Source organism: Podarcis bocagei, assembly GCF_964188305.1.
Source record: "Podarcis bocagei genome assembly, chromosome: 12".
In the NCBI taxonomy this organism is placed as follows: domain Eukaryota; kingdom Metazoa; phylum Chordata; class Lepidosauria; order Squamata; family Lacertidae; genus Podarcis; species Podarcis bocagei.
In genome coordinates this window covers 29088391-29332183 of record NC_138137.1, presented here as the reverse complement: position 1 = coordinate 29332183, position 243793 = coordinate 29088391, and the positions used below count along the sequence as shown (strand labels likewise).

General features: G+C 40.9%; 2 protein-coding genes across 3 annotated transcripts; both read right to left on the bottom strand.

Annotated features, from left to right (window-relative positions):
* Positions 1-7053: 7053 nt before the first annotated feature.
* On the bottom strand, positions 7054-133008 carry AGMO (alkylglycerol monooxygenase). 2 transcript variants are annotated; one of them, XM_081164737.1, is made up of 13 exons: positions 132472-132996; positions 127791-127918; positions 120823-120974; positions 86462-86565; positions 84278-84373; positions 77075-77141; positions 70151-70216; positions 69991-70070; positions 69606-69740; positions 68414-68530; positions 58127-58209; positions 56904-57009; positions 7054-9265 (listed from the first exon to the last, which is right to left on the bottom strand). In XM_081164737.1, the coding sequence occupies exons 1-13, from the start codon at positions 132604-132606 to the stop codon at positions 9185-9187; spliced, it is 1350 nt and encodes a 449-aa protein (XP_081020863.1). In that variant the 5' UTR covers positions 132607-132996; the 3' UTR covers positions 7054-9184. The 2 variants fall into 2 exon arrangements, with proteins under 2 accessions (XP_081020863.1, XP_081020862.1); XM_081164736.1 differs by lacking the exon at positions 7054-9265 and adding an exon at positions 54396-54653 and having other exon boundaries at positions 132472-133008.
* Positions 133009-168453: 35445 nt separating this feature from the next.
* MEOX2 (mesenchyme homeobox 2) lies at positions 168454-231705 on the bottom strand. The gene is made up of 3 exons (XM_081164896.1): positions 230854-231705; positions 181052-181224; positions 168454-169798 (listed from the first exon to the last, which is right to left on the bottom strand). The coding sequence occupies exons 1-3, from the start codon at positions 231401-231403 to the stop codon at positions 169574-169576; spliced, it is 948 nt and encodes a 315-aa protein (XP_081021022.1). The 5' UTR covers positions 231404-231705; the 3' UTR covers positions 168454-169573.
* Positions 231706-243793: the final 12088 nt, after the last annotated feature.

Sequence of the window (243793 nt, the reverse complement as noted above, 5' to 3'; positions counted from 1 at the left end):
CTGCTCAGTTTGGTGACACATTGTGTCATTGCAGGGCACAGGGCATTTAAGAATAAGTTAGAGGAGCACAACTGATGTCAAAGATACCCAGTGCTACAAGTAACCAGATGTGTTGAGTGTCTGGAGATGGAGTCAGAAGCAGCACTAGTTCAAGATTTGGGGGGGTCACTGGGGAAGATGTTCTCACTGGATTCCCTTTCTTATGTGGCCCCTCTTCCCCATAGAGGTGAGAACTGCTTCTCTTTAGGCCCGTTGGTGCCACATCTGAAAGTGAAGGCAAGGTGTTCAGAGGTTATTCCTGCTTCTCCTTGCTCATTTCATTGGGGAGCAGACTGGTGAATCGGAAGCAATGGCAAGGAGGAGGAGCCAGCTCCGCAGATTGGCTGTGGCCCCCCAGCCATGATGGCAGTGGCCCTTGGCAAGTGTCAAGATATGTCAACTCCTGACATTGGCTCAGACCAGATGCTTCCCTATGGGAACTGGCAAAGGGGAGCCTTGCCCATAGAATCATAGAATCATAGAGTAGACCACAAGGGCCATCGAGTCCAACCCCCTGCCAAGCAGGAAACACCATCAGAGAACTCCTGACATATGGTTGTCAAGCCCTGCTTAAAGACCTCCAAAGTAGGAGACTCCACCACACTCCTTGGCAGCAAATTCCACTGTCGAACAACTCTTACTGTCAGGAAGTTCTTCCTAATGTTTAGGTGGAATCTTCTTTCTTGTAGTTTGGATCCATTGCTCCGTGTCCGCTTCTCTGGAGCAGCAGAAAACAACCTTTCTCCCTCCTCTATATGACATCCTTTTATATATTTGAACATGGCTATCATATCACCCCTTAACCTCCTCTTCTCTAAACATGCCCCCTTAACAAGCTCCCTTAGCCGTTCCTCATAAGGCATCGTTTCCAGGCCTTTGACCATTTTGGTTGCCCTCCTCTGGACACGTTCCAGTTTGTCAGTGTCCTTCTTGAACTGTGGTGCCCAGAACTGGACACAGTGCTCCAGGTGAGGTCTGACCAGAGCAGAATACAGTGGCACTATTACTTCCCTTGATCTAGATGCTATACTCCTATTGATGCAGCCCAGAATTGCATTGGGCAATGCCCAATGTGCATTGGCCCCATTCCAATGCCATTCTGCTTCTCTAGGTAGTTAACCAACTGGTATACTGAATCAAGGTCACATCCAATGCTAGTCCTACTCAGAGTAGGCCTATTAAAGTTTACAGGAATGACTAAAAGTCAGTACCTAATTTTCGTGGGTCTACTCTGACTAGAACAGTCTCTGTAGCAGTGTCGTCGTTGTCTTCTTCTTCTTCAAAAGTATATCCTCCCTCTGCAGTGGGGTTACTAAACAGTTTGTCATTTGAAATAAAGTTATGGCCATCCCCATTCCCCCAATCTTGGGCTGGTGTACAGCTCTTTTTTCAGCCCTCCCTTGTTCTTCCAGGGACAATATAAGAGAAGAGCCGAGTTTTTTATAGGAATCCTATTAAAGCATTGTCAAAGAGGGAATATTGTTCAGTAAGACTGAGAAGCAGAAGTCTACAGTGGGGCAACAGCACACTATGATTGATAGTGTCTGTGATTCTAGCAAGCTCCTTTCCTCTGCACAGGGCTGAGACCAGAGGGAGATATGATGACATACAGGGAGATACAAGTTAGCCAGAGGGCCTGTGTCAAATTATACCTCAACTTTCTTCACATGTCTTCATTCCTGGTGAACACTTTTGGCAATTTATATACTGACACAATACTCCTATTGAAAAGGTACAAGTGTGTGAGAAACCCTGCGGTAATAAAACCACACATGTCAAAGTCCTGATTTTGAAAAGATCCATGGCAGGTTTCCTTTCCCCCTCCTCCCGCTCCTTTTAGTCTAAACTAATCTGATGCTACTACTGTTTGGAGCTGTCTGTCGCCTCTGTCCTCAGTGAGCATGGTCAGAAAGCAGCTTGTGAAATGAGCAAAGGCTCTTCTTGAGATGTAAGCGGAGGGAGAATGATTGATGGAAGAAAATAGCAAAAAGGCAAGCAAGATTAAGTTGGGAGAAACATGAAAGGGACTGAAGGACAGTGCTGAAATAATGAAATACAGAGGATGGATACACATGAAAGGAATAATGTGTTTAATGTGTACCCTAAGTTTTCCTTTTCACATGCTGGTCCCGTTTATGATAATATGATGCATTCAGAAAAATAACATCTTGGCAACATTGTTAGTTGGTCACTGTTAACTTTAACTTCCTACTGGGGATGCTTGAGAAACTGAATCATTGCAAATTCTGATATGAACTGACCTGATACCCACTTCCTGGATGATATATGGATCAGAAAATTGGAATCCACACTTTCCAAAGGTTATCACAGTTTTCAGCTCAAAAGTGTGGGGTTTTTTTAAAAAAAAAATCATCAAAACACATACAAAAATAGATATTTTGGGAGAAAAGGTAATTAAGAAATGTCTATTTTGACAAAAAAGTACAGTAAAAATGTATTTCCATATTTATATTTTTCATGCATATTTAATATTACATTTTTGATAGATTTATGTTCAAATGGGGTAGAACAAACATTTGACTGAAAAAATTTGAAACTGGCATAAAACCAGGCACAGACCAATTATTCCATCCCTACCTTCAACTGTCCCTGTTAAATAACTTCAGTACTTCTTATGGACTGCTTTTAGAAATGTACTCTGTTGGTATCAATACTAGAGTTTAACCTACAAAAGAGAGTTGTACTTGTTTATCATGTCAGCCAAAGTATTGTTTGTTTGGGAAGTGGCCCTTATGATTTTCAAATACATCGGGAACGAGAGTCGTTTTGGCAACCAAAAAAAATAAATACAAAATGCTACAAATAAGGGCTTTTAACTTAGGAAAAAAGTAAGATGGATAGAGGCTTACAGAATCATGAATAATGCAGATGAAATTTTACTTTCTGTCTGAATTCTAGAACTTGGGAGTTGATTGATACACAGTAGGTTCAGGGCAGAGAAAAAGCAAGTACTTTTTCAATCATGTAATTAACTTGTACCATTCTTTGACACAAGCTGTGGAGAAAGCTACTAGCATTTATGGTTCTAACAATCTATTAAATGTATACTGATGGAGGTTATGTATATTAAACAAACAATATACTTTAAAAAAATAGAACCTACATGCTCAGAACCATTATACTGCTAATTGCCAGGTGCTAAGTAAAGGTAAAGGGACCCCTGACCATTAGGTCCAGTCGTGACTGACTCTGGGGTTGCACACTCATCTCGCTCTATAGGCTGAGGGAGCTGGCGTACAGCTTCTGGGTCATGTGGCCAGCATGACTAAGCCGCTTCTGGCGAACCAGAGCAGCACACAGAAACACCGTTTACCTTCCTGCCGGAGCGGTACCTATTTATCTACTTGCACTTTGACGTGCTTTCGAACTGCTAGGTTGGCAGGAGCAAGGACCGAGCAACGGGAGCTCACCCCGTGGCAGGGATTCGAACCGCCAACTTTTTGATCGGCAAGTCCTAGGCTCTGTGGTTTAACCCGCGTCCCTTTGCCAGGTGCTAGGGCAAACAATAATGTTGGTCTGAGATCCTGCTCTTGCAAGGAGGTCTCAACAGGTTCTAAGGCCAGGAATAGGCTTCTCTGGACACATTCCACTGTTTTGACACTTAAAAAAACAACCTTAAGAACACCTGCATGTCATGCAATCATAATAATTGCTTTCTGTATCTGTGGCTGTCATATGTTACAGATGTACAGATGAGTATATATCCTGGGATTCTTTTGACTCGTTTACATGCATTGTGAAAATCATTACCTAGACTCGAGTCTTTCTTTTCCCTTGCCATGCTGATCTTAGCTCTGACGATTTTGCAACTAATGAAGTAAGAAAAATGTGTTACTTCAGGAAGCTACTTTCTCTCTTGATTGTTGCAGATTTTTTCTCCCAGCACCTTTCCTGGTGAGAGAAACAAGCACACCCTTTCAGCTGGAAGTATCATATGTTATACTTTTGCTTGGAGGCAACGCAGAGAAAGAGTTGAGTCTTCCCTACTTCAAAGTCAAGCTCTCAATGCAAAATATAACACTTTCCCTCGGTGAAGGAAAGAGAAAGGCCCAAGGGCAAAAAAAAAATGGAAAATAAAATAAGCAATCTTAAAGTCAGCATGGTGGTTCATGTGGGCTGTGGATGGGTGAGACAGCAGGCTAATTGTCTAGCACTTTTCAGTGTGGCTGAAAATCGTAAGTTAACTGCACAAGGCCTGTCATCAGTTTGCAGTCTGCTTCCATGTTTCCCTGCTGAGTACAGATGACAGAAGGCTGAGCCAAGCTTTCCACTGATTATAAAAAAATACCAGTAAATTAAGATGTCTTGTTTTTAGGGCTTGCCTTTGCACTTTTGTCATGAGTTTTATTCTTCCTGCAGAAATAGTGAATGCAGGCACTTTCTTATTTACTTCCTTACAAAACAGCTTAAGTGTCAGTCCAAGACATGTCAAAACATGACATGTTTCCTACAGTTGCCCATGAAGATGGCACAAAATGTGCAAAAACGCAGTCTGTGGCTTGAGGAAAGCTATGTGGCTGCTCTCATATCTGACTTAAACCTGACTCAAGTGTGGTTTTATTTCATACAATTGTTTTTTATCTGCCACCTTTCTTGACCCAGATATGCCAGAACTGTAAATGCAAAATGTCTAGAATTTGGTCCTCCTAATTATGGTATCCATAGCATCTGGTGTGCTGGAGTCGAGTCATGGAGCAACCCTGACACCAGGGTCACTCCAACTTACCTGGACAAGACAGAGGCTGGGTGGCTGTGAGGTCAGGGCTGCACTGCCACATCAGGAGGGCTGGATTGGGTCCACCAGTGCACCCATGAAGCCCTGAACTCAATGTCACCCTGGTCCAACCAGATTAGCTGCAGCGACGATGGTGTGAGGAGTTTAGCTCAACGGTTGCTCCCTACTGTGGGGGCCAATACTGTATAAGAATAGACAAAATTTGCCCATTTCAGTTCCTTTTCAGTTTCTCATTTTTCCAATCTCAGTTCACCAAAATCGGCTGATTTTAATTTTTATACATCAGCACACAAAAACATAAGCATTTTTTCTATGGGCAAAGAAGCAGTCCAGCCTTCCTGCTCTCTCTCGGTGCATGCTTGCTATGGATTTCTCCCAATATGCACATTTTTTGCAATAAATTTCCCCAAATGTGACAATTTTTTGCATGTTATTTTCATGAATATATGCACTTCTACGCACACTTTCCCCATACATACACATCTCTGTACACATTTAGCTATGTTTCAGTTTGTGTGTTGTTTGGGGAAGTATGAATTAGGGAGGCTTGCATTAACCACATTTCCCTCCATTCATTATGGTGTGTAATATAAAGTGCAGGAATCACAGTTTGTGGATCAGGATTTAACTGGCCACATTTCTGACCTGTAAGAAAAGGGACATCCGAGCAAGGATGATAAGAGAGGATATGAAAGTATATTACAGATCATATCTAGAACCATGGTGAACTACCACTTGCCCTTAAACCTGGCAATAGAAATTACGCTATTCTTGAGGAGAATAAATGCTATTAAGGGCATCTTTCCAATGGAAGATGGTTGTTTTGAAACAAGGCAGATCAAACCACCAAAATCCCTCTGACATGTCCATTCAGTGGATGAAGATTGGTACAAACAGTCCTGAAAAGACTCAATAAGCACTCCTGGAAAATTGCTTCTTTGCCAGGTTATTCTCAGCTGCTAATTTACATTGCAAAGCATGCATATTCCTAGAGAGAGGGGGAATCTTAACAGTCTGAGTTACATGATGTTTTCCAGTTATAACTATTTGTTTTCATAGAGCCATGAGAAGGCAGCTAAACAACTGGGAAAGTCTATGATGTTCCAGCATAATTCAGTAATTGTATTTATACATTCATACAACTTTTTGTATAAATTAATATGGTTTTAAAAATTAATTAAAACAATAGAATCATATCAACACAAAAACAGAGCATCTGTCAAAGCAGCTGATAAAGTGGCAGCATTAAAATCACATCAGATATTAAAATGACTGGTATATATATATATATATACTTGCCTGGTGCCAAAAAGAAATCAGTGTAGGCCCTAGGCAAGGCTTCAGTTGGCTAGGGCACTCAAAGGTCATCAAGGATGGGGCTATGTAGAAGTGTGGAGCAGGAATTGGTGTCTGAATGGTGCAGCAAGACTGCTTAAAGCAGAGGTAGCTAACATTCTACCCTCCAGATGTTGATAAACTCCAACTTCTATCAGTCCCAGCCATCATGGACAATGGTCAGGGATTATGTCAACTGCGTTCCAACAATATCTGGAAGGCATCACATTGGCTGCATCTGGTTTACAAGGTGGGACCTAGAGGAGGGGTTGTTGTTTAGGGTCCCTTTCAGATAGGAGGTGTCTTTGGCTGGAACTGTGGGTCTCCAAAGAGAATCCCGGTGTATGGGCAGGTTGATATTGGAGAAGCATTTATTCAGCAACGCAGGTAGAAATAAAAATATTTACCGGTAACTGTGTAACCCTATCAAGGTCTGGCCCGAGACATTTTGCTTCCTGAGGCAAAGGACGAGGCAGCACCTTGCCTCTGCCATGTACAGAAGGCAATTCAAATGAAAGTTGAATCTTTAACATGGGCAAAAGGATACCATCCTTCAAAGAACCAGGCTAACTTGGTGGGTGTAGGGCACACCACATGATGGACACAACTTAGTTCCCTCCAGCATTTGAGGCCCAAGGCAGCTTCCTTACTGTGCCTAATGGTAAAGCTGGCCATGCTCCTATGTCTGACTACTCAGAAGTAAGCCCTACAGGTTTTAATGGGCTTTAAGGCACAATCCAATGCACGGATAATGTAATTTGGCTGGGAATAGGTTTATTAATACATAAGGTCAACTTAAATCAGTGGAATTTGTCCATCTATACTTACTATGATGACTGTACTATGTCAGAAGAAAAGTAGTTAGCTGTGGTTCGAGGACCCGATCCCCGCTTGGAGGAATAAAGACACGTGGACACAGTATATAAGGTTAATGGGCAAGAAAAGGCCACAACTTTATTGATTACAGCAAGTGAGAAGGTATTGGCTTAGGCATTGGACCACGGAAGATTTGATTCCACCCACTCGGAGAGGGGTGAGTCTGAAGAGGGATTAACCACCAGTAGGGGGAGCCTGTTGATGCTAATTCAACTATAAGCTCTCCCCTGATGTCACTGAGGGTTGTGCCATGCCCCCCCCCCCCGCCACACAGGCATCGGACAGGATTCACGACCGCCAGATTCCTTTAACGGAATACCCAAATTTGAAGGGGTAGGCGATGGCCACACCTTGCCCTTCCACACACCAACAACACATTCCAATGCCTAACCGCCAAATACCAAGAAAGTTGTGGCGATTGCTACGAGGTAGGCAAAAAAACCCCAAAAGGCCGGTGCCAATTTGTCAGTTGGAAAAAATTCCTACCAGGCCCCCTGGGCAACCAACCATAGGTCCATAGGAAGGTCAAGAGAAAAGCTAAGCCCTAAGCCCTAAGGGAGTGGTGGGTGAGTGACTCGCGGCAAAAAGGTGTGCAAATGGGCTGAATGGCTGGCGCGGCTGCATCTTGAGCAGCAAACCACGCCCCCACCAAGCCACCCAATTGGGTGCTCAACCGGGGGCATGGCGCGCCAGCCATGTGAATGGGGCAGGGGGCATAATGCCCCCTGCGTGACGTGGGAATCGTCTCCCGCCCACAACACCTCCCCTCTGGAAGGAGGAGAGGCCTTCCCCCCCCCAGGCATGCCATTTATGAGTTTCATCAGTTGTTCAAAAGTTTTCCACATATGGTTGCACATGAGTGGAATTGATGCAAAGTACTCCTTTTACATTATGTATGAGAAGGTTTGCGACACCCTGAATAAAATAAAATAAAACAATTTGAGGCTTCTTAACTGTTTCAAAAAATAAAATTGCAGTAAGTGAACATTAAAAAAACCCCAACCAACTCCATAGATTTCTACCACATCTCTGGAATGTACTTTAGCTATAATTATGACCTTGAGTAAGAGGCAGGCAGTGAGTTGGCCAAATTTGCTGAGGACACCAATTTTTTTCAGGGTGGTCAGACAAAAAGGGATTGCAAAAGAGCTCCAGAAAGATCTTTCCAAACTGGGTGACAAGGGATCTTGGGTTCATGGTGAATAGCTTGATGAGAATGTTGGATCAGTGTGGAAAAAGCTGTGAAAAATGTGAATTCCATGTCAGGGATCATTAGAAAAATAAAACTCTCATAAGCAGGATATTATTATAGAAATCTATGAAATCATTATAGAAATCTACTGGAATGTTGTACATATGCCAATAAAGGTTTGAGAGAGAGAAATCTAGGATGCAACCACACTTGGGATACATCATGCAATAATTGTCACCAGATCACACAGAGCTGGAAAAGGAGCCATTAAAATGACCAAAGGTCTAGAATAACTCCTCTATGAATAAAGGTTACAACAAGTGAGCCTTTTTAGTTTAGGGGGGGAAAGGTGAGAAAGGCGCTCATGGTAGAGGTATATAAACTTTTGTGTACCTTGGGTTACAGACACTTTGGGTTGCATTTTTTCAGGTTACGGACCGCCGAAACCCGGAAGTACCAGAATGGGTTACTTCTGGATTTTGGCGGTCGCACATGCGCAGAAGCGCCAAATTGTGCTTTGCACATGCGCAGAAGCGCCAAATCACAACCCGCGCGTGCACAGATGCGCAGACATGGATTGCGAACGCTGTGGGTTGCAAACGTGCATCCCACATGGATCACGTTCACAACCCGAGCATCCACTGTACTTCTTCACACAGTGCAGTTAAATTATGGAAATTCACAGCCATGTGATGTAATGATGGCTACCAACTTGGACACATTAAAAGGAGATAAGACAAATTCATGGAGGAAAATGCTCTGAATGGCTACTAGTCACGATAGCCACACACTTCCCCAAGTATTAGTCTTTGAATACTTGTTGCTGGGGATGATGAATCAGAGAACACTACTGTGCTCATATTCTGCTTGAAGGGTTCCCATGGGCATCTGGTAGGCAACTGTTGGATGTTGGACTAGGCGGACCTCTGGGTCTGATCTAGAAAGGCTCTTGCATTCCTAATGTGGAGATTTGGACATATTTCTTTTCAGTGCTGCTTTGCTACGCTTGAGGTGAGTTTCTTCATCATTTGTATTCCCCAAAAAGCAATGCAGAGTGAAAACAACACCTGTAGTATATGAGAGAGAGAGAGAGAGAGAGAGAGAGAGAGAGAACTTCATTTCAATTTTTTATTATTATAAATTAAACCAAGGAATAGAATAAGGCATGCTGTCAAATTATTGTTGACATTTCCATTCCACCTTAAGAAGCAGACATGTGGAATTGTTGTGTGTCACATGTCTGTTTCAGCACAGTATGCTGGGAACTTCCATTGTGCATAGCTTTTGTTTTTAGCTGTTCTGAGACGACAAGAGAGACACGCGGCATGCTTCTTTGTCCTGATTTATGATTAATAAATCTGTAGTTGTAGCATGCTTCCACAAGCCTCACACCTATTCTGTGTGCACAGTTCAGAAGCCCAGGTCGCTGATTTATGTCGGAGCAGAGGTGATGGTCTTTGCAGCGGGACGGCTGGAAGGGAACAGCCCAACCGGGCCTAGCCAGCTGGCCTCCCATTAGACATAATTGTTTATTATGTTAGACTAGAAGTTTTTGTTAGGGATGCGGGTGGCGCTGTGGTAAAACCTCAGCGCCTAGGACTTGCCGATCGCATGGTTGGCGGTTCGAATCCCCGCGGTGGGGTGCGCTCCCGTCGTTTGGTCCCAGCGCCTGCCAACCTAGCAGTTCGAAAGCACCCCCGGGTGCAAGTAGATAAATAGGGACCGCTTACCAGTGGGAAGGTAAACGGCGTTCCGTGTGCTGCGCTGGCTTGCCAGATACAGCTTGTCACGCTGGCCACGTGACCCGGAAGTGTCTGTGGACAGCGCTGGTTCCCAACCTATAGAGTGAGATGAGCGCACAACCCTAGAGTCTGTCAAGACTGGCCCGTACGGGCAGGGGTACCTTTACCTAGAATTTTTTAAGCAGAGACTGAAAGTCCACCTATGATGGCTGCTGCGGTATCAGCAGAAGTTTCTACTAGATCAGTCTCCCCCAACCTTCATCCTCCAGATGTTTTGTATGACATCTCCCATCAGCTCCAAGCAGCGTGGCTAATGGTAAGACATGATGGAAGTTGCAGTTGAAAACATCATCAGGTTGGAGAAGGCTGCACTAGATGACCTTTGAGATGCCTTCCAACTCTGTTAATCTTTAACATGCAGCAGTCGGCTGGAAGGGCCTGTGGTGCGCAGCAAAATGAAGGGGCCACTTTTGCAATCCAGTGAGTTCCTACTCTCTCTCAGTTGCAAAAGTGCCACTCCTATTTCACTGCAAAGGTGGAAAAATTTCCATGTGCACACACTTCAACACACAATTTTCTGTGCTTGTCTTTATCCAGAGAAAGGCTAGGTGAAAAAACCCCCAAAGCTGTTCATGATGCTTAAATCTCTTTATGTAGCTATAATTGCATGTGCTCCTGTAACTATTTATCAAAGAAAGATCACACCACATTTCTGAAATATGCATTAAATATAAGGCGGTTTTAAATATAGGCTTCATTTTAAAAAGAACATTTCTACAATGGTGCCGAAACCACAGTGTTCTTTAAGGAGAGTAATGACTGGATGATGGTGGTCCTGAGGCGCAACTGTGGGTTGTTAAATCCCAAGAAGTGTTCTCAGTTGAGATTCTGATAGCTATTACTATATGAAGGGGAAATCCTTTAAAAGTGTGCATTTGCGCCCCCCCACCCCAAATGTGGTGATGCAAAAGAATTTCCATCTTTATTGTGTGTTTCTAAATGCCATGAGCGTTTAGAGGGGGAGCGTATTAAATAAAAGAATGAGATGCCTTGTGTCACGGAATCTGTTTGATTTTCATTTAAAAAGGAAAACAAAAGCACGTCGTATTCAAAGCCGAGCACATTCAAGGTTTTATGTCTTCAATACAGAAGGCACGATACACTAGTAATGAGTCAAGATCATACTGCAAAGTAAGATTTGCTTTCCAGTTTCTAAGATGGATTCTGGGTCTAATTTAGCATGACAATCCCGAAGAAACTTGACAGCAGAGTCAGGAGAAAGGGTGATGGAATGCACACATCCACCCATCGCTCATGCCTTCGTAACCTCAAGACTGCCCTTCAAGGTTGGTTAGTGAGCTGCAGCTGAAGCAGAACACAACCACTAACCCCTTGGAACAGAGTAGGCTGCTGGAGTGTATTATGCACATGCCCCAGATCAACACTGATTTTGCAGGCTTGATTTGAAGTACTGGTTTTGGCTCACATAGCTTTCCATAGCTTGGCCCAACAAGCACACAATCCTCTGCCACATGTGTTGTTCAAAACAGGGCAGCCTGTGTCTGGAATCAAGTTTTGGTTAAATCATGGACTAGGTGGGCAGCCTTGGATAATTTATACATATTAATTGCTTCCTGCACTATGCTCCCAACATAATAGTTAAGAGCCTCTATGAATGCTCTGTTATCAGTGATAGAGCACGTTTTGCCCATCCCAGGTTCAGTCTCAGGGGCTGGGAATGACTCCTGTCTGAAACCCTAAGAACCAATGCCAGTCGCTGTAGGCCTGTCTTCCCCAACCTGGTGTGTGCCAGATCTTGTTGGAATACAACACCCATCATACCTGGTATCATACCTAAGGTTTGCAGAAGAAAAGAAGAATCTGTAGAAAAACCCTAAGGATGGAAACTCAACACAGGCCTATGGTATCTCCAAATATCTTAGTGTGCATACATGTTCATACTGAAGATGTTCGTTGAGGAGTGCCAATGGACAGGCAAAGCCACTACACACATAGGGAATTCTAAAAAAATGTCAGCCCTGCTGTCATATTCTAGTCACGCAGAGCTGTCACAAATATTACAGTGGTACCTCGGGTTACATACGCTTCAGGTTACAAACGCTTCAGGTTACAGACTCCACTAACCCAGAAATAGTACCTCGGGTTAAGAACTTTGCTTCAGGATGAGAACAGAAATCGTGCTCCGGCAGCGCAGCGGCAGCAGGAGGCCCCATTAGCTAAAGTGGTGCTTCAGGTTAAGAACAGTTTCAGGTTAAGAACAGGCCTCCAGAACGAATTAAGTACTTAACCCGAGGTACCACTGTACAGTGAATGGGGGAAGCCCTTGATACCTCAGAACTCTATGTGAGCACAGAAGCACCAGCAAAGTTCTGAATCAGGCTGGCAATGCAGAAATAGCCATACAAATATCCCTGCCGCGCAATAAACCTGCCCCCTTCACTCTATACTAGCATGAATAGTTCTTTCAAATGATCCGAAGCTATTTACAGTAGTACATAGTTTGTAACCAGTTCATAGTCTGTAACTTCCCACAGTCACTGTGCCCTTAAAACTAATGGTTGAATACACACAACCTTCGTTATCACAAAGGTCTCTTATCCCTAAAACCAAACTTCAAGGAGGGGGGAAATAAAAGGAGACTCTTATTCCTGCAGTGTTAAACACTGCCCTCTGGTGGTCCTGGAAAAGATGAACTAGCTATGAACCGTAATATATAGCTTCTCCACTATTTTCATTAAGGCACGAGCTCTTACATAACACACAAGGACAAAATGCTCTCTACCTGAATACATGTTCTAACAGCATAAAAACCTGCCAACCATTTGATTTGATTCCAAGCTCCAGCATACTTTAAACAGGGAAAATCTGTTCAATGTCATAATGTGGGATGGGGAAACAAGGCTTCTTATATCACCTACAGTTTAGAAATAGGTGGAAGCTAATATGTGTTAGCAGCAATATGAGTGGTTAAACCCCAAACTCTGCTTCTTGTGAAAGTATTTTATCTTTCAGAAAGGTGGCCTTGATATGCAATTCACGTTTCAACTTTTTGCATGTTTTGACACTGCTAACAAATACATTTAAATACAATTACATCAATAGTAACTGGCTATCGCATTGGCTATTGCTATCACAGCCTTCAATAAAAAAAACATACATACTACCATGGAATACACAGAATCCAACAACATATTTTCTTCTCATTTTTTTGGCACCTGTCAGCAATATCAGCAATATAGTCCAATGGCAAACATATTTAATGTGAAAAATCATTAATGTACTATATATTGAACAAAAAACACCTTTAGCTACAATTTTGAGACCATTAACCTGTGTTCCATTGCAATGGATTTTTTAAGATTGATACAAAAGTGTAAGGAAAGGCATTGCCATCCCTTAGTGCCCCAACCTATGACCCACTTAAAGGACCATACATCTGTGCTAGAAAGGAGATCATATTAGATGAAAATAGGGAGAGGTCAGCAGTCAAAATAACCACAGTATACCTGGACAGCAAAATTGAGTCAGGACATTTTGGTGAAGGAAATTATCCAACAGTTTCTGGGGAAAGGGGTCACAATAAATAGCAGCACTGGAAAGTCCCACCCCCCACCGCGTTCTTTATTTGTTTCTTTTTGTGGAGTTCCTATGTTGGCAGAATAGCCACCATTTTGTATTCCCCCCCCCAGTGCCTCTGAAGTAGCATTGTCCCAGGGCATTGTGAAGAAAATGGTGGCAAGCATGCACACAAAATGCAGAATACAGTGGTACCTCGGGTTACATACGCTTCAGGTTACATACGCTTCAGGTTACAGACTCTGCTAACCCAGAAATAGTGCTTCAGGTTAAGAACTTTCCTTCAGGATGAGAACATAAATCATGCTCCGGCGGTGCAGCAGCAGCAGCGGGAGGCCCCATTAGCTAAAGTAGTGCTTCAGGTTAAGAACAGTTTCAGGTTAAGAACAGACCTCTGGAACGAATTAAGTACTTAACCCGAGGTACCACTGTATTTAGCAAAGTGTTCATCTTCCATGGAAGCAGGTTTTCAAAAGATTTCTCAGAAGATTATCTCTCTGATAAATTTCAGCTCATCTCTTGAAGCTGGCCAGCTATTTGTGTTTGCTGTGGTAGCTGCATTGGTGAATTCAACAGCTATGGGATAGCACCTTATTAAAATGTGATACTTTATAAAGAGGTGACTTTACAAGCGTAATAAGAGCCTTGCTGGATCAGGCCCATCTCTCCCCGCATCCTGTTCTCACGTTGGCCAGCCTATCAGAAACAATGAACCAGAGTAGCACACGGGCAAGCCAACTGCAGTTTTTGCCTGAAACAAATTACCGTATTTTTCGTCCTATAGGGCGCACCGGCCCATAGGATGCACCTCGTGGGTTTTTTTTGGGGGGGAAATGAATAAAAAAAAAATATTCCCCCGCCTCGGCTGCCGCCCCAAGCCTTGTGCACACCTGCCCGAAGCACGGGGCACCCTCCGGAGGGCTCCCCGTGCTTCGGGCGACAGGCTGCCGCCCCAAGCCTCGCGCGCTCGGCGGGACCTCCTGCCGGGCGCGCAAGGCTTGCGGACACTCGCCGGGGCTGCAGACTGCTCCCTGCAAGCCATGTGAGCCCGTGGGAACTCCCGCCGGGCTTGCAAGGCTTGCGGATAGCTTCCTGAAGCCTGGAGAGCGAGAGGGATCGGTGCGCACCGACCCCTCTCGTTCTCCAGGCTTCAGCGAAAGCCTGCATTCGCCCCATAGGACGCACACACATTTCCCCTTCATTTTTGGAGGGGGAAAAGTGCGTCCTATGGGGCGAAAAATACGGTATATAAATAAGAGGGGTGGTTTGAAAGGAGTATGCTGATCCCTTCTTTTTCTTGTGATACATTTGCATCCCTACCCACTGGGTCCCCCCCCCATCCCCTGTTTAAATTATAACCAAACTGAACCAAACACAGCTCCAGCATATAGTTGTATCCTGGCAAAGCTTGTTATTGTTTTGCTTCTATGTCAAAGGGATGCCTGAAGTCTCAACAATTGTTAACCTCTCCCATGGCGTGCTAACAAGAGGTCAGATGCTCACATGTGTGTTGCAGCTTGGGGAATTGCTCTCGGTGTTCTGCCAGGGAAAGGGACCGCCCGAATGCTTTCTCTCATAAGTTCTAAGCCATAAACTGCATCCTACTTGACGAGCTGTGCCAAAAGTGGACCCAAGGGTACGCAGAGACTTGGCTGATGGGAAAAATGAGTGCTTCCTATGGAAGCTACAGCTGTGTTCCTGAGAGAGGGAGAGAGGAGAGGGAGAGAAAACAGGCAGATGCCGGAATCCCACCCCACACCCCACTTTCCGTTTCTTGACTACCTGTTCTGGCAAGAGTTCCAATAAAGGGCAAAGAAAACACCAGGCGTCCAGCTGCTTTAAATAAGCCCTGAAAACACAGGTAATGGTTGCATAAACACGGGGGGGGGGGAGTGAAAAGCACCCCCCCAGCACTTAAAGCTATTGTTTAAAAAGGTGTATGCACAAACATTCCCATTCTCAAGCAGAAATTTTACGACCAAGCTAAAGCCTTTGATTATAAAATCAGGCCCAATTCACACTAATAAGCATTTAAGAGCTGCTTGAAATCTCAGTAATGTCGAAACAGTTCCAATTTGTGAGGAGCTGTGTCTATAGCTGTCTACTGTGCAGATCCACCGCTTGCCAAACTCTTTCACCATACACTGTAAACCATTCACTGCAAAGCATAACAACAAAGACAGCTGGACAAGTGACTTCTTGAAATTACCCACCCTATTTATGTGTAGAGAGATGGGAAGACAGAGATCAGTTCACTAAATTCATACAGGGGGAGAAGAAATTATCCAACATTTTATTGATGGAGCAGAGCACTCAGCACAGTCAATAGGGCAATGTTTCTTATTTCTTAAGGTGTTTGATTGTTTTTTCTGCCACTACAACAAGCAACAGCAAAAATATATACTTAGAAATTTCAATAAATTTCAACTAGTTCTATCAATGAATGTGGTTGGAAACCACATTTGCAAAATCAGTGCATTCGCGTCAAGTATTGACAGCGGTTGGGCTCAACATTCAGAGCCCGCCTCAATACCATATGAAGGAATCACCACAGTTGCTTATCTTTCCTCTTCAAAATTCTGACTCTACCAGGAAAGATCTTATGTTATCTAAATAAACATTAAGCCATTTTTTTTAAAAAAAAATGTCTAGTATTAAGGTGCTTTAGTTGAAATTCCTTCACTGTTGGTTGTTGGACAAGATGACCCATGGGGTCCCTCCCAACTCTACAATTCTGGGATTCTAGGGTGCAGGATCAAAACATAGGAGATTGCCACTAAATGGAAATCTCAGGACACACCAACAAAGGAAGAGTGGATTTGTAAATTAAGTGAGTATATAGAATTGGCAAAATTATCTTAAATTATAAGCTATCAATCAAATCAAAAGTTAAGAATGGAGTGGAAGTATTTCGAAGGTTATATGTCAAAATATTGTTCTAAAAATGACATGTTAATAGGTTTAGAATAAAAAATGTAAGCAATAACAAAACCAATAAAGAAAGAAGGAAAAATCAGAATGTAACAATTTATTATAGAATGCAAGGGAAAAAGGTAGAAAGAAATATAAAGAAGTTGAATTGCTGTGGAGGGAAGTAGAGGATGGATGGTGGGTGTTATGGCTATCGGGTGGTTGCTAGAGAGCAATCAGGCAAGATGCCTCACTGGTCTGTTCTAAAGCTTTATTAGTGGTGCTAAAAAACTTTACAATGCAGAGCGCCTCTATTCCATGTCTTGCTCATTCACTAGCAGAATCTGAGAGTGGGCGGTCCTTAAATCTTCCCCAGCAGAGTAGTCTCTTGACCCCCAGTCTACGCCTCCCCTCTCTGCGCAAAAGCCTACTGTGCAAGGAAGGCTTGGATAAAGGGGGACCTCCTTCCTCCCCGCTTTGTTCAGGCAAGGTGTCCTGGCACCGCCTTGCATCCTCCGAGCCCTGCATCTCCTCCCCACTAGAGGCGTGGCTTCCTTCCTCTGCTGAGGAAGTGCTGCTTCCCACGATCTTTGGGGGCTCTCTGTAATCCATCCGCCTTTCCCCCTGAGCCGATGGCAGTTCCCTGACAGTGGGTTTTATAATTAAGTGTATAATTAGGTGTTGTTATTTAGATATTATATTTTATGTGAGGGAATCATTGGGAATTTTGGTTATTATGTATATATGTTAAGTTTCAATAAAGATCTTTTTTTGGGGGGGGAAGGTTAAGCACCGGGCAGTGTCAATGATCTCTGTGGGATACCTGGATAGCTGTTGTCAGTCAAAGCAATTAGCTCTGCTCACTATAATACTGCTTTGCATGTTAACGAAAAGTACATTTGAGATAGGACCCTTTTCTGTTCTTTTCAGTCCTTAACTGATTTGCAGCCGTTACAAACAATTCTTGGTTTTAAAAGCATTATTGATATCAATTTAGAACATTTATTAACATGCAGGTACATTTTCATAAACACAAGTATGGCTACTCCTCTGTCACCTATGCTTACAGAAATGATATTGTTTATTGGTATGTGTTTTTTGTTTAAAAAACAAGCATGTTTGTTTTTGAAGAATTTTAAAACACTCAAATTTCTTTTAAGTGGCTGTGTACAATAAATGCATGAAGATGTAATCTGAACCACTTGAATGCCACGTTATAATTAATCCATACAATGGTAACACAAGTATCAGTAGAGGAATTATGAGATTTTTGTCTCATAGATTAAAAGAAATTTCATTACTACTTGAGACTTGCAAGTCCCGTAACTTCTAAACATATACCACTAATCAATGTTACATATATAAAGGTGCTGATACATAAATAATTTCTTAACTTTAATATGTTTTATTTTAAAAACATCTTGATATGATTTTATTTTTTGCAATGTTTTTTAACCTGTGTATGGGTGGGATTGACCCCAGACCAAAATTCCATGCAAAAGGCTGTGTGTGAGAGAGTGAGAGAGAGAGGGTGTGTTGAGTGGGAAGTAGCTTGGACCAAAAACATCATGAAACAATGAATAAATCTGAGCCAGTGACTGGGGGTGGGAGAGAAATCTCATACAGAATTCCAGAAAAATACTATTGTACACAAACTATTTCTGAACAAAATTTTCATGTGTAAAAAAAGCTAAGTTTGGAATAGATCGGTTTTATGTTTGTTAGGGCTCTGCTACTGCTGAACCAGGCACAAGGTTCATCTCCATATCTGCTTTAGCAAACAACTTAACCCTGTTACAGTCCAAGTACCTGTAGGCTATGAACAATGATGTTCTGCTAAAAGGTGCCCTGTGTAAGTGCATGAATGCTAAAGTGTGCATACACAGTGTGAGGTGGCCATTTCCCCCTTCCCACAGAAGGTTGGCCAATGGTGAATGTAGTAGGCCGAAAAAAGGTTAGCCACTGCAACTCTTGTGTATTTGAAGATGGTGCTTAGCACTGAGCAGCGAAGAACTGAGACGGCAGAATGTCATCTGCAATAGCAATCTCAACTGCAGATTTAAATTGTTCATAGCTTGGAATACCTCTTAATAAAGAGATTGCCTTCCTGCTCACTTAGTGAACTTAGCAGCTGGAAGTAGCAGAGACGAGTATGAGATCAGCTCATTCCCTATTGCTTTCAAGGCCAAATATTTTATGAAGGATCCTGAAAAGGAAGCCCAGTGCCCCCTCATGATGCTTCATAAAATAATGGTGTTACAAAGGAAACACAGCTTAGCCTCAGTCTGCAACCACAATACAAAACCTTTGAGATCTAAAGGTAAGTATTGTGGCAAAAGAGATAAAACACATACTTCATAGCATCAGTGGGCGGGGGGGACATTTAATATGCCAGAACTATCACTCTGGCATACTATTCTTTGGGATCTCACTTAAATACTTTTCCCGCATAGGAAATTAAAATCCGTATCTACTCTATGTATCACACAACAGTTCTTATTTGTTAGCAAACTAATAAGGTAACACAACTGAAAGAAACCACTAGAAGTAAGTCTGATATCCCAATTAAAAACAACAACCCTTTATTGACAGGGAAGCTGCACAGACTGGTGTACCCTTCTTAGTGGTGAAGGCAGGGACACACTTTTAAATTTACTCATGAGAAAAGCGCCACTGAACACTTGCATAGGACTGCACTGTGAAGTACTACTCTACAATGAAAGCCAACAAACCAAATGGCCTGAAGCAAAAACAGGTCATGAAAAGGACAGAAAGGAACACACAGTATAAGGAAACAGAAATATGTAAAGAAAGATAATCAAATCACAAAGATAACATTGCATGAGCAAGAAGACATAGATAAAGAGAAAAAGGAAAACACGCCTTAAAAATAGTATTGGCAGCTGAGTAAGTACAGTTGATAAACAGAAAGAGGGGGGAATGTATGAAGCACAGGGTTTTTTCCAACTGACATCAAGCTGAAAATTATTCATGATTCCAGTTTTCAAGAAAAGTTGGTTTTAAATCTTTGTTTTCATTACAATTATTTATATTTACCATGTACAATATTAATATTTGGTTGTATTATTGATATAAAGATGATTCCTATTGGTCATCAGCATAACTTGGTAACAGACATAACCAATCACAACCATTTAAGGTGAGTTCATAGAGCATGAGTAAATGTGGGGTCCTCCTAACATGTTTCTGTTCTGCACCCACCAAATTGTTTGGCTACTATTGCATAAATTACTACATTCATTCTGCTAGGGGAAAGGGGTTAAATTTAATACAGCTGGACAGCTGAACAGCTGCTTTCATGATTTAAATAAAAACAAGCTGAAATCCTTGCTGTCAAATGGGTGATATATGACTTGTAATGGGATGTTTCCAACCTTTTCTTCCATATGGCTGCCTATGTTAGGAAATGCACACAGCCTACAGTCCAGCCAGGTTCCCAGAAAACATCTGGCTCTCATTCCTACTCTGTTAGTTCCAAAGTTGCCTCCCACAAACATAAAATGATTCATAGGGCAACATCCCTTTGCTTCAGGATCCAATTAGGATGCTTCATTGATAATTTTATCATGTGCCACAACTAGAGATACGGGAAAATGGAACACATTCAAAAAAAGTGCTCTCCACAATACAGCTGATTTGGTGTTATCTACATATGATAAAATTAGTATTTCAGGCAATACTTTTGCAGCTGATTTGGAAAGAAGGCTTTTCTTTTGTTTCACCTAACAATCTTTTTAATTTTTTTCAGTATTCTCTCATTTTATAATTCATTCCGCAACAGAAAGAAAGAAAATAGAGCACAGTATATATTTTTCAACAGTAATCAATAGATGATAAGCCCATTGCAATTTGTACCAAATTACACATTTTATTTTTACAACACACTTTGAATAATGATATTTTGAAAGACATGAACACTAACAGTCCAAGGTAGACTCTGCTCTGATCACCACTTGTGCTGGAACTGCAGGGCAGAAGAAGCAAATGCTCTGGCCTATGCTATTGGCCAGGAGACCAAGGGTCACTGAGAGGTTGCAATTCCTGCCTCAGAAGAAGAAAAAGAAGCTGAGATCAGGTTATTTAAAAGACCACATTCTCCCATACAAGCCTGCCTGGGTTTTAAGATTTTGAGAGACACCCATCAGTCAATTTTATTACTACTACTACTACTACTACTACTACTACTACTACTACTATCTTTATTACGGTCCAGAGACCCAACAAAACATTACAAATCAATACAGAGTTCATACAGCCTACCTCCAGGTTAATCAAGCACTTTGTTTGGAATATAGGGCTCATTTGTTCTTGCAACCACCGATAAAAACTTTGCCACTGCCAACGTTCTAGCTTTTGTCCGGTCTTCCAGTAGGAACCTGACATAGTGAGCCTCTGACTTTCCCGGGAAAGGCACCAGCAAGGGTAGTATCAGTTCAGCCCTGGCCTGCTCATACTTTGCACAATGTAACAAAATATGATCTATGGAATCGATGTCTTGAGCACACGAGCAAAGTCTGTCCTGGTAGGGAACTCCTCTCAACCTACCATCCAGCACTGCAGAGCGGAAGACATTCAGTCTGGCTTTGGTGAAAAGCCTTCGATAGTTAGGTACTGTCAGGTTTTTGATGTAAGATGTTAACTCAAAGACATACCCATATTGAACTCCTGCTGCCAGTGGACTACAGACTGCGTGTGACCGAGATCGCAAGTCACTGTGTGCATTGTCCCATAATCTTTGCTTTAAAACCTTTTGGGCGCCTTCATAGCCCAGGTAATACAGTTGGGGGGGGGGAGAGACAGGCCAATAGAGGTGGCTTTTTTAGCCATGGTTTTCTGCCATTTGCTGACAAATTGCTCATTGGTCAAATGTTGGTACAGACCCTTCCCTAGATTAAACACTGAAATCCTGAGCCAATGTTTTAGGGCAGCCCACCACGCTCTAGCTGAAATTGGGCATTCACCAGCTTCCAACAGAAGTACGGAGTTGGGGACGCAGTTAGGTACCTGCAGCAGAGATCGTATAAATTTTGCCTGAAAGCCATCTAGCTTTGGCAGGTCCCCATTATGCCAGACATTTGCTGCATACAGGAGTTGGGATGTGAGGGCGATCTGGCTGCGACATCTGTCACCCCATTGATCGCCAGGGTTGATTCGGCTGATCTGGCTGGCTAGGCGGGTGTCCCCTTCTCCCTCACCGCTCCATGTGCGTCTCTCCCGAAGCTGCACACTCAGTGGAAGAGGACGACCATCCCAGATAGAAGGAGTGTACCGTTCTTCGGTCAAGGGTATACGATAGCTGCGCTCCCCTGCTAGAACCTCCAATTTTATTTTTGTTTGTACAGTGGTACCTCGGGTTACATACACTTCAGGTTACAGACTCCACTAACCCAGAAATAGTACCCCGGGTTAAGAGCTTTGCTTCAGGATGAGAACAGAAATCGTGCTCCGGCGGCGCTGCGGCAGCAGCAGGAGGCCCCATTAGCTAAAGTGGTGCTTCAGGTTAAGTACTGTTTCAGGTTAAGACTGCACTGGGGCAGTTTGTAGGGTCAATGGGGAGAGGCGGTCCCTAAGATATTGCGGCCCTGAGCTGCCACTTCCATAAGAGTCCCTTGCTGAATGTTCTGAGGTTGGGAATCTTGCCTGCAACATAGCCTCATTCATGCCTAAACACATTCAATGAATACTCGGGAGGAAAAACTAAAAGGAGCTTATGCCACTTTGATTTCAGAAGAACTCGCTGCTACCTCACTGTGACCCTAGTGAGGTTATGTATGACAGAACCAACCAGTAATTCAGACTGAAGTCTAAACCTGATCTCCTGTTCCTGGACACCATTGATTAGCACCATTGCCAATTATCTGACTTGTGACTACAGCCTGGGCAGGCTATCAACCACATGGCAGCTTCTGAGCCACATGTCCAAATCTTCCCATTCCCCAAGAACCACAAGACACATAGCCTTGCGGATACCGTTTTGCCACTCCTATAGATCTAGCCCAGTGGTTTTATTCCCACAGCACTCTCCTTCTAGTCAGTGCATTTGTTTGCAGCTCTTAGAGATGAAAAATGCATGATTGTATTGTGGTCATAGTGCACAAACACAAAAGGCATGCTTATAAAAAAAGTTATTTCATGAAATCACTGGTAGCTACACTTCAGGGAACAGTGAAGTCATTCTGGCCATTGTTATAACTGTGAAGATAGGGCTGGGAGGGATTCCTGCCTGAAATCCTGGACAGCTGCTGCCAGTCAGTGTAGACAATATGGAGTTAGATAAGGCAGCTTCCTATGTTCTAACTACACATGGTTGCTGATGCTTGACTGATATCATGATAAGAGATAAAGTGGTACCTCGGGTTACATATGCTTTAGGTTACATACGCTTCAGGTTACAGACTCCGCTAACCCGGAAATAGTACCTTGGGTTAAGAACTTTGCTTCAGGATGAGAACAGAAATCGTGCTCTGGTGGCACGGCAGTAGCAGGAGACCCTGTTAGCTAAAGTGGTGCTTCAGGTTAAGAACAGTTTCTGGTTAAGAACGGACCTCTGAAACGAATTAAGTACTTAACCTGAGGTACCACTGTATATATAATTTTAGCTGATTGAAAACTGCTAACAGTTCATTTTTCTTTGCATTTCTGTTCAGAGGCTTCTTTCCCCAAAACTGAACCAAATGCTATCGTGCACCTTTCCTCAAAAATGTCACATTTGCAACAGCAATATCTTCTGACGTCGCCAACATTTCTTTCTGAAACAGTACGTTGTTTGAGTACCTGTACTGCCATATGAAAAAGGTTCTTAATGGGTGAGAATCAAGGTAGTTTTTGAATGGATCACATTATTTTGACAGGTACGGACATACCTCTCACAGGGTATGCTTGAAAAATGAATATCAAAGGTAGAACTTTGGATATAAACTATGGATTTATTTCATGCTCTGGTAGTAACAATGAACAGTTAAGTAGGTGGGTTTGTTTTTCCCCTACTGTAAAAGTCCACTTTAATAAGAAAAGGGGGCCCATTTATGAACTCAGTTATACAGTCACACACTCATTTCCTGTATTTATATTTCCAGTTTTCTTTCAAACATATGCCTTCTGAAATTTGTCTTTTAAAGGAATAAGCTGCTATTGAAACTTTGGGGGTTGAAAAAGTACACCTCCTCCAATGCACTTGCGAATTTCATTATATGCAAAAACAGTTTTTAGTTGCAATGGCCAATATTTCAAGGAGGAAGTAAAGGAGAAGGGCAGCGGAAGGTGAAACCCTAGTTTATACTTTCTATGACCTATAAATCTGAATCTTACCCAGATGATAAACAACAATTATTCTCCTAAGGAAGAGGGAATGAAGTAGGTGGGAGGTTATACTGGTGTCAAGAGGAATCCTACAGAGACTGGGCTGAAAACATTTGCAAGAAATTGGCATAGCTACTCACATAGATTTATTTCCCTTACTCTGCTTTTAAATAATGGTTCAAAGGTTCCCTTCACCCGCAGTTACCCCTTCCAATCCTCTATTCCTTCAGACTTAAAACAGAAAATTCATTTAAACTCTAAAAGCAAAACTCTTTTAAAAGCCTGAAAGCTAATTTGAGCTAATCAAAGTAAACAAAACCAGTGCCAGCCAGTAACCCATTCCTTCCAGTAAGGCCAAGGGCCAATTCACATGACACTCCTTTGCTGACAACAAATATACTTGTTTAGAAAACTGGGTTTAAATATGCTAAGAGAGTGTGTATACTTCATCATGAGAATGCAGTGCTGAAATGGAGAACCTGTAGCCCTCCAGATGTTGTTGGAATACAACTCTCAGTATCCCTGACCATTGGCCATGCTGGCTGATGCTAATGGATATTGGACTCCTACACATCTGGAGGAGCAGAGGACCCTTTCCCCAATATAGACTGTGGATCCACCAAAAACCTTTCTGAAGTGGACTGAGTGGTAGCATCTGCTCAAATCAGGTCTGGGATTTTGGTTTAGCATGAAGTCATTTTGAGCCCAGGAAAATGGCATGTTGCTCACAAAGGTTGTTTGAATGGACATGGAACAACACTATGCTATAGTGTAGAAGAGTTCCTTCTGACCTATCACGGCTCCAAAATTTGTTCTAGTCAGTCTAGTCTTTCTATACAGGCTCAAATTCTTAGCAAGGAGAGAAACTGTTTCTCGCTTTCCCAGGACATTTTGTCACCGACACTTTCTCCCTTAATCTCATACACTTAGCTTCGTTGCAGTGATCCCTTAGACTTCAAGCTGGAGAAAACATAATTTATTTGGGGTGGATTTATAACAGCTAGGAAGTGGAAATGTGAAATAGCTCCTGGATTATGTGTTCATCTGTCATCTTATAGATGCAGTCATCTCACAGTTACACTGTTCATTTAGGGAAACCCTATGACAGAGCAGCTCGAACAGGATTTGGATTTCTGCTCATTCAAGATAACTGACATTCATTTTTGACCTGGCTGCTTGCCAAGGTCCATTTGTAGAATAATTCTGTAATCCATCTATTCCAGTGGCAAGGAATGATGTTGCATTCCTCCTGATTTTTTTGATACATTTTTTTTTTGCGCCTTTCATTTTAGTATGCATTAGAGATCTCTTTGGGGTAGTTTGATCCTTTCATTAAGAGATTTCTAGTATGCTTGGTGGGAGTTGTTCTGTGGATAATTGCCTACAACTGTGGCTAGCCTTTTGAGAGCTATCCAAGCAATCTTCTATTTGGGGAGCACTGGGGCAGTGTGGCATTTACAAGTGTGCTGTTTTAAAAGGATGTGTACATCTGTACATAAGTGGCTCACCTGGAGGAATGGACCCACAACTAGCTTATTGAAAGGTATGTTGCTGCCACTTTAATGAGGAGAGAGCTAGGTCAGCAGGGAGATCAATGTGGTCTCCTCATGGCAGAGCCAATCAGGTGCTCCTATTGAAATACTTTATTGTCACTTGTACAACTTGTATACAGTGAGATTACACGAGCACCCCCCACTCAGCTCTCTTAGTCTTAATTCCCCTCGTTTACTGAAGCACACCCACCAAACCCGAAAGTCAGTTGCCCTGTTGTTATCGTTTCATTCAGCAGCCTAACAGCCCATGGATAGAAGCTGTTCTTTACCCTGTTGGTGCGACTAATCATGCTTCTATATCTTCTCCCTGAGGGCAGGAGATCCAGAAAGTGCCGACCAGGGTGTGAATCATCCCTAAGAATTTTCCTTACTCTCCTGAGGCAATGTTCTTCCGCTATTTCATCCAGTGGATTCACGGGACATAATATCTTGTGCTGTATTCACCACCCTCTGTAGGCACTTCCTATCAGATGATATCAAGCCAGCATACCACACTGTGATGCAGTGGAGGACACTTTCTATTGTTGACCGGTAGAAGGAGATCATCAGATGTTGATTGACATTGCCCTTCCCATCACCTAATCCCCGCCTCACCTAGTAAGCAGCAGTGACACACCTGCAGGGAAGCTAGGTGTTGCTGCTCTCCCTCACTGGGTGAGCCACTTCTGCATCTTTACATACGTGATTCACAGTGAATGCAGGCTATAAATCAGGGAGCTCCAGGTATTGATGGACTCCTTCAGCCAGAGCCATCATGGCCAATGGTCGGAGACAATGAAAATTGTAGTTCAACATCTGGATGCCAACAGGCTTCCTGTCCCTGCTATTAAATGTTAATTAGTTGATTGGTGAGAATGAGAGAGAATTTGGTTTGCTATTGCAATATCTTTAATACAAAAAGGTGACTATTCTGCAGCTGATGTTCCTGCTAATCACTCAACCTCCTGTTAAAGTAGATTGGAGGTAAAGCAGAGAACGCAGCAGAAATTTTAATCTTGGAATGAGTAGCGATCCTGTCTCTTTGTTGTTTTTTTAAAGGAAGGCAACATTTTCATCAATTAACATCAACAGGAGTTCAGCACAAGAAATTGTCCAGGCAATAACAATAGCTAACCAGAGTTATACTTTCACGAGTAAGGCGCCTTTGCTGAATCACAGTATCTGTGAATAGGAGTGGCACTGTTCATTAAGTGAGTTGAGTTGTGTACAAGAAAGAATGTGATAACCAAGGTTTATGTCTTGGCTATCATTAATCAACACACTTGGCAAGAGAACTAGTCCACCACGATTCCTCCTGAAAGGTCATGACGCTCAACGCCTCCTGGCATTCTGATACTCAATACTTGTTAGGGCCTTTTTAAAACAGACTAATATTTTTCTCCATACTTGTCTCTCTCCCAGTCAGAAAACCTGTTTGTTTCTTGTTTCACTGAGGGCTCATCCACATTGCTACTTCTCCTGTGCCTAGAAAACACAGGTCTGAGCAGTTTCAGAGCTTTGCCTATGCCCTGCCACTTTCCCATGAAAAACTCTTTAGCACTAAATCACACAACAAATAGCAATCCACAGAAAACCTGATCGATGTTTGTTCAAATTCAGCCCTAAATATCATGTTTCCCTGGGGGAAAACAGTGTGGCAAATGGAGTTGTGGATAAGCCCTAAGATATAAAAAGTATAAGACTATCCAAATTTGATATTTTAATGAGTAAATAGGGAACCACACTACCAAAACAATTCACTGTAGCCCTTGGACTCCTTCTGTTCAGAGCTCTAACCCATTATGAATTTATGAATTTTCATACAGTGCTTCCAGACTACAGTCTGAGTTTTCCAAGCACAGTAAAGGGATATTTTATTGTAAGCTACAGAATAGTTTTTGTTCACAATACCTTGCTTTCAACACGGAACCAAGAAACCTAACTGCAGTTCTTTGGATCATGGCCAACATGTATGGCATATCTAAATTTTCCTGTTTAAAATACAGAAGAGAATATTCATTAAAAAAATGTTAACATTACATCTCATTTGTTATTTGGTCAGGACTAATTAATCAATCCATGAAAATGTTTATTCACAAATGCAAAAAGAGTCTTGAGTTGGAGCGGCTTTTCTTTAAAGACTATTTTGATGATTTCTACTTTTGATCAGTTCCAGTTGTATTATTATTGCTCATATGCATGTCTGATGTCTTTATGATTCACTTTTTCCACCCGCTCACTTTCAGGTAACTTGAAAACAGATGAGGTGAAATAAAGGCTGTTCCTTGCAGAGCATCAGGATTCTGGAAATGTTCAGGATTGCTTTATTAATTAACTTGAAATCTTCGAGAGAATGGAGAATGTTCATATTGGGGATATAAGAGCCAACTGTACTTATTTGTTTGGCTTCAGTGCCTAAAGATATATGGTCTGTAGGGAAGGGACTATGACAGAATCCATTCAGTTGTGTGGATAATATGTCAAGTAAAAATTTAACTTTGACTTAAACAAAACAACAGAGAGAATTTGTAAACGACTGCATAAACTGTTTAAATTAAGGCCAAAAGTATCAGGTAATACGGCATCAACACACTTAACAGATTTTTGACTACTCAGTTTTTTGGACCAGCTCCCAGTTTAAAAAGTTGGATCAAACTCATCTTTACTTTGCCAAACTGATGGAAACTTTAAAAAAAGAAACGAAAAAGAAAGAAGAAAGAAAATTGAAGCTCAGTATAAATGGGAAGGAACAACTTATTTAGTTGTTCAGAAAATTATTAAAATGTATGGACGCCAAAGAAGCTCCTCAACACTTTGGATTAAGAAAATACAAAAGAAAAGAATTATAGAAACCACTGAAAAAAGGTTTTGAAATAGAGGAATGACATCTCAGCTTTACCATAAAGAAAACCATTTCCCCCCAGCACTATGAACATAAGAGCGGAAGGAGAACACTGATGGATCATGCCAAAGGCCCATGAAGCTCCCATAGTGGCCAATAAAATGCCTTATGTAACCTAGCCCCAACCTGTTTAGGTTTCAATTCAAAAAGCAAAACTTTAAACTGTGCCTGGTACCATACTGGCAAGCAGTGCACCTCCTCCAGCAGAGGCGTGGTTTATAAAAATATTAACTTGTGGTTCGAGGACCCGATCCCTGCCAGATTCCTTTAACAGAATACCCAAAAATTGAAGGCATAGGCGATGGCTACACCTAGCCCTTCGACACACCACAACACATTATTCCAATGCCTAACCTACCCACCAATACCACGAAAGTTGTGACGATTGCTACGAGGTAGGCGAAAAAACCAAAAAGCCTAATGCCAAATGGAAAAATTCCTACTAGGCCCCCCGGACAACCAGGGCGACCAACCTAAGGTCCATAGCAAGGCCAAAAGAAAACTGAGACCCTGAGCTCTAAGGGAGTGGAGGGTGGGTGACTCGCGACGGGACGACGAAAAGTGAGGCCGGAAGGCTGGTGCCGCAGCAATTTGGGCTGCTAAACACGCCCCCTCGCAGGCACCTGGTTGGGTGCCTGCCCGTGGGCGTAGGCCAGCCAGGTGAGTGGGAGGCAGGGGGCTAACACCCCCTGCTTGAGGCGGAGTCTGGCTCCCAACCACAACCACTCCCCTCTCTTGCAAGAGGAGAGTCTTTATTGTTGCTGCTGGCATCTGTCTGTCTCAAGAAGCAATGGAGTTTGCCTCCAGGGGTGAACCACAGAGCCTGCTGTGGCTGCAAAGACCGATTAACTCAAACTGCCACCTTCTGCATTTTTTTTACTGTGCTAGCAGCACTGAAGTGACCTCTCCAGGTACAAGCCTGGGCAGTGCGTATGGAGGTCCTGGACTGCCCAGATGACAAGAACCGCCTCTCAGCCTTGCTGATGTGGCCCAAAGTAAAGCAGAGCAATACATTTGGCACCAGCTTGGCTTCAGGAATTGCCAGAAGGAGGTGTACAAGACACCATCCAACTATCTTAGAGACACCACCCCAGTTTTTTCTTCTCTTGAAGATGTCCTGCAAGACAGCAGATATATTACCACTAAAATAAACATGAAATCAAGGCTACCAATGGCTGCTAGCAACAATGGCTATGCTCTGCCTTTATGGTCAAGGCAGTGTGCTGCTGAATACTAGCTGCTGAATAATGTAGGAGGGGAGGGTGTTCTTGAGATTGGGTGCTGCCTCTGGGCTTCCCATAGGCTTCTGGTTAGCCACTGTGAAAACAGGATGCTGGAGTAAATGGGCCATTTGCCTGATGTAGAAGGCTCTTATGAACTGTAAATCAATTTGGGTTATTTGTGTTAAAATATTTATATTATACTCTTCAATGAAATCCTCAGGTGTCTAACAGAATGAATGAAAACAATTTAGCAAAACTATCTAGTGACATGACAAAATCCTATCCTTAAGCCCTGAACCAGTCCTCAGCAAAAAATTAATTTCAGAATAGGTTATCTATGGCTTTTAAATACCCATATTTAGATCTCTACATGCTGGCCACTTTCCCCAGCTTCTGTTGTTCTGAATGCTTTTAAGGAATATTGAAAGGGGCCTGAGAACTAAGCCATTTAGACAAGAGGTGGCAAACATCTGTGGTCATTCCTTTTCTAACAGGAAAGGTCACATCCCACCCAGGGAGCAGAAGTGACCCTCGTAAAAAATGTAAGTGATCGCGCCTGACCTGCATTGTAAGTATGTTGCTCACCTCTGCTACTTAACCATAATGTGTGTTTCTTGTTAGGGAGCACACAGAGATTGCCTAGCGCCATACAGATATGAAGGCCAGTAGCAGTGCTAAAAGTCAGAAAGTGAAACTTGGAAAAATCAGTGTATGATGAAAGCGGTGTATTACCGCTTTATTGCACCAAATGTTTCACATCGAAAGAAAACAAGTAAATGTTAAATTATGTATGGGTTCACAGCTGTGTTTTTTTTAAATTACACACACAACCAGACAACACTCTTCTGAAAAGGATTATAAACTTCTATACTAGTTATAGTTAGGACTGAGTATAATGGCCCCACTCTTTGTGGTACCATTCATTCCCTACAAAGGTAGGCGTAAGGTACTGCAACTTTTTACCAGTTTCAGGTGGTAGACGTTGCATGACTTTGAAGGGTGGTGCTTACTTTCAATGACGTGGCAATGGTGTTTTCCCCTTTCCTTTAAACTTTAAAAAAGCTAAGACACCAATCCATGAGGGCAACTATTTCACACACCCTGAAGTGATGGACATGAGGCAGGAGTTGATAATGTAGGTGAGCTGCGCACAGGTGGGCTGCATGCAAGCTGCTGGCCAGCCCTGTGGAGCCTCCTTTTATTGACACAAATATGCAAACCAGGCAGATACATTTTGGGCTGTGACCTTTACACATCTTCCAGTCCCAAGATTGTGGGGTGGTACAAAGTTATTTTGGCACCTGTTTCCACCGCGTCATTTTCCCCTTGCACAGTGTATGACGAAGGAGACAAAAGGTCTCAGAGACAAAGGTTACAGACAGGACACCACAGACTACTGAGACCGCAAAGGGTTAGACAGAGCCCACGATGTTCAGACAGCTGTGGCTTTGTCTGTGAGGGGGGGGTGTGCCCCGCACCCCAAGGTCACACGTGCAGGCAGACTGTGGCTGCCTGCGGGTGGGGAGTGTGCTCCCTCCGGACCCCACTCCCCACACCGCAATCATCCCTACACACCCCAATAGAACAAACATTCTTGAGAAATGGTCTACAAGCTTCTCTACCACTTAAATAATTTCAAGCCAATCACATCTACGGCCTTTCCAATTCAATAGCAGACATGAGGAACTGACTGTTTCCCTTCTACTATATAGAAAACAGTTTTTGCTAAATCATACTGCTACAGTGTTCTCGTTTTGTGTTCCATCTGCAACCCAACGCTGAAGCCTAATCATCGTTGGCCTTTGTTGAACCAAGATTATTTGAACAGCCATCATATGGTGACTACTAAAATCATTTACCCATGTGCTTTCTGGTTTTATTCACATGGCAAACATCGTACTACATATCCATCAGATGCCCTGCTTAAGGCCTCTCCCAGAGAACTTCTGTATTGTCACTTTGTACCTTTACTAGCTAAGAGGAACTGCCTATGAGTTTGTGGGAAATAATTGCAAAAGGCCCTTATTGCAACAGATTATTTAGGTTCAGGGAGCAAAGATGGCCAGGTTTGAGTAAAGCCCAAGCCAAAGATTGATCCTAAGTTCAGGTCCCAGCAGAAGTTTCAGCATAGGCAGGTGTGCAAACATTAGTAGAACCTCGGACAGCTCCAAGTGGAGCTCAGGAGAGCTCAGGCTAGGTCAAGCTGTATATTAACACAAAGGAAGGCTGATGATAATTCACTAGTAAATTGAAGTTCACTGAGGCTTAGCGTTGAGCTGAAACATTCGGCCTTTATGTTTTGGTATTTTGGGGAAGGATTGAGGTTGAGTGAAAGTGGAAGAAACCCCCAAAGATTTCAGGGCCAAGACAAAAGTTTTTAAATAATTTAGAAGAGGGGGGCTTACTATGTAAACCAGAGTTCAGTGAGAGTTACCATCTTTCTATCTGCCCCTCAGCTGGAGGCATGAAGGCTCCTACAAAAATGTGTTTGTGCGTGACATTGACATGTGTATCTTACAGTTTCTGCAGCAGTATTTTGGCAATAACAGAAAGCACACAATGTCTCAGTTTTTTAAAGAGATCCTTCAAATGGTATTTATTCTGGGTTGAGAGGGGGACCTCTTCCTTACCCTTTCCGTATTTTCTGGTGAATTCAGCTTAATGATATAATACGTGCTCAAAATTAGAACTGAACCAAAAGTATTTGGTGTTTAGCTTTTATATTAAAAGTCATTTCAGGAGGCATTAATATTTTTGTCTGATGAGCAGCACTCTCCTGGGGGAGAGGGAAATCGCTCTTAACTGTGAAAATGCAACACCTCTCCATCTCTTAAGCAAGACACATGACAGAAGCAGAGAATTATGCTATGCAGGTGACCTTGACATCAGTTCGGCTGCCACTTTCAAGGAGGTAAATATTTTCATCTCTGTGCATGTGTCCTCCTGAAACATCAATGAAATGACTCCCCTTTTTCATGGGGTGGGGTGTTTTGCAAAGATACACTCACTTTTTTGGCTCAGTCCTATCCAAAATCCATATGCGGGAATATAAAGACCATGCAAGTAGTAAATTTAAAGCATCTGGCGACTTTGATTTGTCCTGTCCTAATTAAATCTTATTCAAATATCTGTATCCATCATAATGTGTGTTTCTCCTCACATTATTCCAGAAATTAATTCTTTTGCATCCAGATTTTATACACGTGCTGGAGCTTGATGTCAAATAAACATAGTTAATTTTTTTGACACCTATTTCAGTTCAATATGGTAAAGTTGAAAGACTTTGACATTTTTGAATATTCTTTTTATGCCATGTTGACAAGGGTTTGGGTTTCAAGTAGCTAAGATGGAGTCAGGTTTTAGATATCAGAACTGAGGATGACTTCATCTATGGATCAAAAAAGACCACAAGGGGATTCTTGAAATATTAATTATTCAGAAGAATTGGTACAGGAGACTTGGTTAATGGGAAACATACCCTTCTGGGATCATTTCACTTTGGAGAGCTATCCAGCTGTGGAGATTCACTCCCAGACTGAAAAACACTGAAAACTCTGATTGTTATCCTAAAACTGAACTGTCGAAGAAAAAAATATAGTGTGATCAACAAAATCACCACAAGGCTGAAAGACTGGCTTGATCCATAATACAGTTAAATTTTCTTATTTTCATGATTCATTAATGATAAATCTTAAATGGCAAAATACTGTGGATTTATTCATTTCTATTTAGCTTGTATTCTAACTAATTTATCTGAATAAATTTATTTGTACAAGAAATTCTTCTCTGTCACCAACTAAATAAATTCCTATCAGTTCTATAACAATTTTACCCCTGTTTTTTTTATAATTACTGTCTGTCATTACAAATTAGTGATATCCATCAGCCATTGAGAAAAGCATGCCCTAAGTAGTTAAGTAGCCCTAAGATTTTGTAAGTAGCCCTAAGATTTTTATAAGTAGCCCAAAGATTTTGGGGGGAAATGTATAAGAAAAACAACACCTCAAAAACTGAAAAATTCATATACACTACTCATTTGAAAGTGCACCCAATACAATCTACAAGATCTAACGTGGTTTAGTGTTGGACTGGGACCTGCAAAATCAGGGTTCAAATCCCCACTCAGGCATGAAGCTCACTGAGTAACCTTGAGACAGTCACTGTCTCTTGGACTAACCTACCTGTAAGGGTTGTTGTGAGGATTTAATAATAATGGAAAGTGAAACTGGAGCATTTGTTGCACAAAGCATGTCATCAGCAACTGAGCTACAACCAGCCTTCCACATGTGCAAGCAATAGTGGCCTGGATTCATGTTTCTGCACATAACATTTCCTAGTTATTTAGTGCTGATGTGTGTTAACTAAGAACATAAGAATAACCCTGTTGGATCAGGCCAGTGGTCCATGTAGTCCAGCATCTTGTTTTCACAGTGACCAACCAGATGTCCATGGGAAGCCTACAAGCAGTACCTGAACATAGCAGCATTCTTCTCTCCTGTGTTTTCTGGCAACTGGCATTCATACCATGGAGTCAAGATTATTCAAAACCATTATCAACTATTAGGACGAAGAAGGGATATGTGACTAGTGGGATATGTGAGGGATATCTTCTCCTGGACAAAAGACTGCTGCTGCTGAAGTTGACTGCATCAGGCATCGGTAGTACAGGTGCATGCAAAGTTGTAATCCAGCAAGCACCTGCAGTCCTCCTGACATATAGCAGCAGCAAAGGTATACTCTGGATAAGTGCTCTTAAAGTGTCATATCAGGAACAGCAAACTGGAATACTTAAAAACTGATAGGCTAGAAAAGAAGGCTTCAGAATCCTCTAATCACTGCAGGTTGGAACTACTCTTGCAATGGCATAGTGTCAGGTCCTCAATTTTATTTTATTTCCAAGAAAAATAATTCTAGAGAGGAGTGTAGTCCTTCTATGGAGGGAATTTGAAACTGACCCAATAAGACCCTATTTGGAAGCTTCTGCTTGCAAGAAAAAGCTTCAACCTTAAAATTGCAGTCTGAAGCTCTTTTGTTTTTTGAGGAACAGAACTGCCAGGAGGACTTGCTCAAGGCACCCTAATGCCTCAAACAATAATTAGGCTGCTTTATCCATAATGAGCAAGTCTGCTTATAAAAATATATCTTTCAAATCTCTTAAGTTAATTTGCTCTAGATAAGATGGCATGCTTTCATGGGTAATATACATTTTACTACATGGGCATATAACAATTGCTATAACAGACTGTGTGACGCCCTCTCTAGTGCAATCCTCAAACTCCTTACTTCAGAGCAGTTGTTTAGAGAACTGTATTCAAAAAGCAGCAGCGGCAGCAACATGTGCATCATATAAATATAATCATCTTGCACAACTGCTTCCCTTAACAGCACATCAGAGAGTACAGTACTAGTGAAACTATGCACTGGCAAGCCATCAACATACATAACACAACACATGCAAACCCGGGGGAACGGGTCTATATTTCCACCACAGGTTAAAAATAATTTCCATATAAGTCATGACTGCCAGCATGGTTACAGTGAACAACTGAATCTTAGGTTTGAGTGCACCTAGAAACTTAAAGAGCCATATGTAGCCTTTTGGGTCGAAAACATAAATCATGTACTGCTGTGAAATAAGTCATCACTCATCAGCTACATTTCATACTAATGCTATCATTGCACTCTCTCTGGGTAATCTGCTCAGGAGTAACAGCTGCTGAGATCTGATATGCAGGCATGTAGCTGAGCAACTTGGCTCACGTGAACTGAGCCGGGCTTGGTTTTCATTTGAAGAAAGTTTTTAGACCAGTGCTTTCATTTAAACAAATGTCGAGCTTTCAAAGAGTCAGCTGAAGCAAGGCTTGAAACTGATTAGTCAAGGCTTATCATATGTGTAAAAAGCAGTTTGGCACTTCCATTACAGGGGGCAAGAGGAGCTGCATTGCCTCGACTATTATTTTCTGGGGCTAACCTCACCTTGGAAGGAAAGACCAGGTCAAGGGACACAGAGAACTGTGAGAGAAGGTCTGCTCACACAGACCTTACTCTTCCTTCATGCTGCACCATATAAACACTGATCCTCAAGGTTGGGGACTTGTCTGGAACATTGTGAGAATTGTGTGAGACACAATGCAAGATGGAGAGGGAAATCAGATACTATCTTGTGTAAGCAACAGTACCTTCTGTTTACACAAGTGGTTTGGTGGATCCCTCACCAACAAACTCCTCTTTTACTTGTTCGAAGATGGGACATTGCTGACATTGGAGTACTGCTTTATATTTGAGTAATGCTCAAAATGCCACAATTTTCAACAACAAACATCAACATGATCACAATTACTCCTATGCCAGTTTAGAAAGCTATTCAGATTGCAATTAAAAATTTTAATGTTTTTATTGTGTTTTTATTCCTTGCTCACCTAATTTGTAAAATTTGTTAATCAAAATCTAGACCCATGAGTATGGACAACTTACTGTTTTTTTAAAATGAGGAGGCATATGTGGAGCTGTCAACTGTATATGGCTGACAGGTCCATTAATGCTTTCAAAATTCTGCTGTCCACCTTTGAAACTTGTTATCCCTTCTCTTTTGTTATCAACTCTGGATACTTCCAGTTGATGAAAGATCAAGTTCTAAAGAAAAAAACATTTCTCCTCAACTTTCCAGATATATTTGTAGTGACTCATGACTGCTGATTTCTAATTTAGGACTATCAGTCTTTTGGAGGCAAGGAGCATGAGAATAACTTATTTCATCATGCAAAACAGAAATGTAGGATTATCAGTTTCTAAAGACTTCCATGTAAGAAAGCAAAGGGGAAGAGCCGAATATATTGGTCCTGTCCTTCAAAGTTTCTTGATATAGACTGCCACATCATAAGGCAAGTCTGATTTGTAAAAACTCAGGACTACTACCTATATGAAAAGTTTATGGCAAGCGTGAACCCATTTCTGAAATAGATACATTGCACTCTGCCCCTCTGCACTCTGCTACTACATATGACAGGGGTAGTAATAAAGTCAATGGCTTCATCACCCATTGAAGATGAAGCAAGGCAGAGGAGAGAACCCATCTGATGTTTTAACTGCTGCTTTTATTGTTGGGTTGCATTTATGATTTTGCAGTTTATAAATTGTTTATTGTTTCACTGAAAATGCCCTGAGCACACTTGGTGAAGAAAGGTGGGATAAAAACAGAACAGTCAACCCACTGTATTAACAGCACCAAAGTGATCTCCTTGGATAGTGTGCATCTGAACTACCCAGATAACAAAAGGCTCCCCTCAAGGCCTCACTGATGTGCTCCAATATGCTTGGCTGCAGGACTTGCCGGAAAGAGGCACACAAGACTCCATCCAACTGTCTTAGGGACTCCAAACTGGATTTGTGTAGGGCTTACTCCTTAGCCTTTCCTTCTCCTGAAGATATCCTGCAAGGCAGTGGATGTTTACGATAAGAGTTTTCCTTCTCCTAGATGGGCTACCTTCCCAGGCTTATGATCCCTAAATGCCCCTCACTTCCCTGTACAATACATGCAGAAGCCACTTTCTTGACCATTGGACTTACTATTGGTCTCATCTGCTCAATCCACCAGAGCCTGTTATCACATACTAGGGAAGTCCCTAACTCACTGAGGGTTTGAGACCCATTGGCTACCCTCACATGGGTTAGCCAGCCAGTTGAAGCCGTTCCCCAGGTGTGGTTGCTGTTACGTGCTGACAGTTTCTAGGAGCCACAGGTGAGAGATGAGTTCAGGGTGGGGACCAAAGGTGGGTAAACTACCCCAGAAGAAACACCCCCTATCCTCTAACACCCCTAAACATCTAAAATAGAATATTAAATCAGGAACTAGACTATTGATGCTGTAAAACATCTTCAGAAAATAGAAAAGAACCCAGTCTTTACCAACAAATATTTATTATTATTATTATTATTATTATTATTATTATTATTATTATTATTATTATTATCACCATCATCATTCAGTTCCCAAATTCTGTTTTATTCTGTGTTAGTTAACTTTCAGCTAGCTATTTCCTGGCAAAAATAACTCAGTGGCTTGGTTCCACTGAATACAATTCTTTTCCATCAGTAAGCAAAAGGTCCAGCATTTTGGCAGCTTTGTTACTGAGTAATCACATCTTTCTTCAGTATGTACATTGGATATCAAAACACACAATAGGGTAACAGATTAAGTGTTAAAAAGTGAGGACTTCTCACAATGCTGTCATTTGCACTGAACTAAGCATACGGTACTGCCTGAGCCTTTAAATCATATATAGATGGCAGTTACTTGTGGCCTTTATATGGCATTAAGCTAGGAGTATAGGAACTATCTCTTACAAATGACAGGTACTTTATAGATTAGAGCTGAGCCCCAAAATGGTGTGGGTGTATGTGTACCATACACACATATGGTTTTTTTGTAGGCAAGCTGCTAAAAGTTATCCTCTCCTTTTCAGTGAGTGGGGAGGACTTCAACAGGAGCAAATCTGCTTGCCTGTTCAGAGTAAGAAAACGATTTTGCTGTCATTCTGTACTGGCTTGTACACCATTATGCAACCAGATTTGATTGACTATATAGCATTAGCATGAAGCCAATTCAGAGTAAAGGCAAGAAATGTTGCCCTTTGTCTAACTTGTTCTTGTGACATCATTATGTCACCAAATTGAGTACTTTAGGTGTCGCTGTTGTTGTTGTATTTCTCAGGTTGAAGTCAAACTGTTGGAAGGTTACAGTGCCTCCTGTGGCTGTAGAGACCAATTACTATGACATCATTATACTGACTATGTGATCCCCATTTAGATGGGATCATGTAGTCAAAAAGGGGGAACTGCCATTTTTAAAGAAGTGGCTCCACTGCTAAGGATTGCCTACCCTGCTAATTTCAGTTTCTCATTTTTCAAAATTTATGTTCATTTCACCTCATTTCTGCATAAATTAAAAAGCCCATATGAAAGTTCATACACTTTTCTGCTAACATATGCACTTTTGATGCAGTTTTGATTAGCACATGCATTTTTGCAAGCAACCTTTCTTTAATAGGATGATTTCTGTACATTGCTTTCCTTAATATTATTCCTTAATTATTCCTTAATAATTCTTGTGGGCGCTTCACAAACTGCATTTTCGTACACATTCTTGGGCTGGAGAACTGCCTTGTAAAATTCAGAGAAATTCAAATTTTGAAAAAGGTTCATAGGTTGCTTCAGGAAGTGTGATTTTGGCTGTTTTACATTAAAACACGAGCCACACAATTTTCTCCCCTGTCCCTATCTGGGGCAAACATTCATATATATATGTATGTATGTATGTATGTATGTATGTATGTATGTATTTGATGCAGTACAGCTAGCACATAGCAACTGGCTCTGCAGCAGAAAACTTGTGGTAGGGGAAAAAACTTGCAACTGAAAAATGCTAACAAATAATAAACAAATTCTCTTGGCCAACCATGCACACCTGTGAGGGATGAGCACAGCCAGAAAACATCCTATACACATGTAAAACACAAGTTTGAGTCTTGGATCAGCTGGATTCCTTAAGAACTACATGTGTCATGAGTCAGAGGAGGTAGACTGAACCAAGTCCTAATATTCCTTCCCATGAGCCTTGTGTTCCAGCTCTGCCCATCAGAGTAGGGACAATGATTTATTTCCACAAATGCTTATGTCAAATCCTGCCTCACACTAATTCAGATAATAAGATGCACACACTTACTGAATATTCACTAAGGACATATTTTAAAGAAGAGTAAGAAAGAGCTTTTAATCCCTCGTGAATTTTAGAGCTTTGTAATATGTAACATTATCTCGCACCAACAAGGGTGATAGCACTAGTTCCAGCCCCTATCCTAGGCTGAGGGTAGGGGGATAATAGCATTGGCAATAGGTTTGTTGAAAGCTTAATTCACTGTAACAACATCCTTAAAATTTCTGAAACGGGTATGGGGCAAGATGGTGGCAATGATGCATATGTGCTCCTTTTCATATATGAGGTTGTGATCCTTTTAACATGAGCATGTGGGGGGAAAGGAACTGAACCCTCCCCACTCCTGTGCCTTACAGTCACTTGTTTCATATATTTTTCTCCATTTCTGTCTCCATTACATGAGTGAGCTGGGACTGAAGTAAGGGGAGAGGAGTCAGTTCAGTCTCCCACGTGCTCTTTTCAAAGCACGACACTTATCCCATATATGTGAAAGAAGTCGTGTGAAATGCCACATGCCCATCACCACAATATCTACATTGGAAAAATTATAATCCTGACTAGTTTTATTACAGCTCCTTCTTTATTGTCATTCTTTTGGCAATTTACTCTACAAAAAAAAGGTCAATTACCAGGAAATTGGTGAATCCCTCAATCACTCACTATAAAAACAAATGTCTCCTAGTAACCTTGGCAGCTGTCTCATAGGTACTTTCATCTGTTATTTTTCATTTCCAAAGAGTGCAGGCAATCACATTGTACATTAAAAAAGCTAAGCAGCTCTTCATACGCACTGCGCACATTTATACCTACAGTGCCCAATAGTGAATAAATAACATGGTTACAACAATAGTAAAAAAAAAAAAAAGACTTTTCATCATTTCCATATGTTGAGGAAGCTGCAAATTTTCTTATCAGATTTGGACTGAAAAATTCTCAGCTATATTTTGGTAACCTCAACGCATGTTGAAATATATGTGGGAAGCTCATACGTAACAGAACGAATACATGCCTTGCAATCCAAGTCCTAGTTAAAAGGATGTCAGATGGGTGGGCAAGACCTTTGCTTGACACCCTGGAGCAACATTGCCAATCAGTCAACAGACAGTGCTGGGCTGTGGACCAATAGCCTGATTCAGTATATGGCAGCTTCATGCGCTGTAGGTAGGTCTTCCAAATTTAAAAGGAGTATCTTGTACAAAGGCTTCACAAGCCCTTTTTCTTAGGATCATGGAATTGGACTCTGAGGGTCATCTAGTCCAGGCACAGGCAAACTTGGCCATCCAGATGTTTTGGAACTATGACTCCTATCATCCCTAGCTAAGAGGACCACTGGTAAGGGATGATGGGAATTGTAGTCCCAAAACACCTGGAGGGCTGAGTTTGCCTATGCCTGATCTAGTCCAACACCCTGAAATACACACAACACCATTCCTGATTTTCTCTGTTTTGGTTTCTACTTAAAAATGCAGTGCAATAATATTTAGCAATGAATAAAAAGATGAACATTTAACGGGTGGAGATTAAAACTGTGGGATTTTTAGTGCTGTATATATTGCTAATACATAGCAAGTTACCTCACAAATTATTTTTTTTGCTGTTAACCACCCAAGCCATGAGAAAAAGGCTAATCAAAACAGCCATATACAATACCCATATGAGAATTTTCATTTTCTTGGCTCAAAGCTAGAATTTCTACAAAATTTCCATCAACTAATTCAAACTTGGCCAGTTCTTGTTTGGTTTCCATTCCTACATTTCAGCCCAAACAGTGTTTTCAAATACGTGTTGTTGCTCATGGGCGGAATATGTTTGTTGTTTTAAAGTTGGGTAAACACAGTCATCCTTAACATATGTTTTGGTTTGTAGGGATACGGTTATTTATTCTCACAAGTCCTCATTCACATTGTTAATCTAAGAATGACAACAATAAATATTTAGAGGAACATGTGGAGAATTTGCTGAAGCAAAGGAAGAGTTTTGTACGGGCAGCTGACCTTCTACAACAAGATTCTTAGCTGCTGGGATGAGTCTTTTTATCCAAAATTCCATTTTTGAAGTTGTAGCTGCAAATTTTAACAAATCTAATACACACAACACCTCATTTCTGCTTTTCTCTATTTTGGTTTCTACACAGAAATGCAGTGCGATAATAATCTTTAGCAATGAGCCCCATGCTGGATAAAAGATTCCTGCATTGCAAGAGGTCGGACTAAATGATCCTTGTGGTCCCTTCCAATTCTACAATTTCAAGAATAAAGAGATGGCTTCCTGCTAATGTATTCCTACTTTTAAAAAAGAAGAAGAGGAGTTTGGATTTGATATCCTGCTTTATCACTACCCGAAGGAGTCTCAAAGCGGCTAACATTCTCCTTTCCCTTCCTCCCCCACAACAAACACTCTGTGAGGTGAGTGGGGCTGAGAGACTTCAGAGAAGTGTGACTGGGCCAAGGTCACCCAGCAGCTGCATGTGGAGGAGCGGGGACGCGAACCCGGTTCACCAGATTACGAGACTACCACTCTTAACCACTACACCACACTGGCTCTTTTAAAAAAGTATTTTCATTATCATTGATTTAGATTTACAATGAACTTTCCAAGGCTTATGGACATTACCAAAATTTCTTTTGTCTACCATGGTAATCATTTCACAAATTTAATTATTTCTGTCACCACAAACGGTCCTTTTTATTTAGACCAGGGATGGCCATCTTCTGCATTCTTATGAGCCACTTGGCTCCCCAGATGTTCATGAACCACACCTTGGATAGGCTGCACAGATAATATTAGGCTGGCCATGATGCCACTGGGTGCACAATTCACTTACTACAGAATTACAGTCCGTTGTTTGGGCTGCATGCAAAACAACCTCTCATTGTGTGTGTTTCTGGATGACTCTTTATGGTCAGAGGGAATGGTCTGATCCTTGCCAATCAGATAACATTCAGCAATATCATTGAAGCATTAAATTACTAATGACCTGCGTTTTTCAAAAAGAGTTCATATAATTGTTGTCTTCAGACTTTAAAAGTTCAGAAGTTAACACACACAGCATTTTAGAGTTTACAGATAAAAATTGTCCAAGTGAATTTCTGTGTTAGGGCTGCAACCTGGAAACAAAGCTCCAGAAGACCTTTGTCTCCATTGCTTCTCTCGAAGTTTAGTTCAAAGGATTCCAAGGAATACAGGAAGATTTATTAATCCCGCAGGACTCATATAATGGTTGTTTTCCCCTTCTCCAACCTCCCTTCCAGGAGGAGTTCTTCATATTCTCAAATCCTCCTAAGAGCTGAGGCAGCGGAATTTTAGGCTCCAGCTTTAATGCAGGAATTCTTTTCCCTTGGGCTTGTAAGGGGTTATGTATAATAAAGTTCAGACCTAAAATCATTTTCCTTTATTAAGGCGAACAGAAAAAAAAACAAAAGAAATTGCTGGTAGCTAGCTTGTTAACATAGCACCCAGTGTACACATTAAATGTATCTCCATTATCAATAGATTTCTACACTTATGCTAATGAAAGTATAATTTATCGTGACAACTTACTTATATATTGCCAAAATGTAGTGTAAAATTTTATTTATACACCTAATGAAACATATCTTGTACAGCTGTCCAAGTGTGCAATACACTATGGAACTATTTTGGGTCAGCCTTCCAATTAGACTTTTATTTCACTCTTTAATTCCCATAAATTTTGTCTACACCTTCTTGTCATCCAGCCAACAGATAATGCACATTGAGGAGAGAGATAAATACCAGGATCCACAGCTGGCTTGCTGCAGAAACAAAACTTATATAAAGGGTTTTTCTGTTGACCATTTGAGTTTACACCAAAGCTTCAAGGTCACAGTATATTAAGGTGCCATATAACAAGCATTAAATCTGTATTCCTGTAATAATAGTGGCTGTTGCCCTGAAGTTGCCCTTGGGGACCATTTACTAAAATGTTTAAACAGGCTCACCAACTGCCTGCGAACTGATATGCTAGCAATTAGGAGTTTAGGAAAGAGGTGGGGAACTGGATCCAGTGGGTGGGTTGGATCCTGACCTCTCCCACTCCTCAGGGATCACTTTGACAGGTACACAGTCATTCACCTGACATTGTAATGTCAGGTGACAACTTCAAAGGGGCTTGCTGTCAGCGCCGATCAGCTGATTGGGGGTTGTCAACGAACTCTACATTGCGTATTTCCAGGCACGGTTTGTAGTCAAACAAAGCCAGCAAGTGACATTTTCCCTCTGCAAACTGGCAAAGCTGTCTGGAAAGCTACTCTGCAGGGGTAAATGTCTGCCTGCAAACACAGTCTGAATCCAAGCCACACCTACAAGCGTACAACCTCAAATGGGCTCTCTGTCAGCACCAAAGAGCTGAGAGCAAGTCCCATTTGCCGAGGTGCTATCAGGAACCTTGATTGTTCATTTGCAGTCATGTATTCAGCTGTTCCACACCTGACATCACATATTAATATAAGGTGTGGGGCAGGTAGGTGTGGTTTGGTGAAAGCAGCCTCACAGACCTAATAAGGCCGCAGGCTGGATGTTCCCTATTGCTGATAACATCTAACTACGGAGCTGCTATTTCAACATGATCAGTGGTTGTGCTGCTACCCTTTGGAGGCTGAATAAGAGAGAGCATTAGAAGAATCCCACTGGAACACACTACGGGTCTGTCTAGTCCAATATCTATTTAGCATGGGTCTAACTAATGACTAAACACCACCACTACCATGACGAGGGCTATGTCCCAAGGCCATAGTGGTGTCATGCAAAGCAGCACTGGAGTGGAAGCAGGATTTGCATTGGCTTGTATATATGAAACATCAAGTGCGCTGATGTTAAGGCATCTCACAAGCCTGACAGTAGTAATTAATTATAATAAGACTTTAGCTGAGAGGTAACACTTATGGAAATAGGCAGACTTAAATGCCAAGTACTGAAAGAACTTGAGGGACTGTAATACAAAAATGGAAGAAAGTGTGTTAAATAAGAGATTGGGAAGAAGTATGAACCAGTATCAGATTAGCCTGAAATGAAGATTAAGTACACTACTTCAACATAATGAAATTACAGGATATGCAGGAGGTAACTAAGCAAATCGAAGCATCATGTAAAATGGGTTGACCCCCTAACCTGACGGTACTATAATCATTCTGCTGTAATGTCACAATGATAAAAAAATTAATAGTAGGAAGGGGAAGTGCAGTATAAAAGTACAAGAATTCCAGCTGGGAAACAGACATGGGAAGAAATTAATTGAGCTTAACACCAGACTTTGAGGAATACTACTAAGCAGAAAGAAATAACTGTTAAGGAAGCCTGGAGAATACAATCCCATAAGAAATTGTTTCTTAGTAAGGAAATTGAGATAGGGGAAAAAATAGAAACAGGAAATAAGAGACTGCAGTTGCAAAAATTAAATACAAAGAAGTAATGGAAAAATATAGTTATGATTGAAGGTTGCAATAATTAGGAAAAAAATAGTATTCCAATGTTTGGTGTGTGTGTGAAAGTGGATTTCAATTTATGCAGCTCCAGAATAGATTGTGAAGACTGTTTTGTCATTTGCTTTCTGCCCTTTTGCTTCTCAAGCATAAATCAATTAACACAAAAAAGGAAAACATTAATTTGTTAAACAATTGTTATTGCTTGTAAATTAAAAGCGCGCACACAGGCATTTTCTTATTTCTTACAACTGGCCTAACACTTCATAGACAGGGCTATGTCTCTTCAAGAAGGTGGCTTTGAAGAAGCGATTTGGAATTCTGACAAAATGGCTTTTCTGTATGCATAACATTATTATTTTACAATTGTACCTATACAGCTGAAGATATGTGGTGACTGAAAAAAATGTGAGTCAGTTAAGAAAAGTTTGTATTTATTTTAATACTTATACTCCCACCCTCCCACCCCCGATGCTGCCAGAAATGGAGAACATTATACATACAGGACAACCACTACTTCAAAATGCATTTTTTACTGTTGTTGTTGTTAGTATTATAAGACTGGAAAGACATTTCTGAGCCAAAAGATCTCTCCATAGCAGAAGGAAAAATTGTTTCCAAAGAATTTTACACATCAAGATAACTTAGCATAAAATGTAGAGAGGGTGATTTCAGTATGTTTTTTAAACTTACATTCTTTCCTTCAATGCATTCTTATCTTTATCAATACATGATCTATGTGCTTATTTAAGCAATACTTGCTTTTAATGTCCCAAGGAGAGAAGACATACCCAGAATTAAGAACACTTTCAAAGCTGCAGTAGTATATTTATCAAATGGAGCAGAATTACAGACCTAAAGTTACCAATACACTTTTGGAATATGGCCAAATGTTTTTGTCTGAAAACTTCTGGCACTGAATAAGAGCTATACCAGGTGCTACAACACATGCTGAATTAGGTATTGTGAATGTATCAACTGTTACAGAGCTAAGGGCATTACAATATGGAATTTGTATGTGAATACCTACTTGGAGGAAAAGGTGATATATATATAAATCCTAACTAGACAAACTAGGAAGAAGGAATTGTTACTGTGCCAGACTTCACAAGAAAAAATAGTGGTGTATTACCGTATTTTTCGCTCTATAACACGCACCCGACCATAACACGCACGTAGTTTTTAGAGGAGGAAAATCCGTAGGCATGCCACCCATAGGCATTCCCTCCATAACACACACAGACATTTCCCCTTACTTTTTAGGAGGAAAAAAGTGAGTGTTATGGTACAAAAAATACGGTATATTGTGATCTCTTAAGTTCAGCTCTAGGTATGACTTCACTAATAATAATATCACTTAGGAAATGTCAGTATGAAATTCAAAGTAAAGCAAAGATGGGACAGAATGCTTAAAGTTGGGAGAAAAGGAGATCAGTGAAGTCTCTTGCTAAGGGAGAATTCACGGGTCGGTAGATATAGTATGCAGAATTCAAAAGAATGAAGCAAGCCATTCTACATTAGAAGCTGCATCATACATTTACTACAGAGAATTGCTACTGAATTATAAGGACCACTTACCATCTGCCTTGCAGGGGGTGGCAATTGTGGTCTGGTGTGGCCAAGCCACGGTGGTTTTCTGGTCCCTCTGTGGAAGGGGGAGAATGTCTCTTCCTCCTCCACGGGCTGCTGGGGCTTGCCCACAGTTGCAGACAATCATGGGTGACTGGGGGCGTGGCTTGGGGAGCAGACCAGAGGGAATACTTCATTTCCCTGGCTTCCCTCTGGTCTACTCCCTAAGCATAAAAAAGGCTGCACCTACTCAGCAGCTCACTTGGCATTGGGTTTCTCACCCTCCCACATCTCATGGCTCTGCGCAAAGGTGAGCAGGCAGGTCATGCTTAAGACCTTGCTATGGAAAGATCAGTTTGCAGTACTCAGGGCCAGGCAAAATTTTGCCTCCAGACAAATTGGTCCTGCCTGGGTTTTTTGACTACCTCATAGCAATTGTCACAACTCGCTGGCAGATAAAGCATTGGGTTGGATCCTCATTCAAGGTGGAGTGTGGGGGGGGTGTTGAGAGCCCCATGCACCACTTCAAGGAATCAGGTCCAAGGCAAGGTGCTTCTTTCCAGATACTCAGGTGGGGGCTGATGGGCCATAGTACTCTCAAAATTGTAGTCTTGGAGGGGTCACCCCAATATCATATACATTATAGGGCAATCCTTAACCCAGGACTGACCTGTCAAACAATCAACCATCAGACATGCTGGATGATTCAGGAATCAGGATATACACCCAATGCCTATGCCAAAATCTACTAACATCTGTAATCAATGATCCCAATATGTTTGTCCTGTGATTATTGCCTCTTGTCATGTCTTGGCCCCCACTGGTCATGGGCTCAGTGCCCCTAGGCTTGTGATGAACTACTCTGCATGAAGATAATGTAGATTAAGGCCCAAGAATTTGGTACACATTAACAAGCAAAATAGCCTTTATTCGTGTAAAGCAGCCTATTGCAATACTATTCACTGTATAAAAAGAAGCTTGCCTTAAAGAGGTTCCCAATTTATGTATTTGCAACTAGGCTTATTTATTACATTAATATACTGCTTCCCCTCCCTCCTGAGCTCAGTGAAGTGTACTTGGGGTTCCAAGTCAGTCTGCCGTCCAGGCACCTACCAGGCAAAGAGCTGCTTACCTTCAGCAAGACTGCTACATCATATGTTTTCAAGTTTCAGATAAGCAAACAGGCCCAATGTACATTACTGACAAAAACAAATTCTCTGATTCCCTGGGCTGGCCACCTAAACTAAAATGTACAAAATGTAAGTGATTTTTCCACATATTCCCAACTTTATAGCTAACACCCTTCTAGTTTTTATCACCACCTCATTATTTCCATTCTTCGTTCAGATTGTCATGGTGACTAGAAAATAGCAGCTTTTTTGTATTACAAATCCCTGCACTCCCCTGAGGGGCTGGATTACTGCATCATAATACCAGTATCTGTTAGTTAATACCACAGACTTCACCCAACTTCAAAGCAAAGATGTTAAAGTCTCATTTTCCACTACAAGGCAGGTGCATTTTTATTACTTCTTTTTCAAAATTGCTATGACTTCACATGTGGATAATCCGCCAGCAGCCATTACTGAAAGCTGGGCTGTAATTGTTATGGAACATGCAACGTCTGAAGCACTAAAGTAACACTACCACAGCCTTCTAACAATTGACTGGAACCAAGTGTTGCATCATTAAAGCTGAATTACAACTCAACCGTGCTGTGTTTTCCATGTGTGCTGTGTTAAACAATGGTACAAAATGGCTATAATTTATAGAACCCTAATTTACTCAAAACTCATGAAGAGCAAGAACAGCCCAACAGTAAGCGCTGGCTCTAATTTAGCCCAAAGTGTCATGCATCATAATGAAAAGTCTGTTTTTTTCTATAAAAAAATGGAGATGGGAATATAGTTGCTTTTACATTTAAACAGCCTGTCAAAAAGGGTAGACTCTACATTTGTAAAACAGATTTGAAAATGCTTGAGGGAAGATAAGTAAACTAGCAAAAACCATCCCATTCTTAATTGATTTCTTAAGGAAATTTTTCCATTTACATCTGGTTTGGTCTGAGAATTGCTGGTTTGATGGGAAGTGATTTGATGCCTTTTCCTTTACATATATTGCTGCTGATGATTTTCTACAAAAGACTGAGAGGTAAGATGTGTTTTATGGTATTGTAGATGCCTTTTGTCATAGTGTTGTAATAATAATAATAAAACTACAGTTGATTAGCAATACCATACTGCTATTTAAAACACCAGTAAAATATAACAAGATAAATAGTCTGTTCAGTTTACAGCCTTTCACCACAGTGTACTCCAGCTGGAAATATTTCACCATCACACTGGTATGCAAGGGGGCGGGGGGAGAGTTTAGCAAGCTCTGCAATCTTTCGGCTTAGTTCCGGAAATTTTACAGTGCCCAGATTCCACTGGAAAGTATTTGGTCACTCATATGTTGCCTTGGACAGAAACTTGTCTCCTGGAATAGAAATCACACTAAAACTGCCAGCATCCTTGCGCAGACAGGCTCTGAGAATATATATTAGGCAAGACCTCTGCCAAATCACTTGCATCTCAGGCCAACAGTACCTTTCAAATAGACTTTGAATGCCAGCCGCCAAGCAAGAATTCATTATACCATGAATAGTTAAATATTATTTTAGCTTCCACATCTGCAGTTTTAAGGTTATACAGTAGCAATTCATTTACACTCTGCATTATACCTGTCCACAGGTTTAGGCACAGTGGCCAATCACAATATTCACACTTCTCACTGGTAGCTTAACAACCTTCTTTTCTTTACTTAAAATAGATGGCTACACTGAATGCAAGAATTTCCAAAATATTTTTTACTAATCCACAGAGAAACCGCTACAACTATTTTAATGGGTCCACATCATAGGAAAAACATTATAATAAATGTTTAAAATAACCCAATGCATCTGGTGGTGCTTCAATGCTAATAAATTAACTTTTTTTAAAAAAATAAAAAACTAGTTTATCCAGATTAAATCAACTAGTATTGTTTTGCATATATCTGCATGCAAATGCAAAAAAAGTCTGAGATTCCCTGTATTATGAAATTTCATAAATACAACCTAAAAAAAAAAGCTACATTGATTTCTAATTCTATTGGACTGTTACAGTCATGGAGAATGCAGATCTGAGGGAAAGAAAATGCAAAGCATTTTTTAATTAACTTTCTGTTGGTGTCCAACAGGCAATCATTATAGTATATCTTATCTCTCAGTCTGCAGCACTATTAGACAATTACAGTGGTGCCTCGCAAGACGAAATTAATTCGTTCCGCAATTCTCTTCGTCTTGCGGTTTTTTTGTCTTGCGATGCACGGTTTCCCATAGGAATGCATTGAAAATCAATTAATGCGTTCCTAGGGAAACCGCCTTCAGACCAGGTCCGGGGACAGTCTGTCCCCGGACCTCTTCTGAAGGCTGGGGGGGGCAAGGGCTTTTCTTCCCACCCCCAGCATTTTAAAAAACCCCGGGACAGTGGAGGACTTCTCCGCTGTCCGGGGCGATCTTAAAATGCTGGCGGGCGGCATTTTAAAATCGCCCCGGACAGCGGAGGACTTCTCCGCTGTCCAGGGCGATTTAAAAGCCCCTGGGAAGGCAGGCAGGGGGGACAAAGACTTTTGCCCCCCGCCAGCCTTCCTCTTCTGAAGGCTGGCGGGGGCGAAAGTCTTTGCTCCCCCCCCCGCCTGCCTTCAAAAGCTGTCCGGCCAAGGCTTCGCGGACCTCTCCGCCAGCAGCGGCAGCGCTGCCGCTGCTGGCGGAGAGGTCCGCGAAGCCTGGGAGCGCTGATGTCAGTGCGCGCAGGCTTCGGCATGCCGGCAACCCTGCAAAAGACATCCGGGGGAAGCGGCTTCTTCCCCGCTTCCCCCGGACGTCTTTTGCAGCAAGGGGCTGCAGGGAGATAGCGATCTCCCTGCAGCCCCTTGCTGCAAAAGACGTCGGGGGGCAGCAGGGAAGAAGCGCTTAGCTTCCCGCTGCCCCTGGACCTCTTTTGAAGCAAGGGGCTGCGGGGAGATAGCGATCTCCCTGCAGCCCCTTGCTTCAAAAGAGAAGACCCGCTGTCCCCGGGGCAAGCTTCGTCTTGCGAAGCAAGCCCATAGGGAAATTCGTCTTGCGAGGCAACTCGAAAACGAAAAAACCTTTCGTTTTGCGAGTTTTTCGTCTCGCGAGGCGTTCGTCTTGCGGGGTACCACTGTAATTATTGACTCTTATTGACTGTTACTTACTAAGGGTTGATGCACCCAATACCTTTCCATTCAACTTTGATTAACTATAAAGATACCACAAGGATAATCTAGGCAAATCTAGCAGGAATCATTTGCCCAAACTGAGGCTCGAACCCATGGCTCTGAGATTAGGAGTGTCACGCTCTATCAACTGAGCTAGGTGATTTTGCCACTTATCCCCATATCTAACTAATCCCCGTATCTATAGTCTTGATGGCTATATATTACCTCCAGTATCAAAACGAGTACAGTGGTACCTCGGGTTACAGACGCTTCAGGTTACATATGCTTCAGGTTACAGACTCCTCTAACCCAGAAATAGTACCTCGGGTTAAGAATGGGTAGCGCTGTGGGTTAAACCACAGAGCCTAGGACTTGCCGATCAGAAGGTCGCCGGTTCCAATCCCCCCAACAGGGTGAACTCCCATTGCCCGGTCCCTGCTGCTGCCAACCTAGCAGTTCGAAAGCACGTCAAAGTGCAAGTAGATAAATAGGTACCACTCCAGCGGCTTAGTCATTCTGGCCACATGACCCAGAAGCTGTACGCCAGCTCCCTCGGCCAATAAAGCAAGATGAGTGCCGCAACCCCAGAGTCGGTCACGACTGGACCTAATGGTCAGGGGTCCCTTTACCTTTTATGATTCAGTAGGCTTTTCTTATATTTAAGTTTCAAAGCAACTCCTTCTTGTGGTGAAAGCCTCAGCCTTAGGCTTTAGCTTTAGCAAGCAGTGAGAATTTGTGATTTTTTTAGAGAACTAAGTTGCAAACAAAATAGGCATTTTTAAAAGGGATTGGTTAGTAAGATAAACTTGGTTTCCTTTATTATGATTTACCTTGTTGCCCATTTCTACTCTTAGGTTCTTTCCATGCCTGACTTAAAAGTGATGAAAAATGTCTTTGGATAATAATTTTAGTTTTTCAGGAGGTTTTTCCCCTGACAATTTTGTGTTCTTCATTACTAAGGTGGGATGTTTTCACTGGAGAAAAACAAAATTAAAGTAACCAGATTTCCCTATTTTAAAATACAAGCTCTATTTTTCCTATCCAATACATCTGTACACCCTCCCACATACTACAGAGCAAAAATACTTAAAGTCTGGATTGTTTTAATAGTATGAGTTGAATACCACACATAAGATGAAATCGTAAGGGAGATGTCATACCTGGGAAATAACAGTATGTGAAAAGTTATATGTGCAAAATGATATAATTACACTTGATGGCAGTAATAGCACACACTGGAGGCTATTAATAGCTCTTGAAAGCCTCGCAAATGATGAATCTTTTAGTCGAGAAGTAATAGGATGAACAGGCATAAGTTATCTATTTCATGGGGTCTGCATAAAGAAAGGAAGCATGCCACAATTTATACTTTGGGATCAACTTAAAGGAGGGATGCAATAAATTTTTCTGTTTAGATAAAATGGTCTGAAGGTCTCAAAACTATTAGAATGCTGAATTAAAACTCCATAGTAGTGCTAGTAAAAATAATCATTTTTAAATAATAATAAAAAAGTTTAAGGAACCAGAATTAAAAGAAAAACAGCTTAGAACCAATATTCCAGGAAAAAAGCAGGGATCATGAAACTAAAGCGAAAATTATTATTCAGGTTCCCAGTGCTTCAGCAATGACATTTTACATTTTAATATTACAAACCTCATATCGTAATGAGCACATGAGATCTGATTAAGGTTTGTTTCACTACCCTCTATGATCCAGAACTACCCTCTATGGTCCAGCTCACATTTGATGGGGTAAAGCCATCACAAGGCAAGTGTGAATATTCTCAACCAAGCATCCCTATGTGGTGATAGGTGGTACTTTCTACATCATGATAACAGACAAGGGGACTGAAATGATAGATTCTACCTGTCATCACACGGAGAAGCACCCATAATAATCACCATATGAAGCTGATGAGGTAAAATAACCTGTTACTCTACCACATCAGAAGCAAACAATGGAATTGGACCTACAGAACATCTTTTTCCAGGGCATAAGTGTAAGTCAGAATGATGGAATGCTAATAGGAATATGTGATGGAACATTCACCCCAGCCCCACTGATACACATAGCTGAGGGCAAACAGAGAGTTGGAACAGTGTATTCACTGAGACACCAAAGGAAAAACCTTTAGGATCACAAATTCTCTTGTGATCTCTGTCATGTATTTTTGGCCCCCTGCATTGTTGCCACTAGAGCAGGCATGGCCAAACTTGGCCCTCCAGACGTTTTGGGACTACAACTCCCATCATCCCTAGCTAACAGGACCAGTGGTCAGGGATGATGGGAATTGTAGTCCCAAAACATCTGGAGGGCCAAGTCTGGCCATGCCTGCACTAGAGCATACAAATGGCCAGTACCTCCATCCTCTAACAAGCTGCCACAGTGGTGGCAAGAGTAAAGAGTAAAGTGTATTGTTTCATTGCAATTGTGCCTGGATCAAGATCTCTGGTACATGATACAACTACATCATGCTGGGTGATCATGGCTGTTGCCTAGGATACTATTTTGAAGGGGTGAAATTGGAAATCAACCCTACACTAACATCATGATAGTGCAGCAGTTATTTCACCACTTCCTATATATCTGCTAGTGCAGAAGTTTCTACAATCAAGCTGTTAAGAACCCTGGATTGTGGTTCGAGGACCCAATCCCCGCATAGTGGAATGAAAACACACGGACACGTGATATAAGGTTAATGGGCAAGAAAAGGCCACAACTTTATTGATTACAGCAAGTGAAAAGGTATTGGCTTGGGCATTGGATTACGTCAGTTGACTCCACCCACTCGGAGAGGGGTGAGTCTAAAAGGGGGGTTTATTCACCAGTAGGTGGAGCCTGTTGATGCTAATCCAACTATAAGCCCTCCCCTGATGTCACCGAGGGTCGTGTGCCAGCCACACGGCCTCACTCTTCGTCATCCCGTCGCAAGTCACCCACCCCCCACTCCCTTAAAGCTCAGGGTCTCAGTTTTCGCGACGGGACGACGAAGAGTGAGGCCACGTGGCTGGCACAGCAGCGATTTACGCTGCCGTCCACACCCCCTCGAAGGCACCTGGTTGGGTGCCTGCCCGTGGGCGTGGTGCGCCAGCCAGGTGAGTGGGAGGCAGGGGGCTAACGCCCTCTGCTTGAGGCGGAGACCAGCTCCCGCCCACAACCACTCCCCTCTTTTGCAGGAGGAGAGTCTTTCTCCTTTATTCAGCATGAACGTGAGAAACAGCTACGCCCTATATCTTATTGTACAAAGCAAAATACATGCAATTAAAATAAGTATTCCCTGGACTACCCATACCTTCCTCTCCCTCTCCCCGCTTTCTCACACACAACCCCCAGTTGCTTACCTGTGTCTATTTTAGATTATAAGACCCTTGGGTAGGAACCTCCCATGCCTGTCATTTGTAACAGTCAGGTGTACAGTCCTATGTAAAAGTACAGTGACTTTAAGCTGCAGATAAAAGTACCCAATCCTTTTCTCCACAGAAGGAAAAATTGCAATTGAGAAGCATTGTCTTTTCTGTAGTGACCCCCACAAAAAAAACTATCCCTCCTAGCCTTCTTTGAATGAGCACCATACTTTTCTAGTTGTTGTTCAGATAGACATTCGGTGAAACTTAACTAGCTTGCTTCAGTGATTTTTATTTTTATTTTACAATAATTTTTAAAAAATGGTTTTCAGCTGGTAAGTAGGATAGATGTTAAAACAATTATACAGGCATTTAGTTCCATTCTATTTAAGATAGAAGGTAACCACCAGGGCAAATATATAAGCTCTTGCTTAATAAATGCAGTTGTGGTCTGACAATCAGATCATATTTGCAGAATTTTTACTACTAGTTAAAAAAGTTACGTGAAGCATGGGTGTCAATTTTTCAGGACATGAAACCACCACTTGAGCAAAGTCAAGATTGCATATTTTAAATAGATTAAAAATGTATTCCAAAATACAGATATAATTATAATTTCCTTTTTATTTTAGTAAATGCAAGCACAATAGAAGACAAAGGTAAATATAAGCAAGATGATCGACAGTAACAGTTTCCATGAATTGTTATTTACTGTGGGCAAAATTCAATATTGCAGAAGTGGACTTCCACCCAAGCAACAGAACTTCACCTTTCTGGTCCTTCCCCCTGCAGCCCCCAACACACCCTGCAAAATCTGCTCCAGCAGGTTCCCTACCCTCCAGAGCAGATTTTGAGGGCATGAAGGGTTCTGCAGGAGGAGTGCATGGACAGCGTTGGATACAACCCTGTAAACATAACATGTTTAAAATATATACATTTAATACATAGATCCTTGGATGGGAAAGGGTTACTTTCGGATTACTGTATTATATTTATCTAAGAAAGTCTGTACTTTACACTTGTACACAAATGTGTATCACCGCTTATTATTACCTCAACTTGTCAAATAGGAATGACATAAATACTGCCAGATGTTTCTTTTGCAGCAAGAACTACATAAAACACCATCTCCAGTTTCTTGCAGCCACAACACAGTCTCACAACCACAAGTTTCCAACAAACATTTTGTTTACTTTCCTGTGATGGAAGTAATGAAGTCTCATCTTCAACAATATGCTTGACAGTTTCGAACTTCACTTTTTTCTAGTGTCCCTCAACTAGTTATAAATATATACTGATTGTAATTAAGCCCTGTAAAAATTCTTCTCTTGATTTTACCACCTGAAACTGCAGCTGTTGGCTGACACTATCAAAGCCTCACAATTCCAAACTCACGTGCAAATCTCATCAAGGGCAGACATTTCTAATTGATTCCAGAAGTCTCTCTTTTGCTCAGATCAGGGGGCAGGAGAAGAATAATGAGCAGCTTCCAAACAGTGGGCGCTGAGCTTCAGGCATGGAGATATTAAAAGCTCTAACTTGGCTGCCCTGCCAGAAATGCAGAGCAATTTTATGGTCAATTGGCCAGAGCATCTGGAACCATACATCATCATCTTTAGTTGATGGTGGTGAAGCCAGCTCACACACCAGCTAAGGCTAAAGTCAGTAATGACTCTGTCACACCTAAGTGGAAACTAACTTAATCTACTGAATGTAAGGTTCAACTATGATTTCTTTTCTCCAAGGGGCATTATTACCCCCAGGGCTCTTGTCTTGTCAAGAAAGTCCATCTTACTAGTCCACAATGGCTGGATTTTCTCTTTAGCAAAGATAACAGAGAGAATTAATATTACAAGCTCAACTTGAATTTATTTAGATCTAGGTGTGCTGACAAGGCTTTTTATCATGAAGCTTCATGGGAGCTTCCTTCCATCACTTCCTTCCTCCAACATCTTATACAGCATGGGGGTAGGCACGGCCATGGAGTGGCTTGCGGTTCTTACATTTGACAGGAAAACACAGCTGTACATCCCAACCAATACCCAGAGTATGACAGTCCTTCCTGTTATTGAGATGAGCAAAGCTATAGAATAGTATATATACAGATGATACTAATATTTGAAGATAAAAATCAATGGAACCATTGCTGTCCAAACTACAAACTCACCTTTCCTGTCTTGTAAATGATGTCTGGTCAAATGGATTTTTGAAGCGTTATTATACAAACCAGCAAAATCAATCAGCAGGTTGAGAAAGATCAACATGTACCATGAGCAATTATGACTCTATCATATTGCATTCAGATCTTGTAAGTAGTGTTATCTGTACACCATTTGAGTGCTTACTGCTAAAGCCAAAGTAAAATACAACTGTTGTATTCTGACAAGGCCTTTCTCTCCATCCTGCCACCTTTAGACACATTTGGTGAGGACACAAGAGAGGGCCTTCTCAGTGTTTGCTCCCAAATTGTGGAACTCTTTTTCATGGGAGGCCAGCCCGGGTCTCTCTCTGCTCTCCCTTTGTCACTAGGCAAAGACTCCCCGCCCCCTCACACTCAACCGGCATTTAGCTACTAACTGGCTGTTGTGGAAGTGTCTTCAGAGGGTGGGTCTGGTGCTTTTGTGTGCCTGTATGTGTGTGCTTTTAAATGGTTTAAAGTGTTTTCAATGATGTTTTTAATAGGTTCCAGTAGTAGATAGGTAGCCGTGTTGGTCTGCCATAGTCAAAATAAAAAAATTCCTTCCAGTAGCACCTTAAAGACCAACTAAGTTAGTTCTTGGTATGAGCTTTCGTGTATCTGAAGAAGTGTGCATGCACACGAAAGCTCATACCAAGAACTAACTTAGTTGGTCTTTAAGGTGCTACTGGAAGGAATGTTTTTAATAGGATTACTTTTATTTTTAACCTTTGTATGTATTGTGTTTTTAGTTGTAGCTGCTTTAAATAATGCTGTGAGCTGGCTTGGGCCCTGCACCAAAAAGAAAGGTGGGATGTAAAATAAAATAAATAGGATCATATCTGGTTCATGGTGCTCACTACACTCTGTTATGCTTGCAAGCACTTTTTAAATATTGCAAACCTCTGAGGCCCAGAAACATATATAGTTTATTCTTAAAATAAATATATGCACTATGTGATAAATTAAGTTGCCTTACCTCATATGTCACTGACAGAAGCGCAATGTAAGTTTTCAAGTAACCAAGTTTGTGCAGGGCAAGGAAAGTGCAACAGCGGACAGATTCCAAGAAGGGAGCTTCAGGCCTAAAAATAAAGAACTGAAATTAGTAAGGTCTATTTTTAGTTCACTAGCTCAGGGTTTGATTGGCATGTATCCTTGCAGTAAAGAAGAATCACAATTACCCCTTTAAAACATCAGTTGTGGGCCCAGTCACAGTGCCACCCTCCTCCAGCGTCAGTGTCATAATATGTGACTCAGGCAAACAACAATCTGGATTAAAAATGGCCACAACTTTATTGATGACAAATGTAGGTGGAATTTTAGCTCAAGCATTGGGTGCATATGCATTCTAGCCTCCTGCTGGAGGTTGTGCCAGGATTATGGCATCCCCAAGAAACTAATCTACTGAGCTGATCTCTTGAGGCTGCCGCTGGAAGTCTTATGGACTGTCTGCCCCACGCTTGGCTTCAGGACAAAGACATCCACCGAGACCCCTTTAGCAGGATACCCTGAAAACACCACTGGATCAATACTGGGTGATGCACCACTTCACCCCATGCTTAAAGACTAGGATTCCACCCTATGCCTTTAACCACCAAAAGTCATTACATTTTGCTAGGGGGAAGGCAAAACTTCTAGACTGGCCAATACAGGGAAATTCTTTCCTGGCTCTGAATACGGCAACCATTTTGAACCACAGGAAGGTCAGGAGATACACGGGAAGCAAAATAAGGTTAAACTGTAAACAAAGAGAATAGAGTGTTGTTAATGCTGGCTGGGATTGGTTGGGAGTCCCAGAATAATTGGAAAGCCGCCCATTGGCTAGGCTGCACTAATGCACATTTTGTAAAGGAATTCTAAACCTCCACCATTGTCACATTTTTGTATTGTAAGAAACATTTTTGGCAATCAAGGGCTTGGACCCACTGTTTCTATAAGTGGATTTCCACCCATGGAGCACTCCTCCTGGAGAAAAGGGCTAGGGAGATTATCTTCACTGACTTCTCTTTCAACCTGAAAAGCTGCTCCAAAGGGTTGGGGACCCTAGAGTTTCCATAAGGAGAACAGGGAAAACTGGCAAAAATTGCCTCCCTTCCAGCGGGATCCTCTTTCTTTTCACTGAAGTGACACTCTGAATCCAACCCAAGAGGCTGCATTTGCAATATAAAACATACAGAAATGAAATGCTCAATTACTTACCTTTGCTCTATAAGGAATCCAATGGAGGTTAGTGTCAGGATAATGTAGCCAACTCTCATGAGAATAGTTACCTGTGATAACGTCTGTTAAACCAACAAGCAGACAAATTACTCATTTAGGTTAACTCTCTGGAGGAATATTGAATTCTAAACTTACCAGTGAGGCAGTCTGAACTTTCACTCTCAATTATACTACTTTGTTACTGTCTGCTTTCAGAGTAGTTTGATACTTTGAACCTTGCAACTAAAAATCGACTACAGATTCTCCATTCCCTCTTAATGTCATTATGTTTCAAGGCTGAAGGTTACAAAAATTGGATATTTTCTCCTAAATCGTTCTTCACACAATGTTAGCCTTGAAAATAACTCCTTCGCCGTTATTATTGTTTCCTCTCCTGAAATTATTTGAACCCTCAACGACCTGAACCAAAGAAGTAGACCTGTTTTCTAAATAAATACCATATCACATATCTGCTCCCCACCCCCTGCAAACTGTTAATAGCATTACATCTTTGTATTTTCCAATCTTGGCTCCCTAGAGAGCAGTGGCAACTGAAAACACTATCCTATTAAAAGGGAAAAAGAAAAGAAAAACAGAAAAGAAAAGAAAAATGAAGCCAGTTTGATAATTTATCACAGTTTCAGCATGAGCTCACATTTATGCCTTTGCTTCTTAACAATTCAATATATTGACCTAGAATCAGTAGAGCATAAAAATCTAATTTCAATGGAACATTTGATGAGATAGATTCCATTCAATATAGATATAAAGATTCAGGACTTGAATTCTCAACAGAGATTAAGCAAATAGGGTAAGGTGACAGGGTTACTACTGGCTTAGGGCCCTGATGTATATGCAGTGGCACATTTTTCTCCCTCCCCAGTCAGACTAGGAACAGCAATGGCAGCAGCTTGCCAGCAAATAATGGTATAAGGATTATATCAAGGAAGGGAACAGAGACACACACAATTCTTTTGTAATTCCCTGATGTTTTCAGACTGGACTGCTCAGCTCATGACTTTGAGAATGACATTTACATTAACTGGAGAGGGCCACACCAAAAGGTTACCTACACAATGATATTTTGTTACATTTTAACTCATTTGGTTATCACCCCTGTAACCCCATAGAATGCTCTTTTCTCTACAGACCACCACACAGTGGTCTTCAACCTTGGATTAGTAAGCGTAATTGGAATGTTGAGCTAAGCTCTTTGCATCTCTCTTCTGTTCAGAACAAAAGGGAGAGTGGAAGCAGTACATAGTTAAACTATGGGAGTCGTTCCCACAGGAGGCGGTGATGACCACCAACCTAGATGGGCTTTAAAAGAGGAATATACAAATTAATTAAATAATAATAATAATAATAATAATAATAATAATAATAATAATAATAATACATTTTATTTATACCCAGCCCTTCCCAGTTTAAAAACTGGGCTCAGGGCAGCAAACAGCAAATATAAAACATTGATTAAAATGTGACTTAAAAACAGCATAAAACAGCATAAAATACAACATAAAATGAAGCATCAATATCAATAAAATTCAAGAATTCAGGGGTCATTTGAGGGGGGGGACCCCAGCCAGTAGACATCAAATGATCACCAGGGCTAACTGGCCAAGTTGGTCCTACTAGGGCCAGCAAGGAAACCAGGGAAGAATTTAAATGTGGGGTCCCAGAAAGGGTTTCTTCATAGAAGATGAAAGGGGAAAAGGGAATAGAGGATCGGGCTAATTCAAACTGAAGGCCATGTGGAATAGCTTTGTCTTACAGGCCCTGTGGAAGGAGATCAAGTGCTGCAGGGCCCTAGTCTTGTGGGACAGAGCATTCCACCAGGTCGGAGCCATCACTGAAAAAGCCCTGGCCCTGGTGGAGGATAGTCTGGCTTCCTTAGGGCTATTATTCATGGACCTATTATTATTCATGGACCTTAGGGTCCTTTGCGGGACACACCAGGAGAGGCCGTCCCGTAAGTACAAGGGAGGGAAATGATTATCAATGGCTGCTAGCTATGGTGGCTATGGTCTGCCTCCACAGCTGGAGGCAGCAGTGCTACTGAATGCCACTTGCTGGAAGGCACAGGAAGGGAGAGTGCATGAGGGTTTGCCACAGGCATCTGGTTGGCCACTGTGAAAACAGGATGCTGGACTAGATGGGCCATTGGCGTGATCTAGCAGGCTCTTTTTAGGTTCTCACGTTAAGCAAGGAGAGCAAACAGCCTCTTGGGTTTCAGAGGTGCTGGTTTGCAGGAGCCACAGGAGGCACTGGCATCCATGGACGGCCACCACAGGTTTCATGGTTAGACCGTCTCCTCTCTCTCTTCTTTCTATAAAGCTCAAAGTGTATATTTTTCCATTTCTCTTTCTCTCTTTGCCTCCACCTAACCTCCTTTTTCTCTGTTTCCACATGCCATCAATTTTTCTGCATCTCCCCATTTCTTACTCCCGCTTTGTTTTGCCACAAGTCTTTTTACCATGTTTCTATTTTTCCTATACATCCTGCAGCACTCTCTCTGCGTGCTTGTGCTTCAGTTTATGTTTTCCTTGTTCAGACTCAATCTCCGCTTCATTTCTGCTCCTCGCTTCCCATCAGCAGTTGGTGTCGTAGGGCAGAGCTGCAAATCCACCCTCATGACACCAGAGTTGCTGCTGTTCAGCTGGAGACTGCTGCTGTGTGGATGAACAAGAGGGGATGTCAGACTGGCTCTGCCAGTGCCTTACCATCAACCCAGTCCTAGTAAACTGCAGCAACTCCAATGACAGAAGAGCAGCTCTGCTTCATCACACTGACTGTTCTTCTTGCTGACTTTAGTAGCAACAGTATCCAAGGCTTTTATTTTCCCAGCATTTCACACAGTGATATCGTTTAATATGCTGCCTTTGATTTTTGTGCCACATCCAGTGCCATTCCACTAGAGGGCCCCCCAATCCTCGGTAAAAATCAGGAATCTTCACCTGTGGAAGTGCCACTTGTGCAAGAGTTCCTAAGGAAACATGCCACAGAAAATAGGCTCTGCCGATTTCTCAATTTCTAATTCTGCCACATGTAAAATGAAGGGAAAAGATATATGAAAACAATAGCAGTTGCTTTTGATATTATTTTTAAGGAGGCACAGGATAACCAATCTATTGACCAAGGGTGATTCCACCCGAAACTTAAATACAGTGGTGCCTTGCAAGACGAAATTAATTCGTTCTGCGAGGTTTTTCGTCTTGCGAATTTTTCGTCTTGCGAAGCACGGTAAGTGGGACATTCCCGCGCTCTCCGGCCCGAGAGCGACGGTGGGGGCGCCGTCAGGCCCGCGGCTGCTTCGGCTGCCTTCTAGCCGCTCCCTTGGCTAGTGGTTTCACAAGGGCAGGGAAACCTGCAGAGAGTGCAGCAAATGCGCCTTCCCCCTCCCGCCGCAGCAGCAGCAGCAGCAGGCCCGGGCTGGCCAATGAAGAGGGATGCACCTGCAGAGCAGCTGAGCTGGTGCAATTCTCTGTGCCTCAACACTGCCGCTGCCCCCCGCCTCCACTCCAGCAAGGAGCTGCTGCGGGGGCTCCGCACAGAGGCATTGCAGCTCGATCGGATTCTGCCACGTCAGCCAACAGCGGCCGCCAACCTGATCTCAACTTGGTGCTGGTCCGTGCCGTTCTCCTGAGCCAGCGACCACCTCGAATTGAGGTCATCGACTTCCAACCTCAGAGAGGCATTCTGAATCACGTGCTCGCTAATGGACTGCTTCCCTCCCTCAGGGACATGGCAATGGATTCAGTAGACTGGTGGATACTGGGGGGTGGGGTGGGGATAGGTGGAGAAAGACTTAATCCATAGCAGCAGCACATTTCAGGGGGGAAAAGGCTGATCGAAGAAGGCTGATCGCCGAAGAATTGATGCTTTTGAATTATGGTGCTGGAGGAGACTCTTGAGAGTCCCATGGACTGCAAGAAGATCAAACCTATCCATTCTGAAGGAAATCAGCCCTGAGTGCTCACTGGAAGGACAGATTGTGAAGCTAAGGAAACAAACTTGCAAGACGTTTTCGTCTTGCGAAGCAAGCCCATAGGGAAATTCGTCTTGCGAAGCAACTCAAAAAATGAAAAACTCTTTCGTCTTGCGAGTTTTTCGTCTTGCGAGGCATTCATCTTGCGAGGTACCACTGTACGTTTACCTTAAAAAAAATCAAAGAAGCATAAACTGCAGTGGAAGAGTCCTATACTGTTAGTCTTCATAGTAGAGTCTGAGATTTCTAATTCAGACTTCAGGGCTCAATAGTAGATGAAAATGCATGAAACTGTACTAGGAGCTTTCTGAGCTCAATAAAAAGTTTTCTGAAAGAATACCACAGCCTTCACAGTGATCCCTTCCCCTCAAAGGCATTTGAGGGAAGGATGCTGTTGGACAGGATTCTCAAATTTAATAGCAGTGAGAACTCCTTTTGTCCATGTTTGGAGAACACATCAAACCACAAGATCCAGGCTATTTCTGAGTGGGTTTTGTTTTACTGAAGAGTCAAAAGGCACCCCCAGGGATTTTTAACCAAAAGTTTTAACTCCTTTTAAACTAAGAAAACAGATTCACTGCCTTTAAAAAAACCAAAACACAATCTAACCAGTTTACAAGCCAACACACATTTCTTCCCAGGACAAACTATCAAATCGCAGATTTACTGCTTCACTTCAAGATAGAGAGATACAAAAAAATGAGGAAATTTAATGTAACAGTACTTCACATTATTATTGTTGTTGTTGTTGTTTTCTCGAAAAGCATTTTGGCCAGTAGGCAAACCTCCCCAATAACTCGTGATTTTTTATAAAAAAAGAAATGTGTTCAAGTTAAATCTCAAGGTATAGCTTTTTCCCACGAAGCAAAAAAGATAATTTTAAGCTCAATTTTGGGAGGTGCTGCTGTGTTGTTTTTAATACATTGCTATGCTTTTTCATAATTTCTTGTATTGCTTTTTGTGGTTTTTATTGCTGTAAGGAACTATGTGGTCCTTTGGAAGGGCAGGTTACAACCTGAAAAAATACATTTACTAGAGAAGCCATCTACTTGTTTAAAACACAGAATGAAAGAGTACTGTGCTCAGAGCCCCCCACCCCCCCAGCAATTCTTGTCTTGCCTCTTTCTCCCCAATGGCTTATTTCAGCTAGGAGTGCTGAATACAGCTAAAGAATGTGCTAGAACTGGCTCTGGACCTTAGTGGACTCTGGTTGCAGCCAGAGCCAAGATAATCACCTCCCTATCTAAAACCAAAATCCTGTGGCTAGTAAATTATGCAAACTCCCATTTAATGAAAGTAGAGTTACTCTGACCTGCAACCTAAGCAATAATGTTCTGGATTAAAGTAAAAGCAGATCTGAAAAAGTCCTGGGAAAAGAGAGGTACAGCAGCCCTGTGCAGTGGCTTGGTGACACATGGAGGGAGCGACAGAGATCATACTCTCTGTCCCCACTCCCAGGCTCCATGTGTTTATCTGAACAGCACCCATACATATATAACCAGCATACACATAGGCTTTGCTCAGACATTTCGATGAGCACATGGAGATCAGGATGGTGACAGCAGAGGCAATACCAATTCCTCTCCTCTGTGCATTAACTGATGTTTAGAAATATCTCTCTCTCGTTTATTAAGATATAATCATTGCAACTGATTTAAAGATACTGTATTATCTCTCACTGGTGACCCATAAATCATGTTGTTTCAAGACACAGGATGAGTAAATCCCATTGATAAATTGTTATTACTGTAAACAGCATTTAGAGTTTTTAATATACATCGAAATACTTTGCAAATATGAAATCTCTCTTTCTCTCAGTAACAACACTGGAATGATACACTTTGTTGGCTTAAATAAATAATAATAATAAATGTTTCAGCTGCTAACCCTAACAGGGTGATTTGTGAGGATGTGTCATCCTTATTTATCCCATTACAATGCAAAAGGATATTGACACTGGGAAATAGTGAAACCTGTGACCTATGGAAGATCTGAACCAGGGAAATTTGGCTCATAGCTCATACTCTTAAGTCAATATACTAATTGAAATCTTAAATATAAAGATGTGTGATGCGAATAGCTCATACACACAATTTTTCAACTACAATATGTTTGCACATATATTCAGTCATGGAAGTCATTTGTAGATATTATCAAGAGCCTGCAAATTAAAGATATGTGAACATCTGACATCTTACACACTGTGCTCTGAAGATTGAATAGGCCAAGTGCTGTTGGGAGGGAAAGAGTTCAAGAAACAAGAAGCATGATATGGAGAAGGGGTGACAGTTAGATGGAGCAAAGAGATCTAGAAGTCAGGAGGAGCAGGAATAACCTGCATGTTTCTAGTTAATATCAAAGCAAAATACATGGTAGATGTATATAAATTTTAAACATATTGTGTTATATAAATATGCATTTATTACATATAGTTTTCTATTTACAATCTAATCGTACAGGAGACGCACACTAGAGTTGTTCCTGTATTTACGTTCCACATTTATATTTGAAATGTACAAACCACAAAGTGGAACTTGGCAGTTCTTGTGTTAATTTTCTAGGTGCTGCGCCAATGAAATAAAATAAAGAAAATAAACAACTTAGATCACTAATCTAAGCGTTTGCAAGTTGCAGTGGGAAAGGAATGTGACTGTTACACTTTAATGGCAGTGTAAGAATCCTCTGTCTCCAAACACAATACACATGAAGCATGAACATATAAAATAAACAAGAATTTATATACTGCAGAGTTTGTATTTAACCAGGGGAAAGGGATGATCTCTGGAACCACAGCAGGATCCCCAATTATATATTAGGCACAGCTTTTGAAGTGTGGTTATTGAGAGAAACTGAACAAAAAACTGGATTTTTGTTGTGTCGAAAAGAGAGAAAGCTTTCAAATTTACATACTAATTCAAAGAAACTTTAAACGATTCTGTGATTTTAAAGCAAAAGTACATCTCTCATAAATATGATATCCCATAGCACCAGCATTTCCCTTTTCATGAGTGGAAGTTATGTTTACATCATTGCTTGGCAAAAACATTTCTTTTTCACCAGGTCTTTGGCTCTTAATTATCTGTGGCCTCAAGTGAGCGGAATGTTTTTAATCCTAACTTTAAAAAATGGGGCTGTCTTTTTATGTGCATTTCAAGGTTTGCCTTTGACTATTCATATCGTGCATATCACTTTGAATTACCATAGTAAAAAAAAGGAAATCAATAAATTTTATAAATCAGGAAAGTAATAATAATGTTCTAAACTCTTGCAGCTTCCTTAACATACTAGATTGGATCCAGACAGGCATGCGGGTATTTCCTCTGAAGGAAGCTTCTGTGGATCCAGGCTACTGTTTTTAGAAATGCAGGAAGTTGCTTGATACTAGTCGACTTTATCCAGTATCGCTGATACTACCTGGCAGCTGCTTTCAGGATTCTAGGCAGCTCTCTCTCAAAGGCCTACCTGGAGATGCCACAGACTGACCCTGGAACATTTCGGTTGCACAGCATGTGCTTTACCACTGACCTATAGCCCACACACATTTAAATCTGGTAGAGTATTCGTACAAAAATTAAATCCAGGTTTTAAAATGCATTTGCATACAAATTGCTAGTTTGGAAAAATGGACTGGTATCAAGAAATGGGACAGGGAAATATAAAAGATTTGGAGCAGATGTGTTTAGTTCCAAAGGCTTCTATGTGGAAGGAAACTAAAGACAGGAAGTCAGGCAAAAGGGTAAGTTGTATTATCCCAGTGTTGTGGAAAATATGAACCAAATGTAAAAATTACTTAGGCCTGCCACAATTCCCAATGGCCTCAGTATTATTTGATCCTCAAATTAATAAAAATGATTTTTTAAAAAAAATGATGTTCATCAACTGGCAGCAAGCAGGGTTAACTAAATATATTGACTAGCTTGAGGACAACCATGTTAAACAACTTGCCCTTATGATGGAAACAATTTTTTTTTTCATATTTGAATATTTCCAGTTAAGGGATTTTTAAAATAACTGGCTGAACCTTCAAAGGGCTGCATTAAGAAAATGATTTTTTTTTTTTTTTGAAATATTAATATAGGGGGAAAAGAGCAAAGGTTGTCAAAAAAGCTATCTCTTATTCCATTTTATTTTATGGTGAAGGAGAAATGAGACCCTAGCTATACTCAAAGATGGAAAGAAATGATAGGATGACAAATTCAAAAGACTAAATGGAAATAAAAAAATAAGATTCCGTTCTGGCTGCTGTTGCCAACTCCTTCTTTCCCAATAGTCCCAGGCTACAGATCGAAATCTCGCTCAACTCTTGCATTAAAATCACCCAGGATGATAATTTGATCTTCCTTAGGCATCTCTGATAGGATGGTATCCAGCTGAGAGTAAAATTTTTCTTTAATGTCTTCATCGGCATCCAGTGTTGGTGCATAAAGGCTTATAATAGTAACCTGTTGGTTTTTGGTGAGCTTTATTTGAAGGCTTGAGAATCGCTCATTAATGCTGGTAGGGACTTATGACAGATCATATATGACAGATGGTCATCCAACTTCTGCTTAGAAACCTCCAAGGAACGGCAGCTCTTATGGTCAGAAAGTTCTTCCTGATATTTAGTTGGAATCTTTGAAGATGAGAAAGTACGATTGGTACTTACCTGAAGCATAGATCTATAAGGCATCATGGGGTCACTATGTTGGGCTATGACTCCACCGTAATCAGGAGCGAAGACTCTTTGGGAAGGTGTTCAGCTCCCAATCAGTTCTGCCGACTTGCCAAGTTCAAACAGTCATAGCAGTTTCAAGGCGTAAGAAAAATACTAGTTTCCCTATAAACCGGCAGCCTATCTAATGGCCAATACGGCCAGAAACATGAATGGAACAAAACTGGAATAAAATTATACTGTGGTCCATATTAGGAAGAGGCCCCAGTAACCCCATGATGTCATATAGACCTACACTTCAGCTAAGTATCAATCATACTATGTCCTATTGGCAGTGATGCCTTGAGTGCATGCACCTGTTCCCAGCTGGAAAGAGGCATGCACAGCCAACATTTTATTTAACCCCATATGCATTGATGAGAGTGGTTTGCGGAAAATGGCTTCACAGGCCAAACTGGACCCACTGGTGGGCCAGGATTGGCCTATAGGTAGAGGTTCTTTCTCCCGGTCTAAAGAGTTATGAATAGTTATTTTTATTTAACCTCATGGATTTATCTACGTTGCAGTGTTATAATCTTATTAAAGACAGTGATTTTTTAAAATACAACATAGTTGAGAAATTTTCAAGCCAACCAGCTGATACTTAGTGTTGCATTAGGGAAACAAATTGGAGGTGTGAAAATGAATTTGGGAAAACAATAAAACTGGCCAGAGTGAACATTAAGGTACAAAGCTGTCACTGTCTCAGACACCAACAGCCAAATGCACCTCTCACTAATACGTAAATCAACCAAATTCTTTTTGCTGGGGTTCAGGTTAAACCTCTTAGTGAACGAATGATCTAACCAAATGTTTTCTTATGGGAAAAAAGTTTCTTTTGTTATTTCTTATCTCCTACAAGTAAATAATTCCAGACTGAGAAAACAAAGCTAATGCATTAAAACTTTGTGTATACATGTATATCAGACCAAACATAATAATTTGAGAATAATTCTGCACAACCTCAAGTGCATTATTGCTATTATGGAATGGAACATATGTCTAAAAATGAGGAAAACAGTTGTATCTATTTATGGATCAATGCCACATTTGTGACATAGCCAAGTAAAAAAGGTTCCAGTTCTGTCTATGGGCATTTCATAACTCTCTGTAGTGGAAAATTGATATTGAAGTTAAATGCCAAGTTATATTATTCACATAAATGCTTTCTTCTTATGATAGTTCCTTCTGGAGTTTTAGAGTGCTCCTGAAGCTCAGCCTTCTGTTTAGCTTGACTTTCTGTATCATGCCAAGGATCTGGGTCTTGAAACAAGAACTTTTATGCAGTCCATTGTGGGAACTGTGGGGGTTTTTTACACTGTTTAAAGAATGAGTAAAGGATTACAACAGAAGATGGGGGCAATGTCAGGATGGAGCTATCAGTAAAAATGAGAAATCTCTTACCACATTAAAATTATGTTCACATTAAGATAGGATAAATCCATCTTGACCCACAAAACAGGTAAGCATAAAAATAACTATACTATCCACCAGTGTTTTCAGTTTCATGCATCCAGTTTTAACAGAAATATACTTTATTTTCACTGTATCTGCACCATCTTCAAGTATCATGAAACAGCTTATTTAAATAAGTGTAAATTATACTTACATATTTTGTAGCAATGAAATCAATGTAAAATCCCAGCATTAAGACGAAATGCGTAACTACATAGACACAAAGGTAGCTTGGTAATGTGGGGCTGTAGGGAACTTCCTTTCCAGTAACCTACATTAAAAACAAAACAAAACAAACAAACAAATCAGAGTCTTTATTCAATCACAAATTAACTTGTCTTCCATTTTTGCATTTAGTAGTTGAAATTCACTATTTGTCATGTTTTATTGTTATTTTATTTTAAATAGAAGTGCAGCTGAAACCTTTAATCTGTACAAATGATTTATTTTATAGGCCAGAGTGGGCAACCTGTTGCTATCCAAATGTTGCTGGACTACAATTCCTATCATCTTTGACTATCGGCAATGCTGGGTGTGACTGATGGAAACTGGAATTCAGTAGCATCTAGAGGGTCATTTCCCCCCATTGTTCTTTAACGGAATGCAATATTTGCACACGTAGCCCATCAGGTTCTACTCTCCCTTTCCCTCACTTTTTGGTAACATATTTATTTTCCATATAACAAATATACATTTCAACCTTCTACTTTACAAAAAATGTATTTATCCTTCCCCTGGGTGTTGGTCAGTTGGCACCATGCCCAGGTAATGCCCCCTGCATACCTGCCACCACTGGCCAATTTGATGGCAGGGGTACGATCCAGTCAGCAATAGGCTGGTTCATAGGGGAGATACGGTGCCTGCCTGCAAAGCCACCAACCCAAGGAGGACAAACCGACATTCCATGAAGATCAGAATCACTTGTGTAATCAAGTGCTTAGAAAGAGATTGTACACAAGGGGTTGAAGGAGCTTTTAGTAAGGCTGAAAGGGCTTTGCGCTGTGTTGATGGACTAAACTGTTGGGCTGCTGCTCGAACCAAAGGCAGGGACCTAAAACTGAAGAGCTTCCAGGAGCACAGTTGAAAGTTCCTAGGAGCTGACTAAGGTCTTGCCTTGAGCATGAGGTGGTGCTAATCCTACCTGGGTGCAGTATGCCAAAATGGGAGATCCATTTTTTTTATTTTTCACTCAGTTGGGTTTAAGGAGTGTCCCTGTGTAAGTTTGCTCAGGAACCTGCTTCTATCCCACAAATATGTGGCTTGCCTTTAGGTAAGCATGCAGAAGACTGAACCCTTATGAAAACATAATTTACAGAACCAAGAAGTGAAATCCATGCTATACTTACCTCTGGGATGTCCTCCATAAGACCAAGTCTTGGCTTGCCTGGCCCCCATCCTGGGCCCTTGAACAGGACAGAAAGCTTATTGCAGAATCCAGGAGTATTCCAAAATGTTTTCCATATATAAATACAATGATGGAACTGTAATGATAGAATAATCAGTGTGACATTTCTGTGCAGGGGCACTTTCTTCTGTTAATGAGAATACTTGAAGCTTAACATTCCCCACCCTGCTAGAGGCTGACGAAAACTAGTTTATTCTTATGTATGTCAATGAACCAAAAACAATCAAATAAAAGCAAAGGAGTAATAGGAAACACACTGAATTCAACCCATGAAATCAAATGTAATATTAAAGCAAACAAGCAGGTTAGAAAAACAGATTGACTACCTGAATCTTGAGAAGTTCGAAGCTGTTAATTGGATGTGTTAGGCCATATACAACTTTATCATTTTCTGCAGCAAATGTCCCTGCAGGGAAGGGAAAAAAGCTGAGAATAAAATCACCGCTTGTAAAGCTAATGTTAAGAAAAATAATTAACTGCACTTACCAAAAATCCTGTCCCAAATAATCAGTGTGCCACCATAGTTCTTATCAATGCAGTATGGATTTCTTCCTATTTGGGGGGAAATGTTGCAACCAACTTTGTCAATGCCTTTGAAGAATACATTGTGTTTTATCAATTTTTTTCTTTAAATAAGCTTCTAAGAATACATATCCTCATAAACAAATTATAACACAGCCATGATTCTGAGCATTTCTTTAAAACCTCTTGCGTCATCTTCTAATAACATTTCTCTGGGTTATATACTGCAAGCTGCTTAAGACATTTTTCAAACATGCTTACAAAAATAATAGAAATACGTTTGGGGAACTTCCGGTCGGTGCCAGCGCTTAATGGCGGTCCTACCTCCGAGCTCCGGAGAAGGACTGCTTCGCAAGTTCGGGTCTTACCCGCTACGGCGAGCGGGGGACCCCTAAAATCCCAGGCGCTGAAGCCTGAGAACAAGGAGACTCGGTGGGCACCTTCGCGCCCCCCGGTACCGTGAAAGAGCCTTTTTAAAGGCTACGGATCGACATCGGGAGAGAGCGCGGTGCTGAGAGTCGCTACCCAGCCTGCGAAGTGAAGCCGCGTCGCCATAAGCGGAGAGCGCCGATTCCTTCCTGAAAAGAAAATTTGGACTGAATTCCCGTGAGTAAGAGCTGGAAAAACAATCGGGACTTTTAAATTTCAGAAATTGGGCTAAAAACGGGGAGATTTAAACAAAGGAAGTCTGCCTCCCCCCGACTGCATGAAAGTGAAAGCAACGGAACTCTAAACTTGCATCCGTTTAGACCTGCTCTTTGATCATATAAACCGGACATTTAGACCCTTGATCTCCCCTCTAGCAAGCAGGGCAGAGGGGAGGTGAATTCGACTAATAACTGCATGATTTATTTGGAGGAAAAAACCTCTGCTATCTCATCTATTTGAAAGTTTGAAACGGTCTGCCTTTTTAGTACATTGAGCTGACTTTTCCCTGTGAAGTGACATCTTGATACAAAGTTCCCACAGTGCCTGACTTTTGTAAATTATAAGAAGAAACAGTATAAACAGTATACTGGGTAACTGTGGCAATTGGAATTTATAAGACTTTAGCAACATTGACTCTGACTGGGTTAATCTCCTTTCTTTCTACATCTTGGACTGTCTCCTTTGTTCTTGTATTGGGAAACTTCCTTCTATGGCCATTTTGATTTGCTCCCTCTAGAGGATAAAGTAAAGTCCGGCACGGCCTAAGACAGTGGAATTTTCCAAGGGAGAATAAATCCTGTGGGAATCGACCTTGACATGAGTGGACCACAAGAAGAGATAGCCACAAGAGCTAAGACCAAGCAACAACAACAACAACAGCTGCAGCTGCAACAAGCAAAGAAAAGAGGCTCAATCTCAGGCACAACAGCCGGATCAGCTGGAACAACAGGACAAGACAAAGGAGCAGCCGTTTCTATGGAAGCTGTGACAGAAGCTTTGCTTAAGATAAACCAGTCTCTGGAGTCTCTGACAAAACAGACTTCAGAGAACACACAAAAATTAACAGAAATATCAACAAGATTAAACCAGAATACAGAATCTATAAACAAACTGGTCGAGGAAAACGCCACCACGCGTCAAATTGCCGAAGAGGCCAAAGCCACTGCTGGAGAGACGCAGGAGAAATTAGAGCCACTTGCCAAGAAGGTCTATGAGCATGATGCAACTTTGGCATTGTGGGAGTTACAGAGGAAAGAGAGAAACTTAAAATTAAGACTGATTCCGGAGAATGAAAGAGACAACCTTGTGGAATATTTGACACGGGAGTTTGCGGATTGCTGGGACCTTGAGGAAGATGAATTCAAAATTACAACTGCCTTTAGACTGGGTAAAAAGCAAGATAGAAAGACACCGAGAGATTGTCTGATCACACTCAGATCTAAGGAGGAAAGAGATAAAATTTTAGGACTACACTTTGAAAAGGCCTTGCAAATTGGAAATTCAGCTGTACAGATCTTTAAAGACATACCAAAATACATTTTGGATTTAAGAAACTTCTACAAGGATTTGGTTCTTTTGTTAAAGAAAAACTCTATCCGCTTCAGGTGGGAGTTCCCACAAGGACTGTCATTCGACTACAAGGCAAAGAAAGTGAAAATAAAGACAATTCAAGATAAAGACAAATTTCTGGCAAGATACCAGGAGGACCTACAGAAGGGGACTGTGGACGTACTTGCAGAACAGAGGAGGGCACTGGATATCCTGAATCTCTCGTTTGGACAAAAACCACCACCATCAGAAGAAGAGCAACAACTTGGAGCTGTTGGAGGAGCCTTAAGAAAATAACAAGATGGCCTTGCAATTCCTTAGTTGGAATTGCAATGGACTGAATGGGCCTTTGAAGAGAAGACAAGTATTTCATATTTTGAACAGAGAACAACTGGACTTGATATGTTTACAAGAAACTCACATAACCAGAGCCCACAGGAGATTACTTACAAATAAAAGGCTAGGACAAGAATTTATTTCATCAGACAAAGTTAAGAAGAGAGGAGTGGTAATATATGTGAAGGAGAAATGGGCTCCAAAAATGATATTCAAAGATGAACAAGGGAGATATCTGGCTGTGGAGATACAAGTACAAGGAGAAAAATTTTTAGTTGTTGGAATTTATGCACCAAATGAAGGCAAATCTGACTTCTTTAAGAGACTTCATGAAACTTTGACGGACTATCTGGATTACAATATGATAATCATGGGAGACATGAATGGCGTGGTCTCCACTAACATGGACAAGGCACAAAGACTAACAGTCACTAAAGAAGGGAGACTCCCTAAGACTTTTTTCGAAATGACAGAAAACATGGACTTGATAGATATTTGGAGAACAAGGAACCCTCTGGAGAGAGAGGGAACCTTTTTCTCCCAAGCAATGATGACCTGGACCAGAATTGACCAAATCTGGGTTACTAGTGGACTGGCTCCAAAGATTAAGAAAGTGGAAATCTGCCCAAAAACTTGCTCCGACCATAACGCCGTGAAGATGGAGATGAAACTCACAATAACTGGTCAATTTAGATGGAGAATGAATGACACCCTCTTTCGAGATAAGGAGATTCTCACGAAGGCCCAAAAGACCCTAAAAGACTATTTTGAAATAAATTTGAGGACCGACGTGGAGAAAAGAGTGATCTGGGACGCAAGCAAAGCGGTTATGAGAGGATTTTTGATCCAGCAAAATTCAATAAAGAGGAAAAAACAAAATGAGAAAAAAGAGAAGATCTTGGAAATGATAAAGGAAGGAGAGAGGAAATTAAGAACAAAACCAAAGTCTCAGGACATTTTAAGAGAGATCAAGTTATATCAAACTCAATATATGGAACTGATGAACCAAGAGATTGAATGGAAGATAAAGCAAATGAAGCAAAAGACTTTTGAATCAGCAAATAAATGTGGTAAACTTTTGGCATGGCAATTGAAGAAAAGGCAGAAACTAAATACAGTTACAAGCCTAGAGGTGGATGGAAAGAACATATCTAAACCCAATGAAATTAGAAATTGCTTTTTAAGTTATTTCAAAAAACTCTACACCCAAGGTCCGCAAAATGAAGAAGATATAGACAAATTCCTTGGAAGATATGGATTACAAAACATCTCTCAGCAAAGTAAGATGGACTTGAACCAGAGAATCTCAGAACAAGAGATAGAGGCTGCCATTCAGAATATGCAACTGGGCAAATCTCCGGGACCAGATGGACTGACTTCTAGATACTACAAATCGCTGAAGGAATGGCTGATTCAACCACTAAGAGAAGTTTGTAATGAGATTCTTGAGGGAAAAAGAGCACCTGAATCGTGAAAAGAGGCATATATTTCACTCATACCAAAGTCAGAGACTGAAAAGACCCAACTCAGGAACTACCGCCCAATATCACTCCTTAATGTGGATTACAAAATTTTTGCAGACATTTTGGCAAAAAGATTTAAAAGAGTTTTGATGGAGAAGATTCATAAAGACCAAGCAGACTTTCTCCCTAAAAGACACCTAGCAGACAATGTAAGGAATGTAATAGACATCTTGGAAAAGCTGGAGGTGAATATAAACACTAAAGCAGTATTGATCTTTGTGGATGCGGAGAAAGCCTTTGATAATATCTCTTGGAGTTTTATGAGGAAGAATCTTCATGGGATGGGGGTAGGCCAGGGTTTTGAGAATGGTATGGCTGCAATATATTCTGAACAAAAAGCTAAACTGATTGTAAATAATGTTGTGACTGAGGAACTTAAGATAGAAAAAGGAACACGACAGGGGTGCCCAATTTCCCCATTACTTTTTATTTCGGTTCTGGAGGTGTTGCTGAATATGATAAGAAATGACCAGCAGGTCAAAGGTGTGCAGGTCGGAGCTAAACATTATAAGTTAAGAGCGTATGCAGATGACTTAGTATTGACTTTGCAAGAGCCAAACACTAGTACGAAAAGGGTCTTAGAAATAATACAACAATTTGGCCAGGTAGCTGGATTTAAGTTGAATAAGCAAAAAACTAAAGTTTTAGGGAAAAACCTAACAGATATGGAAAAGGAGAAATTTCAGGAGGAAACAGGTTTGACAGTGGTCAAGAAGGTCAAATACCTAGGGGTTTATTTAACACCTAAGAATGTCAATTTGTATAAGGACAATTATGAAAAATGTTGGTCAGAGATTAAAAAAGATTTAGAAATATGGTCAAATCTGAAACTGTCAATGTTAGGCCGAATTGCAGTAATTAAAATGAATGTATTGCCTAGAATGTTATTTTTGTTTCAGACCTTGCAGATTCTTGACAAGATGGAATGCTTTAAGAGGTGGCACAAAGACATTTCGAAATTTGTCTGGCAGGGCAAAAAGCCCCGAATTAAATTCAAAATACTGACTGACGCTAAAGAAAGAGGGGGTTTTGCCCTGCCGGACCTAAAATTGTACTATGAGGCAGCAGCTTTCTGCTGGCTAAAAGATTGGATGCTCCTCGAGAACACGGACATCTTGGATCTGGAAGGTTTCAATAATGCTTTTGGTTGGCATGCATATCTTTGGTATGACAAAGTTAACAGTACTTTTAAAAATCACATTGTTAGAAAAGCATTATTTAATGTTTGGATAAGATACAAAGACCTATTGGAAAATAAAACCCCTAGATGGGTGTCACCAGTGGAGGCTAAAGCAGTGAAGAAACTCAATATGGAGGTCGGATGGCCGAAGTATTGGGAAATCTTAGAACAGGATGGAGACAAGTTTAAACTACAAAGTCAGGAGAAATTGAAGCACAAAGTAGAAAATTGGTTTCAATATCGCCAAATAATGGAATTTTTTAAACAGGATAGGAAAATCGGTTTCCAGGTGGAGAAATCAAAACTAGAGACCGAATTGTTAGAACCCAATACTAAGAATTTATCTAGAATGTATAACTTGCTGTTGAAATGGAACACACAGGATGAAACAGTTAAATCTGCTATGATTAAGTGGGCGCAGGATGTTGGACATAACATTATGTCAGATGACTGGGAATGGTTATGGAACACCGGTATCAAATTTACGGCATGTAATGCCTTAAAGGAAAACATTATGAAAATGGTTTACAGGTGGTACATGACCCCAGTCAAACTGGCAAAAATCTACCATTTGCCCGATAATAAATGTTGGAAGTGTAAAGAGACTGAAGGTACTTTCTATCACCTTTGGTGGACATGCCCGAAGATAAAGGCCTTCTGGGAAATGATCTATAATGAAATGAAAAAGGTACTTAAATGTACATTTTCTAAAAAACCAGAGGCCTTTCTCTTGGGTATTGTCGGCCAATTGGTGACAAAGAAAGATAGAAATTTCTTTATGTATGCCACAACAGCAGCAAGAATACTTATCGCAAAGTACTGGAAGACACAAGATTTACCTACTCTGGAAGAATGGCAGATGAAAGTGATGGACTATATGACATTGGCGGAGATGACAGGCAGAATCCGTGACCAACGCAAAGAGACGGTGGAAGAAGAATGGAAAAAATTTAAAAGCTATCTTAAGGACTACTATAAACTGAATGAATGTTAAAATGTTGCGGTTGCCAGAAGCAATAGGGTACAGGGATACAAGGTTAGACAATAAAAGAGGACTAAGACGACAGAGATTAGAAAGTAACAATTGGGAGTTGCTAGTTCAAATATGGACATTGGGATGCAGAGAGGGGGGGTATGGGGAAGTCCAAGAAAAGAGGTTTATGAAAATATCTTTGAAGCTATTTTGTATGTTTGTCATGTTTTGTGTTTGTTTGTTTTTCTTAAAAATGTTGTAAAACCAATAAAAATTTATTAAAAAAAAAAAAGAAATACGTTTGGAGTTACTTTTTGATACATTTTTGAAAAAAAACTGTTTAAGAGTAGTGTTGCACTGTAAAAAATTATTTAAGCTGTTTTGTAAGATTTATGGTGAGTTAAATAAGGGGTGAGATATTTCCTTTATTTTTCTTCAGTCTTTGAAGCAGGAAATGTTTTGGAAAGTAACAAAATGGCTATTCACATACCATTTAATAAAATGGAGTGGCTTTCTGAAATGCCTTTATATATTATTAATCAAATATTAAACGTTCAAGATACAACTCAACATCACAAAATATGTTGTTACAATAACACTGACATTGTCACATGCGGTTAGGGCTGAGGAACAAGAGAAGAATTTGAGTACAAGCTTGTTGATATATTTATGGCAGAAGTTAATGGGGCAAAAACATCTAAGTAATATCAAGGATAACCCTGACTTCCTGTGTGAGATGTAAAAATACAAGTGGGGGTGGGAATCTAAAATATAGAACTGCTATTAAGACAGTAATAGAAAAATTCTCATTTACAACTGCTCCTGCCATTCCGTTCCTTCATATAAAACAACATTTTAAAAAATAATACAAACATGAACACAGAACTAATATTGCCTACCATGATGTACTCTGTGATGACTAGGTGTGTTGAGAATAAACTCCAAAGGGCCGAGATTCTTAATAACCTTGGAAAAAACAATGATCTTGTTAACAAAAAGAAAAAAGAAAAAGACAATGCCACAGGAGAAATTCAGAGCAGAGGGATAATTTGGATGTCAATGGCCATCTTGAACAAAATATTCATAAGAGAAGATGAGAAAGCTACTAGGATGTGTAAGATTCACTGAGGACAACCTTTATTCACACAAGTCAGGGTTTTGTCATATTATTGCAATTTTATCTTACATTTTTATCCCATCCTATTCTAAAGAGAGCGAAGTACAACGTATGTGTGACCCAAACCATTTTAACCACACAATGACCCTGTAAGGAAGGAGTGGGTAATTTTTTCACCAGTCTGTAGGCCACACATTCCCTTTAGGGCAACCTCCCAAGGGCCACTTGCCAGTGGTGGGCAAGGCAACAAATGTAAAGTTTGCCTTTGTACAGTAGATAAGTTTCTGTGCACATGCCTCACTATCCTCTACCTAGACAAGAGGCTTATCAGAGTTCGATGACACATTCCAGCCATGCAGAAATATTTGTGGTATAAAGCAGAGCTGGAGAGGGGTGTGGCCAGGGGGCAGCTTTGATGGCCAGGTAGAAAAGACTGGATGGCTGTATTTCGCATCTGAACAATAGATTCCCCATCCCTGCTGTATGGTAAACTAGGCTGAGGGATGGTAACTTGTCCAAGGTAATCCAGCAAGCTTCTTGGCTGAGTGAGAAGCTGCATCTCCCTGGCCCTAGGTCATTTCTTAACCACTGCAAGAGTCTCCACTGCTCTCACATTTTCAGTTTATGTTCAGTGTCAGACATGCTCACAAACCCAACACACACACACACACAAAAACATAGAAACAAAGGACTCATTTGAAAACTATCACCTTGATAAAAGGAAATAATAAGAATGTGATCATTTCCATCATGAATGGAACTTTTTATCTCAAAGATATACTTTAATGCAGCAGAAGAGATGTTTTATACATGGTTTTTTATTTTTCTCTAATTTGAAGAGGTGACCAGTAATTTCTAAATGCAATTTGCTCCATCAGTAAAGCAGCTATATAGTACAAACTGAAAGCAGTACAGACACTTGCTCATTTTTCCAGATGCATCTTAGTTGTGCACATATTATATATGTTGAATGAATAAGCTTATTTAGACAACAGATTAGTATAAAATGACTCCAAAAAGACTGACAATAGAATACAGACTATTATTTTTTATTCTAAACCAAAAAAAAGCACAAGCATTCACATTTGAATTCCACAAAAACTGCCAGCAAATATCTCCAAGCCCCAAAAGGCCACCTAAGAGTAAGAAAAATGTTAATATTTCAGGTTAGCTCAACTTTCATCATTTGTCCAGCAAGAGAGTTATACAGCTATAAACAAGGTGACATCTAGTTAGATTCACTGTACAGTCCCATAAAAGTCTACTCAGAATTAAGTCATATTGAATTCAACCAGGCATACTCTCAGGTAAGTGAGAACAAGATTGAAGCCATGATAAAATAATAGAGGCATTCCTTGATTCACAGTGGTTTCTCTAAAAGACCACTCCTAACCTTCAACCGCTTAGTTTTGGTTTGTTTTTAAAATAAATATTGAAATAGTTTTGTAAAAATATATCATATTTGGGTTCCCAACATGAGGAGTACTATGAACCAAGTTATATGTTTTGGGTAAGCTTAGAAGTGGGCTAGAACTGCACATTTTGATCTAAGTAGATGTTTTTTAATGATTTTTTTCCATCCCTGCTAACATCACTGCTTGCAATATTAATCCTTTGAAGAGGGTCATATTATGTTCTGGCCCTAATCCAGAGATTTTCATGCATAGCAGTGGGCTGCAGTTCATTGCCAACGAACAAAATTTTGATGCTGTCAGCCCTGACCACCTGCTGGAGGTGGTGGTGGTGGTTGGGAAAGCTGGAATCCATCCCACCCAAACAGGTGACTGATACTGTCAGAACTGAAAATGCTGAACATCTGTTTGGCAGTGCTCTCACACACCCTTGGGTGAAGGATATGCATCCTCTCCCCACAGCAGCACCATCTTGCATTTGCAAGGTAGTCTCCATAACGGACAGATGTGTTCAGATGTTTCTTCCCATTTACAAGTCACTTGTTGCTGCACTGGGACTATGGTGTGCACTGTATTCCTCTGGTATCCCCAATCCATAAAAAGGTAAAGGAAATGTAATACTAATCCTTTGACACTCAAATAGTAACAATGAGCTATTTATCAACTTTAAAACTTACAATTCCAAAAGCTACAAAAGTTCATCATAGAATCTTCAGTCATGAATACTCATGTAGTAACTACCAGTATTGCACTACATATACTGTATGTCAAGTCCAAGGCATTTATGTGTATACTTTATTTAAGTCATATTTTATAAAAAGACAAATGAAATCAATGCAAAATAAACTTGCTTCTTTGAAATAGCAAAGCTAGCTTTATGGGGATAGAAAAAATGCGGCATCTTTTGTGACATGTTTGCTGTCTCAAAGTCATGTCAACACATGAGGAAATCTTTACTACTTTCTATCTGTAGCCTTGAATACTGTTCTTGTTTAAATAATGATAATCAGTCATGACTTGAAATCTAAGGCAAATGTCACATTTTGTGGCCAACTCCTCTAGTCACCACTGCAACGTGAATCCTTAGTTCTGCTGTTTTGCAAAATGTACACAGGTCACTTGAATAAAGATCCCGCTTCTTGGATTGTGGAGGAGAAGGTTTATCAATGAAGATCCAGAACAAATGGGGTACATCAGTTACAGTGAAGGTGTGAGAACCATGGCAGCACATCTCCTAGTTTCATTTTGATAGAATAATAGTTCTGATAGAATAACTCTAATAGTAGAGTTAGAAGGGACCCTGAGGGTCATCTTCTGGCGGTTCCCTCACTGCGAGAAGCAAAGCTACAGGGAACCAGGCAGAGGGCCTTCTCAGTAGTGGCGCCCACCCTGTGGAACGCCCTCCCATCAGATGTCAAAGAGATAAACAACTACCTGACATTTAGAAGACATTTGAAGGCAGCCCTGTTCAGGGAAGTTTTTAATGTGTGACATTTTAATGTATTTTTAATCTTTGTTGGAAGCTGCCCAAAGTGGCTGGGGAAACCCAGCCAGATGGGCGGGGTACAAATAAATTATTATTATTATTATTATTATTATTATTATTATTATTATTATTATTATTATTATTATTATTATCATCATCATCATCATCATCATCATCATCCAGCCCAGCCCCTTGCATTGCAGGAATCTCAACTAGATCATAAGTGACACATGGTCATCCAACCTCTGCTAAAAAAACCTCTTGTTGGAGTCTGTTCCACCGTCGAACAGCTCTTACTGTAAGAAAGTTATTCCTGATGTTTAGGTGGAATCTCCTTTCTTGTAACTTGAAGCCACTGATTAGGATCCTAGCATCTGGAGCAGAAGAAAACAAGCTTGGTCCATCTTCCATGTGATAAGCCCTTTAGATATCTGATGAAGGCTATCGCATTTCCTCTCAATCTCTTTACCAGGCTAAAGATACCCAATTCCCTCGTTTCTTATAAGGCTTGGTTTCCAGACCCTTTATCATCTGGGTTGCCCTTCTTTGCAATACATTGACACTTGTCAATATCCTTCTTAAATTGTGGTGCCCAGAACATGGGTTAGATAAGAGGAGTCTATGTTGCACCTCTTATACTGCCAACAGTCTAACTTTACTGGGCCTGAATAATACACTGATGCTTCAACAGCCCACCTGCATATGGTAAAGAAAACCCATGCTACTCTTGGCTGCATATGTAAAGTAGCTACGACGCTACCTGTGATGCATATTATTATCTAAACTTTGGTTCTTCATAAGACATCTGTAGCCTGCAATGTAACCAACAACGGAACTGTTCAGGAACTTAACACATAAAAACAAATGAAAATGCCAGGTGGGGGTTAGGGCCATGGTCTGCTGTATTCGGTTGAACTGAACCAACTATTTTGTTCTCCCTTAATATTAAAAACTACTACACCAAAGTCAAGGTGATTTAAAAAAAACAACCCTTTGGAATATGAATCCATATTTGAGACCATCTGGCAAGGAAACATAAAAATAAAGGCATGATTTGCTTTTTCTACTAAAGTTGTTGTGTTAATTCAAGACAACCCACCCATGTATTTATACAGATGGGCATGGTGGCCATATCTGTCATGTGAATTCTCTACAGGGAAGCTGGGGAAAGGCAGAACCCCTAGGATATGCACTCGTCTGCCCGCCTTAGCACTTTGAATTTTTCGGCAAACCCTGATTTATTCATCGCCAACTGTTTTCCTATCTGATTAGGCAGTTTTCTACTCCAGTTAGCATGTAATATGGAGGTTTCCAAATTTCCACATTGAGAAGTGAAACAATAATATTTTTGGTTTCGAACTAAAACAAGCTAAAGGAATCAGGCCTGTAGGGATCATAAAGCAATTGGGGGGGGCTGAATTTCTGATATAACTGCACTATAGGAATGAAGAAGTGAAAGCCTAGCTTTAACGGACTGTCAAGCTTAGAAACTGTTTATATAATAAATACAAGGGTTTCAAGAAATCTGTTTATAATAAATTATCTTGAAGGCAGAATGTTGTCACTCAATCCCCCCCCCCCATTTCACCAATAATTTTCAGTTAAAGGTTCTACTTCCCATTGGACAAGCTCAAAGCTTTTCTTTAGACAGGTGATACATAACTAGATATGGATTTTAATTGAATAAAAAACAAACCTTTCAACATACTTGGTGGGAAAAGTGTGCAATTATAAAGAAACTGAATTAGAACTATTTTAAACTATCAATGGCTTTTAGAAAGAAATAGGCATGTTTCATTAGCATTTCGAACCTAATTATATAAAGAACACATTCCTTCAGGATTATTTTATTCACAGTTTGTCACAGCCAAATTATTAAACCTGGCAGGGAGATTGTGGGTGGGTGGAGGAGTATTGTGACTGACAGGTCCAGCTTGTAATCATAGGGAAGGATTTTATTAGCATTCTCCAAACCCAGTGCTTTAGGGAATGGAGCAGCTTTGTGAAAGTGAAGCTTTTATATTTAAACTTAAGGAGGCTGCTAGAGTGAGGAGGGGAGAAGGTGCTGAGGGACAGCTCCATTGTGATCAAAAGGTCAAGTTTACAATCCGAGGGAATTATTTCAACTAGAAAGTGAATTCCTTCATTTATTCACACACCCCCAATCAACTATTTACATGCATAGCAGTGGGCTGAAGTTCAATTAACAAAATTTTGATGCTTGAGCAATGACCACAAAAATTAGTTCAGACCACAATTCTAGGCTGTTCCATTAAGTGCCAAATTGGGGTCCGAAGCAAATATTATGTAGGTGCACACCCTCTATAAAGCATTATTTATTATTGTCTATATTATTCTTTAAACATAAATGTATTGGTTTTTATTTTGCCCATGCCTGTGGAAGGTTCTATAATTAAAATTAAATTATATTAAAATGAATATTTCTGAACCAGGAATCTGTTATTCTGATTTGATGCATTTATAGAAGTTTCCCATGCCAAATCAAAACAACCTTTTGACAACTGATTGAAGAAGCACTAGCCATATGCATGCATGCATGATATTTGGATGTTGCTATGGAAGGCAAGCATGGACCTTCTACACCAAGTATTAGCTAGCAGGTCGCAGAATGTATGTACCTTGCCAAAAACCAGCAGCAGAAACCAAGTTGAAAGGTTCAGTTGAGCCTTATGCAATTCCCTCCTACATCTCCCTCTTTTCAGTTGTTACAAAAGCGCTATCATGTTGTCTTTTTCAAATGACTATCAATAAACAGTTTCCCTCAGCCTTTTAAGGGCCTGATTCAGTTCCTGAAGTATTGCATTTCAAAGCCCTCTTCTGTTTATTATATCAGTAATTTTGAGAGGAACAACTATACCATTTATTTTAGAAATTTAGGAGCATCATTTATCTAAGCTAAACATTTTCTTTGGGGGAATTTCATGCAGGGCAGCAACACATGATTTAATGTTGCAATAGAGGTAGCCTTGAGATGAGAGAGGCATTTTGTAATGGAAGAACACTTAATTACATATAATGTAGAATTCACATCTGTCAGACAGCAACATCTGAACAAAATTACATTTAGTTCTGTCACAATAACACCTGGACCCTTTTCTTTATAAAAAGCAGGACTGCTTTATTTGTCCTAACAGCCCATTGTGATTTTGGTATTTTATTATAACTAGCAGACCAGTGTAGTATAACCTTCAGATTCATAATATTTTAAAAGCTGAGGCTATATTATATATAAAAGGCCAAGTGTAACTGCACAGCAAGTAAGCCAAACAATATGCACAGGAAACCTGAAAACAGGATGAGAAAGCATTTGTAGAACTATGTATGGCCTCCTCACAGCAATCTGTGAACTACGTAACTGAAAATAACTAAGCACTTTGTAATGTAATAAGCTACAGTTGTAGTAGAGGATAATTATTTATTGTAGGATTAATTTAAATATGGGGTGATGGCTATTCAAAATAGATTGTTGTACGCAGCAGAAAAATAATATGATCAGCACATAATCCTTGCATATTACTAAAACTTGAAACAAAGTTTACCTGAGAAATAGCATGATGACTAATTAGTTATCAACACAGAAGACTAACAAATATGTGCTCAAATGCACACAATGTTCACATGAAACTTTCATGAGCAGCTAATCATTAGGACAATGGAGGCCAACACCAAAATTTGGTCATGATTTTAGATCATTAACAAAATGATCTGATGATCATTGAAAATATTTTCATTGATATGTCTTTCTCAGATATAAAGTCTATCTGTGCTGCAGCAATTAAAATAAAAAGTGTAAAATTATAGTACTAAAATAGTACTTTGTTTTGATATTCTGAATTTAAAATATTTTAAACTAATTGGGACCAAATGGCGTGTGTGTGTGTGTGTGTGTGAGAGAGAGAGAGAGAGAGAGAGAAAGAGAGAGAGAGAAAGGAATAAAAAGGAGCATATGTTTCTCTTTAAAGAAATCAGAAAAATACTTCTGTTACACAATAAATCAGCTTCTAGTAGATTTCCAAGACACAGTTCCAGACTAAGAGCTTAGGCATTGCTAAAGATCCTAAATTACCTCTGTATGTATCCAGAACTGGTAAAGGAGATTAAACTGGAGATGAACAGCAAACACTGAGGGAGGAATAAAGAGAGCCATGGGCAAGTAGAATATCTGAAAATTAAGGAAGACAAGTTAACAAATGGATCTACCAAATTATAATAGACATAATTTTATTCATTTAATAAAAGAATTATGGGAAACGCCACATTCAAGACATGCCTGAGATGACAAAGATAGAAGAAGCCAGCAAAGAGAAAATGTACCCATTGCAATTCCCTTGGTTGCTATTCTGGTTATTAGATACATACCATCATACTCTGAAATATGCTTTCTTGAAACTTAGTATGGATAAAGATGTGCTATAACTAAAATGGTTGCCACGTTTCATTATTTTAAATTGCTTAACTCAATTGTTCCCTTCATTGCTGTTCTGCCATGGAACTGCTAACCAGCCAAAACTCTAAGGATGAATTCCTAGTGGATTGGAAATGTCCACAACATTTTTCCAGCTATTCATGTGTCTACACTCAATTAATGTCATCAGGTAAAAATCTGAAAAGTTCAATGACAGAAAAGTCAGCAGTTGGGTTTGTATCCAACCAAGTCTTATTTCATTGCACTTGTAACAGAAAGAGGTTCTAAGTAAAGAATTTAGGAAGGTATTCTAGTGAGATGCAAAATGCTTAAATCACAGCATATTGCTTTTTTCCAAAAGCACGAGAAAGGCTGTGGCAATTCTAATTAGTTTCCATTTTGGCATGGCCAAATTTATCCAAAACAAGAACCACTGTCACATTTCAACTGGATCCGTTTGAACATGGCAGGCCACCCATCACTGCAGACCACAAACATTTGCTATGAAACAGAAGCCAGAGATCTCCTATTAGTTAACTATTATTTTGTAAAATCTTCTATTGTCATTCTTCATTAGTTTGATTGCAAGTCTCACAAATAGTCAGCGGTGCTGTTACATACTATTTGCTTATATATAGTGACCACAAAAACAGTTATTTCTATTTTTTATAAATCTAAACGGCAGAATTTTCAAAGTAAGTAGTAAATTATGTTAAATAGTTAAGAGAAATTATGCACCCTGATGTAGGACAAACAAATGAAACTCAGGTTGCAATTCTTTGCAGCCTGGGAATTCTATATGGGAATAAATTCATCTGAACTTAGTGGGAAATTACATCAAAGTGAACACACATAGGATCAGGCTCCATATATCTTTAAACCTCAGAGAGGATAAAAAAACCCACACCTCAATTTACTGTTTTCTGAGTCATTTTACACGGGCAACCCCAACATGAGAAGCTCAAAGCCAGGTGAGGAGAACAGACGTTTGCGTCCACAATCACTTCACACTTTTTCAAATGCATTCTGCATACTGTGACATCACAGCAAAGATCCTTCCACTGCACATGGTCAGCGACAACCATAAATATTGGCTGGTGATCAAGGCTAGTCAGGTTTTGGGGCCATGTATTAGTACCTTTTTAGTTACATTTTAAAAGTAAAGTTCACTTCCTTAATTTAGGTGACTTACAGTGTGTGAACTGGCAGCACTAAGCACCTGAACAGTGTAGCAACTACAGTCCCTAATCCAGTGCGAGGACTCACATGCACAGCCCTGACTATTTGTCATGGGCATCCACTCATGCTATTAACACAGAAGCACAACACACTATAAATGTCCCAACCAACCAAAGGAACTTTAGAGCAAAGGAACTTAAGAGCAAAGCCTCCTTCCTACATGTTGATATCACTTCCTAGATTGGGGTGAAATATAAGAATTTTGCTTGCCTGTCAAGGCAGTTTTGTGACATTTTATTTAGAACACACACACACTATATATATATATATATATATATATATATATATATGCTTTCAATGTGATTTAAAACAATTCTCTTTATATACAAATCAATTAATTCATTGTTAATTCAAAATTTTTAATTTTAGTTAATAGAAATGTTACAATTGCACTTAAGTATGAAATTCATTTTATTTACTTATGTCAAATATATTAATCTTTAAGATATAGAGAAAGTAGAATCCACATGGAAGTTTAAAGTAAATAAAGCATTTTACTAATTACTTTCTGAAAAAAGCTTAAGTCATAGATTTGATATCCCTAAAGTTGATGACTGACACACATGTTTAGCCATTATTTTATTGCACAACTTTTATGCAACATACCCAAGATGCATACTTCTGCAGGACAGATTGCCTTAATGCTGTGAATAAATTATAGTCCTCAGAACTGTGATGAGCTTGGTGTCCTGCCCACAATAAATTAATCTCTGAAAAGACAAATAATTCATGTGAGCCCTGGAATAGAGAACAAAGCATTTTGTTCCTATAATCAAGTAACTATCACAATTAATTAAAATTAGCATGTGATACACATATTTCAGAAATTATAATGATGGTGATTAATTAAATTTACCAGTATATCCCACCCTTCTTCTCAAAGGAGCCAAGAGCAGTAAACAAAGGACATTGTATGGAACTGGGAACTGACCTCCTGAGAAGGTGGTATCTGCAGGGGGTGCTCACCTGCAGAGGACAGTGATTGATTGGATATGTAAGATGTGAGATCATTTTTTCAGTTATCATAGTCCATAGGTGCAAACTCCATGGAGCTGAGGACACCTCCATCCCGCCCCCAGATTATGTGGGAACAGAGCTAAGCTGCTCCCGATCTTGAGGGGGTGGGCCTTATAAGGCCTCCCCACAGTGGCAGCGAGCCTTGCAGCCTCCTCCCGATGCACATGATGTCACATGTATGTGTCGCAAATGTAATGTCACATGCAAACAATGAGCCCCCCCCCCAATGTTGGGAGGAACTCGGTGTCTCTGTCCTGGTCCCATTTTATACATCAAAATCAGCTAATTTCAGAATCTCTTTAGACATTCTCTCAGGATCATAGGATATCTACACCTAGGAAAATGATTAAGGCTACAATCCTATGCATTGAACACCCATTGAATAAAGCAATATTTACTTTTGAGGAAATGCTCATATAATTGCAATCAAACAATGTAATTGCAAAGAAACAATCACCCTGCCTAAGTGCCTTGATAATTCAAATGACCTATGTAGGAACGGCTCACAATTAAGTGGCTCCTACATGATTGAGAGAATATCTAATGGACCCCTCAGTGGGGTTAATATAAGTGAGAAAAGTTACCTATTTAAAGAGCTGAAGTAATACATACAGAAATAAACTGTAAAGCGAGGAAATTGGGAGGGTTTTCAGGACATATTTTAAAAGAAATTGGAAGAGTGTGTGCGCAATTAGATATAATCTTTATCAGTAAAGATAAGCTAAATAAGAGTAAGCATCTTATAATGTAGTAATGCTTTATTATAATCTTTCATTCTCTATCGTTCCCTGAACATAATATTGCTGTCTAGGGATATCATGAGAATTTTACACTTTTTGCATTATTATTATTATTATTATTATTATTATTATTATTATTATATCCTGCCCATCTGGCTGGGTTTCCTCAGCCACTCTGGGAAGCTTCCAGCAGAATATAAAACGTAATAAAATGTAAAACTTTAAAAACTTTCCAATACAGGACTGCCTTCAGATGTCTTCTAAAAGTTATGTAGTTCTTTATCTCCTTGACATCTGATGGGAGGGCATTCCACAGGGAGGGCGCTACCACCAAGAAGGCCCTCTGCCTGGTTCCCTGTAACTTCACTTCTCACAGTGAGGGAACTTCCAGAAGAACCTTGGAGGTGGACCTTAGTGTCTGGGCTGAATGATGGGGGTTGTTCATTTTGTTTGGTTTATTTCCATTCTTAAGTGTGATGGTGAAGGAGGTCAGAAGCCCCGAGCTGATGATTATATGCCTGGTTGGTTGATCAAGGCCTCCATTCCTATAATTCTACTAAGGAGACAGGGAAGCAGGCAGCCACCAATCAGCAGCCATGCATATGCATACTGATTGTTTATATGTCCCTTGCCTCACTATCAATAGCCAAAATATATCAGGACACTGTCTTCTTTAAAATAGTCTAGGTGGCCTGGTTGCTATGAATTTTAGATATCTATGTCTATTTTGAGACAGTTTTGAGAAGGAATTTGGCAAGGAGAACTGAAAAGACAAAGTCTTTCATGGCCATCAGATGTGTAGCCTGAGGTTCTGTGGAGTGTCTTGAACTCATCATAATGTGAAAGTGGGTGGTGGAGTCTAGTAGTTGTCTTGTTAAAGTTAAACAAATCTCAGGTCACCTGTGTTTCAAAGAATGAAGTTTACATAAATCTGCTGATAATGTGAAAGTTGACTGGATGGCAGCCAGATGAACTCTACTTAGTAACAACGGGAAGGTAAACTTTTGTTGAAACGATTAAGCAAGTTAGATTTGGCAAAAATTGGGATCTTGTTCACTATATAAGTATATGATTCTAAACATCAATGCTGTGGTATCTTCTACTGCCAAAAGTATATTAGGAGTGATGATTAACCCGTTAGACCAAATTTATCAAATCCAATATGTTAATGAATCTTCAGGTCATTCATTCCAAGACACCAGAGAAATTGCAAACTACTTGCAAGTTAGATATTAGCATATGACAGCCAACAAATTATGACCTGCTAATAATATAGGATGCAACTTAAATTATCCCAGACTGTATCCTGAGCTCCTCAAAATCCTCACATCAGCTATACTGAAAAACTATTATTTAACTGACCCATCAGGAAAATATCCCTAACATGCAACCTGAGAAATCGTTTTTGAAAATTCATCTTCTCTTGAAGCACTCAGTATCTTAAACCAATTCTTCAGGGAAATGAGTATCTTAATCCACCCTTCCTAATGAGTGCACTAGGGGATGAGTTATTCATGCAAACTACAATACTGTGCAATAATTTGTATTTGAAATACTTCCTAGGACCATGACAGAAGCTAAATGAGTGAACAAAAAAATATAAAAAGGGTGGAGGTTAAAGATCTGTCTCCTTAGTTGTTTTAAAAGCATATACTTCCTATCACAAACTGTGTGTAACACAAACCTTGACTCAATGAGATACAGCTGTACAAACACAGTACAGTAACTGGATCTTGCTTCTTTCCCTCAGTCATTGTGAAAAGTTCAAGTAAGAGAATCCATGATGATTTTTACATTGTACATTCATTTAACTTAAGGTTAAATGGTATTCAAAAAAAATTACTAGAAGTCCATTTTATTACTAGCAAGTATTCAATTAAAGAGTGAGAAACCAGTGAGAACAATGCCAAATAGTGTTCTTCGTCTTAAATACATCAAACAGTCAGCTGTGGAAAAGAGTGATTAAAAAAACATAGCCCAGAATTCTTGCACAGGTGGGACAGAACTATGTGCACACAGAGCCTCTGATTGCTATTTTTACAGAAAAAGGTTCCTACTGCCTAAGAGGAAACCCATTGATCAATGAGAATCGTCATCAAAACTTCCACTCCTGCACCTTATAAACAGATTTCCACCTTATAAACAGATAGTTATTGTTTGATTATTTGATTAAAATATATACCAAGGTGGACTTGTCTTTTAAAAGCTAATTTTAAAGACCTATTTCTGAGAGAAGAATTTGCAAAAGCAACCAATAAAGGCTAGAATAACTTCCTTGAGTTTAGAAAGTAACTGTAATACAAGCTCTTATTTTAAGATGAACAGTTTAATTACATTGGGAGCAGATGTGGTTTCATGGAAAATACTAGTACTGTATATTGTTGTCTATACATATATATTAGATCTATTTTCATTTTGAAATATATGCCAAGTGTCAAGTTGTAAATGTAGACAGAAACACTAATGGTTAGCCTAAGGACTATAGACCGTGTCCTATTTGAAAAATGAAAAGAAAAAAAAATCCATTGGTCTCTTACTGGCAGGATAAATACTGGTGTTAATCAAATATATTGACAATGTGTGCTAAACCAAAATTTCACTCTGCTCTGTATTTGCAATGTAGAATTCCTTTCTAAAAAGAAAGAGTTAAGATTAAGTAATGAATGAAGAGCAATGATCACGCCTAGAAGAACTGGAACAGTCACACTCACTGCTGGTCAGCCCTGAACACAGGTGGCAGCCTGTTTTATCTATTACTACAAAATATACAGCTGTAGCCAACACACTGTAAAATACAAAAGGTGTCTCTACAAGGATGGAAAGCACACCAGTGTCAATCAACTAACATAACTTATTCTCCCCATGATCAAAAACAAAAATAAAAATGTTGAATCTAGGGAAGGGGAATTTAAGCAAACTAAAAACACACTTTTTTCCCCAGCAAGACAAAGGAAATAGCTACACGGCTGCAAACTACAACATAATTTCATTAACATTTCCATTCTACTATTTTCAACTTAAAGTTGTCCACAATTACAAATGTTACACATGGTTAAAGACTCAATTTCAAATACCTTTTTTCCATAATAGTTTTCCTTTAACAAATGAACTAAAAAGTCACATGCAGACTCCAGATACCCTAGCCGCATAAATCTCATCTCTTCTCTTCTCTTCTCTCTCTCTCCCCCCTTAATAATGGTCAGCCAGTCATTGAAAATTAAATTACTGGCATGCACCAGAGCCTAAATAACTTGGAATCAGCATATTTAAAGGGCTGCCTTCTCCTACAAAAACCTGCCGGAACTCCAAGATCTGCTACTAGAGCACTTCTCTGGGTGTCCCAACTTTCAGAGATGAGAGCGGCACTAGGTTTGAAGGAGTCTTTGGCATACTACCCTGAAGAGTCCCCCATTCCATTGCTTGTATTAAAATGTTGCTAAGTATGTCACTTTTGAGATGTAGTATCAGAAATCAACTGATACATTATTAAATAAAAAGAAACCAAGTAACTTTAAATTTCTTGTTTTTCATTTCTGCTCCTTCAGTATCCAGTGTGTTAATATTTTTATCCAGCCCTCAAATCAACTGAAACAAGTAGCCAGAAGTCAACCCCAGAGGGTAACTTGAACCAGAACACACCAAAGTTGTTCCTCCTTTTTTGTTGCAATAAAAGAAAAATTTTATGGGAGAGCTTGCCAAGATATCCCACTTGCCAGCTTTTGTGTTAAGGACTGCTAGAGATAAGGCACTTGGTAGGTTCAGGTAGGAGGCTGGCGGTAGTAAAGGATAAGGGTTGAAATCCATTGTGATCCAATGCCAATTGTTGGCTTCTCCCCATATCCTCAGTTTAAGGTCTGAAACTGCACATAAATGTATCATATTGACATAGCTTGCCCTTAAATGCTTTTAACACATCTGCATAATGTTAAAGGAAAAATGTATCAATATATGAACCATTTTAGTGAAAATTGGCAATTTACTGATTTTTCTTTCTCTAATTTGATTTTTCCATTCATTCTCATTCCCATCACTCAAAAATTAAAAACCTTGTGTGGTCTGAAAATGATTCAGTGAGTGGGCTAACTTAGGATCAAATAGAAAAATCAGGGAATATGTTCCCAGGATATACATGCCAAGAACTATAGCAAGCTAGTGCAAAACCTGCCTCAAAGATATGTACGTGTGCCAGAAACCCCTGCCTGATCTTCTGCCATACCATCTGAATAGCAAAGCAATCACTCCCACAGAGAAGATCCACAAGCATTCTAGAAATTCAAAACAAAAACCATTGATCTGAGGCAATGTGGGAAGAAATCTCCAAAGCAAAAAGTAGTACAGACCTCGTCCAGGAAAAATAGAGACAGCCAAACCCTCCTGCAGTAAAATCTCAAGGTATCTTGTACACAGCCTATGTTAAGAGGGTGTAATCCATATTGATTTTGCCCTTCAAGTCTACAACAGCTTTATTTTTTAAGTAATACATATTTATACTTTTTAAGGTGAAACATGTCCAAAAAGCCACATTATTTCAATAGGATTTTGATTTGTTTGTATTAGTTAGTAAGCATCATATTGAAGCTTGGGGAGTGGGATATTAGTGATGGGTGAGCTTGACTAGATATCACCATAGACAAATTTGGAAATGAAAAAAAATTCTTTTTTGCACAATTGGAAATAACTCACTTCCTTTTCCTATCCACCGTAAGGCTCTAAAAGGCACCCCTCTAGCAAAGTCAAGACTGTGACGAAGACAAAAGTGCTCAAGAGAGCTTTTCCCACGCACTTCGTTGCCCAACTGTAACACAACAGCCCTGCAGTGCTGCCAGCGGGCCTTACTCTCCAGCAGTTACTGCCACCTCGCTCCCAATTACTCTTTCAGCCCCAGATGGAAGGGAACCTGGGATGCACTAAAACAGTGCCCTAGCACTCAGATCAACTAGCACCTTTGTGGTTCACTTGGAGTGTAGTGGAAGCATTCACTCTCTCTGAGTCCCTCCCAGACCTCAGAAGAGTGTGGTTGTAATTCCAATCCAAAATTCCCAGTAGCATGAATGCCAAGTTTTAGGCATGTAGGGATCCAAAAACTCTGAGACTGGCAACCATATACACAGCCAAATTAAGAAACTTTTTTAGAGGGGAAGCAGAAGGTCAAAACATAATATAAACCTGAGCACTGTGGCTCTAAAACTGAACTTGCTTATTCACTACACTCGTTGTTCAAGTTTACTCACAAAGAATCACCAAGGCTGGTCAGCTTCATAGAAGATTCCAGCTTGGAACTCTGGTTCTCTAAAGGGACCTGGATACCCTGAAGTTGGGAGCTACATTCCCCTCTCATTGGGTGAGGAACCTTGCCTCGTTCTCCTCATGTTCTTTAGGTAGGCATTTTAAGTACCCATTTTGCATATGAAGAGCCTTGGCAGGAGACATGTGACATCTTGACTTAGAGAAATGGTGGGCAGCTCAGACCTTTCTTCACAAAGATTTCATCCACTGCTTTGCTACCCCTGTGAAAACTGGGCTTGGGAGCAAAAGCCAACCTATGTTTGGGAACCCTCTTTTACCATGTGTCTTCCATGGGCTAGTGTTCCTAGTGACAGTTCTTTAGCACTGGTAAGTCAGAAAGCCTTCTCTTATTTGGCATTTAATAAAAACGAGCGAAGAATTTAAGGACTTCTAATGATCTCCTCTTCTTTGACACAAACATCACCAAAGCCACTAAAATTTCCTGAAGAATTTTGGTAGCATCTCTGGCCTGTCTGTCCATCCATCTTCACAAACATCAATTCTTCTATCACACTCCAACATTTTGTTTTATAATACTGAAGCACGGAGCAATTGAGAAGTAGGAAGACAGGAAGCTGCTTATAGTGAGTCAGACTACTGGTGCCTCTAACTCAGTACTATCCATATTGACGGGCAGTGGCTCTCCAGGGTTTCAGACTGGGGGGGAGGGGTCTCTGCCAGCCCTATTTGGAGATGATGGGGGTTGAAACCAGGACCTCCTTCATGCAAAGGCGATGTCCTGCCACTGAGTTACAGCCCCATCCCTCGGAAAGGGGGCAGGCAGGCAGGTTTGTGCAGTGACAGAGCACAGGGAGCCACGTAGCCTTCCTTTCTTTGCTCTTTTCTTGCTCAACCTAGGAGCACACCATGCCAACCCAGGTGGCATCTAGGAAAGGGAAATAAGAAAGGTGGCTTTGTACAGTGCATGATGACATCTTCCTACTCTTGACCCAAGTTCAACACATTAGCCCTAGCATGCACAAGGAAAGATGAAACACACTCTTGGAGCGGAAGGAACAGGACAAGGAAAATTCCAAATCCCAGCCAGCCAATTCTGAGCTAAAACGACCAATGGTCCCACTCAATATGCACCTGCTTCTTATGTCACTGAATTGAAGTGGAGAAGAACAGACACAAGGCAGAAAAAGGGTCCCTCCCACACAAATGTCCCTAACCTACACATGTATTTTAAAAAGATCACAAGCACTTAAAATTAAAAACACATAACCAGACAACAACTGATGAAGGAATCTGTTTTAATTTCCTATGGGTGAACAACTGCAGGCAAAGCATGCAGCTTCTCCCTTCTGGGAGAAGCCACTTCAAAACAGGTTACTCACATGCTGAGAAGAACATTGTTCCCATTGCTGGACAAAACTGAATGAAACCAAACTAAACAAACAGGAGACAAGCTTCCCTGCAACACCTCAAACCCTTACTAAGAGTTTAAAGTAGCAGCCTCAGATGCTATGAAATCAGAAGCCCATGTAGACACAATAGCACTCTGATGCTACTTTTGCAGCTGGGCTGCTGCTCCTCTACTAGTCCAAGAATACATTTCCATAGACTAATATCAACAGCAAAGCCAACATTTAAAGAAATCAAAGCATTTTTTACATTGTGGAGTGCATACATTTATAACTCAAGTTGCGTTAATAAAAATCTGAAATGTCACTAGGAGAATATATTTCGTTCTGAAAGGATCTGAAGAGGAAACAACTGGAATGAGAATGAAAGGGAGAAGATAATTCTCCTTTTGTTCTTTTTTTTCCGTAAAGGGTTCTTATTTTCCTGTGTTCTGGGCTGTCTCTATAAAGATTGATGTTTGGTGTCACTGCTAGGAAGTGCAAACTGTTCAGCTTCATTGCAAACTATGTCCTCATCCTCCTGCTCTGCTGGATACCACATACTTTGGCAGCTGATATTCAGATGGGAAACTCTTTTAATGGCAAGAATGGTTGCCAGTGAAACCTTTTCCCACAATGTCCAAAATTCTGAATGTGCATACATTAAAGGGGAACATTAAAGTCCGAGTACGCCAAGAGTAAACAAATTAAATAAATAAATAAAAAATGCAGATATTAACTAAGGTACAGTGGTACCCCGCAAGACGAATGCCTTGCAAGACGGAAAACCCGCAAGACGAAAGGGTTTTCTGTTTTGGAGGCGCTTCGCAAGACGAATTTCCCTATGGGCTTGCTTCACAACACGAAAGCCCATAAGGAAATCTCCGGGGACCTGTTTTAAATGCTGGTGGTGGGGAGCAAAGCCTTCCCCCCCCCTCCGGCCTTCAGAAGAGGTCCAGGAAGGCCGGCGGGGGCCGAAAGGCTTTGCTCCCCACCGCCAGCATTTTAAAAGCAGTCCGGCATAGCAGGGAAGCGCTTCCCGCTATCGCGGACGGCTTTTGAAGGCAGGCGGGGGGAGCAAAGACTTTCGCCCCCCGCCGGCCTTCAGAAGAGGTCCTGGACCTCTTCTGAAGGCGGGTGGGGGGGTGAAAGTCTTTGTTCCCCCCTGCCTGCCTTCCCGGGAGAGCGGAGAAACACAGCGCGTTTCTCCGCTGTCCCGGAGGGCTTTTGAAGGCAGACGGGGGGGGGGGAGCAAAGACTTTCGCCACCCCGCCCGCCTTCAGAAGAGGTCCAGGACCTCTTCTGAAGGCTGGCGGGGGGCAAAAGTCTTTGTCCCCCCTGCCTGCCTTCCCAGGGGCTTTTAAATCGCCCCGGACAGCGGAGAAGTCCTCCGCTGTCCCGGGGCGATTTTAAAATGCCGCCCGCCAGCATTTTAAGATCGCCCGGACAGCGGAGAAGTCCTCCGCTGTCCCGGGGTTTTTTAAAATGCTGGGGGTGGGAAGAAAAGCCCTTGTCCCCCCCCCCAGCCTTCAGAAGAGGTCCGGGGACGGACTGTCCCCGGACCTGGTCTGAAGGCGGTTTCCCTAGGAACGCATTAATTGATTTTCAATGCATTCCTATGGGAAACCGTGCATTGCAAGACGAAAAACTCGCAAGACGAAGAGACTTGCGGAACGAATTAATTTCGTCTTGCGAGGCACCACTGTATGTTGATATTACTTCTACAAACTCAAAAAGAGAATCAAAATAAAAGACAATTGGTCAACCATATACTTAATAAAAAGTTTTGGTCAGGATCTAGAAAACCATCTGACCTAGTTTTATATCCCAACTGGCAGCGTTCGAAACTCCCATTGTTCTAGATGCATTTTGCGACAGGGAATTTCATTAATGTGAGCAGTTTCTGAGCCCTGGGCGCAGTACTGAGACTAAGATTTCAGATTAAAACTGCCACTGCTGGAAGAAAAGGAGGAGCTTTTTCTGCCTCCCCACTTCTAGCCAATCCCTGAAGACTGGAGAAGGGACCCTCATAAGAATATTAGTGGGGCGGGCAGGGGAAGTATGGCTTTGTTTTTTGCATTCTTCAGATGAGGACTAGACTATGTGAAAAATGAACATAAGATTTTAGCTGCAGTTCATTCATTTTCAGTTTTGTATTTTTGTTCTAATAATTGTGCCTAGACACTCCATTGCAGCACCCATAACCTAGGTTTGAGGTGCCATTTGATTTCTAGCGTTCATATCTCAGTTTCTAACACCACCATCTGGGTTCCCATATCTACTTTGAACATCATCCCCACATATCATGGGGAAAGTGGCTTTCAAAAGTCGTTTGCAATTAGGGTCAAGGGCCCACTGTTTGAAAGGTTGTGTTAAGTCCCATTGCAAATACCTAAGCTGATGGACACACCTAATGCAACTCTTCAAATCTTGGCTTGTGTGTTTAAAATTGTATGTATTTAGTTTACATGTATTTTTAAAAGAAAGGCTATTTACATACCACTTTCTTTGCATAGAAATTTCACTTCAAGTGTATGTATGGATAGAAAAAACAGACAAGCTTATTTTGTAGGAGATGCACCCCCCTCAATCCCCTGAATTTTAATATGGGGGTGGGGAGGGGAGAACTGCTTATGCTTTTCCCACAATTTAAGCCAAGGGAACTCATTGTGTTGAAGGAGATACTGTATTGCATGGGGGGGGGGGATGGCACATAGCAAACAACACAGTCTATTCTGAATATTCATAGTAATGATCTGAAAAATGAATATGAGATGGATAATTAAATCAAGGAGGTATCCAATTGAGGAAATGTTTTAGTAATTGGTGACTTCAGTCACGCTAACATAGACTGGGTATGTGTGCATTCCGGTCATGATGTGCCCTAGAAGAGATGGTGACCTTGAACCTAATATCAAGTGGAACACAGGACCTGGTATTGGATGTAAATAATATTGAATTAATTAGTTCTATCATATTCAGTATATATGAAAATGAACAATTGCCAAGGAAGTCCAACAGTCACATTTGACTTCAAAAGAGAGAACTTCCCCCAAAATGAGGGTAAAAGGGAAGTTGATAGCGAAAGTAAAGAGTAACAAATCTCTCCAGAATGCTTGGGAGTTCCTCACAACCATAATGTGGAAAATTCAATGTCTCAAATGTGGAAAACACCACTGAGGCAAAGAGGATGCTAATATCATTAACAAGCAAAGTCAATGAAGCTATTAGAGACAAGGAGGCTTCCTACAGAAAATGAAGAATAAACAAGAACACAAACTTTGGCAAAAGAAATGCCAAGACCATTGTCCACTACAACCAAGTATTCATTTGAATGCTTCCAGGGCAATTTGTTTGCTTGCTATGTCTTAGTTCTTGACTTATTGCAATACCAACTGAGCAATTTCTAATCTCCCAATCATATACCGTTTAAATCACACACACATTTTTCTTAATTTGGTCTTCACACAAGCAGTAATATAGTAAAAAAAATAAAAACCAGAGAACAAAGATGGCTGAACTTTTCTGTGATTATTACAGAGTGGTAGTAAAAAAAAAAAAATGCAGTAAGGGAGGAATCCTAACCCAACTTACCTGGAAGTAAGCATCATTGATTTATATGGGACCTACTACTGAGTAGACATGGTTAGAAAGGGATTTCTGGCTAACCTGGTAATGCACATAGGAGCATAGGAAGCTACCTTATACTGAATCAGACCATTAGTGCATCATGCTTAGTAATGTCTATACTGACTAACAGTGGCTGTTCAGGGTTTCAGTGAAGAGTCTCTCTAAGCCCTACCTGGAGATGTCAGGAATGAACCTAGGACTGCAGATGCTCTACCAGTGAACTGTGGTCCTTCCCCAATTATGTAAATGGTATCATTTTTATAATCAACTGCTGATGAAAGTAATGGCACTGATGTACCAATGAAATCTTGTACTTTATGGTAAATTTTGTGTGTCTGTGTATATAACTTTTTTTTAAGGGGGGGAGTGAGGAGTTTGAGAACCCTGGCAAATAATGCACTATTGTTTTCAACTTCTTCTCTTCTCTACTCCCACACTGGAATTCTCTAGTTTCCTTTTTGCATCTTGTTAACCCGTCCTATAAATCCTTTGACTACGGACTCTAACTTACTGTGTGTCAGGTCCTGACCTAGAAAATACTAGGCCTGAAGCATTGAGTATACTTTTATTGCCATTAACAGATGACAATAAATCTCACGACATCTAAAGTATCAACCTAGACGGCAAGAATAAGCCAATGATTATAAATGTGTTCAGGAAAGATGACCTGAGTGCTTTGGATCTAGGGGTGGAGATGGAAAGAGGCAGCCTACGCAGGTGTTTGAGATTAGAATAAGATGAAATAATACTGGCAAGTATAGTAAGTGGCCTTTTGCTGTTACCAATATTTTTAATGTTCTTATTCAGCTGCGAAAAGTTACAACTAATTTATCTGTTGACAATTTCTGACTCAAATTACAAGCGATCAGTGCTCTGACTTCCACTTCCTATCAAGTGTACTCTAGTTAAAACATAAATAATGCACCACTGCAAAAGGGAAAGAAGAAACCTTACACTTATAACACAAATGATTGTGTTCTTCGATTTATTTATTTTTTTAGGTGAGGTTGCATATGACACAAAGACAAACTATATCTCCACAACGGAAAATAAAAAGTTTTGCTTCTTGAATACAATATATTAAGTCATGACTAACACAAGTCACAGAAATGTCATGACACATAACTCTCCATCTTTACCAATCAAGCTGAAATTTGTCCATCTGTCATGGGTCACTGATGACAAAGGCTGCAAATTTAACTTAAGTGTCACAATTTCAAATCTGTAGGAAAATATGCCCCCAAACATCTTTCAAAAGGCAACAGACAAAGTGTATCAGGATTACTTCACATTTGTCTAAGGCAGGGGTTCCCAAACTGTAGTCCATGGACCACCAGTGGTCTGTGAGCTTTTTCAGGTGGTCTGTGACAGATCTGAATATGTGGCTGAAGACAGGTGATGGCACAGCCATCACATTAAATAATGAAACATATGTTGTAGATAGTTCTCCACATTTATTATGCTATTTTTGTGGTATACATGACATGAGAAAACTTGGTATACTAATTTGTATAACATTATTCTTGTTTACAAAACCCAATAAAAAATTAAAAAAAATATTCATTTTGATTTTTAACTGTATTTTTCTTCTTTTTTTATTTCTTATATTGGTGCCAGATCCAACCCTCTTCCTCCTGCTTCCCTGGTTTATTTTCTTCCTCTTATTCCAATTCAACACATAATAAATCTGATACTACTCTGATTTTGACCACATAAACAATCAATTATTGGGTGGGATATTTAGCATATTTTAGTTCTAGTCATTGTCCCACCCCACCCCTCTACTCAGATGAGCTACCAATAAGACACCATGCCATTGAATGGGATCAAATTAGGCCATAACTTTATTGACTACAGAAGAAGAGGTTTGGCATAGACAATGGGTAATCATTTATTTCTTGTCGGCCTGCCGGAAATGACATCAGGGTCAACCCAGCAGTGGGGATTCCTATGACTTACATCAAATAGGGGGATCCTCACAGGGATTGCCACCTCTAGAAGCGCTGAGGCCCAAGCTGCCATCTTGGCAAATGGACAGAAGCAACTCTTTCATGGATCCCTTTAACAGGATACCCAGTTTCTGGAGCGGAAAGTGAGGGTACAACCCCCCCACTGATTTTGACCACATACACAATCAATTAGTTGGTAGGATATTTGGCAGATTTTAGTTCTAGTCATTCTATAGGCATTATCTAAAGACAGAAAGCAGAAAATACCCTCCTTAAACAGCTTCTTATAAGCTATTTGATACAACCGTTAGGGATGCAACCCTGTGCATACTTACCTGGGACTAAGCCCCACTGAAAAGTGTGATTTACTTCCAAGTAAGCATGCATAGGATTGCACTGTTATCTTAGAATCCTTATTTCTGGCCAGGAGCAGTCGAACTGAGCAGAGTGACAGAGCCAGTGTCACATCAGAAGTCCTACCACTCATATCAGCCAGGGTAGGAGGAGAAAGACAGGGGTGTATTTTGTTAAGATTCCTGCTCCATGATTGCAGTCATGAGATTGTTGTATGTTTTCATTCCACAGTGGGAAGTGGAAGAGACAGGATGTTTGTGTTACTGTGTTCTGTGAAGTGGGATTATTGTCCTTTGTTCTCTCTCTTTCCTGTCTGATGGGAAAGACAAAGGAGCTAAGTCAGAATGCTCTGAGTGTTTTATATGTAAATAAAGTTGATTAGCCAAAATGCTGAGTTGCTGAGGTCTGTTACGCAAACTGCAAAGACTTTGCGGATCCGTGAGTGTGCTGATGTCTGTTGGCATCAGTCGCTGTGATGTTCAGGCAGAAGAAAGCTTTTGAAGTTCCCGAACGATCGACCAGGAGGGAGAGAACATGCCATCGGGAAGTCCTACCATGGGTTGGCTAGGTTGACCCCTGTGAAGGGTGCAGGCCTAGAGGGGCACAAAAACTGTACCACCACTGTGGCTCGGCGTGCCTAGGAGCCTGTGAAAATCAACAAAAAACTAACTTTTTGGGTTTCTTGTCCATGGTCTCTCCTGGCTTCAGAATCACCAATACAGCTCCTTGCCAAGGGTGCAGGTAAGCCTGTGTATGCCTCTGGGGGAAGGGGCAGTGAAAAGTGCTGGTTTTCAGCATTCCAGTACAGGCTGGTGCAAGACAGAGGCCTGATCAGGCTCATTTCTAGAAGCTGAAGAAGCTGAGCACCCAGCACTGGAAAAGTGAGATCCCCTATTTACAAAGCGAAGCCTCTGCCACATCCTAACTCTGAATTGGGCTGAACTGGAGGTTAGAACTGCTCTGCATATTCACCACACAGCTGTACTTATAAGGATGGCTTGTAAAACATGTGGGACTAACCCATGCAATGAAGAAATTGCAATTATTATTTTGGAGACCTTTTATTTTTCAATACATTTCCCCATCCACTCAAAGTAACCCTTCTTTGGAAACACCATTCCATTAGGAATGCAAAGGCATTGTGCATTTACAACTTTATTTCCTCAAGCCGCATCAGTGTTTGGTGTGGGACATGGGTGGCACTGTGGTCTAAACCACTCAGCCTCTTAGGCTTGCTGATTGGAAGGTTGGCAGTTTGAATCTGCACAATGGGGTGAGCTCCTGTTGCTCTGTCCCAGCTTCTACCAACCTAGCAGTTCGAAAGCATACCAGTGCAAGTAGATGAATAGGAACCGCTGTGGCAGGAATGTAAATTGAATTTCTGTGCACTTGTCACAGTCCTCCATGTGCCAGTAGCAGTTTAGTCATGCTAGCCACATGACCCAGAAAGCTGTCTGTGAACAAACGCTGCTTCCTAGGCCTGAAAAGAGAGATGAGCGCCACACCCCATAGTCACCTTTAACTGGACTTAACTATCCAGGGATCCTTTACCTTTACCTTGTTTGGTGTACCATGTAGCACACAAAATAATAACCTTACACAATATTTATCCATCATTTTTTCGTGGCGGTTTCAACTGAATCTTTGCACGCTATTTCCACTCTATCTCTTTTAAAACTTGACTAATGTTTGTGAAATAGGAAACAGAAGTGAATTCCAAAAGCTTAATATACTAGGAGAATACTGTGGCCAACATTTTCCAAGTGTGGGAAAAATTCCACAGCAATTTGTATGAACCTTGGTCCATAGCAGAATATTATTAGCACATTTATAATACAAATCAAAGTCATGGGAATGTGTCATTCTGAATATTTATTCATATTTCAGCATGACTACATTTCCTATGCAAAGGCTAGGTTCCCTGAAATATCATCACCATTAAAGGGACAATCCATTAACCAAAAAGGCCATGAGCCTCAGCGGTGGTAAAAAAAAGAAGAAGAAAAGACCTGTATGTAAATATCCATGATATACAAAGCAGCATTATTAATACAGGCAACTTCCTGATTCTGTGGGGGGTTGCATTCTGGGTCATTGCATACATAGACTGTGTATAAGCCCATCCCGCCACATTTTGGGGCCACTTCCAGGTCCATGGTGATGCATGCATGCGGATCACGCACACATTGGACCCAAGTAAAATGGTCGCTGCTTTTACTTCATAACACAGTATCACATCACAGAAACAACTATTAATTTCTAAAGTAACAGGTGCTAGATCAGCCATGCTTGGAAATCATGCCCTATGCTCCCTACCTTAAAGACCGCCATGTCACTATATAGACCTGTAAGATCACTTAAGTCATCTGGGGAAATTATATTTGTGGTACCATACCGAAAACAGGAATTTTATGCGTATTTTTGTTTTAGCGATACTGTTTTATGTTTCTGTGTTGTACAACGATCACAGTTTTTTTAACCATTGAGCATTTTATAAAAGTTTTAAATAAATAAGTAATCCCAGAAAGATGGTAAATGATGGTGTTAGTGGAGGAAAAGTACTCCACACATACACTTTTCATTTTCAAATCACAGTCTAAGTACCGGTACTAAACATGCATTTTAGGGTTAAGAGCATTCCTAGGTTCTTGGGCTGAGACTTTGAGATCTGAGATACACAAAACACACACCTAAATATGTTAGTAGGACTGCAGTGTTCCTGCTGAGCTATTCAGGCTATCTTGCTGAGAGAAGAGTTGAAATTAAGGAGCCAATAGTTCATATTATATGCTAGGAAAATATTTGCAGTGCACATACCACAGAATGCTCCTGCTCCCCTTCATTTTAATTCTTTGTCCAGCCAAAACTCTCAGCTATGATGAAGAAGTAAGCAGGAAGGTTGCCTCATTTGTGGTGCTTTCAAGTAGGATTTAAGACTTCGAGGGCAACCCAGAAGAGTGAGTTCCTAAGCGAGGCCAATTCCCCCCTTTCAAAAATAGTTAAAACAAATGAACTTAACAATTCTCAGAGGAAGAAAATAATGGGGGTTCGATTACACTGGCTGGGAAGAAGAGTATAAACAGATTGGTGCTCATGGTGTACTGCCAAGAAGAAAGAGATGATGCTGAGGCATCAAAATTTTAAGAGGAAAAAAGAAAAACATTCACAGGAGAGTCTCTGTGCCTTTCACTATTGTGCGTCTTGCTGAAAATAACAGCGAAGCATCTAAGAAGAGAACAGTTGAGAAAAAATTGAGGACAATGGGACAGCCCAGACATCACTTCAGTTCACTTCTTTCTTGCAAAATATTTGAATGCATTTTATTGTTCCACCAAGAAAATTAACTGGTGTTATGAGGACTTCCTTGCTTGTGGTGCCCTCATTTGGAATTACCTTCCTGAGAAACTTGCCCAGTTTCTACTTTGATATCCACTTGACACTGGACAAAGTCTTTAAAAAATAAATCCCCAGCATTTCAAGAAAATTAGTTCATTTTAATTGTTCTATGGTTCCTGTCAAGGTTTATCAAATGGATGTTGCTATTTTATCACTGAGGTTTACTGCACTGCAATATTTTTTACATGCTGGCTGTGGCCTTAAACTGATGGGAGACTCATAATCTCTCATAATTTTAAAGGCAAATAAGGGATTTTCCTATTCCCAAATCATTGCATAAACAAAATGCCAAGTTTTCAAGAAATCTTGCCTATTTCTGTTTCATCCCCTGTCACCACTCACATTTTCCATCCCTTCTGTTCCATGGTCATTCACAGAATGCTAATCAGATAGCAGAGTAAGACAGCACACATCAGGCAAAGAGTGCTTCAAGAAACAGGTTTTAGAGAGGTATAAGGCAGACTAGGGAGAAACATGTGCGCAAGCAGACAAGCAAGCTGAACCAGCATGCTAGTTTGGAAAAGCCATTTCCCCACTCCGTAAGGTGATTGGCGGCAGTCAGAGGTTTTCAATAGTTATTTCCCACTTCATGAAGACACACCCCTACCTTGCTACAGCTGTCTAGCATTGCAACTAAAACAATTAACAGTATAATCTATACTGTTACCATTAACCATCCTATATTTTTATCATTGTTTGTGAATGTCCAAGACAGAATAACAGAAACAGACACAGTCACAGACAAAGCCTTCGTCATCTCTGCAACAACCCTGTGAGGTAGGTAAGTATTATTATCTCCATTACTAAATTTAAATGTACAGTGGATGTTTGGGTTGCGAATGTGATCCATGCAGGATGCACGTTCCCAACCTAAGTGCGATTCAGCACTTCTGTGAATGTGCAACAGCTGAAACCTGGAAGTAACCCATCCTGGTACTTCCAGGTTTCGGTGGTCCGCAACCCAAAAAAACCACAACCTGAAGCGTCTGTAACCCAAGGTATGACTGTATTAAGACTGAGCTAGTGTACTGAGCACACCAAGCCCATGGAGGTAAAACAACCAGTAGTTTAATTCCTTATTTATTGACAACGCATGAATAACAGCAGCTCCTGAGATGCACTAAGCACACACAAACATGCTTCTAGTGGCTAGCTAGCCCCTCCTTAGGCTTGTGCTCTGAGCTGGACTGTAGGAGCAACCGGTGGCCATTCCTACACCCCAAACTTAAGTATGCTTCCCTAATAGCGTGAGCGCAATCAACCTGCAACTTCTCCTACATTGAAGTTGTTGCTGTGCCTGTATCAGTCTCTGGCCCCGCTACCTCTTCCACCCATTCCTCAGAACCCTGCCAGTTCCTGACAGTCAGAGACAGTCAGATATCACACCAAGCCATAGTTTGCACTAAGCATACCTTACAACGCAAATCACAGTGTGAACTTCTAAGGTAAACCATGGAAGCTGCTAGTTAGCTATCACTTTCTGTCTGGTCAGCAATTTAGGTGCAGTGGTCCCTGAAGGAGCAGCAGAAAAAGCTTTAAATTATGTTTTGTCAATTCAGGTAACACACAAAACCATAGTTAATCTTCCTTAACTATTGTTTGACATGATGTCAAAACTGTCTAGGGGCATTCAGCAAATTCACAGCTGAGGAAAGATTTGAAGCAGAAACCTCCTTACTCAGAGTTCATATTCAGTCTACAATGTGATGCTCACTTTTCTTGAAAAGGAATGCCACTAATGTCACAAAACTTACTTCTGAAAAAACACACCCAGGGGTGGGGTGGAAAATGTTGGACTGGTAATTCAAAAATGTCACTTAGAAAAATGTGCAGGCGCTGCCCCTTTCAGAAGACAAATGGTCCAATTCTAGTGAGGGAAAGATAAATATACCTAGTAATAACCAGTATAATGTTTAATTACTTGTCACAAGAGAAAAGCTGGTAAATTGGCACTTTGCCATCACGTGCCTTTTGGAAAAACATGTACAAATAATATTGAACATTCAGGTAGGCAAATAAACAATTGTCCTAGATTTACCATAGGAACTTCTACTGCCTTCACTTTGATTAATGGTCAAAGGTTTTAATATTAACTATTCTACCACAAATACAGTACCTTTTTCATCTATGAGAAAAAAGTATTTTTGCCAAAGACTATGCATCCATCAGTGGCTCAGCTGTGTTGCTCTCTGGGCAAGGATAGCCTCACTACTGTTGTCTATGCTCTGGAAACCTCTAGTTTAGGTTACTGCAATGTGTTACACGTAGGGCTGCCTCTGAAGATGGTTTGGAAACTTCAGCTGATCCTTGCCCAATTGCACTGGCTGCCACTTAGTTTCCAGGCCCAATTCAAAGTACTGTTTTTGACCTATAAACCCCTAAGTGGCTCAGGACCACAATACATCAAGGACTGCCTCTTTCCATATAAACCAACCTGGACTTTGCAATTATCATCCCTCCTCCACAAGAAGTCAGAGGGCAGCAACATGAGAAAGGCCTCTTCTGTGGGGCTCCCCATTTGTGGAATGCTCTCCCCAGGGAGAGGCCTGCTGCCTTCATTACACATCTTTAGGTGCCAGGTGAGAATGTTTCTCTTCAACCAGGCATTTGGCTGATTAACATTACATGGCTTTTATAAAGTGTTCATTGAAGAGGTGTTATTGGTTTCTTCTTGTTTTTGTTTCATTATGTATTTTGTATTCTCATTTTGTATTTATCTGTTGTGAACCACCCTGGTTCATCTTCTGATGAAGGGCGGTATACAAATTTAACAAACAACAACAACAACAACAACAACAACAACAACAACAACAACAATAATATGCAATTAGCGATGCACATATAGTACATAAATGTGTTTTCTAAAAGCAGCTGTGTTGTCTAGTGTCTCAGTCTAGTAAGAATAATTTATTCATTCAAACAAGTTTCTATGCAGAGGTGCAAATCATCACCTAGGTGATTTGAAGGGTGCTATGAGATGAATGAGATGATTCCATCACTTGGTATTATAGGTCTGGATTATGTAAGTCACATATAGTTGGCACTGTCAAAGATAATACCACCTATTTGCGGCAGTCGTGGTCTGATTACTGTCATCTCCTTTCGTACAAACAATGGTTTGTAAATAATTAAGATGTTCATCTAATTAATTGTATTGTATAATTTTAACATTACTCCAGAGCTAAGAAATAATTCAAGTTAATTGTTCTTATATATTTTTTGCTGTTGACATGAATATTGTAAATATTGCATGCTTCCTGAATTTTGAATTGAGAGAGGGATGTTGACTCCAAAGAAGGCAGTCCATGCTCACTCCAGGAGCACATATACTAAAACTGGAATGATACAGCAGTAGAGTTCTCTCAGCAGACACCTTTGGAATATTTTTTTAAAGTGCAAGATGTAACTATTTAGCTGACAATGAATTTTTAAACAAACAAGCAAACACGAAGTTAAAGAAATTGCTTATTTCTATTTTTTTTTAAAAAATAAAAATGCTCTTGAAAAAAGGATCTTAAAAGAAATGCTTGGCAAAACAGACTGTAAAGTTTAGCACATGTGAGCAATATGTGTAATAGCTGTTGACTTTCAGTCTGCTGAGTGACTTAAAGATCTTGTCACCAGTACAGTCAATGGGGTGCAAAAGCCTGAGGAATGTGATGCTTCAACTGAGCCAAGCAAAACAACCACTGGATTTTGGGACTCTGGTCACATCACAGAATATCAACACAAATGGCAACGCTGCTTGGTGTCCTGTGCCAATTTTTAAAGCCACATTCACGAGTTCAGTTTTTTAAAAAAATTATTTACTTAAGTCTCAATTGTTTCCTTTATGCTAAGATGCTATGCTTTAAGAACTTAATTTTTCATAATGTGGTCTACTAGAACAGTCAAGCTGATCTGTTTAAAAATGGATCAAATCCCTTTGGCTTTAGAGGACTAACCAGCATGAATTCAAGCAGTTTGGCTTAACTAGTCTGTCTGATTACAAGATGCATAAATAACATGAAGGGCTCTTCTTGGTTGCTTAATTGTTTAAAAGATGAGCAACACAGCAGAAAAACCCCTGTGGACATATGGCTTCTTATTAGGGCTGAAATGTTTAGTTGATTCATTGGTTAAACTGACTGACTTTAAAACATTTTTATCAAGTAAATTAATTGGACAGCAAATTTAATACAAGTAACTTATAAAAACTGCAAATAGCAAGAACCATTTTAGGAGTCAGTTTTAATTATTACATATGCAAAAGGAATGTCATCTAAGAGGTCCTCCTCAGAGAAAGTTCTCCATTCCACCTCCCTAGGCTGCAGAGTGCCATATGGAGAATCTCAAGGTCCCTGCTAGAGGTTGACAGTAAACTCTCCATAGAGTTTTTTCGGCAGTTTCCCCATAGTAAACACAACATATGCTCTAGCTCTTATGCAACAGCCTTAATGTAGACACCCCAGTAGCATGTATTTATTGGGTTTATTCAGTATGTTAATTATTATTATTTCTTGCATCTATATTCAATTTTTACTGCTGCAGATCCCTGCTTTAAAATTCTCAAGCATAAATACAGTTTGGCAGCTCCTGGGCTGCTAGGAGGAAGGCAAATATCTCCCACATTCTTCCCAGCCCTGACCCAGCTCCTGGGCTGCTGGGTGGAGACTGGGGCACAAGGAGGGTGCCTGGTGACCCCCTCAATATTGGGGGGGGGTGCCCTGACACTATGTCACATATGCTTTTCACATATCTGCTGTTAAATAGCAGCAATAGAGGAGCATGATCAGGACCGTGATATGCAGGGAAGGGAAATTTAATTCTTTCCCCACAACAGATTCCCAATGAAAATAGCTCCTCAGGCTTTTATTGGCACCCAACAGCTCACCTGTATAAATTGGGGGTGGGGGGAACCACTTTTTAAAAATCCCCACCAAAATACACAACATGCGATTCCACATCACTTTTCATCTAGTTTGGTCCTAAATCATCCAAAAGAAAACTACCGGGACGAAAAAGCAAAAGCAAAAGCTAAATAAATTAATCTGTCATTAAACTTGCACACATAAAATGCAAATGGTCCTCACATTCATACACTTGCAAAATGTGTGAAGAGACAAAAATAAAAGTAAAAGCAAATGGATTACATTGCTTCCTGATACATTGTTAAAACTTTGGTGTATTTCCAGAAGTTGGGTTTCTCAGTTGAGAACGTGAAGAGCAATACGAAAGACCCGCATAAAGACAAACTGAATTAGGAAAGGAGGACGGAAATCTACAATTACCACAAAATGCACTCACACCCATCACAAAGGACTAGTGTCCTTTTTGCAAGCTAAAGGCTAAAGTTCATGGGGCCCAGTTCAAAGATCAGCGTGACTGGCATGATATACTTGCCAATAAGGTATGTGCCCCAGAACACCCATTGAGCTTTGATTCAGGTGCACACTCTGCAGAAGCCACAGAACACACAGCAGAAAGAACATAACATGGCCTACAATGCTTAAGGGACTGAGCTTCAAAAACATACACAGTCCCCCTGCCCTTTCGTATAGCCTTAGGACCTGGCCATCTATCCATTTTGGTGATTTCTATATTCACTGTGAAACTTGATGTAAATTCCCTGTGTCTTTTCCCCCCATTTTTTTTTTTTACTTCAAGGTTCATGTCTTACTTTTAAAAAATAGACCTGCTTGCAGATTGTTCAGTTTATAGTACTTAAATACTACTTTTTTATTGGTAATTGCAGTACAGATTATGTGGTGGAAAAAATCCATCCACTTTTTAAGGCATAAAACCAAGTTCCTGTCTGTTGTGCGGATGTTAGAAATCCCCATGGCACTTGACAAAGAAGAGTGGGAGTATTAACTCTCCAAAATCCCTGGCTAAGTACCCAGGAATATATTCTCTTTTGTTTAAACTCCCAACACTGGAGACAAAATTAGTTTGAAAGGCTAACTGCAAAGAAGCAGTTTATGAAATCACAGTAAATAAAAGGCCATTGTCTATGAGGAAGCAATACAAAAACATAATATCCTCATTTATTTTGCCATTCTTATGAACAACAATACATTTTGATTAGTTCAGCCAAACGATTAAGCTTGAACTGCAAGGAAGGTCACTGTGTGAGAGATGATCCATCATTTACATATTATCTATCTAAAAAATACTTCTGTCTTGTAGTACATCTGTGAATATTTAACCTTGGTTGGCAATTTGGAATATCTGCAATGTACGCTAACTAACATGCTTATTTGCAGGAGAGGTTTGTACGTGTGAGAGATAAATTCTTTTCTTAAGCAGTCGGTTCCTTCTGTTTATATCTCCTGATGTGGAAACCTCTAAATCTAAGCATGTCTCCTCAGGATGCACAATTCTACCCCTTTGAAGTTTACAGCACCTCTCCAATGTATCAGTTACCTCAGATGACACAGGGCTGACAGATAACAAGAACCTGAGCTACTGTGCCTAACAGAATTGACAGACGTTCTCACTGGAGTTAAGGGAGTGGGGGTGAGCTTTTGTGTGCGCAGATTGTTAAGACAAACACAAAATGCTGATGCCAAGAAAGGCCACCCTACAGAGCTGTGGATGGATGTTATTATTTTTAAGAAGGATCCCTCTGATGATATAACAGGGTTGACCCTGTTAGTGAGGGCTTCATAAATCTTTCTCAACTGAAGGTTCCTGGCCGTGCAGGTTGGAGGGCGGACAAAAGAATCAAAAGAGCCAGGATGTGAAGTCTCTGTACTGTTCATGTCAGGCTTGCCTGTGGGACTCTGCAATAATATAACAATAGCCAAGATTGCAAGGCACAGCTTCAGTTCAGTGCATCCTTTCAACTGCTTCTAATAACAGTTTTAATTTTAGATTCCTGGTGCTATTGTGCCTTAAAATTGATACTGTCAGATGCCTTATATGCATCTCTTTTAATAATGAGCTCTAATAACATGGCTGTTTAGCATAGAATCATATGTAGATCTTGAGGGGCTCTCTATAAAGGGAGGCCTTTATTATTGTGTGTTGATATGATTCTGTGAATTACACCATCTATGTTTCATACTGTAATCAGTTGCTAGATCAACTTTTGTACTTTATGCAATCCTAAGGAAGTCAAAGGAAGTTAAGTGTATGCCCATAATTACAGCTCAGAGCTAATCTAAATGCTTTACTCAATGGAAAACATTGTCTCCACCAATTCATAAGGGGTTTAAAAACACAGTTATCAGCTGTAATGAAAAACTTTTTTTACACTGGTACATGCTAGTCTTGGGAAAGGGCATATGAATAGTGCATACATACATTCATGCAAACAAATGATCCTGCGATTCCATATTTATATGGAAATGTATGCTGTTAGATGGGTGGAATATATTATCAAGTAAGATGGTATCAGTCAAGGTACCGTATTATCTAAATGTGGGATAAAAAAAAGTAATATGAATAATAACCTTCTCTTGACCAAGTACCAATTTTATTTATGAATTATTATTTTTAAAATACGTTTTGATCTACATATACTGTCTAGAATGTAGCTGGGGGGGGAGACTCAATGTAGCCCCCCCACCCCAACTTTTGCCAAGCAAATGTTTAACAGAAGCATCAGGGAATCTGCAAGGAGACGTCAAATCCGATGCACTGTATATACAACTGTAATACATATTCTGATTATTTTATGATACTTAGCTTCTCTTCTAAGAATACAGGTGGTGGGAAACCAGACACAAAATAGTGCTTGTTTTATTGGTTAGCAGATAACAATTCAAGAGTCAGTATTTCCTAGACTACATGTTGCAATCCTCCTGGGATTACAGAAAAAGAAGAATGGGATAAAAAGAAGAAAATGGAGGATGCGAAACTAGTAGGAATCAGTGACCCAGGACTAGTGCAAGCATAATGTTGCCCAATCTAATTCTGATAAGGGGATCAGAAGCACTGTTTAGGTTCATCTGCACCTTCTCCTTTCCTTCCCCTCCTCTTGAATTTCTCCCTCTCTTTTCTTTCAATGGTGCAACATCATATTTGCATCAGCGTTTTGCCTAAAATGTAATTAGCTCAAAGCATAGTTTGGAGACACAATGACCGCTCCCCACTTAAAACGGGGGGCACCCTTTGCATGGACGCGCGCAGCCCTGGATCTGGAGCAGCCCCATCAGCATAGGCTTGGCTTTGCCTTCCCTCAGGTGGGATACCTGGAGGTCCCCGCCTACCTCAGTCAGTTGTCCAATCCCACCTGGGGGAAGCGTTGCCAAGGAGACCAGGCCAGGTAGGGGGAGGGATTACCTGCCCACACAATAGAGGGAGGATCTTACCTGGGAATCCTCACTTGGCTCCAGAGCTTCTCCCACCCTACCCACCCTCAGTTAATGTCTTCCTTTGCAGGTTAACTTTTCTTCATAGGTTTTGCAGGTTAACTTTTCTTCATAGGTTTTGCAGGTTAACTTTTCTTCACAGTAGTAGATAGGTAGCCGTGTTGGTCTGCCATAGTCAAAATAAAAAAATTCCTTCCAGTAGCACCTTAAAGACCAACTAAGTTAGTTCTTGGTATGAGCTTTCGTGTGCATGCACACTTCTGAAGAAGTGTGCATGCACACGAAAGCTCATACCAAGAACTAACTTAGTTGGTCTTTAAGGTGCTACTGGAAGGAATTTTTTTATTTTTTCTTCACAGGTATGCGGGCGCTGCTACGATAAGGTCGCTGTTAAAGGGCCGGAAAGGAATTTCCCTGCATTGGCAGGTTTCGCCTTTCCCGTAGCAAAAAGTCACAACATTGGCGGTATCAGGCCTTGGGCAGAATCCTTTAGTCCATCTTCCTCTTTGCGGCGGCGATACCAGGGTTCCCCGTTAAAGGGGTTTCTGAAGGGAGGCTTTGACCGTACGCCGAAAGGTCGTCATTGCTCTCCCCTGCGGCAGCAGCATAATGGGGGAGGCTATCTCTGCTTGAACATATGTTCTCCAGAGCCGGCCCACCCCCCTCCCCCCCACACACTGGATAACCCTGAAGCTCCCTAGGTCCCGGCTGGGGACTGGGGAGGGAGAATGCCCAATGCCTGAGCCAAGGTCTACCCACATTTGAAATTTAATAAAGTTGTGGCCAATTTAATCCCATAGCACGTTGTCTTGAGTCGTTATTCCACATGACGGGGGGGACCGCTCGGGATCTGGGGACTCCGCCTGTCCACACAATGCTCATTCACTAGCAATAGATGAACAACACTTTTCTACGTGGCCCAGAATAGCAAACTGAGACAGCTTTTAATTTGATTTAGGATTATATATCCTTTCAATCCCATCAGCTCCACATTTTAAAGTGCTGGAAACTCCCTATTTCAACAAAAAGCTTTCTACAGACCTATCCATAAAACAATTTAGAGGGGGACATGAAAATTCAACCCGTAGGATTTTTAAGCTTCTTCAGTGCTGTACCAAGTTTTTTTTTCTTTCTATTTATTTATATTTATTTAACAGAAATTGGATACTGCTAAGTTGTAAAAAAAAAAAAATCTCTAAGTGGTTTATAAACATAATTCAGTTTTAAATAGCACCATTCAATCTTTTCCTTGCTCCTTGTCATTTACAGCCTTAATTAGCTGCTGTTTTGGCACCAATTTTTTTAATCCCCTCCTCCTCCTTGCGGACTATGCAACTCCAGTCAATCAGGGTTACCATATCCAGCATGACATCACTAAATCACTTAACCATAGCAACACAGGCCTTGTACTGAATTGGACCATCTAGCTGAGTTCTGACTGGCAGTGGCACTCCATGATTTCAAACAGGGGTCTCTCCCAGTCCTACCTGATGATACCAGGGATTGAATCTGGGACCTTCTGCAGACAGAGCAGATGACTCTGCAACTGAGCTAAGGCTCTCTCCAGACCAGGCTATACCTGATGTCAGAAAATCAATACAGACTGAGGGCAAGAAACAGAGTCCTTAATCTGCAAAGGCAAACACCTTCATCCTATTCATAGCCACCCCATGAAATTAACCAAAAGGGGATGGTTTTTTAAAGAGTCTGTTGTTTTGTTTCTGTTTTTTAAAAAGAAAAAACCTCAACGCTATTTTCCACCTTCTGGATGTATCCAGTCTACATGAAAAACCAGCATATGTGGCTCTCTAGGAGTTGAGAAGCTATACTTCATATGAGTTTACACTGCTGAATAATTTACATAGGGTAAAAGGTATAAGTAAAGGACCCCTGACAGTTAACTCCAGTCACGAATTACTCTGGAGTTGCTGCGCTCATCTTGCTTTACTGGCCAAGGGAGCCGACGTTTGTCCGCAGAGTTTTTCTGGGTCATGTGGCCAGCATGACTAAGTCGCTTCTGGCAAAACCAGAGCAATGCACGGGAACGCCATTTACCTTCCCGCCGGAGAAGTACCTATTTATCTACTTGCACTTTGACGTGCTTTCAAACTGCTAGGTTGGCAGGAGCTGGGACTGAACAATGGGAGCTCACCCTGTTGTGGGGATTTGAACCGCTGGCCTTCCGATTGGCAAGCCCAAGGCTCAGTAGTTTACACCACAGGGCCACCCACGTATCATTTGCATAGGGTGGTATTCAACTATTACTTAGAGTAGACCTACTGAAATTAATGGACCTAAATTAGTCATGCTCAATCATTTCAATGGGTCTATTACGAGTATGACTAACTTTGGATACAAGCCATTACTTTTTAATATTACTTTCAATAATTTGATTGAAATGTAACCAAACAATTAAGGGGGGCTGAATTGGTGTGGACAGGTGAAAAGTCAAGGTTTCCAGTTTTGGACATAAATAACCTGAAACATGAGAATAGACCCTAGGAAGCATGGGAAAAGATGGCACACCTATTTCCTAATGCTGGAAAGGCACTTCTGGAAGCCAAGTCTCCCATGAACTGAAATCAATGCACAGAGCGTGTTAAATTAACTTTGACAGATGCAGCCACCATTTCAAAGCTGTGCCTCCATGCTGCAAGGATTTCTTATTTGGAACCGTTGTAGGTTTAGTTATAAAAAATGCACACTTTTGTATTTTAAAAAAGTGAGACAAACTTTCATCAAGACTACAGAGATAAAAAGGTTGTGTGTGTTTACAACTTCCTGTCAGGAGACACAGGTATACCATTGTCTTCCAAAATGTAACATTATCCATCTGGCCAGCAAACATCTGGATATTTATCTTAGCTCATCATTTCCTCCTGCAAGTCCAGAAATTGTCAGTTATTTCAGCTGAGATTCAGCCCAAGGGAGAAAAGAAAAAGTTACATCCTTATTTGCCCAGATTTTATAAACTGAACTTTACCTTTTTCCCTGGGATGCCAGTAAGCATAAATATAAGTAGTCTGAAGTCTTCTTATTGTGGTTTAACGTGATGCATTTAAACTACAAGGGCCATACAACCGACACATTTGATTTTATTATGTAACTAAGTTTTAAAGTTCAGCACAGACAATTAAGATACTAATACCACTTTTTAAAATAAATGTTACATTATTTTAAGTCAGGCTAAAATTATCTCCTCCCTCAAACACACATTCTGGGGTCCACCATTCCCCTGTAAAGCGCAACTTTAGCAAAGTGAATTTTCCAAATGTTCTGGTGGGGGAAGATGAAATGGCCAATAATTTATTTTAGTTAAAAACAAAGCAGAACCAAAAAATACCAAGTGGGAGGCTGACTTTGCCACCACTTGAAACAGCAGCTATGCTGCCCTCTTAGTTTGAGTGATTCTCTCCAAACTGTTTGATTATAAAATCACAGAATTATAGAACTATAAGAGTGGGGGACATGGGTGGTGCTGTGGTGTAAACCACTGAGCCTTGGGCTTGCCAATTGGAAGGTCAGCGGTTCGAATCCCTGCAACAGGGTCAGCTCCTGTTTTTCGGTCCCAGCTCCTGCCAACCTAGCAGTTCAAAAGTACGTCAAAGTGCAAGTAGATAAATAGGTACTGCTCCGGCGGGAAGGTAAACAGTGTTTCCGTGTGTTGCTCTGGTTTTGGTGTTCCGTTGTCCGCAGACAGTTTTTCCGGATCATGTGGCCAGCATGACTAAGCCACTTCTGGCACATGACCCGGAAGCTGTATGCCGGTTCCCTCAGCCAGTAAAGCAAAATGAGCACTGCAACCCCAGAGTCATTCACGACCGGAGTTAACTGTCAGGGGTCCTTTACCTTTTTAGAGTTGGGAGGGACCACGAGGGTCATCTAGTCCAACCTTCTGCAATGCAAGGATCTTTTGCCCAACATGGAGCTCCTCATGTAGATTCCTAATTTGGAAGAGTCAGTCTTATCACAATTTGCCAGACATAATGACGGATTGAGGTTTGATCAAAGCAGAAAGTATTCTATTAAGCTTAGTGCATAATAGGAGGGAAGGGGGGGTGTCAACACGCAAGTATAGTGCTTGTTGCTGTTGAGGTCCCAAAGACACCCCCACCCCAATAACACACACTTCACACAGAATTTTTGTTTAAGGTTTTTGGCATAATTTTGGCCACAGCTTTATTAACATACATGGATGTGAGTGGTTGCTTGGGCATTGGTTAGGACTATCTGTTCCCATGTCTGGGGACAGAACTGACTTCCGGATTCCAGCGAAAGTCAGTGAGGGGAAACAATGTTGGGGAGAACTGGAGCTGCGCCACAGGCCCTCAGCTTCTCCCCGCATGCTCCCAGGGGCTTACGCGGCCCGAACCCGATTCCAGGGGTTTGGACAAAAGGATGGCAAGCCCCTGAATTCCTTTAATGGAATTCCCTTGCAGCAGCAGCATTGGAGGGGCAGGTCTAGCCAATCCTTACCCTTCCTCCAACCAATTTTAACTAATGCCTAACCGCAACCTTACAAGTTGCGACGATTTGCTATGCAGTAGGCAAAAACCAAATGGCACCAGCCAATCAGCCAAATGGACAAAATTTCTACCAGGCCCCTGCGCCAATGGCAGACAACCCCATGACAGGCATAACAAGGTCAACGCACAAGACCCAAATTAAGGGAGGGTGGGCGGGTGATCCGGTGCACGCAGCAAAAGAGAAAGCAGATCGCTGCGAGCACTGTTTAAAAAACCTCTGTTCCCACCCCCAAATTGGTAACATCAAAATTACCCCAGCAACTCAGGCTACCAATCTCTGCCAGAGCTATACCATCCCAAACTGCCTGGCAACAGAGGGGTGTCTTGGCTGGCCCCCACCACAACATGTGCTCCCTTTTAATGAGAACACGCTTTCCCAATCTTTCAAACTATGGTTTAAATTTCTGAACGTTAGAGGATCAGAAAATGTGACCTACGAATACAGCCTAACAAATCAGGAGGCTTACAGGTTGGGAAATTCAGATATAGCCAAATAAAAGTTGACTTTTAACAGCATCACATATGGGTTAGAATTTTTCCACAGTAATTTGGAAAAGTTTATTTGCTCACAGGCAACTATAGGAAGATTAGTTTGCCTAATTCATATGGTGAAACATGACAATAGGCCTTAGACCAATTCTGAAAACACCAGAATGGGTCTATTCATTCCATTGACTATTTTTAAAAGTGAAGAGTGCAGAGGAATAAATCTGTTTTATCCATTTTTGTGTTTGCGTCACCTAGAAAACACTCCAGTATCCTGGGGAAAGCACTGCCATTCTTGAACTAAAAAGCATTTTGGCACCTTTAAAATGAAAATAAAAACCTTTAGCCACCGGGGAAAGACATCAGATACTGTATTTGTAATTAACCAAGCAAAAGATATGTAAAACAAACAAGGTAACTACAGTAAATGAGAAACCTTATGCTGTCACCTTCTACAGAAAGTTTTCCCACCTTTTTTAGAATTAGTAAAGTTAAAATACACTCATACCTCGGGATAAATGTGCTTCAAGTTAAGTATTTTTGGGTTGCGCTCCATGACGACCCGAAGTAACGGAGCGTGCTACTTCTGGGTTTCACCGCTCATGCATGTGCAGATGGTCAAAATGACGTCACGTGCATGCGCTGAAGTGGCGAAACACGGCCTGCTCATGCACAGACGCGCAGACGCAGGTTGTGTTTGCTTCAGGATGCGAACGGGGCTCCAGAACAGATCCCATTCACATCCCAAGGTACCACTGTAGTTGGGTCTGCTAAAATTTGAAAAGCCATCTATTAAGCTTTTTCCCAATAGCTCACATGTTCAAAGGCACTTTCTAATACATTTTTGAAGTCTCTTTCCTGGTTGTTGTTTTTTAAGCTGAAAGCAAATTACAAAAAAAAAGTTACTAACAATATATGTTTAGTGTAACATTAATTTTAGTTTACATTGCTGCTCTTCAACAGCCTCACATGGAATGGCTTGTCATAAAAGAGGCAGGGAGGCATTGCTCTCCTGAGTCCTTTGAAAGTTTGCAAAACACAAGTAGCCATTACTGTATCTTGCCAATCCCACATGGTGCTGGATGCCCCAAACTGACTAGTAACCTCCTTTTCACTGCTGTTTTTCCACTTTGCTTGCTAGTTTAATCACTAGCAAGACAGTGGTCCTCTACCTATACAACTGCCCAAAATAGAGCACTTCTAGAGAACAGAACTGGATAGTTTCCTCAGTGAAATATACTCAGAGTCGCAAAGTGATTTCATGCTCTTTATTCAGCTCATAGTGGTGAGGAGGAATGAATAAAAGTCCCCTCAAAGTATCTGCTTTATATACATTATTTACACAATGGGCTGCACATGATTGGCTAATTCCAGAATTCTACTGTAAGCCAATCAGGTTGTGGACTCACTTCTATCTGGAGCATGATTGGGTGGTTCCTGCCAACCAATCATAGTGCTGCATTGTTCTAGGACCACTCAGACTGCTGCATTCTGAATCCTATTGTTCTAGGACCAATCAGACTTCTGCATTTTGGATCCTATTGTTCTAGGACCAATCAGACTGCTGCGGTTTGGATCCTATTCAACTCAGTACATAACACTCAGCCATAGTGTAAAGATGTTCCCTTGACAATTCTCTATTCTGTGTGGCTATTATGGCACGAGATTCTTGTACCTTGCTGAATTGGCACTCATCCAGTGTAGTAGTGAGCAGGCTGTTTCAGAATGAACCATGCATGCATCCTGTCACTACACAGTTGTGTGCTTCTTTCCCTGACAGGACCTAATCTCTTTTCTCCCCACAGGTGGGAAAGCAGCTGGGGGGGGGGAGGATTTTCAGCAGACTAATGGCAGGAAGGATAGGAGTTAAAACAACCCCCCTACTGTTCTCCCCGCTCTTGATCACAGCCTCCTCCAAGGCTGCTTTGCATTAAAGAAACAAATCATCTGGGGAAAGAATCATGCAACTGAGTGTCACATGTAGTTTGAACCTTAAAAATCATATTGCCTGCAATGAAATGGTCTAATTATAATTTAAAAATAAGAGTTCAACAGTGTTCTCTTAAAGGGCAATTGTTCTCCCCCCCAAACAGAAGTGAACAGATTTTCTTTTCCTCTCTGTCAATGCAAATTTGGTGGATAGGATTAGGTACTCAGGATGAGATGTATTATAATAGCTTTTCATAATGGAAATCATGGACATCTTAGTGCTGCCAATACAGTTAATGTTGTTGTTGATGAAAAATATTCCCCATCTCTCTCACACCCACACAAAGAATTTGGCTACCCCTTATGATGAATATTCCCTCCCCTTAGCATTGTCTCATCTCCCATGCACTTCCTCATCTCCCACCCACCCCTCTCTCTAAATGAAGTCTGGAGTTCCTCCCCATAGGATTGCTGTATGTCCGATTGCCTCCTTCCTCTGCTGCTTAATTCAAAAACCCTCCCAGCATTGTTCTAGCCCGATTCTGACCCCATTCCTTTTTCCATCACAAGTGTTCTCATCAGTGGCAGGAGCCACCCCACCCTTCCACTCAGTTCAACAGCCCATCATAATTTCCTACCTGTCCTTATAGTTTTTAAGTCTGCAGCAATGTTTTCCACACATCTGAGGATTTAGGAATGTTTCCCCTTTGAACAGAAATCTCTATTTCCTATCATTTGAAGGAAATGCAAAAGTTCACGCTAATCCCAAAAGGGGTCCCCTACTCCCCTACTAATTTTAGGCATGTTGGCCTAAAATTATTAAATAATTTATACCTTCCTTTTCAAACCAATGTTTTGGAACAGCTTACATTTAAAGAAACAAATTAAATGATGCTGGAAATCAAACAACACAGTAGAAACGCACAGAGGTATTAAAAAGCAAGGTAAAAAAGCAAATATTTTTTTCAAAAAAGAAGAAGTTTAAAAGCACCTATATAAGAAGGGGAAGAAAGGGCATTTGTTAGATCTTCATGAGAAGAGAATTTCATATTTGTGATGTCACTAAGGAGAAGACCCCATTTCTGATAACTGCCAATCAGATCTTTGCAAATGGATGAGCCAGAGAGCAAATCTTAAAGTACATGCAAGTTCATATGTTCCACCTCACCCCGGGCCATTTTGGACTTTAAAGGTGACTGCTAGTATTTAAAATACAAACATATATAACAGCAAATTAAATGTTTATACGGCCATTCAGTTTTAGCCTCTACATTTCATGCCTCAGGAAGGCTGACAATCTTTTTCATTTTTAAATTAATTTCATGTGTGTATATATATGTTCATTCATCTTTGCCTTGCTAATTAAAGAGAGTAAAATATTTAACTTCAAAATTGTTCCAAAGACTGGTGGTGGTAAGGGGAAGAGATTTCTTGACAACAGCATAACCTTCAAATTGAACACACTCACAAAAAGGCTACACTGCTCTCAGAAGATTACATCTGACTTCACTCTTAGGGAAATGCCAATACATTTTTGAAACTTTTCACTGGTGCATTTTAATCAAGTAAATAAAGATAATGCAACAACTTAGGGGAGTTTCACAAAATATAGTTATTTTCCATACAAGTGAAGTCCTGATCTTCACAGTGGTTCACTCACATAGACAATTGACTAGGGAGTACAGGAATACAAGCAGCATCACTAACAGTTCAGGAGAGTGAAAACAGCCTGCAAACATGCTGAGGGGGCATAGCAGGGGTAGACTGTTGTCACTACTTCACCCCCATTGTCTATTGCCTGACACAGTCACCTTACTCTGCCTACAAGTAGTCTGGTCCTGGGTGACAGGATGACAGTCCTCATGGCCAAAATGGCATTCATGGTGGAGCAACTTGTTAAAGAGAAGATTAATACATTCCTGGCAGCATCAACTGAGCGTGCTTTCATCAGCATCTCTTGGGAAAACAAGTAAAAAATATACAAGAAATCAAAAAACAAAACAAGTCTTACCATGAGCCATACGGTGGAACCAGTAGTAACCAAAATCTACTCCAAGGAATGTCAAATACCATGTCCACGGTGAGTCCCATGGCAGTTCCAGAAGTCTGTAGTTGTCCCACACATAGATGTATATTGCCAGCTCAATGGTTATAAACAAAGCTCTGAAATTTGGAAGGCATAGTTCAGAAGAAAATTTCTGAGTTCAACATGTAGCCCAATTCTATGCACATTTATTCAGAAGAAATTTACTCAAAAGCTAGATGAATATGGCTTACTCCCAAGTAATAGGAGATTGTTGCTTGACTCCATGCCTTTCAGAATCTATCAAGGATCCATTCAGTCTCGTGTGCTATTTAACATCATATGAAACTATTGGACACAGTCATATGGGGACTTGGAGGGTGGTGTTATCAGTATACCTATGATACGCAGCTCTCTCTTTCCATTCCTTCAGAATCAGAAAAGGCTGTGTTGGACAAGTATGTGGAGGCAGTGACAAATGAGGCATATAAAGCTCTAAATGGCTTGGGACCCAAGTGCCTAAAATATTCCTCTCAACCATTTCAAACCCCACAATCAACAAGTGAGGCCTTTTTGGCAGTGCTGCCACCTGCACTACTCAGTTGCATCACTTTTTCAGTGATAGTTCCCCATTTGTGGAATGCCCTCCCTATTGAGTTGTAGGTCTCCATCATTACTAATGCTCAGGAGGAATTTGAAAACATTTCAGTATTTGGTGGCTGAAGAATACTGCTCCTCCCTGAGATCATTTGATGGAGTACTTTTTAAACTGTAATTGTTTTTAGAATGTTTTAACTGAATAATAAAGTTTTTGTTTTTAACTTGCGGATCTGTTTTCCACCCAGGGCTCCTTCAGGAGGAAACACAGGATATAAATTCAGTAAATAAATAAATATTGTAGAAAAACAGTGAAAGAACACTTGCTGAAGCAATAAACACAAATTCATAAGGAATGCAAAAAAGGTGAAGATAAATTATTCAAAATCAAATCAACAGGGCCCTATGAAGATGAATCTACAGAAGCAATGGCCCAATGAGCAGAGGCAACATTAAAGAGTCAAAAACAAGACAAATAAGTGCAGTCAGCATATTAGATTGCTGCTACTGTGGTGCTGGAGGCTTAAGCTGACCCAAAATTACCTGTAAGGCTCTGCGCACCTGATTCCTCTAGCTACAAAGAATCACTATGATCAAAGTGTGTTAACACTAAACTATTATTTGGGAAATGCATTGGCAACGTTTCCTGGTTACAGTTCCAAAAGCCAAAAAGAATTCAAAAAGAGTATGAGAGGACCCTCTTTCACCTCTGGCTGTCATAGTCCACCTGTGCCTCACTCATAGCCCTCCAACAGCTGTCCTGATTTTCCACTCAAGATATCTGTTTAACTTCACTTTGGCAGTTGATGGACCGAGAATTTCCATGCAACTTTCAATGGTAGGTGAACCTGCCATTTTCTAAGGCAAAACACCTGGAAGATGTTTAATTTTCATAAGAGTCCTGTTCTTCAGATATTGTTAAAGATGATTTTATATGACCAACCATATTTTTACAATTTATAGCATGCGGCATTTGCAAGTCTTAGCTTAAATTCTTAATCATACAGACAACTGGCGAGAAGAGAACCAATGCTAGTCTAAAGGGAACAAAAAAAGTATTCTCAACATCATTTCACTGCCCAGGAAATGAAAAAAAGGGGGGGGGATCCAGCAACACCATGTTATCATTTATTGGCCACTATCCAGTGAATAGTTACATGGACTTAAGCCCTACTGAATCAAAAGGGCTTAAGAGTGCCTGACTCTGTGTTGGATTGTGGCCACTGGATACTGTTTTCTCACTTTGGCCTTGTTAATAAAAGAAATGTAATGCTTTTGCAGCATATCCAGAAATATGAACAGATACGTTTCCTCCATTTTTATGAACTTTCATTTTGCCCTTGAGTCCTTTTTTCCATGGGTTGTAGCCAGAGTGTAAAATTCAGACTAACTGCAAAGAAATGATTTTGTTTTGGTTTTAAAAGTCACGCAAGTAAATTCTGCATATTTTTCATTCATCATTGGATTACAACAAAATGAAACATAATAGCTAAAATTGTAAGAATAATTGATTGTATCACAAAAAGCATCAGCAGTTACTTATATTTTTTTGTATAATATTTTATGAAAGTCATCAACCTAGCAGTTATTTAATGCTTACTCTTTCCCCCCCCAAAAACAAAAAACCTTCCACTCCCCCCTTCAATGAGGGTTTCAAGAAAAAAATGAAGGCTAATTAAGCTGATTATTTATCTGGAACTAAGCTCCTTTGCGTAAATGGCACTTGCTCCAAGTAAGATGATTATAATCAGAAGCTCTGACAAATTTTCATTGCAAAATAGTAGGAAAATTCACTAACATTGGCTTTAATTTCTACCTATTTTGGAGTAATGTAGCCTTATATGCAATTCTGCAAAAGGTTAGATAAATAATGTGTTAAAAATCCATAAATTGCTGTCTAGTTTTGTGGAATAAAGGAAAGGAAGCTACTAGGAAACGCTGGATCTTCAAAGACTAAAATCAAGTAGATATGACACAAATAAAATATGAGATAGGAAATCCAAGGGTCGCCAACCTTTTTGGATTAAGTGTGCACATTGTGAATCTTGTATCTGCTGTGGAGCACAAAATGGCTGCCATGGAGAGCATGGAATAACACAAAATTAGAAAGACAGCCACCCTTTATCACCTTATGCTTACCATGAGCAGCTACGTATGTTCTGCTGGTTCTGATTATGGAGTGAAATCTCGCTCTTGCTCTCTCTCGCTCGCTCTCTCTCTCTCTCTCTCTCTCTCTCTCACACACACACACACACAAACACAAACACACTGTTCTTGTCTAATAACAACAGGCAGCATTCCTCAGCGCAAGGGAAATATTTATTTAATAAAATGTATACAGCACTTGATTGTAAAAAACAAACAAACCTCAAGGTGGTTTACAAAGATACAAGCTGGCCACACCACCCTTATTTCACAGAAATTGCTGAGAAGTCACCCGCACACACCGTAACTAAGTCTACAGACTTCAAAATTGTAATTTACATTTCTCAATGGGAAAACGACTAGAAAAAGTAAAACAACAAGATTTCCTAATGTTTTCTCTACGAAAAAGGAGGGAGAAGCAGCAGCCTTTGGAAACCTCAGGTTGAAAAAGGAAAAGAGCTTGCCTGCAATCTGAAATCCCCTTTTTATTTTTTGGACAGTTGCCAGCTCTCGAGCTGACAACCAATTTATTACTCTGTCAACCAACTTATTAGAGTTGACACAAATCGAGTTGAAATATGCTTGACATGCTAGAGTCAAGGCTTTTTCTCCCTTTTCACACTCCAATACAAAGCCAAACTTTCCGCAAGGTGGCGGAAAGGGGAAGGAAGGAGTGGGCGTTCTATTCCCTGACTTCGCTCAGGAAGGCAAATATGATCCACTTCTACCCTCAATATGCAAAACTGGCTATGAAGTAACCTTAGGCTAAGAGCAATTCACAAAAATGGCAGAGTTTTGAATATTATTAGCAGAGCCTAGTAAACGCTTGCTTATTGTTATTTTAAATCTGTGCTGTTTCCCTTAAAAATAAAGAAAAGCTCCAACCAACACAAAAACATGTACCATTGTTTTCAATGGTCAGTGTATAAAGAATTGCAGCCCTTATAGGTTAAATGACTTTCAGCTATTTAAAAAATGAATATGAAACAGCTGCATAATTTTAAAGGTTATCAACAAAGGAAGATGTAGAATCACACATAATAAAAATTCCAATAGGAATTTCCCCTCTTTTTGTAGTCAATACAGTGTGGAGAGCTATATTAAGTTGACAGGATTAACTTGTTCTGGTTTTAGGAATGGAAATCTTCATTGCAGGCATGGCTAAAAAGAAACAATATTAAGTGTACAGCCTAAATACAAAAGTATATTGGCAAACCAACTGAAAGGTATTTTCTGATACTTCATTGCAGGCTGCAATCCTATATTTTTCCATGGAAGTTCATTCCTTTCAAATAAATAAGGTGAGTTTAGGATCTGAATATAAGAAAATATATACATAAACACTTCACATATACCAAAATGTTATTGTGAACATTTACTTGTAGTTTCATGGGGGGAAATGAACCAATATAAGAAATAGTGCATTAACTGTAGGTGATATTCATATCTAGCATATATATACCGGTAGTTATTTCCGGAGAAATGAGTATTGTTTTGCTTGGTTCACTGAAAACTTTTCAAGATTTTAGGCAAGTTTTATTTGTAAGTTATTTTTTAGTGTCAAGTTTTTCAGAACCATCTACTTACAGAAGGGAACAGCTCCATTGAGTTCAGTGAGACTTATTCCCAAGAACTGAGCTTTAATGTTTCAATCCCGTTTCCATTTCTAAAGTGATTTTTAAAAAGTTTAAAGCTTTACATTTACATGAATTTTAAATGTCTCTTAAATTATCCTTAAGCAACTTACTATTCTTGTTTTCATTCAATTCTTACTTGGAAGTAAGTCCCACTGTGTCCAATAGACCTTACTTACTAAAAGTTTTTAGGATTGCAGCCGCAATACTCTTCCTCCTTTTAAGAGAATTTAAAAGTTGCATTACATACTTAAATTTTAAAATCCCTGGCTTCAAATTTCTTCACAGCAACTAAAAAGGTATTCTTATTATATGTCTGAAGATCTGTTCCAACTACAGGTTTGATGTATTGCAAGTCACCATTTTAATACTAATCACATGCTTTGCAAGGAAGTGGGAAACTTTCTCCTGTTAGCCGAGAAGATGAAAATTAGTCCCTAGGAGAGGATATCATCAATAGTGCGTTAATCTAACCCTCAGCTGTTAATGATTTACACTACTATTTCCCCAGATACAGTGAGCTCTGCTGAAATATTATTTTAACAGTTTCAGTCAAACTTCCTTACTATGTATTTGTTGGGGGGGGAGGCTGCCTGAAGCTCTAATGGAAGGAACTTACTATTTTTTTTGTTTGCTTGCTTTTTAGGATAAAAAATGACAAAGGAATGTTTTAATTTTTAATCCTGTTAGCTTTTCCCCTCTGCTATTCATAACTCATCTAGAACAATGGATAATGTTTGGTCAACTGTTTAATAAAGGGATGGGGAACTTCTGGTCCTCCAGATGTTGCTGGACTACAACTACCATGATCCCTAACCATTGGCCATGCTGGCTGGGGCTGAAGGAAGCTGGAGTCCAACTGCAGGGCCATAGGTTCCATGTACCAAACTATGACTTGTGCTTACCAAGCACAAATCAATTTGCTGGTTCAGATGTAAAGTCAAGTATGAACTAAAGTAGTCGTACCTAATTTTACCAAAGCATGCAAGGGAAGCAGGATGTGGAACATGCGCAGAGGAAGGCAACCAAGATGATCAAGGGTCTGGAAATCAAGCCTTAGGAGGAATGGTTGAGGGAGCTGGGGATGTTAACATTACTGTATTTTAATATTTTGTTGAAAGCCGCCCAGAGTGGCTGGGGAAGCCCAGCCAGATGGGCAGGGTATAAATAATAAATTATTATTAGTATTATTATTAACCTGGAAAATAGGAGGCTGAGAAGAGAAATGATAGTCATCTTCAAATGTTTAAAGAGTTGTCACACATGGAAGGGGCAACAAGCTTGTTTCCTCCTGCTCCGGAGACTAGGAACCAAACCAATGGATTCAAGTTACAAGAAAGATTCTAACTAACCATCAGGACTTTCTGACAATAAGACCTGTTCGACAATGGAATGGATTCCTTCAGAAAGCTTTCAGCACGTGCCAGAACTGCATTACTGTTGGTGCATGCTTTATTTCTAGAGCGAGACCATCCCAGAAGTCAATACCATCACAGCGAAATCCCTCTTCATCATTAATGCCAGATGGATGTCTGCAGGCTGTGCCCCAACAGGAGGCCTCTGTGAATGAACTTAGTGACTGGACAGATATGTGTTGGAGAACGTGTTTGCTCAGATAACCCAGGCCCTAATTATTTAGGGTCTTTTAAGTTAACATCTAAACCTTAAACTAGGGTCAGTTGCAAATCTGGACACTGGCGTAGTTCTGTTAACAATTACATGGCCATGGCAAGACACATCACTCAGCAACCCAGCAGCTGCATTCTGCACCTTCAAATATTAAGGGAAGCCCCACATAGACTATTACAGTAATATAGTCTCAAGGATACCAATGCATGGTTCATTGTAGCCAAAGTTGATAAAAAGCAGTCCTCACCATTACAACCACAGGAACTTCCAGCAACAGTGATGGATCCCCCATGGCAGCCATTTTGTCTTATGCCATGTCCTCCACGATAGCCATGTTGTGACTGGCACTCACAGCACTTTCTCAAAATTCAAAATGTGCCCAATGGTCCAAAAAGGTTATCAACCCCTGATTTAAACTAGTCTATTTAGTCGTTTACAAATACTTTCAGATGCAGATGTGGAAAACCAGTTCCTGCAAAACTACGTATTGTATTAACAGCTGCATGCCTCAATGGCCTAGTTTGTATGTTACATTAACCCATAATAAAATAAACTTTGGTTTAATGTGCTCACTGCTTAAGCAGTAGGTGCTTTGATCCTTCCACACTCCTGGTGCTGCTGCGCTGCCAAGAAGCAAACCATGGTCTGGCTTAACATTACATTCAAACCCAGGCTCATTGTTGCTGTATGAGCAGTAGCCAAGGTCTGTTCTTAGCTTACAACAAGTGGAGAAGAATAAAACACAAGCCTAGCTTTGGAGGTAACACTGATTGTTTCCCTGCAGTGCAGTGGCAGCAGGAGGAGAAGCTAAATGCCTTCAATTTCACACTGCACTTTCACAACCAACCCAACCTACTATCTTTTTGGTCTTAGTGAAAGCTAGTATTTGCCACAGGTGATTATTTTCCCCTAAACATGAATCAGCCAAACCACGCAATTGAGAGGACTCACTCTGGAAGTCGAGACAGGATCCCTGCAGAGAGACTTGCTATGCTGTCATTGACCCGAGCTGATGATCCTTTCTGAGCCCACTTAACAATAAGCTCTAGGAAAATCAGGGTAATGAACCATGGAGTTGCCTAAAATGAAAAAGAAACACAAAAACAAGATAGTCAACAATAAAAGACGACAGAGTGCTTATTTTGTAGTAAAGATTTATTCTTGAAACCACATTACTTTTGCTATCATCGCATCTGCATATTGTAGTTTTGCAGGAATATTGCTGTTGGTTGATTTTTTTATTTTGTATTGCATCAAAAACTCAGTAACAATGTATTTTCAGTACAGACAATTCACACATATAGCTGAGTCATCAAGAGACAGGAGATCAAGTGAAGTTTGTCTGAAGGTGTGAAACCAATCCTAACTTGAACACGACATTTATGAAGAAAATTGTATTTTAAAAACATATGAACTTTCAAGAAAATATAGGTATTGTATTCTTCTGACCGATCCATGAAATTAGTGTGTGTGTGTGTGTGTGTGTGTGTGTGTGTATGTGTGTGTGTGTGTGTGTGTGTGTGTGTGTATATATATACATATACACACACACACACACACACACACACACACACATATATATATATATATATATATATATATATATATGCAGGTTTTGGTGTCTTCGGGTGTCTTCCCGTGTAAGAGTTGGGGTGTCTAGGCGACGTTTCGACGAGGTCTCACTCGTCATCTTCAGGCTGGTGCTTTCGGCTTCTTGTTACTGGAACAGAGCAGGATTTCTTGAGTGATATTCTGAGTACCACTTAGGAATATCACTCAAGAAATCACTCAAGATATCCCTCAAGTAATTAATGAACAAAAGAAGAAAAGAAAAGGCACACTAACCTGGAAACTTCCTCTCTGCCCAGAACGTTGGAGGCTATACACCACACCCCCTCAACAGTATTTATAGGAACTCAAACACTGAGATCCTGCTCTGTTCCAGTAACAAGAAGCCGAAAGCACCAGCCTGAAGATGACGAGTGAGACCTCGTCGAAACGTCGCCTAGACACCCCAACTCTTACACGGGAAGACACCCGAAGACACCAAAACCTGCATTCCTGTACCCGTGAAAATCTACGAAAGCATATATATATATATATATATATATATATATATATACACACATACACACACACACACACAACTTGTATGAAAAATACCATTTTGCACGGTGAAAGGGAAACTGAAAATTGCCTTCTGGGAAATTTCACCATTGTTACATTGAGTAAGTCTGCCCTTGCTTCTGTTTTACACTGTTAAAAACTCCTCTGAAGCAAAAGACTTTCTCAGTGTATTGTTTCTGAATCAACTGTATTTCGAGCTGGTAGCTCTACTACACAGTTATTCCACACTGCAAGCTATACTGATGAGGCTGAGTAGACTCGGGGATCTAATTTTCCATAAAAGTTCATAGCAGATGTAGAATTTATGTTCCCAGATCCAAATCTCATTCTAGCACTTTTCACATGTGGGGGTGAGGAGAGGATCACACATGACGCTATCACTCCCAACCGCCACACACTCAATAAAATGTGTGTGTAGATCCTACAATTAATATATATCACATTTTCTAGTGACCAAGAACCCTGGAAAAGCAGGTTTGAATTTACAAATAGGCAATTAATCCAGCTCACCCACTGTAGCAGCAGCTTTCCAAGATCTCGGACAGGGAACTTTCCCAAGCCTTTACCCTTTAAGATTTTGTGTTCTCCTCCTATCACAGAGAAACTGAATCCCCATTGCAGAATGCCATTCCAGAACTAGGACTGGGATAGATAATGATATAGTGAGATGAGAGAGCAAGCTATCTGGTGAGTGGGGATGGATGGGAAGAACACTACCTTCTCCCAGTCATCAGATCAACCTGCAGGGGGATGAGGCAAGGCAGATGAAGTCTGCCTGCGTGTTGCATGTGCATGACAGAGAACACCTGCATGTGACCACTCTTTCTTCTCTGTGCCTGCTGTATGTGTGTGTGCAGTGCAGTGTATATGTGTACACACACGTGTGCTGCCCATGAAGCCCTTTGAAATGATAGCCTCCATTCTTCATACATCTCTTGGGCCAAAGAATGTTAGCTACCACAACTTTAAGTAACTATGTCAGGAACTAGAGACATTCATGTAAACCATGTGTTCTACCACTATGGGGTCTATAGTCCTTTCCAATCTGAAAAGTGCTTCTGTTTCAGTGCAACAATAGTACATAAAAGTGCAACTGTATATGTATATACAGCAAAAAAACATTCCTTCCCAGCTGGAGACATAATTGCAAACCAATAGTCTGATCCTATGGGTGGGCTAGTCCTATTCAACTAACTTTTATTTAGAGCAGACGCACTGAAATTAATGGTCATGACTTAGGCCCATTAATTTCAGTGGGTCTACTCCAAGTAAAGATTAAAGGTAAAGGTAAAGGTACCCCTGCCCGTACGGGCCAGTCGTGTCCGACTCTAGGGTTGTGCGCCCATCTCACTTAAGAGGCCGGGGCCAGCGCTGTCCGGAGACACTTCCGGGTCACGTGGCCAGCGTGACAAAGCTGCATCTGGCGAGCCAGCGCAGCACACGGAAATGCCATTTACCTTCCCGCCAGTAAGCGGTCCCTATTTATCTACTTGCACCCGGGGGTGCTTTCGAACTGCTAGGTTGGCAGGCGCTGGGACCAAGCAAATCATTGAATTCAATGAGACTTGCCCAGGTATGTGTGCTTATTGTGGGAGCCTGGGTGCTCCACTTTACTCAGGCTTTTGACACTTGAGATATAAATATTTTAGTACCTACCTTATTTCTGTGCTTGTAAGTTGTTTTAAAGTATTTTTAATGTTGTGTTTTAATTGTTGTAGCCCATTCTGGGACCTTGGGGTAAAGGCCAGGTAAACAGTAAAATATACTTTCCCCCCAGCATTCACCCAACACTTGGTATTAAAATGCCAGTCCATATTTGTTTCCCCTTTTTATTTGGGCTTCCTCAGAATTTCCTGTATTATTCTTATTGAAACCTGGTGCCAACCAGCTCCCTGCAACGTTAAGCTCCATTTCAGGCCACAGTCAGGGCCAGGAAGACAGGAAGCTGCCTTAGGCCCAGTCAGAACAGTGGGCTGCCTAGCATGGGCGAAGCTATTGAAAAGCATTGAAAGTACTCAATCAACTGAGGTTTTCCCCCAACCAACCTACCAAAGCGTGCCCTCCATACTGGGGTGTGTGTGTGTGTATTTTTTTTACCTGTGATTTCCCCACAAAACATCATCAACTTTAGAGGGTGACCTGACTGTCTTCCCCAACAAAAATCCTGGCTACCCCCATGCTGCCTATATCAGTATTGTCTGCCCTGGTCCAAGGTTTCAGACGTGGGAGTCTCTCCCAGTCCCTACCTGGAGATGCTGAGGACTGAACCTAGGGCCTTTTTACATACAAAGTGTGTACCATAGGCAGGGTTGCCAACTTGAATAAAATACTGGGGGGAGGCAGGTAATCCCCACCCCGAAAAATATATAAGGCACCATACGAACAGCAATGCCAAGGGCTTTTTTCCCAGTGGGCGCCATTTTTTCTGGTGGGCGCCATTGTCATTCTAAGGGAACAAGGGAGAAATCTGGCCCTTCTTTTTCTAGGAAAATGGTGCTGGCGATGTCCATTAATTGGAGTGGGGGGCTCAAATATTTGATTGGGGGCAAAGACACCCCGGCCCCCTGGCTCCTAGGGCCCCATGTGATAGGAATTTTGAGGTCTTAGATATATGGCAATGTTCATAAGCGTACCAACCAAGCACGTGCATAGATCAGCACAGGAAGACCGACCTGGAACCATTTTGATTCCTAAACTGAGCAAATGTTTTCTCTGCAAGGTCCAAGTGGGAAACCTCCCATTGTCTCTTTCCTCACAAATCCTGTCTCAAGGGCACATTTAAGATATGAATTGGGTGTGAGCCTGTGACCTGGCCCACTAAGTATTTAACATTACGAAAGACAAATTTCAAATTTCTGTTTTAGACCGCCTTTTCTGTGATGTAGGTATGATGTATCTGAGGGGTGGTCTTAGATTACACCCCTTCCGTGATGTATGTATGATGTTTCTGGGGGTGGTCTTGATCTACAGGGTGGCAATTTCAAAAGTCTTTATAAGGCCTTGCGCGCCATTGTTCTGGGTCCTCCTCCTTTCCTGCGGGTGAGGAGAGCACCCTGTTGCATCAGATCAATAAAGATCAAGCTTACTAGCTGCTTTGCTTCTCAATATTCTCTGGTTGGCCTCTGTTATCTTCTCCTACCAATAGGGAACCTATGTAAGGACTCTATATGGGCTCTTCGATACCCCATAAGGGGAAAAGGGCAATTTTTGTTTACAACACCCAGGGCTGCCCCACAAGAAACAGAACAGCTCCGCCAACACTTCCCCCCCAAAGAGCCTTTGTTTTCTCCTCACCCCAGAGGTAAAACTCAACCCTGGGCTTCTCTATGGCAGCCCAAGAGCCCTTTCCACGACGTGTGTTCCACAGCCCAAAGCACAGGTTGCTTCCTTGGGGTTCGTGCATAGTTGGGGGGGAGGGAGGAGATGGGTCGCAGTAAAACCCCCTCAGGTAAAAAAGCCAAGCGAGGCCGAGGCCGCCGCCTCCTCCGAGCTGCGCTTGGCTCACCTGGTCCGTGTAATCGGGCACCTCCTCGACGGCGCAGAAGGAGCTCTCGTTGGGCGTGAGGGCGTAGAAGAGGCCGCGGAGCTGCTGGGAGGCGGGGAGCGCCCGCTGAGGGGCGGCGGGCGAAGAAGCCGCCATGGCTTGGCTGCGCTCGCCTTGTTTGTGCAGCTGCTGCTGACAACGACGCCGACCGCCTTTTTTCCCCCTCCTGAGGAGAGGCGCGAGCCCAAGGCGAAGAGCAGAGAGGATATTAGCCCGGCGCTCCCTTCTTAGGGGAAAGTTCAACTTATCGGGGGTGGGGAGGAGAGAGAGAGCGAGAGCAGCGCTCGCTCTGTCTCTCCTCGCTAGCCTTTGGGGTTAGTTTCAAGGCCGCGGCCGGCGCGCTGCCAGCCCGGGCCCTGCGCCAGCCGTTTAGGCAAACAACCTGAGGGAAGTAGATCGATGAGCTGCGCGAGTTAAGCGAGCTCTGCGGCTTCTGGAAGCAGGGCTGCGGCGGGTGACCCATAAGTTGAGGAGCGGCTCTCGAACCACCGCCACGGCCTCCTCCTCGCCTCAGGGTCTCTCGTGACGAAAGTTGGCCGCCACCCTCGCTTTCCCCTCCGGCGTAACTAGGCACGCTTATCTGACACACCTGAACAACTTTGCAGGCTGCTTTTCTTATCCTCGCAGCATCAGCATCACTTTTTGTTCTGCCACCCAGGCTGGCCTTCCAGGAACATAATTCTACTTCTTTGGCGATCGCTCCTAGCCGAGTAAGATTGTCTTCCATGGAAACAGTCTTAACAGTGAGTCTGTGACTGACTGTTGAGGCCAATTCTGATCCACACGTCCTTCCACAGTGGGGACATAGGTTTCTGGGTGGGAGTTGATCAGGGTGAGGGTTTGCCAAATGTGCCTTCCTCTTAGCTTGTTTCTCCTTCTCGCCCTGAGTTTGTGCATCTTCAAAGTCCACAACACCTTTGGTAAAGGCTGTTCTCCAATTGGACTGCTGGCAGGCAAGTGTTTCCCCAATTGTTAGTGTTTATACTACATTTTTAAAAAATATATAAGCATTTCCTGGCCCTGTCTCCCCTGATTCCACTTCCTTTATTTATTGGCATTCTAATGGGCAGTTCTTTTGATGTACTAGTGCAGGCATAGGCAAACTTGGCCCTCCAGCTGTTTTGGGACTACAACTTCCATCATCCCTAGCTAACTGGACCAGTGGTCAGGGATGATGGGAGTTGTAGTCCCAAAACAGCTGGAGGGCCAAGTTTGCCTATGCCTGCACTAGTGGTTTGAAGCGCTAATGGTTAATCCCCCACCAGGCATCACCTAACAAAGGAATTCACCTGACTTCATCAACACCTGTTGATTGACTAGGATTTAAGACAATTTTGACTTTCTTGTTATTTATTAAATTTGTATACTAACTCACACTTGGGACGTTGTTACTATACAAATTTAATAAATGACAATAATAACTGCCCCATACCTTCAGGTTAATTAACTCTTCACATGCTAATTGCGGGTGCTCAGATCCACACATCCCAATACACCTGGATCTTGATTACATTCGCCTGCGCTGGGCCGGTTGCTGCAACAATGACCAGCAATGGAAGGCAAGTGGAGGTAGGGGTGCCAAATTTTGGTGTTTCACAGGGCACCGCTGAAATTTTGAAGCCTAAAGTCTGCCACAGATGCCTGCCTCCTGTCCACACAAAGAGAGAAAGTAGAGAAATGGGGTTACACTGTAGTATTGCCAGTTTTGTTTTGTTTTTGAGAGGCACCGTAGCTGCAACAATAACAACTTTAAAAGCTTTATTTTGTTACATTACAAAGACAGTGTATTCTAAGGTTACTTCCAGACTGCTGTTTATTTAGCATTCTGATTTGTTTGCACGAAGCTTGCAGGGAGGGTTATATAACGTCACTGTTTATTGAGCATTCGTTCTGATTTGTGGGAGAAAATATAAGAGACTGCATCAAGCAATTTCAATGCACAATTTCTAGTGCATTTCCCCATTACTTTCTTTGCTTCAAAAAGTATTTTAATTTATTTATTTTTAAAAATGTAAATGGGTTTGTTTTGCAAAAGTACCAAATCTACTTTAATTGTGAAATTTGATGGTGATGCTATGCAACTGAATCCCACCCCAAAAATACCAATTGTGTTGAAGTGACCTAAGAAAGTAGTGTTTAATGTTCTGATGCAATCATTTTCTTACTATCTGACAACATTTTCCTTATTTTATAGCACTTTGATCTTGCGTCTTGCTCCTCTCGCTTGCTGTCTTGCTGGGAAGCACAGCAATAGGAATTGAATCCAGAAGCAGGTACAATTCTTTGATGTGTTGCCATGTAAGTAGACCTTGTGCTAAAGAATAAGTACCCTGTTATGGTTTCATCACTGCATTTGCTGTCTCAGCTGTTAATCTGAGTCCAGATTAGGTTTGTCAACATGGCAACGTGGAAGGAAATAACTTTGCTTCTTGAAAATATGATGCTGCACAAAGCTTTGAGACAAAGATAAGTAACAGAGAGGGTATGTATAAGGAATGTTTACAGTTGGAGTTAAAGGAAATTCCTCTCAGATTACAGAAGGCAAGCTATAATATCTGCAAACTTTCATTGATTTTTCCATATCAGTTACAAAATGTTTAATAGTAACAATAAAATGAATCGACCAATCTTCCTGCTTTGCTAGAGTATTTTATTTCTCATTATACAGCTGCTGCAGACCAACATTGTGATGATTCTTGGTAGATGCAGAATTGATACTTGATAAGTCAATTATTACCTTAAACAACTTCTAAGAGGTTCAGTAAACTGGTTATCACAAGGTAAACATAAGCTATGTTGCTCTCTGCTCATCCAAACAATAAAATAGAATACAGACTGAGCATGTGCATATTGACACAGTAGACTCAGAGTCCATTTTAGAAAATAACTAGAGATGTTTGAACAGAACTGAACTGAACTGAACTGGGGTTCAGGAGCCCCTTCTGTGCTCCAAATAAGAACAGCATATTCACTTATCTTTACACCTTTACTTCAGCCCTTTTATCTATATTATGAGGTTCATTTTGATTCTATGGGGGTAAAGTCCCTGTGTCATGACAATAAATGCATGGTTACGTTTTAATGTGTATTTGTAAACTGCTCTGTGAATAATGTCTCTTTAAAAGCAGCTCAGGTGAAACTTACTGCAAAAGTTCAAATGGGCTCAAAAGTATACAACAAATCATGTTGAAAATGCAGATAATAAAAAGACTATGTGTATAAAACACTGTGAATAAAAGCAAGAATCAATGATTTTTAAATTAGATTAAACATGGGGTTGGATCCAAAGATAAGTGCACTGAAGGGGACTGCTGAGAACAAACTTTCCTCCCTGCCAGCAACCATCCCAGAAAGCCTTTCATGAGATCCAGGGGACATTGTTGAATGGAGTGACTTATGGCATAAGGGTCTGGAGGAACGGGAAAAGGCAGGTTCCATTAGGTGTGCATATCTCTGGATTCAACCCGTGGAAAATATAGAAGAGGTTTTGAGTCGTCCTGTCAGTTAAAAATGAGAACATTCATAATTCTTTGGCATGATACAAGCTTTGAGTTTTTTTCATGTGGAGATTACTTCCCACAAATGTCTCCCATGAAAATTAGGTGGGTAAAGTCACACAAAGCAGACCTCTTCAGAAACAAATGCATCAGTGTTTTCTCTTAGAAGGAACATTCTACTAATAGGACCCCAGCATCCCCCAGTTTGCAATGTGATAGGACATTCAGTTTATGTGAGTATGGTCTCTTCTCTGGCATACTCTCAAAGGACTATCAGAGCCCTGTTTATGTCCTGAAGATGGAGAGTTGAAAGAGCAAATGCAGCATATATTTACTGAGCTGAATACTGAACTGCGACTTGTTAGCATTTGGCACAAGGCTCCAGAAACAGGACCTTTGTGAGCATGGATGTGTACGTGTTCCTCTGCCCCATGTCTTTGTGTTTGTAGAACCCAAGGTCTCTCCAATACAATTAAAGGAACACAGGTCTAAAGGGATAGTATTCTAGTGTTGACTAATCATTTCAGTATCCAAGGAAACTAAACTCTTGGAGGAAATTGAGGAACTGGCCCAATGTGATCTGCAGGCAGCTCATATTCTTATTTTCTCTGAAGAACTCTGTCCCACCCACTCTATGAGCAGAAAACACCCAGACGCTTCCTGTTTGGGTCTCTTTGGAGCTCTGCAGCAGCATTAAATAATAAACTCATAAAGGGAGTTAGGGTAGGTTTAGAATGGGTTGGGCAGTACCGTTTGCCTTGGCAGCAATTCACTGCAAAGTGAAATTGTATCCAGACGTGAGCTGTGGATAGTTTGTTTGAATGATTTGAAATTATACATGAATATGGGAAATAGCTTAAAATAATAAATAATAACCATATTTTTAAAAGTCTTTTGATGCATTGCTATTTATTAAAGTAGTCTGAAATGTGGCAATACAGTGGTACCTCAGGTTACATACACTTCAGGTTACATACGCTTCAGGTTACAGACTCCGCTAACCCAGAAATAGTACCTCGGGTTAAGAACTTTGCTTCAGGATGAGAACAGAAATCATGCTGCAGCAGCACAGTGGCAGTGGGAGGCCCCCATTAGCTAAAGTGGTGGTTCAGGTTAAGAACATTTTTCAGGTTAAGAACAGACCTCTGGAACAAATTAAGTACTTAACCCAAGGTACCACTGTAGTGCTATTTATTAAACTATATTCCTAGCCTGATGAGGGTAATTGTGCAACAGCTTATTTTGATTCATTTAATTGGTGGTACCTGTGATTGCAAAAGAGTCGAAGTTCTTTATTAGATGAGCATTATTTTGTCATGTGTTTTTAGTACTTATCAGCCACAAACCAGTACCTGATTCCATCTCTTTAATTTGTGGCTGTGGCTCCCAATATTTTTTTTTTTTTAATGAGCTAGTGCTATGTACTATAGACAAATATTTATGAAGAGTATTTCATAAACAGAAACTGATGGATTATCTTGCTGAGAACCAAGGCATGTGTTTAAATAATAGATATTGGAGGAAACTCTGGAACAAACCTGATATACTTGCATGGCATGTCTTTTAGATGGTTAGCTTGAGAACAAGGGCTGTTGCTACTTTTGAGTTAAAGAGTAAGGTAGAAATGCTTTAAACAAAAGAAAAATGTATCTAGGCATTAACAACAACTCTATAGAGAGCTCCAGAATGAATTACTGTATATACATAGGGAGCTCTGGAGTAGTCAAGAACCCTGGCTACAGAAGCAGGACTTGTTAGGAAACTGCTAAATGCTTTTTAAAATGTTTAATTTCACAATGGGTGCAGCTCAAACACATTTGGTGATGCATTATTGTTTAGATAGATGGTTGTGAGGGGACTGAAGGGAAACAGTGGTGTACTTCGGTAATTTTTAGATTCTGGACTTAACGGTCTTAGGGGAGGCCTCTTTAGATGGTAACGTGTATTATTTCACTGCCTCCAAAATGTGGTAAGACAGGCCTTCTGCACTCGGAGCCCTGGACACCTTCCCCAAACTCCTGTACTGATGTGACACCACTGAAGAGAAGATAATGCACTGGCAGTTTCTGTCCAGGTGCATATACTCAAACACTCTAGACACACAATGCATTCATCTCCCCTCAGACCTTTAAGGAGCTAAAGGAAGGTGTGAGGCCTGAAAAAATTCTAGTGTACACCAATGTTTATTGTTACTGCTGTTGTTGTTTTTTAAAAAAAGACATTTCTAATATTACCACAGGCAAAATAGAGTATTTTACCATAGTATGAGAAAATAGGGATCAACGCTGGTAAATTAGGACATTTGGAGTGTAAGGACATTGAAATAACTGAGGTTACCAGGGCTTGAATCACCATGGCCTAGAATACTAATAGTTTACATAATGGGCATAGCTGGTAATAGGCCCTTCTAGGCACTGAGGCAACCTGAAACTCCAGTGGTAAGGCTGGGTGGGTGGGTGAGAGAGAAGGAATGACGGGGAGCCTTGCGAGAACCTTCCGTGGTTAAAGGTAAAGGTAAAGGGACCCCTGACCGTTAGGTCCAGTCGCAAACGACTCTGGGGGTGTGGCGCTCATCTCGCTTTACTGGCCGAGGGAGCCAGCGTACAGCTTCTGGGTCATGTGGCCAGCATGACTAAGCCACTTCTGGCGAACCAGAGCAATGCACAGAAACACCATTTACCTTCCTGCTGGAGTGGTACCTATTTATCTACTTGCACCTTGACATGCTTTCAAACTGCTAGGTTGGCAGGAGCAGGGACTGAGCATTGGGAGCTCACCCCATCACGAGGATTGAAACCGCCAACCTTCTGATGGGCAAGCCCAAGAGGCTCAGTGGATTAGACCACAGCGCCACCCGCGTCCATAGTTAGGCCTCCACAGTTTGTATGGCTAAATCATACATTTTGTGGGGGGAAAGATGCTCAGTGGTAAAGCATCTGCTTTGCCTGCAGAATGTATTGGATTTGATCTGTATTGACAAGCTAGAAGATGTGCAAAGGAGGGTGACGAAGATGATCAAGGGTCTGGAAACCAAGCCTCATGAGGAATGGTGGAGGGAACTGGGTATGTTTAGTCTGGAGCTGTTTGGCAGTGGAATGGTCTCCCCCTGGAGGTGGTGGACCTTCCTCGATGGTTTTTAAGCACAGATTGGATGGCATCTGTCATGTGTGCTTTGGCTGATATTCCTGCTTTGCAGGCAGTTGGAGTAGATGATCCTTGGGATCCCTTCCAACTCTACAATTCTATGCTTTGATTGGCTTTGCCAATTTAAAGTACAGCTCAGGATGCCAATATCTCAGGGACCGCCTCTCTCCATATGAACCAACCTGGACCTTTTAGTCACCATTTGAGGCCCTTCTTCATGTACCCCTCTTTGGGAGATCCAGAGGGGGGCAACACAAGAAGGGGCCTTTTCAGTGGTGACTCCCCACTTGTGGAATGATGTCCCTCGGTAGACTTGCCTCGCATCATAATTGAAATCAAACCTTTATTAGGCATTATGCAAATAAAACCATAAAAGAGAAAATAACATGTAAAAGCCTTGAGATATATATGAAAAGGCAGCAGTTAGCTATACATATATATATATATACATATAGAATCAGTGGTTTTCCTTGTTAACCTGCTCCTTGGAGGGCTGCTACCAAAAACTCAGCTACCCCCGCCGTTACCCTTTGGTCAACGTCGGATAGGCAGAATCCCACACATTCACCTTGCTGGGGTTCCAGACCACCCAAAAGGGGGGACAGCACGCGTTGACGGAGCGTACTGTACAATGGGCAATGGAAGAGAATATGTTCTACAGTGTCCGGGACATTCATAGAACATCTGCAGAATCTCTTGTTTCTAGGGATATTTTGATATCTTCCCCAGACAAATGCTGAGGGAAAAACATTCAACCGGGCCAGCATAAAAGCCCTACGTTGGGCTGGGATTATTATTGTGCTCGCTTCGGCAGCACATATACTAAAATTGGAACGATACAGAGAAGATTAGCATGGCCCTGCGCATCATAATTACATTAGCTTTAGGTGCCAGGCAAAAACATTCCCCTTTTTGCCAGGCCTTTGGCTCTTATTTATCTGTGATTTCAAGTGGGTGGAATGTTTCAACCCTGCCTTTAAAAAATGGTATTGTCTTTTAAATTTTCTTTGTTTTTTCTTTTATGTTTCTTTTATTTTTTTTCTATTTGTATGTTTCATTATATATTGTAAGTCACTTTGAGTTACCTTGATTTTTTTTTTTAAAGACCAATAAATTTAATAAAGAATAATAAATCCAGCAAGAAATCAGGTGGCAGAACTGAGGCAACACATCCTAGCATAGTGGGAAGCAATCCTAGGTAAAGCATTCATAATGGTGGATGTGCATACCCTGGTGGGCTGCACACAGACTCAGAAGTACCGGGACTTAATAGATGAACACAGGGGATGATTCACCAGAATCACAATGACAAGACAAATACTATTTTGTTTAAGCTATGCTGTACTGCTTTTGTTTGTATTTCCTCTGCTCGTTTTTATAATTGTATAAACTGCTTTACCTGTTTTACTTCCTTTTCATTGTAAGATTGTATCATTGTAATCCACCCTAGGACATTATGGTGTAGAGTGGGGTAAGGAATCAAATAGATAATATTGCAAAACTGGATCCATGACCTAGTATTAGCAGCTATATTCTGCACTAAGATTCAAAAAGGGGTCACATTTCAGACAATTTGTCACAGCTCCCTTGAGCTACACATGGAATAAGCAAAATGCTGTATATCATTTCCCCTCTTCACTTTCATTTCCCCTTTCTCTTTCTCCTCCCCCCCCCCACTTTTCTCCTCTTTCCTTCTTTTTATCACAACTGAATTGTAAACAAGCTATAAGTGGGAATACAGTGGACACTCGGGTTGCGAATGTGATCTGTGTGGGAATCATGTTTGCAACCTGCAACGCCATGCCTGCGCATGCACAGGTTGTGATTCCGCTCTTCTGTGCATGCACAAAGCATGATTCAGCGCTTCTGCGCATGCGCAAGCGCTGAAACTTGGAAGTAACCCTTTCCGGTACTTCCGGGTTTGGCGCAGTGCGTAACCCAAAATCGAGCAACCTGAAGCGTCTGTAACCCGAGGTACTACTGTACTGAATACAGCTGTCACGGCTAAAATGGCCGCTGTTTCTTTAATGCAAATAAAGCTGGGTCAGCATGACTCAGCAGCCTGCAGCAGGTTGTATATATAAGTGAGAAATGTTAATTTGGGCTGTGGCTGGTGTTTGGGTTGGTTGGTGCTGGTGTGTATAGTTATTCAGTCGTGTTTTGCACAAAGACTTTTAATAAAACTCTGCAAGGATATTCCCATGGACTCTTTTTGTGCCGACAAGGAGACTGAGAAGATAAAGGGAGGTCAGAACCCTTTCCTTCTTTTTTTTGCTTTTTTGCAAACACTGACAGGTTATGGGCCCAGTGTTTCTGAGCATGTGCAGAGTGCAAAACGACTAACAGCATTTCAGCAAGGAGCTGGTGAGTCCTGGTGGTGCCTGGAGCCAGTGGCTGTGCGTTGGAGCAGTTGGTAGCAAGCTGTAACTGTCTGCAACGACGCTGGAGCGGCTAGGATCTGAGGATCAGGAAAGCACTCAGCGTCAGCTACTGGAACAGTTTGAACTGCTAGAGGACCACAGTAGGCGACTCACAGAGCGGCTACACCAGTTGCAGAGCCAGGCGGGACCTGAGGGTCAACAGAGGCAGCAGCTAGAAGCCGGTGAGTGCCAGCCAGGACTGTCCAGTTGGACTCTAAAGAGAGAGTCAGGAGAGATTGCTGGAGACCCCACAGAAGGGGCTCAGCAAGCACCAGCAGAGATGGCAGATTTCCAGTCTTCCCAAGTTGTAAATATTGGGGGAGGCATCCTTTTTGAACTTCTCTCAGAGAGCAACTGGCTGAGTTGGTCAATTAAAATGCAGCAGTTGTTAAGGAGAGATGGACTATGGGACTGTGTTGTAACTGAGGTTTTGAGACGGGACACTGCTGAGAAAAAACAGCTGGATGAAAGGGCCCGTGCCCAAATTATGCTGTGTTTGAGCAACTCTCAGTTATTGCATGTAGCAAATGCCAGCACAGCGTTTGAGTGCTGGAATTTATTAAGGGCAATGCATGTCAGAGAAACTGCTGGAACTATAATTTCTCTGACCAGAAGGCTGTTCAGGACTGTTATGAAGGAAGGAGAGAGTTTGGCAACTCATCTTCAAACGCTGAAATCTCTGTTTCTTCAACTACAGCAGAGAGGTAAGCGTTATGATGAGACTGACCAAACCTACATTATACTTTCAAGTTTGCCTGAAAGCTGGTTGCCTGTGATTAACAGCATTGAGAGTATGCGTCCCCGAGATCTGACCCTTGAGTATGTGGTTGGCAGATTGACCGAAGAAGCAGAAAGAAGGTCAGACAGACAGGCTGAACTCCAAGAGCGGAGGAGTTACAGCAAAGGGGGCCAGCAGCAGAATCTGCCAATGGAGCAATGCCAAGGTTTGGACTTGGCCATGGCGGTGAGGAGGTGCTATAGATGCAACCAACCCGGGCATCTCCAACGTCAATGCAGGGCAAGACTTCCAGGAGACGACATGGAGCAGAGACAGCAATCGACACAGAAACGCAAGCAGAAGGGGTTCTCTTCAGGGAAGAAGAACACACGTTCTGCTCAGTTTGTGTCTGCATTTTCTCGAGAGGAGAGAAAGATACCTCGGGGAACATGGTTGCTGGACTCTGGCAGCAGCAGGATTATCTGCAATAGTCGGGAGGACTTTAAGACCCTGGAGAAGCCAGCTGATGGAAAAGACTCAATTTATCTTGCTGATGGTCGTAGAAGATCGATGGCCAGGGAACATGTTTCCTGCAGTGCTTGAACACTACTCTACCAGAGACTCTGTTTGTCAGCAGTTTGGACTATTGTTTGCTGTCTGTAAGCTGTTTGATTAATGCAGGGTATAGTGTTAAGTTCACACAGGATGGCTGTCTGATAAAGAATGGAACTCAGGTATGTGGCCATGCAAAGTTGGAAAATGGGTTATATGTAATGCAGGACAAGCCTGTTAAAGCAGCCCAGGTGGTTCAGGATAATTTGCCAGTTCATAAGGGGTGTGTACATCAACTGCACAGAAAACTGGGTCACGCCAATTTCCGTGTGCTTTCAGAAATGCAAAAGGTGTGCAAGAACCTAAAAGTAAATAGCTGTAACTGTTTCCTAGATTGCAATGTATGTAAAATGGCCAAATCTAAGAGGAAGCCTGTGGCTTCTAAAAGTGACAGAGTATCTAAAGAGGCTTTAGAACTTGTCCATTGTGACGTGATAGGCCCTTTTCCACAGAAGACTGAAGGGGGCGCCAGATATGCTTTTCTGGTAATAGATGACAAATCACGTTTTAGTTGGCTGTTTTTGTTAAAGCAGAAATCTGAGTGTTTCCCCACATTCAGAGAATGGGTTGCCCAAGCTGAAAAGCTCTTCGCTCGGCCTGTTGTGCAGCTGCAAACAGATAGGGGCGGAGAATTTCTGAACAAACAATTTGGGGCATGGTTGCGACGTAAGGGGATCACTCACCATTTGACTAACCCTTATAGCCCTGCTGAAAATGGTCTGTGTGAAAGACGTGGGGCTGTGATACAGTCAGTAAAGGACTGCCTGCTAGTGGATGCAGGATTGGGCCACAACCATAGGCTGTGGGGCGAGGCTTTTCTGACCGCGAACTTTTTGATTAATAGAACCTGGTCTAGCTCTATAAAAGATATACCATACTGTGTGTTGTTTGGGAAAGAACCAGAGTGGACAATGCTCCATAATTGGGGTTCTTGGGCACATGTAAACATTCCCAAAGCTCAGCGCCAGAAAGGGGGCGCTAGAGCGCAGAAACTGCGGTTTGTGGGATATCAGTCCTATGGCAAAGGATGGCGTTTCAATTTACGCCCAGGACGCGTGGTTCTGTCACGAAGTGCAGACTTCGCTGACCAGGACAGATGGACTGCGATCCATGCCAACCCTGACTGCCTACTGCCCCTGCAAGTAAGAGAAGAGGCTTCTTCTCAGCCATTGGCAACACAGGAGCAGAATGAGGAGGAGGCACAGATTTCCCCAAAAGATGTGGCAATAGATAATACTTCTCCAGAGGAAGAGGAAGAAGAGCCAGAGATAAGGGGGGAAGAAGTAGTTGCTGTGCCTAGGCGCTCCCAGCGTTCAAACAAGGGTGTACCTCCTCAGCGTTTGACCCTAGGAGGAATCATAGAATCATAGAATCATAGAGTTGGAAGAGACCACAAGGGCCATCGAGTCCAACCCCCTGCCAAGCAGGAAAATGTGAGAGTATGCAATGTGAGTTGTGTGGAACCACAAAGTTATAATGAAGTCTTAGACTTACCCCCTGGGGAACGTGCTTTGTGGGAACAAGCTATGAAAGAAGAAATGGACTCTTTTAAACGTAACAAAGTGTTTGAGGTCATAATGCCGCCACCTGGTGGCAGAGTGGTGTCATGCAAGTGGGTTTACAAAAGGAAAACCCTTGCATCTGGGGAACCACGTTTTCGAGCCAGATTAGTAGCCAAAGGGTTCACTCAAATTAAAGGGGAGAGTTATGATGAAGTGTTTTCTCCCACGGTAAAGAGTGAAACTTTTCGTTTAATGCTTTCCATTGCTGCAGTAAGACAACTAGCAGTGCACCATTTTGATGTTGATGCTGCATATCTGCATGCAAATTTAGACCATGAAGTGTTAATGAGACAACCCCCTGGGTTTGAAGAGGAGAATGGTGCAGTCTGGCGTTTGAGAAAGGCTGTTTACGGTCTCAAACAAAGTGGAAGGTGTTGGAACCAGTGTTTAAATGAAGCCCTTGTAAAACTTGGTTTTAAAAGGAGTGTGGCTGATCCATGCCTGTACACCAAGGGGACAGGCAACAAATATCTAATGCTCTTAGTCTTTGTTGATGACTTGCTTGTGGCAGGGAGTTCCACAGATGAGATCCAGAAGCTCACAAGTCAACTGGAAAAGAGATTTAAGCTTAAAGCCTTAGGGCCTGTAAGCAATTACTTGGGAGTAGAAGTAAGGCAGGAAGCTGATGGAAGCTTCCTATTGAGTCAGAAAGAGAAAATTCTTCATTTAATAGAGCAGTTTGGCATGGAAAACTGCAAGCCAGTTCAGACTCCCATGACACCAGATTTCCCAAAGACACTGTGTGATGATGAATTTGATCAGCCTGAGTTGTATCACTCAAAAATAGGATCACTGTTGTATTTAAGCCAGTGGTCAAGGCCAGACATTGCATGTGCTACAAATGTTCTGAGCCAACGTGTATCTAAACCCAGCACTGCCGATTGGTGTGCTTTGAAAAGGCTTATCAGATATCTAAAGGGGACATTAAATGTATGTTTAAAGATATCTAGTACACAAGATGAAAAACTAGAAGTATTTGTTGATGCGGACTGGGGAAGCTGTGTAGCTACCAGAAAATCTACAAGTGGAATGGTTATGATGTTTGCCAATTCCATAATTGGATGGAGGTCAAAGAAACAAGGATTTGTTGCGACCTCATCCTGTGAGGCAGAATATGGGAGCCTGTCGCTAGCATGCAATGAAATCATGTGGTTTATACAGATACTAAAAGATCTAGATTGTAAAGTTGATTTGCCTATCCAAGTGTATGAAGATAGCCAATCGTGCATTGCATTAGCGGGCTCGGAAATAATGAAATCCGCATCAAAACATATTGCTATCCGTCATGCGAATGTGAGAGATTGTGTACAGAATGGGGTAATCAAACTGGAGTATTGTCAATCACAAGATAATATTGCTGATTTGTTTACCAAGCCTTTGCCAGCAACATGCCATAATGAATTGATGACAAAACTGGGTTTATGTATATAATGTATTGTTGTATTGTTGTAATGTATTGTTTCTGTTGGGGTTTTTCGCATTTAAGAAACAGAAGGGGTGTCACGGCTAAAATGGCCGCTGTTTCTTTAATGCAAATAAAGCTGGGTCAGCATGACTCAGCAGCCTGCAGCAGGTTGTATATATAAGTGAGAAATGTTAGTTTGGGCTGTGGCTGGTGTTTGGGTTGGTTGGTGCTGGTGTGTATAGTTATTCAGTCGTGTTTTGCACAAAGACTTTTAATAAAACTCTGCAAGGATATTCCCGTGGACTCTTTTTGTGCCGACAAGGAGACTGAGAAGATAAAGGGAGGTCAGAACCCTTTCCTCCTTTTTTTTGCTTTTTTGCAAACACTGACAACAGCATTGTAATATCTGGAGGGGAAAGGGATTGTAGGAAAGTGTAAGCTCAAACCATAGTCCAGTTATAGTTATTTCCTAGTAAGAATGTTCTGGATTGGAGCCCTAGCTGTTGTGGAAAGTCCTAATTATCTCCTCTATGGTCATTCCAGAAGTAATTAACAGGATTCCACATACTCTGATGAATGTTTCCAATCCATTGAGGGAGAGTGTTATACTCTGAGAAAATAATATAATAACTCTGGAATTTACTCAATTGTGTTCGGAGGAACCCTTCCAGAGCAGCCAACTGTTTTGACAGCAGCTGGGATCAAGATGTGGATGGATTTTTCTGTGTATGCTTTTATTTATCAGTTCCGGAAAGTCTGGAGATTTAGGATTTTATCCAAGGCTCATTGATGACAATGGCGGGCTTTAATATAAATGTAATATTTTGCTTTATATTAAAGGATAATGATACACAGAGATAGAATCTATTCTGTGTCTCTGATAGAAAATCAGCTTTATGGCAAGCCATTTGTATTATTCTTTGCATTATGAATAAAGGCTGTTGGTCTGTTCATCTTCTTTAGCACAGGAAGCATGTAAAAATCCTGAAGGAAATAGCTGGTGCCATCTATTTATTTTTTATTATTAATTTGATTTGATTTGTTGCTTGATAGAAAACATCTCTAGGCAATATACATACACAGTAAAAAAAAAAAGTCCATCAAGTTTAACAATAAAACAGCAGTACCCCTCCTAAAAATGTAACATAGAAACAGCAATCATAATCACAGTCCCTCAAATGGCTGGGAGAAGGTTCTATGGGAGTTTGTCCTTTCGTGTTGTTGTGATCATATCTGGAGCACCTTCTGGTAAATTTATGGGTTGCAATAAACTGAATTGTGATTTTTTTAAAAAATGAATGGCTTTTCTTTTTCTAAAGTGCAGCTTCTGAAATTACACTTTAAAGAGATTAGTGTGAGGCAACAAATGCTTTGTTACCCTTTTCCCCTGGATTGTTCATTCACTGTCACCACCAAGCTGTTTTTGCCTGTACTGGATAATATATAGTTCCATGCTTAGAATTCCATGTTTACCCTGATTCCCCCATTTGCTCACATTGGGACATCCTGCACTGCAGGGGAGCATAACTTTTTCTTTCTTAAGGGTTGCATTTGCTCAGGGGTTGCATGCCTTTGGTGGGCAGGACTGGATATTTCAGTGTGAGCAGGGCCCAGTACCTTTTCTTTTCCTTTCCCTCTTCCTGTTCAGTGGGCTACCAAGGGAAGGACAGATTGCTCTTGCCAGAGGTCTAAATTACTTGCTTGCAGAGAGCTTCCCCCTTCTCCTTCCACCACTCCTATCTGTTTCATCCCTTCCCAATCCACCACCATTTTAGTTCTTCCACTTGCCTTTCCTCCCCTCCCCCACACGTGAATAAAATTAGGCCAAACACTGCACAGAATTAAGCTTAAGAATTTGTGTGGTTTATATACAAATAAGTTGATCTCACATTGTCTCTTTTTGTACGCACATTGGAAAGTAGCCTTGGCATGTGAACCAAGAAACTGGAGTCAGACTTCAGCATTAGCTAGGCTCTCTACCAGAGGGCAGAATTGTTGCTCAGTACAACCGGTAAGATTTCACAGTAACTTTGAAGTCTAATTGAGGCCACTTGAGGGACCATGCACCCCAGTTGCCATAAATCATTTTTCCAGGTGCTCCACAGACATGTAAGCTGTTAGTAGCCTGTTGTCAACTTTGAAAAGTAAGCCAAAAGCCCTTCTCTTTTTCCATGCACTCATCAAAAGCACTTTCCCCCCAAGAGGTGAATATATTCAGATGCAGAATGGTGCTGTTTCTGTAAATTGGTCCAAAGCACATTACAAATGCGACATGTCCTGCTAATTTCAGCTCAAAATTGGAGGAATTCCGTATAGTTTTGAAACCCGTTTTTTCTTCATCACAAGAAGAAAGTGAGTATGCTGGAGTGGATGAAAACTTATACATGCTAGAGGTGATCTAGCTCCTTTCCCATCACCACACTGTGGGTTTAATGACTGGTGCCCCTCCTTAATCTCACAAAGATGCAGTGGCTTTACCATAAAATAGATTCATAAAGTAGTTTTCTTGATTAACAGTTTTAAATCACTCCTGAAACGAAGTGATTCCTTAAGAGAGAGCTTAAGAGATTGATCATTGGTATAGAGATCTATAGCACACCTTTCCCCAAAGACACAACTCATTTGGAAACTTTCTGGCAAACCTCATGGGAACAGCACAATAGTGAGTGGTTTGTGCACCAAGCTATTGAGATTAATATTTTTTATTCATGAGCAAACCTATTGTACCAAATAAGTTATGGGAAGTTACTGCTCAGTTAATCAAGATTGGCCAAGTTGTCAGTGCATGTCTGTATTTGGACTTCTGTGTCTTAATCTTTTGAGCATCAACAATATTGTGTAATCCCACAGGGAGAGGAAGGTCAGGAAGTGTCAGAAATAAACTGGCATGAGGCCAGGAGGAAAAGCTCGTAGTATTAGTGCATGTTGGTTTGGGGATTCAAAAGCTGACACGTCTTCCCCTGAGTCAATATTGATCTAATATCCTGGAGCAACAGAGCATCTCACAAAGGAGATGTAAAACTTAAGACCTGGCAAGGCAGGGCTGTTAAGAACACACTGATCATATAATGTCTGGAGTCCTTAACAAACACAGTTGAATTGGTACACTTCCATAAGCTAGTTCACATAGCTCTTATTCCACCCACATACATTGTTTAGTTGGATGAGCAATATAGTGTGAGCCCATAAACCTCAAGTGCAGCAACTTCAAGGTACACAGAAGATGCTGCAGCTGAGAATTGCAAAGAAAATAGTCTCGTCATTTTGATTAGTTTACTGCTCAACACCTACTTTTCCTGTGTCTTCACCCAAAAGCATAGCAGTGCCCAACCTGGTAATAACAGAATAAACATTGGAAGGAGCTCACTCCCTGCAGCCCAAGATAGGAAAAGACGTGGTAATAGAAAACCTAGCTCCAGGGCCTGATGAGCTGCATCCAAGGGTACTAAAGGAGCTTGCAGATGTAATCACATCTGTCTATAATCTTTGAGACTTTTTGGAAAACAGGTGAGGTCGCTGCATACTGGAGGCAGGCAAATGTTGTCCCAATCTTCAAAAAAGTAGGGGAAGAAAAGTCCCAGGTAATTACTGAGCAGTCAGCTTGATATCGATACCAAGAAAGGTCGCAGAACAGATAATTAAAAGGTTGGTCAGTGAGGACTTAGAAAAGGATGCTGTGATTACTAATACCCAGCATGGGTTTCTCAAAAACAAGTTATGCCAGATGACTTTCAGGTCTTTTTTTGATAGCGTATGAAGCTTGGTGAATCAGGGGAATGCTGTGGAAGTAGTGTATCTTTATTTCAGCAAGGCTTTTGACAAAGTCCCCCATGATATTATTGTGGAGAAAGTGGTAAAATGCCAAGGGGATGAGGTAACTGTTAGGTAGCTTTGTAGCTGGTTGATTAACTGAATCCAAAGAGTACTCACTAATGCTTCCTCATAATCCTGGGGGAAAGTGACAAGTGGGATGCCATAGGGGTGTCCTGGGCTCATTTTCTCCTGCTCCAGAGCCTAGGACCCAAACAATGGTTTCAATTTACAAGAAAGGAGATTCCGACTAACATCAGGAATAGCTTTCTGACAAGTAGGAGCTGTTTGACAGTGCAACAGACTTCCTTGGATGGTGGTGGACACTAGAAATTACATCTACCAGAAGTTACCATATATTCACTCTATAAGACGCACCAGACCATAAGACGCACCTAGTTTTTAGAGGAGGAAAACAAGAAACAAGAGAGCAACGCAAAGCCTCTTAAGCAAAGAGGCAGGAGCGCTCTGGCTGCACTCAAGAGGCTTTGCGTGGCTATCCCTGAAGCCAGAAAAGCAAGAGGGATCGGTGCGCACTGATCCCTCTTGCTCTTCTGGCTTCAGCAATAGCTGCACAGCCTGCATTCGCTCCATAAGATGCACATACATTTCCCCTTACTTTTTAGGAGGGGAAAGGTGCGTCTTATAGAGCGAAAAATACGGTATAATGCTGGGAAAACCTCCACCCCCTGAACAGTGCGGGCGTGCAATCCCACATTGTTGCTAGACATTAGAGGCTTTAAATCAGGGGTTGGATGGTCATAATTTGTGGATGCTTAGTTGAGATTCTTACATTGCAGGGGGTTGGACTAGATGACCCTAGTCCCTTCTAACTGTAAAATTCTATCATTCTATGGTTCTTTGACTTATTTCCTCAATTTCTCTTTCACCCTTTCCAGCAAAGGAGCACAAAGTGGCAATGAGAGGGTCCTGTAAATTAAAGAAGCAGCCCCCTAAAAACATGTCAATTAGATCCAAGATTCCAGGAGTAGTGAGGTGGTTTTGTTTTGATGAAATTTATGCTGTGCGCTGCCTTGAATATATTTATCTAGATACAATGTATAAATTGTAAAATACTTACTTTAGAGTCTGCTCTGTTTTATGGGTGTTGGTCAGCCGTAGAGCCTGTTCTTTTCATGCATGTATCACAAGCAGCAAATCCACATACTTCAAGGGATTGCAGGGAGGAAGTCTGGAAATATGAATAGTTATGCTTTTGCACATTTATTTGCAGAGGCCCTCCCACCTAGCCAAGTGTTTGGTGAGCAATAGTTTCACACAGTACATGTCCATAAACTCTGCCACACAACAAAAAGTTGCAGCCAATTCTGGGCTCACACTGCACTTACTTAGGTGTACACATGGAAAAGATAATGTCTGAAGAGGCCCTAGGAGTCTTGCATCTGGAGGGTTCCCATTGCTCTCAGAGGAAGCAAAGATTAGACAGTTCCTACCAGCGGAAGAAGCTAAGCCAACTCCTTTGCTAAGGGTAGACAGAAATAAATCAGGTTGGCACAAGTCCATGGCCCGGTGGATACAAAATGCTACCCTGACTCTCAGTCAGGAGGCAGCGGTAGCATCCACATCTAAGGTTTTCTCCCCTGGGAATACTTGATAAACCAGCCACACTTGGAAGTGGGTGTATGCTGCACTTTCACAATCACTCTGTACAAATGTTAATCTGATAATGGACACAACAGTCAATATCCATCTACACTTTACAAGGAACATGATTGACTCCTCAGAATGTGTCTCCCTCAGGGTTTTCATTAGCCCAGAGGCTAATCCTCTCTTTGAAGTTTTTCCCAATCCAGTCTGATCCCAATCCAGTCTGATCCCAATTTGACTGATCCTTCCCATGTAAACTGCTTCACCCCGGTATCACATACACAGCCCAACAAGACAACGACAAAAATCCACCAACAGCATACAAATCAATATGGCTAACCTGATCCAAAACACCCACCCACCCCACTCATACATGAAAACAAAGACGACCACAGCCAACCACAAATGAATAACCACACCCTAGGCCAACCCCAACCTCTCTCACCACCAAAGGAACATGAGTGAACAGCAAAGAACCTGCACAAGCAACGCTGACACCAAACCCTACATATAGTAAGTAAAATAGAAACATCGCCACCCGACCCCACCCCCACGATCTTTCCCCCCTCCACCTCTTTCCCCCTTTTCTTCCTAATGTCTCAACAAATGAAGCCGATTTGTAAAAATGTTACATGGGGGGGGGGATATATGAGAGAGAGACATTGTACACACTTTTGTAAATCAAGAAAATCTTTAATAAAAAAAATAAAATAAAAAATAAACTGCTTGCAGAAAAGCAACTTGCTAGGGTGGCCATGGGTCCCACTTTGCAGAGGAAAGTCCTGTATTTGGGGACTTCCGGTCGGTGCCAGCGCTTAATGGCGGTCCTACCTCCGAGCTCCGGAGAAGGACTGCTTCGCAAGTTCGGGTCTTACCCGCTACGGCGAGCGGGGGACCCCTAAAATCCCAGGTGCTGAAGCCTGAGAACAAGGAGACTCGGTGGGCACCTTCGCGCCCCCCGGTACCGTGAAAGAGCCTTTTTAAAGGCTACGGATCGACATCGGGAGAGAGCGCGGTGCTGAGAGTCGCTACCCAGCCTGCGAAGTGAAGCCGCGTCGCCATAAGCGGAGAGCGCCGATTCCTTCCTGAAAAGAAAATCTGGACTGAATTCCCGTGAGTAAGAGCTGGAAAAACAATCGGGACCCTTTAAATTTCAGAAATTGGGCTAAAAACGGGGAGATTTAAACAAAGGAAGTCTGCCTCCCCCCGACTGCATGAAAGTGAAAGCAACGGAACTCTAAACTTGCATCCGTTTAGACCTGCTCTTTGATCATATAAACCGGACATTTAGACCCTTGATCTCCCCTCTAGCAAGCAGGGCAGAGGGGAGGTGAATTCGACTAATAACTGCATGATTTATTTGGAGGAAAAAACCTCTGCTATCTCATCTATTTGAAAGCTTGAAACAGTTTGCCTTTTTAGTACACTGAGCTGACTTTTCCCTGTGAAGTGACACTTTGATACAAAGTTTCCACAGTGCCTGACTTTTGTACATTATAAGAAGAAACAGTATAAACAGTATACTGGGTAACTGTGGCAATTGGAAGTTATAAGACTTTAGCAACATTGACTCCGACTGGGTTAATCTCCTTTTTTTTTCTACATCTTGGACTGTCTCCTTTGTTCTTGTATTTGGAAACTTCCTTCTATGGCCATTTTGATTTGCTCCCTCTAGAGGATAAAGTGAAGTCCGGCACGGCCTAAGACAGTGGAATTTTCCAAGGGAGAATAAATCCCGTGGGAATTGACCTTGACATGAGTGGACCACAAGAAGAGATAGCTACAAGAGCTAAGACCAAGCTACAACAACAACAACAACAGTTGCAGCTGCAACAAGCAAAGAAAAGAGGCTCAATTTCAGGCGCAACAGCCGGATTAGCTGGAACAACAGGACAAGACAAAGGAGCAGCCGTTTCTATGGAAGCTGTGACAGAAGCTTTGCTTAAGATAAACCAGACTCTGGAGTCTCTGACAAAACAGACTTCAGAGAACACACAAAAATTAACAGAAATATCAACAAGGTTAAACCAGAATACAGAATCTATAAACAAACTGGTCGAGGAAAACGCCACCACGCGTCAGATTGCCGAAGAGGCCAAAGCCACTGCTGGAGAGACGCAGGAGAAATTAGAGCCACTTGCCAAGAAGGTCTATGAGCATGATGCAACTTTGGCCTTGTGGGAGTTACAGAGGAAAGAGAGAAACTTAAAATTAAGACTGATTCCGGAGAATGAAAGAGACAACCTTGTGGAATATTTGACACGGGAGTTTGCGGATTGTTGGGACCTTGAGGAGGACGAATTCAAAATTACAACTGCCTTTAGACTGGGTAAAAAGCAAGATAGAAAGACACCGAGAGATTGTCTGATCACACTCAGATCTAAGGAGGAAAGAGATAAAATTTTAGGACTACACTTTGAAAAGGCCTTGCAAATTGGAAATTCAGCTGTACAGATCTTTAAAGACATACCAAAATACATTTTGGATTTAAGAAATTTCTACAAGGATTTGGTTCTTTTGTTAAAGAAAAATTCTATCCGCTTCAGGTGGGAGTTCCCACAAGGACTGTCATTCGACTACAAGGCAAAGAAAGTGAAAATAAAGACAATTCAAGATAAAGACAAATTTTTGGCAAGATACCAGGAGGACCTACAGAAGGGGACTGTGGACGTACTTGCAGAACAGAGGAGAGCACTGGATATCCTGAATCTCTCGTTTGGACAAAAACCACCACCATCAGAAGAAGAGCAACAACTTGGAGCTGTTGGAGGAGCCTTAAGAAAATAACAAGATGGCTTTACAATTCCTTAGTTGGAATTGTAATGGACTGAATGGGCCTTTGAAGAGAAGACAAGTATTTCATATTTTGAACAGAGAACAACTGGACTTGATATGTTTACAAGAAACTCATATAACCAGAGCCCACAGGAGATTACTCACAAATAAAAGGCTAGGACAAGAATTTATTTCATCAGACAAAGTTAAGAAGAGAGGAGTGGTAATATATGTGAAGGAGAAATGGACTCCAAAAATGATATTTAAAGATGAACAAGGGAGATATCTGGCTGTGGAGATACAAGTACAAGGAGAAAAATTCTTAGTTGTTGGAATTTATGCACCAAATGAAGGCAAATCTGACTTCTTTAAGAGACTTCATGAAACTTTGACGGACTATCTGGATTACAATATGATAATTATGGGAGATATGAATGGCGTGGTCTCCACTAATATGGACAAGGCACAAAGACTAACAGTTACTAAAGAAGGGAGACTCCCTAAGACTTTTTTCGAAATGACAGAAAACATGGACTTGATAGACATTTGGAGAACAAGGAACCCTCTGGAGAGAGAGGGAACCTTTTTCTCCCAAGCAATGATGACCTGGACCAGAATTGACCAAATCTGGGTTACTAGTGGACTGGCTCCAAAGATTAAGAAAGTGGAAATCTGCCCAAAAACTTGCTCCGACCATAACGCCGTGAAGATGGAGATGAAACTCACAATAACTGGTCAATTTAGATGGAGAATGAATGACACCCTCTTTCGAGACAAGGAGATTCTCACGAAGGCCCAAAAGACCCTAAAAGACTATTTTGAAATAAATTTGAGGACCGACGTGGAGAAAAGAGTGATCTGGGACGCAAGTAAAGCGGTTATGAGAGGATTTTTGATTCAACAAAATTCAATAAAGAGGAAAAAACAAAATGAGAAAAAAGAGAAGATCTTGGAAATGATAAAGGAAGGAGAGAGGAAATTAAGAACAAAACCAAAGTCTCAGGACATTTTAAGAGAGATCAAGTTATATCAAACTCAATACATGGAATTGATGAACCAAGAGATTGAATGGAAGATAAAGCAAATGAAGCAAAAGACTTTTGAATCAGCAAATAAATGTGGTAAACTTTTGGCATGGCAATTGAAGAAAAGGCAGAAACTAAATACAGTTACAAGCCTAGAGGTGGATGGAAAGAACATATCTAAACCCAATGAAATTAGAAATTGCTTTTTAAGTTATTTCAAAAAACTCTACACCCAAGGCCCGCAAAATGAAGAAGATATAGACAAATTCCTTGGAAGATATGGATTACAAAACATCTCTCAGCAAAGTAAGATGGACTTGAACCAGAGAATCTCAGAACAAGAGATAGAGGCTGCCATTCAGAATATGCAACTGGGCAAATCTCCGGGACCAGATGGACTGACTTCTAGATACTACAAATCGCTGAAGGAATGGCTGATTCAACCACTAAGAGAAGTTTGTAATGAGATTCTTGAGGGAAAAAGGGCACCTGAATCGTGGAAAGAGGCATATATTTCACTCATACCAAAGTCAGAGACTGAAAAGACCCAACTCAAGAACTACCGCCCAATATCACTCCTTAATGTGGATTACAAAATTTTTGCAGACATTTTGGCAAAAAGATTTAAAAGAGTTTTGATGGAGAAGATTCATAAAGACCAAGCAGGCTTTCTCCCTAAAAGACACCTAGCAGACAATGTAAGGAATGTAATAGACATCTTGGAAAAGCTGGAGGTGAATATAAACACTAAAGCAGTATTGATCTTTGTGGATGCGGAGAAAGCCTTTGATAACATCTCTTGGAGTTTTATGAGGAAGAATCTTCATGGGATGGGGGTAGGCCAGGGTTTTGAGAATGGTATGGCTGCAATATATTCTGAACAAAAAGCTAAACTGATTGTAAATAATGTTGTGACTGAGGAACTTAAGATAGAAAAAGGAACACGACAGGGGTGCCCAATTTCCCCATTACTTTTCATTTCGGTTCTGGAGGTGTTGCTGAATATGATAAGAAATGACCAGCAGGTCAAAGGTGTGCAGGTCGGAGCTAAACATTATAAGTTAAGAGCGTATGCAGATGACCTAGTATTGACTTTGCAAGAGCCAAACACTAGTACGAAAAGGGTCTTAGAAATAATACAACAATTTGGCCAGGTAGCTGGATTTAAGTTGAATAAGCAAAAAACTAAAGTTTTAGGGAAAAACCTAACAGATATGGAAAAGGAGAAATTTCAGGAGGAAACAGGTTTGACAGTGGTCAAGAAGGTCAAATACCTAGGGGTTTATTTAACACCTAAGAATGTCAATTTGTATAAGGACAATTATGAAAAATGTTGGTCAGAGATTAAAAAAGATTTAGAAATATGGTCAAATCTGAAACTGTCAATGTTAGGCCGAATTGCAGTAATTAAAATGAATGTATTGCCTAGAATGTTATTTTTGTTTCAGACCTTGCAGATTCTTGACAAGATGGAATGCTTTAAGAGGTGGCACAAAGACATCTCGAAATTTGTCTGGCAGGGCAAAAAGCCCCGAATTAAATTTAAAATACTGACTGACGCCAAAGAAAGAGGGGGTTTTGCCCTGCCGGACCTAAAATTGTACTATGAGGCAGCAGCTTTTTGCTGGCTGAAAGAATGGATGCTCCTCGAGAACACGGACATCTTGGATCTGGAAGGTTTCAATAATGCTTTTGGTTGGCATGCATATCTTTGGTATGACAAAGTTAACAGTACTTTTAAAAATCACATTGTTAGAAAAGCATTATTTAATGTTTGGATAAGATACAAAGACCTATTGGAAAATAAAACCCCTAGATGGGTGTCACCAGTGGAGGCTAAAGCAGTGAAGAAACTCAATATGGAGGTCGGATGGCCGAAGTATTGGGAAATCTTAGAACAGGATGGAGACAAGTTTAAACTACAAAGTCAGGAGAAATTGAAGCACAAAGTAGAAAATTGGTTTCAATATCGCCAAATAATGGAATTTTTTAAACAGGATAGGAAAATCGGTTTCCAGGTGGAAAAATCAAAACTAGAGACCGAATTGCTAGAACCCAATACTAAGAATTTATCTAGAATGTATAACTTGCTGTTGAAATGGAACACACAGGATGAAACAGTTAAATCTGCTATGATTAAGTGGGCGCAGGATGTTGGACATAACATTATGTCAGATGACTGGGAATGGTTATGGAACACCGGTATCAAATTTACGGCATGTAATGCCTTAAAGGAAAACATTATGAAAATGGTTTACAGGTGGTACATGACCCCAGTCAAACTGGCAAAAATCTACCATTTGCCCGATAATAAATGTTGGAAGTGTAAAGAGACTGAAGGTACTTTCTATCACCTTTGGTGGACATGCCCGAAGATAAAGGCCTTCTGGGAAATGATCTATAATGAAATGAAAAAGGTACTTAAATGTACATTTTCTAAAAAACCAGAGGCCTTTCTCTTGGGCATTGTCGGCCAACTGGTGACAAAGAAAGATAGAAATTTCTTTATGTATGCCACAACAGCAGCAAGAATACTCATCGCAAAGTATTGGAAGACACAAGATTTACCTACTCTGGAAGAATGGCAGATGAAAGTGATGGACTATATGACATTGGCTGAGATGACGGGCAGAATCCGTGACCAACGCAAAGAGACGGTGGAAGAAGAATGGAAAAAATTTAAAAGCTATCTTAAGGACTACTATAAACTGAATGAATGTTAAAATGTTGTGGTTGCCAGAAGCAATAGGGTACAGGGATACAAGGTTAGACAATAAAAGAGGACTAAGATGACAGAGATTAGAAAGTAACAATTGGGAGTTGCTAGTTCAAATATGGACATTGGGATGCGGAGAGGGGGGGTATGGGGAAGTCCAAGAAAAGAGGTTTATGAAAATATCTTTGAAACTATTTTATATGTTTGTTATTGTTTGTGTTTGTTTGTTTTTCTTAAAAATGTTGTAAAACCAATAAAAATTTATTAAAAAAAAAAAAAAGGAAAGTCCTGTATTTGAAGACATCCTCTTGTTTGAAGGTCTGGTCCAAGTCCAACTTAAAGAACCACAAGAAGGGAGAGCGAACAAGGGCCTTGAAATTGCCCATCAACAGTTAGCACCTGCAGAGGCACACAGGTCACCTGGTCACGGTCTTCACTACGGTAAGCTGTATTGCTGTTGAAATTTCTTAAATTATTTTTATAAATTTGCATCTTTAACAGAAACAAATTGCATGCAGCCTGCATCCTTTTTGAGCCTCTTTTTTGTGATCCATAATGCTAATAAAAGGTGCTTACAGGGGAGAATCTGTGGACATGGGAAGGATTACGCAAGTGGATACAACCAGTTTGTGTTTATTGGGGAACACATACTTAGTACACACATTTTTGCAGGTTCATGTGAAATCTCTGCCTCAGAACAGCCGCTTTCTCTTTTTTAAAAGCCAAGTTTCTAGTTCTTGTAGCTATGAAAAAACCAGACAGATTTCCTGGAGGCATCATTTCAGTCCTCCTGGCTATTTTCCAAAGCTGCAGTAGCAGAAAAGATTATGCAAAATCAGTAAATTTAAATAAAGCCAAGTGATTTACATCATTCATTTAGTTGACAGAATTCATTTTTTCCCTAAGTCCTGTAGCACAGTTAATACAGCACAGAACTTGGTTTTGGTCCCCCCCCCCCCTTTTTGTGTTTTGTTTAGCAAATAGTATATGCTGTGAACGACATATATTTTTTCTCATTTAGCCATTCTTTCAAAGACCTCATGGCAGCCTATATGGTTTGCCTCTCTTTATGCTCACAACAACCCTGCGAGGTAGACTAGACTGCCTGAGGTAACCCAGTGGGCTGTATAGCTGAGTAGAGACTTCACTTGTACTCAGCAATCCACTTCAAGTGACATTTATTGATGGTATATGCCTGTAAGTCGTAACGTGGAAAGGAGTCATCTGATGACGGATGCTGGGGCAAGGGGGTTGCCCACATTTTAATTGTTATACAACTAGGAGAAAATAATCTGATGCATCCTTAGTTGCACTAAAAAGTGCACATAAGTAGAATTACTAATAGTTGTGCCCTTGTGGGTGGCCTCAGAAAAGTGAGTTTGCAGGACTCATTCCACAGATATATGTAAATCCTGGTCCCAGCATTTCTCTAGACTATTCTTGGTTTGTTTGATTCAATACCATTGAGGTAATTTGCTAAGTTTATCCTCATGCCGTCTGCATTTAATTTTAGTGAGATCTTGGCTCCCGCTTTAGCCAGGTTGTCTCACCACACATGTTGGCCTTTTTTTATTCATGTTTTGCTCATCTTTGAAAAAATTCCATAGTAACTTTGAACAGGAATCTGGCATTGCCAAAAAGGAAACAATCTCAGTTGTGCTGCATGCCCAGTCCTTTAGTGTACATCTCATTATCACAAGTCACTGAAACATTCAGATGCTGAGTATATTAAGAACACCAGGGCCCATCCGGCATTGCATAAAAATAAAAAATAAAAATTCACTGAGGGATGGTAGCAATTTGAAATTAACCAGATGTGGGAAGGTAGGGCTAGGCAACAAAACAAACCAGAACCCTGAACTGTGCCTTATACTGTACACAGTAGGCTGAGTTAAATTTGCGAAAAGATAATACAATAAGTGTGTGGAAAACATACGCACCCTGCACATGTTCAGAGGTTAGTATCCTGCCCTTTCTGTGTTCCACAGCTGAGCACTGAGATTCAAAATAAGTTAGTGGTTAGCCTGACTGGGACAGCTTGTGAAACCCACTGACTTCCAGCCTACCTACATCACATGATTGATTGTTTTGAGAATAAAACTCGGGATAGAGGGAACCATGTTTGCCACTGCACATCTCGAAGGAACGGTGGAATAAAAGTACAATGAACAGTAAATGAGTTCCAGCCTGCTAAACTCTGGTTCAAATGTATTTCTTTGTTAGACTTATGTTCCGCCTTTCTTCCAGGTTTCTTCCCACAACACCCCTGTCGAGTAGGCTTATTTGTTTTAGTTAATATATGTTAACCCTGCCCTTCCTTCAGCTTGCTTGCTTGCTTGGGCCTTTTAGCATAACAGCACCGTCATGGGGTGGGTTTAGTATTTTGTTATTTATTATTTTAAATGTTTATAGGCCACGTTTAGGAGTAAGACCCACTTAAGGCTGCTTGCACAAAAATGAATGAAATTGCATTTTCCAATAATAATAAAACAGAATGCAATACAAAAATCACAACATTAATAAAACCAGCCATATTAAACCCACATCTTGTCCAAAGATAAAGGTAAAGGGACCCCTGACCATTAAGTCCAGTGGTGACCGACTCTGGGGGTTGCAGCGCTCATCTCGCTTTATTGGCCGAGGGAGCCGGCGTACAGCTTCCGGGTCATGTGGCCAGCATGACTAAGCCGCTTCTGGCGAACCAGAGCAGCGCACAGAAACGCCGTTTACCTTCCCGCCGGAGCGGTACCTATTTATCTGCTTGCACTTTGACGTGCTTTCGAACTGCTAGGTTGGCAGGAGCAGGGACCGAGCAACGGGAGCTCACCCCGTCACGGGGATTTGAACCGCCGACCTTCTGATCGGCAAGTCCTAGGCTCTGTGGTTTAACCCACAGCGCCACCCGCGTCCCCTGTCCAAAGATAATAGTCAAAATTTTCTTAAGTGCATCAAACAAAAGGAGCTGAATAGCAGCACAGAATTACAGTTAATAAGCCATTGTCAATAAGTGGAGGAGATTGTCAAAAGCAGTTTGTGATGTGGCCTATCTAGTCCAGCCTCTTATTCTCACAGTGGCCAACTTCAGAAACTTGCAAGCAGGACCTGAAGGCTATTTGAAAGTTTTTAGCAGTTAATTCTTATTTATTATTGCCTTTGATGTATGTGATATTTTGGATTTATTTATTTTTTATTAATGGCAGTTTTAGACAACAGAAAGGTGGGTTTTAGACTATGGAAAGGAACGTGTGCCATGCTTTCTCCATGCTTCTCATCACCATTCAAGAACAACTATTCTAGGTTCACCTTCCACCTGGAGGGGCAGGGCTCTGGGATGCAGGAATTTTATTTTAAGGTTTTTGAGATTCCTTGGAAAGCTCCAGCTGGAAGTTAAAGGAACCGAAATCAAGGATGTAAAAATGAACCAGAAAAGCTTCCTTCCGTGTTGAGAAGTTTACACTTACGAGCCAACCCACATCCTCAAAGTTTATTAACATTTTTTAAATGCATACTACTCCTCTCCATTCTGTACAGCAGCCTGTCATTGCAGCCCTTTTAAAAAGCTCCCCATTCTACCCTCTCTTTAATTCCATTTTATGTTCTGCTGTACTTTCCCAACTGAATATGGCAATTTTAGGCAATTCCAAGGTTATACCATGCCTGACACATGACTTCACTTTAACAGCACCTGCCCAGAGAATAATTAGCAGCCCACTTTTTTGTTTAATAACAGGACTTCCATATACTACAGATGGCATTTTTCATACCAGACAGCCAACGCTGTATGTTGGAAACCGGCCAAACTGTCTGCAAAAACTGAGAGAAATTCAAGACAGACATCAGGGTGGAAAGAGAGTTTGACTCCCCCCCCCCCCACTTCCTAACTATATGGGAACATATGTTAAAAAATAACCTAATATAATATCCTAATGTGAAATGATTTACTCTTTCTTACCTAACGCAATACAATGGAAATAATAAGATAGCAGGTTTGTTGACTAATGTTCTTTTAGGCATTACGGTAACTATCTCCCTTATGATGATTCTATGCCAGCCAGGTGACTGCCTAAAGCTAAACTGAGAGTACACTCCTTTCAGTGCTCAAATTATGGAATGGCACAATACAAATTGCACACACACTTTAGTCTTTGAAAAACAGGCTATTGCCTAAGGCATGGGTAGGCAAATTAAGGCCCGGGGGCAAGATCCAGCCCAATCGCCTTCTAAATCTGGTCCGTGGGCGGTCCGGAAATCAGCGTGTTTTTGCATTAGTAGAATGTGCACTTTTAATTTAAAATGCATCTCTGGGTTATTTGTGGGGCATAGGAATTCATTCATTATTTTTTTCAAAATGTAGTCTGGCCCCCCACAAGGTCTGAGGGACAGTGGACCGGCCCTCTGCTGAAAGTTTGCTGACCCCTGGCCTAAGGATTCTTAGCCAAAGTTTAGGAGACAGGCCCCCTCTGCCTCCTCTTAATTAGAGCACTGGTTTCATTGAACACAGTGTGTCTTACATTTGAGTAAAATGTAGAACAGTGTTTGCTTAGAACAATGGTTTTAATTGCGCAGGTTGCCTTACTTGGAAGTATGACCATTTGAAATCACTAGAACTTATTTCCAGGAAAATATATTCAGAGCTGCAATTCCTTTGTAGATCCCACTGAACTCTGAACTGAATGAACTTATTTCTGAATAAATATGCATAGAAGTAAAAGTCCAGACATGAAACACACAACTGCCCCCTGAGGCTACCTGAAAGAAAAGTGGATGCCGGACTCTGCAGGGTTGGGGAGCAAAGTGGTGGGGTGTGCCTGCAGTCTATACTCAGCAGCAATGTCTCCATGAATGTCACTAGCAGGTGTAACACTCCTCACCCCATCCCTGGAAAGGTGCTTTTCAAAAGCGCTTGCAAAAATTCACACAAGAGGGCCATGCAAATTTTCGCAGCTTTAAATTTTATTTCTGCATTAAAATGGCAAAGTGAAGAAGCACATTAACACTTTTAAAAAAAATTGAGATCTTTTCATGATTTGGAGAATGCATTGTGGTCAATGCATTTTTGACCAGCACAGAGAATGCATTGAAAGCACATTAAAATGCCATGTGTGCACAGCCTGTATGTCTGTGTTGTTGCTGCTGTTCTCCAAAGGAATTGCCAGATCAGAGCAAATCAGCATAAATTTGTATGTCCCATTTGTACTAGATTCCAAGCACATGGAAGTCAGTTTTCTGAATGGCAAAGTTATTGCAGAAATTGCTTCTGGGAGTCTTGTGTGCATGGTACAACCAAATACTTAGGCAACTATTTTAGCATAGAGCAATAGGAGTAGTGTAATGTTTTGACTTCCAGCTGGAATGCTTTATGAATTAAAAGGTCATGCAAACATTTCCTCTCTAAATTGCTTATGTGTAAGCATTCATAAGAATAACAGAAATATTGTATTCTGTTCCTGTTGGGTCATATTTAGGTTTGGCTCCTTTCCTCACTGGAATGTATATACTCCTGTGAAAGTTTTTATGAAGGTAATTTGAAAGATAAAATGTATCTTGGCAACCACATATTTCAACTGTTTTGTCAGCTGCACATGCAAATAAAGTCATAAACGTTCGGAAGATTATTTTTTTAAAAAAGAAAAATCTATAAGTAAACACAAATAGGTGATGCTGTATTACTATAGAAAAATGTTTTCTATAGTAATACAGTTGTGGTAAAATGCCCAGTGAAGGTTACATGTTTGTAGATATTGAAGGAAACAATGTTTATAACAAATTATTTCTCGGCTGGTCCATGTTAGTACTGGTCAAAAATGAAATGTTGAGTACCAGCTTCCAGATGGCAGGTAAAACTTACTAGTGCACTTAATAATGATAAAACTTCCAAATTCTGTTCAAATAACTTCATATATATTATACACCAGCCCTCCAAAGGAGTCCATTACAATATTTCTGGTAGGACATTTAAGGATTCCCCTCCCTCTATATTGGAGCAGAGGAAGTCAGATCATTTGTCTATCAATTGCAGTACAGTGGTACCTCGGGTTAGGAACTTAATTCGTTCTGGAGGTTCGTTCTTAACCTGAAACTGTTCTTAACCTGAAGCACCACTTTAGCTAATGGGGCCTCCTGCTGCTGCTGCGCCGCTGGAGCACGATTTCTGTTCTCATTCTGAAGCAAAGTTCTTAAACCGAGGTACTATTCCTGGGTTAGTGGAGTCTGTGACCTGACGTGAATGTAACCTGAAAGCGTATGTAACCCGAGGTACCACTGTACCAGCTAGCAGTGGGTCTCCAGAGTTTCAGAACAGGCACCTCCTATATGGAGATGCTGTGAATTGAATCTGGAATCTTCTGCATTCAAAGCAGATCCTCTAGCACTGAGTTTTGGTCCTTCTCTAAACAGGGAAATATAGTGACTGGTTGTATTGCTAAAAGAACACCCGTCTCAAACCGTAGTTGCTCTGAGACTAAGGGCAAGAACTATTGGTCAGGGAACTATGAACCATTCCTGCTTCCCAGGAGGAATATCATTGCAAGGAGGAGGCCAAACTCACCTCATCCATGGGCCAGAAAAGGAGCAGTTTTAGGGAGTTTGCTTTCCTTCCCCCCAAAATAACATTCTCTTCTAAATTTCAGTTGTGCTGAGACTAGGAGAGCACAAGGGAAGTAGATTCTGGTGTCCACCAGTCCAAAAACTAAAGGTTGCTCGATGGTGTGGCTTTGGTATATTGTTTGCGTATTGGATTTCTGTGCATTTTCTGTGCATCCCCTCAACCACCGATTCCACAAATCTGCATTAGTGGGGAACATGCAGAAGGCACAACACATGAAGTGCCTACGTCATTGTTACAGAGTCTTCATACCAAATGGTTACAAAACAGTTTGACACAATGGAAAATTTACTGGGTAACAAACTTACTGAACAACTAGAGTGATGCTTCACACAGTTAGCTTCACCTCTGCCTGAACACTCTGCAGCAGTGACTGGGACAAACGTAATCAGTAAGTAAGTAAGTAAGTAAGTAAGTAAGTAAGTAAGAAGTAAGTAATTAGAATGGGCATGAGAACAGAGCTTGCCTAAGATGTGTTGCTTGGACAATGGCACCCTCTCTTCCATTCCACATAGAAAAGCCAACTGAACTGGCACACACAACTCTGTGCTCTTGAGGAGGCTCAAGAGGAGTGCCAGGGGGACTGTCCCCCACCCCACCCTGCACATCCTCTGCCTGGTGTAGGGCCAGCTTGAACTGCAACAAATTCAGTAATTCCTATAGCTGGAGAAGGGAAAGCATGCTGTCTTGATTGGAGAGATCACAGCCCCCTATGCTGTTTGTTCAGCCTGCTCTGTGGTGTTGCTCCATTTGTGCATGAACAGACACCTGGCTGAGAGTGGCTTAACTCTAATGTAAATGAAAGTGACAATCAAAGAACCGACACTAGAATTCCTAAAAAAAAAAAAAAGTCCTATATTAGCAGATCAACATATCATTTGGAGTAACATCTATTCCTAGTCGGGGTCTCTCATTTCCATGACCAGTAAAATCTAATTACAGTTCTGGAAAATATTAGAAAGGGCAATACAGTGGATAGGATCTACTAAAGAGTGAAACCTGCTGTCCGCCATTGCACTCAGGGGACCATTAAGGAAAGGCCTGGGGTGCAACTCTCACACAACCTGGCTCGTCCAATTTTCACCATTCTGCACCTTCTACTGCAGTCTTCCTCCATGCCACATGCTGCAGGCCAAGCCTCGTTCTTAACCTTAGACACGACGCCGTATTCCAAATGCGCCGTTATCTTGTATTCAGTCATTTTAAACAAGCTTTAATGTTTATTAGTTTTATTTACATAAAGTATGTCTCTCTCACATCTCTGTAAATCAGCCAGCAAAGCAGATTAGAAGCACTTGTAAATGTTCCAGGCTTTGATAGCTGTATTAGAAGGGGTTGGGGTGGGGAGGGGGGGGGAGAGGGAGGGATTGAGAGCAAAGCAGTTTTGTAAATACTTATTTGACAGTAATTCTGTCTCCAGATGGAAAACTTCCTGTAAATAAGGAGACTTCTCACTCAAGGGGATAGATTTCTTTTTGTGGTTCTCCCAGAGATTTCCATGGAGCACGTGGAATTTGCCTGCCTATAAACTTAGTGGTTCCCTTGGGAGGTGCAAGAGGATTGAAGGAACAACAAAGGGGAAAGGTCGTCCAGATGGAAGGCTTGTGCCTTTGTGTAGTGACTGTGTCTTGGCTCACACTTCCCCTGCCTCCTTTCTCTCTCTCCATTGGAAATAGCCCTGTTAGGGCTTCTGAAATTAGTAGCTGCATTAGGGACTTCATTGTACCTCTATGCTCAGCAATGCCTTGAAATGTTCGTCGGGGTGTGTGTATAAAATAAACTTAGTACATTTACCAATTATGTACAGAATCCATCCAGTATATTTCCTTAAGTAATACATTCAGTTACAGCAGAGAAGTGGTTAAGCTTTACTGCCAATATTGCATGGTGATCCTAAATTGTATATGTGCATTGTTTGCGTAGACCAAAATATGTATTGACCCAAGAGAGACTGCCGGACGAAAGCCAGGAAATTCAACATGAATGCTGGGACTAATGCTTGGTTCTTAGCTTGTGTCGTCTGCCTTCCCAAGAAACACTGCATGAGTTCAAGATTTGAAAAACCATGCTGGTTTCATTTCAATTTAGTGATGTGGTGAAATCCTGCTTTGAGATATCTGGAGTTTCAGGCATGCCCACTTCACCGGATCCCAGTACAACTGGGTGCAGACCGCTTTATAATGGGATATATGTGGCTGCCGGCTCCCACTTGCACACCCAACATGAGATCTATCTCTCCCTTAAATTACCAATGTGGAGAACATCAGGTTCTGTGGTAAGGACCTGATCTGCTCCAAACCAAAATTAGAGACCTGATAGTTTTTTGGCAAAAACAGATGTGGTGCTATTCACACAGCACTGTGCGATTGTGGGGTGTTTGATTTTAAAAAGTGACAGTTCATGAGAATTCGGGGGGGGGGGGACCCTGATGTGGTGAGATGAGTTGCCGCTGCTGTGGTTCCAGTCTGGACCCTCCCCTGTCCTGCATGCTTCAACTGCTATTTGCATCAGGATGGCATCTTCAACTGGTGCCCAGGGGACCAGGGGACCAGGTATCATGTCAAGGGCAAATTTTTAAAGCCCACCTCCTCACCATGCCATGGCCCTGATATGGATCAGCTCTTTCCCCTTGCTGCTACATATATATGTGTGTGTGTGTGTGTGTGTGTGTGTGTGTGTGTGTGTGTACAGTGTACAGTGGTACCTCAGGTTACATATGCTTCAGGTTACATACGCTTCAGGTTACAGACTCCGCTAACCCAGAAATAGTACCTCAGGTTAAGAACTTTGCTTCAGGATGAGAACAGAAATCGTGCTCCAGCGGCATGGCAGCAGCAGGAGGCCCCATTAGCTAAAGTGGTGCTTCAGGTTAAGTACAGTTTCAGGTTAAGAATGGACCACCGGAACGAATTAAGTACTTAACCCGAGGTACCACTGTGTGTGTGTGTGTGTGTGTGTGTGTGTGTGTGCACCTAGAGAAAAAGAATGAAGGACTTCACCCAGAAAATGACTTTTGAGCCCATATAAAACAGGCTCGTTCCCAAGTCCAATATAGTTTCTGCAACAAAGTTTTCATCCTGAGTACAGGAAAATGTCTTTGGGGTATTAGAAATTCTTTCTGGATTGGTGCTTTTCATTGTCAAAGAGGTTATGCTGCAACTCATGAAGCATAGAAAAGTTTCTGACTTGACAGAATACAGGTGCAGTGGAGAGCCTCAGACAATATCACCATTGGTTAGATAGATAGGGCGGACAATAAAAGAAAGATATTGGTGATCACCCAAGGTACCATTGTGATGAATGGAGGATTTCAAAGGCAGGATGGCTTGTGGTTGTTGTTGTTGATGATGATCCCTGTTGCCTCCTTGAAGCAGTTAGCTTCGATGAGCAGGGACCAGACAGTGGCCAATTTCAAGCTTGGAAGCATGGTAGGGTTGCTAGACTATTGTCACTGTAAGGAGTTTATTTCAGTAGCAGTCAAGTTTTATTAACAATGTTCACCCTGTATATTGAGTCTTTATTTGGGTGTGGGGACAATGACTGTTCAGTGGCAGCAAAAGCATGACAATTGGCAAAAGAGTGAGGAGTATTGTGATAAATTGATTTTATTTTTAGCATGTTATTTTGCATAATGTATTTGCCTGTTAATATCATCAACTTTTCTTATATGCCTTAGGTACTTACGTATCTTAAATATTTTTAATTGCAATATATGTTTGCTTGGCCTATATCACATTTTTGAACACTAGCCATAATTTCTTCTTCTTTTCCACAAGTTGCCACAAAAAATATCCATTTAATATTTGCCTTAGATCTGGGAAAACGGTTTAGCATGTTTCTTGTTGTTCTTGGCTGGAGACTTCTGTAGCTAAGGGTTGCTTTTTCCTGCTACAGGAAAGGATTTCCCCAATGTATCAAGGTAGAAGCCTCATCCAATATGGAAAACCTGGTTTGCACTATCTAAAGCAAACATAGGGTACATTTTTAGAGCATTTTACAGTTCTGACATTTTGAGTTACCTATGAAAACTCCAAAGGAGAGCAAGAATTATTTCCAAAAGGATCATTTATTAAACATTTCCTTTACAAGTACAATCACTGTTTTGTGTAAAATTTGATTGTATTATTCCACTGTATGTACACAAAAGCCTGGGAGGGGGAGGGAATGCCTTGACCTTTGCATTTTCTACACAGAGCTATCTAATTAATTGTGACCATTAACTCTGTCTTCATAATACCTGAATATTATTACATTACTGTAAATGAAAAAAAATTCCAATTTATAGCACAAGCTACTATCCACAGTTCTACTGACTTTATCAGGTGCTGCTCAGGAGTAGATGAACTGTGGCCAGCAGCTGAAATGAGCCAAGATGTCAATGCATGTAAAACATTTGTGGTAATGAATTCTATAAAAAATATGAATCAATGGTTCTTTTTCCGGACAGGCATGATCCTATTTTATTTTATTTTAAAAAAACATTTGCTGGTATAAGATAAGAAAATTTGAAGAGCAAGGTTTAATAATTTCCTATTAGCAGCAGTTGATAGTAAATGCAACATAAGATTTGTTTTGTCTGTGGTATAAGGACATTCCATAGCAGACTCTTTTCTGAACACAGTGGTCTGCATGTAGCTATCTCTGGGACACAAAACAAAATAGAGACAAAAAGAAGCCATTTAATTCTCATGAGTGACTATTGCTGTCAGCTAATATGAATGCGTTGCTAAAAATGAGTGAAAAGTAAAAATGCCGTAAAGTAGATATATACAGAGTTAAAATACATTTCTTACCCACTAGACCATGTTTCTGTTGGCACTGTGTTATTTATTTATTAGAATATTTATTTTGTTGAGAGCAATGGCATTTTTTTTCAGTGCAAGCTAAAGCAAAAAATACCTGCCCATTGTCATTAGAATGACAGTCCAATTTGGAATGTTCAAAAGCAAGCCTGTCTTTCTGCTTCTGTTCGCAAGGCAACTTTAAGGTGTGGCACTTACTGAATTCATGTAAAAAAAAAAAATTAATTCAAGAGTAGCAGACACCGTAAGTTCAAGGTTCTGTTAATTGCGAGAGAGTCGCTTGCATCCGTCAATTACGTCCGTGTAAGGCTTTCTGCGTTAGCGTGTCTTTCCTGAGAACAGAGCTGCAACTCCTTTGTGTCTTATCATAAGTGCGCATGCTCAGAGCTGTGGTCGCTGTCGTGGCTGTCGTCGTTTGCTAGTGAGTCCCCTGTGTGCTGGAGGCTGGCTGCGCCAATGCCAGAAAGCTCCGAGGGAAGGAGCGTGCCCTTTTTGACATTCACCAGTTCCTTCTCTCGGGCAGCGGCTCCCTGCTGCCCTCCTTTTACCCGCTTCCATTTCATCCGCCTGTTCTGGAACCAAACTTTCACCTTTGAATCAAAAACAAAAGAAAACGGCAATGTAGGACATCAATAAAATAGTCACAGGACTGATAATGGCATGCTTATAATTTCTAAGAGGGCGGCTGAAGTTCCTTTGTGCCACAGCTGCATTCAGTAAGTGATATGTTGGCTTACCGTTGATATAACTGGTGCACAGACATTCATTTGCACAGCTGAAATAGACCATTCTTCATCATATTTAATACACATTTTGCTTACTGCAGTCTTGGAATATCAAAAAAAATGATTATTTTCTACAAGGACTGCTGCATGGAAAAGTCTAGTGTGGAAAGTTTTGGGGAGGTTCCTGTCTCTTTGGCTATGGTTCAGATTTTTTGTTTCAGGGTTTTAAAAAGAAACACCAAGGATTAGCCACAGCATGAAACATTATACGACACCAGTAAACGGAGCCATGGCATATTTTTCATTTTTCATATAGTTATAGTTGTACTATTTCACAAATAATAAAAAAGGAAATCAAGTCAAATTCTACTGCAGATATTGTTTATAAACCTTTTTTTTCTATGTAATTTTATGCTAAATTCAAACTGATGGCTTGTGTTGTTTTCATGTTGCTATTTAAACGAAATGTAAGTGTCTGGAATTAGGAGAAGGCAGTTTTGAATTAGTTAGAAGCTTCTCAACCTTGAGCAGCACATCCTTTCTTCTAGACAGCACATCAGAGCCAAAGAAGCAGGCTAGTAAAATAAACCTAATATAAGGAGGAAAGTATTTATTGCTAGTTGCTCTGATGTTAGGAAATATTGTTACGCCATCTGTCAAAAGCTTTCACAAAAACAATGTCAAAGGGCTCATAATGTTTGTACTCTTCATGCAGTCCTTTGTGGAAAATTATATATGACACTTTTCGCAATGAATTTCCTCTAGTAAAATAGCAATGTATTGCTAATGCCAAACACTGTATTAAGCTATACTATGCTTGGGACTATCATTCTGCTATAAATCCGATGAGTTCTTATTTTCTGTAAAATATCAACAGCTTTTTCTCATAAATATTATTTATGCTTAAACCTGCATGCACAGAATGTATAAAAAGAGAGAGAGAGAGATTAAATTTATCTATGGATGGGGGTGATAGAATAATATACAGCCAGGATGGGGAACCTGTGGTGGACTCTTAACTCCCATCATCCCTGACCATTAGTCATAATGGCTGAGGCAGATGGGAACTGTAGTCCAATAACACCCAGAGGGCTACAGATTCCCCATCCCTTTTAAATATTAGTTGGTCAGTTCAACACTGAACCATAACTGAAAGCGAAGGAGAAGCTGGACCAGGGATGCATTGCATCTCAAAAAAACCGCATTCATCTGTGTCTAAAATTAGATCTTGCATATTTTATTCTGTGGAGTTTGGGGAAAATATCTAATCTATGGGGAAAGTACCACAAATTCAAAGACCATTTTAGTAAAATTTAGTAGGCAATCAACCATATTTTGTGTAGTGAAACCAGAGCAAGTGTACATAGACAGGGCACTTGAGCTAACGCCTATTTAACTCAAGCCCATCGGGTTAGCTGGTGTGTGAATTGCAGCCTTAAATATGTCCAGCAGTAGTTGGAAAGGAATAGTTTATGAAGGCCGATGAAGGCAAATGTGCTCAGTTCAGTGGGGTGGGGTGGGGTGTCACACATAAAATTCAAGTTCAAGGGGAAAAAATAATATAGTCTAGCATGTGAAAATAGAACTAGCACAAGGAAACTAAGAATAATGCAATGAACCTAGGGGAAAAATAAGAAAAGATTATCTTAATATGTTAAATGCCTTTCACTCTTGGCTGCAATTTGTGACACTGCTATATCTAGTCTGATTTGTAGTGTCTGGCAACCAAAGGGTGCCTAAAGATAGGAAAGTTAAATGTACTCTTGCAGGGTGGGGGATAAAATGTAACAAAGGTACACTGAGAATATGGAAATAGGATAGAAGTCTAGACAAATTCATAGGAAAGAAACTGTATGGCATTATTCTACTGGGGGTGGGGACTTTGCAGGTCATACTTATTGGCAATCTTTGTTTCTGCCTATAAGTGTACAAGTGTGTTTGAGTAATTGTATTTTTATTTTAGATTGCAGAGGAATGGCAACGAGAATGGAAAAATAGATAAAACTGCTTGAAACATAATAGGCCCAAATTGCAAAGGTCATATGTAAAAAGAGGTGTAAATTGGCAAGTGCCTGTGAGTCTGAGGAAGTGAGTAAGCCTGAGGGAGTCTAAGTCAATCTAAGGGAATCTACATTGGCTAGCACATACATGTAAGGCTTGGAAGAAAGCATAAGTTAAACCATCTGAGCCTTCCTCTAAATTTAGATGCCTTCTGGCAAAATTAAGAAGTGGTCTGTGTAAGATGAGACAAGCCCTTTCTCCCCAAGCTCTTCTCTTCACTTTTATTTCCATTAGCTTTAAGCTGTGAATAAGATATGTCAATTAGTCTTTTTCCCCTTTTAGGGTGACTTTCACTAGCATCAATAGGTTGAAGGCAATAACTACTGGATGGCAAAAAATATATATAACAATATCCCTTTGGTGAATATATCCAAGCAACAGTAAAACACTCTGTTTCTTTACTGACACCCTGCACCATACCACAGGTGGAAGGAAAGGAAAGAAGAAGAATAGGCAATAAACAACTCTAGTGGGTTTAATGCCGGTTGTGTTGGGGGTCAATAGAAAAGAGGTCTAAAGCAAAGTCATCATTTAAATTATCCAGAGCCAAACTGTTACCCCACAAAGAGATATGAAGGAGTACAAAAGGGGAGGTTCTCTTATATTTAGGAAGCTGTCCAGCAGTATGTTTGCCAGAAAACTTTAAGGATGTCCCCTCCATGCAGGTTTACGAAATGTTGGCTCTGGTAATTTTACTTAACATTTTATACTGTTCTTCCTTTTTAAAAACAAACAAACAAACTAGAACAGATGACAGCATATGCCAGTGCAATAAAAGCAAACAAATAAAGTAATAGCAATAGCAACTGGACTGTGAATTGATAGCTATACTCAGCAGAGGGATGAGTGAAAATATATATATATTTGGAGGCACCAAAAACTCAGCAGAATTGTTGCTTGCCTTATTTCTGGTTAGGGAGATAATTCTGCAAGTTAGTCTGCAATAGAAAAGGCTTTCTTGGTTGTCACTAGATTGACACTCACAGGTTCTAGCACATCTCATAAGAACTGGGCAACCAGGTCCCAGGTTGTTTATATGTTAGGTAACTTGGTCTTGGTAGCAAATTGGTAACCAGTGCTGCACTTTGAGCAGTGGTTTCATACATTTGCTGTAAACTACTCAAGTTAGCAGATGAACCACTGCATTTTCCACAAGTTGCAACATCCACACCAACCTTAAGGATAGCCCCACGTAGAGCACATTGCAGTAGTGAAGTAACTAACACATGAATCACTGCAGCAATACTATCTGGAGCTGGTAAAGGACATTCCTAAAGCCCTCCAGTGGCAGTGATGGATTCAGAAGTGCCCCCAGACACCTACAACCCCAACCGGAACACACAATTTGCATAATTCTAGCGGGTGGCACTGTGGGTGAAACCACAGAGCCTAGGACTTGCTGATCAGAAGGTTGGCGGTTCGAATCCCCCGTGATGGGGTGAGCTCCCGTTGCTCGGTCCCAGCTCCTGCACGTCAAAGTGCAAGTAGATAAATGCATTCTGTATTTTTTAAAAAAAATGCATAATGATCAGATGAAGAGAATCAAACTTTATAAATGATGGAAAATCCATCTTTTCCTTTGGGTTTTAATGTATCACTTTTAAAATTCTAGTTTAACAGCTTTTAAAATGCAGTCTTTGTTACAGATGGCTTAAATCACTCGTTTAAAATCCCAGTCTCCTATGTATTTCATTTAGCACCATTAGACTGTCAAGTTCTCGTCTTTTACTTTATAATAAAGAACAACTTACACCATTATACTCTGAAACAGAAATAGTATTGAACTGCATATATCACATGTGCTAAATATAACAACCTGTAAAGGATGTTTCATGTGTTATTTCCTCCACAGATCAAATTCAGTAAGGTGAAATCTGAACTTCCTTTGGATTTCGTGACAAGTCAATAATGGAACTGATACATGATCCTGTTACATTTTAGCAATAGGAAGGATGTGTGAATTCTGAAAATCAATTCTCTTAAATTCTTAGAAGCCCACACTTTATCCTATTGCTAAAAGTTCCTGCATATCTGAAACAGTTAAGCAGCTTGCTTGAAAGTCAAAATATATATTGAGGAGAAGTAGTAGTAGTAATACTAATAGCAGAAGTAAAAGTCGGAATATGAGAAAGAAATACTAACAGTTTCTGAAAAATTAAACAGACTTTATTTTTATATAAAGTTTTGTATTTGATTTTTGTTAAGTGTTTGGGGCAAATAGCTGCTTATTAATTTGAAATTGGGATCTTTTCTAATACAAACTTAACTCCCAAATATTTATTTAAATAAAATGGTATTTCTAAGAACGTTTTTGCTTAAGGCAATTTCACATTTTTAAATAATAATAATAAACCCTGCAATTTAAACATGCAAAAGGTTCTGGGTGGTATCCAGTTTTAGTCATAGAACAGGCCCACTGCAACCAATGGACTTAATTAAGCCCATTGATCTCAATGGGTCTATTGCAAGTATGTCTTAGTTTAAGTCATGAAGTTAAACTGATTGACACTTCCCAAACATTTCCAGACCAAAGTGCTGTGCCCTGAATCTGCACATCTTACATCTGTAAACTTCATGTTATCTGTTGTTATTCCAAATGGAACTGCAGGATTAACATGGATGATGGCTGTGCCAAAAAAACAAACCTGCAATAGGACCACGCCCTAATGCTAGCACTTGCTTGAGATACTTCTTAATTAAGACCATTCATCTGTCTAGATACTTTACTTCCAGTTCAGCTTCCTGTAATGGAGCTGGGGTATTGTTTAGCGATTTGGGGTGGGTTATTGTTCTTATTGATATTAATTATTTTATCTTTATTTTAGATACTATTGTGATTTACGTGGAAACTGTTCAGCTTTTTGATGCTTCATTTATTGTTTATGACCACTCTAGTTATGTTTGTCATTATGTAATTTTTTTAATATATTGTACGCTGCCTTGAGCAAGGTTTGAACTATGGAACGGCGGCATACAGATGAAACATTGACTGAAAGTGTTCCAAGCCTAACACACCTTCTTGGAAATCAATCCAGTTGTTTTTAATGGAACTAAGTACATTTTCTTAACATATCAATGCTGTTTTAGCAGGCTTGGCTGCTTCATACCTCCAAAGCATCAAACCCCAGGCAGGTCACATAGGTCACCATCTGGCATGTTCCAACAGACTATTCTAACCTGGGTTTAGTGGTGGTGAACCAACTTAGAATCAGTCTGTGCAACAAATGATTCAGAGCACCACTTTGTAATGGTACGAAACAAGCAAGGCACACAGCAATCTTGACAACTGGACTTCCAACTGACAGACACTGTTTTGTCAAGAGAGATGTATGACCTATGGATCTGATTGAACTGGCGCCTGATTGAACCAGGAAAAACATTCCTCTTCTCCCAGGTCTTTGGCTAATTAAACAATATGGGGGGTATTGTTTTTGTTTGGTATTATGTTATGTATTTTTGTGTTTTTATATTGTAAACCACCTTGTGATCCTTGGGTGAAGGGCAGTACATAAATTTAATTAATAATAGTGTACTGGACTAAATGCATTGCCATAGAAGGACAAGAAAGTGACTTTAAAATCATCATATTTCTACATAAGAGGTTTGTGCATTTGATAGAAAAGGATGAGTTGGACCTGGATAAACCTAAGCAACTGATGAAATGAAGTCTCCTCTTTCAACCGTTTTATTTTATTTTAATGAGCAGGTTCTTATTGTTTCTTTCAAGCACACATATACTCTACCATGCACAGTGGAAAAGGTGGCTAATCTAGAGAGGAGCTATTGCAGCACAAGGAACTATTTCTAAATCACCAGTTATGGACTGATCTGCTAGGCACATCTGCTCACTGGCGTGGTGTGAAAGCACAGCTTCCTTCCCCTTAGTCAACAACTTGGTTAGTATTTAGGTCTCCCAGACTGATGATTTAGCAGTTGCTTAAATAGGTTGAGGAATATATGACCGCATATTGAACATCTCTTTGGGAGCAGGCACCGGAGGAAAAGTCTCTTAGCTTTATCTGTTTTATTTGGAGGAGAGAGAGGGCTACTGAACTTGGAGGAGTGGGGGAAGAATATGATATGGGTGCTAGAAACAAGAGGCATTGTTTCAATGTATACAGGACAACAGTAAAAATGTAACAGTTTGAATCAAAGCTTTTTTCTAACTCAAGAGTCAAAACCTAAGCTCGCTTCAATGCAGGTGGCTCCCCTAAAAATAAATAAAGTTGCACAGCATGTCAGTCAGTGGAGAATTTGCCTCACTGCTTTAAAATCAAGTCTGACATATATGTATATTTACACACACACACACACACACACACACACACACACACACACGTTTTCTTTTCCTTGGAATAACGACTTTCTTTTAAATCCAGAGAAATAATGTGTTTGTGTATGTGAATATGTAGCTTAAACTGTATTTGACAGCCTCTCTTACAGGCAGCACTAGCAGACATTTCCACTGGGACCAGATCTCACATTCCAAGGCCAGAGCTGCAGGAAACGGACACCGTTTCAGAAACCAAATAAAACATAAAAACCCATACCCCATAATTCTTGTGATCTTTCCTTCAAATGTGGTGGTTTCCTGACCCTCCCAGCAACACATTATAAAAAACCTCCTGTATTGAAGAAGCAGGTGGAGTCTCCGCTCATTTACCAATGGATGGTCACGCAATTTATCAGAACAGGTAAAACCTGCCTATCGAAAGAAAAAAGAGAGAACTATGTAACTTGAAAACTGGGACATTGTTGTCAGTAGAAAGTGGATCGCCCACCCACAAGCTGAAGAATCTATTTATCAAACAGGGAAGTGTAAAGTCCATTTTCTTTTTTTCTCATTAACTCCAATGAAACATTGATTCTTAATATTCTGTCAAGGGCAAAGCAGAGGTGACACAGAAGATCTATGAAAAGGATCTACAGCTTAAAAAAACAATCAGAAAGCTTCAGGGGGCAAGGGGGGGCAATGATTTGGATTCCGACCTCTGCATGGGTGTGGGTTGTGTTTCCCCCCCATGCAGCTTTTGGTTAAAATGCTTCCCCCTCACCCAGCTAGCATTAGCCCAAGTTTCGATTGGGGAAATAGCATAATGGGAAGGGTTCCTATTCATTCTTGGAAAGTGATATTACTATTTTTAATCTTTTTTTTTTTTACATAAAGAGTTTTAAAAGAATGTGATTTGTTTTATTAAGTCTTAGTGCTTATTCTAGGACATTTTCTGATAGATAAGTACATGACTTGTCTCATGGAAATCTGATAACTCTTTATTCTTTGGCAGACTATGTTAAAAAGTAGTCATGCAGAAATGTATGCCTCTTTTTGTCACCTTTCTCCGTCTTCATTTTCCCCTCGTCCACCACTATGGCTATTATCTGAATTGCCCTCTAGGAAGTTTTGGTCTTTAAATAAACCCCAAAAGCAAGAATCTGTGTTTTCAGATGTCCTGCATCACTCCCGATTGGGCCCTAAAAATCCCTTTGCTTTAAAGCCAAGTGATAATCACAGTTAATACATAAATAAACCACCACAACAATATAATCTGAGAAGGTAGGATTTTCTGTAGGCAAATTAAATAAGTATATATTGGATTTCTGCAAAACACTCTTAGGTGGAGCTTCTCTTGCACCAGAATTGCAGTTAATGCAGAATGCTGCAGCACGGTTGCTATCAGGAGTGAGACCATGTCAGCCAGCTAAGAGTTCTGCACTGGCTGCCAATTTGTTGCACAGTCTAGTTCAATATGTTACTTATTGGTACTGTATTATATAAAGATCGCTGACACCTCATTGGAACACTCTATATGTCGCTTGACACCAGGCAGGCCCTTTCACTATATCCTTTTCAGCGCCTGCTTAAAACATTTGTTTATCCAGACATGTGGATGTTGATGTGCTTTAATCTCTTTTTGGTCTACTGTTAATTTCAATTACCTTTTAAACCTGTTTCCTCATTTTAACTTTTGTATTGATCATCTCAATATTTAGAGGTTTTATTACAATAAAATGGTGTATTTATGTGTGTATATATTAAAACAAATAAGTAAATAATATTAGCTACCATGAAGGCCTAGAACCTTGCAATTTTTTTTATTAAACTTCTTTCATAAAAGGCTTTGTGAGTTTGGGACATTTGCCACCCTTTTCATACTGTGAAGACCCATCTCTTCTCTTTAGCTCTTAGTAGCTGATGTATAGCACTACTGAAGTAGGAGCATTGGAAACTGCCTTATTATATTGGCACAAAATTGGTCCACCTAGCTCTGTATGGCCTATATTGGTTTCTTCTCTGTGGCGCAATGGGTCAGTGTGTCTGGCTGCTAACCAGAAGGTTGGTGGTTCAAACCCACACAGGGATTGGCTGTGGGTAGGATTCCTGCATTGCAGAGGTTGCAAGAGATGATCCTTGGAGTCCCTCCCAACTCTCTGATTCTGTGAACTGTGTGCTCCCATATATGGTTAGACTACAAGTCCCATCATCCCTGGCCAATTTAGCCAAAGGTTGTGGATAATGGTAATTGTAGTCCAACAACATCTAGGGAAGTTTGAAGAGTGTTAATCTACATTGACTTGTAGCAGCACTCTGGGGTTTCAGGCCCTGGAGACGCCAAGGTTTGATCCTGCTGGGATCAATGTGCAGAGCATGTTCTCTGCCTACCGAGCAACAGCCCTTCCCCGGACTACTACGCGAGTAAGTGGTTTTGAAGGGAGTTTATAGAAAAAGAAAAAGAAAGACAAATTTGCAACAACTAATTTAGTACAACTGCTATCCACCTTTAAAAAGCAAATGAAGAAGCAGAAGAAACCCAGCTCTTTGCATTCCAGATTTCCCTGGAGGCTGCCACAGCTATATAGCAAAGACAATTTAAGAAGCATCTTTGTCTGGGCAGTTCTGAAGGCTTCCCCCCACCCCTCTTTTGAGAGCTCCTTTGGTTCTGTCATATCTCAAGCTATGCAGCAAAAATATGATCAATTACTCCTCTGCAGCATATTGAATTGAAACCTTTGAAGAATTGCCTCTGGGAAACAGAAATCATCTCATCATGCTCTGCTGCTTTAAAAAAACACCAAGAATGTGCTGTATTAAGTGCCATTACGAAAGCAAAGACCTCGTGCACATGCAACTTAATTTCCTCAAGCTGCATCAGTGTTGTTTGGTGTGAGACGTAGGTGGCACTGTGGTTTAAACTACTGAGCCTCTTGGGCTTGCCGATCAGAAAGTTGGCAGTTCAGTTCCGCGCCATGGGGTGAGCTCCCATTGCTCTGTCCCAGCTTCTGCCAACCTAGCAGTTCAAAAGCACACCAGTGCAAGTAGATAAACAGGTACCACTGAAGCAGGAAGGTAAACGGCGTTTCTGTGCGCTCTGACACTCGCCATGGTCCTCCATGTGCCAGAAGCGATTTAGTCATGCTGGCCACATGACCCAGAAAGTGTCTGTGGACAAACACTGGCTCCCTAGGCCTGAAAAGAGAGATGAGCGCCACACCCCATAGTCACCTTTGAATGGACTTAACTGTTCAGGGGTCATTTACCTTTACCTTATATATTATCAGGAGAAGGTGGGTGGTTTTTAAGAGAGAGAGAGAGAGAGAGAGAGAGAGAGAGAGAGAGAGAGAGAGAGGTGAACATTAAACACAGGATTAAGGAATGGGGCAGGTGAGCATTATCCACCAGTAGCAGTTGACACCTGTTTTTAATGTATATTTGGGGAACTTTCCTGTTTTCTTAAACTGTTCTCCCTATTACAGCACCAGATCATCCCATTTCGGTGTCCACTCTAATATTTTCTCTCACCTTCATTTGTCAGGAATGTTAGCTGTTAGCTGAATGTGAACTGACACACCAGAACAGTGTGCATTTGCAGAGCCTATGAGCACACAACAGAAAGTGGACCTGTCCTCTAGATGCTGGCCTGAAAACATTTGGACATGCTGCAGCCAAATCACCTCCACGTCTTGACTCAATAAAGGCCCCACCTTGCCATCTATGAATTAGTTACTCGCAGCACTGCATTTTTTGTAACCTTCCCATTCATGTCAAAAACTACACTCAACCTAAAGTCAAGCATTCCCTTACATCTCCCCTTCTCCCTCCCTTTGACACGCTTTGGACAGAGCATAAGGACAAACGGGGCTACTATTTCACTTAAGCACCACCCATCCCCCATGATTTCTTCCCTCTTTCCCCATGTCTCCAGATTTCCAGCTTCTACCACTTCAGATTCCTTTTGTTCTGAACACTGAAGCATAACCATGTAGCCACTCTTGGCTGGTTAGCATCTCCTCTCTTCCCCACCCCCTCACCATCTCTCTCACTTCCTTCATCCTTTCTGGGACAAGCCTTGAGTAATTTTGCCTGTTATTTTACTTTCTCAATAATACCTTCCTGTGTACTTTGATGAATGTGGCCGTTTCTGTGGTAGACGTACCGGACTGGCAGCAGCCAGTATAGAATCAGGGTCACTTAAAGGAGAGAGTAAAGATTTTGCTAGCAGTTGCATAATCCTGCCCACCAGTCATTCACATTTCAGAAGCAGGTTTCAGACATGTATTGAACTGCATGTCCTGAACATGCCTGACAGCACCCTACCCTGTGTCACAGGTCAACATTATCACCAGTTTTGTTTGAATTGCTAGAATTAATAGAGTGTGCGTATGGAGGGATAGGGATTTATTAAAAAAAACGGGACTGGAGAAGAAGATAAATTCATTTGTGTTGTAAATGCTTATAAAACTTTTTTAAAAAAACCAATAACCCACAGAAGACAGGATGAATGTTAAAAGGACAATCTGAAAATGCATTTGTTCTATTCTGGCAGACACGGAACTGAGCTCATTAATTTTCCATGGCTGTTACAATGTGCTAACTGATTTTATAAGTATCTGTTTCAAAGATAACATTGATGTTATCCAGTATGTATATGCATAACATAAATGTCATGTTAGGATTTTATTCTATTCCACACATTATCATGTCTACTTCTAAATGAGATAGATCTGGTCTGAGGTAATTGCCTGCACTTAGAACGCCATTAATTTATTTTCCATTCATACCTGTCTTTCAGTAAGATCCAGGTTTACTGCTATCTCATATCTCCGCAGCCTGGTGAGGTAGTTGTGGTGAGCAAACTCTGCTTCTAACTCTCTGATTTGCTCTTTGGTGAAAGCAGTTCTTTCCTTCCTTGGCTTACTGTTGACTTCTGATTTGTAATTTCCCTCTTGAGAATCTGAAATAAATGAAAGATCAAATCAGGAGCCATGATACGTTTATGCTTTATTAGGAAGCAAACATCAAGTTGAAAATATCATTCGAGATGGTATTGTACAGATAGGATTCAGAAAGTATTGGTATAGGCAGGAAACGTCATGCCGGCGGTATTCTGTCAAATTCATGGGTGCTTGCAATGCTACAGCCTACTGAAGGCACAAGTGGTGCATGGTTGACTCCCCATGTCCTTCTTATGTACTGCAGGTACAGCTCTGGCTGCTAGAGGCAAATACCTTGAATCACCTACACAGATGTCTTTACAAATATATCTCAAATAACCATCATGCAACCACCATTCAAACACACCCTGTTTAAAATGGGGAAGAGGTTTTTTTGTTGTTCGCGTTCTTTGCCATATGCAATACGACTGGATGCAATGATTAGCATCCTGCTGTTTTATGTAAAGGTCATTTGGGATATGTTTGAAAGAAGTTTAAACTTGCAACATTTAAATATAAGATAGTTCTAATAGTTTTTCCTAAGCATTCCTCCAAAGAAGGGCTCTATAACCTAAAATACATTGGGATTGTGATCACTTTGGATCAATGAGTTGTCGGCCCATTTTATATTCTCTTTTTACACCAGGCAAGATATCTTCTACTATAAAATAACTTTCTCAATGAAGCAATGTCATAAGAACGGCACCTCCCTGAAGGCCTTTCCCATATTAACATTTAAAAGCTAGCTCATTGCTATTTGACTATTATTAGCTGACTGCCGCTGCTTGAATGAATTGGGATTTTCCTACATGGACATCACTGCCTTGTAGGAAAAACCATGTCCCCTATGACATGTGAAAAATACATACACATTTATTTTCCCCCATATATTTCCCTACACATAAGAATCATGTGCAAAGTGGCCCTAAAGCAAACTATGACCCATGTATCGGATTACCCTGCCCACCAATTTTATATCCATTTGTTTCTAATCTTGGCATGCTGTGTGCTGTAAATCCAAAATTAGCTAGCGTTCAGCATGAGAATCACTAGTCAACTTTTGGCTTCATCAACCATCTTAAAAATGTCACAGATAAATTCACACTTCAGCTGCTGATTTAAATAGAAACCTGCATCAACTTCCAAGCAGACAAGCTCATAAGCAGTCTCTTTATGACTTTCGCTGAAGGATGAGTCACTGGCATGCCTGAGATGGCCTTGTTGGCCAAAGAACACCATAACTACAGCAGATCTTATAAGCAGACAAGAATGGTTTGGATTATAACCAGCTCCTATGGAGAGTAGAGTGAAAAGGGTTTAGTTTTCATTGAGAACTTCCAGTAATCATTGTCCCTACTGCCAAAGTCACTGGAAACTTCTATGAAAGAAAATTCATAGGCCTGTCTGCTGATATACATCTTAAAATTAAAAGAAATGTTGAAAGGCAAACAGGATATAAAAAAGACAAATATAACAAACTCTACCAATACGGCATGTAAAATGCTTATTATGAAGGCCAAAGAATGAAATTCAAAGGAACTCTGCACCTCGCCCTCCTCCCTAATGGCATGTACAAATAGAAAGCTTACCATATACTTCCAGGAAATGCCAGTAGGCTTTGGCAGTGCACCAAGGCAAGGCAGTTCCAACAGTGCAGATCAGCCTCCTCGAATGGCTGCCTACAAGCCCTGAGTATGCAGGTTTGCTTTGGGCATCATGATCCTTATCTGTCCTGTAGCTGCAACAACTGCTATGAGATCCTATGGGAACCAAGGAAGGCAGAGCTGGACAGCTCCACCCTGCCTGCCTCTAAATACCAGCGCAAAGATGTGCTTAGGAGCTGACACACAACTCTGTTGGCCTGAGGGAAAAATGACAGGAACAATCACAGCCCCATCTTCCTCTTCATTCCTAAAAGTTCTTTGTGTTCTAGTGTCTTTGTAAAGGCAGTCCCTTGTGCTCCATTAGGCAATTCTTTGTTGCAGGATGCAACAAAGCCTGTTGAAGTTAGGAAACAGGTAAGCCTGCACCAGCCATTATTTGAGGACGTCTCTCAGGAACAGCTATTTCAATCTGCACTTTATCCTGGGTTGCATTTCTGGTTTGAGAATTATTTATGGGTGTTTTGTTGTTTTGTTTTGTTTTGTTTTGTTTTGTTTTGTTTTGTTTTCATCAGGGAAGCAGGCATTTGATTAATTGTCCTGTCGTATTTTTCCCAAATCTCAGGCAAAGCTTGACAAACACCATTGCCATCCAGAATCTTACTATTTGAAATGGCACACTTATTTACTTAAGAACAGGTGCCCCCAGATTTTACTTTATTTTATTTTTATTTGTGTGTGTGTGTTGGTATAGGCAACATGGTGCTCTCCAGAAATTGTCCCATCAGCCCCAGCCAAGATGGCTAGTGGTAAGGGCAATAGGAACTGTAACCCAGTGTCTGATGCCATAAATGGATCTACGTATGAGTGATGCATTTCCAAGCCTTGTGACTGTTATACCAGATGAGAGACCTACTGGTAAATTCAACCTCCTGGTACGGTCAGCTAGGGAATGCGATGGGCTATAGTCTTCTGTCTGACCTGAACTTACTGGTTCAGATTGTCTCTATCTCAAAAAGGATATTGTAGAGCTGGAAAGCATGCAGAAAAGGGAACCAAAATTATCTGGAGCTGGAGCCCCTTCCCTACAAGGAAAGACTATAATATTTGGGGTTTGTTGTGGGGGGGGGGATGACTAAATCTTGATGTCATCCAGTGAAACTTAATTGTCAGGACAGACAAGAATAAGCAATTATTCATACCACCACATGACATGCAATTGATTTCTGGCATTGGCTCCCACGAGATGCAATGATGGCCACAAGGCTTGATCATTTTGAAAGGGGATTAGAAAAAACGAATGGAGGATGCAGTCCCCAATGGATACTAATCATTGCAGGAGTTTAGGGAACCTCGCAAGTTCAGAGGTAGCACATCTCTGAAACACAGTTACAGGTGAGCATCAATGGTAAAAGGCTCATGCGCTAGAAATAGCTGGGTAACCAGGAGGCTGGACTGGATGGGTCAGCAGTTCTGCTCCTTATGCTCTAGCGCAATAGTGGGGAAATCTGTGGCTCTCCTGGTATTGCTGGACCTCCAATCTCTGGCTATGTTGGCTGGGGTTTATGGGAACTGGAGTCCAACAGCAGCTGGAGGGACTCATGTTCCCCACCCATGCTCTCACAGTATGTCACATTCCTAGATTCTGCTCTGACTCTTTAGTTTGTGCAGCCTGCCATTTTATCTGCTTGCCCAGGCTGTACTTGCCCTGCCCTGCCCAAAGGATGGTCCACTCAGTTACACTTGCCTGGACTGTGTTCAGTCTGCCCGCTCCAGCGTGGATAAAAATCAATGGGTTTTTTAAAACAAAAATGGATTGTTTTATTTACATCGGATTTTTTAAAATTTAAATTGGATTTTTAAAATAAAATGCTTTGGGCAGAAAAATCTTTCTAGAGATAGTTTTCTATTTAAGTTACATGATAGTCCCAAGGCTATTCATCGGGAAATAAGGATTTGTTTTAAGTTTTTCATGTGTGCTAAAATTCAGTCTAAGTTTATTAAAAAATATATGTTTAACCACATCAGTTAACAAACATGGATACATGTGCTATAATGTTATTGCTTTAGTTAAATAAATTGCTTAAATTGTTATTAAGGAAATGATTGTTTTTCTTCTACCAATAAAGTACAGCAGAAAATATAAACAGTTAACTTACTAAACCTCACAATTATTTCATAATTATCTGTCTGTGTATTTCTAATAGTATAACCAAATCAGTAATTTTTGAGATAACTGCAAAAACTACTCTGAAAATTTATTATTCCAAAAATGAAGCCTTCCTCTGGTTGTAAATATCAAGATTACACCAGCAAGAATGAGTCTTTCTGTAAAATGATTTACCGTAAATCAAGTCTGACTCGTGATTTAAATCGTGATTTAAATCGATTTGATTTAAATCAAATCCATCCTGGCCAGCTCTGCCACCTACTCCCCCCACCCCCACCCCCCAAAAAAGAACCCGCACAGCACTGCACACATTTCAGCATCTTGCACGAACTGCTTGTTCGGGAAGGCTACCTGGCTGGTGATAGCTTTGCAAGTCTGAAGCATTTTCTCAAGGATAAATAAACTGCTGGTTGGACAGTTACTACAGTTTGAGTGGTTTGGTTGTCACTGAAAAACACTTTGCATATTGCAAGCAAGACTATTAAACTGAGTTGCATAGCTAGCTGGTCACGTTTTGTTAGCCAGAAAGATCTTGCACGAGACCTAAGCAACAGGGAAAGATTCGATATTCAGACATTCTTGCCATTACTGGATAGAAACTATGCCATAAAACCTTTTTGGCAGCAGTGCTTCTATCAGCAGCAGTAGCTTTCCTTGGCAGACTGGCATATGGGTAAAGTCTGGGTTGCAGTTTTATTGCATATCACTGAATGTACGTGTGTCATACGGCATCTGCTCTTGGCAAAGGCCTCCCGGCTGAACTGTGGTGAGGCTGTTTTGCCCAGCCTCATCGTTTGTTGGCTTCCTAGTCTCTCATTTGCTTTATGGGGCTATGTTGGGACACAATGAAATGTCTGGAGTAGAATAAAATATCTTGCATAAATTATTGCTAAACACTGACTAATGGTAGAATCAAACAGAAACTGGTCTCTGTTTCATGAAAAAACAAATAATCATCGCATCGCCACACAGTTACAGCTACATCTTTTAAATTTATCTATCACTATCTAGTCTCGATAAAACAAGAAGAGGAAATTCTTCCGCAATATCTAGCACACGTAAAATATATTAACACATATTTTCTTGCTGCTAGTTGCTCTCACAAAGTTCTGTGGTGAAGAAAGATTATCACTGTAGAACAAATTATCATTCACTTTAAATGTGGAAGCTACTGCATTATGCTCTGAGATATACCACTATTGTTACATTGGCCGCACTGATTAGGGTGAGATTATAATTTGCCAAAGACCAGCCAGTAAATTCCTGAATAAAACTGTTTATCTCTAACGACTGCTGACCATACCAAAAACGTTATTTTCTATGCCCAGTGTATTAAACACTGACAAATCTATGACCTTATTGAAATGAGTTATTCTTGTGAATGTTTGGGGCTGTTAAATTTTTTAACTATATTTACTTTAATTTAAAATTTTCTGCCTACTTTAACACGTTGTAAAATTCAATACGGCAAGAGAAGAAGGGTATATATAAGGCTAATACAAACAAAATAAATTCTAAAATTGGAAAGGTACATAGAAATGTTAGACATTAACCACAAAGTCCTGGTAACAAGGCTTATGTAACAGAATTATAAAACTTTTAGTGACTGCGTTTCCACAATTATCTGGCTTTCTCTCAAGTTGCAGTCCCACTTAACTACTTCTATTGCGTTACGCAGAACTTCACAGACCTACAGTACTTACAGGGATGTGCAAGACGTCTGCTTGAGATTCTCCGAGAGAACGCTGTAAAAAGAGTGGACTTCAAAACATGATATATCCAAGACTCTTTGCTTCTCCACCCTCACAGTGCAAAACTTCTAAGCAGCTTCCACCTTTGCATCCCTTATACCTACATGCCCCCACCATCTCTATTTCTTCAATTAACTTCCCAAAATGCCATCTTTCCCACGACCCTTTGGTTTCATCCTTTGAAACAGGTCTAAACTGCAAAGGGGGTCACTTTTCACAAACATCTTTGGCTGCTGTGAAAAGCACTCTAATTTTCAGGAAGATTTGCAAAGAGGAAGAGATGTGTTCAGCTTTCCAGCATCGTTCCTGAGTTAGGACAATGCTTCAGCTGGCTTTGTGACATAATAAAATAAAATCTTAATGCTAATGTGGTGTTTAGCAATATCATTACACCGGCTATGCAATTTCTGCATGGCCAGGTATCCTGGGGGATGGAGCTGGGGGGGTGCTGCGATCTGAGTTCAGCAACATCCAGAGGGCCACAGGTTCCTTCCCCATCTCTGCTATATGAGCAGCCTAAGCTACCTCTGGCTAAACCCAGAGAGACTCACAAGCCCCATTAATATGGTTCACATACCTGACAGCAATAATAATAATGGCAGAATTTCACTTGGATAAATAATTTTTTGTACTGAATGGACAGCAAAGAATGCTATGCAATTACAAGCTATGGGGAAAATGTGCATTTAGCAGATGTATGATTTTTAAACTCCTGCATACATTTGACTGGTTCCTGTCCTTCATTTCATGGCCTCGTGTTATGTTATGTGCAACTCTTTCCCTGTTGTTTTCTATTAAAATCAACTTGCTCTGGATACTCTTTAGGTATGTTGTCTCTATGAAGTTTGATTGTTTTGATTCCCAAAGCAGTATTTTGTTTTATTTTTTGCAGGAATTTATTTTCCACTTTTCTAACAGCCAGGATTAAGAGATTCCATCCCATCTTGAGCTTGGGATCTATATTCATAATATCACCTAGATTTGTTTTCTCTTTGGTGGAAAATGGGTGGAAAACCTAGAGGAGATTTCTGGCAGATTTCACGTCAGCTTCCCATCTGTTTTGCAGCTGCTGCAACTGAGGCAACCCCCCCCCCCCGAGTTTTCCTCTGCTGCCTGTATCCTATGCCAAATGGTAGGTGTAGCTGAAAAAGGGGGGGGGTCTGAAAGGGCCCCATAATGCACTCCCTTTTCCCACATAATACTTTAAGTATTAACATATGGTATATAACACCTGAGGTTAAAGGAAAGCATTATGTAAAGCTTGTATTGTTCTCCACACTCGCTGCTATATATTTCATAAAATGCAGATGAGTGATCAGGTGGTGCTTAGTCTGATAGCTTTTAGTTCTGTAAAACTTTGGGGGATTTTTGTGATTAAGCTAACTCAAGAAGACAAACAGGAAGTATGGAAAAACATGCACACTTGCTTCCAAGCATTGTTTTCTCTTTCAACACCCAGAGAGGATCTTAAATTTAACTAGTATAGTAAGGGAGAAAGGTTGCAATTATTTGCAGAGGGACATACAGCTTCTTTTAATATAAGGAGCACCATGTCCTTCAATTGCTAGGGTAATATTCAACCTTTTAAATATATATGAAAAAGTAAAGTATATGGAAAACAGATTATGGTAATGATTGTGAGAAGATTAAACCAGAGTACAGTGGTTCCTCGGGTTACGGATGCTTCAGGTTACAGACGCTTCAGGTTACAGACTCCATTAACCCAGAAATAGTACCTTGGGTTAAGAACTTTGCTTTAGGATGAGAACAGAAATCGTTCTCCGGTGGCATGGCGGCAGCGGGAGGCCCCATTAGCTAAAGCGGTACCTCAATTTAAGAACAGTTTCAGGTTAAGAATGGACCTCCAGAACGAATTAAGTTCTTAACCCAAGGTACCACTGTACTTGGTCGCCACCATTCACAATAACCCTTCTGCCATTTCGATGCAGATATCAACGGCAAAACTTCCAGAGTCAAAAATACATAGCAGAGTGACAAATAAAAACAATACCCCCCCCCCAGTTTAAAAGGCCATAGTTTGTTTAATGAGCCATATGCCCGGGAGAAAAGTTACGTAACGAAGGCATCAGACCTATCAGTTCAATAGGTTGTCCTTCTCTGTTCACAAAACTGTGCCTGTTGGTTGGAGGACCAGTTGATTACTCTGTACCATCCTTGCTTCCTCACATTTCAATTGGTGATAAAGTAGCCTCTGAATCATTTGTCACACACACTCATTCTAATTTGGTTCACCAACACTAAACCCACGTTAGAATAATCTGTCGGAACGTTCCAGGTGGTGTCCACTACAACCACTGATTTGTCAGTATATATTTGGATATGGAGTGAGAATGCACCCACCCTTTTCAGAGTTGTTCTAAACTTTCTTTGTCTACATTCATAAGAAAGGTCTTTTATTTTCTTAAAATTAACTTTCTTAGATGGTTATGAAGAGCCCTCCTCTCCACAAATACGAGTGTGCATGTTAACTCAGACTTTGCTGGCTTTCAAGTTTCCATTTCTTCCCCATCCACAAATGCACAAGCTCCCATCTGACCAAAAATAATAAATAGCTTGCATGTAAGCCAAGGAATGTAGGCTTTAAGTTTTCCATACTTAGCAATAAAATTGAAAAGCTCACAAAGTTTAAGGCAGGTTGAGTTTCTTTATGGCTTTATTACTTTTTCACTTTTTCCTTTTTGTTCTGTAGAAAGGCAGCTCTTGAGGTTGCATTTTGCAAAAGACAATGGCAGTTTTGTATCGGCAAATCAGTTGTGCTCAAAAGCATCAATGCTATACGACAGCAAAGATGGGACTGAATATTACACAGCTCAGTCCCAATTCTTTGCAAGATGAAACACCCAAGAAAGGAGACATAAAGTGGCTTCATTGTGAGCTCTAAGGCTCCAGTGGTCAGCATGATGATTCTTGGAGTCACCAGGAATGGCAGCAGCAACATTCACAATCTAGGCGGGTGGGTTTTCTCAAAATCATATAGTATTCTGCTCCTCTTAAACACTTGCTTATGACCAACAGCATGTTAAGCAGTAAATAAATGGAAGGAGGCTATGAATGAATTAAACCCTTTTGTTTTAGTTGTGAAAACAAATGGGAATGCATATGACTGATTTCCAAATGAAATTTCCATTTGTGACCTGTTAATTTATTCAGAACTCACCCATTTGAACTGGAGTCCTTGCTTGGAATTGTGCAGCTCATGGAAAGGTTACAGGGAGAGCAATCAAACTGGCTCATAAGGGGAAAAAATTGTATCATCTCTAAGGAAGTATCCATAAATCTAATGGTTTCTATCCACATCATTCCACACAGAAAGCGCCAATCCCAGTGGTAACAGCAAGGAACGGAAGCTATGAAAGAGGGTGTCACATGCTTCATTGCCAATACTATTCCCCCCCCCCCAATCTGTGGGTTCGCTTTATTTTGTTTTAATAATTTATAAACCACTTAACATAAAATATTTCAGCAGTGATTAAAAGCATATCAAAATATGAAAGATAAAAATCAGTTACTACTAATGTTGAAAAGCAGTCTCTTAAATCAAGCAGAACATGAACTCAAAGACACTCCCCACTTGAGCTCCACAGCAAGAGGCATTTGAAGGCATGCTGCCTCTGGTTACTGAAGTAATACAGAGCATTCATTATTAGTGGCCATTGAGAGACATATCCTCAATGACTATCTCATCTCCTTTTTAAAAGCATTCAAGATGGCAGCCATCACACCATCCTATGGTAGCAGATTCCATAGTATAGCCATGGTGCTATGTGAAGAAGCACTTCCTTTTGTTTATATACTTGCTTCTGCTTAAGACTAGTAAAGGTAAGGGACCCCTGACCATTAGATCCAGTCATGACCGACTCTGGGGTTGCGGCGCTCATCTCGCTTTACTGGCTGAGGGAGCCGGTGTACAGCTTCCGGGTCATGTGGCCAGCATGACTAAGCCGTTTCTGGCGAACCAGAGCAGCACATGGAAATGCCGTTTACCTTCCCGTCAGAGTGGTACTTACACTTTGACATGCTTTTGAACTGCTAGGTTGGCAGGAGCAGGGACCAAGCAATGGGAGCTCACCCCGTAATGGGGATTCGAGCCGCTGACCTTCTGATAGGCTAGTTCTAGGATCTGTGGTTTAACATACAGTGCCACCCATGTCCCTTAAGACTAGCTGGCAGCTAAATCTGCCTTGCTGCTGAGTTCCTCTGCACCTGCAATTCTCTGCTCTGGTTTACGAGGAATACAATCTCACAGATCACTTCTTTGTTGTGCCACTCTGTGGTTCTATTGGTTTAGATAGCACTTAGGGTACACCTGTCTGCCTTTTTATTAAAATGCCCTTAAAACCAGGACCCTTTATTCCATCTGATCTTTGACAGATATGGGCTTTGGGTAGGTTCACAAAATGAAAAAAGAGAGGAAAAGGAGAGTTAAGAAGAAAGAAACTGGGTCTACCACTGAAAGCTTTCAGGATGCACACCTTTTAAAATTGCCTCTGAGGGCCAAAGTAAACATGACGTAAAATGCCACTTTGCATTTAACCTGCACACTGGAAAATAAAAAAAAAACACATGACACCTGTTTTGGGGGGTGGGTGATAATTAACAGGATCGCCACAGGCACGGGGCAGGGGATGTAACACTTTCCTCTCTTTCCAAAGTCCTAAGGAAAATCCTTCCTTTCAGACTGTTATTTGCATTGGGAGGAAATTCCACCATTGACACCATTTCTTCCCAGTGCAACTAGTAGTTTTGGAGAAGGGGTTTTACTCAAGTCTTCAGCAGTTATGCCTCATGCTACTCCTCCTCCTTCCTTAAACTTGTAGTATAGACATGTTTGTTTTCCTGGTGGAATGTAAAACTGAAATACCTAATCCAGCAAAGAGGTTCAGTACATAGATAAGGGCAGACTGCAGACAAGAAAGGACTGGAGCTATAGGCAAACTCAAGCTTTTGAGCCTGATATTTCTGGGGATCTCTGGAAGGATGAGCCAATACATTACATTAGACTTCACTCCCAGAGAACAGTGTGGGAACAGGACTTTCCAACAAGAATGCTTTCAGAAACATGAATGGTTAGGGTATTCTGCATCAGCTGATGTAGCTTTCTGCAATGTTTGTTGAAATTTCCAACCAAATTCCAACCAAATCAAGTGGCTTTCACAAACATGCTTCACCCATGGTCTATATTTCAACAATGTCTATATGGCATGAAAAAGAACCTCTTGATATTCTCTTGTTCACTGTATCCTTAACATCCTTTTTCTTAAAAAAATTCCTTCCAGTAGCACCTTAAAGACCAACTAAGTTAGTTCTTGGTATGAGCTTTCGTGTCCTTTTTCTTATGAAACACAAAATTATGCCAGTCATTTAATTCCTGGTGTTTGTACTAAAATTTCTGTTAACATGACCTTTATAAAGCCCTTTATATAGCAACCTATTTGCATGTAGGAGTGAGAGGGAAGGTCACTCTTTTTTCCTTCCCCTGGCCTGGCCCTCACATCCTCTCCACCAGGAAAGTGAAGGAGATGGGCTGGTACTATGAACACGCACAAATGCTTCACCAAGAAATGTGGCTGCTCCAGCTAGGAAGGGCGGCTACAGGGCTCTTCGTATGGAAGCCCAAAGTCTGAAAGAAGCAACAACGCAGAGGAGACTATTGTAGCAGCAATTAAGCATGAATGGTCTGACTATTATCCAACATTTCCGCATCACATTGCTTTCTCCGTCTCTATTGTAAGCAGTTTTGCCTGGTGTGTGTTTTCAAAAGCTCATATTACACATTAGTAGCATACAGAGTATCTAGCTTAACCATGCAGTCACAAATCATTTCCCATTTCATGGTCTAGACTCAAGTTGTCTGTTAGCCTTCTAAATCCTTTCTTTCTTTCTTTCTTTCTTTCTTTCTTTCTTTCTTTCTTTCTTTCTTTCTTTCTGATTTTGTCTGTTGAATCCAAGCTAACCTCTGTAATAGTGCTAGGAAGAATTACTGTAGAAAAGAGTCTGTCTTCTCTGGTTTATCATATATGTGCACCTATGTCCGCTACATGTGCTCTAGCCACATATTTTATATATCTTACTACCCCTCAGAAAGCATTAAAACGAAACCTAAAAGGGCCAGCTGTGCTCATAAATGCAGGTTAGTAAATAACCAGACGTTATCTGTTTTTCTTCCTTTTTTCAGACTCCACAGGGCTGCCAGTGTATGTGTATTCTACTATTTCATTCACAGTTTACTTTTACAGCATCATCCCGAAGTGCAACACTCACCATAAAAGAAAAGGAACAGTGGAAAGTGCTTTCCCACCTGCAATTAAATGGAATTACCTGTCTTTTAGGAGAAGGCAAAATAAAAAGGGGTTGTAAAATATTAAGAGTTAAAACATCTGAAAAAAAGATTTTATTGCCCATGTTCATGTCAAAGAGTCACACATTTTGGGGGGGTCTCCGCCCACAAAAAAAAGACTACCTGCAAATATGAGACAGATAAATCTAATGAATAAACTGGGATTTCAGCAGTGCAGTCCTATACATGTCAACACAAAAAGTAATGTCTTTATACCTTCCTTATAGCAAATTACCTTTTATTTGGCTCAGATTGAATGATAACCTCACAAACTTGTTTCTAGGCTCAATGGAGGAACAAGATAGCATACACCCATGAACGCCTTCCAGACATGCCTATACCCCACCAAGAGCCCCAAATGTCCATATGTAGGCAGCATGTTTGAAGAACATGTATGTTTGTAAAATGCACGCCTCGAATCATGCAGTCATTTCCCAAATTGTAAGTGGAATCTCATTAAAAACAGAAAGATTGTATGGAAGAAGGAAAAAAAGAATAATGATCAGAACTGCCCTGAGAATTGGGGATGTTTTGGATAGTAGCCAAACTATTGTTGTTGTTGTTGTTGTTGTTGTTGTTGTTGTTGTTGTTATTCTTTTAATTTCTATATGTTTAAGAAAAACTCAAAGCAGTATACAACTGATATTAGAACATCAAATAAAACAATCCAGAATAAAACAATAACGAAGAAAGCCAAATATAACGTTTACATCCAAAGCAACATAATTAAAAGGAAATTAAAATATTATCTTAAACATTTCAAAATAAAACATTACTAAAGGAAGTCCAGTGGCGTAGCATGGGGGGTGCAGGGGGGGCCGGCCGCACCGGGCGCAACATCTGGGGGTTAGGGTTAGGGGGCGCAAATCCACGGGTTAGGGGGTGCAAATTACTTGCCTTGCCCCGGGTGCTGACAACCCATGCTACGCCACTGAGGAAGTCAAATATAAAATGCTCATTTAAAGCAGCATAATGAGCAAGAGAATAAAATTTGAAAGAAAAGTGGCACGGGAATAAAACTCTACCCTGTTCAGTATGTGGTGCTTCTCTTTTCCCTTTCCCTCATCCCATCGTGTACCATGAGGCAGAGAAGGAGATATACATCCATTTTGGGGCACAATAGAGAGATCCTGAAAATATTAGTAGCTGATCATTAGCAGCCGATGATGTACCCCTATCTTAATCAGAAGAGAAAGTTCATTCTGTTGACATTCTCATTTACAGCTTTCCCATAGGAAAAACTTTTTGGTAGTTATTAAATCCAGATTTGCATTTGTTTTTATATCATTTGCATCCTTTCTTTTCCTAGTATAGTCAATTGTAATCTATACTGCAAAGGCATTAAAAACAAATCCTTCTCTGTCAAGTACAGTAAAGTTAAAAAAGCAAACAAACACACTCATCTACTGTTAAGATGCTCTGAAATTTTACAGAAAGCACAATACTAATACATAAATGCTAAATCAAGTATAATTTACAAAATATATACTCCAAAAGTAGTAACTGGCATCAATTTTTCTTAATTGCAAATTTGTACCAGATCAATCATACTACAGATTTGTCCATTTGGCTCTTATTGGAAGATTTCTTAACTTGTTTTTCCATAAAGAGTTCAGCATTGCACATTCCTCTGGTAAAGGTAAAAGACTCCCGGACGGTTAAGTCTAGTCAAAGGCGACTCTGGGGTTGTGGCGCTCATCTCGCTTTCAGGCCAAGGGAGCTGGCATTTGTCCACAGACAGCTTTCCGGGTCATGTGGCCAGCATGACTAAACCGCTTCTGGTGCAATGGAACACCGTGACGGAAACCAGAGCGCATGGAAATGCCGTTTACCTTCCCGCTGCAGTGGTACCTATTTATCTACTTGCACTGGCATGCTTTCGAACTGCTAGGTTGGCAGCAGCTGGAACAGAGCAGCAGGAGCTCACCCCATTGGGCAGATTTGAACTACCTCTGGGTACTCCTGCCAATGTGGCAACAGTGAATCATAATCAAACAAACAGTCATGAATCTCAAATTTTAATATGAATTAGCTATGGGATTGTCCTTCTGACAAACCATGTACAGACTTTTTAAAAATATGAAGACCTATCTCCCAAGTAACTTGATTCACATTTAATGTCTGTACAGTACCTGTAAAGACCCGTGTGAACTACAGTACAGGTGTATCTCATGCATTCTGGTTAACACAAGCAACTCAGGGTTAACTTAGCTGCCACAGTGCAAGAATCCTATGGAGACACTGTGAATTTCAATTGTGCAGTTGGCTGTTTGGTTAATTGAAAGTTTTGTCATGTTAATCTGAGGGCCATCCAGGGCTGGTACTGTTTCAGAACAGATTTACACAACTGCTTCTGCACTTGATGAGTTGCTTTCTCTTTCGGCCTAGATTGTACCTTTCATGTGGCAAATAGCTCATCTGAATCACTCATCAGAACCATAAATCAAGATTTGGCACAGCACCAATCAACCCACATTAGGGTCATTCAACCCACATCTTACTCTCTTTAAACTCACTCCAGCTTTTGATTAGCTAGTAAAATATGTCAACAAATTAGAGCTGAGTAAGTTAAAAAGGGTTATTCCAGGATGACTTATCATGTAAATAAGTCATCAGAGCTGCTGACCAGTTCATTATATTCGCCAAGAGGCTTGCTTAGCCTGCCTCACAGATTCACATGCCTGGAGCCTACAGCAAATCTGTCCAGAGTGTTCAAGGCCCAGCCACATTACATGGCCCCAAGAAGACATTTTCCTGAGAAAGGCTGTTCTTCAGTCCTGCCTAATACTTTAGGGATCTGATCTGCAGGCTATAATCTCTGCCCACAATGCAAATGGCCAGAAGCAGCAAGCCTAACCACTGCTCTACTTCATTTTTCTTGGGACGCTGGGTAGAATTTTAGTTGATGGGAGCAATACCCAACATTACACAAATATGTAATAAATTTACGAATTGCAAGATCAGTGAGCTGTACAATGGAAATTGTGATTTGCAACCCCAAAATTTAGGCTGACAAAATAATAGGAACAACTTGATGTGGATTTGTGTCCAGCTGCTGTCACCTGTGGATCTAAGATTCACAGGAGATCAGCTAACTCAGATTTCCACTGAACAGCAGAAATTCCTCCGCTCATTTTTTTTTACATGGCTTTGTCTCATGTGCCTATGTCTTCTGAGCTTAGCAGAGATTCAGTAAAAAGAATGACACAACTTTTAGAAGACACCTTAAGGCAGCCCTATATCGGGGGTTTTGATGCTTGATGTTTTTATGTTTTTAGATATGCTGTAAGCCATCCAGAGTGGCTGGGGAAACCCAGCCAGATGGGCAAGGTATTATTATTACTATTATTATTCACAACAATGCTGTCCTCAACTGTGCACCTTCACTCTGAATAATCCATCTGGCAATCTCAGATCCAAAGCACTTCCACTATATTTTCTCTGCTCTGTCCCGCTAATTCTGCCCCACTATGTCCCCCTCCATTGGGTAGCTAGCCTGTTCCAAAGTGACCAAAACACACGCCTACTCATATACACAGCCTTCTAAAGACCATGAAAAGCAATGCAAAGGCATAAAGGGAGCTTTGGAATGAAGCATCAAACCCCACCCCAAGCTCACAAATTAAAAAGATTCTATAGATAAATGTAGGTGTAAATATTATTTGTGTTTCTGTGTGTTTATTATATCTATAGCCCACCTTTTTCTCGGCTATGTTTTGAAGCAAGAGGAAGAACAAGGAAGTAATAAGTCCTCTGCATGGAAGAGACTGAGAAATATTCTTGGGTTGGATGGCCATAGCCACTTCCTCCCTTCAGCGCAGCCCCCGCACAATTAGGGGGATTCCTGGCTGCGTCACCACCTGGCCAGCCAATCAGCTGGCTCTGGGGGCGTGGCCTGCCCTATTTAAGGCAAGACGTGGCTGGGGATCTCCCTCTTTGCCATCCCGCATATTGAAGGGTAGTCCAATAAAGGATTCCGGGGGCATGGCCCTTTCCGAAGCCTAAGGAGGTGAGGGCCTAAGGCACGCCTCCTATCGGTGACCCCAGGGTAATTCCTAGTTGACGTGCATCAGCAGGACTCCCTCTACTGGTGGTTAACCCTTCCCGGACTTCAAGCGGACAGGCTGAAGTTGGATATAGTCGGTTAGGACCAATGCCTAAGCCAATACCGCTCATCCCCTGTAACTAATAAAGTTGTGGCCTTTTCTTAGCCCTTTAACCTTAATAATTGTGTCATGCATCATTATTTCCACCTCGGGGGCCACGCAACTGTCAACGATTCTTTAGCTGTGATTCCTGCATTGCAGGGAGTTGGAGGAGATGAACCTTGGAGTCCTTTCCAAGTCTATGATTCTATGATAGAACCTGCTTTGCTTCAGCAAGGTTGCTGCATCATATGGCATTGTATCCTCCCCTTGGGCCAATAGGCCCTTGGGAAAGAGGGTGTCCTGAGAAGGGGACATGGTCATGAAGGTAGGATAGAAAAGCCTGGAGGACCACCTTTGGACCCTGGCTCTGAGGTTTGCCACCCCTACTTAACATGCAAAGCACGTGTTCTACCACTGTGCTATGTTAGGCAACTCTGTGGAATCACAGAGTTGGAAGGGACCACGAGGGTCATTTAGTTCAACCCTCTGCAATGCAGGAGTCTTTCTCCCAACATGGGGCTCAAACCTAAATGATATTTTCAGGCAATAGTGGACTTTCAGTGCAAGTCTTCTTTTTTTTATTCAGCCGCCTAAGTTCGAAAGCCTGATTTTTCTTTGGAATGCACGGTGTTGTGCATAAATTAGCAAGACCTATAGAGAATTCCTTTTCCTTCTCTCGCTCACACACCCTGCTGTCACCCAACTAACTCTAAAGTTTGTTTAAAGATTTGTTTGAATTTTAATACTACTTCCAAAATGCTGAGTGATTGTACTTGGCTTTGGACATTATTTATAGGCCTCTGGAGAAACGAAGAAATGTAGCAACGACTCCTTTTGCAGATGTAAACAAGGCTATGAATAAACAGAATACTTATATTCCTAGTATTCCACCATTTATGAGTGGAATGGTAAAGCAAAACATCCCCTTGGCCCTTCCTAATCGGTTTTTTTAAAGAAATGTTACATTCCCCACTCCCACCCCCATCTGAAAATTGTCATTTGTGGAAGAAAAATAACCCTAGATTTTTGATCATTCAGAACTGTTGAAAAAGGAAATATTAAGATTGGGAAACGTTAAAACAGAAAATCCCTGGTAAGGGATTGGAGTTAAAAGTTAATAGTTTTGCCTTCACTTAGGGCCAGCCACACATGCGCATAGACACACACACACACACACACACACACACCACCTGAAGTCCTGTCATTAGTTCACTCAACGTTCTGGGATTGTGCACATATGTTCTACATCTGACAATTGGTGATTGGCATGCGTGAATATGTTATCACAGATAAACACCACAAACAAAACTTTTACTTCACTCCACCTGACTTCAGTGCTTTTCTATGTGTTACATTGTCAGATCCAGAACTAGAAACATAAACTTAATGCAAGCATGTTGTGCAAGATGTACATCCAAGACTATCTCCTGTAAAATTGGACACCTGGCTTCCTAATGCAACCCATTGCCCAAAACCTTTATGAAATCCAGGGGGGAAATGGATGGTGATGCAGTTCAGAGATGTTCTCACAGTAAACTGATGTAATGGGAATCTGGGAACTAGACCGATAGCATTTGAATGACTCATAATAAATAGAAAAGGTTAAAGGCTTCTGGTAAAAAAACGAAATCTTAATCTATTAAGCCTCATTACCTAACTTTCAAGTGTGAGTGAGATAAAATATTTGAATTCTCTATAGAAGAGAAGCAGAACCTGTGGCTGTTCGGATGTTGGTGGGCTACAACTCCCATCATCCTTAATCACTGGCCAATGCTGGTCAAGGTGATAGGAAATGGAGTACATGTGCAGGATGACAGGTTCCCTACCCTTACTCTCTACCAAATACGATTTGATTTAAGATAGTTACAAACATCTTTGTGCTTCTCTGTGGATTAAAGAACATTATAAGTTACTGTGTTGCTGGTTTTTAAAACTTGCAAGGAAGCACAACAAAATGCAAAAAGAGTGGCCCAGTTTGCATTTACCGCTTAACTAAGCTATGGCTAACCATGAATTGGTGAGTGCCCAGCTGCTTTGTTCTTCCTCTGCTGGTGTGGTATACCTGTAGCCAAGCCAAGGTTTGGATTAGCATTATATTGAAACCCAGGATTCTGGTTTGTCTCTCTGGACAAACCACAAGTAGTAAAGCAGGACAAAATCTTGTCAATAGCTCATGGTTCATGAGAACTGAATTAGTCTGTGTGTGCTTATATCCCTATGAGGCAGCAGGCATCCTTACCTACCAGTCAATGAAAAAGCCAACGTTTTATTCTACTTTTTGTAGAAGCCGAGACGTGACAAATAGAACTGTACTGTATTTGTTTCCTCAAATAAATATTAGGTAACATGTCTTCAAATCTTTGGAAGTAGCAAAAACAAGTCAACGCAAAGGACCCATGATGACCCATATCTTTGCCACATAAGAATCTGCAGACATACTATAAGGTTTTGTTTTATAAGAATCTGCATACATAAGATTCCTCGAGTCTTTTCAATACACTGGCAGTTCTGTGCAGATGTGTGGTTCTGCATATACAGAGACACACAATAAATGCTGAAGGTGTGACCATATTAGAGCAGAAGTTTTTTGAGAAACAAATTATATATGAAATTTATTGTTTCTTCTTTTCTATATTATTTTCAATCCAATCCGTACTATGTTGGGGTGTTTAAGTAACAGAAATCTCATAATTTCTGGAAAAGAAATAACTGCAATGGCCTAGGTCTACCTTTCTTTTATTTCTGAGTGGTGAAATTCTTGGAAAATAGCTAGATGGTGAAACTGATGAATTACATGTATGAGGAAAGGTTAAACAAAACACAAAACACTTTGAAAGGGTATGGCTTTTATTAATTGTTGGTCTGTAATTCAAAAACAAACCATTTGTAAATATTTTTATCTTTAATTGCAATATTTTGTTAATTTTTTTCTGTTGCGTGTATTTTGGCATATTCTGAGTTCTTAGCCTATATGCTTTAGAAAACAATAAAAGATTTAAGGGGGGGAAACACACATAATTTATTTTAATGTAGAATTTATTCTTTAGATGTAGCTTAGTAGATGAATTGCCTGCACTGGAAAGACAGCCTTTGAGATTATCTAGGTGATATGAAAGCTTTCTGGTGTTTGGAGTATTATGGCTGCTTCACACGCAAGTTGTCACTTGGCGGTGTAGTCAGAAGTCAAGTTTGTATGTAACACTAATTTAATGTTATGTGTGCAAGACCAGCTCATGCATGCTTTCCTTCTCCTCCTCTGACATGATCATGAGGAAGCTTTTGCTTCTGTTTCAATTGGTCATGGTTCCTCATTATGCCTGTACACAGATAAACTGTGGTTAGTGTCAAATATGGTTTCCTGAAATAGAACAACTTCAAACTGTGGTTAACAATCATAGCCAATTTCAATTGATTATATTTAGTCTTTCCAATAATTACTGGTTTAGAGATAGCAAGACATAATGGTTTGGAGAAAAGGAATAACAAGAAACCATGGTTTGTTGAAAATGGAAGTAGAAGCTTCCAAGCTCATGGCCATGGTGGAAGACAGGAGCCCAAGATTTGTGAACATGTTCTGCTATGGTTTAGTGTGTGCAGGCCCTTGAGTGATAAACATGCTTGTGTGAACACATCCATAGAGAAACAGTTTCCAGCTACAGACAAGGTACTCTGAAATAGTGCAGGAATATGTTTCTAAGGTAACCCTTTTCCTTTCCTTTGATTAAAGGATATAGAAATAAGGCTGAATTTGAAAACGTCATTCAAATCTGTTTCCTAATTAAGATTTAAAAATATCTTTACTGATTGTCATATTTCATGGCCAAGATCCAATTACTCCTTGGCAGAATCCTGATCAGAAAGGAAGAGACTTTGTAGCTCTGGTGTATGAAGGCCATCTGTATTTCTACTTATCCTAACTGTTTAGTAGGCACATATTGATCTCATCATTCCAATGAGCTGAAGGATGAACAGACATCTATGGAAATGACAAGTCCTTCCTCTCAAATCTATTCATTATGAAATCCTGATAACTGAATCTCTACATACTCCTTTCCCCAAGTTATCCAACTGCTGAAGTGCTGGAGATAATTCAGCTTCTTGTTTCTTTGTGGCTTTTATTTCGAAACCAAACATGCTCTCAGATTCTTCCACTAGCAGAAATCAAGAGGAAAAAGCAAGAGGTAAACATAGAAGGAAAGGCCTTGATTCTTGATGCTGGATGCCTACTCTTGAAGTTTTCTGAAGTTCTGTGGCAACTACAGTCTACTTTATATCCATGACACAAAAGAAGTCTCTTTTTCTATGTTATTGAATGCCATGTCTCTCTGCACATATGCCCAGCACCTGTAATTAGGATTTACTATGGGTTGGCTTCATTACTTAAACACACATCTGGAAATGAAGTCACAAATGCTGAGAAAGTTCCTGCTGATAATAAGAACAACAGAGGTCTGCCAGGCAATATCGCCAACTCTCAGATCTGCTCTCTGTATTCATTGAAAAATGGATAAATTTTTCCGTTTAGTTCTAGAACCAAGACTTGGCCTCAGGTCGTATGAAGGTGCAATAACAAAGAAGCGTGTTTCTTTTGCCTGTGAATAATCACAATTGGCCTTTGCGTGTCTGGGATTAGAGATAGTTTGGCTTCTAGATCAGAAAGAGGTGACTTTTACAAGCACATCCACACTTCTAGCAACATATACTCAGGAATGAATTACATAGCTGTGCAATCTTTCATTCTTATCCACATAACCATAGCCTCCTATCCAGGAGCTAGGTGTGGGAGTGTGCCTCTAATGGTTCTACGGGACCATTCAGTAAATTACCATCAACCATGGTATCCTTCTGGACCACCTTGCTGACACGAGGTTGTGAGATGCACCATTTTGTGATGAGGGCTTAATTTTTAACAAAAATTAAATTAAGACAGGATTGTTGGTCAGGAGGCTACCAGTCCAGCCTGTTCTGATTGGGATTGCACTCAATTTAAAACACCACACTTGTCCAGGTGTGAACTGTAGACAGGAGTGTTTTTACTTACAGTGGTACCTCGGGTTAAGAACTTAATTTGTTCTGGAGGTCTGTTCTTAACCTGAAACTGTTCTTAACCTGAAGTACCAGTTTAGCTAATGGGGCCTCCCGCTGCCACTGCGCTGCTGGAGCACGATTTCTGTTCTCATCCTGAAGCAAAGTTCTTAACCTGAGGTACTATTTCTGGGTTAGCGGAGTCTATATCCTGAAGCGCCTGTAACCCGAGGTACCACTGTATTTGAATCCTTCTGGAAATCGAAAACTTTCCTTTTTAAACAAGCTTGCAGACCCAAACACAGGACGCCCAGGTGGTAGGGGAGGGGGAAGGCAATAACCAGTGAACAAAATGACACAACAATGTTCTGGGGTTGAAAATGGCCACCACTTTATTGATTACAGATGTAGGTAACCTTTGGTTTAGGCCAGTGGTTTTCAACCAGTGTGCCATGAGCAACACTGGCCTCTGTCCCTCTTTCCTTCCCTCCCTCTCATCTGATGCCCTCTCACATCTCTGCCTCCCAAAGGTTTGTGTGGCTGTTTGTTACAGCAGCCTTGGCTACAAGCTCCCCAGGCATATAGTGCCTCTGGGGCTGGCCAGGGGGTTGCTGATTGCCAGGAGCTGAGAAGCCTCAGAGTAAGCAAGCGAATGAGGGAGCTCAGCCAGCCAGCCAGCCAGCTCCAGGCACCTTTCTTTGGGACAGGGTAGGAGCAGCTCTGAGACCAGAGGTGGCAGCGGTGGCTGCTTGGAGGATTCCTAAGGAGAGGGGAGAGGAGAAGAAAGGGGGGAGAGGCTGCCAGCTCTGACATAACTCTGCTCCTGAACCCTGCAGGGGTGCCGCAGGAAGAATGCAGTTGGTCAAGGGAGCCGTGGGCTCAAAAGGGTTGAAAATCTCTGGCTTAGCCATTGGGTATGCTTCCTGATTGATACTCCTACCGTTGGCTTGAGATTTTCAGGGTCGTGCCTCGGTTAAGGGCCACCTCAAGACATGGGTCAACTAAGCTAGGCTCCCCCCCCCACCGGCCACCATCTAAATGTTCTATGGCCCGTCTGCTCCCTTCTGAGATCAGGTTGTGAGTAATGCATGAGAGGGCCTTTCCTGTGTTGGCACCCCATTTGTGAAACTCCCTGCCCCAAGAGGTTAGACCACCTTGCTATTTATTTGCGTTCTACTGAAAACAGAAAACTTTCCTTTTTTAAAACAAGCTTTCGATTCTCATGCTGTTCTTTCTGTTTTATTTTTTGCTGCTGTTTCCGATCATTTGTGTTTAAAATGTGTGTTTAATTGCGTTGTTTTTATGTTTGCATTTCTATTTGTTAACCGCTTTAAGCAACTCCTTTGGTGGTGGGCATATTTTGAATTTTAAGGGGAAAAAATCTTTAAATATGCTGGTTTTGAAAATAAAATCCAGATACAATGTTAACTCAGAAACAAAATACCCCAACAAGCAAATAAAAAGTTTGATTAAGAAAGACATTTTTCACAGCTGCCCAGTTTACAGCTTAAAAGATGCATGGCTAAGCACATCAACCGTAAAAAGACACCATTTATACATTTGGTTGAAATTGTGACTGACCCTTTGTTGTGGTTGTGTGTCCAATGCCCCATGCAGTTCATAAAATATGATGTTAAGTGTTTAATAGTCCTTAATTTTTTTCTTCCTTCCTGCAGTAAGGTGGTTTAGCAGTTACACAAATAAATCACCCAAGGACATGATTCAAAATCTTTAAAGGATCTCTTTCATACTTCCTGAGAAGTGCACCTGTGCTTATTTAGATTTCTTTGTTCCTTTTTTTCTACATTTATTTTCAAGCCATTTTAAAGAGGTCTGGAAATATATGTTTAAATCATTTGATTTGTATTTCAAAATGCCTATAGCAAACACGGCAATGCTCGGTGGAAGTAAAAATAAACAGAAAAGAACAAAGAAGCTTGCAAATGGACATGCTACATATTGAGCAAATGCCAGAGCATTGAAATCATGTACATGAAGCATTCCTCAACATCTTTCACAGATTGCATTGCACTGATAGCTACCAAAAAAGTTAATGAACATATTCTGCATTTACCTACGTTATAACAGCAGGTGAAGTTTATGAAGTGTTTAGCTTCACAGTATCAAATGCTTTAGGTGCCTTACTTAAAAATGTAAAATGTATAAAGTTAAACAAACAAAGAAAGAAGGCAAAAACACCATTATAACATTAATTATAAAAATTATTCCAAGCTAGATGTGACAGCGTTATATTTTTAAACCCAAGTATGCCTCAGTTATGTATAAAGTATTCTTTTTCCTTTTTATAAAGGAAATCTTCTCTTGCCTATTGCTGACTTTACAAAAGTCAGTGGTAGTGTGCTTCATGTGTGTTATAGGCATTGTTGTCCTCTTAGGAGAGGTGCTCCCTTCTGAGTGAGTCGGTAAGCCACAGCTTACCATCTCCAGTTTTTATAAGCACATATATTAAAAAATAATAACTTTTTAAAAATAAAATTTAACTTTTTTTAAAAAAAAAAGTCTGATTCATCAGGGTACTCATGAAAGTTTTTAACCAATTAATCCACCTGGTCAAACAGTTAAACACTGCAACCTGACTTTCCCCCATGTATTTGTAGTTTCCCGGGATGCTAAATTCTGTATTCAGCACCATGTTCCATACTTCAATGGTAAATCAATTGCAAATAAGGGTTGAATATTACTAAACAGGTGATTGCTTTTCATTCAGAACACTAATTTTGGAAACTGTATCACTTGCAATCCATTTTCATTCTGTAATGAAAATAGCACAAGGTAACCAAAACTGGCTCTACTGGAAACATTTGCGTAATGCGATATTAACCAGTGAAAAAGTGGCTAAATTAGGTATTTAACTTCACAAAGCATATAGAAAGGGAGAACCCAAAACAAACTGTCAAAATAATTTCCCAAACATGCAGAGCACCAATGGGCATGTGAAGGTACCTAGAGAACTGCCAACACATTATTATCATTATGCAGAGAAAATTGTGGACTGTTCCAATAAGTCTGATACTGAAATAAATGCGAAGGCTCTAATACAGTGTAAAGAAAAGAGCAGCCAGCTCAATGGAAGTGACAGACCTAGCTGGGTTTCCTTTTGGATTCCTTTCCATTTTCACATTTCCTATGGTCCTATGGAATTGGCTTTATTTTAGTCGTTTTGAAAGCTCTACAATTCATTCCTTTGGCTAGGCAAGTTCACTTTCGCCAAATGCAATGATCTGAGGTTTGTTTGAATTCCTGCTGTGTGGAAACCTACTGTACTTTCCAGCAGGTGCGAGGAACCCTCGGACTCCTTCAGCTGCAGCTCATTTCCACTTACTGACTATTTTATCTCAATGGAAGAAGCAAAAGTGACTTTTGTGTTTCCTGGAAGTCTGCTGCTTCAAAGAGTCTCGTAGTGATTTGTTTATTTCAAAGGAAATGGAGGCCAGTAGGTGATGACAGATTTATTGGTTATGCGGACATCACACACACAAACACACCATCCTGCACAGTCTGGATTCTAACCACACTAATAGCAACTCGCAGTAAAAGTTGGTGTTCTATATCTCTGAAATTCAGCCTTTCCCTCTCTTCTCATTCATATAGTAAATTTTTCAGTTTTTCAGAACTCTATAAAAATGCAGTATCCCATATGCTGAAAAATCAAGCTAGCATTTCAGAACCTGTGCATTTGAAGCAAAAAACCCTCTTCCCAGCTGGATGACTAGGTCTCTGCCACGGGCATCTCTTCACTATTATTTTTGTAATCTGCTATTTTCTGCGGTCTTTTCAACTTTTTAAAGGCTGTTTTTATTGCATTTTGTGAATTGCTTGAGAGGTGTATGGAATTATTATTATTACTATTATTAATAATAATAATTAACTAAATAGCAAACAATATGTGATCTGGCAAAAAAAGCAAACATATTGGGATCATTTCAGGCAATAAGGGAAACAACTAGATGCTCAGATTTTTCTTAAGGCACACACACAGATCCTTAATTGTTAGCTATAGACCCTTTCGAATATGGCATGTGTATCAGTAGTTCCTATAGCTAGAGAACCAGACAGTGGAGAATATTACATAGGAGCAATAAAGCGTGAAAATTAATATGAAACCTCTTTGAGAGCCAAGATAAATTGTACAACATAGCTGATCAAATTTAGACCGCAGAAAGCAAAGACCAGAGCTGTCAGCAGTTTTGAGGCGTTAAATGGGCAAAGGCCTATTAAAAGGGGACAGCACATTCTATGCGTACAAATGGCAGAGTGAAGAAAATCTACACTTTAAAGAATGTTTTATTTAGGACCTTATTATTACAGCACTCCAAGGAGAACAGCATGAATATTCCAATAGTTCTATCACTTGGAAAAAGCCAAAGAAGTTACAGAAGCAACTGCCAGATCTCCTCTATTTGGCAAGCACCACTTACCACCAGCTGAAGGGGAGCAGTGGCTGCGGTTCGGCACAGGGAAGGCTATTGATTCCTCTTCCATTTCATTGGCTGTGGCTGCAGCCAATCGTAGGCGAGCTAGGGGGAGTAGTTTAAGGAGTGGACCAAAGGAAACGTCTTCCCTCTGTTCTGCTCCCAAGCTGTAAAAGTCAGCCATGCCCAGGACTCAGCCACAGCTGGCACTAGCATCTATGCTACAGGTTATGTTGTAGGGGCTGCCCGTGGGTATGCAGACAGGCCTCGCGTAAGACTTTGCTCTGGAAGTATTTGGTTGCTGTATTCGGGGCCAGAGAGGAATTTGCCTCCAGACAAGGTAGGCCTATTTGGGGGCTTTGCCTACTTCATAGCTATCACAACTTGATGGCAGTTAAGGCACTGAGATGGATCCTTAGTCAAGGGTGGATGGGGGGTGTATCTGTTGGGAGCCAAAGAATCCAAAGAATCAGGGTATCCTGTTAAAGGGATCCAGGGCAAGGTGCTTCTGTCCAGATGCCGGCTGATGGGCCATGACCCTTCCAAAATGGTTATTTTGGAAGGGTCACCCCAATCTGATGTACGTCATAGGACGATCCTTAACTCTAGGTAATGATGCTAAATAATCAAGCAGCAGACAGGCTGATTGATACAAGATACACACCCAATGCCTGCACCAATAAACCTGCTTAATCCCCAAATGGTTGTACTGTGTTTATTGCAGCTTCCCCTGGCTTGGCCACACTATCCAAGGCTTCACTGCACCTGGATCAAAACTGCTAGTTTTCACTAAATATGAAGATGCTGTTTGGACCAGGCAATGAAAACCAATAAGCGAAATAAGTGTTTTTCCCCTGGGGCATACTCAGGGGCACGTAGTACCGGCAGCTCTCCCCCCCTAGAAGAAACACAGAGTGAAATAATCTTTGATTTAGATTAATTTTGTTTTGATGTATGCCTTCTCAACCAAACAACTGCAAAACTGGTCGCCTACGCTAGGTCTGCTGGAAATCTTGCATCACATCTATAGATAGGGTTAACTAAATTAGAACAATTCCTACCAACTATCCAAGCACATGGATTAGGAACACTCCAAGACAGACAAAACATTTTTCATGTATTTCTTATTGGGTAGACTTTCAGAAATTACTCATGCTCCATTAGAACCACTTCTTAACTGAGCTAGGTCAGGATGTGGCCAGGACAACACTTCCATTTTCAGCACTTTTGCTAAGAAAGGGGATGGGATGGGGCTTCCCAGCAGGGTTTTGGAGTGATTCTGTCATTACATTTTGAGTTGCAGAAGACTAACCTGGAAAGAATGCTTATGAAAAATGCTCTGTTTAGCTTTGAGCTGCATGGCTCCACCCCACTTGGCAAGCTTTTGTGTCACAACAAATATCTTCTATTTGCAGCATACTTAGCTTGACTATACTTTCATATTAAAACCCTCCATTTCTATCTTATTTCCTTACTATGAAAATTCAATGTAGCAGTGTCGTGACAACATTGGCAGCCCTTAGGATAGAGTGCCAGAGACTGCTAGCAGCCTATACTAGCAAGTTTCCCAACAGTGGCTAATGCACTAGTGCAAGGCAAAGTCCAACTCATATGTTTGTTCTGTGACCCTAGTTATCAATTCTAACTACTACTTCAGTTGCAGAATGGAGCAAAAGCATAACTAGTGAATTGCAATTCTAATACTTCTGCTTAACTGGTTTCAGGATCTTAAAATGAGGAACTGCGCAAATGGCGGAACTGAAATGTTTGTAAACCTGGCAGAGATCTTTTCCATCCATAAGAACCTGAATATTTAGGCTACTTGCTCATTTTCCAATGTGCCTTCATTTTTTTCTGCCAGCTCCTTCTAGCTTCTCAATTATTTAATACGCCGAGGTGAATAAAAATATTAGTTCAACAGTGTGTCCTTTCAGATATTTCTTTACATTTACTAGTTCTTGCCTATTAGTAGACAGCAAGTTCAATAAGTACATAGGCACGGACAATTACAAGCCTTCCAAAATAAGTATTTAAGAGGTGTATAGACTGGTATAAAAAGTCTAAACCCACCTTACTTGGCAAATAACAGGATAAGAAAGTAGGAGGCCGGGTAGACTGAAAATCAACACACAAGAAAAATGCCATAGCTACGAGGCCAGGGAAAAGTCTGCTAAGATCAAAATGTGAAAAATAAGGGATAATATAGTTGCAGCATTTAAAATAAGGGTCATCTGGAGCTCTGATACTTTGGAAGTACATGTGATGATCTTTTAAAATATGGGGAAATGGGAAGCCATAAAATATATGAAAATGAAAAGATACCATAATGTTAAGTATGCAGGAGTCATTAGTAGCAGATTGTCACATGAATGTGAAGGGACTGGCTCCTTCTTCATTTACAGGCTCAATTTAAGGGACTGGTTTTGACTTATAAATCCCGACAGGATTTCAGACCAAGTTATCTGAAGCACCATCTACCCATATAAGCCCTCCAAAACTTTAAGGTCAGTGTCTGAGGCCCTAACCTCAGGTGCACCAGTAAGAAAGTTTCAGTGGTGGCTTAAGAACTTTGGAATTCACTCTCCAGGCTAGAAAGTTATTAAAATAAATAACTGCATAAATAAATATTATAAACTTCTATACATTGATGACAAGGCAAGGGACTGGCAGATTGTTTTTATCATCCTGGGTTCGAGAAGCTAACTATTCTGACAACAAATATTAGCATGAAGGCAAAGTAACAGTAACAAAAGTTACATACCTGAGCAACACTGAACCGCACCTGTAAAAATCACAGTGCAGTTCCTCTTTATAAACAAACTTCTGTCCCCATGAGCCCTTTTAAAATGGTGTTTCTGTCTACCATGTTTGAAAAGTAGAAGGAGCCTGAGAGCATTATTTATGAGAGGGATTTGGTAACCTGTTAAAATCAGTGGGCTTGAACAAATGTCATTCATGACAATATCTGACAAACTTCCTAGTGAATTATGCATTAGATTTTTCATGATGTGCCTTTACTTATTTGCTCATTTGCTTTAAAGCTGTGAGTATGTGGCAGGGCTTTGTTGTTGCTGTTGTCTGCTTAGTTGCCTGATTATTTTTAAACAGTGATGGCAGAGTGGATGAGGAATGGCTAATTTCAGTATGACTGTGGTGCAGAAGACTACAATAAAGCCCCAAAGTCCTATTTTTTAGCAGGGTACAGATTTGAAAGCAGTGTTTTTCAACCAGGGGAGCATATGAAGCTCTTGGGAGGGGGGGGGGGTGTTTGAATGTCTCAAAAAAAAAGTACAATGTAACTTTTAAAAAATTAAAACACTGTGAGAAAATCATATGCAGCTTATTATGTGATCTGAAAGTAATCATGCATTTAGAAGTATCTCCTGAGCAACATGCTACACAATATACACGGCAGAGCAGTTTGTCATGTGTCGTGCGGTTCATTGATCTCATGTTTATTTGTACAGTTCATTGCCATTAAGTTTGAGAACTTCAAACATACTATAAGCTATTGCTATTACATATCAAGTTATCCTCAAATTTAAGGCAAGGTCTTTTTAGTGTGCACTTGGAAGAAAAATGTTAGGAAATTGGCTAGAAAACCATAGAGGAAGTCACACACTCAATACCAAATATTTCATCAATGAAAACAGGGTGGGATTTTCATTTGTTTTTTGCTTTTTTGAAGGAATGCTGCACCCCCCCTCCCCCCCCATACAAATGTTAGAGACAGGAGTGAGAACTTTAGCTGGATATGAGAAGCAGAGGAGATCCAGTTAGTGAGTCAATCTAGAGATATACTTTTGGCTTTGCTTATTAAACTCCTCTATCTAAGTCAGGGCTTTCAGATTGACCAGGCCAATCATAGGAGTGGACTGAGTCTGAAATAGACAGTCTAGGGGACAGTCTGTCTAGAACAGAGTCTGAAGTTTTCTGTGCCTGTCTCCCATCGCCTCTTATTCCTTCTTCTTAACAATGAAGCATACATTTGTGTGGATGTTGCGAGTCCACCAATCCTGTTTTTTTCTTTTCTTTTTGTAATTCCAAGGAAAGGAATTAGCTCCCTTGAACAAACGGCAGGGGGACAAAGAAAATTTACCTTGCCCTTGCTTCCTAATTCTGAAGAAGAGAAAGGAGGATGAGCTGCCTTCAAACCCATCCTCAACAGCAGCAGCAGCAACAACTACGGGTTATGTTTTAATGCAATTGTCTTTTTCTATCTTAGCAGCAGCTGCCCTTGCTTAGTCAGGGTAGAACAGCCCTTGAGTGAAATCATCTCCACTGGAAGCAATCTTTTTATAGCATACAGAATTAAGATAACAGGCAAGAGATGAGATGGTTGATAAGATTCATAAGTGACCTGGCAGTAAATCAACTATCACCCAAGACGTGTCTGGTCTGAATAAAGCTATACTTGAGTGCCTCCCTTGCTTAAGTCCCTTTCATATGGACAAGGTGCCTACAAGAAATCAGTGCAGACCTTAAACATCTGTGAAATCCTTTTATTGTCTTTGGATAATGCCTTGATTTACTATCATAGGCTGATCCCCGTAAGATTATTATTTTACTTCACAAAAGTTTGGCTTTTTATAAGTAAGATTAATTTAGCATTCATAAAAATTAGGTGATTTATTCCTGGCTAGAGCCAGGTGTAGCTCAGACAAAAAGTTGTAAAAATGTCTCCAAAGAACTGTGGAAATGCATCTCAATTCTGACACTCATTTCTGCCTGCTATTTCTGTCCTGGAACAGAAGCCTCTTGAGCTGAGTCTTTAGTTTGTGCCAAACAGTGTGGCGGGTTTTTGTGAGATGGAAAAAAGTCCTCTAGGGACTAGCAATAGACTAGCCAATGTATAACTCATATGATCTAATTCTCATTTCAGCTACAGTCTTCAGAGCTGAGACTCTTAATACCCTGATCCTAAACAAATTGGCCAGTTAAGTCCCATTGAAATCATTGAAGTACAATCATGTGTAACTCTGGACTGACTTCTGGGCAATCCAGATAAAATTAGGTGTGCCTAAATTATATTGAAATTAATGGATTTCTAGCCCAATCAAAACCATTAAACTACAGGATTTACTTCTGAATATAAAAATGTACAGGATCTGGTTATTAGGCACATAGGTCTTATCTGCAAATATCCTAGACACTACCAATTTCGGCAGTGGTGGCAAAAAGAAAACAATAATGAAGTAGACACAGGGCGGAGGTAGGCAAAGCCCAGGAATCTTATCGGGATGCAAATCACCATCTCCTTAATCATCATATTGATCGTTTGATGAGCAGAGAGGAGCACTAACTCGCCTCCTCAGCTGATCTGTACAGATTATTTATTTTAATCATTTATAAACCACTTGATTATTTTAAAAACCCCTCAAAGTGGTTTAGAAAAATATTAGCTGAGAAGGAAGGGGGTTTTCCTGTGTGTGCACATGTATGCAAGGATGTGGTATGGCCACGCGCACCATTTTAGTCACATCTACCACTCATATGCAGCCCCAGGGGGTTGGCCATGGGTAGATGGGTTGGCCCTCAGGCTGAATCATTTTAGCCACTCCTGCAGCCGAAATGTATTAATGGGGCAATTGCCCAGGGATGGCAAAGTTGATGGGTGGCATTTGCAACAGCGGCAGGGGGACTGGACTCTTAAGCTTTTTGGTTTTATAACAAAAAAGTGATGTAAAAAAAGGTAAAGGACCTCTGACAGTTAAGTCCAGTTGTGAACAACTCTGGGGTTGCAGCGCTCATCTCGCTCTATAGGCCGAGGGAGTCGACGTTTGCCTGCAGACAGTTTTTCCAGGTCATGTGGCCAGCATAACTAAGCTGCTTCTGATGAAACCAGAGCAGTGCACGGAAATGTCGTTTACCTTCCTGCTGGAGCGGCACCTATTTATCTACTTGCACTTTGATGTGCTTTTGAACTGCTAGGTTGGCAGGAGCTGGGACCGAGCAACGGGAGCTCACCCCATCACGGGGATTTGAACCACCGACCTTCTGATCAGCAAGCCCTAGGCTCAGTGGTTTAGACCACAGTGCCACCCGCGTCCCAAAAAGTGATGTTGGGGAAATGTTATTAGGCTAAATATGAGCCCCGATACCCACAAATTTCTTTGAAATGAGCTAGACTAACTGGGCTGCTCTAAATCCCCAACAATGAGTGACACCACTGCTGTGGGCTAAGGGTGCAGGAACTCCTCCAAAGGCCGCACATGCCTTTCCGTCAATGGCTGTACACAGGGAGAAGTCAGCCCAGATCATCCTTATTCAGAAAAGCTATTAGTGGAAGAGGAGGCATTTCCTGGGATCCAGATGGGAACTTTGCTGCTTCTGCTTCTTCCCTCCCCATTTTGGGAGGGTGGGGTAGAAGAAGCAGTTAAAGCAAAAGTGTAGGGAGGGAGAGACTGTCCTGAATGGTGTTGAGTGTGTGAGGGATTATGATATGTATGGGGTTGTCCCAACCCGCCCCACCTAGTGGGAAGATGCGGACCTATGATTCAGGGTCTGCAGGATTGAGTCTCATCTATTTAACTAGTTTCTCTTTGTAGGGACACAGATCTCTTCTGCCCAGGGGTGGCCAGACACCACAAATACACCTCTGCCTCGCAGCAGACAATAGGGCTGTGCATATGATTCAGATGAATCCCAAACTACAGCAGGCAGCTTTGGACAGATTCAGGGTCTGTCTGAGATCAAGCAGCGCCCTGAACTGAAGCGGGGACCTCTGATTTAGTGATTGAGGGAATTTCAGAAATTGTGGTATTTATGAAAACAGTGGCTACAGTGCAGCTGCAAAACTGAAACATCTCCCGAAACATGCCATGCAAGAAAAACACCAGAGTGGAGAGAAGGGAATTTTGAGTGGTAGGTGTAGTTTCTAATCAGAGTGAATGTTTTTTTTACCAGGATTCCCCAATCGCAATGCTTTCAGGAAGGAATGCTGAAGCAATATTGACCTTGTTCTTCCATGTTCTGTGCTCATTGATAGTACTACTAGTGGAACTTGCTTGGAAATTCTAGACAAGCAAAGCCTTCTGTCTTTGTGTCACATACCCTCACATCCACTCCGGTCAAGTCAGCTTTGTATTTACCATGTTTTTTGCTCTATAAGACTCACTTTTTCCCTCCTAAAAAGTAAGGGAAAATGTGTGTGCATCTTATGGAGCAAATGCAGGCTGCGCAGCTATCCCAGAAGCCAGAACAGCAAGAGGGATTGCTGCTTTCACTGTGCAGCGATCCCTCTTGCTGTTCTGGCTTCTGAAATTCAGAATATTTTTTTTCTTGTTTTCCTCCTCCAAAAACTAGGTGCGTCTTGTGGTCTGGTGCATCTTATCGAGCGAAAAATACAGTAGTTTCTGTGTCTTATGGTGTCAACTGTGCAGAAGACCAGTCTGCTCATTCAAATCCACTCACAAAACCACAGGGAGGAAATGAAATCCTTTTCATCTCTCTCTCTCTCTCTCTCTCTCTCTCTCTCTCTCACACACACACACACACACACACACACACACACACACCAACTTTAAAGGTACTTAGCACGTATGCACATGCATGCACAAACCCTGGCAGGAATCTTATCTAGTGGTACCTCTATGATGCACACTATTTTCAATAGTTGGGAATAAGTGATTCCTTTTTTACCACCTCAAGACTGCAAATGCAGCCCTTTCAGGGGGGGGGGATGCTGCATTCATCCAGAGCTCTTCACTTCTATGTCCAACCCAGTGGCGTAGTGTGGGGGATGCAGGGGGGGCCGGCCGCACCAGGCGCAACATCTGGGGGTTAGGGTTAGGGGGCGCAAATCCACGGGTTAGGGGGTGCAAATCTACGGGTTAGGGGGCACAAATTACTTACCTTGCCCCGGGTGCTGACAATCCACGCTACGCCACTGGTCCAACCGCTGCTATTGGGAAAGCTTTGGAGGAAGGGAAGATCTGCAAAGGGCCATGGGGGATTCTGGGAGGAGCTACCTATGCACCAATGTTCATGATAGCATGAGGAGGCTTGGAAATAAAATAATTTATTTTCTTATTATTACTTTGTTAAATGTGTTAGCTTAGCTATGCTGAGCCTATTCTGAGCTGAAATGTGTCAGTTTTCCCATCACTACACATAAGTGTACAATTCTAAATATTTTTTCTCAGTAAGCACGTTGAGCAATTGTTAATTCCTAGCCATATAATGCAGTTCATTTAAACAGATTTTGAAACAGTGTACTGCAACAAAATGGCTTGCAATGTTGATATATAAAGCTGAAGGGATATCCAAATCAGTGCCCTACTTCTTTAATAGGGCCAGACAGTTAAATAGTACAGGGGGGGAAATAATACAGGGGGGGAAATGCTTCTAACACAGGAGATTTTCTCTCTATTTATATTGAAGCTTCATTTTATGCAGAACATTCTTGTCCTTCTATTTCTAATAAAGAAATTATTCCCAGGCTACATTCTGAGTGGACATCACCTGAAGTCTACGGTAGTCTGCTAAAGCTTGGGAGACATGCTGATTTTTTCCTCTGTATTGTGCAACGCAATGAAAATTAATGAGGCATCATCAAGCTAAAACTATAATCAGCTTTAGAGGATGCCATTTATACCAGTGGGGTTTGAGCAGTCTAACTATACTCAGGTTGGCAGGCAGTTCCTTGCAGTCCTATTTTAATTATGGCTATTTTAATGAAAAACTATGCTGACCTTTCTGAGTTTATTTCCAGCATGCTTTCTAAGAAAGCAATTCTCAAACTGTGAGTGAGTGGATAGTCACAATTAAGCAATAAAGCAAAAAGGAAGACAGTGACTTCCAGATCAAATAGAAGAGGAGGTGTCAGTCAGAGTGCATGTCCTTCCTTTGCATGCAAAAGATCTCTGGTTTAATTCCAGGAAACTACAGATAGGAGGGCAGGGACCAGGGACCAGTCTGAAATCCTCTATAACTGCTGCCAGTCAACATAGACAATACTGAGCTAGATGGTCCAATGGTCTGACTCTGTATGAAGCAGCTTCTTCCCATGTTTCTAATGTGACTGATCTTACAGTAATATCAAGCACGGCTTCTATAGCTGACCTTTGGGCCCAAACAGGTTCATATGGGGGAGAAATTAGGCAGTGGAGCATAACATAATGTCTCATTTTGTAGTGGGCTTCAGTTTGTGTGTTTCAACAACTCTGTGCAGCCTTGTGCATGGAAACCTGCATGCAATTCCCCCAGTTAACTGAGATTGTCATTTCTTCTTTACAGATGAAGGATTGAGGCTGAGTCAACAACTGGCCTGTGGCTACCAAGCAAGTCCATTGTCCTCTTATGACTTTGTCCCCATTGGACTACTGCACTAGCTCTCATTAGAAACAGAGTCAGACCATCTTATAAGTTATGTTAATAAAATTTACTGTTGGGATAACCCCATAATTACTTATGTCAAACTAAGGAGAACAAACCGAATCTTAAATAGGTTTATATAGTGTCAAGTCAAACTTCTATGGCTTGTATGCTTCTTCTATAGACCAGCCAAAAGGGAAGAATCTTTCAGATAAGCCATGCCAGCACAGGAGAGTGAGAGAGAGAGAGTGGGGAAACAGAACAGAAATGCCTGAATTTACTGCCCCCTTCCAAAATGCTATGCTAATCAAGGTGGCTAAGAATCCAATAAACTTGTAAAATAAGAATAAAAATAACTGCAATGATAGCAACAGCTATCAAATAGCTGGGGGGGGGGGACTTGCTGGGAATTGTTTTCATGGCCCATCAACCATAAAATCCGAGAAATCATTTTGGGAAGGCTGTTCTACATTCTGGGCACCACAATAAAAAAGGTTCTCTCTTATACCTACTCACCATGTATCAAACAGCAAGGGTGCCGGGAGAAGGGCCCCAGAGGCAGCAGCGAATGGTTTGATGGGATGCCACTGTTCACCTCATCTCCAGTCAGTTACATTGCTGCTGCTTACCAGGAGGTAAAGTAGGGAGTCACGGCAGTAGGAAGGTTGGTATACTGGACCTCCATGACCTTGCTTCACCTCTGCCTCTGGGTAAGCTGCAGTGGTATGACCAAACAGAGGTGTGGTGATCAGTGGCACCCCACCTAAGACATTCACTAGTGCTAGGGATTATTGGATCTGTCAATTTCAGTTCTCCAATTTTCCAGTATTAAATTCAGTTACACACATTTCCACAGAAATTTGCTATTTTTCTTTTAAAAATTCATCAGCATTCTGGTGTGAATTTCTCCTAATAAACAGATATATATTTTTGCATGTAACTTTGCCTAATGTACACATTTTGCCAAGAAAGTTCCCCTGACACATTTTTGAATGCTATCTTCACTAGTACTGTATATGCATTTTATGCGCACACTTTACATAAGCATTTAAGTGTATATGTACACATTACTTGGCTGCAGATCTGCATTGCAAAATTCATAGAAGTTCAAATTTTGAAGGTTGACTGTGTTTTGATTTGGTTATTTCTAGGAGTGCAGGTTCAATAGGTTTACCTTTAAATGAGAACTGAATTGAATTCCTCCCCCTTCCCTAGCTAGAGGCAGATTAAAGTACACAAGCTGGATCATATGAGGAGGGCCGTTTTTAAGGTACTATGCCATTTAGGGCCTTAATAGTTAAAAAAGGAAAATTGATCTGAATACAGAAACCAATTGTAGATAATAAATATGATGCACTCTGCTGCCTCCAGGAAATATCCTGGTGTTCAAACTTTGAACCAACTGAAATTTGTCTTCTAAGGTAGCCCAAGGCAGAATGCATTACAGTAATTTAACTGTGAATGACCGAGGCAGTGTCTGATTATTCATGTCCTAGTCTCTTCCAGATAATATTACTGTAAAGGGAAACCAGAAGAAGGAAGGCACCAATAATAGGAAAAGAGGAACAGGGGGAAGGAGAGGAGATCTCAACGGTACACAAAAACAAAGGTTTTTGTTGGCCCAACATGTTTTGATATACACTTTTTTCAGGAGGACTTAAAAAGCAGGTGACTCCCCCCCCCCTTTGGGGTGCTCAGTACCAAATGATTTGATTACAGAACTCACTAGAGAACAGCGGTACATATTTCAAACCATGTTGGACCAATAAAATCTTTATTTTTGTGCACCCTTGAGATCTCATCACTCCCCTTTTTTCTAGTTAAATTACTGCAATGCCTCTACCCGGGTTTGCCTTTGAAGGCAGTTTCAGGAATTTCAACTGGCAGCACGAAGAGAGTGTTCACTGACAAAGCACTCTTTGTTTTTATTGCAGTAGTTCAATAACTGAGAAAATATTTTTGTTTTTTGTTAGCAAATGCTGTGCTTGACAGTGGTGGGGGTGTGAATCATAATTAAAATAAGATTAAAATACATGAAAATATAGTGTTATATGGGATCATTGCAATTTGCATCCACTTGCTAATTAGTCCACCTGTTCAAATACTCCAAATTAAAACCAATTTACTTAGGGCTACGTAAACCCCGCAGCTTCTATTAAAGTTTTAATAGAGTATTAATAAATTCAAAAATAATAAGATATGAAAGGAGAAAATATTTATATTTTACACAGCACACTCACAACGACAACTTCCACATTATCTTAGTGTTTTCCCCCAAACAACATCTGAAGTTGTGACAATGTAGGAACCCAGGATTCACCATTCACCTGAGAGATAAAGGGAATGTCATGCTGTAGCCATTTATTGATCTCAGTAGAACTTACTCACAAGCAAATATGTTTAGGGAAATAGATTAGTTTTCAAACAGATGAGTTGTGTTCAGCATTTATTGACCTGGCATTTATTTTAAAATATAATGCACCAGCAAATTTATTTCCTTTTGTTTGTGCAAATGGGACACTTACATGATCTGGCAGCCCATTTATGAAAGTATGATCTTTTATCAATGAATCTAACTGGACCTTTGCATCTTTACTCAGAAGTAAGTTCCACTGCCTTCAGTATAGCAGCCTTACAATTTCTCGCAGGAACATAGTAATATTTTCCAGAAAATGCACACAAAAGACTCTAATTTCTCTAGTCCTGGATATTTTGACTTCAAAGACAGCCCAATGTCTGAAAGCAAAGACTCTTAACTACGGAGCCAAACATTTGCTTGCCCAAGAAAAATATACAATTATAATACATTGATCAATCATCCTACTATTTAAATTTTGTCATATTATTGCTATGATCCCAGAATTTTCAGTGTTCTTCATTTGCACACCCGGCAGTCTTTTTTAAAAAGTTCGAAGCATCGTATTAATAGACGTAAAACGCTTCAATTAACATGAACATGTTTCTTTCATATATACCCCCCACCCAGCTTTCTATTGTATGTTTATACAGAAATCTTATACGGGGCAATCTTCGCATTTGGTATCCAAACTGCTAGTATTGTTGCGGCGATCATGCTGTGCTGCAGTGACTCACCATAGAGAATATGCAGAATAAAATTTAACAGGTTCCATTATCAGCTTGATTCAGTGATGGTCTAGGAAAACCAGCTTTATTGCTGTGACTAAATCCACCTTAGTACACACTCAGAATTGCCAACTGAAAGAATGAGCAGCAGGACTCTTAATACCTATGAAAAATACAGTTTGGCTGAGTTACTATGCTTAATTCCACTATCTTCTAATCTTTAATCATCCATCTCTTCAAAGGGTTCCTGTATTTTTCTTAGTATTTTAGGAAGCCATTCAAACTCAATATCCTCTGGGGTGTGTAGTTTGGAATACAGTGGTACCTTGGGTTAAGTACTTAATTCATTCTGGAGGTCCGTTCTTAACCTGAAACTGTACTTAACCTAAAGCACCACTTTAGCTAATGGGGCCTCCCGCTGCCACCGTGCTCCCAGAACACGATTTCTGTTCTCATCCTGAAGCAAAGTTATTAACCTGATGTACTATTTCTGGGTTAGTGGAGTCTGTAACCTGAAGCGTCTGTAACCTGAAGCGCATGTAACCCGAGGTACCACTGTAGAGAGATTTCTGGCTGAGCTGGGGTGAGCCTGGGCTCAGCCAAAGCCATACAGGCCGAATTCTTTCATCCACAGGGCTGGCCCTATGATGAGGCAGAGTGAGGCAGCTGCCATGTGGGGAAAAGTTGTGACAGCCATGTGGCCTGTACCCCCTACACTATCCTGCTGCTCTCAAGTGCGGTGGGCTATATTTTCCTTTCACCAGTATTGGATTAAGATTAAATTGCCAGTCCAACTGTCTTCTGTATGGGCCTTGGGGGAGGACGCCATCTTGTCCTTTGCCTCAGGCAGCAAAATGTCTTGAGCCGGCCCTCTTCATCTTGTTAAGTGTCAGCTCAGCTGGGGCTCAACCAGGTAAGCTGAAGGCGGCTGAGCTAAGTCTCCAGAAAGGGGTCTCGTATAGGATAGAACAGGGGGAGACTTACTCCCATCCCAAACACTATTCAGCTTGGTCACATGACCTAGCAATCCAGTGGAAGCTGCACTGCAAAAAGGATGGCATAAGTTAAATTAGTTTAAAGGCTTGTTTCCCCTCTCCAGGCTCAGGTTGGCTCAACAGCCAGTTGCCCTGCTCCTGAATGGAGTTTGGAATGTGTTGGTTCCCTATTCTTTTGGATTGCTCTGTCCATTAAAAAGACAAAGGCATTTGTGATATCAGAACTCCTTTGATATCAGAACACAAAGGTCTATTTAACTGAGAGGTTATGTTTATTATTTAAGATACACAAAGCCGAAATCAAGGACATTAAAAAAAGTTGTTTCTAATTTAATATGTTGCTTACATGACATAGGAAAGTGTTTATAGTTTCCCTGGTTACAGGAGATCAATAGCAAAGAGCAATTATAAATCAAAATCCTCCAGTGTCTTTTTTCCAGAAAGCACAGCATGGAAACCATGAAGGACAGCTTTGATAATTTCAAACTGAAGACAAGCAGAGAACATAATTACAGCACAATGGTAACCATGTCTACTGAGAAGTAATTCCTATTCCATTCTCCCAGGTAACTGGACTCAGGATTGCAGCCTTAGGGAACAATCCCCAAACCACACTACTGCAGGAGGGTTCTGCTGCCATAAAAGTCCTTGCTGCACTTGCTGAAAGCACAGGCAGCCAGGAAGCTACCATCTGCAAAGTCAGTAGAAACCACCAACCCACTCAACAAAACAGGTAATTATGGGGTCAAGAAACAGCTGGCAGTAGATCCACTGGTTCAAAAGCTGGCCCATAACCAGGTGAGGAGCCTGGCAAAATCTCCTGTATTTTTGAGAACAGAACATGAAAAGAATGGTCTCACTCCCTGCTTCCAGCAGAGATGTTTTAAAAACTATCCATATATTCCTTTCTATGCCATGACCACTTTAGCCTATTTTGAAAGTCTTTCTTAGAGGAAGAAACATCCACTGTATTGTGCACATCCATTTATTTACTAGATTTTAACACATGCACATTGCTGTAATACTCACTCATACTGGGAATAACAAGAAGTTTCTTTATGGAAGTCTTGATGTATAACTACATTGTTTCCACCTGTCTACACACAGAGAAAGCTACTAGATTTCAATTCCATGACAAACTGTGGAGATTTTTAAATACATTGTTGACGATGAGCTACACAGCACAATTTTTCTCCTTTTAAGGGAGTGATGTGGTAGGCTCAATTTCTGGTGCAAATTGTAGTTCTCTTGTCAATGCTGAAAATTATTATAGACCCTCTGATTTACTATCTACCTGGGGAGGAGGGATTATTAGTGGCTGGATGTACAACCTCTTGAGGGGTCAAGAAAAGGACTGTACAAATATGTGGATAACTCGCAAAGAACAGCACTAGCATCTGGTGGTGCATAGTATTTTCATTCATATTCATTTTCAGTGTACTCTTGATTCTACTCTGATTATGACTTACTTGGGTACAACCTTGCATGTGTATTCATTAGTTTTTCCTCCTGTCATACCAGAAAGAAGTTTCTTATTAGCAAAATCTTTTCCTTTTAATGCTTATTTGGCTTCCAGGGTGGTTTCCCTGAGTGGTATTAGTTGAATCCAAGTATGTTCTTCGGAAGCTGGCTTCAAGCACCAGGCCTGCTGGCAGACATGTTACGAAGATGTCTGCAAACGTGACATGAGGGTCGGCAACCCTGCCATGTGAGAATCTCTTGCAGACAACGGCGGCGCCTAGAGACAAGTCAGTTGGGTCATGCCTCCATAGTAATGACCAGAGGAGGAATGTCTGCTGGGAGCAGCGCAAAGAGAAAAAGCACCAAGGTACATCTGCAGAAGCACAACTGGGCACCTTCATCTGCCCCAGCTACAATAAAACACGTTTCTCCTGTACTGGTCTCTACAGCCACAGCAGGCACTGTAACCTTCCAACAGTTTGACTTCACCCCCAAAGGTCCACTCCTCCATTGTCTCCCAAGACAGATAGATGGATGCCAACCAATTTTTATTTCAATGAGGCCATTAAAAAAAATCATGCAAATTATTAATTTTGTCTCTCAAAAAACAGCATGAGCTACAGTGGAGTAGATCCAAATGGGAAAGGATAGCTACTGAAACTAATTCAAATATCTTGGTTTCCTTGCTGTTCTACTGTTTTAAAGGGGTTCTGAAACTTCTGTAAAAGCTGCTTTAATGCTGGCAGACTGAATGATAGGAGGCACAGGCCCCTTCTACTGTAAACAACCATGGGTTACACGCTCATTAGGAATATACAAACATTAAGCTTTGGAGTTAAAGCCTTTGTACTACTGCCTCTGCATAAATACTAGCACGTTTTAAAATAATATTCTGCAGTAAAGAAAATAAATAAACTCTCCACCCTTATTCTCCTGGCTCACCTCACCTCCTACCGCTATTCTCCACCTGTTGCTGAAACTGAAGGCATATCCCAGGTTCACTAAAGCTGAAATCCCAACAGGATCTCCATCTAAAATAAACTTGTTTATTAATATTGGGTTTAATAGCAGAAGGAAAGGACCATCCTGCGTTTTCTGCACCCAAACAGAACCCCTAAGTCCTACAACCAGGTTCAGTGCTGAAAGTCAGATAAACTCTTTCCTACTTTACTCGCTTTCGAATGGCTAAGCCAGTTTACTGCATTAAAATATATTAAAAATGAAGAGCTTCATCAGACTTATTTTTTGGAACCATATTAATAATAAATCCCAAATATGGTATTTCATCTAGTACAGAAAACGGGCCCTTGTCAGTGGGGAGAAGTGGCTGTTGCCCCTCTTCTTCCTCTTATATCACCAACTGCTATTGAGGATAATTCCTGATCTCTGCGCAAACCTCACATATGCCAGTAGGTTTGCTCAAAACAACAACCTATTTGCAGTTGTTAACATTATTTGCAGATTTTCTTCTGAGCACAAAGCAAACGGATAGAGTTGCATTTAAGCAGCTGCTGCTTACTATGGTTGACTGTTCAACCTGGCTTTTATATGACGGTTGGAGGGAAAGAGTACAGGGTAAAATAAAATCCATTGTTTTCATTATGTTTAAAATACAGTGGAAACTATTTGTAATGTTTAGAAATTGGCCTATATAGCAGATTCCGCCCGCCCGCCCCCCCCCGAATTTTCTATTTTTTTAAAAAAACTCTGCAATTTGTCCTGACCCTAAAAATATTAAAGAATGCTCAATTTGGTATGGTTCTGTTTTCACTTGCCAACATGACAACGGATAAACAAAAGTAAAGATAATACAAAAGGGATTTAATTTGTAAATGATAGACGCAAAATTATTCTGGGCCAGCAGTATATATAAAATTATACTGTACCACTGTAAAGGTACACATTTTTCTTTAATTATGTCTTAAATGTGCAATTGTCTCAATGCAACTTTGCTTGGGTGTGTTAGTAGCCAGTTCAGATTAAAGATGGGGACTTATTGGCAGTTACGGGCATTTTACTACAAGACAAACCCAAACTAGACAAGCATTCGAATTCTATAATGCATAAAAACCGAAGGTAATTTGAAGTGTCAACACATAAGTAAAACTTGCCTTTGTCTTATATGGTCTCATCCTGAACTAAGTAATCTCATACTGTTTGCACAGGCCGTGTATTATCTCCTACCCTGATTTGTAAAGTTAAGTTCAGTTGAAATCCATGTACTATTCTTCCAAGCAAATAAGATTATACAGCACAATCTTTACGCAAGTTTACTGAGAAGTAAGGATCCTTCCAGACTGTCCTTGTTTGCAGGTGAGATTCAGTTTCATACTGGCAAATTTAGCTTACCCAATTATAGTGGATCGGGAAGTCTTCCACAACATATCCTTTCCCCTGAAAGATCAGACCTTCTGAGTGTTGGGGAAATGCATTGGAGAGTGTGGGATAACACTTGTTTTGGTGCAACATCATCTAACCTCCTAGTAAATAAATCACAAAGAATGCTGAATAAACAAGTCATCTGGAAGCGGTGTAGTCCAATGGAATGCAGTGAGGGCTATTCTCTAGCAAGTGCGTTCAGAACACAACCTCCAAATTTTTAAAATTAAAATTCCAAAAGTATTTTAATGCACTTCAATAATTTAAAGCTGTTTTGATGTATCATAGGGAAAAGTCAGAAAAGCACACAACTTGTTTTTAGTACCCACATACGCTTTTGAACTGTTCTTTTTTAAAAATCATAGTTTCTTACACCACATTATAAGACAAGGGACATGGTGGTTAGATGTTGAAACTAAACATTAAAAAATCCTATGTATACATGCAAACAGCCTAATTCAACCCGAGGTTTCACAATTCCCATCATCCCTGATCACTGGGCTGTGCTACTTGGAGCTGATGGGAGTTGTCATCTAACAAAATCTGGAGGGTACCAGGTTGAGGAAGACTGCTCTAGAGTATGTCTCAAGTTGTTCTTTGGAAAGTAGTGGGTTTTATCATTCACACAGCATAGTTCCAAGTGTGATCGCACTGTGTTCAATGGAGGTTACTCCAAAATAAGTGAGCACAGAATTGCACATTGATTCAAAAACCACTTCGTACTAAAATGATTTTATCTTCTAATGCGTAATTATAATATTTGTGAAAAGCATTAGAAAAATATATTGTAAATAAAAATGCCTTGCTTAGAAATTTAAACTAATACAGTGGTACCTCAGGTTACAGACGCTTCAGGTTACAGACACTTCAAGTTACAGACACTGCTAACCCAGAAATAGTACCTCAGGTTCAGAATTTTGCTTCAGGGTGAGAACAGAAATCGTGTGGCGGCGGCATGGCAGCAGCGGGAGGCCCCATTAGCTAAAGTGGTAGCTCAGGCTAAGAGCAGTTTCAAGTTAAGAACGGACGTCCAGAATGAATTAAGTTCTTAACCCAAGGTACCACTGTATAGCATTTCATATTTTCATATTAAGAATAATTATTAGCCTTGCACTATAATTATAAGCATATTCAAAGTAATATTCTTTGCCTCTAAAAGCAGGTACTTGTGTTATTTGTGTTTTGACTCACAAAAAGAAACTCCAACCCTAAATGTGTCCATCCTAATCTAGAGCTCCATTCAATATACATATAAAGTTCAAGGAAACATGCAGTTTCCACTTTCAGGAGCTCCGAACTTATCACAGAGGCGCACACTCTGATAGGTGTTTCATACTATTCTAAATGAGAAATCCCTTCCTTGTATGTTTCAGAGTTCCATACGCCCAGCAGAATACCCGCACATACAATGTGCTACTAGAAATAAATGCTACTGTAATCAATGGGCCTTATTTCCATATCCCAGATTTTGGATTTGGGTTAGCAGGGCTGGCCCAATGCATTTAGCTGCCTCAGGTGGGAAAGCAAGTTCTCCATCCCCATTAAGGTTGACCAAGTTATTTTGGTACTTGAGGCAGAAACTCCCATAAGCACCCTTTCAGCCTCCCCGGCAATAACACCACAATAAATCACATAATAGTCAATTTGCTACCATTTCATGATACCCAATATCAGTTGTCTGAAGAGGCTGCCTAATGGTAGGATTTGTATTTGGCCCTGTATTTGTAGGAATTGTTTTAAAGTTACTATGTTATCAGCGAAATATTTGATTAATTTAATTAAGCCAAAGTTTTGGCCCGAATCAAGATGTATCTGCAATACAGTCATATCTGTTTAGAATCCTACAGCAAAACGCAGTAAAGCATCGCTTCCTCGCTCTTTCTTTGTGATAACTAGTTTACTTTGGGCTCATGTACATTGGAAAGCAACCCCAAAGACTACAGGAAAAGCTACTTTTGAATTCAGGGAAACTTTCAAAAGCAGCTTGTAATAATATGGCGTTGTAGTCTGCTGCTCAAAAGGGCTGGGGGTGGGGGGGAAATACCACTGGGCACACATATGGCCTTGGCTGGGGTTAAAAGAACTAATTTAGGTATGCCAAAGGCTGGGACATGTGGGGATTTTAATTTCTTCTTCTTCTTTGAGCACCAGACCACCCATTGTGCCATATAAAATGTGCTTTTAAAAGTCCCCTTAATTTCAAAAGTGGTTTGCCATTTGGCATGGGGAGGTGATGTTTGAGAAACACAAGCCCAATGTCCCCCATGAGAATGCAGAACGAATTGTACTATTCTTTGGATTCTAGCTCTTAAGATGCGCCTATATCGTATCTTTGGATCCTGGCCTGTAGGATTCGGTGTTTTTGTTCAAGATGAATGATATGTTGATAATAATAATAAAAACCAAGCATAATGAACAGATTACCTCTGTCTGAAAGAAAAACACACATAGTAAATATATTGTGCTTGTACTGTAGAAGCCTGCTGAAAAGTTTGAGAACTCGGATGAATCCGTTATGCTGTGTATGCATGTGTGTGTATATACACCAAAATGCTTTGGAGAGTAATAATTAAAAGCAACAAAAAATTCACACTATTAGCAGGCATTTATCGAATCATTTTCTCATAAGTGATATTTTTAATAAGTACGCTGGTCCATGTATTTTTAAAGGCATTTCTTGGAAATTATTGCAAATATTTTGGAAGTAATCCATCAAATGCACAATGTTTGGAGTTTATGCAAGACTCCAGGTCACTTAATTGAAATTGTGCAACAGTAGTATGTACCAGGTTCTAAACAGATTATTACAAAATTACCAGTCATTGGTTCCAATGGATTTAAGGATACCTAATTCTGTGTGGTGTTAGGATAGCATGTGGTAGTTTAAGTTTGGATCTCAGGGTTGCAAAACAGTTCGTGAACATGGAAAAAATAGTTTCATCATTATTTTAAATAATTAAGAAGCTTTCCCAAATAGGTATAATGGGGAACAAATTCTACTGATGCCAATGGAAAATAAGTAAGGAAATGTGTTTATTCATCAGTTAATAATGTAGGGAAGTCTAGCATCAAGGTATATGGAAGTGATCAGCAAAACTTACAATATGCAGAGGATATTTTATAAGCCTTCCTTGTTATCATTTGTTTACTTTTGGGATTAATATATTTAATATTACTGAAGAATAATTTCTGTTTCCATATTGCCCACCCTTCCTCAAATTCTTCGTTGGCACAGCATTCAACAGTTTGCAAATGCCTAATTTTGTTGCCTGTATTAAATGAATTATAAGAACAGACTTGGAGACTTTTATTTATTTATTTTTTAAATGTTTTTTCAACATGCACTTTCTTAAATATGTAACTGTTATTATTCAAAATGCTATCAAATAATATTTCCTTTTTAAAAAAGTATTTCCATATTCTTATAAAATTGCTTTCTTATTACATTTTTCCATTCAAGTCTCCCTGATAATATCTGATATTTAAGATGCTCTAAGGGCAGCTTATCAGGTGGGTCAAGAAGCAGTCCAAAATAAATAATAAAATGATTTACATTTCAAACTCCATCTTATTACTTGTAAGGCAAGAACCACTGAATTAAACAGGCCCGGCTTGATTATAAAGCGCAAGTCCTTTGTAATAGTGAATTGCTTGTATTCATCTCTAACTATAAACTACATTTTAACCAACAGTGAAATAAAGATAAGTGTAGACAGAAAGCTAGAGATGAAAATTGTTTGATACACTGAGGCTTAATAAGGATTCATTTTGCATGACAGATCAAATAAATAAATGTTAAATAAAATGAATAAAGGCTTCTATTTGGCCATTGTTATCCTCATTAACATAGGTGAATTAACTCCCGCATTTAAATTTAAATTTGTTTGCAACATATATCCACAATTATTACACAAATGCTCAGCACTACAGTGTTGAATTCAGAGGTTTTGATATGAAAGAGGTGCAGTGATGGACGACACAGATCATTTAAAAGGAAAGAAGTTAAACTGATTAAAGATTGTTGTTTTTCTCATGCTAGGTTATATTACATCAGCAAAAGATACTATCAAAAGGGAGCTACTGCGGACACATGGAGGAACTGTCAGCAGTTGTCTGCTAGTTTTGATGACTGAATTTCCCATCATGATATCATGTACAGATCATGTTGGAAACAGATGACAGTTTCCTGTGATGCTACTGCAATCAGTCAAATATAGAGGTCCGTTAAACCTGTTGAAAGTCAATACAAGACAAGGGCAAAAATTAAGTCTATTCATTGCTCTGCAAAGGTACCTACTGTTGCAAGTTATAACTACCAGTGTACCAAAACAAAAATGTGTTGCTTTTGCTACTGCTAGGATTTCTAATGGAGTAAAAATTTGTACAACAGTGATGCCAGATGAAGAAAATTACTTACAATTGTTCATTGTCAGCACCACTGTAAATACACGCAGATACATTTTGGGAAAGACTCTACGGAGTTCTTTGGGATATAGCAGTTCTAACAAATGCAATGGTCTAATTCATGCCTATTTAGAATCTACACCTTAGGCATTGCCCTAGTTATTTGTACATAAAAATTTTCTAACATACAAGCGTGATAGACATATGTAGAGGTATTAATCCATAGGCGTTCAAGTTTCAAGGAAAATGAAATAGCAATTTGAAATCTAATCTCGATTCGTATGGGAAAGTGACCCCCCACAAAAACCATTATTTCAATTATGTCAGAAAGATGCACCGATTTGAAGCAGAAAACAAAAATATATAATTTACATATACTGAATAAAATTCTGCCAAAAAACCGTTTGAAATGTTCAAAACTATGTAACTGGACTAATTTAAAATTGGTATTTGCCATCCATTGTTAAGCATGTTTTGTTACATATACTGTTCTGAAATATACAGAAGCCATCCGTAGGCAACATTTGCATAATGAAGTCTATAATAGCGAAGAATTTCAATAATTTAGACAAATTTATGCCAGCAATCTTATACAGATTACTGGGAAGTCAGCTTCACTAAATTGCTTTTTCTAGGTAATGTTTGATATGACATGGATCTAAGGCTGTAATCCTAAACAGTATTCCTGTTCCTATGAATACATTTAGGATTGTGTTTTACTTTGGGTTGCTTGTATTACAGAATATTACTCACTGCAACTCAAATTTAAATATATGAGTTTTTGGATTTCAATAAAAGCTAAATATTAATATTTCCTTGAATTGTGATGAGCTGTTTTCTTAACATTTTGCATTGTAAGAAGTTTTTCTTCTTATTCTTCTGCCAATTAAAAATTATATCTCCTTGAAATAATAATAATAAATTACCAACTTACACATGTGAAAAAATGTAATTACTCACTCTTTATATAAATATACAATTTCTGTTTGCAGATAATTCAGTGTTCTCAGATCAACAAGACCTTTTTTCCCATATATCGCAAGATAGAAATAATAAGAAACTATAACACAGTAAAATAACTGGTACAGAAAATTGCTCAAAAAGGATAGAAAACTACAAATGTAGGCAATTTCAAATATGAGGTTTCTACTACTTATTCTAGCAATTATAAACGACACAAGACAAGGTCAAGGCTTTCCTTGTGAACTTTTCATACTGTCTGAACACGCCTATTACTTTCTCTTTCTAAGCATTGCTTCATTTATCTTCCTCTCTCTCTCTCTCTCTCTCTCTCTCTCTCTCTCTCTCTGTGTGTGTGTGTGTGTGTGTTGTGTGTGTTGTGTGTGCATGTGTGCGTGTGTGTGTTTGTGCACAAGCACATCTTACCTTTAGCAGTTTTACTATGTGAATGACATATTTCATTTCTAGCTTCCCACTTGGAATTTTGTAGCATATTTAAATCATTTTACAGAATCACAGAATTTGTTGTAGAAGATATGCAATCCAGATAAATGCACATATCAAATTTAGCTTTAAAACTATAGGACATATAAAATAAACTCTGAAGTGAATGAAACTGCCATGTAAATGCATCTGATCTCAGAATACCACTAAATTTAAATATATTGAATTTACTTTCAAGTAAATGTCTTAAGAACTGAAATGTAATTGCAGAAATTCTACACTTTTTGCTATACATTGTTATTGATCAAAATTGAAATTCACTTCTATTTCTTCCTAAATACTGTAATGCTTTATGCTCTTTATACAAGACTATGTACGGTATAAAAAGTGGCATTTATTGTGGGTATTTAAATAGTATACATACTATTCGGTTTGTAGTCTGTACCTGAAGAAGTTGCACTATGTGTATGATATAATTTACATTGTATCTATTACACAAGTAGTACTGTAAACATCTGAAACATGTACGTCTAATTTATCAATTTATGTGCTTTTCAGAGGCAGGGATCTCATTTTAGACATAAAACTGTTTACATATTTGTGTGTAACCCTCTTAATCCATAAAACCAACCAAAAGAATAACTACAAACTTCTTCCAGGGATAGAACTTGCCTCCAATTGTGCAATGGTTCGGTTATATATTAGGCAGCCCTAAAGAGAAACGGGCTCCATGACTGCTCGTGGCGCTTCTTCCAAAAGCGCGCAGCAGCCTGCGACCCTGAACAGGAGGGAAACAAAAATCTGGGGAAAGGAGGACTGAATGGAAACCCTGGTGTCAGAGATGCCAGATTCCGAAGCAAGTCTCTCCGCCCCGCCCCGCCGGCCAACGATTTTATGGTCCACCACCTGATGGTCCTTGCATCTCTGCCCGCGATGAAAGGTCTAGAAGGCGATGAGATGCGCTCTCCGCGTCTCCCCAAAGGTGACTTAACCTCACCAAAGAAGCGCACCAAAGATGAAGCCACTTTCTCCGCCAACAGCCCGATCCACCCGGGGGTGGGTTTCCCCTTTTCGACCCCCGCACCCACCCACCCAAAAAAAGACACGAGGGGCGCGTTTACCTGAGCTGTCGCTTTTCCGCTTGCCCGTGCGCTTCTCGGTTTCCACCGGGGACAGCGCCTGCCTGCCATAATCTCCCGGAGCGCACGCCGCCCCCGTCGGGGTGCTGGTCCCCAGGCTGGATGAGTTCGAGCACAGTCCCGGGGGGCTACTGCCCAGCTCCGGGGGTCCACCCGAGTCGGGCTGCAGGCACAGGCTGTGCCTGGCCGAGGCGGACGGCGGCGGAGGGGGAGGTGGCGGCGAAGCCATCTGCGGAATGTGCCAGTTCGTCTGCAATGGCTGGTGTTGCTGCTGCTGCTGCTGCTGCTGCGCCTGGTGATGGTGATGGTGGTGGTGGTGATGGTGGTGCCCGCGGTGATGCTGGCTGCCGAACATGCCCTCCTCGCTGGGGTATCCCGCGATGATGCAAGAGGAGGCCGAGGGCGAGAGCTCCGGGTAGGACATGTGGTCGGAGCGGCCGTGCAGGGCGAGCGCCGACTGCGAGAAAGGGTGCAAGCCCTGGCCCGGGGCATGGTGCGGGCTGCGCAGGCAGCCGAAGAGCGTGTGATCCATGGCGGCGCGCAAGGCGGCCCCGCTGCCAAGGGAAGCCCGCGGTTCAAGAGGCGCCGGGGCGCTGCGCTCTCCTCCCAGCCAGCCACCCCCCAAGCCACCAGATGCCGCCGCCGCCGCTGCGCGCTCGCCAATAATCCAGGGCTTGTGCGCCCGAGCGGGGCCTCGATCGGATGCTCCCGATCGGCGCGCTGTCCGCCGGCGGCAGAAAGGAGGTGGTCCCGCGCAAGTGCTCCGAGGGGGAAGCGGCTCGCCGAGGTTATAAATACAGGAGTGTGTAACGTGAGCCGGGGGCTGGCTTAGCGGCGGCGCGGCGGCACTGACCACATGCGAGCTGCCTCCGCGCGCCAGCCAGCCCAGCGGCCGCCCGCCCGCCCGCGGCTCCCCTCGCCCTGACCCCGGCTCTGCCTCCGAGGCGCGATCGGGAGGCAGGGCGAGCTGCGGCTGAGAGGGAGCCCCGGGCAGGGACAGGGGGGACCCGCTTCCGCTCCTCCGAGGCAGAGGGGGCCAATGGGGCAGCTGCTCCGGCCAGGGTCCCTCCTTCCGCCCCTTTGGCCCGAAGGGAGAGCGCAGATGAGCAGGTGCCACGAGGAGGAGGTTACTACTCCCTATATCTCGGGGGCACAGCCATCGAAGGGAGGGTGGGACCCAGCCACTGGCGTAGGCAAGGAGGGGGCCAACTGCCTCCACCCCTATATCAAGTAATAAAATATTGCTCCCCGCTAACATAAATCCTGGCTACGCCCATGGACCCAGTCTGGCAGGCCAGGGTGCGGAAGCCAAGGGGAGAGAGCCAGGATCTCCCTCCGGACAGCCGCCCAGTGCAAAATGGGATTGGGCCTTTGGGCAAGCAGCCGCCTGCCATGACTCTTTTGGTCCACATCTTCTCTCTGGGGGAGAGATTAGGGCTTGCTGCGAGTGGGGTTGGCGGGCAGCAAGACGTCTCTGGGGGCAGCCTTCCTGGGCCTGCTCCCTCTTAACAGGAGACCAGGACGCGCGGCCTCTTCTTCCCCACTGGCTTGCCCGTTCTCAGCCGCTCAGCTGCACTTCCCCATCAAGCCAGCCTTCCTTGCCAGGCCAACCCAGAAATAAAGTGGCCGCGTGAAGAGGCTGCCGAGAGCAGCCGGTGTCCCCCTTGGCTCATTTGCCTGCGCTCTCCCTTTGAACAGTAGAAGGCGGGATTCGGTGGAGGAAGTTGCAGGGGCGCTTCCCACGAGGAGTGCGCCCTCAATCTCATGTGCGCCCACTTTCACACCCACACCAGGCGCCCCAAAGTTCCCCACGGGGGACTCTGTAGCTGGTGGCACCTCAGCAGACCAGTGCTGGGGCCTGAGCAGCTGGCCTATGGTCCTGATTCTAGCCCTGCTGAGAGGACACTTAGAAATCTGCAACAGGCAGCATTATCCGCTACAGAGTACCCATTTCACCTTGTCAAGGGTTTTATTTGTGCTTTTCTTATCTTTTGAACCAAGGTGAGATCTTTGGATAAAGGGCGGTATATAAATCTAATAAACAATGGCATACAAATCCATAGAAATAGCACAATATCTGCCTTTGGGTTTAGAATCTAAGAAAACATGGCGAAAGGAAAAGGGGGTGAGGAGGGAAGAGGCAAACAAGCAAACTCAGGCACCAAATTCTTAATGTTACAAAATTCTTATAATGATGAGTTTGGATGGACGTTTTGTGCTACACAACCTCACATATATATCCAGTGTCTAAAAAACAACAACCAAGAAGGGGGATGCCACATGAATATACAATGTTGACATCTACCATTATATGCTTCGTTGGCTAATATAATTCTGTCTCTGTCATCCTCTCAACGGTATTTCAAAATTAATCTCTCTGGTGCAGTATGTTGGCTAGTTCCCCATCTCCACACTAGTTAATTTGCAATATGGGGAAAGCAACGTAATCCGGGGGTTATAAGGAATACTGAAATAAGGTATGTGATCTGTGCTAAACAAACGTTGAGGTTCTCCCTCCTGGCTAAATATTAGACTTCTCCCTCCCCTCCGATAGATGGGTGGCACACACAATGGCTGTAGAACATGTACCAAGGATGGATTTATATGAAGTAAGGTTGTGCTGTTTGCCCCACTCTTTTGCCCAAGCAGCATTTGTCACAACGGATGCACGAAATGTAAGCCTGATCTGAAGTGATGACAATATTAAATAGGGGTACTCTGTTTGGAAGTGAATGAAGTTTCATTCTTTCACCAGCCCTTATGAGCCTGAATGTCAATAAAGTGGGTTGTATCTAACTACCGCTGAGAAGAGGCATCATCCCACTATCCTTCTGGAGCTTTTAATTGTTTCTCCAGGACGTGGATAACTTGGGCTTATTCTGTATGTATGAAAAGTAGAGTCTTGAGAACAAGACTTTCCTCCAACTCAGCATGCTTTTTGCACTTGCATGTCTCTCAAGAAATGCTTTGACTGAGTGAAGGGAAAACTTATCAGATGGACTAGAATCAATGTTTACAGGAGAGCCCAATGTAGCTGTTTTTTTAAAAAGGTTTTGCGTCATCTCCCTCTTTCACTTCTTCAGTTGGGGCATTTTCAACAAAGCGAAAAGACTCTCTGTTTGGGCCAATGTGGGGACCAAGCCTCAGGCCTATTTCAACAACGTGAATACATTTCAATATGGCAAACAGCTGGTGATCACTTGCTTTATTGAGCAATTGCAGGTGTGGAGAATTCATTTTACGCTACGGTTACCCACACCTGCCCATTACTTGATCACCATCTTGATGGGCGTCAGCTCTGTGACTGGAGATTACGAATTTAGTGGCACGAAGCTGTGAGCAGGTTTCTCTGAGGCAAATTCTGCGCCCGCGAAAGTATTCTTAGAATTGCGTGATACTAAGAGATAACTGCGACCACCTGAATCAGTTCGCTGGCTGTCAAACTGTGTCAGCTAGGGACCAATTACAAGTGATGAATCCTTCAGATAACTGACAACACTCCGCTTTCCCCTTGTAAATTTAGGTCGGTCTCTCAAATAGCTAACCCACCCACGGGATCCAGGTAAGATCTATTGACATCAGATAGGTCCAAACAGTATGGTGATCACCTCACAAAGGTGGAACTGCCTTTCCCTAGAGCTCTTTACAAAGAAAGGAAGAAACTTTTGGCAGATGAGCCTTAAGCAGAAGGGAAGTTTCAGGATCTGAGCACTTAAATACTTCAGCTTGATTTGGGGCTGCTTCGAAGGGCTAGAAATAAATATGTGGAGGAATAAATAAACGCGGGTGGAGTAAGCAGAAAAGAGTGCTTGCTTGAAGTGTACATGAAAGCGGGACCCTTCGGGGGGAGGGGGCCGCCTTCGAGGCGGAGGCGCGTTTGGAGTCCGAGGCGCTGCGTCGCGTGAGGCAGAGCGCGGGAGCGACGAGGCGCAAAAGGCGCTCGAGCGCCTTCCCGCCTCAAGCGCCAGACGGGATTCCCTCGCCTGCCCAGCTAGGGGGGCGTGCAGTTGTCGCGCGCCTCTCCGGCGTCCCTGAGGCGCGATCTGATTGGCCGCTTCCCTTGCTTTCCCCCTACCTGACAGAATTCGAGCCGTCGTGCGCGACGTTGCTTGTTAATAATAACAGCAATAACAATAGCCAGAATCTCACCTAGAGGTGCGAGTGGGGCGGGGAAACCTCCTTTTCATGATAAGGTGCCATTGAAGCTGAGTTAACTTGACGTGAGGAACTGATGGTCATTTCGGCACTCGAGTTCGACTGGGAAACAAATCATGGCTTTAGGAGGCAGACCCCTCACGACCCCTTATGTCAAAGCTTGTGACAAAGGGCCGAGTCTCTCCCCTCCTCCCGCTCCACAGAGCTGATTTCTCATCTGAGTAGTAAACAAAGATATACAGGGGGCGCGCAAAAGAGGTCGCAGGTTCTTGTGCATTCAAAACAAGGCATCCCGCCCTTCCCCATTTTACACACAAACACACGAGACAGTTTGTTCTGTTCCCTTTGGCGAGGGTGTTTGTATTGTCTCAGGTGTTAAGCCTCCGAGGGCGCTTCGAAACAGCAAACGGCAGAGACAGTTGAGCTGACCGCTGATAAGCAAACGATTTTTTTTTTTTTTAAAAAAAAAGGGTTTCCCGCCTTTTCCCCTTCTGTGTTTGCGCTTGTGAAATCCCAAACATTTAGTCCCCCTTTGTAAATTCTCGGGCGTGTGAAAACGCGCGCTCTCTCTCTCTCCCTTTCCCCCTCTTTCTCTCACACAAGTCATTTTCATCTGCCAGTGGGGGAAAAAAGGATTGTATGAGATTTGCAAGAGGTAGTTGCTTAAACGGAAATTGAGTCCTATTTGTGGGAAATTAGTTTTGCAGACTTTCTCTTTTTTTAAAAAAAAAAAAAAAGCCACCACCAACAACTAGAAGTTTTGTTCAGCAGCTGCTGCAGTTTGCCTCACAGTTTTAGACTGAGCTGGAAACCTGCAGCGCTCTGTGGCCGGTAAGAGTCTTTCCCACTTTTTTTGAGATCTGTTTTCTTCTTATATTTATAACTATCTTGAAGCGTTTTTTTTGTCAAGTGGCATTTCTCAGAAGTCCTCCTGGAAGGGCCAGCGGTGGCCACAAGTGGCTGGGCAAGGCCAGAGCTGCCCTTCCCCACCCCTTCCTTCAGGAAGGGGGAAAAAAGAGGAAAATCTATGTACTCAACAATCTTGATGAAATATGTTGTGCCTTGTGTTTATCGTTTCAATATGTGCTCTAATATAGACCAAGGCAAAGGAAACACAATGGCTGGACTCTCCGCCAGCCGCCAGCCCCTTTTTTCGTACTTGGAGCTGCTGTTTCTGGGCCCTGGCCCCATCATGGAACATTTACCAACCATCTATTTAATCTAAAATAGATGAATATATAGGTATAATGTGGTACCAGATGAATCAAATTATGTAGTAGGATGAAACCAAGTTAACCTGAAATAGTGAAGTCACTTGCTAAAATTCAGTATGACCAGAGTCATGTTAAGCTTCCATTATTTAGGAAAACAAATAACAGGGGGATCTAAAGTCCCTTGGTATTTCAGGTGAGCTATAAACATGGTCCTAGCTTTCATCTCTAATAGGTGCGACTTCCCTTAATGTGGTCACTGATGGGACTAAGTTCTCTCCCCTCAAGTGTCAGATCTTAATGTGCCCTGAAATTTCTTCCCAACCTGTCACTGTCAATCAGTCGCTGTGGATGTGGGACAAGAAGAATCGAAAGGGTGACTGCTCAGTTTGAGCCATAAAATGCTCCAAGCGGCTGGAACAGTTAATGTTCCAGATCAAAGGCAATATGAAATATGGCTCCTTAATTCTATCGTTCGGAAGGATGCCTGTCATGCTTTCTTCCTAATTCATTCTTAAGGCAAACCTAAAAAGGGTTCCGCAAATTGTATGTCAAGAGAAAAAGTAATAGACTGGACCACATTTTTCTATGTGTGTGGTTTGTGTGTGTAAAAGTCAGTAGATATCAGGGAAGGAAATAATAAAAAGACCAACAGTTGAATACTGCACAGATTTAAACATAATGCACATAATCAGAAGCTGCTTTCTTTATTTTGTTTTCCTAGACATCGCATCAACTGCCCTGCCCATCTTCTGCCACCTCTTCATTTTTTCTTACAATCAAAACATTATTGTTTAAATGGAACGTATTTGCTAGTGCATCAAGCAAGCCATGCAGACACAAACAATAATTTACAGTGTAAATGTTTCATTAAACAAAAGTGGATATATGCATATATCAAGGGATTGTTATCTGAATAATATGGTTACTTGTACAGCTTTTCAAATTAGGTTAAATGTTAGATTTTTAAAATATTGATTGTTTTTAAAAAAATTCTAGACTTCCAACATTACTGATTACAGCAAGTCACGGTTTGCCTTTCTGGAATGCTTATTTGATCTGGCTCAGCAAGAAAATAAACTAGTGTCAGCTTTTTTATTATTACTCCAAATACATAATCATGGATCATGCAAACTATAAGAAAAAACAGTCTGCTAAATTTTCTAAACCTGAGATTAATAAAAAATTATCTAATAAGTAAACTGATTTCAAAAAGCAATATTTCCCAAAATGTATGGAAATTCATACATTGCTTCTTATATTCATAGCTTCTTATATTAAGTTGCAGGACTTGGTTCTGTTTAATATAGCTGTTTGCTTTATTGTCACAAAGGATTAGCATCCGAAATAGCATTAATTTATTGTGGTCTCCATGTTTAACTATGAATGTGTTTAATTTGCAATGGCTAGTTAGTGGCTGCCATTTAAAACTTTAAATCCAAAACTGTGACTTTTACAAAATAATGCTGCTAGTAGGTTTCATGAAATGTACTCAGTACCACAAAGCTATTTGCCTTCATTCATTAATTAAACCTTTATTATGTTGAATTGTGAAACATGTACTTTTTTGGTCTTCTGTCTACATTCACTGACTCCAAAAAATTACCTGGACATATTTGGTTTCCGTATAACCTCCTGATGCTAAACATATGTACACAGGAGTAAGTTCTGTTGATTCATTAGAGCTCAATTTAGATAAGCATGCGTAGTTTCACTGACTTTCACCCTGATCTTATGATCTACTGTGGAAGGCAAAAGGAGGATAATATCAAGTGTGAGGCTAGCTGCCATAATGTGCCAGGACAACAGTGTCAGTGTGGTGATGTATGCACCAACACACAATATATTGTGCTATTGGGAAAAAAAATCAGAGGGCACTGCAGTGGAAATGTTAAAGTTCTTACATGAGTGAGGTGTGGACAAGAAAGTGTCACGGTATTTAAAGGGAGAAGTTGGATAAGCTGAAACAGCACTATCTTGTCCACACTGACAGGGCAATGGACTCCCTCATACTGAAAAACCCACACCATATATGCATATTGATCCATATGCATGAGTCTTACATACGAAGGCCCATAGCCAAACCTTAAAGAACACAGACTTGACTTATTTGGCATATTCTTTGCATAGGATGCAACTAGCTAGTGCCAATGTTTGTGCAGCCATAACCTTTTACAAGCATTCATAGGATGTGGCTACAAGTTTCTTATTCCCAGTTCCCACCAAAACCCAGGAATCATCACACGCAATTGAAATATTATGGGCCAGAATGATACATACAATTCTCATTTATTATTCTTTTAAACATCTTGTTCATACACTTTATTTCTGAAATAGGCTAGTCATCTAAGTTCACACATTCCAGTTTGAAGATAGCTTATTATTTAGAAATATTCCTCTGGAAGAAAGAAAAAAAAACCTACTGACAAATATCTTGAAACACTGACTGTAATGAAAAATCTGTCACGCTGTCCATTGGTTTTGTTTTAATTCTCACAGGAAGCAACAATGTACCATAGACTTGCAACTTTTGTGAAATTAATGGATATATATTGAGGCGGCGGTGCATTGTGGGTTGCAACCATGATTTCAACAGGCACCACCTGATCCCCACAGCTATAAACTGATACAAGACCTATAGTAATGGATGGGATTTATACAGTACTTTTGGAATGCAAGTTATGAAAAATAATTAAATTGTGTATGATTATATAAATGTCAAGGTTTCAGGCTTGTAGCATGAATGGAGGAACAAGAGGGAACTATCAGTGTGCTTGGGGGAACTCTGAAATTTCCAGTAGTACACACACACACACACACACAAATCCTAATGAGACAGACGCTCCAATAAAGACTGAGCATACTTAGTGGCCACAGAAAGTAAAGTTATGGCTGAGGGGGGAAACAGAACAACGGTGGGGGTGGATTAGAATGCCCTCCTTTGGGGGGAATGATGGACTAGTATTCTGAATAAGAACACTCCTTTTAGAAGTGGGGAATACACTGCAACATTTTGCTGCAGATCCAACCTGAGTCTCTTCTAAGCACATTTACAAATACCCATTTAGTTCAAAACTTTCACATAAGCATGCTTGAGAACACAGCCTAAAGTAGATGTATTTTATTTTCCAAACCTGATATTATCTGATACCTACCTAGGTTTGGACTGTAAAGTTTTTGGACACTTCTCTTTAGTACATTTCTTTGCATGAAGTGAATCAGTAAAACAGTACTAAGTGGGTATTATAAATAAAAGGGTATATATCTGGGTTATTAGGTTTGGATTTTTTTTGTATGAATACTTTTATCCCATTCCAGCTTTCATTAAAATCAAAAGAAAAATTCCTAGCAACTTCAGCAATGCCAAAACAAGTCTTCCTTCAAAATACATATTGCAATCTGCTGCAGCAGGCCCTAAAGCAGAATATTTAAGATCCTCTTCATTTTTAGAAAACTATACACTGATTCTAGGATCTCATCCCATCTCCTCAAATCAATGTTCAATCCTAAAACTGATATTTGAGCCAATTTATATTACAACTTTGGTAAGAATAATTCAGTTGTACTTTCTTTATTGTGTTAATTGGCTGGATTTATTTTTTTTATTATCCTGAAGTTGAATTTGTTCCATATTTGATAGGAGCTTTCAGTATTTCATTTCATTCACAGCATTGAATGTTGTATGGTCCAAAGAGTCCCTCTAGGCAGGCATATTACCACAGCTCCTTGCACTATGTTGGGGGACAATTCTGAAGTGTGTGGCACAGAGGGAGCTACTAGAAGATGATTTAAAAGCCCCAGTTACACGAGTTATCATAAAGCTTTTGCTCTCTTGCCTTCCACAATTGGTGTGTTTGTATGTTTAAGGGAGGGTGATACTATCTGGGTACAGCATTCCTAACCCCATACTGAGGGTTGTATTTCACAGGTCACATTCAAGGTCTGGAAGGCAGCAGGGAGGAAGGAAGTATGAAGACTGCCAAGGAAGTCCTGGGCACAGTATCTGGCATGAGGAATAATCAGTTTTGGCCATGGAATGAGCAGTTGGATTTTTAGTTCCCAGAAATGTCCGCCATGGCTGTGCCAGTGTTTGTTCCAGGGGTGCACACCTTGCAAGGAAACAACACAAGAAGTCGGAGGTTCATATATAGTCTGGCCTTCAGAGTGCTGGCAGGAAGATAGATTGTGCCCAAGCTTGGGAATATAGAGGCAAGCTACTTGTCAGCGGATTAACTAGGACCATGTTAGGGACATGGGAAGCTGCCTTATACTGGACCAGAGTATTGATTCATCTAGTTTAGAATTATCTACACTGTCAGGCAGCTGGTCAGCATTTCAGACAGAGTCCCCCCCCCCCAGTCCGGCCTGCAGATGCCCCTTGGCATATTGTCACTAAGATGTCTGCCCGAAACGAGGAGATCTGCAGCTGTAAGCTGAGTGAGGACAGTAAGGCAAGGGACACCTTATGACAATTTCTTGCTGCCTAGATAAGGGAGAACACAATCTTTTCCTGAGCCGCAACAAGCTCCTGATAGCCACACCTTTCCAGCTAGACATTCCTAAGTCACTACCTTTTCAAGTTCCAAGATTTTAGTTGTGTGATCTAGGCAATCCCTAAAGAAAATTCTCCCTTGCTTCCGGCTCCCAAAGCCCCGAGTTAAAATGCTTTTTTGCCATCTTGATGACTGTGTATACACTCTAGTCTAGTGACTGCTTTTAACTATTCCTTTCCAGCTCTACCTTTTCTGTTGTGATCAGCCTTTTGATACTGTTTATGGCAACACACCCTAAATTAACACCCAGTTTCCAAAAGAAAGCAGTGAGGAGTAGACTTTTTAAGAACAGCAACTTGTTTTCCTTTATCAATATGCACACACATCTCCTAAGCAACCAGATGCTTGGTGGGCAGGCACTGAGACAATTGCAAATGTATTGGCGAGGGATGGGCACACCTTTCCTGGACTCAGGTCACATTGGATAGCATGCACATGTTTATGTCTACATGCCAATATCTTCATGCTCCACCCTTGCCAAGTTTGAATGCAACTGCAACAATGGCCTCACCTCCCACACACTCTGGTTTGGGGGAAGGAGTGGACATCTGGCCAGTTTGTGTCCATGATAACATCCACAGCTGGCCCTCCTTATATGAGTCCAGATTCAGGTTTAATGCAAAAACTTTAAGACATAGAAACCTTTTCTTCATTTCCAAACAGGTTAAGTGAAAGTAAGGGCATTTTTAAACTTTTCTGCTGCATACCGGTATACAGTAAGTAGAATACCAGTATTATTCATGACTGTTAGTGAAGTGGATGGCTTTGTTACCCATATACAGGGCAACAGAAACCTCTTCCCTTTGTGTACCTTGAGTTCTGGTCTTGACTGGGCTTCTAGGCATGTTAAAAAAGAGAAAAACTTTTGTTTAGTCATTTAGTCGTGTCCGAATCTTCGTGACCCCATGGACCAGAACACACCAGGCACTCCTGTCTTCCACTGCCTCCTGCAGTTTGGTCAGACTCATGTTTGTAGCTTCGAGAACACTGTCCAACCATCTCGTCCTCTGTCGTCCCCTTCTCCTTGTGCCCTCCATCTTTCCCAACATCAGAGTCTTTTCCAGGGAGTCTTCTCTTCTCATGAGGTGGCCAAAGTATTGGAGCCTCAGCTTCAGAATCTGTCCTTCCAGTGAGCACTCAGGGCTGATTTCCTTCAGAATGGGTAGGTTTGATCTTCTTGCAGTCCATGGGACTCTCAAGAGTCTCCTCCAGCACCATAATTCAAAAGCATCAATTCTTCGGCGATCAGCCTTCTTTATGGTCCAGCTCTCACTTCCATACATCACTACTGGGAAAACCATGGCTTTAACTATACGGACCTTTGTTGGCAAGGTGATGTCTCTGCTTTTAAAGATGCTGTCTAGGTTTGCCATTGCCTTTCTCCCAAGGAGCAGGCGTCTTTTAATTTCGTGACTGCTGTCACCCAAAAAACTTTACAAACATGATATACAAACACGATATGCGGTCCTTCGAAGCATTGCTTGGGTTGCTGGAGGGTAGTGCTGTTGGGTGTTACTGTTCTGAGTGTTCTTGGGTGTTTACTTGCTGTTGTGTCTATACATCTGTAGATTTTTATATTTCATGTCATAGATAGCGAAATACTTCCATATGAGAAACAAAAACAAAGCAAGCGAAAAATCTTTCCATTCCTCTATAACTGCTTCAAAATGGCATTTTTGGGAAAGCGCACACGAAATGGAAATAAGTTGCAACATGTGCCATTCTTGAGCTAGCAACGCAGATTTTGCAGGTCCTTTAAGCAAACTGGTGGCAAATGGCACACATCAAACCAAAAGGGAACAATTGTGATGATGCAATAGTGTGTGTGGCCTTAGGTCTTTAATGTTGCTCCAGTCACCAAACACCAATATTTCTGCCAAACATATAATGGAATAAGCTGTTGATGGATGTTTTTTAAAGAGAGAAGACATTTGAATATTCTTACTCTTCATAAGCAATAGAATATGTCTATGAAATGCCCCTCCCCAAGTATTTCCAATAGAAACTGCTTTATTAAATTTATAATCTGTTACTGAAAACTGATTTATACTTCAGTCACAAAGAATTCCATTGTATTGTGCTATTTGCTGTGACATTGTTTAGCTAAATATGTCACCATACACAGCTTTAAAAATTAGACTATAATTTAAAGGAAAATTATATTTTTTTCCCCTGGAGACCTTGTTAAGAAATTACATTTTAATATACTAGTAATTTAGTTTTCCTGTATAACCTATGTAGAAATGCTAGACGTGTCTGTTTTTTAAACCAGCAAAACATATTTAGTGCTCTACTAACTGCAAGAACTGTTTGGAAATAATATTCAACAATGAATAGGTAAATTTAAAGTATACTAATTATGTTTAATTACACTATAATTGAAGGATCACTGCTAATATCTCACTTTTAAAAATGCTAGAAAAACAAGATTAGGACTATAAGATGTGAGACATATTTATCCTGCTATTAAATCCTAACATGTTAAGTGGGTTGTGTATCAAACTATTGAACATCTCACAGGAAAAATATACTGCAGGTAAAAACAAATATTTGCATATAAACATATTGTGTTGTGATCATGTTTTTAGTAATGGAAGACATATATTATTGGTATGATTTCTCACACACATATAATTTCATCTCGTGCACAGTCCCTAAACATTTAAGTAAATTCTGCTGAATTCTGATCTTATAGCTTTGTGCAGCTTTGTTGTATGAAGGGGAAAAGATGAACAGTGTACGGCATTTGCAAAAGTTACAGTATATGGTAAAATAATAGATTTGTTATCCAGGCGAATCAAGTAATTCACTGACTCCAAAAAATTGTATTGGAAGGACACAATTTGTCTATCTGTGATGGTACAACAGCAATCAAATGCAACATTGAATCTTATGCTATCATAGTCACAGATCTCTGTGAAATAAAAAATTGTAGATATATTTGGGTACAATATCCCAACTTATCATAAGAAGCATATATATATTTTACTTCACATAGGTCTT

Excerpts from the sequence above, each read along its gene's own strand:
- AGMO (XM_081164736.1), bottom strand. The coding sequence starts at position 132,606 with ATGGCGGCTTCTTCGCCCGCCGCCCCTCAGCGGGCGCTCCCCGCCTCC. Across the intron at positions 77,142-84,277 it reads AGTTCTGGATACATACAGAG|GTTATTAAGAATCTCGGCCC; the intron begins GTAATTTAGGAT and ends GTTTTTTCCAAG. Across the intron at positions 68,531-69,605 it reads TTATGGAGGACATCCCAGAG|GTTACTGGAAAGGAAGTTCC; the intron begins GTAAGTATAGCA and ends TTTTTAATGTAG.
- MEOX2 (XM_081164896.1), bottom strand. The coding sequence starts at position 231,403 with ATGGATCACACGCTCTTCGGCTGCCTGCGCAGCCCGCACCATGCCCCG. Across the intron at positions 181,225-230,853 it reads GCGGAAAAGCGACAGCTCAG|ATTCTCAAGAGGGAAATTAC; the intron begins GTAAACGCGCCC and ends CATTTATTTCAG. Across the intron at positions 169,799-181,051 it reads TGGATCTTACTGAAAGACAG|GTGAAAGTTTGGTTCCAGAA; the intron begins GTATGAATGGAA and ends TTTGATTCAAAG.